Source organism: Dermochelys coriacea, chromosome 3 (assembly GCF_009764565.3).
Source record: "Dermochelys coriacea isolate rDerCor1 chromosome 3, rDerCor1.pri.v4, whole genome shotgun sequence".
In the NCBI taxonomy this organism is placed as follows: Eukaryota; Metazoa; Chordata; order Testudines; family Dermochelyidae; genus Dermochelys; species Dermochelys coriacea.
Window position 1 is genome coordinate 33,652,689 of NC_050070.1, and position 288,358 is coordinate 33,941,046.

General features: G+C 42.6%; 4 protein-coding genes and 1 long non-coding RNA gene across 6 annotated transcripts; 1 reads left to right on the top strand and 4 right to left on the bottom strand.

Annotated features, from left to right (window-relative positions):
- Positions 1–2,363: 2,363 nt before the first annotated feature.
- RNF144A (ring finger protein 144A) lies at positions 2,364–103,981 on the bottom strand. Of its 2 annotated transcripts, none has more exons than XM_038397371.2 (8): positions 103,622–103,981; positions 43,463–43,608; positions 17,408–17,512; positions 17,157–17,217; positions 13,592–13,799; positions 9,807–9,954; positions 7,762–7,851; positions 2,364–3,351 (listed from the first exon to the last, which is right to left on the bottom strand). In XM_038397371.2, the coding sequence occupies exons 1-8, from the start codon at positions 103,746–103,748 to the stop codon at positions 3,220–3,222; spliced, it is 1,017 nt and encodes a 338-aa protein (XP_038253299.1). In that variant the 5' UTR covers positions 103,749–103,981; the 3' UTR covers positions 2,364–3,219. The 2 variants fall into 2 exon arrangements, with proteins under 2 accessions (XP_038253299.1, XP_038253303.1); XM_038397375.2 differs by lacking the exon at positions 103,622–103,981 and adding an exon at positions 102,904–103,202.
- Positions 103,982–106,928: 2,947 nt separating this feature from the next.
- On the bottom strand, positions 106,929–117,703 carry RSAD2 (radical S-adenosyl methionine domain containing 2). Its single transcript, XM_038397376.2, has 6 exons — positions 116,577–117,703; positions 115,288–115,449; positions 114,658–114,887; positions 112,282–112,431; positions 111,310–111,342; positions 106,929–110,662 (listed from the first exon to the last, which is right to left on the bottom strand). Exons 1-6 carry the CDS (start codon positions 116,905–116,907, stop codon positions 110,498–110,500), a joined length of 1,071 nt encoding a protein of 356 aa, XP_038253304.1. The 5' UTR covers positions 116,908–117,703; the 3' UTR covers positions 106,929–110,497.
- Positions 117,704–121,498: 3,795 nt separating this feature from the next.
- CMPK2 (cytidine/uridine monophosphate kinase 2) lies at positions 121,499–145,270 on the top strand. Its single transcript, XM_038397377.2, is given in 7 exon segments — positions 121,499–122,223; positions 124,202–124,316; positions 125,447–125,648; positions 141,470–141,703; positions 143,398–143,539; positions 143,541–143,593; positions 143,812–145,270. Coding segments are annotated over 7 exon segments (1,533 nt in total). The 5' UTR covers positions 121,499–121,560; the 3' UTR covers positions 143,936–145,270.
- A 64,659-nt stretch (positions 145,271–209,929) lies between these two features.
- On the bottom strand, positions 209,930–218,611 carry LOC122459230. The gene is made up of 3 exons (XR_006279768.1): positions 217,788–218,611; positions 216,559–216,655; positions 209,930–210,910 (listed from the first exon to the last, which is right to left on the bottom strand). It is a non-coding gene; the product is annotated as an uncharacterized LOC122459230 (long non-coding RNA).
- Positions 218,612–233,420: 14,809 nt separating this feature from the next.
- Positions 233,421–234,539, bottom strand: LOC122459200. The gene is made up of 2 exons (XM_043510154.1): positions 234,237–234,539; positions 233,421–234,107 (listed from the first exon to the last, which is right to left on the bottom strand). Exons 1-2 carry the CDS (start codon positions 234,537–234,539, stop codon positions 233,421–233,423), a joined length of 990 nt encoding a protein of 329 aa, XP_043366089.1.
- Positions 234,540–288,358: the final 53,819 nt, after the last annotated feature.

Sequence of the window (288,358 nt, forward strand, 5' to 3'; positions counted from 1 at the left end):
GAGCTGTAGCTCACGAAAGCTTATGCTCAAATATATTTATTAGTCTCTAAGGTGCCACAAGTACTCCTTTTCTTTTTGTAAATCACTGATTACTGAAGACACCCACTCTTAGGAACAAAACTGTAGTGGTAAAATTTAAAAATAAGATGTAAGGTTATGATATTCAGCATGACTGAAAGTGATTACAGCATATTCTTTGTGAATATACACACATTATTGCCCAACTTCAAGAAGATGCATCAGCTGAAAGCTTGGAAATCTACTATAGTGAACCCAAGCATGCTGAGATCAGACACAGTCCTATATGTCGGATATGATCAGATAAACCCAGGCATTTGTGTCTGTGTTAATGGCGATCGTCAATTGAAATCTAATCTTTTAAAAATGTTTACATCTATAATGCAGTGTGGGACTTTTCCCTTTGATTTTGAAGTAAATTTAGTGCTTTGCAAAGGTGTCAGTGACAACTGTGGGGAGTGAAGGCATGTCAAGGGCATCATAGATTCCCAACACTGCCCTGTTTCATCCCTGATCTGAAAAGACTACTTCTAAGAAAGAAAAAGTAGAAGTTACTCTTTATGCCACAATACCTCCAATACTATATTGATAGGCCCCTATAAACCAGTTTCTTGGCTGGAACTGCCAATTAGAACCATTTGTGTTGCTTAGTGCTCACATAAGTGGAGTGCAGAACTGATAGCCCAGGAAACCTGGGGTCTGTTTTGCCCACTGAACAATTAGTTCTCTGATGCTGCAACTGGATCTGTCCCGTGCAGCTCAGGATTGGAGAATAAAGGGCAAGAATTCAAATCCTCCCACACTACCTTGACAACATGCCTCAGATCTGGAGAAACTAGTTATTCGTCTAGTGGTACATATCCATTAATCTTATACATCAAAATGATGATTCAGGGCAATGTGAGTTAAGTACTATCCTGAATCAGGGTGCTTTTCTAATTTGGTCAGTCTTTTGAGATAAGGACACACATCCTCTAGGAGGAGCTGGACTGAGACTGAAACCTCATTAGCCACTGAAACCAGGGCTGACCAGTGGTGACTAGTTAAAGTATGTCTTTCCCATTGATAAGCTTTTGTGAGCCATCCAACCCCCCATGTTATTTCTGAATAGCTAAGCCAAAAAAAAAAAAAAGTCAGTATCAGGTTTTTACCATTAAAGTTCCTAATTATACACTATAAAGCAAAGCTAATGACATAACATACAACTAACATTGGCTTGTCATCAGATTGCTATCTTAAAAAGGTTGAATATCTTAAGACAAAAACTATTTTTGGATCTCCTGCAAGCATTTCTCATTTAGTCAGTTTGAAATACTAATACTTTTTAAAATGAAGAATATTGAGGTTGGACAGAGAAGAAAATCTTCAAGAGTACCTAGGTGATTTAGGAATAAATTTCCCATTTTCTAAAGTGACTTATGCCCTTAGGAGTCTAAGTCTCACTGAAAGTCTATGGGCTGTTAAAAATTTTACCCTGCAACTTTTCTGTTCAAATAATAGATATGCAAACTAAAACTAAACATAAAACAAACAAAACAAACAATTTTTTTGCTATGTCAGACTGCTGTTATGTTTTGTGGACTTGATCCTGCTATGTCTTAGGTGGGAGCCCCACTGATTTCCACATATACACATCATTGCATCATTTCCTACTCCATTATGTCTTTAGGTTCTCAAACAGAGTTTAAGTTCCACTAGCATGCTCTGCAGAACAGCGGGCTCCACTTGGACACAGATCTGCCCATATGTACCACATTCCGTGATCAGGGCCATTACATTAAATTTTTGTCAAATTATTTTGCTGTTTTTGAAGCCTGCATTTATAAAGGGGTCTCTTACAGTTTTCACAAAATATTGCAGAAGAGTAATTTCTGTGTATTAACAATATGTTGATTTGGACATTTTACTACCCTGGAAAACTTGCAACATTGTAAATTAAAAAAAGAGAAAAGAAAAAGAAAAGAAAAATGATGCCACATAAGGTAATGTTGGAACAAAACAAACTAATCCTTAAAGAGAAATTTGTTTTGTTTTCTCACAGTATGATTATTAACAGCACATACGATATGATATGAACTCTGGAAAATGGAGTATATATTGTAAATGGTAGACAGAACTTTCACAAACACCCCAGGCGTTTTTATTACTAACTATAAGGATGTCTAGTACTTTTCATAAATTGTAAAGACAGGAATCATTACTGAGCTGAAAATCTGCTGATAAGCAGAATAAGTTCTGTAATTTTTTTCCCCAATACCTGCCTTTAAGACGGTAGCAAGCTATCTTGAACTTCCAAATATTCAATAGCACAGATATTTACACATTTGGTTTAATCAGGATTTTTATAATATATAAATAAAAGATTGAGATACCTGGATTAGAAGTTATGTAGCCCTGTAAGCATACCAGACCCCTTAATAACAGCAAAAATTAACCATTCAGAGAAAGACTGGTGATCCAGTGGTAATCAATAACAACTACACATTTTTAAAAGAATCTTGATTAGGTAGCAGGTTTGTGACACCACTCAACCTTACAGCTTTCATATATTTATTTTTAAAAATGTAGTTTTCGATTGAACAAATAGCATGTAAGACTTCCTAAAATTCCTGAAAGGCAGCAATTCCAGCTGTATCCTCCCCAAAATTCAAGAAAGGCATATGATGGCCAATATGCACCTTAATGATTTCCATTATCCTTGGAAAAATAAGTATGAAAAAGGTTTTAGCCATTGCAATATTAATAAAAACACAGTTGTAATAAACAGATATATTAAAGCCACATTTAAATGATAGGTGACTCAAATAGGAATATGAATAAGACACCTCATTTTGATGCAAATGTATATGTGAAAACATTTGATTTGATTCATTTTTAGGTTGTTTTGCTGATGTAACATAGCTCAGTTCCTAGTCCACCAATATGGCCTCTGTGGGCAACATGAAACCGTTAGTTTTATCTAGAGTATCTTCATCTCTTAATTTCAGACACTTATCTTGTTCCACAACATCCTCTAAACACCTGACTTGCCTTCCACTACCTTACCTGACTATTAGTACTTGGTCTATGTAACTGTACTAACAACAGTTCTTGGAATCATGGCACTGTCACAGAAAAGCAAGATAGGGGAAGTAAGGCTACAACAATGTAAGTGCAAGAGGGGAAAAAATGTGTGTGTAATGAGTCCCATCTTCTCATGACCTAGGTAGGTAGAGGGTCATCATCTCCTTTATTACATTTGCACTTGCAACAAAGGACAAATGGAGTAGCAAGTAAAAGGAAAGGCGAGGCCACTAACAGCAGTAGACCAAATCCCGCAAAGATTCCCACCACCTGAAAAAACAATGGAAAAATGACATGCGTCAGTACTGCAATTGGCACAGCAGGGTTCAAATTCTGCTCCAACACAAAGTCAATGCACTAGGGGAGAAATCTTGGCCCCAATGAAGTCAATGGCAAGATTCCCACTAATTTCAATAGAGCCAGGATTTCAGCATAGTTGTACATCACAAAAGATTTTTGTGTTTAATAAAATGTATATAACTAGAGTTAGCAAGGTGATTTCTAATTTTCAGAATGGGAGAATGGTAGCAGGCTCTAATCTTGAGAAAATAGTTACTAGACTGCAATGGTCCGTTTCCCCTGTATCAGTCAGAGTTCACAACATGACACCTACAAATTTCAATAGTGCACGTATGCATTCGTTCACACACCCTAGATTAAGTAGATGTTACTTTGCACTGAACAAAAGACAAGGATGGGGTTGCTATGTCTCCTGCACTTACCCACTCTTATTCAGTGCAAGTGGATAGTTTTACTTTTCTTTCTTTCTTGCTCGATAAAATGTGAATTTTAAGCCTCTAGCATCTGTGGTGTTGAGGAATTCTGCTGCCAAGGGCAAACATGTTTATATTAGGGAAATTCCACTGACAGATTCTTACAAATATTCAAGAAGGGACACAGTTTTCCTTTCAGAGAGCAACTATTTGCTCTCAAACAATTTAAAATTCAGCGTGAAGCCATCTTAGATATTTCTATAGTACCTATCACTACACAAGTAGTTATTTTAAATGTTGACTGACATTTTAATGTAGTCACGTTTGCAAGCATTTAAAGTTCCCTTGAAAGAAGATTAAAATCTTTATACAGCTGAGGTTGCTAAGCACTACCTGTGCCAACACACATAGAGTTTGAGTTCCTTTATCTTTCCTCTGTCACTGAAATAACCCAATACAATCACCCACACAGCTGATGGAAAAAGGGGAAGGTGTTGGTTTTCCTACCAAGAAGCAGTCTCTGGGACTTTGCTCTGAGGCGCCAAACTTTGCATTAGCTTCTGGCTAGCAGGTACATAATACATTTGATCCCCCCATCTCTCCCCTCTGATTGCTGAAAGGGAGGAGTATTTTCTCTCCTTTTTTCTATGCTTTCCTCCAACCCCTGAGCTTCCTGACAGCTACTAGAATGGCAGGAAAAGGAGTACTTGTGGCACCTTAGAGACTAACAAATTTATTAGAGCATAAGCTTAGTCTCTAAGGTGCCACAAGTACTCCTTTTCTTTTTGTGAATACAGACTAACATGGCTGCTACTCTGAAACCTGTTAGAATGGTAGGGTGATCTACTTTGCCCTCAGCTTCCTGGCTGCTGGTTCTATTCCTCCCACACCCCTTTTTTTGAGCCCTTCTCAATGAACAGCTCTAGTGCCTGCTGCTGCACAGAGCATTCCCAAGCAGCAGCAGAGTGAAACTGACCTATTTCTCATCAGTTTCACTGTTGCCCACAACCTTCCCAATAGCAGTAGTGGAAATCTACAGCATAGGAGCTAGAGGGCTGCTCGGGCCTAATTTTTAAGCCCGATCCGGAAGCAATCTGCCCAACCCGAACCTGAGAGAGGTGAGTTGTTTTACAATCCAACCCCAACACTTCCCCCAAACCTATCATCGCTGCTGCTGCCTCCGGCCCGTGGGGTCAGTGCGGCCGCTGTGAGCCCCACTTCTGCCAGCCGCTGTTCCCTGCTGCACTGGGTGCTCTGTAGAGCGAGAGGCACTGCATCTCACTGTTGCACTCACCCCACAGCGCACACACTGCAACAAGTTGGCAGTGGCCAGCAGAAGTAAGGCATGCTGCTGCCACACTGACCCCACAGGCAGAAAGTAATCAGAGGTTACCTGATACAACCTAAGCCTGAGAGGGTTGGGTTGTTTTTTGACCTACCTAACCCCAGCCCAACACTTGTAATTAGGTCCCATCAGTTTTGGGTTGGGTTGCTGGGCTCTACTCTGAGCAGCAGAAACACTGCACATTTAAGTGAGGCAACTCTGCACTGGTTTCCACTCATTTCACATTTGGAAGGTTATAGGGTTTTTTTTAAATTGATGCTAATTGCCTGAGAAAGCTTCCTACTTGCCCTAAGCAAATGAGAGAGTAGATTTTGGAAGGCTCGCTTGCAACAACCTGCCTGCAAGTCATTCAACAAACCCACCAAGAATTATTCACAGAATAATTGTGAATAAGGAATACCTGGGAAAAATCACCTGCTCATGAACAATTGCAATTTGAATGATAGGGTTCCCTGGGCACTATGGTAATACAAACTATAACACTAGTATTGCATTAGTCATTAGGAATTCTCCTCCCAGCTCTTGTCAGATACTAAACATTCTGATTAATTGGCAAATATTTCATTTGCCATAGTGTAGAAAATATACTCTAAACCTAAATTAACAGGATTAGTGATACCTTCTCTACCAGGGACTATTTTTCTTCCTGAACACTGTGGATTTCTTTCTGCAATTTACTTTATCCAGCTATTTTTTATTCCAGGGCTGAAAATCAATACAGAGTTCAGTAGGTGGCGCTGCGGAACAAAATTAAGTTTGAGGAGTGAAGTGCACACTGCTTTATTATGTAATATTAGACTAAGCCTTTTATTTTAAAACAACAGGCTTAGCTGCCGCTCTCCAAAGACACGAATCTCAAATTTCTTTGTCCTAATATTTTTATTTTTGCCAAAGACAAATAATACTTTAAAATATCGTTTAAAAGGTACCTTTCACCACATATCCCTGTGTCAGACAGGCAGCTAATCTGATGCGTCTGCGTTTAATGTCTTTGGGGCACCTGCTGACACCCAAGGGTGAAAGCAAAGCCTAGATTCTTCCCTGAGCTTCCTTTAAATGCTATTGAGTTGCAACTGCGGCCCATACTTATCTTTGGCAATGGCACCTACACAATTAGCCATGTGCAATCTTCTCAGCATGCATTATGGGGCACCATTAGTTGAGCAGAGCCAAGGTGAAATTGAACAATATAGAAGACTGGCAAACAGTGCTCTTTACGATCAAACAGGAGGCCAGCTTACATTTTCCTTTCAGCTCAAATATGCCAATCAGTGAATTTATCCAGGATTTTTAAGATCAGGTCAACAGGTTGTCTAGTGAGCATCAGTGATACATCTTCCACTAGGTGGACTCAGCTGCTGTTGAACAGTAGGCTATTTCCTAGCACGTGTAATGTTTAGAAGTGACTTTTGCACGGGAAGTACACCACTTTGCATTACAGCATCATGCCTTTCACTTTGATGTTATGTTATGCTCCTCTTGGTTAATACTCCAAGAACGCTTAATGTAATGGCCCCCATCCTGCAAACACTAGCAATCATAGTGCTCACTAACCTGGCTTCAATGGGAATTCTCAGAATATCAAAAGTCCCAAAAATTTGGGATTGAGCGTAACAGCTCTTGTGTGTCATCCAATTAACAGGTGCTCGTGCTACATTTCTTGACATCTCCATTTTTCTAATTAGCAATGCCAACAACATCAGTCATGTAACCAATTACATCATAGTGCAGAGTAGCAATCGTTACAATGATGGAAGATATAGACATGGGCAAATATTTGTTACAGGAGTTCTTTTCATTCAAAATCCGCCTGTTTTAGAGTTCACTAAACTTCTGCAAATTTGGGGCAATTTTACAAATCCTTTTAATGCAATTTTGTATCCAATGTTTTCTACTCTATTTATAAAAAATAAAAAAGCGACTTTCACTGATGCATTCACCCTAAGGAGAGAGAGAAGAGAGTGCATGGACAACAGCTGAGCTGCCTAGTGGATTACCACGGGGCTAGAAACACAGAGGTTCTAAGTTCTAGTCCCACTGCTCACACCCAGCACCAGCATGACAACCGTGAAATGGCTTCTTGCAGTCAAGGAACTGTCTCCACGTTTCCCCTGAAGGCTTGCCGGGCCCCCTCAAGTCACATGCTGCAACCCCCACATTTCTTGAAGCTGATACAGAAAAAGAGGATGCCTCAGCGAGATATGCTTGTTGCCTGCTTCACTGAAATAGGGAGAGACTGAAATCTGAAGCTAGTGAAGAAGGGGGGCAGGGTACAAAAATCCTTTGCTCATGATTGGTTCTTTACCGCTTGACTGACATCAAAGGAGGGAATCACCCTAGTGTCCATGCAGACTCACCAAGCCAGGGACAACTTTATACTAATAAACTCAACCAGTTCTCAACCAGATATGTATGTCAGTTAGGAGTCAAAATCCAGGATGGAGTCTGACTCTGTTATTCCTTGTTAATGTCTATCCTTGTATCACAATGCCCTTTCCTCAGCTATTGAATGGTGAAGACACTTAGACTCACATGCTTGATTTGATCTCTTTTTAGATGCAACTGAGAGAGAAACCATTTTACTGTGAACTTTTATGAAGTTTTAAAAAGCTCTAAACCTACCTGTGTTCTGTGCCAGATAACAGATGCCCTGGAGTGACCTAACTTGTTTCGACAAGGTCCTTTGTCATAATGTATAAGGAGGAAATCATCCTTTGAAACATTAAACAGAAACATTAGCAATTAATAGAGAGTCTCTTTTCCTTCAAGATGGAGCAGATAGTGGCAGCAAAATAAGAACAAAATATTAGGGAGGGGAGCAAGTTTCAAGATCCCTGCAAAGCACTGAATATGAAGAGAAAAGTTTCAGAGTGGAAAACCAACTGAAACTGGATTTGTATTCTTGCATGAGTCAGCACTGAACAGCCCTTCCCAGAGTTGCTCCCCAAAGGGTTACTATGGAAATGATTTCATAAGGTGGAACATAATACAAATAAAGCATGTGTTGGTGATAAAGAGAATGAGTTGTGCTGTGCCTGGAGGAAAGGCCATGCAGATCAGAGTAAAGCAGTGTAGGAACCTTCAGGAAGAAGGTAACAGCAATAAACAACAAATGAAGAACTAATAGTTCTATTTTCATGTATTTTAGATTTCCATGCACATCAACTCAATATTGTACTCTCCCTTCCCTTTTCCCTATTTTATATCAGATCATGTGGATTTCCCTGTCTAGCAAAGCTACTGGGTCTCAAGCGCAGCTAAGAATCCTTTTTCTCAGGAAGTAAAATGTCCTATCTTCTAACCAGGGAATGAACTGAGAGGAAAAGTGAAATCACATGGATAAAAACATTTTCAAACCTGATTGCTTACAGTCAAGCACCTTAATAAGCAGATTGGCTTTCATAGGTGCTGTGCACCCACAATTGGAGTCATTAGAGTAGTTGGTGCTCATCATTTCTGAAAACCAACCTGCTTATTTAAATGCCTAAATAGGGGTTTAGGCAACAGAATTTGAAAATACTGGCCATGTTAGGTATAGAACATGGGAAGAGGAAAGCTACTTCTTGGATTCCAAGCCTCTCAAATTTGGCATTTATTTTGCAGCTGGGAAAGCAAACCAAGGCAGATATCTACCCAGTTCTACAGAGAAAGACGCATCTGCTTCCAGATCTGGATTGGTGACTCTTCAGTACAGCAACCAACGCAGGCACAGGGGACCTCTGCTTTTTACTTAAGTATGGGAGTACCCATGAGTTAAAACTGATCCGTAAGGCATTTAGACATAACAATTGCAGGATTTGGAATAGTTAGAGTACATTTTTGGGACATGAAACATTTCCTCTGCCATTGTTAACTACACTTTGCAATAAAATGTTTCCTTGGCTAATGTCTGGAAACAGATGTAGCATATTGCATATACTCCAGTGCTTGGGCACAATAAGATATTGGCTTGTTTAAAATGTTTAAGCCCAGGACAGGAAGCAGCTTAAGAGTTAAATCGAACTCCTACTGCTCTCAGAACACATTTGTTCTTCATTCATCAGTTCATTGGCTTTTTCTCTTACTTTGTCCTGCAGAAGAGATGTAATAACCAAAACAAATCAACATCAAGAAACAATCTCACTACTGAAGTTCAGCACTAAAATGAATACTGACACTCTACATGGGATTCTGTATTTACAGCTACCTTACATTATCATGCAGAACTGAAAGTAATACAAATATATTCATCCTGCAAACACTTTTTAGAATATAAATTCTTCAGGAAGGAGCTGTCTAATTTGCGTGTACACAGTACAATATTAAACACAAACTATTTAGATGCCACATGGAGATGGCAAAGGAAGAATAATTTTCATCAAATTTCAAATTACATCAACTTTTTTCCATCTCATTTATGCAAAGGGTGAACAGCTCAACAACTCTTCAGGTGGGGCAAGTAAGATCAAGGGCACAAGTACCATCAAGTAACCAGTTAAGGGCCAGCTCTGTCCTTGCCCATACATTTTAGCAGAAAAATAGGTGCTAACAGTAGTGTTACAAAAAGGTTCAGAAGAAACACAGCATGTAAAAGAGCAGCTAGTAAGGATATCCATAGGACAGTCTTAAGTCAGCATAACAAACTTGTAAGCTTACAATATCCACCGAAGCATGGAGTGTATACTCACATCAAGAGATTCCAGACAGTACCAGCAAAAGGCATGCTTGCAGTTTTTACACATCATTTGGGCACAACCCTCATCTCGCTCAATATAAACTTTGCACTTTGGACAACGTTTGATGGGAGCATCATCATCTTCCATTTTATACATAGAACTGTGGGAGACATTTGAAGAAGTTTATAAGGTGTGTACCCGTGCATGTTTGAAGCAAAAATAACATCCTAATTGAAAAAAATCTGGGTTTGCATTTTAGTTTTGTGACCGTTTTTTGTTTTGTTGTCAAGTATCCAGAAAGCAGATATAGTACAACAATTTATTTTTATAGTGCCTATCAAACAGCTATGCACTTACCAGACAAAACACATTTCTCTCATCTACTAATTGTTTTCTGTGACCTGGTGACATCAGTGTGTACAATGTTCTCAGCTGTCAGCTGAGCATGTGGGAACCAATCTGAAGTCAGGTTTTTACATGCCTGGTCTGTCTGCCTTTCTCCTCCTCTTTTATTTCTTATGGGAGAAAGAGAAAGGATTTGCATGTGGAAAACAGGGAGGCTGACAATGCCCAGCTGACCCAGGCTATGGCCCACTGGCTTAGGGATTCCCTGGATGAGAAGGCAAAGGGAGAGACAGAGCGTCCATGAGACTTATCTCCTAAGACTTTCTCTCCAAGCAAAATTCCACTGGGTTTTCCAGGATACCCTGTTCCTCCAAGGCTTGCCTCCTCCATCACAGTTCAGAGCAACTGCATCCTCAATTCCCCTCTGTGATCCACTGAGAGCACCTACTCGAAAGCTGCCAGGTCCTCAGCTGTCACTCTCTTGGGTAGACTCCATCCTAACCAAGGTTTCTCCAGGCTGCACAGTTCCCTGCCTACACTGTGATGTCCCCAGAAAGCCAGACTGCCTAAATAGGTCAACATCTGTTTTCTCTCCGAAGAACAGTAAGAGGAATTGCCCCGAGTTTTAAGTTACCACCCAGCTCTTTATAAACTAGCAAATTTATTCTTAAAGTGAAAGCATTATAGAGAAAACATAAAAACAACAAAAGTTCCTCTATGCATACTAAAAGCTTACCAGGGGTCACCCTCAATAGGCCAAAGTCCTTCCAAATCCTTCCAAGAAGGATTGACACCCCTGCCCCACCCCGCCCCTTCAACAGTAGGTCTTGTCCATTTGCTCGATCAGAAAGAAGGCCCCGAGTCAGTTTAAACTCAGGCTATTTATCCCTTTCTTTCTCTCTTGGTCTCTGGAGAATCCAGTCTGAACCATCAGATACGAGCCTCCGCAAGTGCTGGCCCCCCTCTGGAGGTGTTACAACCTAAGTGAACTTGCCTCATACCCCCTACTGTTCACAGCTCCTCCAGGAACAAAGGTCACTCTCCTGCAGGGAATTACATGCAAACCCTGGCCCACAACGATACATCAACTTCATACAGTAAGATCTTCCAGAGATATTGCAGGAAATTGCCTTATCTGTCATATTCCCTCTCTCCAGTGCTGGCAAGGAGTTGCTGAATCATTGCAAGTTCACAGTGCTGCTTCTCGATCTCACTCCTGCCTGCAGTATTTCACTCCACATGGAATGGGTCCATGTCAAGGAGCAGGAGCGAGAGGGCATCCAAGGAGCATTTTCTTCCCTGGTTTCCTGGAAGAGTCTTAAAGCTCCTCCCGCTCAGTGAAGATTTTAGGACTCTGTTAGGTCTGGAGAAAAGGATGGTGCCTCAGACAAAGTTGTTGACAGCAACTACTCCAATGGGAGGAAGGAGAACAACAGGAAAGGACTCCCAGCCTGTAGATATGCTGGAGGGTTGGGATAGGATACAGAGGGACCTAGATAAATTAGAGGATTGGGCCAAAAGAAATCTGATGAGGTTCAACAAGGACAAGTGCAGAGTCCTGCACTTAGGACGGAAGAATCCCATGCACCGCTACAGACTAGGGACCGAATGGCTAGGCACCAGTTCTGCAGAGAAGGACCTAGGGGTTACAGTGGACGAGAAGCTGGATATGAGTCAACAATGTGCCGTTGTTGCCAAGAAGGCCAATGGCATTTTGAGATGTATAAGCTCCTTGCCAGCAGATCGAGGGATGTGATCGTTCCCCTCTATTTGACATTGGTGAGGCCTCATCTGGAGTAGTGTGTCCAGTTTTGGGCCCCACACTACAAGAACCACGTGGAAAAATTGGAAAACGTCCCACAGAGGGCAACAAAAATGATTAGGGGACTGGAACACATGACTTATGAGGAGAGGCTGAGGGAACTGGGATTGTTTAGTCTGCAGAAGAGAAGAATGAGGGGGGATTTGATAGCTGCTTTCAACTACGTGAAAGGAGGTTCCAAAGAGGATGGATCTAGACTGTTCTCAGTGGTAGCAGATGACAGAACGAGGAGTAATGGTCTCAAGTTGCAGTGGGGGAGGTTTAGGTTGTATATTAGGAAAAACTTTTTCACTAGGAGGGTGGTGAAACATTGGAATGCATTACCTAGGGAGGAGGTGGAATCTCCTTCCTTAGAAGTTTTTAAGCTCAGGCTTGACAAAGCCCTGGCTGGGATGATTTAGTAGGGGATTGGTCCTGCTTTGAGCAGGGGGTTGGACTAGAGGACGTCCTGAGGTCCCTTCCAACCCTGATATTCTATTATTCTATGACGAGAGGCGGGGAGGGGACTGGACAAAGTCCTGACTCCAGATTGGTTACTACTTCCTGACTGACAGATCAGAGAAGACACACACCTGTGACAACCACACCATGGGAAAATCTTTAGAACACACGAATTACATTTGTCATTCCCAGCATGTGCTGGCACAAACTGGTGTTGGGACAATGGTCGCCAGCAAGTTGAAAGGACAACCGCCAAATGTTCTAAACCTACAGAAAAGAAACACAAATCAACCAAAATGCTAAGCAAAACATACAAATCCTGTATCATGCCATGAAGCTCACCATACTTGAGCTTTGGCGAGCGTGAGTGAGAGCGCGTATCAAATCTAGGGGTGCTGAGAGTCCCACTGCAGGCCCTGTAGGGTTTTACCCAGGAACTGAGAACAAGAGCAACCTAGCCAGTCAGCTGTCATTACAAGATAGAGGGGAACAGCCGTCTTGAGAATAGCCAAGTACCAGACCATTCATGGCTTTAACGATTGTGACCAACACTTTGAACTGCTGCAGGAAGGGAGCCAGAGAAGAAGCCTGAGCACAGGTGTTATGTGCACACAGTGACCTGCCCTATTCATGTGGGCAGCTGCATTCTCTACCAGTGGAAATTGCTAACTGGTCTTCTAATGCTGCCTTAAACAAGGCTCAATAATCACTCCCTCGCTCCTGGAAGAGCAGCAATCATGGTGTCACTAACAGAAGCCTCCTAAAATAGCCAACCAGAATCAATTAACCCTCAAGCCCCTGGAATAGCAGGAGGCAGTGTGGCAGTGGAGGGGAACCTGAGGTGGCTGAATGTGTCGTTGGCATCAATGGAGCAACAGATGGAACAGATGGCTGGACAAGCAGAGCTGCAGATGGTGCCAGGAGCCTGGGTTGTCCCTCTGTGCTGCTTTAACTGGTTCCACCTGCTCCCAAATGGTGGTGGCATCAGGCCACCAAGAGAGCCACCACCATCCATCTCTGTGTCAAGCACAGTGTCTTAAAAGAAAAGAACTGGAATGGCTGCTGCAGACATTCGCTTAAAAAACCAACAGGAGAAAATGGCCCCTTGATTGGCGATGAGGTTACGTTCCTCTTGTAACGCATCAAGTAGATCTTTGCTGCTGCCACTGGGCAAGTTACAGTACCGTACCTTGTTTCTCCTGGGAGGAAGGTGATTGGTATATTATCTTGACAGCCTTGTCCTGGATGCCAATTGGATTTACAAGATGAGCAGAACTCTGTGTCACAAGATTTGCATTGGACCAGCTGGGGATTTTGTAGCCCTGATTCTTGTAGTTGGCAAACTGCCTGACAGGCAGAAGATGGACACCAAGTCCGACATGGATCCAAAAGCACTTCTGCAAAAGGGTATAAAATAACCAGAATCAATGACAGCTACAGGATTGTCCTTTAATTATATACTGCTTAAGAATGCTCAGATGCTCATCAGACCAGCTGTTTTCAAAAGAGGCCTCTGGTTTTGTTTGCCCTGTCTGGCACACTTATGGCCTGATTTGCAGATTTATTCAGCATCAGAGATATCTAAAATTATAGACCACTTTTGCAAATGTGGGCCTGCCTCCCTAACACTGCACTTCTGGAGATGGCCTGAACTAATTGCTTTTACATTGTTCACAGAATTATAGAACCATAGGGAGCGCATGGGTCATGTAGCCTAACTCCCTGCCAAGACGCAGGATTTGTTGTGTCTAAACCAGAGGTGGCCAACCTGCGGCTCTTGAGAAATTCATATGCGGCTCCTTGTATAGGCATCGACTCTGGGGCTGGAGCTACAGGCGCCAATTTTCCAATGTGCCGGGGGGTGCTCACTGCTCAACCCCTGGCTCTGCTATAGGCCCTGCCCCCACTCCACCCCGTCACATCCCCTCCCCTGAGTTTGCCATGCCTTTGCTCCTCCCCCACAGAGCCTCCTGCATGCCACAAAAAAGCTGATCGGGAGGTGTGGGGAGGAAGGGGGAGGCACTGATTGGCAGGGCTGCTAGTGGGGTGGGGGAAGATGTTGGGGGTTGCTGATGTATTACTGTGGCTCTTTGGCAATGTACATTGGTAAATTCTGGCTCCTTCTCAGACTCAGATTGGCCACCCCTGGTCTAAACCATCCAAGAGAGATGGCTACCCAGCCTCCTTCTGAAAATCTCCAGAGAAGGAGCTTCTACAACCTCCCAAGGCAGTCTGTTCCATTGTCCTACTGTTCTTACAGTTAGGAAGTTTTTCCTGAAATTTAATCTAAATTTGCTATGCTGTAGTTTAAATCCTCTTGTCCTGCCCTCTGTGGCAAAAGAAATCAATTTTTCTCCAATCTTTTTATGGCAGCCTTTCAAGCATTTGAAGACTGCTTTCATATCTCCACTTAATCTCCTCTTTTCCAAACTAAACATACCCCCAGTTCATTCAGACTTTGCTTATATGGCTTGCATTCCATCCCTTTGATCATCTTTGTTGTTTGCCTCTGGATCCTTTCCAGTTTCTCTGCATCCTTTCTATACAGTGGTGACCAAAACTGGACACAGTACTCCAGCTGAGCTAAATCCAAAAATTGCATTTGCTTTTTTTGCCACAGCATCCATCACATTATTGATTCATGTTGGGGTTATGATCCACCACAACTCCCAGATCCTGGTCAGCAGTGCTGCTGCCAAGCTAGTATTTCTCATTCTGTATTTGTGCATTTGCTTTTTCTTCTCTAAGTGTAGCACCTTATCTTTGTCTTTGTTGAATTTCATATATAGTCCAGTTCTCCAGTTTCTCAATATTCCTTTGAATTTTAGCTCTACCCTTCGAAGTGTTTGCAACCCCTTTGTGTCATCTGCAAATTTGATCAGTATGCTCTCTATACCCACCTATTAATAAAGATGTGAAATAAGAATGGCCCCACAACCGATCCTTGTGGAACCCAACTTGAGACCTCTTTCCAATCTGACATCATTCCATTCATAGCTACTATTTGTTTGCAGTTGTTTAACCAATTATGTATCCACTTAATGGCAGTTCTACCGAGCCCACATTTCTCCAGCTTACTTAGCAGAATGTCAGGTGGGACCATGTCAAAACCCTTGCTAAAGTCAAAGTATATTATGTCCATTGCATTCCCCCTATACACCAAACCAGATACCTTGTCAAAGGAGGAAATCAAGTGGGTTTGGCATGATTTGTTGTTATAATCCATGCTGGCTGCTAGTGATCACCCTTTCATCCTCCAGGTATTTGCAAATTGAATGTTCTATATATTGTTCTAGTAGCTTCCCAGGTATCAAGGTCAGGCTGACTAGTCTATAGGTCCCCGGCGCCTCCTTTTCCCCCTTTTAAAGATGGGCACTACGTTAGCCCTTCTCCAGGCTTCTGGGACCTCTCCTGTCATCTATGAGTTTGCAAATATTATTGCCAGTGGCTCTGAGATTTCTTCAGCTAATTCTGTCAGCACCCTGAGGTGAATAGCATCAGGCTCTGCTGATTTGAATTCATTCAGATTGGTCAGAGTATCTCTGACCTGTTCTTTACTTACCCTGATCTGCATCCCTTCCCCTTTATTATCTATGATAATTTTGTTAGTCAAAGTTAGTGTTCACTTTTAATTTATGGATTAAAACTGTCCCAGAGAAGGGGAGGGGATATTTTAAGTTTTATTGAACAAAATTATATTTATACAGTTAATAGAGCTTATTTCATATTTTGTAGGCATGTGAAATTCTCACCCAACTCAATAGAGGTTTTTGTACAGTGCCTAGCCCAAGGGGGCCCCATTTAAAGTTGATTGGTAGGCACTGCCATAAGTGTCTTTTTGGCAAAGATGTCAAATTAATAAATAAATAAAAATAATAGAAAAGAACATTATCTCGTTCTACCGCTTTCCTGGAGGCTGGTTTACTGGTAATTCAGGGCCTGATACAAAACCCACTGAAGTCAGTGGAAACAGTCCCACTGAATTCAGTGGGTTTTGGATCAGTCGCTAAAAGAACCATAACCAAACATAAACCTCATTCTAAGTTCTCTCCCCTGGTGTTAGCGGGTCTCAAGATATTCCACCCAGACTCAAGTTCCCTTGCCTCCTAGAGTGCCACACAAACCCCTCATATTCAGATTAGAATCAACAAGATGCACCTGTCACTATGCCTCACCAATAATTACCCTAGACCTGAAGAAAAGCTCTGTGTAGCTTGAAAGCTTCTCTCCTCCACCAACAGAATTTGGTCCAAAAAAAGATATTACCTCATCCACTCTGTCTCTCTGCTCCCCTGGGACTCAACACAGCTATAATACTGCAAACAATAATTATCTTGCAGGATTCCAGCACCCAAACTTGGATTGGCTCCATAGAAGACCCCTGCATTTCTATGCAGAGTCCTAGGTACCACCATCCTACCATAAAGTGCTATATAAAGCATACAAGTGCATGCTGCCCAGAGAATTCCCCCTTTCAGTAACATATTAATATAATATGCAGCAGTTTTCTGTCTGCAACTCAGTTTCCATCACATGGTACATGGCAGCATTCATGCAATAGCAGGACCTGATAAAGGAAGAAACAATTCAAGCTTTCTTCCGCTCACAAATCATATAAGGCTCCAACACTACTGTATAAACACACACAGGACCACAGTCTGATCTCTGTAACATGGATCTGGGGGTAACACTATTCCCATATATTTGGAAGCCAGCCATTGGTCTGGAGTAAAGGCTGATGTTTCATACTGTACCTCTTTCAAACTGTAGCTTCTTGTACCTTTGCATGATTTCTGATGCAACCATACACTCAATCTGTTAAAATAAAAAAAAGAGAAATTACAAATTAGAAACAGCAATAATCCAAGGCATTTCAAATGAATGGAGATCCAGCATTCTACCTTTATAAATTATTAACATATGCTAGCAATAAACAACAGCTATAATATACCCTTAGCAAGACATCTGAATATACTGAAAGAACCCATGTGCAGTAAAACAATACCTCATTTTCTTGTAGATGACCTCGCTTTGGGCAGGAAGCATCAGGGCAACTAATTGCTGTTTCTAGACCTTCTTTGATCAAAAGTTCCACATACTGTTTCAGGCACTGTAAAAGAGGAGAGTGTAACTATTCTTCCAAATATAAATTATTCTTCTCATCATTCATGCTTTGACTTGCTCATCTGAAGATTTAAAATCACGTTGCAGAGGTGCGTAAATATTATTTCCCTTTTACAACTGGGGAAATAGACAAACATATTGAGAGACTTTCATGGTTATACAGTAAACTAAATAAGTGGCAGGAACTACATCTCCTGAAATCCATTTCCATGCTCTATTCATTAGACAGCTTTGCCTCAATTAAAAATTACACAGTAAATAAGAGGCAAGTAAAATGGAAGGTTAGGAAAATAAAAGATAAAATTAGATTAACCCATCTTCATAAATCGCTCAGATTTATGTCACCAGAAACCATAACAGTTTAGTAAGCAGTAGCTACCCATTAACAGTCATCTGTCAAGTACAACAGAACGGGAAAGGTTATGTGGCTTATATCCCATTCTACAGAAAATAACTAACTGAACTTCTTGGTGATGATATATTTCATTTTCAATGTGAAGGAAGAATGCACAAATGAGGACTCAAAAAAGAATGTCCTGCATAATAAAACAATATAAATTAATAAATGATAATTATGCATATATATCGTATTCTTCATCCCAACGGATCCCACTGAGCTTTAGAGAAAGCAGAATTGAAAATATGGTCTCTAAAAGTGTGGCATACGGCAAAACACACAACAGCTGGAAGGAGAAAAGGGTGTTTTGGGCTAAAGGCAAACCTCTTCGCTTATGAAAAGAGCCACACAGGGATCAGATTAAGCCAATACCATGTGATATAGTGGCTTTTCTTTTTGCCCTTAGCCAGTCTTATTTCCCCTCAGCTATCATCTTGCCCTGGCTCTCTCCTCAGCTCCCTTCTTACCAGCTGCCACCATCTTGATTTATAATGTCAGCACCATAGGCCAGCACCATATGCCAAATGCCAGCACCATAATCCATCCCCCTCCAGCTCTAGGCAATGGAAACAAAATACCAGAACTACAAATAGCATTTTAGTCCTGCCACCCCTCAACTGACAGAAGCATCCTAAGCATCAACATATAATGACATCTCACTTTTACTTATTTACTTCACCTCAAATCACTGAGTATTTTCAGTGCAATGGTAAATATCTGAGAAGCCGGAGGGAATCAGCTAACCCAACCAACCTAGCACCAGAAAGTGTGTGTATATCAATCTCCCCTCTGTTTTTTCCACCAAATGCATCCGATGAAGTGAGCTGTAGCTCACGAAAGCTTATGCTTTAATAAATTTGTTAGTCGCTAAGGTGCCACAAGTACTCCTTTTCTTTTTGCGAATACAGACTAACACGGCTGCTACTCTGAAACATGTGGACTTGTGTTACGTTTAGAAATACAATACCAACTGAAACCTCCCTCTCTGCTCTACAGGGGAGAATCACAAGTAAATAAATAAATAAAACTTGAAAGAACTCTCAGTTGGCTTTCTACTGAAATAACAAGTGGTGAACAATTTCTCCTGTCTTAATTATACCATCACATATAATGCACCCAGTAATGTCAGAGATCCACATTTATATTCTGCTCCTTCAGTCTTCCCTATGCACACTGTGCATTCTTTAAGCCTGCCTGCAAGGCTCCTTTGTGAGGATTTGTTCTTAATCCCACACTGATATTTTGGCTTTCCCCTCTTGCATCTTGACTATGGCAAAATCCTCGCTTTCTCCCAACATCATACTTTCAACTACTGCAGTGAGTTACTCCATTGGTGGCAATATAGCCCTTTATAGCCCAACAAATTCTTTTGTCAGATTCCCCATTATGAGGTGTGGTTTTTTTTTTTTTCAGGAGAAATAATATCTCAGCTTCTTGGAGAAAAATAGAAAGAAACTGAATAGCTGATACTTTTAAAAGTTACCGTTGCTGTGGAAACGGTAACTCTGCATCTTTGCAGACAGTATATTAAGGCCCATCTCCTTGCCTTTGTCAGAACAAAAGCAACGAAGACAGGGATTCACTTCAGGAGATGCTTGGCTCCTGGAATGTTTCTGATCTATGGTCTCCTGCTCGGCTGGGGCTGCTAGGTGTATGGCTGGCAACTACCACAGACAGCTGAAATCTGGGAGACCAGGGCCCTGGGCTGTGGATCTCAGCACCACCAGTGGCAAAGGTATCAGTCCTACCATGGTGCCATTGTCGGCTCTTCCTATCCCCCCATCTGTAAATGGTGAGCGTGGATTCAGATGAAACAGCATATATATTTAATGACAATGCTTAGCACTTAAAAGAACAGTTTTTGAGCTCAGTGCACTTTACTAGCATTAATAATTAATTTGGCAATTCTCTTCACCAACCTGTTTGGGACCTTTGCCAAAGCCAGTCAAACATATGTTCCCCTTTTCTAACATCTTCTAGGGAAGGGAGAAGCTCATCCCTGCCTTGTCCAATACTCAGGGCCTTCTCTATCCACTAACTTATCATTGAGCTTCACATACTCTTAATACCAACCAAGCCAAAATGTGCTTCTCCTGCTACATCTGCTTAGGAACCCAGCTGCCGCCTTGAAGTCAGTAAGTGTCAGGCAGAATCTGTCCCAGGTCCTGTCCCGTAAGGGTTTTATTTCAGGTGAGGCTCTTTCTGGCTGTTCAAAATTCCCTTTGCCGTATAACAGAGGCTCCCGGAGCTGAAGCAGCAGCAGTGTAAGCTCCCTCCTCTTGGGTGGATCTCTCCTCCCCCCACTGCCTGGAAGTGAATGCATGAGGTGGCGCCAGAATTAGAAAACCAAAACTGGTAGCACTGTTAGAAATTCCACATTGCATCAGCAGATCACCATGTCCACACAGGGAACGAAATGCAAAACAGATTATGAGCCCAGTTCACAATCCAGGGCTCAGTAACTAACCTTGATGCTATCCCTTTTAAACCATCCCAGTAAAATTACTGTAGGATTTTCCTCCTGTTAAACCTTTTGTAAGATTATTCCTAGAAGAACAAAGGGGTAAAGTGATTAAAAAAAACAACCCAACCATGAATTGCTATTTGAGTGCAATCACTGAAAATGACCTGTAAAACGATCAGTGCTGTGTAACAAATCTCCTAGGAGGGAAGGGGAATTGAGATTAGCTGCCTAATGGCTGGAATGGGTGAGAGAAAGTGGCAAAGGCATCTGCCTGCTATATGCAGGCTTTTTTGAATACCAACATGTTAAGCAGCATTTTTATTTTCCTTGTAATGAGACACTAAGAAGAATCATCTGTATCTAAAAAAACAATTTCCACTGAATTGACTTGGCCATATGTCCTTACTAACAATGCTTAAAATTTGTAAACAAAATTTAAACAAAATGTCATTGCAGCTGCGTTAAACTTGGCAACTGTGAACTGATTATACAAACATTAATTCTTTAGTCTCAGTTGAGCAGTATCTGAGGGGATGGAAGTCCTGCTCAGAGAAGTTCTTCATAACTCAAGATACCTTTGTTTCTCAGCAAGGGAGAGTAAAGCAGCCAAAGTGTACTGGCCTGTTTCCCCCAGATCCTGACTTCCACATTCCCCTGCACATGTACACATACTACCATTTTCCCTGCCTTTTCCATTCCCTTCTGTCCTCCCCTTCCTCCTCCCCACACAACTGGCCAATTCACCCATACGAGCCGAGGCACTGAAGACTATTCAAGTAATGACAAATAATAAATCCTCCGGTCCCAATCCTATTCCAACCTAGGTTTTCCAACGTGGAGGAAATCTCATTCATGAGTTCTCTGAATTTTTCTCACATATCTGGCTTCAAGAAATTATAACGCAACAACTGAAAGATTCCAGCATTGTCACCATTTATAAAAATCTCAAAGAGCGATTGTGATAACTATTGCAGTATCTCTTTGCTTTCTGTGGCCCGCAAGATTCTTGTACGGATCCTCTTGAACCAACTCCTCAGGGCTGCCCCTAGCTATTCTGGGGCCCTACTCAGCCCCTGCACTGGGGAGGGGGGGCAGGAGAAACGGGACAGGGGCTGACCCAAGGCCTCTGTGGGGGGGGGGCTGGCTTAGGGGACTGGGGGAACCACCCCCCAGCACTCACTGGTGGCGTGGCTGAGGCCGGGTCGCTGCACTTCCCACCACTGGTGAGTGCAGGCCTTGCCCTGCTGCACTCCTCAGTGGCAGGAAGGGGTGGGGCTGGGGTGGAGCAGGGCGGGGGCCATGGGGAAGAGGCAGAGCAGGGACTAGAGCCCGCATCAGCTGGGTACCAGGAAATTTGATGCCCCAAATTTCCTGGTGCCCTACGCAGCTGCATATTTGGTGTATGGGTTAGGACAGCCTTGCAACTCCTGACCCAAATCATCAAAAAGTTCTATCTGAGTCACAGTGCTGCTGTTGTGCTCAGTGGAGCACTGCTGACATACTTTTCACCATTCAATAATTACAGGAAAAATGTAGCAATCACCACCAACCTTTGTACATTGTGGTTCTCAATCTAACCAAGGCATTGCATGAAGCCCACTGCATTGCCCTTTGAAATTGCTGGCTAAATTTGGATGTCCAGACAAATGTATTAACATCATTTGGCAATTCTAACCGATCCATTTCCAATCATAAAAGGGGTAAAGCAGGGATGTGTTCTTGCTCCTGGTCTTTTTGGTCTATTCTTTCCTGTGATGCTGAAAGAAGCCCTTTGTGGTGCTTCAAATAGCATCTTCACACACCTCTGCACTTGTAAGCTCTTCGATCTTGCTCATCTACACGCAAACACCAAGGTGATAGAAATGCTGATCCAGGCACATGCTGGATAATTGTGCCCTGATGGTGCACTCTGAAGCAGCACTAAAAGATCTCACAAACAGCTGTGCTTACCAACTAACTTTGGCCTCACCATCAGTCAAACGAAAACCAAGATTCTGTATTAGCTAGTTCTTCAACAACCTTACCAAGATCCCTCAATAAGACTGGAATGTATCATGCTCCAAGCTGTCAAACAGTTTATTTATCTTAGCAGCATGTTGAACGATTAAGTGACAATTGACCACAAAGTGGATGCGTGAATTAAGGAAGCCAATGCATATATGGTCGCCTTTCTCAATGAATCTGGAAGCAACATGGCACCTGTGTAGACAAAACTCCAAAGTCTATAATGCCGTTGTCCTCATGACATTGCTCTACGGGTGTGAAACATGGACCTGTTATCAACAACACATTAAAAAGCTTGATAGTTTCCATTTGTGATACCTACAGTGATTACTTTTAGCCCTATGTTAAGGTTCTAACACAAGTCTTACATTCTGAATTAAACTCCAGCAATCGTAAGTGCAGAGGGCAGATGAAACACTTCAAAGGCACTCAAACAAAATCTGTGAAAAACAAACATTTCTTTGAGCAACTGGCAATTGATCGTACTGCATGACACCACACTGTAAGGCTGGGTGTGACGTTGAGAAGGATCACCTGGAAGCACAGAACCAGGCATGGAAACAACTAAGCGACTAATACAACTAGGCAAATGGCTCTGTGGCCAGTTCAGTGAAGGCTGTTCTTCCCAAACTGGGCTGTGGAGTCATGCAAAGATCCATTAGTACAAACTATGATAGTTGACGAATCCTCAAAAAAACCCGAGGTGACCATCATCATCATTCCCACACATCTGTTTTCCGCTTCCCCGGTTTAACAATTCTCCGTACACACCACCCTTGACCTTTCCTCCAGGCTGCTGTCTGGAAGAATTCTTGTTTCATGCAATGGTCTAGGAATTTGAATATAATGGATTTTGTAGGAATGCTGCTATCCTTTGATTTCTTGTTTTAAGAGGAGCCTGTCTGCTGTCAGGAGCATTGTTTCTTGAAGAAGCTCCCTTAGTTCAGCCATACACATGGTTGCAGGATGCAGAGGGAGCTGTCTCCTCTGTTTTCACAGCTGCTGGGGGAACTGCTCTCATCACTGCCCAGTGTCTGCTGGCCCACCCTGATTCTGGGGATAAACTGAGGGGCTTTTCAGAATGGCGGGGGGAGGGGCAGTTTTATCCTCAAGGGCTGCACATTTACAAACCAACGTGCAAACCAACTTGTCCTAACGTTACTTAAAAGCAGATTTCAGCATATTAATAGAATGAATGCCCTTCAAAGGTGCTTCACATTGGCCTCCAGCTCCAGTGAAGTGCAATGTCAACTGTCAGACATGGCCTGGTAACTCCCAAATAGTTGAAAAAAAAGGATCACTGCATTATTAGGTCAGTTTGGACAGTTATACCATGTACCTTCAGATTTAGTATAGCATGATACAGTGCAATGTACACAAAGAAATTAACATAGAAATAGCCCCTGTGTGAGTTTTGAAAAACTGACTCCTACCAGAACCTTACTGAAGTGGGGTGATCTCTGGGGTAAACATATGACCATGTGTATAGGTTCTTTTATTGTTTTAATACGTTTTCTCGGTAATGCATTCAGCATACGAATAAATATGTTTGCTTAAGAAAAACTGTAACCTTATAACTGTGGGCAATTACACCGTTTATAACCTCTGAGGAGAAAGCAAAGCAGACCTATTTAAGCAGTCTGACTTGCTGGGGAACTCAATCTGGCCAGAGAACTATGCAGCCTGGAAAAACACCGGTCCCAGGTCTCTGCCCAAAAGAGGTGATGGCTGAGGAGCCCAGAGCCTAGAATGGGTGCCATGGCTGGACCACAAGGGAGAAATACAGGCAAAGTAGCCCTTAATATTGATATCAAAGTAAATAATTTAATTTAATTTACACAATTTTAAATATGTATGTGATGGCGTGTGTATACCCACACAGGCCCTGAAGAGGTCAGTGTGGGCCTGAGAGGCCAGTTAGGGAACCTGGCTGCACCCAGATGAAAAGCCAGGCCTAACTGAATAAGAAGCCCAGATGGGCAGGAGTAGGCTAGATTATAAAGCCAGGAAGATTGCAGCAGAGAGAGAATCTGGGAGCAGAGAAGAGGGGAGGAGAAAGTCCAAGAGGGAGAAGCAGCCCTGGGGTTCTAGTTCTGAAAGAATGGTCAACCGCAGAGGAGTTGTTGAAGAAAGGAAGTTGAGTGAGCTGAAGCAGCTCAGGAAAACACCAGTAAGGGATAGGACTGTGCAGATCTGGGCTGCTTTTTATAGGGTCCCTGCTGGGCTGGAACCCAGTGTAGAGGATGTGTCTGGGTTCCTCTACCAGCCACTGGGAAGTGGCACAGGCTCATTGGAGACAATAACCAGACTGGTTACCCAGAAGGGGACAATTATATAGTGACCTGGCCGGAGGGCTGAGTCACAAAGAGGCAGGCCTCAGTTGTGAAGAAAGAGATGGGTCACAGCTCAAGTAACTGATGGAAGAGAGCACCAGATAAAGCAAGAACTGATCCCCACAGCAGCCTCAAGGAGGAACCACCTGCTGTAAGTGAATGCCATCACACATATACTTAAAGTTACAGAGATGCTTAACTGCTTTTCTGAATCAGGGCCTATAGAAATTAGTGAGCCTATACTAACATGAACAAAGTAAGAAGAACCAAAGCCGAAACAGGAAGGAAAGTTCAGACAAGACACTGAGAAATGTTTTAAGTAAGAGTGATTAATCAAACTGATTGCAAATTCTCTATTATCTGGAGTCTTTAAAGCAAGACTGGATAGCTTTCTAAATATATATATTTATATCTATATCTAATTCAACCAGAGCTTGTTGGGCTAGATGCAGGAATTACTAGTTGACATTTAAAAGTTCTATGTTATGAAGGAGGTCAAACTAGATAATCATAATAGTCCCTTTTGGCCTTAAATTCTGTAAAAGAATGAAATTTGTGATGTCCTACATCTCAGAGCAGTTTACATTTGGTTTGTTATAGCTCCCAATCTACATTCTGAGCCATGTGTAGCTCTTCTGGTGAAAGGATACTAGACAGCTGCTCAAGCGCTACAGTGATGGGGTTAGACAAATAGAGATTGAAGTAATAGATGCACAATATTACCTTATTTTTTGCAGTAGTTACATTTTACAAAGTTGTGTGGTTTTGCTATGAAAGATCTTCTGCTTTACAAAACTACCATTGTGTATTTTTGTTGCATATCCTCACATGTAAAATAAGAGAAAAATAATTTGGGGAGAAGAAATTCTTTTCTAAGGAAGACTCAGCAATGCTGTATTTATGCCCTTGCTGCTGAACATAAGTTAGATATCCTAGGTAACATTAATCATCATATCAGACTGACAATTTCAATTTCGCAGCCCGTTTAGCAGATGAAATGGTTAAACTGGTAGACAGTTTTACCCATAGCCCCAGCAAGCCAGGTAACCTCCCAGCGTCTGGCTTTTGACTATACAGAAGAGCTGGGACATGGTATGCAACGTATTCCAAAAGTAAAATACAAGGAAAATACAAAAAGGTTACTTTGCTGTTTTTAAGCTTCTTTCCCATCTAATAGTCTGTGTGGCTTTACTGTGTAAAAAGCTGGCAGCAAAGCTACCAGCATGATTGCTGCTCTGTAATCAGTGGAAGAGAAGGTACTTAATAACCGTGAGAAGCTCCAGTATACACCCTTCCCCCATCACTCCTTCTCCAGAGTGCAAGATGCTCTGTGGCATCTACAAATCTTGTTAGATTTCTTCTTAGCACCACACTAATCCTACTTGGCTGACAAGCAATTTACTACACAACATCTATGCATATTTAATCATGGAGAGATTTGTACAAGGCAACTGAAGTGACTATGGGAGGAATTCCTCCTTAAAACAGCAGTGATTGACCATGTCTACTAACAAGTCAAGTAATATATTACTAAAAAGAAAAGGAGTACTTGTGGCACCTTAGAGACTAACAAATTTATTAGAGCATAAGCTTTCGTGAGTTACAGCTCACTTCATCGGAAAATGCATCCGATGAAGTGAGCTGTAGCTCACGAAAGCTTATGCTCTAATAAATTTGTTAGTCTCTAAGGTGCCACAAGTACTCCTTTTCTTTTTGCGAATACAGACTAACACGGCTGCTACTCTGAAACCTGTAATATATTACTGCATCCATTCCCATAGATCACCTAGATACCATGGTGACAGATGTGCACTAGACAGATCTTTATCCCAGTTATCCTTTTTGAAAATGGTCGTTTTTATAGACCTGTTCTTTGAAACAAAAAACTCTATATTAAGGCTAAAGAGGGTGAGGTTGGAAGCCATGACACCCCTCCAGTGTGCATGCGGCTGTCTGAATGGTCTTCTCCATCCATCTTTTGTTGGATCCAGCACAAAGCTGATGAGATGGTATGGACTCCAGCATATGGTGCAGATGGCAAAGCCACCTGAGCTGACGCAGAGTCACTTGGGAAGACACTGGAGGCTAGATGTTCCAGAGCTTGACATCCTCATTTGTGACATGATGACACCACCATTTGCCTTCAATACATCATTGTTGTTTCACGTTGAAAGCATCCAGCACTGTGTCTCTGTGGAGGCCCTGGTTTCAGAGCAATACAAAAGGACAGAAGCCACTGCTGTTTGATAGGTATGCATCTTAGTCTGAGTTAATATGTGGCACTGAGATCACAGAGGACACCATCAAAGATAATGCATAAACACATAGTCTTGCTGATTCCATGTTTCATGTCAGCAAGGCAACCACCCTCCTGGGTGACAATGGAGCCACAATACTCAAATGAGTGGACAAATTATGCTGGCTGCCATAAACCAGCACTACAGGTCCCTCAGTACTGAGTGGTCTGCTTGGAGGAGGAGCTCCAGTGGAGGTAGGTGCCCACAATTCCAGCTTCAAAGACCCAAAATGATACAAAAAGTGGGTGGCACCAACCAGGGAGCAGATGTGGTCACAGCTCTTTGGGACACATTGATTCAGTGCATCCACTGAGCAGCTTTAACCAGCAGGACTTGTATGAAACCTTGGCCATAACTTAACACTACCCCTCAACTAGTGGAACCAAGGGAAGTGAAGTGGCCACCAGGTCTCCAGTTGTTCAAATTCACTAATTAAAAAAAACCCAGGAGGTACAGGGGCAGAGCTATCAATATAGTTCATGGACTGTACTAGTAAGTACTTCCCAAGCTCTTCCATTATCCAGGGTTTTTTAGCCAGCAGATCCAAATAGTCATAGACCCCACTAGTCATGTGTAGGGCCCTACCAAATTCACAGCCATAAAAAACGCATCACGGACCAAGAAATCTGGTCTCCCCCTGTGAAATCTGTTTTTTTGTGTGCTTTTACCATATACCATACAGATTTCATGGTGGAGACCAGTGTTTCTCAAACTGGGGGTCCTGACCAAAAGGGAGTTGCAGTGGGTCACGGTATTGCCACCCTTCTGTGCTGCCTTCAGAGCTGTGCGGCCGGAGAGTGGCAGCTGCTGGCCGAGTGCCCAGTTCTGCAGGCAGCAGTAAAGGTGGCAATACCATGCCATGCCATCCTTACTTCTGCACAGCTGCTGCTGCTGGTGGCTCTGCCTTCAGAGCTGGGCTTCTGGCCAGTAGCTGCCACTCGCCAGCTGCCCAGCTCTGAAGGCAGCGCTGCCAGCAGCAGCAGTGCAGAAGTAAGGGTAGCAGCATCGCAACCCCCCCCCCACAATAAACCTTGAACCCCCCCAACCCCAACTCATTTTTGGGTCAGGACCCCTACAATTACAACATGACATTTCAGATTTTAATAGCTGAAATCGTGAAATTTACTATTTTTAAAATCCTATGACTGTGAAATTAACTAAAATGGACCATGAATTGGGTGAGGCCCTAGTCACGTGCTTGCTCTTTTCCCCCACTGATGCAACAAACACCCCCAGGAAATATCTGTGTGCGATATCCAGAGAATAACAGTTTTCCTCTGTGCTGTGCCTTGCTACAACCTATTACCCTGGACAGCACAACTGCCATTTTACTGCATTAAGGGATTTCTGCACTAGTTTGAGCAGAGGGAGGTGGCCCTAAAACCATGGTTGTCAAAGTCATGTACAATCCTTCTTGCTCCATTGTCAAGGACGGGCTTGTGCAGAGACAGATTTCTCCAAAGAGAAGCCCTGTTTGCTTCTACAGCATTAGACATGTAGTAGAGCTGAAGCTAAAAATCCTTTGAGACATTATAACTGATTGCTGTGGAAATCATTAGCATGCCAGCTTAGGACCAACAGGAAGGAACTAAATGAGCTCAAAAACAAAAGCCTGTTTCCAGTCAAATATCTCCAGAAGAGGAAGGGAAACACAGCGCTTGGAATGTCTAACTGATCTATATGCAAGACTAACACCCTCTGGATTCACCTTGATTGTGATGCTTGTAAGAAATCAGCCAGTTTATAATGGCTGGAGGAGTAGATGGGGATATTTGTCATTGTATGTACTTATAATTATCAGGACAGAAGTTGCAAGTGAATCTATGTATACAGAAATTCTACATGTTTGATTTTCACCCCTCTCCTCCACCCTTGTAACTCACTTGTTTTATCAGAAGATGAGCACACAGACCATATTTCCTTGGGTGTCTGCACTGTGCACAGTGCTGCGAGGCCAAGGTTCTGACCGTAATAATGGAAAATAGATAATACTCTGGCACATACTTCAAATCAGTTCTAAATAAAGTGCTTTTTAGCATTCCCCATAATGTATTATTGGGTCACTACAGATAGTCTGTCCACAGAGTCAGTGGTGCATTACAACCTACCTGGCCAGATTCCACCAACATTTTGGGCCTTGGTATCTAGGCACCTTGTCCATCTGTACAAAGACAACATACAACAGCTGTGTGATGTGTTTCTTTCTGGTCACACTGTGTTATGATTTGAGAGAAAATACTATGAACCAGGGTGCCTATCCTTTATGGTCATGCTCTGGCAACAAATAGCTGTGAACTGGGCCCTCTGCTGTCACACTCTCACTGCTGTATCCCATTTCCAAATGCAAGTTCCAGACATATTCACCTACATTTTCAAATTAACTTTCAGGAAGCCTCCCTACTCCCAACCCCAATTACCCCCCAGCCCTTTCCCCAATGCCCCCATTGCTAACCCCACTGCTCCCTCCACCCCACCAACTCCATTGCAAGTCTCACTAACATCGCCACTGACAGCCCCTTGTCCCCCACACTGATACTCCACTCAGTCTCCCCCCACCCAGTGCCTTGTACTCCAAAGAACACACAGCGAGGCGAGCAGAGTTGCCACTCACCTCCTCTCCCCCGCTCAAGGCTATAAGAAGCTCAGCCATAAGCGGCATTTGGGGAGGTAGGGCCACAATTATACCCAGGGAAGGGGAAAAAGATGTTCGCTCTCACAGGGTGTTTGAAGTAGAATAGAAGAGCATGGGCCCATTCCCTCCCCAGTCCCTCTCCTACTGCATCCAAAAGCCTGAGAAGAACAGGGCATGACTCTCCCCCCATCACATGCAACTGATACTCAACCCTACCCCTGCTGCACTGAGTCCCAGGGTGAGTCAGACTGTTCCCCCTCCCTGAACTCCCCTTCTCTCCCTGCTACAGCCAAGGCCTTGGGGAGAATGACCCCATCCCTGACTTACTGACCAGTCCCAGTTCACTCATCTTGTGCTGCCTAGGCTCTCACACACCACTACATTCCCACACTTTAAATCTATCCCCTCACCCTGCCATTGGCCGGCAAGCCCTACACTCGCACTGGCAAAAGCAAAAGCTGAGCAGAAGTCAACTACATTACCTACAAACTTGTGTGTTGCACAGACATGCGTCAGTCTCTCTCACTGACTTGCATGTGTGGATGACATGTATGGTTTTGGGTAGTATAGTTTCTATGTGAGAGGTAACATTATTAAATCAGAAGTCAGGAAACTGAAGTCTCCCTGACATATTGGGAGACTTGGTCAGGCTGGTCCCAGGTCCACGTGAATCACGCTCTAGTCCTCTTCTGAAAATTGTTGTCAGTCAGAATTATGACATGAAACTGCCACAAACTCATTAACAACACTGCTCAGTATTGTGAACCACCACCAACAGTATTTTCAAGCCAGAATGCAAGGCCACAGGTCAAGGTTCCTTCCCCACTCTGAACTCTAGGGTACAGATGTGGGGACCTGCATGAAAACCCCCTAAGCTTATTTTTACCAGCTTAGGTTAAAACTTCCCCAAGGTACAAACTATTTTCCTTTTTCCCTTGGACTTTATTGCTGCCACCACCAAGCATCTAACAGATATATAACCGGGAAAGAGCCCACTTGGAAACGTCTTTCCCCCCAAAAGCCTCCCCAAACCCTCCACCTCCTTTCCTGGGGAAGGCTTGATAAAAATCCTCACCAATTTGCATAGGTGAACACAGACCCAAACCCTTGAATCTTAAGAACAATGAAAAAAACAATCCGGTTCTTAAAAGAAGAATTTTAATAGAAGAAAAAGTAAAAGAATCACCTCTGTAAAATCAGGATGGTAAATACCTTACAGGGTAATTAAATTCAAAACATAGAGAATCCCTCTAGGCAAAACCTTAAGTTACAAAAAGACAAGACATTCAGCACAGCTTATTTTCTCAGCCATTTAAACAAACAGAATCTAACGCATATCTAGCTAGATTACTTACTAAGTTCTAAGACTCCATTCCTTTCTGTTCCCGGCAAATGCATCTCTCTCACACACACACACACACACACACCCACCCTTTATTCCCCCACCCCTCCAGCTTTGAAAGTATCTTGTCTCCTCATTGGTCATTTTGGTCAGGTGCCAGTGAGGTTATCCTAGCTTCTTAACCCTTTACAGGTGAAAGGGTTTTTCCTCTGGCCAGGAGGGATTTTAAAGGTGTTTACCCTTCCCTTTATATTTATGACACGCCCCCCAAATCACAGCTAGGGTGAAACGCTGGCTGGGATATCTTCCTGGAGCTCTAAGAGAAAACAGAATTAATAAGACACATGCACCTCTAAATATACTACCAAGTATATAAAGACTAACAATATTTTCCACATCTCAAGGACAATTTTAACCAGTTGATTCTGGGAAACTTTCACGGGAGAGTGCATCAGCCACTTTGTTAGAAGCTCCTGAGATGTGTGGATGTCGAAATCAAAATCTTGGAGAGCTATACTCCACCGAATAAGTTTTTTGTTATTTCCCGTGGCGGTACGAAGCCACTGTAGCGCAGCATGGTCGGTTTGCAGGTGGAAATGCTGTCCCCAAACATATGGACGTAGCTTTTCCAGAGCGTAGACAATGGCGTAACATTCTTTTTCACTGACTGACCAGTTGCTTTCTCTCTCAGACAGCTTCTTGCTGAGAAACATTACAGGGTGGAATTCTTGATCCGGTCCTTCCTGCATTAAAACTGCTCCCACACCATGCTCGGACGCTTCTGTGGTTACTAGGAACAGTTTGTCAAAGTCTGGGGCCCTTAGTACAGGGTCAGACATGAGTGTTGCTGTAAGTTGGTGAAAGGCCTTCTGACACTCTTCGGTCCACTGAACAGCATTTGGCTGTTTCTTTTTGGTTAGGTCTGTCAATGCGGTGACGATTTAGCTGTATTGCGATACAAATCGTCTGTAATAACTGGCCAAGCCTAAGAAGGATTGAACCTGTTTCTTTGACTTTGGGACAGGCCACTTTTGGATAGCCTGTAGGAGGCTGATAGTTCCTTAACCCACCTGGTGTCCAAGGTAAGTCACTCTGTTTAGGCCTATTTGACACTTCTTAGCCTTAACAGTTAGTCCTGCCTCCTTTATGTGCTCAAAGACTTTTTGTAGATGTTCCAGGTGTTCTGCCCAGGAATCCTAAAATATGGCCACATCGTCAAGGTAGGCAACTGCATATTCTCCTAATCCCGGTAGGAGACCATCTACAAGTCTTTGGAAGGTGGCGGGTGCATTCCGCAGCCTGAAAGGGAGTACATTAAATTCATACCGTCCGAAATGTGTGGTGAAGGCTGACCTTTCCTTGACAGATTCATCTAATGGTACTTGCCGGTATCCCTTGGTTAAGACCAAGGTAGATATGAACTGGGCCTATCCCAGCTTCTCTAATAGTTCATCTGTGCATGGCATTGGATAGTTGTCTGGGCGAGTTACAGCATTTAGCTTACGGCAGTCCATGCAAAAACATATCTCCCCATCTGGTTTGGGAACAAGAACCACTAGAGATGCCCATGCACTGCCAGACCAGATTACACCCACCTGTAACATATCCTGGATCTCCCGTTCTATAGCAGTTTTAGCTTGAGGAGACACCCTGTAAGGTTGGACTTTAACTGGGTAAGCATTACCTGTGTCAATGGCGCGGTATGCCCATTCAGTCAGTCCTAGGGTGGCTGAGAATGTCGGCACGTAGCTAGTGCACAGCTCCTAGATCTGCTGTCACTGCCTACGCCCGAGGGTCATGGAGAGGTTCAGCTCTTCCACGCCACCAGCACTTTTCCCTTCGTAATAGACACCTTGAGGCCACTCAGCGTCATCTCCTCCCTGGGCTGTAAACTGACAAACCTTTAATTCTCTGGAATAAAAGGGCTTTAGAGAATTAATATGGTACACCTTAGGCTTTCGGTTTGAGGCAAGGAATGCTATGAGATAATTAACAGCTCCCAGGCGCTCCTGGACCATGAATGACCATTCCCACAATGCTTCCATTTTATGGGCCTGAAGCGCCTTTAAGACCATGACCTGGTTCCCTACTTTGAACGAACACTCTCTGGCATGTTTATCATACCACGCTTTTTGCCCTTTTTGAGCATCCTGTAGGTTTTCTTTAGCAAGGGGTAGAGAGGTTCGGAGGGTGTTTTGTAGGCTGGTTACAAAGTCCAGAATGTTAGTTTCTGGAGGTGTAAATCCTCCCATCGCTGTTTCACCAACTGTAATGGCCCTTAACCTCGCGGCCATATACAAGTTCAAATGGTGAAAACCCTAAACTGGGATGTGGTACAGCTCTGTAGGGAAACAGCAACTGCTGCAACCCTAGGTCCCAATCATTGGAGTACTCATTTACAAATTTACCTATCATGGCCCCCAAAGTTCCAATAAACTTCTCCACCATGCCATTTGTTTCATGGTGGTAATGGGGGGCGATCAAGTCATTTACCCCATGAACTTCCCAAAGGCTTTCCATAGTTCCTGCCAGGAAATTAGTTCCTGCATCTGTGAGGATGTCAGAGGGCCAGCCTACCCTGGCAAAAATATCTGCTAGTGCCTGGCACCCACTTTTAGCCCTGGTGTTGCTTAGAGCTACTGCTTCCGGCAATCAGGTGGCAAAATCCATGAAAGTCAGTATGTACTGCTTCTCTCTGGGGGGTCTTTTTCGGAAAAGGACCCAGAATATCCATAGCTACTCGCTGAAACGGAACCTCAATGTTGGGGAGTGGCTGGAGAGGGGCTTTGACTGATCTTGAGGTTTTCCCACTTTTTGGCATACCTCACAAGACCGGACATAGGTAGAAACATCCTTGCCCATTCCCTCCCAATGGAATGACCTCCCCAAATAGTCTTTGGTTCTGTTCACCCCAGCATGGCCATTAGGATGATCGTGGGCTAAGCTCAAGAGCTTTACCTGGTACTTAGTTGGAACTACCAACTGTCTCTGAGGATGCCAGTCTTCCTGGTGTCCACCAGAAAGAGTTTCCTTGTATAAAAGTCCTCTTTCTGCAACAAACCTGGATCGATTAGAATAGCTGAGAGGTGGTGGGTTGCTCCGTGCCACCGTCCAAGCTCTCTGGAGGCTTTCATCTGCTTCCTGTTCAGTCTGGAACTGTTCCCTTGATGCTGGAGACATCAGTTCCTCATTGGATTGTGGACCTATGCCTGGTCCCTCTGGAAGCGATGTAGGGGATGGGGCTGTTTCTGTTGACTGTGAACCGCTCTCCATTGGTGCACTATGTTGGGGTTCAGGCTCCGGCTGAGCCTCTTGTGTAGGGTTATCAGCTGCTGCCAGTTCAGGTTTGGTGGGGCCCTCTGGTGTTGGGGTTGCAAGTACTGGTCTAGTGCTGGCAATGGGTCTGATGCTAGTGTTCCACGGGTTCCAGTTCTGGGACTGGCTCTGTCTGGGTCTCTGGGACTGGATCCACTACCGCTGTTGCAGACACTGGCCTGGGGTCTGGGTCCATCACCTCTGACTGGGTCCTGGTAGAACTTTCCAGAACAGAGGTAGGTGTGACGGCTTGTTTAGCTTGGCTGCGGGTGACCATTCCCACCCTCTTGGCTAGCTTCACACGATTGCCCAAGTCTTCCCCCACCAGCACGGGGATGGGATAATCATCATAGATTGCAAAAGTCCACGTTCCTGACCAGCCCTTGTACTGGACAGGCAACTTGGCTGTAGGCAAATTGAAAGAGTTGAACTTGAAGTGTTGAATCGTCACTTGGATCTCTGGGTTGATTAAATTGGGGTCCATTAAGGAAGCATGGACAGCTGACACTTTGCTCCAGTGTCCCTCCACGCGGTGACCTTCTTCCCGCCCACACTCACAATTTCCCTCCACTCCAAGGGTATCTGGGACCGAGGACCTGTGGTGTAATTCCGGTACAATGAACTGTAATCTGTTGGGGTTCTTGGGGCAGTTGGCCTTTACATGCCCCGGCTCATTACATTTAAAACATCGTCCAGCTGACGGGTTACTGGAGCGAGGTGGGTTGCTGGAGAACGGTGTGGCGGGACGATAAGGTGGCTAGATGGTTCCTTGGGGGGTAGTTGGGCCTTGGATGGCCCCCGGGAGTAGGGGGTGGTCTGAGGTTGTCCCTTCTGGTATCCGCTCCAACTTCGACCATTTTTTTTCTTTTCTGCCACCTCCACCCATTTGGCTCCAATCTCCCCGTCTCGATTACAGTTTTGGACTTCCCAACTAGGATGAATCTTTCTTTTTCCTCTCGAACACCCTCCAAAAACTGTTCCTTTTGCATTAGGAAGGGCAAATCTGCTGGAGATTTAACACTTGCTCCTGATATCCAGGCATCCCAATGTTTCACAATGTGGTAGGCATGTCAGGTAAATGACATGTCTGGTTTCCACCTTAGGGCTCTGAACCGCCAACGGGAATGCTTGGGGGCTAGCCCCATTCCGACTCTCGCCTTGGTTTTAAAACAGTTCATACCGGTTCATGTGTTCCTTAGGCATTTCAGCCGCCACCTCAGCTAAGGGTCCACTGTGCTGCGGCCTCAGCTCTACCATGCATTGGTCTGTAGAGATGCTGGGTAATTAGATTCAAAACATAGAGAATCCCTCTAGGCAAAACCTTAAGTTACAAAAAGACAAGACATTCAGCACAGCTTATTTTCTCAGCCATTTAAACAAAGAGAATCTAACGCATATCTAGCTAGATTACTTACTAAGTTCTAAGACTCCATTCCTTTCTGTTCCCGGCAAATGCATCTCTCTCACACACACACACACACACACACACACACACCCTTTGTTTCTCCCCCCCCTCCAGCTTTGAAAGTATCTTGTCTCCTTATTGATCATTTTGGTCAGGTGCCAGCGAGGTTATCCTAGCTTCTTAACCCTTTACAGGTGAAAGGATTTTTCCTCTGGCCAGGAGGGATTTTAAACGTGTTTATCCTTCCCTTTATATTTATGACAGCCATTGTAGCAATTCATTAGCTGCTCTTATATTTACTTTTTCAGCACTTCTATTATAAAAAAAAGGAAGAAAACTGCAAGCTTTCCAAAGCAATAGTCAACATAAGGGTTCGAGGCTTTTGTTGAAGAAAATAAATATAATAGTTGAAGAGGAAGGCTAACAATTTTATTTTGATTCATATAAACTACATTTAATCTTTAAACTAAATGTTTTAGTCTGTTTTCAACAACCCCATATGTAGGAAGGAATTCTAAAACCCTCGTTATGCAAACAGAATACATATTCATAGATATTAAGGTCAGAAGGGCCATTATGATCATCTAGTCTGACCTCCTGCACAACGCAGGCATATTCCCTTATGATGCAGTTTGAGGAAGATTTCTTGTGACAGAATAGAATGAATGCTCTAGGTGTTGGAGAAGTGTATAGCTGCAGGAAATGACTGGTCTTCACTTTACATATTCCAATCCACAGATGATAACCCACTAGTTTTCATGACATCCAAATGATGAAGATAAGTATTAACCTCATTTTGCAACATGATAACAAAGAGTGAGGTGAACTGACTGGACGAAAGCCTGACAGCAAGTCAGGAGTCCACAATTCCCAGCTGCAGGTTCATTCCTCTAGGACTAGGCTACTTCATTATTAATTATTATTATTATTATTGTGGTAGCACCTCAGAGCCCCCATCGTGGATCAGGAACTGGTTGTGCTAGACACTGTACAAACACAACTCCATTGCTACAAGTCTGCTTTATTCATCTTGCCTAAAGAGTGTTTCTATTGGTTTAATTAAAAGGCTCGATGCATCACAATGCAATAGTGAAGAGCAATTCTGAGTTAATACAAACAAAAGGTTTGTTGAAAAAAAGTCCAATGACTGTGAGAAGCAAGTTCTGGTATTTTGCCAAGAGCTGGTGGGGATGGGGGGGAACAACATGCCTGTTAAAAAGTTACTAATTCTTGTGAATATTCACAAGGAAAAATCTTTTTTTAAAACCCCACACTTTAAAATGAGCAGAATAACTCCTTTCAGTGGAGGGGGCGAAGAGCCCTGCTTTGAAACAGTGCTGACTCACCGCAGGGAGATATCTCCCGAAGGCAAGTTTCCCCCAGCAACCAGAGATAAACCAGTCCCTAACTGGGAAGGAAGCCAACCTTACCTGTTCACTTCCACACGGTTTTTGTTCAGTCTGCATCCCCACAGGAGCGGGGGGGCGAGGAGGGGAAGGAGGAAGAGAAGAGCTGTAGCTTTGGAATGAGGGAGAACAAGATAATTAAGTCTCTCTCTTTTGCCTGTCTCCCAACTCAAGACCTAAGCTGTTCTGAGCGCTCTGAGCCAATCATGACAGCAGAGGAAAGAAAGAGAAAAGTGACCACTGCCAGCTATCAGAAGATCAAGAAAGCTAGGTATAGGAAGGAAGGGGAGACCCTACCATTAACAAGGCAAGTATCTTTAAGCTGCAACAAAAAAGGGTCTAAATAAAGCAATGACCTGAATTACTCAGGCAGCTGGTGGAACCGGGAAAGCCAAAAGGGAGGCAGGTTTTGTACTCTTGGTGAAAAGGGCCCAGTAATAGCTGGTGAAGACTATCCACATGTAGGGCAGAGTGAAAGACTGTTTCATATGGTTTTGTCTAATCAACTGAGAAATCAACAAAGAAAGAGAGAGTCTAAGATTCCTAAAAGATTTGTGAGATCTGCAGGATGAGGGCTGCGGTCGACATCTGCATTCCTCAGGGCCAAAGGAGCTGTCCACAAGGGTGAAGCTCAGTGCAGAAGGCAGAACTTTCTGGGATGTTGTCCAAGGCTGTGGAACAAACTCTTGCAGGGTCTAAGCACCACTTCAAAACTTCACCATTTTCTGTTGCAAATGCCACACATGCTTCTTTGACCTCATCCTTGCTGCTATAAAAAGATAGCACAGTGTATAAAAGATGGATTTCATTTAAAAAAAAAAAGTTCCCCACATATCTGTCCCATGGGGAGATAAAGGAAGAAAACTAACATCTGTGACTTGTGGTTCTATGTCACAAAAGGCTCCTCTCAGGGGTGAAAGTAACTTAAAGGACTTACCGGTACACCAGAGTCCTGAGTGGGGGCATGGCCTCAACCGGAAGAGGCGATTTAAAGGCCCCAGGGCTCTGGCTGGGAGACCTGGGGCCTTTAAATCACTCCAGAGCTACCAGCTGCAAAGGCGGCTGGGAGCCCCGGGGCCCAGGGGTGAAGTAAAGGCCCTGGGACTCTGGCCACCGCAGGTCCCGTTATTTTAAATCCCTGCTGGAGCCCAGCTGCCAGGGGCTCTGGCAGCCGGGTCAGGCAGGGATTTAAAGGGCCCGGTGCTCTGGCCACTGCGGGGAGCCCCTACCTGAGTCTCACTGCGAGAGCACCGGTGGCGCTTTAAAGGGTCCAGGGCTCCCTGCAGTGGCCGGAGCCCTGGGCCCTTTAAATCACGGCCGGGGAAGCTGGTCCGGTCCGGCATGGCGTACTGGCTCTTGCCGGTACACCGGACCGGACCGGACCAGCTTACTTTTACCTCTGGCTCCTCTGGAAAACACTCATTTTGTGGGGATGGGCACAGTCTAAGAACCGAAAAGTTTTAAACAATGGGAAAACCAATGGGAGCTTTGCCCAAGGGTTTGTCTTGAGGAGTATGAAAGGTGTTTTTTAGAACACGTTAGCTAGCACATTCTAAACCTCGAGCGTAGAGGAGGCAATTGTATTTTGGCATGTGCTAAGCTCGTTGAGTTGAAGCCTAGGCCCCCCCAGGGATGTTAGCTTTACCAGTTGGTAGGTTCTAAAATTACAACTGGCCTTGGCTGCATTACGGGTGAATCCTGGTCCTACTGGAGTCTATGGGAGTTTTGCCTTTTATTTCAACGGGGCCAATATTTCAGTCTAGAAGTTTAGAACGTGCTAGCCAAACCATTCTGTTATCCAGTCAAGCCAAAGCCTGACAAAGGACTAAGTAATGACTGAAAGGTTTGATTGTTGGGCCAAAACCTAACAAAAGTTTTGCATGTGAATATTCTTAGAGCAAAAATTTGAGGCCCTTGATCCACTATGATCCCAAACAAAGTAGAATTATGGTACTCATAAGAACAATGTTTTGGTGCTAGTTTTAAAAGGAAAGTGTATGGATTTATTTTTCCATCTATAGGTGATGGAATTGAACCACCACATCCCCCAAAATAGGATTGTACATTGCATTGAAGACTTAGTACTGTATGAGCAGTCTGCTGTTCACTGACTTTCACTGGTGAAGGTGATTAATAAAAAAAAGACAGTACAATGACTTTAAAAATCTGCAGTTTGAACACGGATATCAACATAAATGCAATTTATCTTTAAAAATGATAAAAGCTTATAGACACAGTTTGGCTTCCAGGAGGACAAAGATAATAGCTTTTCCTGTGACCAAACACTCAAAAGGATATTAACAGCAGGTAGTTTATTTTCCTCCCCTGTTCCTTAGATTTTTGTAACTGTAGCACACTACACGGCAGTTGAAATATTCCCAATGGATTTCACTGCGTACACAAAATTTAGAGAGAGCTCACAGTCATTGTATGTGCATTAACAATCACACTGATAAAACCCGTAATGGAGTACTGTAAAAACAATCACAATTGGCTAAAAATAATATGATGGGAAATTGTAGCGTCTTTGCCACTCCTCTGCTGATAAGGCATAATCTGTTCCATTCAATTCATTGGCAAATCAGCCGATATGCAAAAGGAAACAATACCCGCATTCTAACTTTCCAAATAGCAATGTTGTGCTATTGTGTTAATGTTGGGAGGAGATAATCCTTCATGAGATTCTCAAAAAGAAAAGGAGTACTTGTGGCACCTTAGAGACTAACAAATTTATTAGAGCATAAGCATCCGATGAAGTGAGCTGTAGCTCACGAAAGCTTATGCTCTAATAAATTTGTTAGTCTCTAAGGTGCCACAAGTACTCCTTTTCTTTTTGAGAATACAGACTAACACGGCTGCTACTCTGAAACCTGCTTCATGAGATTCTGACACTAGCACTTCTGGGGTCTGACAAGGGGCAAAGATTCCTCAACGCTATAATATTTCTGTCTGTGCAAATCTGCACATTGATCTAAATTCTGCATCCATTTTGATGGTACTGCACTGAAAGATTGCTTTGAGAGTAAAATACTCCTGCTCTCTCTCTATATAAACACTAGTTTAGAAAGTGACTCTAGAACTAACAGAGAAAATCATCACAAAAGTACCATTCACATTTTTTAACCAACGTGCTACGATATTTTTTTCATTCTTATTCTGTATTTCCGTCATATCACTTGGACAAAAACTTTGCATGCACTGGTCTGTCAAGAGCTTAAACACATACTGAGTTAAACATTTTGCTGGTGTATTTTCACTGACACTGGAGAGTTTGTACAATGGATTAGCTGGTCCACTGTATTTAGGGCCTAATCCAAAGACTGATGAAGTCACTGGAAGCCTTTCCACTGATTTCAATAGGTTTAGGATTTGGCCCTTAGTAAAATCAATTGCAGTCTTCAAGTGTAATTTGTTAAACTGTAAATGCTTTGGGGCAGGGACTGAGGCCTTGTGTTTAAGGCATTCATGAATTCTCGGTTGAATTCCTAGTTCTGCCACAGACTTCCTGGGGAAGTCAGGCTGTCTCAATTCCCCATAAGTACAAGGGGGATAATAACATTTCCCTAAAAAGAAAAGGAGTACTTGTGGCACCTTAGAGACTAACAAATTTATTAGAGCATAAGCTTTCGTGAGCTACAGCTCACTTCATCGGATGCATTTGGTGGAAAGTAGCTCACGAAAGCTTATGCTCTAATAAATTTGTTAGTCTCTAAGGTGCCACAAGTACTCCTTTTCTTTTTGCGAATACAGACTAACACGGCTGCTACTCTGAAACCTGTAACATTTCCCTGTATCACAGGGAGATTGCAAGGATAAATGCATTCATTTTTCTGAGTTCCTCAAACGCTACTGTGCTGAGGACCTTGTAAGTACTGAGAGAGAAAGACTGTTTAGGTTTTTGTGTAATTCACCCTGTTGAGCAGACTATTGAGGATAAACAAATGCTAATTCTAAAAACTGATTAATGTACCTGATTGAATTGGAGACACTAAGTTAATGCCTCTGTGTTAAGTTTACTTAACCTGTTACTAGGGCACAATTTATCAGCACTTTCTAATGATTTATCTAGAAATAGAAAGCAACAATGATATTCTACCAGGAAGAATGGAAGAAGTGAGCAACGGTAGGGAAAATGTCAGGGAACCGTACCTGGTGCAGCAGTTCTCCTCTGGGCTACCATTTGGAAGTTACAGTAAAATGAAACTAAAATATCCAGCAGCTGATTTAGAGAATAAAGATGTGCAAAACTTAGCTGTGAATATAAAAACTATCCTATGGGGAACACAGATTGGCTTTGCATGGAATTATTTCATACCCTTTTGCACACTTTGCATACAATCACTCCCTACACAAAGGCATAATGAAGCAATTCTTATTTTTAACTGAAGGGGCACGGTATTTGTCCCAGGTCTCACATTCAAATTTTTTTCCCCAATTCAAAATCATGGAATTATATTAAGAAGCACTTGAAGAAGGAAGTGACATCGAGAAGAGAAAATGCATTCACTAAACTCAACATCATATGGAAATAAAAGAAAGATTCACAGCACCAGAACAAAACTGAAAATTTTCAACTCAAACAATCTCAGTGCTAGTATACAACTACAAGAGCTACCAAAATGGTAGACAGAAAACTGGAAGCCTTTGAAAATAAGTGCCTATTAAAGATTCTAGAATTTGGTTGGAAAGACCTCATCACCAACGAAGAGCTCCAAGAATCACCAACAAGCGGCTCGTCTCCACCAGAATCACAAGGAAGTGCCGGACATGTTTGGGGCATGCACTCCACATGCCAATGCACAGACACTCACATGAAGTCATCAAATGGAAACCAACTAGTGTGAAGAAACGAGGGCACCCAAGGGGAAACCTTAAGAACAACCCTTAGTAGGGACAGCAGAAACAGTTGATCTTAACAAAATAGAGCATGTAGAAGCAGCAGCAGCAAATGAGAGGAATGGAAGAGACTAGTTTCCACTCCTTGAGCCAACACTGGCCCAGGAACGTTGTAATAATAAACAATAAGTGACTTTAATGAACAGGATGTTTTGATGGTATGTTACTTATTGAATATTCGATGTAAAAAAAATAATCATTGCAGCTGGTTACAGGGTGCTCTGATTTCTTTGTTTGAAACACTGCTGCTAAACAGACACCTCCAAGTTCTTTCCCTTTCTCTCTGCTCCCTTAGCCCTTCTGCTTCAGTTTCTCCATCTATAAAATGGGGATGTCAACTAACCTGCTTCACAGCAGCTCTAAGAGCATCCATCAGTTGATTTCTGTACAGCATTTTGAAAAGGTGCTCGCTAAGTATCACCTTTAAATGCTCACAACTACAAACATACAATATCCTGTACTTAACTGTCACTACTCTCTTTCTCCTCTCTCATCCAAGGCGCATACTCATGCAATAAGGCAGTGCCAACAGAAAACTGTTACAAAAGTTGGGTTATTCATTATGTGTTGTCATAAGTACCCATAATGTGCCATGTAATTTCCAATCACAAAAGAGTGCCTGGCCTCTGCTCCAAAGAACAGACAAAAGGAAAGAGGATAGTTTATAACGTCTGAGTAGAGTAGTCAAGGAGGTAAATATCCACTGTGAAATACTGCTTGATTATCCCAATTGCTCCCCCCCCCCCGCCCCTTCTTAGGTGGGGCATAACATTAGTTGCTAGCTCTAGTTTAAAAAGTGCAGCACAGCTCTTAATTCTCAGTTCAAAGGCTCTTATGGCTGCTCACACAAATTAAGAAAAACAAAACAAACATGTCTGACAGATAACCTGTAACTCCTTTATTTTTCATTTTCTTTTACATGTAAAGAGTGAAAGTCACACAAAGCCTGAAAAAAAACTGATGAGAGAAATCAGAATGCCCTCCCTCCCAATCACAAACAGGGCATGGAGCAGCTCTGTAGCCTTTCCACAGACAGAATTCCAGCTCCTTGGCTATAATAGAGTGTATAATCCTGACACAACTATTACCACAAGGATTTGTGACCACCGAACCTGTGTGTGACTGCAGACGTACCAGATAATTCCTCTCCTGCCACTGATCACCCTGTAAGCCACATTCATCCTCCACAATGGGATACATGAGCCTGGCTCTGGGAGATTTTCACGGAGTCCGCGTTGCACAAGACCCCTGTGTGCCCACCCAGGGTGTAGGAGTGCTATGGCATTGTTGCACTTCCAATGCTTTGGGGACCTTCTGCAGTTCCAACACTGTTGAGTGAATTGTACTCTGCTAAAGTCAACATAAAAAACAATGCCTCATCCTGACCCTGAGATATAATAAGGCTATATTTTTTATGCACACATGTAATAAAAAAGCAAACCGACCAGAGTACAGAAGATGCATTGGCATTGCGCTATTGTTGTCATCTGTTCCACGGGATATTCCCCAAGACAGAGTTTACAGGACACCAAAGGGTCAAGTACCAAGTCCCAGGTAGGCCTGTATCTGGCTGTAGTCATTGCAGAGCAGTCTGAAAATAAACAACAAAAATGAAAAAATAAAAAACATTTCCTGGGCATCGCAAAGCATTATTTTCCATATCCACTGCTGCCTACAAACTGTTAGAAAATTAAACACAGTAAATTATTATTGTGTGTACTGCAGAAGTGTACAACATACTGTATTATGTGCATCTCAAAGATACAGCCCCACACCTGAGAGAACACAGGATCTAGACAGACAAAGGATAGGTGACAAGTGCGGAAAAGGGATGTAACATACAACCAAAGTGATCATGGGTACAGTAGGCAAAGAAACATCCCATTAGTTGCAGATTTCTCTTTGCTGGAAGTATACACTAAACTCCGACCACCCCCCTTCCGGCCCACAATCCTGCCCTCATCTTTCTTCCACATGGTATATCAGCTTCCTTACACCCTCATTTGATCCTCCATCCCCATATAAAGGGCCTAATACAAAGCTCATTGAAGTCACTGTGGACCAGATTTTCAAAGGCATTTAAGTGCCTAATGGAATTTACAAGGGCACCTAAGAAAGTTAGGTGCCTAAGCCCCATTGAAGTCAGTGAGAGTTAGGTGCCTAACTATATCTTTAGGTGCCTACATACTTAAATTTTAAACCTGGCCCTGGGAATCTTTCCACAAGCTTCAAGGGGATCAGCTCTGGCCTTACATGAGCGAACAAGCACAGCACCACAATGCAACAGTGCCAGAATTTCAATTAATTGCATGAGTTTACAGCGCAATCATAAAAGTTCACTTGTAGGTCATTCATTTAATTCTGATCCATTTGGGTAGTGACCAAAAATCTGGAGCAGTTAGCGCTGGTGGCATGTATGAAACGAAATGTGTGGGCTCTATCCAATTCTCAGTGGGCACTTAATCAAAAAAACCCCACAAATAATTGCTTCTCACAAGCACCTCTATCAACTACCATGAAAGACCAAGAACTAAATAACCCTCTTTGTGTCCTTGGAAGAGATCTTCCAGGCCAGCGTTCAGGCACAGTGGTGAGGCAGCACAGAATAGGTTTTCATAGCTTTGTCTATTTTCCGGCTAAAGAACGGTCACTCTCCAGCACTGAAAATTCCATAAAGTGTTAATAGTCTTACTTTAGAAAAGGCGTTGCTCATGGCAGAAACGATCAGAGGCAAGCAAACAATATTTCAGTTCAGCCATTGTTAAGTCACAGGATTTTAAAGTAGTAACTGTAAAGTAGTAATTAACTGCAAATTCCACAAAGCTTTTGTGTGTAGCTGTGATGTGCTGCTTATGCTGTTCAGTTGCAGGCCCGGATCCAGAAAGCGAAACTTGAATGGTTGAAAAATTAACAAAGTGAGGGCTATCAAACGCACATGAGCATTATTTTTTCACAATAGTACTGCCCTGGACACACTCATTTTTCCTCTCTAATTCATGCTTCAAAAGATTCCAAGTTGCGGTCACCTGTTCTCCTGGCTGAGGTAAACCATCTGTCTTACTCCAATCCCTCTCTGAAGGGGTTGCTTATTTAAAAAGAAAAGCAAGGTTCTCTCCTCTCAGGATATGTGGGCTGCCTCTATATTGTATTATTAGAGCCGACTATGATGCAAATCATGATCTATCCGGAGAGATAGGCAGATAAACCATTTGCACTTGGGTCTTGCTTCCATTAAGAGCATCTGGTCATCGTTACAGTAGAGCAGCCACACACCCTCCTCTATAGCAGACACTGAAGCACAGGAATGCCTGAAGAACAGACAGGCAGAGAACCTCTCTCTTTGTAGAAATCACATTTGTGAATTCCTCAGTATTCACTATACCCACTCCTAAAGTTGCAATGCACTGCAAGAACCAATATTTGCTGATATTTTTGTTCCTAGTACCAGCAGCAGGCTGACCACTTCACTGGTTTAATTTTAGAGTGATTTTAGAGAGAGAATCAGAATGAGCTAGGCCTCATCCATGCCCCAGTCTCCATTAGATACTGGGTACGGTCACTTTGCACTCACTTAGATGAGACGGGAATGTAAAGCTAGGTGTCATCAGAATACTGACCACACTGCGTCACTGATTTCCCCTGTACGCAGGTTGGACAAAAAAGGACCTTGTGGAACCGCACGACACAGAGCTTAGGTCAGATGAACAGTTGCCTATTACTACCCAGAAAGAAAACATACCTGCTTAGAGTATGCACTCAACAAAAGTGCCTCAGCTCAAAGACCTGAGGACTCCAGATACTGCTAGGAGTGCTTCACCATATCAAGGAAGTTAGTTAACCTTCCAAAAAATAAGATCTCCATAAAAGGTTGATAGAACTGGAGAGATTATCTAAATTAGAAAATGGTTGCTTGAGCAAGCATCTACATTATTTTTTCCAAGACATGCCAGTACTTTGTCTTCCCTCAGGGAAGCACTGACTGCTCCAAAAATGGCCACAACTCTTCTACACTGGCTTTAATCAGCCAGGAAGCACATGGATCTATCTTACTCTGTATCTCTGGACTTCCCAACACCTCCAGAGCCGCAATAAGTGTCAGAAGCTGAAGCTCGGATTTTAGCACTCTGCAAAACTTGGCGTAAAGGCTTAGATAGCCACCGTCTGATTGAGTTTCTTTTTGCCCCAAACAACCTACATTCATCGTTCAAAGAAATGTTTACAGTTAAAGCCCAAGTCTGCTGATATTTGCTACACTGCAGATATGATTCCCCCAAAGTTTACAAACTCACTGAAGAGAGCGGAACTTTTGATGTTAGCCCCTCAGCTGTTAGGGAAGCTTTGGCTCTGTCTACACCAGGGGTGGCCAACCTGTGGCTCTGGAGCCACTTGTGGCTCTTCAGAAGTTAATATGTGGCTCCTTGTAGAGGCACCAACTCTGGGGCTGGAGCTACAGGTGCCAACTTTCCAATGTACCAGGGGGTGCTCACTGCTTAACCTCTGACTCTGCCACAGGCCCCGCCCCCACTCCACCCCTTCCCACCCCCTCCCGAGCCTGCTATGCCCTCGCTCCTCCCCCTTCCCCCCAGAGCTTCCTGCATGCCACGAAAGAGCTGATCGGGAGGTGCGGGGAGGGAGGGGGAGGCACTGATTGGCAGGGCTGCTTGTGGGCGAGAGATGCTGGGAGCCGGGGGGAGCTGATGGGGCGCTGCTGATGTATTACTGTGGCTCTTTGGCAATGTACATTGGTAAATTCTGGCTCCTTCTCAGACACAGGTTGGCCACCCCTGGTCTACACTGGACTTGGGAATGACTCTCCCAGCCCAGGTAGACCACTAAAAATAGCAGTGTAGATGCTACGGCTAGTAACCTGAGCGAGACCCTGGTCAGCCTGATCTGTCACCTGAGCTGCAATGTCCAGGCTCCTATTTTTAGTATGCTAGCTCAAGTTGAACTCGAATGAGTCTGTCTACCCGGGAAGCTTGCTCCGAGCAGCCACACAAACATAGCCTTACAGTCTCTAACCTACTAGAAAATGCCCTTTTAAAGTGGAGAGAAGGGCACAAAAAGCAGTATCCCATCATATTTATTTTTTAGTGAAAACTGATGTAGCCATGAGGGAGAAAAAACAATCTGAGGTTCAGGGATGTTCTGGATTGCTACCTCTGAGCACTGACATTCTGTTTCAAAGAAGATGTAAAAGTACTGGAGGACTGCGCGGCATAATGGCTCAGTGCATGAGGTGTGCTGTGCAATCTGACTTGACAATTTCTTTTTGAGTTCGGACATTTCCAGGTGCCTCAAACCCAAGTTTTGAAGAATTTTATACAGTTTCTTTATTGTTAATCCCCACTGTAAGCATTAGAGAAACAAACAAACAAAAGCCATTTCTCCATACCAAACCCTAACTTACCTGGCATTGTTTACATTTACACACCATTCCATGAAGCATTTGATCTTGAATGATCACACACATATTTCTGTGTTTGTACTGGCGCCGCTTACGAATGCACTTCACTGGGCAAATTTAGGCTCTTGTGCATTGGTATGTGTTGCTTATGGTAACAGAGAGAAGGAAGTATGAGACAGCAGGCAGTGAGGAAAAAGTTGTACGCGAGTTAGGGATGGACTTGCATGGTTCAGGAAGACCAAATGCCACAGGTTGTTGTGACATTTCCAGCCCACACTGAAGGGGGCAATTCAAACTAAAACCTTAAAGAAATACACCAATCCATTCAAAATCTATGTTATGCAAATTTGAGGTTAGTCACTAGGGTGCATGGGTCTGGGGACAATTCCACTGCCCCACACTTGTCTGTCCATTGTGTCCTATGATGGTGACCTAGGCACATCATCAGGGGTTCGTTCACCTGCACATCTACCAATGTGATATATGCCATCATGTGCCACCAATGCCCCTCTGCCATGTACATTGGCCAAACCAGACAGTCTCTACACAGAAGAATAAATGGACACAAATCAGATATCAAGAATTGTAACATTCAAAAACCAGTCAGAGAACACTTCAGTCTCCTGGGACACTCAATAATAGACTTAAAAGTGGCAATTCTTCAACAAAAAAAAAAATTAAAAACCAGACTCTGAAGAAAAACTGCAGAACTGGAATTAATTTGCAAATTGGACACCATCAAATTAGACCTGAATAAAGGACTAGGAGTGGATGGGTCACTACAAAAAGTAATTTTCCCTCTGCTGATACTCACACCTTCTTGTCAACTGTTGTCATTGGCCTTGTTAGCACTACAAAAGTAATTTTCCCTCCCTTGGTATTCACCCCTTCTTGTCAACTGTTGAGAATAGGCCACTTCCACCTTAATTGAATTGACTCGTTAGCACTGACCCCCCACTTGGTAAAGCAACTCCCATCTTTTCATGTGCTATAATATATATTCTGCTTACTGTATTTTTCACTCCATGCATCTAATGAAGTGAGTTTTAGCCCACGACAGCTTATGCCCAAAAAAATTTGTTGGTCTCTAAGGTGCCACAAGGACTCCTCATTGTTTCTCCTGCAGCTATAACTGGATTGAATAGCCTTCCTTTGTATTGCCATCTCATGTGGGGACATCTCTTCTCCCTCAGCTATTCTTCTGTGACACTATGACGCTCGTTTCAAGCAAGCACCCCAGGGTCCAACAGAAATTGGTTACCTAATAGAATTGTTATTGAACTCAGTGGCACTCTAAAGATACAAGTAAGCAGAATTTGACACAGGGTTCAGATAGCAGGCAGAGGGTGCCGCTATAGGCTTGCTTAGAGCACCTTTGACATACCAGCCTTCAGCCTGAGACAACAGGACACACAACAATGGATGATAAACATCAAGTGCATTTACAATGCAATGATGTAAAACCAATAGTTGTTCCCATGGTCATTTCAAGAATTATTACTGCTTAATGGCATTTTTTAACCAAGTATTAATTTCAGTTTCTCAATATATTACAGCATTTCACACTTACCTTCTCATCTTTTTACAATCAGGCATATATGAGAGTATTTATCTTTACATCTCTCTCGGTCTTCCACAATCTTAATCCGAGGCTTCCAAAACGATTACCCATTACAACTTGAATCTCTGCCAAGTTCTTACTATCATATTCCTAGTAAGGAAGTCTGGCACCCACTGGCAAGAAAATATCCACATTTATCTGTGGTGTAAAACCAAGAGCAAAGAAACCTGTCTACTTGTTAGTGGAAAAAAGTTTTCCAAATCCAGCATTGTCTTTCTTCTTTGTTGGGAAGTATAGAGTATTAAGCTCTTCAGGGTACAAGCTGTGGCCTTCTTTGTGCTTGCTTGGCACATTTGGGAAAATATCACAATATAAACAACAAATTTCCACATCAAAATATCCCCACACGTAATAAGACAATTCAGTTACCAAAAACAACAAAGCAGAGACAAAAGCATGTTCTGTCAAGATCCATTCACCAGAGTGATTCTCCCAGGGGATCCTAGCTACAGACTATTTAAGATTTCAGAGTGTATGCCTATGTCTTTTAATGACACTGAATATTGCTTATAGTAAGGACAAGAAAAGTCTAAGCAGTTGGTCATCTGTTACTGGGTGCCTAAATAACTTCTGGTTGAGTTGGGATACCTAGAAAATGACCCTGTATATATACACACTTCAAATACACAGGAGTAAAGCCTTTTACCCAGTGTAGTATGCTTCACCCATTGAACAGATTTTAGCTCATTGTGAATTCAGACCATTATACACGTACTGCAAATTGTCAGCTCAGTATGTGGGGCATGAGAGCACCTCAGGTATTAATGGTAGTTTGCATAATTAAACCCTCATAAGGAGGGTTGAAAACAAGAGTGCAACTTGATCTTAAAATTCACCTCCAGATTTCTACTGCAGTTGATGGAAGTTTCATGCACACATCTGAACAAAATTTGGTCCACACCCTTGGGCAGTGAATTTGTAAGACATGCCAACATGACATTTCCTCTTCTGGAATAGCCTTGCATTGAATGCTGGGAAAAGAGATCATCATGAGTAGTGATGTATTCACTTTACTGAGTGATCCAGAAGCTATCCTCTCATATATAATCAGAGCTATCTGATTCTGTAAATTACCAACCATGCTCTGCACATTGCTACCTGGAAATGAAATCAGTCCCAAGAGTGACTCACTGACTCTTTAGAGTTCTGCTAATGTAGCATGACTATTTAAACACCAATGTATTTACTTTCAGCTGGGAGAAAAACACCCTCTCATCCAACTTAATATTTACTTTCATTATTTCTATGCAATACCCAATGACCCAAAACATCATAATGAAGATAAAATGGATTTCTGTAGCACTCCTTGCCTTTGGGCAACTGTTTCTACTTGTTATGTGAAGATAATGGCAATATTAATTTACTGATAAAATAAGCCATAATGTTTCAAGATCTGTAAAAAGCAGAGGGGATTGTGTATGGGATGAGGGAGGAATGAAGCAGATCCCACCTGCATAAAGCTCAGATAATTAACGCAATAAGAATTTCTAAGGTACATCATCACCGTAGTATCTGCATACAATTGCTGTCAATGACATCGCTTCACTGTGGTCCCGCGCTCGCAATGCCATGTGTCGCCTGGGGAAGCACATCGGCTGCCGCTGGGAGTGGTGCAAGGAGCGCCAGGAGCTGGGAGTCCTGGTGCCGCAGATCAGGTCCAACGACAACACCATTGTCACCCCAAGCTTCAGGGGCATGCTGGAGAGAACCCTGAAGGCAGCCATCTACTCACTGTACATGGAAACCCTGAAGCGTAAACCGGACCAGCGTAAAGCCTTCGAACTGAGCAGCAAGTGGGACGCCAGCAACCACTTCCTCGCCGGGGACGGCTTCTCCAGTTTCGCCGACCGGCAGTTCATCCACCGTGCCCAGCTCAACTGTGTCCCACTCAACGGAGCCGTCCACTACGGGAACCGAGACAAGCATTGCGGGAAGTGCGGCTACTCCAACGAGACCCTGCCCCATGTCCTGTGCAGCTGCAAGCCCCATTCCAAGGCCTGGCAGCTGTGCCACAACGCCATCTAGAACTGCCTGGTGAAAGCCATCGCACTGCGCCTGGGGGAGGTCGCCGTGAACTGCGCCATCCCCGGTACTGACAGTTGCGACCCGACGTGGTAGTCACCGACGAGGACCAGAAAAAGATCATCCTCATCGACATCACGGTCTCCTTTGAGAACAGGACCCCGGCCTTCTGCGAAGCCCGAGCTCGTAAACTGGAAAAATATGTCCCCCTAGCTGACACCCTGAGAGCAAAGGGCTACGAGGTGCAGATGGATGCCCTAATCGTCGGAGCCCTGGGCACTTGGGACCCCTGCAACGAGCGTGTGCTGCGGACCTGTGGGATCGGTCGATGCTACGCACGGATCATGCGGCGCCTCATGGTCTCGGACACCATCTGATGGTCCAGGGACATCTACATCGAACACATCACCGGCCACCGACAGTACCAGGAAGTGTGAGCCGGTATGACATCATGCACCAACTATGGGAAAGGGACTGAGAGACTTTTTCCATTGGACCATATGAACTGGAACCATAAACTCACTGAACATTAAATCCCACCAAATGAGGGTAAATTCTCATCATCATATCCACTTATTATGCTTCACACCTAACCATAGCCATTATATGAACAACATACCCCCAAATCTCAATGTCTGTAGTTTGACGCGTTAAACTTTTACCCCCAATCGGGGGGATTGTAGATTATGTATTCCTTACGCATCCATTCCTAAACCAAATTTCGCACTCCTTGATAATCTGTACCTTATTCCCTGAAAACCAGAAACTTCTATGCTTAAACTCTGTACCGTTTTCTTTTTTCTTCAACATCTTAATAAAATTATTAAATCTGCATACAATTGCTGTCAATGCAGTGCTAACTTTCCATATGACTAACTAGAAAAAAATATGATTGCAAGATAGTGTAATGGATTATATTGAATGGCAGGTGTATTTATATTGGTGTGCCAACTCACCAGCCAGTGCTACAAATGAAGCTCCCAAAGCAGCAGAATTTAAGGCTCTTTTTATAGGGTTGGGTTTATTTCTCTAAACAGTCCAATACAAATCAAACAGATAAATTGGGTTCTGCTGCCTGGCCTTTTTCCAGCTCCTTTACCTTGACCCAGAGTCTCCTACAGGATCTCTCTCACAGCTGAGCAGCTTGATGGCCTTTTGTCTAAGGACCAGGTGACCTGCCAGCCTGAACTCTGGCCTCAGACCCATTACCTGGGAGGCAGCTAGTCAGTCACAGATAGGGCTAAGCCCTCTGCCTTTAATGGGTCATCATCCCACACCGTGGCTGTGCTTGACACTACATATTAACACAGGATCTCATCCAAATCCCATTGAAGTCAATGGAAATAACCCTCTGATTTAAATAGGATTTGAATCAAGCCCTTAAAGTGTGGTTCTTATCATTGATGTCCTTTTTCATTAAAAGTGGCCCTTGCTATTTTTCTCTCTCTGTCAGATTGCTCTAATGCACCTTGAACTGTTCCAAATATCACTTTTAGATGCAGAAAAAAAGATGCCATTTATATAGCAGGATCTTCTGTATGGAGGACATTACGGCCTGTGCTGTGTGATCCGCACTTACTGACAGCTGACTTCTGGGTGAAGTTTTAATGGCTTTGACTTACAAAGGCCTAAATGGTTTTGAACCTCCCTATATTTGAAACTGCTTCATTCCTCACATGATTCTATGCCAAAAACTGCCAGCCAACGTGTTTAAGTTAGCAGGATACTGGTTTATAACAGGGAGGGTGATTGTAATGTTGTCATCAGTGAGGGCCCCTGGACTCTGAAGTTTACTTCCCTCTTTGGTCCACCATAGCCTCGATTGACTGCTCCCCTCATCTGTTTCTCCAGGCTTTTCCAGGGATTTTAAGTAGAGTTGTACTGCTGACACCTGGAAGAACTCTTCAAAGCACAGAGGTAATCTGTAAATGTTTTTGTTTAAAATTATTGATTTCAATTATATAAATGTGCCAGGAGACTTCTGACTAGGTTATTTAAAAACTCTAAATAAAATACAGAAGTATACCATCTTTGCATCCATCTGCTGTGGACTGTAGGCCTATAAAAGCAGACATGAAACTCAGGAATGGTAGCTATCCTAGAAACTTACATGCCTTCCTCACCCCCATCACAGTAGTATCAGGCCTCCTCAGAATCTTTATCATCCCAAGACCCTGCAAGGCAGGAAGTACTATTATCCTCATTCAATCATAGGGTACTGAGGCAGATGGCCAGATTTGATTTCAATGGGACCTAGGTGCTTAACCTGTTCAGGTTAGTGTGGTTTCCAAATCTGACACCTATCTAAATCAGCAGCATCTAAGTACCTTTGTAAAAGACTTTCTGGGATGGTTCTCAGGACACCCAGGACTGGGAGCCACCTTGTTACCCCGTCACCAGCATGAAGGAGTCTTGCTTGTGGTAACTGGGTGTCAGTTCCCTAACCTCACCAGCCTTCAGCCATTCAAGCACTCTCCTTTGGGCTATGCCAGCCATTGCAGATTAACAATACCTTTACTTTACCTTGCAGATTAACAATAGGTGATAAGCGTAGACCCAAGTTCATGTTTTATTATTTTGTTTTGGGCTGTAACCACCAGTTGTTTCCACCACTCTCTCTCACTTCTAGGTAAATCTTTATTCTTTCTTAAACAAACCTGCTTTTGTCTTATTATAAGTGCTCACAAGTGCTGTATGGTTTACAGGGGGCAATGGTTTAAGGCAAAACTGGTAAACGCGGGTACACTGCCCCGGAGGGTAGAGGATCTGGAATTTCTGTGAGTAGCCAGCGTCAGGGACTGGATATCACAAGGGAGTAATTCAAGAGGACTGAGGTGCACCTATTGTTAACCTGCAAGGGAAAGAAGAGCTGGCATAAGCAGGCAAGAGTGCTTGACTGGCTGAAGGACGGGCAACGTCAGGGAGTTGACACTCAGCTACCACAAGCAAGACTTCCCCGGCTAATGGAAGGGAGTAACCAGTTGACTCACAGTCCTGAGTACCCCAAGAACCATCACAGTGCCTCAGAAGCTTTCCAAGCTCTGCGATGCATATCAAACAGCAGCCATAACCTATTAGATTTTATGTTTAATAATGCTGTAATTAGCTAACCAATCATCTAGAAACAAATGGCTCCACCATAGAGACAGCAACCTGCAGTAATAAACCTTTCAGATCAGGAGCAGAAATTCAAAATTAATGGAGCCAGTGTAATGACCACAGAAACAAGGAGGCTTGGCCCAACTGTTAGCAGCAGGAGACTGATCTCTGCTGAAAGTTGAATATAAATCAAAGCAGAATGATGTAATCTTTTCTGAAGGGAGTTAAGATATGAATAAACATCTCAACAGATGCTCAAGAAAGCATCGGCAACAATCTGGAGACATTCTTTCAAGTAGAAGAGAAACATCCTGCTGCGTTCACTTTTTTGGATATTCAAAAAATGATTTCTGATTGTTGTTTCTGAACTATTTTCCCAGCTGAGTGTGGTAGGATTATACTTCTATCACACAAAAGGAGGCAATTACCAAGCTTTCATATTTATAAAGGTTTTCTACTGTTTATAGCCACCAGCCTTGAAAACATGATTCACATTCGAAGTCGTGATGAAAAAGTACACAGCAAGCTGAAGTTGTACTTAAAAAAACAAGTTCCAATTGAGTAGAAATAACCAGCAGATATTATTTATTATCTGTACTGAGGTAGCACCTTACCGCTCTCAAATCATAGACCAGAACCCCACTGAACTGAACACTCTTCCAGAATTAAAAAGCCAGTTCCTGGCCTGAGGCATTTACAATCTAAGTTTAATAAAAGAGACATAATAAAGGACGCAAAATTGCACCAAAATCAAAACTCTGTGAGAAAACGTACTGACACAGAAGACATTACATATCCTGATTTTTGTGTGTGCTTGTGGTGGTGGCAGTCACAGGGATGGGGACATGGACAAGTTTCCCATGCTCTTTGAGATACAAGGGCTCCAGTTTTATTTGTCATTTTGGATTCAGGAATTTTCTACTAAGCATGTCCCGTTGAAAATCTGTCTCTCTATTCCCTCTCCCGTCTTTCCTACTCTATATTTTTCTCCCCTCTTTTCTGCTCCCTCCTATTTCCTCCTGGCCCCTGGATTTACAAGGAGCAGTGTTCCTGTATTATAGCAATAACTTACCAAGCAACAGTTTCAAACTGTAACATATGACAAGGACTTTCTTCTTGATAATTTCAGGCTCTTCAGAAAGTAACTGCTGTGCATACACAATGCCCAAATAGCTCTATATATCTGAGCTCTGTGTTTTTCTCAGTTGGCACGAGGAGGAAAACCTGGGAAGCTTGAAGCTAGGCAATGTATTTAAAGACGTGACAAACCTTATTCAAGAAACACAAAAGTGTGCAAGGGAAAGGGTTTGGAGTCTTGACATGTAGTCTTGGCTCAGATTTCCTGTTTCCTTGGGAAAGTCATTTAACTTTTTTTTGCCAAGTTTCCCGATGTCTAAAATGGAATCAAAATACTTAACTTCCAGAAGTATGGTGAAACTTAATGCGTGTAAAGGACTTTAAAAACCTCAGATGAAAGATTCAAAATACATTTTTTTAAATCCTCATTTTCTGCTACTTCATTGCTAGCAACAAAGCTCACATCGCAGTTGCCTAGAGATATTAATCATGTGGGTGACAACCTAAACAACTTCTGATGCTTCATATTCTCTTAAAGTGAATACTTCTGCAGCAGAAAATAACCTTAACCACAGCAAGCAGAAACACTGTTAATTTGGCTCTAACCTGTGGTCTCCTATTCCTGCCACTCCTTTGGGTGCCCAGCCTCTCTCAATTCCCTTGTTAACTGCAGCCAAAATCCTTGCAGAACTTTATGGGAAGGAGCATCTTTATGAACCACTATCTTTGACTAAGCACTCCAAGTCTTTTGCCCCAATTCTATCACCAGAGATTTAAATTTTCCCTGTTTTGGAGAATGGTCCCACTAGGTTCGCCCCATTAAGAGGCTGAGGGCATGTTAAGGAAAGCAATGTTTATTAGAAGAAGGCGAGTAAAAAGCAAAATAAAAAGCGTATGCCATAAGGCTTGTCAGAAAATGTCATCAAAACACAGAGGAAGAGAGGGACATTCATGAAAAATATTGTGTGCATTGTTCTCCAGCCAGCTTTAGTAAGCATTAGAAAATCATAACTAATCCAGAGGAGTGAAGTTCTGGAACAGCCTTCCAAGGGAAACAGTGGGGGCAAAAGACCTATCTGGCTTCAAGATTAAACTCGATACATTTATGGAGAAGATGGTATGATGGGATAACATGATTTTGGCAATTAATTGATCGTTAACTATTCATGGTAAATAGGCCCAATGGCCTGTGATGGAATGTTAGATGGGGTGGGATCTGAGTTACAGAGAATTCTTTCCTGAGTATCTGGCTGGTGAGTCTTGCCCACATGCTCAGGGTTCAGCTGATTGCCATATTTGGGGTCGGGAAGGTATTTTCCTCCAGGGCAGATTGGAAGAGGGTTTTTGCCTTCCTCCGCAGCATGGGGTCACTTGCTGGAGGATTCTCTGCACCTTGGAGTCTTTAAACCATGATTTGAGAACTTCAATAGCTCAGACATAGGTGAGATGTTTATTGCAGGAGTGGGTGGGTGAGATTCGGTGGCCTACATTGTGCACGAGGTCAGACTAGATTATCATAATGGTCCCTTCTGACCTTAATATCTATCTATCTGTGAGTCTATGACTAGGTAACATTGATCAACCCCACCAGTGCAGTCTCTCTTCAGTAACGATCACGGAGCCATTACACTTCTTCTGGCCATTGCAGCACTATAAGAACCATCTCGTCTCTCCCCAAACTCTTTGAAAATCTTGACCAAAAATGAAAGACTAGATGCATGTCAAACCCTGGACAGACTGTCAGCATAATAGCTGGCTTCAGAAGTGAAGGCTATGCACATGGCTCCATCAGACCAATCAGCATTCTGCACAGTAGCAAAAGCCCAGAAATGCCCTGTTAGACTTCAGCAGATGGAGATGTCATAGATCCAAACCACAAGTTGTGGTGCACAAATTCTCCCATCACATCCCAGAAGCTCAGCAAATGACACTCTTCAGACCAACTTGTAACGGTAGAAGCAAAGAACCTCTTCCTTTCCTCCTGCAAAGCCACAGAGTAAGAGTTTCTCAAACCTTTGTGCCACAATCATTTGGCTTTAGCATGAGACTGCTGCTACTTGGGGACTCCAGCTATTTTTTCATGCAGTATGGCGGCAAAAAAGCCAATCAAGTTTAGGCTTGAATGTACTGTACAAGTCATGTCAGAGATCAACAAGATCATAGCCTCTGATCTGAGGCACTGAGGAAACCTCACCCAGGTCCTACCCAGACATGCTCCCTGTGGGGCAGCTAGCATGGTCAGTGACATCAGCTGCTCCTTCAGTTTCAGTACTCTCTTTAGGCTGAGGAGTCCCAAATTTACCACCTCATTCCCTCACCCATTGCTCATTTCGCCCTCTCCAAATGTCTCTTTCACATCTCTTGCTAGATCAGGGGTGGCCAACCTGTGGCTCTTCAGAAGTTAATATGAGGCTCCTTGTATAGGCACCGACTCTGGGGCTGGAGCTACAGGTGCCAACTTTCCAATGTGCTGGGGAGTGCTCATTGCTCAATCCCTGGCTCTGCCACAGGCCCTGTCCCCACTCCAACCCTTCCTGCGCCCCTGAGCCTGCCATGCCTCCTGCATACCACGAAACAGCTGATCGGGAGGTGTGGGGAGGGTGGGGGAGGCGCTGATTGGCGGGGCTGCTAGAGGGTGGGAGATGCTGGGGGGCTGCTGATGAATTAATGTGGCTCTTTGGCAATGCACATTGGTAAACTCTGGCTCCTTCTCAGGCTCAGGTTGGCCACCCCTGTGCTAGATGATACCAGGGATTATCCCATGTATAACATGGCCAATCATTGCTTTTGCCTCTCAATTCCATCACCTACAGTAACTCCACTGTCCTTCCAGCCACCAAAGCTTCCAGACTCAGAGAGAAACCAAACACAGAACTCATGTTCTCCTCCCCACCCCACACACAACATCCATATTCTGTGACTTATTTTTCTATATACTCTGCTAAAATTCCTTCCCACTCTGATCATGATATCCTCCAAGTCCACTTGCTTCATTAGTCATCTTTCTCCTTTTCTGAGTCTGGTTCCAGTTTCTCAGCCTCACATTCAAAGACTTGCACAACAATGGCATTCAAAGTGGCTGGGTGAATGAGTTAATTATGTGTTGCAGGTCATGTCATCCTGCCTTGGCCATATGGGGAAGTCAGGTTGTCCCACCAGAAGAATGCTCTGGAAGGAATCTTCCCCTCAGGGAATAGTCCTGACAATCTTGTTTTCCTTTCGTTAGTCCACTAGTGGGGATCTGAATTCTATTATGGCACTGTTAATGGCTCAGCCATACTGGCCTCCAGAACAGACTGGTCCCAAATCTCCTTTTGCATGTTTCAGAATTACATGTTCCAAGGAGAAATTGCTTTTGGTAGAGTATCAAGAAACTTTCTCTTTAAACCATGAGACATTCAACCAGTCTATACTTGGATAACTAAAATTACACATTATTACTGGCAGAGAGGCCTTAAATGGTCGTCTTGCTAAAATGCTGAGACCGTATGACAAAACGGTCAGAGATTACAGATATATTGTAGTCAAACTGCTATTATCGGTTGCTCTCCTGTTTGAGGTTAAAACAAGCTTTCTGTTTAAAGCTTGGCTCTTCTAAGTGCTTTAAAATCCACACGGTTATCTGGACTGCTTCGAAATTTGGTGGATCTCAGAGGAGCACAGGGCATGGTTAGGGATCCACATTTAGGGCTATTTGACCAATGGGTTCTCCAGACACAGTCTCTCCCAAAAAACAGCTTTTTAAAAGTTGATAGATTCTGGCAACCTATTTTTGCTCACAGATAGAGATCAAGCCAGGGCTCAGATCACTGCAGCAAGGTCTCAGGGTTACCCTAATAGAGTGCAGGGCATCCACCAGACCTTTGGGAAAAATCAAATTAAAACCTTTTTTGAAAAAGAGTTTGCTTCTCCAGTTAGGCATGCCAAGACTCACGCGCCTACCGGGTACCTAACTGATTATATCTAGCATGTCCACACAGAGGAGTTAACAGGACTGTTAGCCTTCAAAGTTTCACACCAGCTGGATAGCTCAAGGGGATAAGCAGTAGTCCCTTGAACTTGACAGTGTCAGGCTTTGTCTACACTGGCACTTTGTCGGCAAAACTTTTGTTGTTCAGGGGCATTAAAAAAACTCCCCCCGAACAATATATGTCTTACCGACAAAAAGCACCGGTGAGGACAGTGCTTTGTCGGCACGAGTGCTCTCCTGCCGACAAAGCTGCTGCCGCTTGTGAGGGGTGGAAGCTTTTTGTTGGCAGGAGAGCACAGTCCTGCCGACAAACAGCACCTACACTGCATGCCTTTTAGTGGCACAGCTGTAGCGGCAGAAGCCTCGTAGCCGTGTCACTAAAAGCCTCAGTGTAGCCACAGCCTTAGTTAAAGAGAGTGCCAGAAATTTGGAAAAGGTAGGATGGCATATTGCCAAAATCTGTCTCTGTAAGAGGGATTCTTTATTTTGGGGGAATGTATTTGTAAAAGATATTTGAATGCTTGCTGGGAGGGGAGTGCATTTTAGGGGTGGAGAAGTGGGGAAATAAGGGTGAGGAGTTTGAGGCTGCATGGAAGGTAGGAGGATAAATGGGAATGGGTGGTAAGGGTGGTGAGAAGGGTTCAGGGTCTCAGGTAGGGACACATGGGGGTGAGTGGGAGGGGAACTGGGGGAGAATAGGGGCACGGGCACCTGTCAGATCCACATTCTCCCCTTCAATGTGTGTGCCAGGATTTCGGGGTTATGAGCCCCTGTCCCCACACTGCTTGTGAGCTGGGGGTGCTGCCTCCAGGGCTGTCTGAGCCCCACTCCCTGCCCTGTGTGTGTCAGGATCTGGGGCCCCTAATGCTCAAGGGGGGGTATGAGCCTTGTTCCCTGTCCCACCTCATGCAAGATGAGATAAGGAGGGGATTTGCCTCTCTGGGGATGTCTGAGCCCCATTCCCCACCCTCTCATCTGTGTTTCAGGATCTGGGGGACCCCTGCCCATCAATGGAGATCTGACTCCTGCTCTATGTCCCTGCTCATGTGAGCCAGGTTCTGGAGAGGGCATGCCTTGCCTCTCTGGACATCTGACCTCCACTCTCTGCCCCATGTGTGTGCCATGATCTGGGGGGGCCCTGCCCCCCATGTTCCCCTTCAAGAGAGCCCATTCTCAGCTTGTCTTTCTGGGGAGGTCTGAGCCCCAGGGCTTGTCTACACTGGCACTTTCCAGCGTTTCAACTTTCTCATTCAGGGGTGTGAAAAAAGACCTGCCTGAGCGCAGCAAGTTTCAGTGCTGTAAAGTGCCAGTGTAGACAGTGCTGACTCTGGACGCTGACCTCCAGTCCCGGTCGCGCAGCAGCAGGCTCTGGCGGGTGCTGGCCCAGGATGCAGACTCCTAGCCCCGGCTATGCCGCAGTGGGCACGGATCCAAAGTGCTGACCCTCGGTGAGATCCCTGGCCCCCGTCACACAGCAGCAGGTGCCAGCTCTGGGTGCCGACCCCCCGGCTGCATGGCAGCTAGTGCTGATCCCTGTCCCTGGGTGCCAATCCCTGGCCCTGGCCATGCAGCTGTGGGTGCTGACCCTGGGCTCCAGTGGGTGCTGGCTCAAGGTGCTGACCCACAGCCCTGACCACACAGTGGTGGGGGCTCCCATCCATCATCCCTGGCCTCTGCTGCCTCACCCTCCACCCCATCCAGATCTTAACTTGCCAGAACTTGCTGTGAAAAGTGATATTAAACATACAAATATCTCTTTTCACAGAATTGTTTTTATTATTGAGTATCCCCCCCCAAAAAAACCCTACATAGATAAATTACAATGATCTGAGTGTGTATACATGCATATTTGTTTGTTTTTTCTGAAGTTAATTGAGTATTTTAGGAAAAAGTGTCAGTGCAGCTACCAGCAAGAGTTGGTGGCACACTTTGAGGCCACCTAAATATTTTTTTTATGAGAACCGCTGGTCTAAACCATCCAAGACAGATGGCTACCCAGCCTCCTTTTGAAAACCTCCAATGAAGGAGCTACCACAACCTCCCAAGGCAGTCTGTTCCATTGTCCTACTTTTCTTACACTTTTTTCTGAGATTTAATCTAAATCTGCTATGCTGTTGTTTGAACCCATTGCCTCTTATCCTACCCTCTGTGGCAAAGAGAACAACTTTTCTCCATCTTTTTTATGGCAGCATTTCAAGTATCTGAAAACCACTAACATGTGCCCTCTTAATGTCCTCTTTTCCAAACTAAGCATACCCAGTTCCTTCAACCTTTGCTCATGTGGCTTGCATTCCATCCCACAGATCATTCCATCCCTTTGATCAAAACACCTTCCTGAGCCTCCTATGCAGAAGATGGATGTATAGAGCTGTATGTTGCATCTACCGAGAATATGCAGGGGGTGGGGTGATGCAAACTGCCAAAGTGGTGCAAAGAATACAGCTTCTTTTCAGAAAATTGTGGTAGCTCTTGAAAGAGCATTTGGGTTCTCTCATTATGCACAGGGGAAAAGTTGGAATCCAAGATCAGGTCCAGTTGGAAACCTGGGTACACAGCCACAAAGATATATCAGGGATTTGCCCTCCTCTCCCCCCCCCCACCCCAAACCCACCAACTGGGATGGGGGAAAGCCTGGACAAAATAGTGTGGTGGGTGCTGGCTGGACTGGAAGGACATGGGCTGGTTGGTGGGGCTGATCAGTGCGAGGGAGAAGGGTTTTGGGTCAGGATCAGTAGTTCACTTGGCCTTTATACCATCAATAACTCCACAAGGGCCACTAATTCCCATCAATGTGTTTTCATTTTGTTAAGGAAAAAAAAAACTACGAAATTATATGGCAAAAAAACCTTTGTTAACACACAGTTAAGGTTTCCCTGGGACAGGCTGCGGCCTTCCAGAATGCCCAGTTCAGCAAAACTCGAACTTCAGAAAACCAGGAAATACCTCTGTACAAGAGAAGATACATGTAAATTTAGTTCCGCCCTCTTTGAGCGACAACCCAAAACACCCATAACACATATACTCGCACTCTGACTTTTCACTGTACAGAAAGGAGCTACCTGCACCTACCCTACAATCAAGCACTGAGTCGACTCTCCTGACAGGATACAACCCTTGTGAAATCTAACAGCCACTCTACTCTCTACCCCCAGGGTACCATCTAAACCTGTACATTCCCTTATCCATCAGCAAACCCACAGACTACTCTCATATGGCACCTTGCTACTGACAATTCCTGAGACAAGATCCTCCCTCTGCCCCCCCCCAGGTGCCTTGGGACAGCCTACATAACTTTGCGATAAAATTAGGTAAACTAGCTCCTGAGGGAACACATGGTCCCCTTTCCTTTCCTTACCCACATGGGGTGGGCACAAACCCTGATCTCCTCATATCAAAATCCCAATTGTGATGTGCCTCAAAGTAATCCCTATCTCTTCAACTCACAAACACACCTCTAACCAACCTGCCACATCTACTGTGCCCACCAATTAAATCATTCAATATAGCTACATCTCCTACACTGAATGCAGCTGCAGTGCAGGGAGACAATTCGCAGTAGCCATTGCCAGCTCCAGGACACAGTTGGCTCTCGGGAAAAAAACCTTAACTGGGCATTACATTCTTTTGCCCTTTGATAGTTAGAGGTTTGGTTGATCTGGCATCCTCCCTCATCTTTAGCTGGCTGGTCTTGGACAAGCCTTTCAGCCCTCAGCAATAAGCCTTGAAAGAGATATCTGACCTTCAGGAAACACTATCAGCAGAAAGTTTTGTACTTATCCTGGTACAAGTAATCACTAACATTAGAGAGAAAGCACTCTAATCACTGGACCTATAACCTGAGCTGTGGGAGACAGAGTTCAATTCTGATCCACCAGACACAGTGTGTGACCTCAGGGCCAGTGGTCTAATCTTCAGTGCCTCAGTTACCCTCTTAAAACAGAGAACACCTCTTCCCCTACTTCACAAGGAGTTGTGAGGATAAATATATCAAAAGTTGTGAGGTTTTTCCATGTACTACTGTGATGGGGGCCATATAAGTAAATAAGGTATTGTAACTAATCTTACTATAATATATTAGATAAAATACTTTTCTCTTCTTCCATTTGTGCATCTGACAATACTTCAAGTATAATCAGCTTCACTATTTCATTGCTGAGACAGGAAGCACCATCAGAAGCAATGCATGACAGTATCCTGCAATATCCTGGGCAAACCTTGTGTATTTACATTAAATCTTACTGAATTACATTCAATATTTTGGGGGTCCATTTTACTGAAAATGCAAATTTTGTGTACTATTCTCACTATGTATGGTGGGTTGGGATTGTGTGGAACTTCTTTAGGAGGACAAAGGGTAATGCAAACTGTGGGAAATAATGCGACTTTCAAAAAACTATACTGAACAACATAACAGACATGACTGATCTTTTGGGACAACGCGCATAAAATGCAATTCCTAGGAAGTACTGGGGAGGAGGGCATTGCAAACCTTCACTTAGGGACTCAGCCTTTGAAGCTTTTCCTGAGGGCGGATACCTTTTGTCCGATCACCTGTTACAGGAAGGCAGTTCAAAGACTTAGGCTGTTTCTACACTACAGACCTTACAATAGCACAACTGCACCGCTGGTCTCCCATGTAAGCCGCTCTATGCCAGCAGGAGAAGCTCTCCCATTGGCATAATTAAACCACCTCCAACAAGCACTGCCAGTGTCTCCCGCCGACATAGCACTGTCCACACTAGTGCTTCTGTCGGTGAAACTCATGTCGATCGGGGGGTGTATTTTTCAGACCCCGACCAAAAAAAGTTTTACTAACAAAAGTGCTAGTGTAAAGATAGCCCAGTTTGGATTCTCCAGGGACCAACAGACCAAGACCTTGTCTATGCTACAACTTACTTCATTACAATTTATATCACTCAAAGGTGTGAATAATCCACACCCCTGAGCAACATAAATTATACCAACCTAAGCGCCAGTGTAGACAGTGCTGTCGGTGGGAGAGCTGCTACCACCTCTCATGGGCGGTGAAGTAATTAAGCCGACGGGAGAGCCTTAGAGCTCCACCACAAATGCTACAGCAGCGCAGCTGCATCAGCAGCCTTTGTAAGTGGTCAAAGAAAGCATTTTTGAATAAAACAGCCTGGTTTTAAACAGGTTCAGAGCCTTCCTCCTGATCAAGCAAATGGACAGGATCTCCAGTCTACAGAGGGCCCCAATCCTTAGGGAAGGGTTGGACTGAGACAGATCAGAGTCCTTGTGGAGATAGAGTGTGCAAGGAGAGTGATCTCTGGTAAAGCTTATCAGGATGCATGTAGGTTCTTGAATTATTTTTAACATGTCTTCTCTGTAGTGCTTTTACCTTAGGAGTAAAATATGCTTGCTCAGAAAGAACCATGTGGTAAGATATCTGGGGCAATTACATTGCGTACCATCTCTGAGGGGAGAAGTGAAGTAAACCTGCTTAGGCTGGAATAACAGTCAAAGCACATTGGGGGGGAGGGATAGTTCAATGGATTTGAGCATTGGCCTGCTTAAACCCAGGGTTGTGAGTTCAGTCCTTGAGGGGGCTATTTAGGGATCTGGGGCAAAAATTGGGGATTTGTCCTGCTTTGATCAGGGGGGTTGACAAGAACCTCCTGAAGTCCCTTCCAACCCTGACATTCTATGAACTGTTTGCTGGAAATACGCTGGTCACAAGGGAGAGAGATGCAGATCTCCACCCAAGAAAGGCAACAGCTAGGAGGTCGGAAGGCTGAGAGTGGGTGCCCCTGCTGGATCACTAAGGGGAAATACAGATGCAGTTGCCCTGAAGTGTGACACCATGCAAGAGGTATCTATGTAGAGCAGTAGTAGCAAGACAAACTGAAGAGGCAACAATCAAACATGGGCATGTGCACTGAGAAGAAAGCAAAGGGAGGGAAAAGAATGAGCCCAAGCACATTTGGTGGTATTGCTCTTTTGTCTTTCTAGTCTCCCCTGCTCAAAAGATCCTTATAAACATCAGCAAGGGAGAAGAAAGACACTTTATAAAAAGATTACTTGGCACACATTCACCGAATTGAAGCCTTAATTACACTGCTTTGCAATTAGGATCCCAATTCTATTAAAATCAGTGGAAGTTGGTTCTGGCCCTTAGCATTGCTACTTTCAGTTTCATTTGGTTTTCCCTACCAAATTATTAAGCATAATAAAAGCAGATGTTCTTGTGGTTAAAGTACAGCTTGTTTTCCCTCACTGACAAAATCACAACTGCATCTACAATTGGCTGTTGTGCATTTATATGTGGTTTGTATTGGCCGTGTCTCTTTTTGGTAAGGAGGGGCAGATAAGTTTGTTCCTTTTTGAAGATGGGAGATGTCTTTTTTTTTTGTTTTGCTATTATTATTTTAGAATATTTGACTTTTGAGTTATACGAACAAAATAAAAATATGGACTCATCTATTAATGAAAATATCTAAACAGTACAGAATAAGTTATACAAAGATTCTTAAATTGACAAACTTTCAGCAACTTGAACGAGTATTATCTTGCATTGTATATCTCCTACAGCATGTGCTAGGTTATCAGAAAGAGACTAGAGGTCAACAGAAGACAATCAATAACTTACACACAGTACATCTACACTGCACACCTTTTAAAGCGACATGTAGAGTACATACGTTGCACGCAAACCTAGCACAAGTATAAATAGCAGCACAGATGGTGAGACGCTGCTTAGACAAGTAACAGCACCCTGAACCCTGAAGGTATGTATCCTACATGGCTCGCTACATGCCCAAGCTGTGCCTCTCGCATCTACACTGCTATTTTTAGCAGCGTAGTGTCCCATTGCCAGGGTATTAATCCACTGCAGGGAAAGACTCCGACAGGGAAGATGCAATGTGGAAAGGTTCTGGCAGCTCCTGCTGCCTCCCCCTGCTGGGGCCTTTCCCCACTGCGTCCCCCTTGCCCTGTCAGAGCCTTTCATTGTGGCATGCAGCTACATACAGCATGTGGATACAGCCTGCTTTTCATTGAGGTGTGTAGCTACATGTACCCTCCACACCACCACCAGTGTGTGCAATGTAGACATAGCCTCCATACACTCATAATTCATTCTAAAGAGGCAGGCTGTTTAAAGGATGGGAATCAACTGCAGCTGATAATCGTTGAATCTAAGCACTGAGAACATGCAGTTTAAAAAGCAGGCTTTCAAAGTCCTGGCATGATAATCATGCTATACGAGGGGTATTAGTGCAGGTAGTTAGACTAGCCTTGTGTTGGTCTGTGGTCATACACACAACAAGTGCACTTTGCTAAGTCTATACACTCTACCTGCCTGCTCTGTAATTTTAAGTAGACAGGGTTTAGAAACTGAATCCTCCTCAGATTTCAGTGCTCTACCTATTTATTGATATGGAGCATGCAGAGCGGAGAGAAGGTATGCATGTGCTTACTCAGGACCAATAGTTGGTACTTTCCCAACAAGGAGGCTAAAAATTCAGCTGTGCTGCAGTTAATTGCAGGTCTGATGAGACTTATTCCAGGATTAGGGGGAAAAATATTTTGAGGAGAGTTTAAGTCTCATGCCCATCATCTTTGAAATGATTTCATTAAATAAAGTACTTTTACAAAGTTCAAAATGGTAAGGACTCACCATGCTTGTTGGGTCATCAACATCAGATTTTAAAAGGAGTTTTGATTTGAGATCAGGAAACTGTCATTGCCAGATTTAGCCATTTGATTTGTTAAAAAAAAAAAATACCCAAATTTAAAGCAGTGAGAAATACCAAAGTACCTTTGTGCATCCTCCCATACCACCCCACATGCATGGAAAATGCTCCCCATAAAGGTCCATAAGGCCACTACATTATCCTCCTTTAAACCTCTTCTTAGAGCTCACTGTGCTACAATGTCCAATGAACACTTGACAATTAGGAAGCTAATTTATTGTGGCTGATTCTTATTCCACTGTTCATGACTGTCACTGTTCCCTTGTTCTCTCCTATGCACCTCCACCCCAGTCCCCCTAATCTTTTTCTCATATCTACCTATTGCCTCTGGTCTTAGACTTAGATTGTAAGCTCTTCTGGACAGGGACTGTCTTTCTATTATATGTTTCTACAGCACCTAGCACAATGGGTCTCCACTTGGCACTACTGCAATACAAATAAAATTATAAAAACAGTAAAACTAATTTAACAACATCACTGCAAATTGAATTCTCTACCATAGAGAATGCACCAATCTTGATCTTTATTTGGTTAATTCTAGCAGACAGTCTTTTCCTCTAGGGTTAGTTGGAAGGGAAAATCTCTGAAATAGTGCTTGAACAAGTTTGAGTCCTGGATTTTGTAGGACATAAATAGGAGTGATCGTGCCCACTCAGCATTAGTTCAATAATAAAATAAATAATAAATAATAATAAAAAGTAGTTCAACAAAAACTTCACTGGAGAAAGTTATTGTTCAAGTCTCTATTCAAAAATTGCTGTTTAAGATATTGTACATGTTCAAGAGACTGTTTCCTGAATATTTTAGATAACAGGATTCTTTCCAAGTTCAACTCATGATTTCCCAAATCAAACCAAAACCTAAACCACAGAGTCCTGCCCTCTCTTCAACTTTCAGAAAGATCACAGATGAGGTCGTCCTCTGGAGCCTGATCTGAATCATGTGGTAAAACAAAATCAGCTCTTGGGATAGGGACTCCTATTTAAAGAATATCCAATGTACCGAGAAATGAAACTTTTTTTTTTGTAAACTCTAATTATTGCTCTCTACTATTTACTTTAATGACCACTGTTTTCTTAATATAAACATGGCAGTGAAACAGTAGTCATACTGGTCTGACTTTACCATCTGAAAGTTAAACTTAGGACCTAGTTTTCACTCTAAAGCTCGTACATTAAACAACCTGAATTACATTCTGTTACTTAAATTAGCATTTGTGGGTTGTTTTTGGTCATTTCTAGCAACAAACTCAATCTGACTGAAAAGAAAAGGAGTACTTGTGGCACCTTAGAGACTAACAAATTTATTAGAGCATAAGCTTTCGTGAGCTACAGCTCACTTCATCGGATGCATCCGATGAAGTGAGCTGTAGCTCACGAAAGCTTATGCTCTAATAAATTTGTTAGTCTCTAAGGTGCCACAAGTACTCCTTTTCTTTTTGCGAATACAGACTAACACGGCTGCTACTCTGAAACCTGTCAATCTGACTGCTGTCTCTTGGTTAATTTTATTCCACCTAGCAATCTAGGAGACTATTAATAGGAACTGCATTTCAAATACTGCTGTTAAGATCTATAAAGAGGATCTATACCATGAATACCATACAGTACATTTCTGAATTGATCCCAGAACTCAACTTGTCTGTCCCAACCAGAGGTGGAGGAAATAGGTGTTCAGACAGAAGGAAGATAGGAGCCTTTCAAGTACTTTGGTAGAAATCAAGTCTGATTTTAGAATTTATATACAGTATGTGGAAAATTCTCACAAAGAAAGAATCCTTGAGATTTTCCTGGACTGCTGTTTTATTAGTGAAACAAAAGTGCTGGAGAGGAAACATCTCACTGCTGAAGGTTCCCCAACTTCTTCTTTGTTCTCCCCACAAAGGGAAACCAGAAATAATTGATATAACCCAGTCATGTACTCACGCAGAGAGAAAAACCTGTGCCTGAGTGAACGGACTGAGTAGTCACTGGCTTCTTCCCTGGAGGGGATGGGGAAATTCAAAGGCAGAGAGGTGCAAATGCCTCTGCTACTTTAACAGAAGGGGAGGGGGGGCAGAGTGGCTGCTGATTTTCCAGAAGTGGAGCAAACAGCAGAGCTCCCCATTAGGGAGGAGGAGAAGGCGGCGGCGTCAGGAGGAGAAAGACCTCCTAATGTCTGGGACAGTGGCGGTGGAAGCAGCAGTGGCAAGAGCATTAAAGCTCTGAAATGATGTGCTATGGGGATTGACTTCTTGGATGTGGGTGGAGCCCAGAATTCATGTGTTTCTGGGAAGGGCCCAGAATTTATTAAGGATGGGGAGAACACAGGGTTCATTAGTTAAAGAGGGTCTATTCTAGTCTATATAGGCTGTTATATCAAACTCATCACCATAGTATCTGTAGGCATACAGACCCACATAACATTTTGGTAAACTGTGGTTTTAAATTGAGCTGAGATAGCTGCATGTGCAATAGGCCCAAAGTATGTGACCAAAAGGAATGAGATAATGAGAAAGAAGAGTTGTTGTATTAAATTTGTAGTGACCCTTTGAAATAAGTGTTCTCTTATTTAAGGTTTGGGCTGAAGTGATAGAAATAAAACATGGTTAATTGGGTACCAGGTGCAGTAAATAATTAGCTATATAAGAAACTTCTTCATCTGGCTTTAGCTAAGGTCCGATAATTGGCAATGACATCACTTGTTTGATAAAGCATATAAAAAAGTAAACTCTTAAAGGCTTCATTGCTAATATCTGCCTGACAAAATTGGAGCCAACCAATATGGGTCTAAGCAACCTTGGGTTTGTCAGTATCTTGATCAAAAGCTTATAAATATTTTGTTATTGTTTAGATGTGGTAAATTGCTTATTATTTAGGCTTTTTAGGCATGTTTAGAGCAACTATAAATACCATTCGACCTTTGGATTTAATAAAGGAATTCATGGTCAAGTTAGCATCATGGTAATATCCTGTGTAAATAATAATAATTCCAATAGTATCTGAGCACCTTCCAGCAGTGCATTAAACAACATGACTACACATCTATCACATGTGGTTTGTCGTCATCCACTCCTCAGGAGAGCTGTGCGCACAGTGGAATGATTTGTTGTAGTAAGGTTAGGTTTGGAGTGTTTTGGGTTTTTTTAATACGCATGCTGCTCTGTGTTTACATTAAAGGTGACAAGGTCACGATATGTGCCTTGCATTTGTTGCAGAAAGTGATTAGGTCTGTGATGTTTCATAGTTCCTGGGCAGTTCATTCCACACTGTGACTGGCACTCTTGTAAGCTCAGTCCCCCGCAGAGATGAACTTTACTCTTGTGGTAGAAAGTTTCACTGTGCCCAAAGGAGCAGAGTTTATAGACCACTGTCTTCCTCCCAGAACTTTAAACAACATTTTAGATATCATGGGCCCAAGCCAAGGAGCGCCATGACAATAAGGACTCAGACCTTGAACTTGACCATTTACTAATCTGTAAGTAACAGCTATAAAGTAGCCTCCTGACCAGAAGATGGTGGCAAAGGCTGGAGGAGCAGGGCTGAGGCTCAGGGCTCCTTAGAATCATAGAATCACAGAATATCAGGGTTGGAAGGGACCTCAGGAAGTCATCTAGTCCAACCGCCTGCTCAAACAGGACCTAATCCCCAACTAAATCATATGCAGAGCACTTGTGCAGCCAGTTCCCATTATCCCATCATACCATCTCCTCCATAAACGTATCGAGTAGAATCTTAAAGCCAGATAGATCTTTTGCCCCCACTGCTTCCCTTGGAAGGCTATTCCAAAACTTCACTCCTTTGATGGTTAAAAACCTTTGTCTGATTTCAAGTCTAAACTTCCTGGTGGCCAGTTTATACCCATTTGTTCTTGTGTCCACATTGGTGCTGAGCTTAAATAATTCCTCTCCCTCTCCTATATTTATCCCTCTGATATATTTATAGAGAGCAATCATATCTCCCCTCAACCTTCTTTTAGTTAGGCTAAACAAGCCAAGCTCCTTAAGTCTCCTTTCATAAGACAAGTTTTCCATTCCTCGGATCATCCTAGTAGCCCTTCTCTGCTCCAGTTTGAATTCATCCTTTTTAAACATGGGAGACCAGAACTGCACACAGTATTCTAGGTGAGGTCTCACCAGTGCCTTGTATAACGGTACTAAAACCTCCTTATCCCTACTGGAAATGCCTCTCCTGATGCATCCCAAAACCGCATTAGCTTTTTTCACAGCCATATCACATTGGCAGCTCATAGTCATCCTATGATCAACCAATACTCCAAGGTCCTTCTCCTCTTCCGTTACTTCTAATTGATGCGTCCCCAACTTATAGCTAAAATTCTTGTTATTAATCCCTAAATGCATAACCTTACACTTCTCACTATTAAATTTCATCCTATTACTATTACTCCAGTTTACAAGGTAATCCAGATCTTCCTGTATAATATCCCGATCCTTCTCCGAATTGGCAATACCTCCCAGCTTTGTATCATCTGCAAACTTTATTAGCACACTCCCACTTTTTGTGCCAAGGTCAGTAATAAAAAGATTAAATAAGACTGGTCCCAAAACCGATCCCTGAGGAACTCCACTGGTAACCTCCCTCCAACCTGACAGTTCGCCTTTCAGTAGGACCCGTTGCAGTCTCCCCTTTAACCAATTCCTTATCCACCTTTTGATGTTCATATTGATCCCCATCTTCTCCAATTTAACTAATAATTCCCCATGTGGCACGGTATCAAATGCCTTACTGAAATCTAGGTAAATTAGATCCACTGCATTTCCTTTATCTAAAAAAATCTGTTACTTTTTCAAAAAAGGAGATTAGGTTAGTTTGGCACAATCTACCTTTTGTAAAACCATGTTGTATTTTGTCCCATTTACCATTGACTTCAATGTCCTTAACTAATTTCTCCTTCAAAATTTTTTCCAGGACCTTGCATACTACAGATGTCAAACTAACTGGCCTGTAGTTACCCGGATCACTTTTTTTTCCTTTCTTAAAAATAGGAACTATATTAGCAATTCTCCAATCATTCGGTACTATTCCTGAGTTTACAGATTCATTAAAAATTCTTGCTAATGGGCTTGCAATTTCAGATGCCAATTCCTTTAATATTCTTGGTTGAAGATTATCTGGGCCCCCCGATTTAGTCCCATTAAGCTGTTTCAGTTTCGCTTCTACCTCTGATATGGTAATATCTACCTCTATATCCTCATTCCCATTTGTCATGCTACCATTATCCCTAAGATCCTCTTTAGCCTTATTAAAGACTGAGGCAAAGTATTTGTTTAGATATTGGGCCATGCCTAGATTGTCTTTAACCTCCACTCCATCCTCAGTGTTAAGCGGCCCCACTTCTTCCTTCTTAGTTTTCTTCTTATTTATATGGCTATAGAACCTTTTACTATTGGTTTTAATTCCCTTTGCAAGGTCCAACTCTACTCGACTTTTAGCCTGTCTCACTTGATCCCTACATGTTCTGACCTCAATTAGGTAGCTTTCCTTGCTGATCCCTCCCATCTTCCACTCCCTGTATGCTTTCTGCTTCTTCTTAATCACCTCTCTAAGATGCTTGCTCATCCAGCGTGGTCTACAACTCCTTCCTATGAATTTTTTCCCCTTTCTTGGGATACAGGCTTCCGATAGCTTCTGCAGCTTTGATTTAAAGTAATCCCAGGCCTCCTCTACCTTTAGATCCATAAGTTCTTCAGTCCAATCCACTTCCCTAACTAATTTCCTTAATTTTGAAAGTCAGCCCTTTTGAAATCAAAAACCCTAGTTGCAGATTTATTTTTGTTAATCCTTCCATTTAGTTTGAACTGAATTAGCTCATGATCACTTGAGCCAAGATTGTCCCCTACAACCATTTCTTCTATGAGGTCCTCGCTACTCACCAAAATTAAATCTAAAATGGCATCCCCTCTAGTCGGTTCAGCAACTACTTGATGAAGGAATCCATCAGCTATCGCATCTAGGAAAATCTGAGCCCTATTATTATTACTAGCACTGGTCCTCCAGTCTATATCTGGGAAGTTAAAGTCTCCCATGATCATGCAGTTTACATTAGTATTTACTTTATTAAAAACATTAAAAAGGGCTCTATCCATATCCAAATTAGATCCCGGAGGTCTATAGCACACCCCAAGCACTATCGTAGGAGAGGCTTTACTAGTTTTCTTCCCCAATGTAATTTTTGCCCAGACAGACTCTGTCTTATCCATTGCATCGCTTCTTATTTCTTTACATTCTACCTCATCATTGATATACAATGCTACTCCACCCCCTTTACCTTTGTTTCTGTCTTTCCTAAAGAGCACATACCCTTCAATACCTGTAGTCCAGTCATGACTACTATTCCACCATGTTTCTGTTATCCCTATGATATCTGGTTTCACTTCCTGCACCAGTAGCTCTAGTTCCTCCATTTTGTTACCTAGACTCCTCGCATTGGTGTATAAACATCTTAATTTTTGCTGTTTGGCCTCGCTCACATTTTGTACCCTATTAGGCACAGTCATTCTACAGCCAGTATAACCTATTAGACTAGTATCCACACTGCCCTCACTCCTTATATACATTCTCCTACCCACGGCTGTATCCATTCTTACTTCATCTTCTTCCCTCTCAATGCTAAAATCTGGCGTGGAGATTTTCTGGACATCTCCCATCCATCTCCCCCCAATTCCTAGTTTAAAGCTCTCTTTATCAGTTGTGCCAGCCTCGATCCTAGAAGTCTATTTCCTTCCCTACTCAGATGAAGTCCATCCCGAGAGAACTGTCCTCTGTCTGTGAATGCCTCCCAGTGGCCATACATCCCAAAGCCCTCCTTATAGCACCACTGCCTAAGCCATCTGTTGACAGTCATAATCTTGTCACACCTTTGTTGCCCTTCTCTAGGAACACGAAGTATCCCGCTAAAGATCACCTGAGCCTCAATTTCCTTAAGCATCTTCCCCAGCCTAGCATAGTCTCCCTTAATACTTTCCAGCGAGAATCTAGCCGTATCATTTGTTCCCACATGAAGGATAATTAGGGGATTCTTTCCCGCTCCCTTTAGGATCCTTTTCAACCTCAGGTCTACATCCCGTATCTTAGCACCCGGAAGACAGCACACCCTTCTATTCTCAGGATCAGCTCTAGTTACAGGCCTGTCTATTCTTCTCAATAAAGAGTCCCCAATCACATAGACCTGCCTTTTCCTGGTGACAGTGCTATTCTCCAGTGTCTCCCCTGTTCTCTCTGGCTGCAAGTTCTTTCCATTCCTATTTTCCCTTACAATCTTCTTCAACCCATCCTGTATCCTCCTGGGGCTCATATTTGGTGTAGTCTCCCTTGACTCTTCCCCTTTTTCTATAGGGCTAGCCTCTCTTCTCTTCTTCCTTACCCTTCCACCTTCAACAAGTACCTGCTGAGCCCCTTCTTCATTTTCCAACTCTGCAAACCTGTTCCTAAGCTCTATTTCTCCTTCACGAGCCCGTCTTTTTCTCTGCCTGGTTCTTTGAGTCACGTTTCCACTGACCACTTTCCTCATCCAGTCTCTCCTCAAAATTCCCCAGCCCTGGTTCCATCTGTGAGTCTGAGCTTTTCCCTTCAGATACCTCATATCTTTGCTCCATCATCTGCTCAAACCCCTTCCTAAACTCAACCAGACTTTCCACCTGCATCTCCAAACCTTGGATCTTTTCCTCCATCAGCTCTATCAGACGGCATTTCATGCAGAAAAAACTCTTACCGGTTCCCCCCTCCAGGATCATGTACATACCACAGCTTCCACATCCAGTCATCCTCAATGTGTCTTCCACTACAGGAGTCACTCCCACAGCTGCCTCCGTATCTGTCATCGCCTTCCCACCTAAATCCTGTTAATCTGGGAAACACAAGCCACACCAAAAAGACCACCTCCCCCAGCAAAAGCAAACCCCAAACAAGCAGCACAATACAAACTCCCACTCAAACTCCCCTGTTTAGAGCTCTGTTTGCTAGCTCCTGTGCCGCTGCAGCTGTCTGTGCGCTGCCTGACTGGCTGGCTACCTTTATAGGACCTCTAGTCAGAAGCCCCACCCCCTAGGAAGGGCTCAGCAGCTCTCTCAGCACAAAGCCCCACCCCCTAATCAGGCTCAGCTGCTCTCCCAGCACAAACCCCCCCCCACACACACACACAAATACAAATACTAAAAATACAAAACCAAGTACAACTACCTTCTCCTCCAACAGAACTCCCACTCAAACTCCCCTGTTTAGAGCTCTGTTTGCTAGCTCCTGTGCCGCTGCAGCTGTCTGAAGAGTGTCTTTTCACTCCATGCATCTGAAGAAGTCGTTTTTTTACCCACAAAAGCTTATGCCCAAATAAATCTGTTAGTCTTTAGGGTGCCACCAGACTCCTCACTGTTTTTGTGGATACAGACTAACACAACTACCCCTCTGATACTTTCAGAGCTAGAATTTTAAATAATTTAGGTGCACTATTGTGCATCTAATGCTTGGTCTACGCTACAGAATTAGGTCAACATAAGGCAGCTGGGTGAAGTTAGGGCGACACAGTGTCTGTGTAGACACTTTTCAGAGTAGCAGCCGTGTTAGTCTGTATTCGCAAGAAGAAAAGGAGGACTTGTGGCACCCTAGAGACTAACAAATTTGAGCATAAGCTTTCGTGAGTCTCTAAGGTGCCACAAGTCCTCCTTTTCTTTTTGGGTAGACACTGCATCCCTTACATTGGCTGTTGGCTGCCTTGTCACCAGCTGGGCAGCTGCTTGTCTCTGCTCCAAGCGGGGCTGCCAACCAGGCTCCTAACTACCCCCTGCAGTCCTGGCTCCCCGTACCCTGTCAGGAGCAAGGCAGCCAACTGGACTCCATGCTTGCATCTCCCCACTGGAAGTGAGAAGCCCCAGGTGGCCGCCCTGCTCCCAATCCCAGCTGGTAGCGGGGAGGCAAGAAGCCCAGGGAGCTGCACAGAGCTGAGAGCCTTGGCTCTCAGTCCCCCATGTTGCCCCTCTTCAGTAGGTGGACGCACTACTGGTGAGGACACACATTACTGACAGGAGGAGGATAGTGTGGACATCAGCCACCACAGTAATTACTGTGTGGCTGTAAGTCGACCGAACATAGGTCAACTTAAGACTGTAGTGTAGACATGTCCTAAGTAGTGCAATGCCACAATCGTTTGCACAAATGTGCAAACAGCCAAGTTAAAAAAAAATAATGAGACGGAGTGGTGGTTTCTAAAGGGTCCTCGTATAATTTTAACGACAAAAAGTTTAGCTACTATATAAAGGCTGTATCCTACCCTCAATCTTTGTACAAACCTCCCTTTATTATCTGAGGGAGAGCTGCTGCGGACTATGGGTAGCACATAGTTCTAATTTTGTAGTTCTGGCCCACAGACTATAAATTTATAAAAAGGTACTTTGGCCCTCACCACAGAACAAGTTCTAACACCCCTGCAAGAGGGTTCTTCCTTCCCTTTAGAGACCATAAATAAGCCATTTGACCTGTGTAGGTGGGTTATACTTACACATCTTCAGAATCCCAATTTACCCATCAATTATCTAAGTTTCCAAATCAGAATATAGGAAACTAAAACAAAGGAACTTTTCTGTACTCTTCATAACAGCTCGACTACATTATCCAAGGTTGAAGTAATTTTTAATTAAAAAAAGGAAAAATCAAACAACAAATGTGTGTGTGTGTTTGTTACTGGAACTAAACTATTAATACTGTACAATTTATCAATAATCGCTATTGTGCTATATTGCCCCAGCTTTCTTAAAAGAAGTGACCTTCGCGGCAATGTCTGAAGCAAGGCCAAAGCACAGTAGTGCAGGTTTTGATTCCCTCTGCTACAGCAAAGTGCATCAGTGCAGCTATTTAAAAAGCTTTAACAGTTACATCTGTTGTCTACACTCTAATGTCAACTGCAGTACAGTAGAACGTTAAGAGTTACGGATACCTTGAGAATGGAGGCTGTTTGTAACTCTGAATAAGACGTTATGGACTTCAGCCATGGGGTGGTCAGGTTGGGGCTGCAGCCATGAAGGGGTGGGGGGCTGGTCAGGATTTCTGACTCTCAGGGCCCCAGGGCTCTGGTTGGGGGGGTTTGGGGCTTCTGACCCTCGGGAGCACCGAGGCCCAGAGCTTTTAGACCCAGGGGAAGCACTGTAGCTCAGGGATTCAGCTCTGCAGCTCTATTCCCAGCTTCAGCTCCGCAGGGGGCTCCGGGGCTCCTCACAGCTCTGCTCTTGTTTCAGCCAGACGTGGGGGTGCGCCAGGGCTCAGGGCTGAAACTGGGAGCAGAACCACAAGGAGCCCTGGCGCTCTCCCCGTAGCTAAAGCCCTGAGGCCCCCTCCCCCCCGATGTCAGGAACGGAGCTCTAGGCCTTCAGCCCCACGCCCCAGCACTCCCCCCAGGTTTAAAGCCCTGAGCCCCGGTACTCCTGAGGGTCAGAAGCCCCGAGCCCCCTCCACCCAGCACCCTGACCCCTCCCACCCTGTGGCTGCAGCCCCAACGTTCCCGTGGCTGAAGTCCGGAGCCTCTCCCCTTGTGGCTGAAGCCCCAAGCCCTCCCCTGCTAGCCCTGGAGTTTTTATAGTATGTTGGAGGAGGGGACCTTGGAAAGAAAAAGGTTGAGAACCCTTGCAGTACAGTATTTGCTGGATTTTGTTGGTCTCCGCTGCTGCCCGATTACTTCTGGTTCCACATGTCCAGTTCACTGGTCAGTCCGTATCTTTGAGGTTCTGCTGTATATAAAGTAATTCAACTGACTTCCAAGCTTTCATTCGTAGTTGATGGCTTTATCTTCCATTATAGACTCAATTTTTGTGGACAAGAAGAGAGATATTAATTAGCTCTGAGCTGTATGTCTCCATTCGTCCCCTAATGTAGGAGGCTATATAGAGAGAGCTATGTTCAGGCATGCTCCTCCAAAAACACTATGTGCATTCTTAACTCTCTCCCACCAACCCTACCTGTCACCGACCCCCTGTTAATCCGTGAGCTTGTTCAAAAATCAATACCATCTGAATGAGAAAAATATTAGTGGTACCATGTTCTGACAACATTTCACATGAGCAACTTCGACCAGTGTTTATAGACTCATAAGGTCAGAAGGGACCATAGTGATAATCTAATCTCACCTCCTGAACATTACAGCCAACAGAACCTCACCCATCCCATCCTGTAATAGACCCCTAACCTCTGGCTGAGTCACTGAAGTCCTCAAATTGTGGTTTAAAGACTTCAAGATACAGAAAATTCACCATTTACACTAGTTTAAATCTGCAAGTAACCCATGCCCCATGCTGCAGAAGAAGGCAAAAATAAATCTGAATCTGACCTGGGGAAAATTCCTTCCCAGCCCCAAATATGGCGATCAGTTAGACCCCGAGCATGTGGGCAAGACCCACCAAGCAGATACATGGAAAAGAATTCTCTGTAGTAACTCAGAGCCCTCCCCATCTAGCATCCCGTCTCCAGCAGTTGGGGATTTTAGCTACTGACAGTCATCAATGGGCCACATGCCATCATAGGCAGTCCCATCATATCATCCCCTCCATAAAAACTTACCAAGCTCAGTTTCTATAGGACAGGATCAGCCCATAAACAACGAGTGAACCAGTCTTTCAACATCATACAGGCTCTGAAGTCAGTCCACTTGTATGCCCAAGCTGCTGCAATAGCATGGAAGCGTCTTGTTAAATTCAAAAATATCATCTGGAAGTATGTGTATGTCAGTTTTTTCTCCAAAGGCTTTTCTGTACTATGTAAAGTACAATCAAGATGCAGAGCAAAACAATCTCCATGAAGAATATGGTATCATCACAGTACAGTCATTAGAATAAGTGAATATAAACTGCAAATAAAACAAGTGCAGTAAAGTGTCACAATTTGCTGTATGAGGCCATCATCAGACCATCATAGGACAGATTCCTTCCTTTTAGTTAACTGTTGTGTGGGGTTTTTCTTACCTCTCTGATGGTATCTCTGAAGCAGCAGCTCCAAAGAACTGTTCATGATGAGGAGACATCAGGAGCATGCAGATGCTCTATGAGATATCAGGAAAGTCTGTCAACTTCTAAATGTCATATTGATAGAGTGGAGGGTTCTTGTTTCAGGCTGGCAGCCAGCTAGGGAAACTAGATGCCAACATGTATCTTCTTTCTATCCAATGATTATTTAGTGCTTTGCATATTAAAGGCTAAACTGTGCGTGCTACATTTCAATCTGCTGTGAATATCTCTCAAGATAACCCTTTGATCATCCACGTACCATGAATATTTTCAATACAGACCCTTGCCAACGTATTCTAGATCTCAGTAGCCCTTCAGGAGAATCCCAGTGGAACAAGCAGTTATAGTGACAATGAATGAAGTAGGTAGGTAGAAGAAAAAGATTTAGTGTCAAGCCACGACTTGCAAACTCATCCTGACAACTGTACACAGATTATGTCTACACTGCAACTAGACACCCACGGTTGGCCCGTGCCAGCTGACTCAGGCTAAGGGGCTGTTTAATTGCAGTGTAGACATTCAAGATAGGGCTGCAGCCCAAGCTCTGGGACCCTCCTACCTTGCAGGATTCTAGAGTCTGTACCGAGCATCTATCTACACCACAATTAAATAGCCCATTAGGTCAAGCCCCACAAGCCTGAATCAGCTGGCATGGGCTAGTCATGAGGTTTTAATTGCAGTGTAGGCATATCCACACAGACAAATATCTGATGTCTTTTCTTCACTGCTAAAAAGGTTTTGTTTGTTTTTTTAAAAGAAAACACACACACCTCCGGGATATCCCAAGGTAAGAACACAGTGAAGATGAGGCACTTCAGTTATACCACGATATAAACTTCCAACGTCAACCCTGTACCTTCAGCTGGGGTTGATCTCAGTGACTTTACCTCATGGTTAAACTAAAGTGTCTTGTCTTCACTAAGCTTTTACCTCAGGATAGCTCATGCACTTTAGTTACCTTAAGAAAAAAAAATACTTGATGGAAGAATTCTTGTGTCAACCTAGCTACCATCTCTCCAAGAGGTAGATTTATAACAGTAACAGAAAAATCACTCTGTTGCTATAACAAATTTCTGTACTGCAGCACTACAGCTGTAGTGCAGCTTTAGTTAACAAATATATTTGCTACAAATCAGATCAGTAACTAGGATGTATAAGATGATCTAGATGATCAGTGAGGAGAATTCAGTTTGAATTAGCTAGCCGACATTAGAACTTTCATGGGAAATTTCACAAACTAATGATTTTTTTGTTTTGCATTAAATTTGTCCTTTAATTAACAAAAAACATTGAAAACAAAAATGAAAACTTTCATTTTTTTAAATTCAAAACTTTCATTTCATTGTTTTATTTTTCTCCCCTCCCTTTTTTATTCTCCTCCCCTTTTTCCCCCATTAGAAAAGTAAAAAAAAAATAAACAAAAATTTTTCAAAATGAAAATTTTCATTGCTGAAAAACAATGTCATGATCAAAAAGAAAGCTGCTGATGAAAACATTTCAAAGAGCTCTGCAACCAAACAATATTTTTAAAATTCACCCGAAAGAACAGTTTCCTCACTTAAACTCCAAACTAAACTAAAACCCACAAATTCCACAAAATGAAGAAACTGTTACAACATTTTGGTTGCACAAAATTATTTATCTTGCTTAGATACAGTAAAATAGAACATGATTTCACTCTCTGGGACTAAGTCGATAATAGGAGTTGGAAGGGGAAGTGTATATTTTGAGCCACTAGAATTACCAAAAAGCTGCTACAACTATTATAGCAAAAAAACCCACATATAAACAAAGCCTTTTCAAATATTATTGCTAGAAGATGTGTGAACACAGAGATGGCACAGACTGCAGAGTGGGAAGGAGCCAAAAACATTAATTGCAAGGCTAGGAAAGAACCCAGAAATTTCATCTATTTTCTGCATATAGGTGTGTATAAAGCTGACTATAATGTAGCATTTTTTAATTCTAATCTCAATTATAAGGTGATCTTTTACAAACTACAATTGTTGATAAACAGTACATTTCATTACTTATACTGGAAGGCAGTAAAAGTCTCAGGGTACACTGAGATGACCACGTGCAACCTGTAGCTTTTAGTCAATTGTGTACACAACGGTTGTGTATATCAACAGCAGCAGCTTCACAGTATGTACAGAAGTGTGCCTGCCGTTAAAAGGAAGTTAACTTTTGTAACTTCCCTAATTTTGGTGTCATCTTCTGCTCATTTTGGTAAAGGAGACAGAGCCTTTAATTTTAAAGCACCTTAATTAAAAAACAAACTCCATTAGGTTTTCTTCTCTAATGTACCTTGGCCTATATGTTTTTGATTTTTATAAAGGAGTCTAACACACCAGCATTTCCAAACAGTCAGTAAAACCCATCACTAAAAACCTTCTTCTAGCTCCTACTGGCATAAAATTCTGATAAAAGAATGGTTGCATTAGAAACCGAGTCTGTCTGTGCACAAGCCAAATGTTTTCAAGACAGAAAATGCAATCTCCTAGCACAACAATCTCGCCTTTGTCAGTCACGGGGATCCTATGAGAAAGAGCCAACCAGTCTAGGAATTTGGATCAACAGAGTATAAAAGGCTGGAAAATAAGGGTCAAACTTTATTGAGATTGCCAGTATAAAACTAGAACTAGCTGTTCCCTGTGGTCAAAGAGCTTTTAAATTATGACGTTGTGGCACTTCTGCTCTTAGAAAAATAATCTAAAATTCACACCATTAACCCTTTTTCCATGTCTTCACTTTTTAGTGCAGGCTGTATTAGTATCTGGGTGGAAAGGGCAAGTGTCCTCACACAGAATATTCTTTCTGGGCTGCAAATGTGCTTATAATTCCAAAGGGGGGGGGGATACCTCTTATTGGCATACTGTAGCTCTAGTACTGGTGACTGTGATTTATAGGATATTCTATAGGATCCAAAATAGCATCTCCATACAGAATACAGAGACACTGTGCACAAAAGCTATAATAAACTGAAACAAATTTTCCATTCATTTATCAACATGATTGCAGTAGCCAATACCAAATAACTTTGCTCAGTATTTCCTGAGCATTTTACTGATTAAAGTGGAAGGGCAGGGTAGAGGTAAGAAAGTGAATTCAGGGCAGAGCAGTTGCCAGCAGCTCTAGTTTCATTGCAAATACAAGCTACTTACCATTTACAGAGCCATCCAGCAGCACTATTTTTAAAAGACATCATTGGATTGATTGCTTTACAGTGAGCACTTGCATTCAGTTTGAGAAGACAGGTTTCATATGCAAACTGCAACCATAAAAATCATCTCTTGGTGGTGACCTTCGAAAAATCTATCTTTGAAGTAAATTTATATCCAGACACAAGAAAATGTTGGGTTTCCTTAATGTAATGACATGGTTCATGAAACAAGATGACCATTTAAAAGTACTTAAATTATAAAGCCACGGATTAAAATTTTGGAACTCGTTCTAAAGATGACTGATTTGCATCCACAACATGCTCATATAGCTGGACGCTTCCTCCTTCCTAGTCCTCAGTACGGAGATACAGAATAGTTAACTACTTTTCCATCGTGACTCTTAAAAACAATAACAAACAAACAAAAAAAAACAAACCAAGAAACCCACTAGGTGTAGGGACTGTATATGGCTTGACTGTCCCCCTGATACCTAAACTGTGCTGAGAAGCATTTTTACAAGCTCACATATATGCACGGACACAAGGGAAAATGTGACATTGATGAGGTATCGTATACAATATTAGGGTGGCATTTAAACCTCTGCTCCCATTCAAATCAAAAGTAAGACTCCAGTTGACTTGAATGGTAGTTGATTTAAGCTGAGATGCACTGTCCTAGGGATGGGGGTTTCAGGACCGCCGCTCCCAAGAGAAGGAAGCGGGTGGTGGTGGTCGGGAACTCCCTCCTAAGGGGGACTGAGTCATCTATCTGCTGTCCTGACCTGGAAAGTCGAGAAATGTGCTGCTTGCCAGGAGCTAGGATTCACGATGTGACGGACAGACTGCCGAGACTCATCAAGCCCTTGGATCGCTACCCCTTCCTGCTTCTCTATGTGAGCACCAATGATACAGCCAAGAATGACCTTGAGCAGATCACTGCAGACTACGTGGCTCTGGGAAGAAGGATAAAGGAATTTGAGGTGCAAGTAGTGTTATCATCCATCCTCCCTGTAGAAGGAAAAGGCCCGGGTAGAGACCGTCGAATTGTGGAAGTCAACGAATGGCTACACAGGTGGTGTCGGAGAGAAGGCTTTGCATTCCTTGACCATGGGATGATGTTCCAAGAAGAAGGATTGCCAGGCATAGATGGGCTCCACCTAATGAAGAGAGGGAAGAGCATCTTCGCAAGCAAGCTGACTAACCTAGTGAGGGCGGCTTTAAACTAGGTTCACCGGGGGAAGAAGACCAAAGCCCTGAGGTAAATGGGGAAGTGGGATACCAGAAGGAAGCAGGAGCAGAAGAGCGCAAGAGGGGAGGACTCCTGCCTCATACTGAGATAGCAGGATGATCAGTGAGTTATCTTAAGTGCCTATACACAAATGCAAGAAGCCTGGGAAACAAGCAGGGAGAACTGGAAGTCCTGGCACAGTCAAGGAATTATGATAGGTTTCAGAATAGCAGCCATGTTAGTCTGTATTCACAAAAAGAAAAGGAGTACTTGTGGCACCTTAGAGACTAACAAGGTGCCACAAGAACTCCCTTTCTTTAAGGAATTATGATGCGATTGGAATAACAGAGACTTGGTGGGATAACTCACATGACTGGAGTACTGTCATGGATGGATATAAAACTGTTCAAGAAGGACGGGCAGGGCAAAAAACGTGCGGGAGTTGCATTGTATGTAAGAGAGCAGTATGACTGCTCAGAGCTCAAGTATGAAACTGCAGAAAAACCTGAGAGCCTCTGGATTAAGTTTAGAAGTGTTAGCAACAAGGGTGATGTCGTGGTAGGAGTCTGCTATAGACCACCGGACCAGGGGGATGAGGTAGACGAGGCTTTCTTTCGGCAACTAACAGAAGTTACTAGATCGCAAGCCCTGGTTCTCATGGGGGACTTCAATCACCCGACATCTCCTGGGAGAGCAATACAGCAGTGCACAGACAATCCAGGAAGTTTTTGGAAAGTATAGGGGACAATTTCCTGGTGCAAGTGCTGGAGTAACCAACTAGGGGCAGAGCTCTTCTTGACCTGCTGCTCACAAACGGGGAAGAATTAGTAGGGGAAGCAAAAGTGCATGGGAACTTGGGAGGCAGTGACCATGAGATGGTCGAGTTCAGGATCCTGACACAAGGAAGAAAGGAGAGCAGCAGGATATAGACCCTGGACTTTAGAAAAGCAGACTTTGACTCCCTCAGGGAACTGATGGACAGGATCCCCTGGAAGAATAACATGAGGGGGAAAGGAGTCCAGGAGAGTTGGCTGTATTTTAAAGAATCCTTATTGAGGTTACAGGAATAAACCATCCCGATGTGTAGAAAGAATATTAAATATGACAGGCTACCAGCTTGGCTTAACAGTGAAATCCTTGCTGATGTTAAACACAAAAAAGAAGCTCACAAGAAGTGGAAGATTGGACAAATGACCAGGGAGGAATATAAAAATATTGCTCAGGCATGCAGAAGTGAAATCAGGAAGGCCAAGTCACACCTGGAGTTGCAGCTAGCAAGGGATGTTAAGAGTGACAAGAAGGGTTTCTTCAGGTATGTTACCAACAAGAAGGTGGTCAACAAAAGTGTGGGCCCCTTACTGAATGAGGGAGGCGACCTAGTGACAGAGGATGTGGAAAAAGCTAATGTACTCAGTGCTTTTTTTGCTCGTCTTCATGAACAAGGTTAGTTCCCAGAATACTGCACTGGGCAGCACAGCATGGGGAGGAGGTGACCAGTCCTCAGTGGTGAAAGAGCAGGTTAAGGACTATTTAGAAAAGCTGGACGAGCACAAGCCCATGGGGCCGGATACGCTGCATCGGAGGGTACTGAAGGAGTTGGCTGATGTGATTGCAGAGCCATTGGCCATTCTCTTTGAAAACTCATGGTGATCAGGGGAGGTCCCAGACGACTGGAAAAAGGCTAATGTAGTGCCCATCTTTAACAAAGGGAAGGAGGAGGATCCGGGGAACTACAGGCCAGTCAGCCTCACCTCTGTCCCTGGAAAAATCATGGAGCAGGTCCTCAAGGAATCAATTCTGAATCAACTAGAAGAGAGGAAAGTGATCAGGAACAGTCAGCATGGATTCACTAAGGGGAAGTCATGCCTGACTAACCTAATTGCTTCTATGATGAGATAACTGGCTCTGTGGATGAGGAGAAAGCAGTGGACGTGTTATTCCTTGAATTTTGCAAAGCTTTTGATATGGTCTTCCACAGTATTCTTGCCAGCAAGTTAAAGAAGTATGGACTGGATGAATGGACTATAAGCTGATAGAAAGCCGGCTAGATCGTCAGGCTTAAAGGGTTGTAATCAATGGCTCCATGTCTAGTTGGCAGCTGGTATCAAGCGGAGTGCCCCAAGGGTCGGTCCTGGGGCCGGTTTTGTTCAGTAACTTCATTATTGATCTGAAGGATGGTGCTGATTACACCCTCAGCAAGTTTGAAGATGACACTAAACTAGGAGGAGTGGTAGATATGCTGGAAGGTAGGGATAGGATACAGAGGGACCGAGACAAATTAGAGGGTTGGGCCAAAAGAAATCTGATGAGGTTCAACAAGGACAAGTGCAGAGTCCTGCACTTAGGACAGAAGAATCCCATGCACTGCTACACACTAGGGACCAAGCGGCTTGGCAGCAGTTCTGCAGAAAAGGACCTAGGGGTTACAGTGGACGAGAAGCTGGATATGAGTCAACAGTGTCTCTTTGTTGCCAAGAAGGCCAATGGCAGTAGGAACATTGCCAGCAGATCGAGGGACGTGATCATTTCCCTCTATTAGGCATTGGTGAGGCCTCATGTGGAGCACTGTTTCCAGTTTTGGGCCCCACACTACAAGAAGGATGTGGAAAAATTGGAAAGAGTCCAACGGAGGGCAGCAAAAATGATTAGGGGGCTGGAGCACATGATTTATGAGGAGAGACTGAGGGAACTGGGATTAGTCAGTCTTCAGAAGAATAAGGGAGGGTTTGATAGCTGCTTTCAACTATCTGAAAGGGGTTCCAAAGAGGATGGATCTAGCCTGTTCTCAGTGGTACCAGATGACAGAACGAGGAGTAATGGTCTCAAGTTGCAGTGGGGGAGGTTTGGTTGGATATTAGGAAAAACTTTTTCATTAGGAGGGTGGTGAAGCCCTGGAATGGGTTACCTAGGGAAGTGGTAGAATCTCCTTCCTTAGAGGATTTTAAGGTCAGGTCTGACAAAGCCCTGGCTGGGATGATTCAGTTGGGGATTGGTCCTGCTTTGAGCAGAGGGTTGGACTAGATGAACCCTGCTCAACTTCAATTTCAGGTCCCTTCCAACCCTGAAATTCTATGATTCTATGACAAGGAGCATTTTAGAAAATTCCATCCACCCTCTGCCTCTCTAAATCCTTGCTCGATAACTCCCAGCATTAACTGAATAATGTTTACTCTGACAGCAAGTACAACAGCGGCATGATTACTCATCTGGCTGATTCATGACAATAAGATGCTTTTTGTCAGATGAGAAGGGGGGTACTTTATGTTTAAAAAAAATCAAGAGGACAGAAAAGATCAAAGATAGTTTAATGGATCCATTCATATTAATATCTCAAAATAGGTGTACCTGAGCTTGTGCATATTGGGAGTAGAGAAATACACTACTGCCACAACATGATATGTCAGGAGGTATAATGAATAGCTTTTCCTTGAATGTAACAATTGTTAGAACTCCCTACATTCTCATGGGTGCAGACAGAAGAAAAATGCTTTTCCTTTAGATTCCTGAAAAGAGCTGGTTGCATTTAGAACTGGTTTTACTCTACTATGCACAGTAGCAAAGCACAGACAATTAAGCACTTACTGGCAAATGATTTTTCCCCCTAGTTTGTGACACACTTAGCGCTAAGAAGTGGGAAATGAACAATGGCTTTCCTGTCTGTTTTTCTCTTGCAAAGAATAAATGTTTGAGCACCGTCCTTAAAATAATGAAATCAGTCCTTGACATTTTTCTGCTCGAGAAGGTTCTGAATATGCTTCTGATTCTGGCATTCCTCTCCTTGACTGCCACAGAGTTGAGCAAATAACAGCTACTTTGCAAGGATTCCTATCATGGAACATGCAGAATGCCCATCTCAGGTTTGTTACGAGCCCAACACTAAATAGAAAACTGCTTTTCTCAGAGGGTTTGATAACTAAGTGTTTCACGGCAAAACATTAGAAGAATTTAACTAATATTTGAAGGGAAATGTCAAGTGTTACAGCATGGCCAACATAATAGAAATTGTATGAGCTGTTTTACAGCAAATCTCTCCAACCATTTAGAAATGCAGCTAAATGCAGCTCTCCATTTAAAACACTAAACATGTGTTTAAGAGGCTATCAGCCTAATCTATAATTCTACATTGTTATTAGTATAGCCTCTTTCTAATAGTCATTAATAAGGGAAAATCAAAGGTTGACGACTGGGAAATTTACATACAGCACGGTTATTGTTAAATGTATGAAGAGGGAAAATTGAAAAGAAGAATCTTCATGTTCTCACTTTAAATACTTGGGCCCACACTCCTGCAGTCCTTAAACAGAAAAAACTGTAAGGGCTTCAACACATTGGGAACTTAACACACACAGCTTGTTGGTTGGGTTGCTGGGAGGTACAAGGGCAACTCCTGTTCAACCAGAGACCATCTGGAAGAGTTTTTAGCAGTGGCATTGTTAGAGGAGCAGATCCATGACTATATCCAAACCAGAAGCAGGCAGTGCATAAGCCAGACGGTGGAAATGGTGAGGCAGTGCTGGTATGGAAGAAGAGCATTCATAATTTTGTTGATGTCGGTAGGACTTTTGCCTGTTTAGGGATTGTGAGATTTAGTCCCAAACTATCTTGAAACTAAGTAATCAACATTTCTTTTTCCAAATCTGCACTTCCTTCATCTCCTAAATTGGCCTTTTTGCACCATTTGTTTATGGCAGTGGTTCTCAACCACTGGTATGTGTAGTGAGGGGGTATGCAGAGGTCTTCCTGGGGGTACATCAACTCATCTAGCTATTTGCCTAGTTTTACAACAGTCTACATAAAAAGCATTAAAGAGGTCAGTACAAACTAAAATTTCATAGACAATGACTAGTTTATACTGCTCTATATACTATGCACTGAAATGCAAGTACAATATTTATATTCCAATTGATTTATTTTATAATTATATGGTAAAAATGAGAATGTGAGCAATTTTTCAGTAATAGTGTGCTCTGACACTTCTGTATTTTTCTGTCTGATTTTGTAAGCAAGTAGTTTTTAAGTGAGGAGAAACTTCCAGATACACAAGACAAATCAGACTCTTGAAAGGGGTATACTGTCTGGAAAGGTTGAGTGTCATTGATTTATAGTGAGCGTTTTGGATAGGCGACCAAAGATATCTCTGAGGGAAAAGAATCTTCCCACATGCTGTCACCTTATAAGGTGTTTCAAGATCCCAATTGTGCCTGTTGAGAAAAAGCCAAAATAAAAAGCACACAAGAACAGTATTCCCTCTGATTTTTTATGTCCGTATGTGGAATGAATTTTGTTATGTGCACCAATATGGAGATGATGTGTAGTGGGGGTGGAGCCAAGGGGTTCAGAGTGTGTGGGGGGGCTCAGGGCTGGGGATGAGTGGATTGGCGTCCGGCAGGGGGCTCAGGGCTAGGGCAGAGGATTGGAGTGTGGGGGGGCGATGAGGGTTCTGGTTGGGGGTGCAGGCTCTGGGATGGGTCTAGGGATGGTGGCTCAGGGTGCGGGAGGGAACTCAGGGCTGGGGCAGAGGATTGGGTGCAGTCAGTGAGGGCTCTGGCTAGGGGTGAAGGCTCTGGAGTGCAGGAGGGGGCTCAAGGGTGGGTCTGGGAATGAGGGGTTTGAGGTGCAGGCTGCCCCAGGGAGAAAGGACTCCCCTCCCAGCCCTCTCTCACTGCAGCAGCTCGGGGCTGGGTAAGAGAGGCATCTTTCCCTGGCCACAGTAGTTCCAGGGGGGCTGGGCCATGCCGGGGCAGAGGCACTGCTCCCTGCCTGTGAGGCCCTTGACAGCCTGCTGCGTGGCCGCGCAGCTTACAGGGAACTTAAGACAAGAAACTTGGCTCAGTTACTTGCAGGCTGCCATTGCAACATGTGGTCAAGCAAGAGGCTGCACATGGTGGAACATGGTCTCCCTTTGAAATATACTCACCTCTTGCAGCTTCAGTATTTAGATTGGTCAGCCCCTCATGCAACTGCAGAACTAATGCATTCTGAACACTTGGTGCTCCCTTTCCCCCCAGTTTTTATACTAAATAACTGTCTTCAGCAAAGATGTTGCATTCATCAGCAGAGGACAATAGACTTATGACAGGAGTGGGAGTTGAATAATATAGGTTTTATTCCCTATTCTGCTACAGACTTCCTGTATGCTATTCAGCAATACACTTAGGTCTATGGTTTTAAGTCTCAGTGAATTTTGGGTGCCCAAACAGACACGCCTAAGACCCGATTTTCAAAAGGTGTTGAGCACATGAAGCATCTGCTTATTTTACTTGGAATTGTGGGTGCTCAGCACTTCTGATAATCAGGCCTTAGATGTCGCAAGTGGAATACCACTTATATTTACATTCCGGCCTTAACCTCTATGCCTTGATTTCCTCATCTGTAAGAGTGGATAACTACCCATCTCCAGTGGGCATCAGAAGGATTAAATCAATGATATTTACAAAATGCTCCGAGACCCTCAAATGGAAGGTTCTGTACAAGAGCAAAATATCATTGTTGTTTTGTGAGCTGATTTCAGATTCGGAGTGACCCCCGCCTCACATACCTTTTCATGAATGTTACAAGAAAAAAAAAAGTCCCTCTCAGCCCCCTTTGCAATCTGACACAATATCTCCCATAATGTACACAAACCTCTACTAACCACATGTATAACTCATTATATGAGCCACTTCAACAGTAGGGGCTGGTTTACACAACTGTGGTGAATTGATCTAAGTTACACAACTTCAGTTACATGAATAACATAACTGAAGTTGACATAGTTATATCCACTTACCGTGGTGGCTACACTGCCCTGTGTCGACGGGAGAGCATCTCCCATCTACTTCCCTTATGCTTCTCGGGTAGATGGAGTACAGAAATTGATGGGAAAGTGCGCTCCCCAGACCCACTAAATCGACACAATAATAAACAGACCCACTTTACCAGACCCACTAAACCGACACTTCCTATATCTATTGCAGCAGTGGTGATCTACTGGTAAGTTTAGACATGCCCTAAGTTAGCCATCAAAACACTTGAACATGGCCCACGCGATGGGTTCCTCATGTTAAGGATGGGAGTGAGAGCTGTGGATGGTGGCAGGAGGTAGTTAAGGTTTAGAAATGGAAGGGATGGGTAAGTGGTGAGGGAATATTGAAAGGATTAGTTGCTCATTTCCTTCATTTTGTTGTTGGATTTGGCAGAATATGCAGTTTAACAATCTTAACTCTAAATTAATGATCATTTGGATATTTTTGGAGGGTGGGGTATACATTCAGAGTTTAAATTAGCATCCTGGCCAATTAAGAATGAAGACACAGCATAGGTACTAAGTACTGGTGCTGATCCTGGTACCTCATTCCCTAGGCTATTTGGACAAGGAACTACTGGATGGCAGAGCGCCTAGCCTGAAGCAGACTGTGGGAGGCAGAAAAGAAGAATACTTCCAATTACCAAAGCAATTAACTCTTTATTAGCCAATTAAGAAGTGACATTAGTGAGCTCTGAAAACAGTGCCGTCCAGTCCTATATAGCCAAAGAAAGGATTGGGACAGGGAAGAGCAAAAGGAGGAGGCAGAAAAGTCGAGGGAAGTAATCAGAGTTCTGAGGCATCCTGTCCCTCCACCCCATAATCATTGTATCAGATTTTTACAAGTGGGGTAATTTAAAATCATTTTTTACCCAGCTCTGCATAGTCTGCTGTTATACATCTATACCATGATAGCAACCAAAGGCCCTAATTAACCTTGGATCAATCATCGTGCGAAGCACTGGATAGTCCCAAATGAAGAAAAGGTCCCTTTCTTTCTATCATATGCCCCTGAGAGGGTATGCTGTTTACACATGTGTATAAAGTCCTTGCATCTTAGATAATACAGTATCTGAATTTTTAACTTGCATCAGATGTCCAGTGTTCTTGTTCCTATTCAGACAAATTGCCTTGCAGCCATTCCTTTTGTATTTACAGCATGTGCTTTGCTTATGTGGTATATACCCAGAATAGAAGACATCTGCCAAAACAAATTGTGTTAGGGGAAAAAAACTCTACGTGTCCATCATTCTTTGATTGCTGAGGAATTTGTAATGAAGCTAAGAAAATAGCATAGCTTAGTTAACATTCCCAAGCCTCAAGAATAGCAGATAAAGTATCTTATTGAAATAACCTAATTAAATACTATATGATACCCTTCATCTTTAAACTGTCCACCTCTCCTTGTTTCAATGTCCAGGACTGATGAATAAAAATACAGTAAAGGGGGGGAGGGAGAGGGCTTGTTTGTTTGTTTTTGTTGGAGATGCAGCCACTTTAGAGAACATATGGGAACACTACATTTGGAAGAGTTCTCAGGCAACTTAGGAAACATTTTCTGATCTCCACACAGAGTTCTCAACATGGCAGCCATATTAAAATGAAATGACTGGAACCATATTAATGATTAACAGGATAGTTAATTCTCCATTTTTGCTTAGAATCCTTAAGTATTCATTGGTGCTACAGCAGCAGATACAGTTATTGTGATCATCTCTTCCACGACTACTTATACATATATACATTGAGCATCCTGATCTTGGTATTCAAGGAAAAGTTCATCTTAAATATAAATAAATCAAATATAAGCCACTGTATTTTCTTAACTCATTTATACCCTTTACTGTTTTTAGCAGGAAACAAGCAAAACCTAGTTCTTAAAATCACAAATATACTTTTTGTAAATAAAACATTAAGTTCAAAAGGGGGCCTCACCCACTAATGGGAAATAAGAGCTGGGATATATTTTAGCAGGAGAAACTGAAAGGCAATCTGCAATTATTTACTATACAAACACTTGCATAATGACAGGTTTCAGAGTAGCAGCCGTGTTAGTCTGTATTCGCAAAAAGAAAAGGAGTACTTGTGGCACCTTAGAGACTAACAAATTTATTTGAGCATAAGCTTTCGTGAGCTACAGCATCCGATGAAGTGAGCTGTAGCTCACAAAAGCTTATGCTCAGATAAATTTGTTAGTCTCCAAGGTGCCACAAGTACTCCTTTTCTTCATACAAACTGGGATAGTTTGAGAAGGAAGGTGGAAGTGAGAGAGAAAAAAGAGTGGATAATTCAAAAGGGCCCATAGGGCCAGGTCTTCACTGTTGTGAATCAGAGTAGCTCCACTGAAGTCAACGAAGCAACCTGGAGGAGGATCTTCTCCTTAGTGTTCTCAATTAGGAGAGAGCTGTCCTTCATGGAGGACAGTGGCTTCCACACACATCTCTCTACCCCCATGATTCTTTTATCTCCAAGCATATGAGGGGAGAAGTAGCTCTCTCCCGTTTCAGTCACCACCCCAAAAACACAGCTACAGCAGAACATGGAGGCAGACATCACCTCTGGCACCTTCCCCCCCTCCCCTACACACACACTTTTGTTATTGTTTTCTAGCTTTTAAAAGGGTACAAGATGCCTTTCTTTCTGTGGCTCTTTTGCATTAGATAAACTTTGGGCCCCAATTTTCCACTTCTTTACACCACGTGTGGTCATCCACATTTGTGCAAAGCAGGTGTAAAGCTACTGCTGGTGTGAGTGAGTGGACTATTCCCATTTGCTAGTGGTCTACACACACAATTTGCATTGGTGCAGATGACTACACAATACAGAAAACATAAGGCAGTGGAAAATACAGGCCCATTGTTCCTGGAACAGTTCGGGACTATATAGTTTTTACCAATGTCCTTGACTTGTATGTGTCAGTAAAGAACTGAGATTAGCGTTTGCTAGTTATGCTACAAAGCCAGTGAGGGGACCACAAAAATTAGAGCTCAAAGGACACTCCCTATCAGGAATCTTTAAATGAGATGTATCTAAGGTACGTACATATATGGCCTCCACCACCCTAGTATCTGAGCACCTCAAACTTTAATGGATTTATACTCACAACCCCTTATAAGATGGGGATAATAGCACTTCCCTATTTTTACAAATGGAAATTGAGGCAAAGAGAGACTAAATGAGAAGCCCAAGGTCCCACTGCAAGTCTGTGTCAGAGAAGGGAACTACTCTGTCTCCCCCAAGCCCTAGGATAGTGTCTTAACCCCGGGACCATCCTTCATTTAAAGCTTGGGACTGCAAGTGACTTGACAGAGGTCTACTGAACAGGTGTTTCCTCTAGATGTACCTTCCTAAACCAGTTTTGACCATAAAGATAAATGAGTGTTTGTTGGACAAAGAACAAGAATTTACGCAGTCACCAAGAGACCTGTTCATGCCGAACTCAGCTAAAACACACCTTAACATGTGTCAAATATTAGTAAGGCTAGGATGACTGGATGCTTCCCATATTACTGCTACCTGACAGGTGTCTCATACATGAACAAATGAAGCAATTCCCTAACATTCAGGAGAGCATCTGGACTTAAATGTTAACTATAGCTGGCTCCATCAGATGCATATTCTCTAATTACTCCTTTTCTTCCACAAGTCCACTCCACCATCTCATTAATGAATTTTTAAATGTTTGTGCTGCCACTGACAGAATGGCAGTACAATACAAAACCCTCTCACTCCTCTTTAACAGGTCAAGAATGGAATCAACTGAATCCCGACAGACACACCCAGCCCTCTTCAGCCAGAAGAATGGGTCAGCCCAACATGGGAACTCAAAGGAGGAAATAAAAAGAAATTCAGACGAAGAGAGAAAAGCAGAGATCCTGAATGACCCTCCTACTCCTACACCCTTCCAAACAGCTACCAGTGCCAGCTTTGCCTATCAGGGAAACGGGGCACTGCTATTATTAACGTCTGGTGGTTGCACTGTCCCTGACACAACGGTTTGCCTCTTCCTCTTACTGGCTGACAAGAACTGTTGTCTTTGGCTGGGGCAATTCGACACAACGCTGACTAGGCAGGACAAAGCAAAGAAAGCAGCTCTGTCTTGGCTTGGAAGCCAGCACTGTGGCAGCCTGCAAAGAGATTAAGCAAAAATAATACTTTCTGAGTAACAAGAACCGCCCTGGAGAATCCATTTGCTATTAACAACAATAAGAAGAAATATCAGGAAATAAAATAATGTTTAATAGTAGCTAGCCTAAATCAAAAGACAGGGAACACCAACCAGACATGTTAAGCTTCATTCAAATCTTTGAGCTTCAACTATTTGAGGAGTTAATGGAAATGTTAAATGACTGAGGAAAATATTTAGCACTAACTGACAATTTGCTAAGAAGATCATAATCTTTAGACTTACATGTCTTCTAAGGATTTGTCATAGCTTGATTTTAAGTTAAACATTTAACGTGCACTCCAGTTATACTGCATTGCTCCCTATAAAACTAGTATTCCAACAAGTTTTAAATAGAATGCCATCCTGAAACAAAAGAGAATGACTCAGAAGTGGGTTATTATTGTGCTAAAAGTGTTTTTTCAAAGATGCAAGGAGAGCACGTAACAAGCAAGAGGAACTAGAATTTTTCTTCTAAATGACGATTAATTGCTTAGAGAATTTTACTGAAACCTAGAGGGAGGATTCTCAGCCATTTAAACCTGTGCAAGTGGGCGTCACATGAGTGCTCTGGCTTGGTAAAATCTTACTCTCACTTTGCACAGGTTTAAATGATTTCACAAGATGCATGTTAGTGGAGAATCAAGTCCATAAAAAGGGAAGAAGAGATGATATCAGTTGCTATACCTAACATTTTTAATGGTAACAAGACAACGAGGAGTGGGATAGCAAAATTATTTGGGCCAGATTTTGGGAGCTCTTGCCCAGGTCAAAAGGAATGCCCACTTCCCTTGAGCACCACAGTGCGAGCACCCAGAAACTTGCTCTCCCCAAGTGGAAAAAGATGGATCCACAGCAGTTCCACTAGTAATAGTCAGCAAAAGGAGCACGGACGGGTGGAACATTAGTCATGACCCTTCCACACCATTGATTGTACAGGGCAACACATGCCACTCTCTTAAGGGAAAAGAAGTTGTTGCATGCCTTCATTAGTGTAATATCTCAGTGCCTTACAACTTTTAATGCATTTATCCTCACAACAGCCCGATGATCTAGGGAAATATTATCCCCAATTTACAGATGGGGAAAATGAGGCAGAGAGAGCCTAAGTGATATGCTCAAGGTCACATAGGCAGCCTGTGGCAAAGTGCGGAATCAAAGCCAGGTGCCTCAAGGGCCAGGCTAATGTCCTACCCAATTGACCACCTTTCCTCTCCTGTGTTTGTTCATCATGCCTCAGTACCCACAGAGGCACTCTCATTCTCTAAGCACCCCAAAGGCAGAATGTTTTCCAGTCACTGCCTAACCATGGCTAGTACAACCATAAATAAGGTTGAGATTCTGTCACAGGTATTTTTAGTAAAAGTCAGGGACAGACCATGGGCAATAAACAAAAATTCACGGAAGCCACTTTCTTCTCCTCTTTTTTCAGAGTAGCAGCCGTGTTAGTCTGTATTCGCAAAAAGAAAAGGAGTACTTGTGGCACCTTAGAGACTAACAAATTTATTAGAGCATAAGCTTTCGTGAGCTACAGCTCACTGTAGCTCACGAAAGCTTATGCTCTAATAAATTTGTTAGTCTCTAAGGTGCCACAAGTACTCCTTTTCTTTCTTCTCCTCTGTTATTTTATAAAGTATTTTTGGATCATCACTCTGACTCAGAATGATACAGTGCTCAGATTAGAGCTTAGTTAACAGTTAAATAATTAGCTTCTTTTTCAACACTCGGAATAATCACAAAAAGGTGAAAAAAAAAGGAAATTACCATATTATTCTAATTTAATTGAGAAAAGTTTTTTGCATTGTTTCTTAAACTGTATGGACGGAATGTAAACACTCTGATGCTGGTAATGACAATTAAAAGTTTAAGCTCGTTAGATAATTGGATTGCCTCAAGTCATATGGCATTGATTCAGACTTCTGACTAGATGAGTGTAACTCTTAAGATCAGGTGGAAGACTTGGAGAAAAACAAAACAAAAATTGCCAGGGCACTGACTCTCTCAGGAAAAGGTAGCAGGAAACATAGGATTAAAAGAATTTTAGAAAACAACCCTTTTCCTTTTGGGGCCATAAAAGCCTTCTCTGAAGGCATCGTGTCTTGAAAAACTAGACTATACTACTTCATGGGAATAAGCTATACTGACATAAGCATCCTTATACCTGCAAAACTGAGTTCACACTCAGGGATTGCACTGTGTTAACAGCATCAGTTTCTAAACTGTCATAAAAAAAAGAAAAGGAGTACTTGTGGAACCATAGAGACTAACGAATTTATTTGAGCATAAGCTTTCGTGAGCTACAGCTCACTTCATCGATGAAGTGAGCTGTAGTTCACGAAAGCTTATGCTTAAATAAATTTGTTAGTCTCTAAGGTGCCACAAGTATTCCTTTTCTTTTTTGCGAATACAGACTAACATGGCTATTACTCTAAAACCTGTAAACTGTCATAGTTTCAGTGCTATAATATCTGTAGACAAGCCCTAGGATTTATTTGCTAGGTGCAAATAGAGTTTCTAGTTTACACTAGAGTTTAATTCTCTCTCAGAATATGCAAAGTAATTTATACACTTGGTTGTAGCTGCAGAGGGTGTGAGCTGATTCTTGTTCAGCTCCTGTAACTGCCTCTGTGGCAAAGCTCTTGCAACAGGCCTCTCCACTGCATGAAGCAGCAGTCGCACATAAAAAATACATTAACTGTCTTCACCAGTCATGCTTCTGGGAGGATGGAGAATTTGGGGAGGAAAGAGAATTTGGTCTGACAAAAAGCTACATTTAGATACCAGGCAAGACTCAAGACGATATCCCTAACATCAGCACTAGCATAACTTCATCAACACCTCTTGGCACTTCTGCTAGTCTCAAAGGACAGCAGACTGCCAGAGAAATAACATCTGTTTGCACTGTTTGATTGGGTTGTATTGACAGTCTGGAATCAGGGGGTACCCAGAGGATGTGGTGCAGGTTGTCCAATAATACAGATTTCATCTGCATCGCTTGATCTGGAGACGACACATTTCCAGGGTAATCTGTTGAAAAGGATAATGCCATAGAACTCCTTCCTCAGGATGATATGGAGTGCCATTAGGGAAGGGACTATGGGGCCGGATGGAATTGCTTACAGGGGTGTACTGCTAACTCCACCAATGTCCAAAGCGCATCTAGTGGGAAGGGAGCCAACAGAGGGCCAGTAAAAGTGGGCTACAAGACTAGTAACAGGGATGATGGAGATTCCCATGGTATTTTCTCGACTGCTCCTCACTATCAACTGGCAGCCCCAGCATGGAGGACAGTGTCTGGTAAACAGCAAAGGCAGAAATCATGAGTGTGGGAGCATCCTAATGTTATGACAGCTACTGGGACCCACAGTGGATTTGTGCCAGGCTACATGCTCCCCTGCTTAATTCATTGTCACATACCCCTCCGGCTCAATGAGTATATAAGGCCATCAGGGGCTTAGGGAAGAGAGAGTAGGCAGTCTTCAGCATACAGACACCACTCTGGTTTTGTCTCTAACTCAACCAATCCTGTTCATGCAAATGACTTAGTGTCTGTTAGAGGCTGAGGCGAGGATGAAGTCTGAGAGCTGAGCTCCACCTAGATCAGATGGTGACAGTCTTCACAGGGTATAGGATACGGACCTTGCTACACGTTATCCATGCCCTTATCACTTCAAGATCAGAGGATTGTGATGTACTCTACCAGGGGTTATTTTTTGAGACCACAGGAACTGAAGCTGTTACTGAATGCACTGGCTAATTTTATGAGTGGAGTTTTGTGCTGGCAGCACATAACTCCAGTGCTTCAGGTGTGAATAGGCGGCCAGCAAGCTTCCACAGGAACTCAACATGTTGATTTAACCTTTAAAGACTGACGTGGTTTGGGATCTAGTAGCCTAAGTCTGTTTCCCTCCATGTGCAGTACTGCCAGAGCACAGTGATCAGGGGAGGCACTCAAACTGGAGCTCCCCTCAGTACAAAAGAGAGAGACCTGCACTCGCTTCCCCCTTGGTCAACCAGAGTCCAGATCTGATCATCTTCCAGACACACTGCAAGGCCCCATCTTTTCTTCCTGGCACTTAGGGAGGGGACTCCTGGAGGGAAGTTCCTTTATGTGGTATGTAGAAAACTGGAGTGCCGGAAATAGCTATTTAGTAACTTATGATGGTGTATTTAGTACATATTTCTATTGGATACCATAGGAGATGGTCACATTTAACTGCTGCGGTGGAGCCCACAGGATAACATAACTAATGACCTCCATGAAAAAGACCTCAATGAAGAAGACTCCCAGTAAGTGACTACCCCCCACATATCATGGATCTCATTTTTCAGTAACAAGATGGAAGTGATGTGACGAAAGGGATGCGGCAATTACTGCTACCTCTCTAGAGCCCAGGACCATGTTGGTCCTCGGATGCCTTCCTCTCTTTATGGCTATTCATTATTTTATTTCTCTCACTACCTCCCTCTTTTCCTTCCTGATTTCCCAATGGATCGCCATATTTGGGGTCAGGAAGGAATTTTCCTCCAGAGCAGACTGAAAGAGGCCCTGGAAGTTTTACGCCTTCCTCTGTAGCATGGGGCACAGGTCACTTGCTGGAGGATTCTCTGCTCCTTGAAGTCTTTAAACCATGAGTTGAGGACTTCAGTAGCTCAGACATAGGTGAGAGGTTTATCGCAGGAGTGGGTGGGTGAGATTCGGTGGCCTGCATTGTGCAGGAGGTCAGACAAGATCATCATAATGGTCCCTTCTGACCTTAATATCTATGAATCTATGAACTCTGGTGTGATTAGAAAGTTCACTATCTGCAAACACAGCGTACGTTGAAGGATTGTGGCATAGCTAACAAGAATTCATGTAAATGGCTTCTAGAAGCAGGAAACTACTCTCATTACTGGTGCAATGTGAACGCAGTGTGGCTACCATGTATCCAAAAGCTGTACCAAGGACACTAGCCTTAAAAGCTATGAAAGGGACTGTTATGATCATCTAGTCTGACCTCCTTCAGAAAGGATCTCACCAGCTCAAAGGGAGATGACCACCACACCACTGACTCACTTCTGCACAGCCAGTTAGAGACACAGCCTGTTTATAAAAACAGCAATTGACAATAGGCCAAGTAGTATACAGTAGAATTATTAAACCACTGACACTGAGTAAGTGTTGTGCTAGGTTATAATTAGTTTGTGCAGTTTGAGAGTTATAAAAGGAAACTGAAAACAATGTGGTCAAGAAACCACACACATACACACACTATTAATACTGCAGCCTAATTTTCACGATGGTAAGAAATGTAATAGCTAATGGAACACACTTAGGCCCTAAATTTGCAATCAGATCCAGGAGGATGAAAAGATCTGCCTGTGGGGTTCCATTTGTAGGATCAGGGATAATTTTTGCAATGGATCAGCACTGAAAAGTCCAACAGGAGAAGGCCTCTCCCAGGCCAAGAAAGGTCTGTGGGCCTTTTCTAGATAACACTAGATACACTAGCACCATTCTTACCACCATATGTTTTGTGCAGCCAGAACTGATGCTTAAGTCAACAGTACAAGGCCGAGAGTTTAGTTGGGGGGATAGATGTCAAATCTTGTAAGAAGTGTTCATAATGTAATACAACCAAAGAATCCGATACAGGAAAAGATTTTAGAACAAGTAGTAATAAAAGCCAACTAGATATTCGTCATTTTCTAAATGGCTCCCTTACAATATATGTTTTGTATATTTTAAACTTAAAAGTGGACATAATTAACAGTATTAATAGGGTGCCTCATACCCAAAAGTCTATGGGTACCTAGCATAATATAAAACACAGAGACAATCTAGCCCAATAACTACCAGTGTTGGTGTGGGAAAAAAATAATCTACTACCAAACTGTCCAAACACAAAGAAAACACCTTTTATTAGCTTAAAAACAAAGTTTATCAGCCTCACATCCATTGTGGCAGTATCTATAACTAATCTACAATTTGGCAGTCGTGTGTGTGTGTGTGTATATTTTATATATATATATACACACATATATATACACACAAATAAAGAGAGACACACATGTACACACGGTATGTTTTGTTATTGTAAATATATTCATCGTGACCTGTACTTTAGATCAGTAAATATGTCAAATTACACATTAATGTTGGCATAATAGAATACAAAGATACAGACGTAAGAAAGATTACTTCCAGGACAGTGGTAACACTAACGGTGAAATAAAGCATGCACCAGACGTATAATTCTGGCCTAATTTTTTTCCCATTGAAATCAATAGCAAAATTCATTGTCCTCAAAGAAAGAAAGATTTGTCTCTTTCTTCATCTCATCTCCAAAGCACTACTGCTAGCCAATCTGGAAGAAGGAGTTTTGATCGTCTGGAATGGTACACAGATTGCACAAGAATATAATGAGACATAATTTTGGACAAAATATATTTCTGTCTGAAAAATGTATTTCAAGTAACACCTACATTTACTACAAGAGAAAAAAAGCTTTCCCCACCCCTTATTTTTGGTTTGTTTACTTTAGGAAAATAATAACACTTCAAATATAGTCAATTTCATAGATCCACTAAATTCATTGTCAGTTAGTTGATCAAATTCTCCCTTGCTGTAAAAATATCGGAGCAGAAAAACCCTTACAACATTTTCTTTTCAAAGGCATTTCTAAAAATCCAAAATATACTGTTTAAAGGGAGGTCTATGAACTGGAACTTTTACAGGTCAATCAATTTAAAAAATATTCAATAACAAAATTCCTCTAAATGACACTTTTGACATTTTTAATAGCATTCTTCACACACAGGATCACAAAGTACTTGACAAAAAAGATTAGAGAGAGATTTCAAGAAAACCTGTAAATTCAGCGGGAAACACTTCCAGATTAAACACCACAAGTAAACAACAAATGAAGCCAAAACCATTTCGCCATGTAAACAAAACAAAAATAAGTCCATCATTCATAAATTATCATTGTAAAGCTCAAACAATTTGTTTCACAAAAGGAAGTGACTGATCATCTAGGAATATGATGGAAATTCAAATGGCTACTGTCTGTTTTCATCCCTCATCAATAGCCCTCCTCAATTCAATGGTCCATAGGCAAGTTCTACATACAGTGATATAGTGCCTGCCTTTTTCAAAGGAATTTGAGGGTGCTAAGCCTTTCAGAAAAATCTGGCTAGTTACGATCTGGTTACTTCTTATTCCGGTGTTGATAAGATTAAGGACAGTATTACTTTTGTACCAGTGTGGGGGGGGGGAATTCAAAAACTGCTTTTTTTCACTTTTATAATTCAAAACCAGCCAAACTTTCCCCCCCAAAATCCTGGCTAAAAAGAAACTGCTGTCCATATCTCAAGAGGATTCATGCTTTTTAATCCCCCATCAGAGACTTGTTCCAATCACTATTCAGTAATAGGTGGTTCTCCTTACTTCAAGATACAGAATTGTTCTGAAATGGTTTAGTTTATCTCTAAGCATCATATCATAGAAGTGTTAATAAGTATGGAGTATGATCAGGGTTTTTTTAGTTACAGTTCCTGTAAATAACCTCTGTGAGCTATACCATCTGTAGCAATTTTTCCTCGTTTATTATATCTTTCATAATAGCTGTTATAGTTTGGTAATGCCTCTAGATTAGAACAGCCTTTGCCAGAGGTTCTTTAAACTGAAATAATACCATTTCTGGCAAAGAGAAAGTCAACACACCTTCATAGTTCTCTGAGACTTATTGTACATAAGGAGAATATTACAACAGAAAGATCTCATTAACAGAAACATTTATTTTTAATTACTCGTAAACGAGACCCCAAACCAGTGACAGGAGCTCATACTTGTACCGCGGGTGTGTAGACTTAAATAGAACCCTTTATGTAAGTGGATTTGAAACACCCTATGGTGACCTACAACATTAAATAACTGTGTCCTAAGGTGCCAGCCAGCACAGAAAAAATGCATAGTTGAACAGGCATGGACAAAAGGGGCCCAGAGTAGCACTGCACAATACACTAGGCAGCCTCATTTCTTCCCTCCCCCACCCAACCTACAACCAGCTCTCCCTAATGCAATCACTAACTGCCCTTGGTGACACGGGATGGGTTTCTAGCAAGCCCTTTCATAAGGCTTTATTTAAAACAAGGACACCAAGAATAGCAGATGATCCTAAGCAGCAGCAGAGTTCACAGTGAGTGGAGCTGTCATGGCTTGGATTAGAGAGCCAGGACTGGAGTGTGCATGGAGCCTGACAGTTATTTTTTCCCTTGAGGACCTGGCCACACAGACACAGAGGAACTCTGTTTCTTCTTTCCACCATAATTTGAGGCTCTCTGCCCATTCTGGGATTGCTAAGCCTGGGAACCGGTTCCCTACAAGAAACCTGCACCCCCCACTACCAGCAGCACAAAGGCACATTACGTTGTTCATATGATCACAACCCACCTGCACTAGACACAGGTGGAGAAGGCTGGGGGCAGCAAAAGAAAACCTCCCTGGATAACAGAAAGCTGGACACAGCACAAAGGGATCAGAGGGGTCACCACCCAGCCCCCTACCCACACACACAAAAAATGACCCCAGCCCCCCACCCTCCAGGCAGCCAACCCTCCCCCCACCACCACACTTCACAACTCCAGGCAGGGCCAAGGGTTGGCGGCTCTTGCCTCTTTTTCCAGCAGAAAATCTGTCGCTTGAACGGATTAACCCAAGAGAGAGTCTCGCTGCTTCTTCCTCGCTAACAAGCCGGGTGGAATCGGGGTAGCAAAGTAACCGAGGCGGCAGCGCCCGCCAGGCTGCATCTTCCTCCTGCCGCTGGACTTGTGCAAAGCCCAGCCTCCGCCCCACGCCCGCCAGCTTCTGGGGCCAGAGATGCAGAGGGCTGGACCAAAAGGACCCCAGGCAGTAGCAGCAATTCAGTTGAGTCACAAGAGGAGGGGCCGCCAGTGCCGCTGGGACAGGAGGCTGCCAGGGTGAAGTCTCACACTCACACTCACACTCACACACACACACACTGCACTCTCGCCTCTCCCCTGCTCGACTGCTGCTGGGGCGCGGAACAGCCCGAAGACGCCGTGGCTCACCGCGGGCGTGGAGGAAAAGAGGGCAGGCGAGACCCAGATCCCTCCCCCCCCCCCCCGCCGTACCCTGTGGGTGCTGGGCCCTGACACCCACACAGTGAATGGCCTAACCTACAACCCCACCTGGGGCGGCCCTAGAGCGCTGACACCCCCGTGACGCACCCCGCGCGGCTGGGAGCAAGGGGCCACTGGCCTCAGTACCACCGCCAAGTTCATGCCCCCTCCCCGCCTTTGGAGCGATCGCGGGATGCGGCTGCCCGCCCCCCCCCCTTACCCGTCTGCCGCTGCCCGCCCCCCCCCTTACCCGTCTGCTGCAGCCTCGGCGGGGAAGAAGAGATGCCGCTGTCGCCTCCGTCCCTGCGCCGGCTGCCTCCCCAAGGCGGGCGCCTCCCGCCCCCTGCCCCCTGCGCGGCTCCTGCGGCCGCTGGCATGGACTTTGCACCGCACGTTTAGCGGCCTGGGCAGGGCGGCGGCCGCGCTCCGGGCAGGGCTCCGAGCCCAGTCCCCTGCCCCGCGCAGCCAAGCGTGCGCCGCTCCGGGGCTGTCCGGGGGGAGGAGGGAGCCGCTAATGGAAACACAAGGGCGCCATGAAGCTCCAGCGGTTTTGCCGCCGCGGACGGGCTGCCGGGAAGCGGCCGCCGGGTTTCCAGCACGCGCACGCGGGCGCCCTCTGCCGACCCCACGCTCCCACTACAACTAGCGGGAGGCATCCTCCCCTGCAGCCCCCCGCAAGTCTCCCTCCTGGGGAGGCAGCCGCGGGGTTCGTCTAGAGCGGGGGGTGGGCAACCTGTTTGGCCCGAGGGCCACAGCGGGGTTGCAAAACTGGATGGAGGGACAGATAGGGAAGGCTGTGCCTCCCCAAACAGCCTGGCCCCCGCCCCCTGACTGCCCCCCTCAGCACCCCCGACCCATCCAAGCCCCCTGCTCCTTGTCCCCTGACCGTCCCCTCCCGGGACTCCCCTGCCCCTAACTGTCCCCGGGACCTTAGCCCCGATTCAACCCCCTGTCCCCTGATTGTCCCAACCCCTATCGACACCCCCACCCCCTGCCAGGCCCCCCTGGGACTCCCATGCCTATCCAACCCCCGTCCCCCCTCCCCGACCGTCCCCAAACCTCCGCCCCATCCAACCGCTCCCTGTCCCCTGACTGCCCCCCGGGACTCCCACGCCTATCACACCGTCCCCAAACCTCCGCCCCATCCAACCGCTCCCTGTCCCCTGACTGCCCCCGGGACTCCCACGCCTATCACACCGTCCCCAACCCTCCGCCCCATCCAACCGCTCCCTGTCCCCTGACTGCCCCCCCGGGACTCCCACGCCTATCACACCGTCCCCAAACCTCCGCCCCATCCAACCGCTCCCTGTCCCCTGACTGCCCCCCGGGACTCCCACGCCTATCACACCGTCCCCAAACCTCCACCCCATCCAACCGCTCCCTGTCCCCTGACTGCCCCCCGGGACTCCCACGCCTATCACACCGTCCCCAAACCTCCGCCCCATCCAACCGCTCCCTGTCCCCTGACTGCCCCCCGGGACTCCCACGCCTATCACACCGTCCCCAAACCTCCGCCCCATCCAACCGCTCCCTGTCCCCTGACTGCCCCCCGGGACTCCCATGCCTATCACACTGTCCCCAAACCTCCGCCCCATCCAACCGCTCCCTGTACCCCAGGACTCCCACGCCTATCAAACCGTCCCCAAACCTCCGCCCCATCCAACCGCTCCCTGTCCCCTGACTGCCCCCCGGGACTCCCACGCCTATCACACCGTCCCCAAACCTCCGCCCCATCCAACCGCTCCCTGTCCCCCGGGACTCGCACGCCTATCAAACCGTCCCCAAACCTCCGCCCCATCCAACCGCTCCCTGTCCACTGACTGCCCCCGGGGACTCCCACGCCTATCAAACTGTCCCCAAACCTCCGACCCATCCAACCGTTCCCTGTCCCAACTTCCCCCCGGGACTCCCATGCCTATCCAACCCCTGTTCCCCCTCCATGACCGACCCTGCCGAACCTCCGCCCCATCCAACCACTCCCCCTGGGGACTCCCACGCCTATCAAACTGTCCCCAAACCTCCTACCCATCCAACCGCTCCCTGTCCCCTGACTGTTTGGAAAGTACCTCCTCATCAATTATTGGGAGTGGACTACATCCACCCTGATCGAATTGGCCCTGTCAGCACTGGTTCTCCACTTGTGAGGTAACTCCCTTCTCTTTATGTGTCAGTTTAATAATGCCTGCATCTGTAATTTTCACTCCATGCACCTGAAGAAGTGGGTTTTTTACCCATGAAAGCTTGTGCCCAAATACATCTGTTAGTCTTTAAGGTGCCACCGGACTCCTTGTAGTTTGGAAAGTGTTTCCCTTTTGCCAGCAAGGCTGGCGCTGTGTGAGGCATACCCTGTCTCCCACTTTTAAAACTGCCCTGATTCAAAGTGGCCGAAGTTGCCATTCCCTGTGTATCTGAACAGTGGTGCTGGAACTAGGGGTGCTGCTGGCTTGGAGTAGTAATAACAAACAGCAAATACATGGTTTCCGTCATCAGCACCCCCACTATAAAAATTATTCCAGCACCCTTGTATCTGAATGCTTGGTTCCTGCACCATTTTTTCTCTTGCTGGTTCATCAAATCATTCAGCAATGGAACAGAGACTATTAGAATTAGAAAAACAGATGCAGGATAAGAACTAGATTTGCCTGCTAGAGAAGCAGGAAGAAACGTTTATTGAGGAGCCTTGATGACTTTAACAAAAGCCAGTCTCTCTCTCTCTCTGCACAAGCCAGAAGAAAAAGACTTCAAGAGAGGAACAGTGGCAGGAGCAGATAATCATAGACATTAGAAATGGGAAATATTCTGTTAAATCAACTAGACTACATCCCTGCCACTGGGAGGGAAAATGTTAGTATTGCAACATAGAGCAAAAAATGGTAAGGCCAGCCATGCAAGCCTACCCAAAGAACTATGAAGCCTCAACCTTTTGGACCGCCAATGCAGGAGCTTACACTGTATTCCAAAGATAAGTAGATGATGCTGTATAGATATCACTTTCATTTACTCCCACCTTGGAGCCACCAGGTTTTGTCACTTCTATCTGCATAGGCAAAAAGACGATCTACCCCTTTTATGCCTTTCAAATACGTGTAGCCAGTTGTGTTCCCCACATAGCCCGTCAGGTTGATAATACAATGTAACCTAATTGTGTTCATATAACATGGAGTGATCAACTCACCATATAATACTGATATCTAGGTCTTACATGGCACTTTTGGTCAGGAAATCTCAAAGGACTTACAAAGGTGGTTGGTATCATTATCCCCATTTCATAGATGGGGAAACTGAGACACAGAGACAGGATGTGACTTGCCCAAGGTGGCAAGACTGGGAGTAGAACCCAGATCTTTTGTGTCCCAGTCCCACATAACAAATGCACTGCAGTAAGAAAAGAATCTACATTTAGCCCCAGACCCTGCAATCAGCTCTGCATAGGCAAGGCATTCTTACAGAATTTGTTGCTGGACTAGGACCTTAGATTCCAAAGTTGAACACCCATTGTGAATATGATAAATGATGTGGTTCTGTGTTACATGTTACAAAAATAAACTATAGGTACATTTAAGAAAATTAAAAGACTTTATTACAATGCACAATATATTAACTTTTTACAAAACATTTTTAAAAATTTTCAGTAGTAATAAATAAAATCATCATCATATTTCTGCAACACACTAAATATTACAGTTACACTTTATAATGAAAGCTAAGCACATCAAATAGGGCATATCCTACATTACTTAGGAAAAATCTCACTGAGTTCAAGTGCATTGAGCTCTTATTACCTGTCACTTTTCCTAATACGAAAAGCAATAAAAGTGCTAACAAGTTACTGTGCAAACTAATGCCTGATCCTGCAAACACATATGCATGTTCTTAACTATCATGAGACTACTCATGCTAGTAAAGTTAAGCACATATGTGTTTGCAGGATTGAGACCTAAAGTCACATATTTAAAGTCAAGTGTGTGTATAAATCTTTGTAGGATCAGTGCCTAAAATATACAATTTGTTCTAATAGGAACCACATCCATATACTGTATCTAGCACATCATTCTAGATTACTACTGAAACTTATACCCATAGATAAAAACCCTTCCTTTTGTTACAGTCAAAAACCTAAAACTTTAAACGAGAAGGATTTTTTTCATTCAGAAGCACCTTAAATTGTAAAACGTATAAAAAGTGTCTATTCACTGCTAAGGTTTGGGTTTTCTTATTGCATATTGTAGTAAAGACAATGAAAATCCCATAGGACTGAATTCCATGTGAAAAGTAAGAACACAAATCAGAACTCTCTTCACAGCATTCTCTGAAAATGTTGGTTCTTTATCATTCTTTTAAATGTTTCTAAATGTATGAATTTTTGTAGTTGCTTTTCTATTCACTTTTAGCTTCTTCTCTCTAACTCTTTTATTCCTGCAGCAAAACTGTTGCATTTCTCTTGTGCAAATGACAGAGCAGTAGGAAGGGTGGCAAGATTAAAAGAGCCTGCATAGGGGTTGAATACTTCTGTGTGTGTGGCTCATAGCTGAGGAGGCTCCCTGCATGCTGCTATGCTGCAGGCATTTTGGGTTAGCAGTAGGCTGATGGATTTAATGATACAAGGATACTGTAGCTCACGAAAGCTTATGCTCAAATAAATTTGCTAGTCTCTAAGGTGCCACAAGTACTCCTTTTCTTTTTGTGGATACAGACTAACATGGCTGCTACTCTGAAGGATACACTAGCCATTCCTCAAGCTGGGACTGGACCAGCAATCACAGAAAATTCCAACTCCTCAGCTCACAGCCTGGCTGCAGAAGGTATATGTTGGATCCAAGATTTTAAGAATCTTAAATAAGAAAAAATCATATTCAAGGACACAAGTATATACTTTGGGTGTTGTCCCACAGTCTTTACGCAGGGAAAACTTCTACTGAGGTCATGGGAAATTTTGCCTAAAGATTGTGGGATCAAGCTTTTTAATTCTGTCTGGAGCAGTTAAAATGCCTTGAGAAAAAAAAATTTAAAAAAAAATCTATGTATAGACACCATAATGGTTGCAGAATTCTCTCGGCACTCTTTTGTTCTTTAAGGGCTCTATGTCATTATGGTTAGGACAATAAAATACAGACCTAAGGAATTACTATTTAAAAGTATTTTCCCATTTTTTCAGCAGGGCGTAATAGCATAAAACTCTGTCTAGAAGCTGTGGCTTCTATTACATTTAATTACTTCTCCCTTTCATAGATTCCAGGGCCAGAGGGACCATTGTGATCATCTAGTGCTGCAGCTTTAAAGAGTCAAATTAAAAGTTTAATTTCTCTCCAAAAATACTTTACCTGTTATTGTTAAAACAAGAAGTAAAATTACTATAATTGAAAGAAATTAGAGAAAAAATGTATATTTCTCTATTGTTTATTTACACTAGCATTTGACACATGCTGTGGCCCAGATGCTGCAAAAACTTATGCATGCATGTAAGTAATTATAAACATTGAGGCCCATAGCCTCAAAGATATTTAGGCACCTAACTCTCACAAATTTCAGTGGAAGTTAGGAGCCAAAATATCTTTGAGGATCCAGGCCTAAGTTCAATGGGACTATCTGAATGAGTAAAGTTACTCACACATAAGTGTCTGCAGGATCGGGTCCTCAGTGAGTTCCCCATTTATAGAGTTTTTCACACAAAAAATAAGGAAAAGAATTAAAAAAAAATAGAAAAACAACTGTAAAACCATAACAGTTTGCAGCGGGGCTCAGGCACAAGTGAAATAACTGAAATTACTTCTAACTCATGTTTCTGAGTTTACTGTATTTCAAGTTGATGCTACCCCTTTAAATTAAAGGTGGCTGTTATTAAATTTAATTGGTTTCACTTACAGTTTGTATGTTATTGGTGCAGCTACTAAATAAGGGTGATTACTAAGCCAAGCTGGCTTCTAAATGAAGACATATGGTATGTGAACTTTGTGGTTTCTGACTTCCTGGCTTATCAAAATATACAGCTAATAATGCTAGCATGTCTTTAACACAAGGCAGCCATTACAGAATTCTGTCCACTCTCTCTAATAGAGCTCCCCCAGAGGAGCTGGATATGGGAGGGTGAGGGGGCGGAATCATTTAAAAAGTAAGATTTTAATGGATTCATATAAAAAGCAAAATATTTGGTTTTCACCTTGAATACTTTTTGTTAAAACAAAAGGCTATTTCCCATGGGAAACACTGTCAGTTTCTAGTGAAATAATAGTTTCCATCAAGGGTAAAAACATGATTATGTTTTGGGAAAAATTTCATATTCTCCCCTGAGAAAAGTAGGGTTCTCTAGTAAACATACAAAAACTGCACTCTGCATGAAATTTACAAATACTGGAGGAAATATGGGCTTTCACAAATAAATGTTTGCAAAGTGAAAATTGGAAGTTTCACTTGGCACGGGTTTCCATTTAACTTAATTTAGTCTATGCCTCAGTCATATATTATGGTAATTAGCCCAATTCAACAGTTGTTACTCAAGAAAAAGTCAGCATTGTGTTCAAAGCGCTACTGATTTGCCCCCAGTGACGTAGCCTGGAATTGTAACTTGTTATTTCTTAAGAACTAGGCAGAACAAGCTTCATGGTAAGAAATCTACTTAACTGGTAATTAAAGAAGCATATTATGATGTTCCATTTGTTGATTTTGTTTTTCTTGTCACTGATTTATTATTTTAAAACTATTTCCTATATGACTTTTTCTTATTTAATGCAATACTCTTTATGTGTAGAACTACCTATATTTTTACAATATATTTTACCATAGTGGAAGTTGTAGTCTAAGAATTTTAAGAGATTAGGTAAGTACTAGATTTGGGAGATCATCTCATATCTAAATTCAATCATTATTTAGTAATCCCTGAGCACAGAGCAGATAAAACCAATCTCAATTTCAAAAAGATTAGTTTTATGCAAGCTAAAATTTAAAGTTACATACACTATTTTCTCTGCAATTAACATTACTCTACTTTTAGTTAAAAATGGTCTTTGGCATATATATAAAGCATAAAAAATAAGGAACAAACATACAATACTTATGTCAAATTATTATTGTTATTATTATTATTATTATAGTACTACAAAGCGCATGTGCAATAAAAAATACTTTTGAGTCACCATTCTAGCTTCATATCTGCTTTACTCCACACATATTTTCCTCCTCGACTCAGAAACATCTTCTCATCAAATCCACTCAATTTTATAGCATGTTCTACGCCTACATCCAGGATAGATTTGGAAGGCTCTTTCCGTCCATTTCTACAGTTCAGAAAACGCATCTAGAAAATTCATAGATTAAGAAAATTACGAAGTGCCTAAAAGTGGAGTATTTCTACAAAATTAAATAACTTAAACCCCAATCCTGTGAAGGCTCATGCACATGGTTAGCTCTGCGCATGTGAGTAATTCCACTGAAGCCAATGAAACTACTCGCAAGTGTAAAGTTAAGCACATGAGTAAATCTTTGCAGGACCAGGGTCTTTTTTTCTCCTAAAAGATGGTACAAAGAGAGTTAGAAAATATCCTTCTTAGTTTACATATAGGTAAAGAATACACATTCCCATACAAATTAGTTCTGCAAATTGGACTTCACAGTGAGGATCAAATATAACAGATGTGTAAACTATGATCCTGCAATTGGTTGCATGCAGGTGGACCCCTATGCACTTGTGAGGCTGCTCACTCAGGTCTATTTGCAGGATCAGGTCCTGTGTTTGACTTGTCTAAATGTTTATGATGATGAATACAATTTCCTTGCGTCCACATGTAGCAGGCCACTCTTTCAGAAACATGTGGAAAGTGCTATATAGGGGTAAACAATAAACTGAAATAATTGTAGTTTAGCTTGCTAAACCATGAATAATAGCATAGCCCATATTAACTAATAGACAAAGATTAACTCATTAAGTAGCAAACAAAAACTTACATATTCATCCAGAATGAGGTATGAGTCTCTCATCTGTAAAAGCATAGAAAAAACTATAGATTACTAGACAAACTAAAATCTATGTTTTTACTGAAAGTTAGGTGAGAAGTAAGGTATAGGCATAATAAGTATCCATTCCCTTAGGGCTTGATCCAAAGTCCTTTGGAATCAGCTGGAGTCTTCCCATTCATTTTGATGAACTTTGGATCATGCCCTTAGTGAGTAGCAGATAGAGAACCATGAAGGTGGCTTTTTATGAAAGAACAAATTGTTGCTAGACAACCATTTTTTGTTTGGTTTAAGGATCAGATTGAAACATGGGTGCTCAAATGGATACAGGTGTTTTTAAAATATATCCAATCACTTACTTGAATGTTCACATCAGCACTTAGATATGTACAGTGAATACCCATTTTACAGGTTTAAATGATTTTATGAAATTCAAAAGGAAGGATGTGGCCTATTAAGGCATCCACATTTGAAAACTGGGCTCCGAATTTTAAAAAAAACTTGTTTTCTATTAAAATGTGACCATCCTTAAATGTTGTGATCTGGCACTAAATTCCTCCAGATTCTGTCTTTTGTTTTGTTTTTATTTAAATTCACTATGTAGGTTTTTGCTTAGAAAACCTAACCTATTACTGTTACTCTACTGGTATTTTGAATGCCCCCATCTACCTTAGTACTACCAACATTGCCTGGTCCAGCTACAACAGAAATCAATTGCAAAATTCCCACCGATTTCAATGGGGGCAGAATTGGGCTCCACAACTGCAAGTATCCCAGTTTTATGTGCTTTTCACTCCATATGGAATAGATATTTTTTTAAAATTCTCCAAATATAGAAAAAACAGCTGCTAAAGGAATTATATTGTCTAACTCTATGTAAGTATTTGTAAGCAAAGCATTAGCAATCATGCTATTTTCTAGTTTCTGATAATAAAGAATTATCAAAGAATAGCTTCATTTTACCTTCTGATTAGATTCTGGTACTAAACATGAGACCTCTCTATGGCGATCTAGGAATCGTTCAAAATCTTCATCGCTGATAATAAATTTCTCTGCTTCTCTCAGTGCATCTTCACCTGTATTCTCTCCTTCAATGAGCAGGCATTGGAATACCTGAAAGACAGAAAGTATATGATGAAAGTTGTCAAGTAACAAAGGGATAGCTGTGTTTGCCACTTTTAAAGATCCAGACTAAGAGTCCTGTGGCACTTTATAGACTAACAGACGTATTGGAGCATAAGCTTTCGTGGGTGAATACCGACGAAGTGGGTATTCACCCATGAAAACTTATGCGCCAATATGACTGTTAGTCTATAAGGTGCCACAGGACGTTTTGAGGCTTTTACATGATGAAGGTTATATATCTGTCATAATTACCATGGGAAAAAAACAAAACATAAACCCCACCATGACTGAGAGGGCCTGGGTCTCTCTTTTCACCGTGGTTTCAACTGGCTGAATCTTCAGAGAAGTCAGTGGAGTCACACCAGCATACCATGGAGTGTAAAACCAGCATAAATGAGAGATGCCAATAGGGTGAAATCCTGGCCCCATTAAAGTAAATGGGAGTTTTGCCATTGACTTCAGTGGGGCCAAAATTTCTCTCATAGTTTTTTTCCTAGAGATCAAACTGCTTGATCTCCCACTCTGTTACACCAGTGTTATGCTGGTTCAATTACATTTATTTCATTGGAATTAAAATGCTGCAAACTAGTGTAATAGAGTGGAGGATCAGGGTCTAACTATTGAGAAAGACTCTTCCATGCGTCTTTGAATATTTAAAAGCATGCTAGCCTTACAAGATTTTAAACTACTTAGGACAGCTATTTAACACTTTTCTAATGAAAAATATACTTAATAATAATTAATATTGTGTATTCAGACTTCTTCCTTTTTTCAAAGTAATATGACATTTTCAATTTTTTTCCCTATAAAAAGACACGATGTTCCCTATATGTCCCAAAATCACCAGACTTCTGTATGGTGAAAAAATATTTCCTTGTAAATAACATGAAAGGGCAAAGTCTCGACTGTATCTGAGTGTCACTCAAATGCAGTGAGGGAGGTGGCCTGTCTGGGAATTGGTTACGGATCCCTGATACTAAGTGCCATCATAAATTAGAGTCACAGCTCTATCGCACCCGACTGGAAGATAAGTCATAGCAGAGCTCTGCTCCACCTTGTCCCCTTCCTGGAGGGTTGCCAACTTTCTAATTGCACAAAACCAAACACCCTTGTCCCGCCCTTCTCTGCCCAAAACCGCTCACTCCACCCACCCCCCATCGCTTATTCTTCCCCACCCTCACTCATTTTCACTGGGCTAGGGCAGAGGTTTGGGGTGTAGGAGGGGTGAGGGCTCCAGCTGGGGGTGCAGGTTCTGGGGTGAGACCAGAAATGTGGGGTTCAGGGTGTAGGAAGGGACTCCGGGCTTGGGCAGGGAATTGTGGCATGGGAAGGGGTGAGGGCTTCAGCTGGGGGTGCGGGCTCTGGGGTGGGAATGGGGGATTTGGGGTGCAGGAGGGGACTCCAGGCTGGGGCCAAGGGGTTCATAATATGGGAGGAGGCTCAGGGCTGGGGGAGGGGTTTTGGGTGAGGGGGTGTGGGCTCTCGGGTGGGGCCAGGGATGAGGGAGGTTGGGGTGCAAGAGGGGGCTCTGGGCTGGGACCGAGAGGTTTGTAGTATGGGAGGGGACTCCAGCCTGGGGCAAGGGATTGGGGTGCGGGAGGGGTTCAAGGCTCTGGCTGGGGGTATGGGCTCGGGGTGGAGCCGGGGATGAGGAGACTGGGGTACAGGAGGGGGCTCAGGGCTAGGGCAGAGGGTTTGGGGTGTGGGAGGGGGTTCCAACCTGGAGCTGGGGTGCGGGAGGAGGTTCAGGGTGCAGGCTGTGGCTGGCCGGTGTTACCTCAGGCGGTTCCTGTGAGCAGCCAACATGTCCGGCTCCTAGGTGGAGGAGCCAGGGGGCTCTGCTCCCTGCCCATGCCCATAGGCACCGCTCCCACAGGTCCCATTGACCACAGTTTCCGGGCAATGGGAGTTGTGGAACTGATGCCAGCACTTGAGGCTGGGGCAACGCATGGAGCCCCCATAGACATCCCTGTGCCTAGGAGACAGACATGCGGCCACTTTCAGGAGCCACGCGGAGCCAGGACAGGCAGGGAGCTTGCCTTAGCCCTGCTGTGCCACTGACCAGACTTTTATAGGCCCAGTCAGCACCCGAAGCTGCCAGGGTCCCTTTTCAACCAGGCGTTCTGGTCGAAAACCAGACGCCTGGCAATCCTACCTTCCTGATTCTCCCCTTTTCCTGAGAAGAGAACATGTAGCCCTGTATTTCTTGCTTACCTTCCATCGGACAGGATTTAGTGCCTTAATCTGTTCATTCATATCTTCGTCAACATTAAATCTATTAATTACTGAATTTAATTTAAAAGCCACAGCATAATCTCGGCACCACTTTCTCAGTCTTTGGAGATTCTCAATGTGGTTCTTGTTTCCTTGTCCACGGCCAATTAAAACATTGACTTCCTCATCAAAACTATCACAGGAAACTGCAAGAATGTCTAGGTAGTCACCTGAAAAAACGAAACATTAAATAATATTCAATGTCTATAGTAAAGAATCATTAAGTGCCCAGCTCTGCCATCTTCCACCTCCAAGTACACCCTCAAAACCCGTCATGAGGAACCCTACCAAAGAGGATTCCACATGGTCACGGGAAGACTGGAGAGCATCTCAAAAGTAACACACCCCTTTTCTACAGAGACATGGGGACGCCTTGAGCTAATGTTTTTAAAGTCAGTCTAAATACCTCTGATTTAAAGGTACACGTAAGACTATTTGGTTTTGTTTGCATTTACTGTAAATGTGTTATTAACAAAAATAACTACAGACACACCCCTTACTATAAAGTTGAGTCGAGAAGACTCCTGAAACCCATGCATCTTTTTAAACATATACATTGTTCTTTCTTACCGTAACGCTTGAACCATCGTTCTTTAATCATGCTGCCATTGCTCACAATGCTGACACTTGGCAGTTTTAGTTCCTGCTTGCAAAACTGGACCAATTTGCCCACAAATTCTCCTCTCTCTTGCAGAAATGGCTCTCCTCCTGAAAAGTTTATTTTTTCCATACCTAGTATTTGACAAAAAAGAGAAATACTGTTTAGATTGGATAAATTTAAGTTTTGGGAACTTTTTCTCACAACATATGCACAGAAGAATACAGATGATTTGCACAGATATACTAATGGTAAGCCACAGTCCATAGACGTCCATTGAGTTCAATAAACTGTTCCTTTTTCTGCTAAAGTTTTGCTATGATTTTCATAAATGTATGAAATTCCCATTGACTTCAATGGAGCCAAGATTTCACCCCTTGTTTCTATTCACTGTGTAAAGTACCATGCACATTATTGTACCGAAGATTATTTACAAATCATTAAAATTATAAGGCAAATATTTTCAAACCTGGGTATCTGAAAAGATACTCCTAAATCCACATTTAGATACTTTATTTATGAATTTAGCAGGCTATCTTCAGGCACTCAAGCTTTGAAAATGTGAGCTAATAACATAATAATCAATCCTCTTTGCTTGTAAGCCAGACCTTTACCAGTCAGATTTGCGTCCCCACGTTTAGATGATATCAGCCTCTACTGCGGTTTTTTGTATCTTTTCACATTTAAGGCAGCGACTAGATTTTAACTTTCAGGCGCTGTTTGAGCTCCCTCCTAGTTGAACCCAAACTAAATGTGTTCGTCTGAAATGGCAAAGGAGGTTTATTGTTTTTTACCAGGGAGAACTTCTGGCTACATTTTATGAAGATGCCACACAGCAGCACTGCTCCAAATGTGTCCCCTATACTGTACTTCCAATAGTTTTTCAGCACATGACTGAATAAGGAGAGAACTAGAGCCTGAACCTACTCTGCTGGGCTTCTTTAGGTCTGGATCACAGCTTTAATTCAGGTGTAGTGGAGAAAGGTGCCAAGGGAAGGAGAATTGGGGAAATTCTTGATCAAAAAGGGGGGATTTTTGTCAATTCCCCTCCCCATGAAATTCGACATTTGGACAATAAATTTAAAATAATAATAATAATTAATAATAACAATCAATCAAAATTTGGACCATGTCAGAGTATTTGCTGCATTAATTGGATGACCCAGCCAGGCGTGGGGGCAGATGCCCTCACTCCAAAGCCCCGGTCCCAGCAGCGGAGTTCACCCCGGAGATCCCAGGGCCAGCAGTGGGGCAGACTCACCCGCCTCCTTGAGCATGGCCAGCCCCCTCCTGGCTTCCTCGAGGGGCAGCACGAAGGAGGTCTTGGCCGTATGGAAGCAGAAGCCGCAGCGGTAGTTGCACTGGCGGGTGAAGTGATAGTTGACGCTGGTCGGAACCGTGGGCACCTCGGCGCCATCCGGCTCCCCAGCGCCCTCCTCCAGCAGCGCGGGGCTCCTCCCGGGTAGCAGCGCCCCGCTGAGCCAGCAGGAGAAGGGCGCCAGGCGGAGCCACAGGGCGCTCAGCTGCGCAGCGAGGATGCCGAGCAGCATCGCCAGCGCCTGGGGCACGGTGCGCATCTCGGCGAGGTGCATGGCGGTGCGGGGCTGCAGCGCTTTGGGGCGCAGGGCAGCGGCGCGGGCTCCATTTAATAGCGGGGAGCATGTGACAGGCGCTGCTGGCTGGGGGAAAGGTAGGGGGCAGTTTCGGTTTCCTTTACGGAGAAGCGAAACTTGGCTCCGGGTTGCGGCCGCAGGCGAGGTGTGGGGAGCCCGCGGCGAGCCCCTTTACAATGGGCCACCCCCACTCCCTGCCTGGGTCCAGCTGCTGTGCATCCCCCTCCCCACTCTGGGGCCCTGCTCAGGCCCGCGCTAGGCTCCCAAGCAGGCGCTTGGGAAACATGCCCGACTTCTGGTTTCAGCGGGTTAGTGCCCTGCTTCCCATCCACACCAACGGAGCGGTTCCCGCACCCCTGATTGCATCGGACACGCTCCCTCCCCCCGGGAATCCCCTAGGCGACACAGGGCATGTCTGCAAACCGCAGTCCAGCCAGCAGGTGTGATTGAGGCGTGTGCGTCTTCACAACTGGCCATAAGGGGCGGGATGCCCTCGGGCTGTAAAGCAGCTGGGCGCTGTGCTGCTGGCCCATAAGGAGAATCATTCCCGCCTGGGCTCCTCTCTCTCCTGCTCTCCCGCAGCCTGAGGATTTTCTGTCTGTTATAAAGGCCCTCTCTAGGGGTGCTCACAGCTGGCACAAATTAGTACAGCCTCAGAGGACCAGTCCAAGGCAGAGCAGCCTCAAGCTTGGAGAAGAGGCGCAAAATTTCCAGTCACCCCACCTCCCGACCTGTGTGCCAATCTCGAGCTGAGGCTGGGGTTAGGATGACGGGATGTCCAGATATTAGTGAGCTGTAGCTCATGAAAACTTATGCTCAAATAAATTTGTGAGTCTCTAAGGTGCCACAAGTACTCCTTTTCTTTTTGCGGATACAGACTAACACGGCTGCTACTCTGAAACCGGATATTAGGGGCTTTGTTTTATATATGCAAATATTCTCCCCCCCCCGAAAAAAAAAGTGTCCCTATTTTTCACACTTGCTATCTGGTCACCCTATTTGGGGCCAGAGTGTTTAATTTCCCACACCACTATGCTGTAGCTCACGAAAGCTTATGCTCTAATAAATTTGTGAGTCTCTAAGGTGCCACAAGTACTCCTTTTCTTTTTGCAAATACAGACTAACACGGCTGCTACTCTGAAACCACACCACTATGGCTCCCAGGCATTAATATTTTCTCTCAGCTAACATTTACATGTGGAGGGATAGCTCAGTGGTTTGAGCATTGGCCTGCTAAACCCAGGGTTGTGAGCTCAATCCTTGAGAGGCCATTTAGGGATCTGGGGCAAAAATTGGGGATTAGTCCTGCTGTGAGCAGGGGGTTGGACTAGATGATCTCCTGAGGTCCCTTCCAACCCCGATAGTCTATTCTATTTTCACACAGAAGTTGGTCCAATAACTTACCTTACCCACCTTGTCTGGCTAACGTCCTGGGACTGAGACAGCTACAACAATACTGCAAACAATTTTCAGAGGGATACATAAGGTTAGGAGTAAGGTGGATTAATTTTGTTCAGACAATGAATAATTCCAGGGCTGTATTACCTACTAGCACTTAATGTTTATTTGAAACAAAGGATCACTGATGTGGCGGGAAGGGGGGAGTTTAAAAGTGCAAATGTTCCATAAGAAGACTGTCAGAGTTAGCCAAAATGTTCTCATTTTCTAAAATCTTCTCTACACTCTGCTTGTGAAATGAAAATTACAAATGCTTTCTTCATTTTTAGCATCAATACATTTTCTGAATATGGGTTTGGACCACATACCCAGAATTACCTACTAGGGCTATACTTCACAGCTCTAGCATAGCAAAACCCACATCCAAATTTGCATATCTGACCTCAGCAAATCCTACTTCAAATGTTATATATAGCAGCAGTAACAGTATTGGATATTGGATCTGGTAAACAAAACAAGGTCTTTGGTGTACCTATTTTCATGTTGGTTACCAAAACATTCTTCCAGCTCAAACATTCACCGATGCATGAGCAATGCAGGAAAAACACAAGTGTACTTTTGTGTATAATGTACTTCTCTAAAATGTTTTTTGTAAGCAACGACTATAATAGTCTTTTCCTGCATATAACGTTCTAGTGTAGACTCAAAAAAAAAAAAAAGCCTAAAACTACCTGGACTTTTAACAATGTTAAACACCAGAGACCTGATTCTCTCCCTATTGACTTCAGTGCAAGTTACTTATATGCTGCAAGGGAAGAATCAGTCCCTTGCACACAAAGTGTCTCAGATCAAGTCTGGCTATGTTCGAGCAGGTGGGTGAATGTACAAAAAAATTTGGAAAGTAAATATATGTTCCAGAAAAGGTACTTGAATAATTCATGCATTGTGTGCACAGTGATCTGCCTTACAGCCTCAGCAAAGGTGGCTTGGGAGGCATCTCCTGATGAACAGCGCACCCACATATGTGAGTGCTGTTTACTCCCTAAGTGCTCCAAAAGAGAAAAACACCAGTGTAAGATAGGGATTTCATGGACCATGTCTCATTCCATTCCTGACCATGTGGGCTTACCACCAGTTCCAGGTAACATCCTTATGAGAAAAACAGCTTAGTATCATCTGCAAACTTTGCCACCTCGCTGTTTACCCCTTTCCTCCAGATCATTTATGAATAGGTTGAATAGGATTGGTCCTAGGACTGACCCTTGGGGAACACCACTAGTTACCCCTCTCCATTCTGAAGATTTACCATTTATTCCTACTCTCTGTTCCCTGTCTTTTAACCAGTTCTCAATCGATGAAAGGATCTTCCTTCTTATCCCATGATAACTTAATTTACGTAAGAGCCTTTGGTGAGGGACCTTTTCAAAGGCTTTCTGGAAATCTAAGTACACTATGTCCACTGGATCCCCCTTATCCACATTTTGTTGACCCCCCCAAAGAACTCTAATAGATTAGTAAGACATGATCTCCCTTTACAGAAACCATGCTGACTTTTGCGCAACAATTTATGTTCTTCTATGTGTCTGACAATTTTATTCTTCACTATTGTTTCAACTAATTTGCCTGGTACTGACATTAGACTTACCGGTCTGTAATTGCCAGGAAGAGTGAGGGGGGATTTGATAGGAGCCTTCAACTACCTGAAGGGGGGTTCCACAGAGGATGGCGCTAGGCTGTTCTCAGTGGTGGCAGATGACAGAACAAGGAGCAATGGTCTCAAGTTGCAGTGGGGGAGGTCTAAGTTGGATATTAGGAAACACTATTTCACTGGGAGGGTGGTGAAGCACTGGAATGGGTTACCTAGGGCAGTGGTGGAATCTCCCTTCCTTAGAGGTTTTTAAAGCCCTGCTTGACAAAGCCCTGGCTGGGATAATTTAGTGGGTGTTGGTCTTGCTTTGAGCAGCGGATTGGGCTAGATGACGTCCTGAGGTCTCTTCCAAGCCTAATCTTCTATGATACTATGTTGTAACAGGTTTCAGAGTAGCAGCCGTGTTAGTCTGTATTCGCAAAAAGAAAAGGAGTACTTGTGGCACCTTAGAGACTAACAAATTTATTAGAGCATAAGCTTTCGTGAGCTACAGCTAGCGCCATCCTCTGTGGAACCCCCCTTCAGGTAGTTGAAGGCTCCTATCAAATCCCCCCTCACTCTTCCTGGCAATTACAGACCGGTAAGTCTAATGTCAGTACCAGGCAAATTAGTTGAAACAATAGTAAAGAATAAAATTGTCAGACACCTAGAAGAACATAAATTGTTGCGCAAAAGTCAGCATGGTTTCTGTAAAGGGAGATCATGTCTTACTAATCTATTAGAGTTCTTTGGGGGGGGTCAAGAAAATGTGGATAAGGGGGATCCAGTGGACACAGTGTACTTAGATTTCCAAAAAGAAAAGGAGTACTTGTGGCACCTTAGAGACTAACAAATTTATTAGTTATTCTTTATTCTTTATTATTAGTTAGTCTCTAAGGTGCCACAAGTACTCCTTTTCTTTTTGCGAATACAGACTAACACGGCTGCTACTCTGAAACCTTAGATTTCCAGAAAGCCTTTGACAAGGTCCCTCACCAAAGGCTCCAAGTACTCCTTTTCTTTTTATGGTGTAACAACACGCCTATGTCGTAAGGGCGTGTGGCGGGGCACGTCGGCAACCAATGCAGGCAGACCTCTGAGCTGGGGACATAAACCCGCCCGCTGCAAACACGGGACTCTCGATCCCTTGCAGCCTGGACGAGTTTCGTTTGTTTCATCACAACCGCTTGTTTTCAAAGATGCCGTCCTCGCCTAACGTGCAAACAGATCCGTGTAGCCTTCCCGGCCCGCCCTCCCTCCCTCCCTTTTTTTTTTTTGTTTTGCCCGCTTCCCAGCAGCAGCAAGCGGGCTGGGTTTCTCTGAAGTGGTTGCTCCGCGGGAGAGCCAAGAGGCTGCCGCTGCGGGCTACAAAAGCTGGCCCTACCGCCCGGGTGATAGCAGAACCCGCGCTTTTCAGCGCCCCTACAAGCCCCGCGGATAGCTGGAGGACTGGGCGGGAACAAACTAGCCGATCGCTTTCGTTTCTCCCCCCCCCCTCCTCCCCCCTTATCGGGTTTCACTCCCCCCCCCCCGCGGGTACCATGGAGGGGGCGGAGAGGCCTTGGCGCCCGCTCGGTTTCGTTTCCCCGAGTAGCGGTCAGGGCGGGATGCTCCGCCGCAGCCGCCTGGCCAGCCTCACGCTGCTGCTGCCCCGCTCGCTCTCCGCCATGGCGGCGCCTCCCGCGGGCTGCTCCGCACGGGCCCGACCGTGCTTCGCGGCGGAGGGGCCCGGCTCGGAGCTGGTCTGCTTCACCCTCAGCGGCAGCGAGGGCGCAGGCGGCAGCGGCCGCCCCGAGCCCCGCTGCTTTCTGCCCGCTCCGGCGCGGTGCTATTCCCTCTGCGTCCCCGCCGCCCCTAGCGTGCCGGCGGCCAGGCTGCACCGGCGTTTGCAGCAGAGGCTGAGGCAGGGGCCCTTCGGGCGGTGCCGGGTCCTGGGGCTCCTCTGCTACGGCGCCCCCGGGGCGCGGGCGGCGCTGGAGAAGGGCTTCCTCATCCAGGACCCGCAGGGAGGCCCGGAGACCGAGCGCGCCCTGGAGGAGCTGCTGCGGGGCCAGGGCGAGCCGCCGCCGCCGCTGGGCGTGTACGAGGCGGGCGAGCGGGGCGAGCTGTGGCAGTGCCTGTGGGCCCTGCGAGGGGCGGGCGGCAGAGAGCTGCTCCGCAGAGCCCGAGTGGTGGCCGCCGGGGAGCCGCCGCTGCACCCCGCAGTGCCCGGCCTTCGCCGCGCCGCCGTGTTCCACTCCCTGGAGGCCGCCCGCCGCGTGGTGGAGCAGGTGAGATCCCCCGCTTCAGAGGGAAATGAAGGAAGCTGCACTGGCTGCAGGTCCCCAGGGGCTCTGCGCCTGGTCCTTTCCCATAGTTTCAGAGTTGCAGCCGTGTTAGTCTGTATTCGCAAAAAGAAAAGGAGGACTTGCGGCACCTTCGAGACTAACACATTTATTAGAGCATAAGCTTTCGTGAGCGACAGCTCAAATGTATCCGATGAAGTGAGCTGTCGCTCACGAAAGCTTATGCTCTAATAAATGTGTTAGTCTCGAAGGTGCCACAAGTCCTCCTTTTCTTTTTCCCATAGTGCAATCCTTTGGTAGCAACTCTGTATTGACGTTGGCCCAAGTGAGGGGGATCAGGTCCATGATCTATTTTCCCTTCTTAAGCCCTGGCGCCCTGGGCCTGTTTAGCAAAGCGCGTCTCCACCTGGGATGCTGCATCCTACTTTCCCAGGGTCTTATTTTTTGTGTAGAGGCACATGCTTAACCTGAAACTGAACTCACGCCCCAAGGTCGTTCTACTGACTTAAAAAGAAAAGGAGTACTTGTGGCACCTTAGAGACTAACAAATTTATTAGAGCATAAGCTTTCGTGAGCTACAGCTCACTTCCGAAAGCTTATGCTCTAATAAATTTGTTAGTCTCTAAGGTGCCACAAGTACTCCTTTTCTTTTTGCGAATACAGACTAACACGGCTGCTACTCTGAAACCTACTGACTTAAGTGGACATTACTTCTGAATGACACCAGCTTACATGAAATCAAGCACAGGCCCGCAGGCTGTGGAATCCTAATGCATAGCACTTTTCATCAATAGGTCTCAAAGTGGTTTACAAATGAGGTGTGAGTATCCTCATTTTACAGAAGGGGAAACTGAGGCATGGAACAGTGACGTGACTTGCCCAAGGTCACCCAGCAGGCCAGTGGCAAAGCCAGGTCTCCTGAGTCCCAGTACAGTTCCCTATCCAATAAGCCATACTTCCTCTTGTAAGTACTTGAGTGTAATAAGAAGTTACATGTACATAAACAGGTTACTTTTAGATAGGACTTCACTAATCATTTACTAAAGTGCTAGCTCCATTGCTTTCAGATAATTTTTCAGAGTAACTGTAGCAGCCCTTACACCTGAGGAGTTTACTCCACCTTTCCTTACTATCTTCTTTTTTAAAAAACATATCCCTATTTTTAAGAAGAGATGGAGCAGAATCACCACATCTGGACCAAAGATTGGCAATGCCCCTCTGCCATGTACATTGGCCAAACTGGACAGTCTCTACGTAAAAGAATGAATGGACACAAATCAGACGTCAAGAATTATAACATTCAAAAAGCAGTTGGAGAACACTTCAATCTCTCTGGTCACTCGATCACAGACCTAAGAGTGGCTATACTTCAACAAAAAAAGCTTCAAAAACAGACTCCAAGGAGAGACTGCTGAATTGGAATTAATTTGCAAACTGGATACAATTAACTTAGGCTTGAATAGAGACTGGGAATGGATGAGTCATTACACAAAGTAAAACTATTTCCCCATGGTATTTCTCCCTCCCACCCCACCCCCCACTGTTCCTCTGATATTCTTGTTAACTGCTGGAATTAGCCTACCTGCTTGTCACCATGAAAGGTTTTCCTCCTTCCCCCCCCTGCTGTTGGTGATGGCTTATCTTAAGTGATCACTCTCCTTACAGTGTGTATGATAAACCCATTGTTTCATGTTCTGTGTGTGTGTGTATATAAATCTCTCCTCTGTTTTTTCCACCAAATGCATCCGATGAAGTGAGCTGTAGCTCACGAAAGCTTATGCTCTAATAAATTTGTTAGTCTCTAAGGTGCCACAAGTACTCCTTTTCTTTTTATTTTTATGTCTGTCTTAAAATTGTATTGTCCTTCTGTATTAAACTTTACCCTTTCCAGTTAAATATGGTCTTTTGAAAAATACCTGTGTACCAGGTGCTCGTTGAGTAATCAGTGTTACATTTATTACAGTGCACATCGTTAATCCCTGAAGCCACAGCTGTCCTTGATCTAGTGGATAAATGCCCCAAGCATTCAAAAAAGGGAGATTTTCCTGTCATAGTTATTGAAGGATTAGATGCAACAGGTAGGTGCATAATGTGAATATAGAATCACAACTGAATAATTGTTAAAATATTGTCTGATGTGACTTCTGTGCGTGCTTAAGGCTCATGAGATGTTCAAAAATAAGACTTCATAAGTGGTTGGCAGAGTCTAGAAGAGCAAGTCACAAAGATCAAAATTCTCCTCCCAGATTTTTTGCATGGCAGATCTCAACTCCAAAGCAATTTTTCACTTCATGGGCAAATTTCCTACTAATGTCATTGGAAGAGCACTCAGGTAGACAAAGTAGAATATTGGAAACAAGAGCCGTTGTGCACAGTTCAGCCCTTAGTCTCTTGGAGAAGGGAAGAATCAAGGTACTTTTGAGCAACCAGTAATTGCTTTTCACAGAACAGCACTGTAAATGCCTGTGAAGATCTATGCATTCTGCATTTTCAGTTGTAGGGAACCACCCCTAAACAGGGAGCAAAATTCATCATGGTGTCACTCCACTGAAATGAACAGAATGATACCAGGAATTAATCTGGCAACATCTGTGTACCCTGCCATGTCAATAAAGTTATTGAAACTGAAATGTAGAAAAGTTACCATATGAGCAGATGGCCTAAACGGCAATAGAGTCAGGCTACTGGCAAAAGGGGGAAATGACTCTGACTAGGTATTACATTTCCAAAGCATGGGTGTTTTAAAATGGGGGTTTTATAATATAAAACAAACAACCAAACTGCACCTTGGACAAGTCCCACACCAGCTCAGTCTCACTGGAGCACAACATACAACAACCCTCCTGGGATCACTTCACTGCTGTATTCCCTTTGATCTCTTCAGCAGAGCTCCAAATCCTTAAAGAGACAGGGTACAGGTGATGATAACCCCACCAGCAAATATAACTCTGATATACTCTTATAGGTACTACACAGAAACTGTGATAAGAACTTGAATAGTCAGATAGAAGCATACTGTGGCATAGTCAAAACCCTGTCCTATAACAACAGTCAAGATACATAGTAAGATATTAGATAAATATATCAAAATGTGTTTTGCAGATTAAAGGATAAGAACTTTTCTTTGTCATTTTTAAAAATTAAAGCTAATTGTTACGATGTGCCATGCTATATGTCTAAAGATTTTTTATTTGTATGTTAACTGTAGGCAAAACAACTGTAACCCAGTCGGTCAAGGACTCACTGAATGCACTTCTCTTAAAGTCACCACCACCTTGTATCAGCCAGTGGAGGAAGACTTTTGACGATGAACCAGCACTCATCAGGAGGGCATTTTATGCCCTGGGCAACTACATTGTTGCTTCAGAAATAGCAAAAGCATCCACCGAGTCACCTGTGGTTGTAGACAGGTTTGTAAAAAATATTTTCCTGTTGTTTGAATGTGACCATCCATTCTTTCAATGTGACAAGCAAAGCTACATGGGTTATCTTTCTTGTCTTTAGCATTACTTTGGTGGTAGCCTAGAAAATATTTATGTATTTCTACTTAATTCTGATTGGTGGCTTAAGTGCATATGAAAAAAGGCAGCTTAATAGTATTGTCTTTAACCAGGCATATTATGGTATTTGTAGGGCATCAAATGCAGGAGAAATGCAGAGAACAGAAATAGGACCTTTATGCTGTCTTTATTGACCTGACTAAAGCATTTGACATCAACAGAGACGTGGGCTATGGGCTGTTACATAAGCTTGGTTGTCCAGAAAAATTCCTCAACATTCTGAGGCTAGTTCATGACGACGTGCTCAAAAAAATATACGTAGATGGTGTTCTGGCTGATCCATTTCCTATCACTAAAGATACTAAACAGTGCTGTGTAAATGGTCCGCTCTTGTTTAATTTCTTGTGTGCAGCAATGCTCAGTGATGCTATAGGAGACCTGAATGCTGGTATTGGGATACATTTCCAATCCTCTGGAAAATAATTTAATCTGAGCAGGCTTGCGCTGTGAAGGTCTTTGAGGTAATTGTTCATGAGCTGCTGTGTGCCAATGACTGTGTTGTAGAGGCACATACTTCAGAAGAGATACAATTGATTAGGGACAGATTTGCAGAGTCTGCAGAAAGCTACAGGCTGACAATCTGAAAAAAAGAGAGGTCATGTATCAACCTGTGCCGGGGAAACACTACATGAAATGAACAGTCACCATCAGCAACACACAACGAACGGAATGTTGTTACAGACTTCTACCATCTTGGTAATACATTGTCAAATGATGTTACTACAGACAAGGAGCTGACAAGTCGTATCAACAAAGCTGGTTAATCATTTGACAGATTTTCAGGCAGAGTCTAGCAGCAACATATTAAGCTTCAAACCAAGTTAAGTCTAAAAAGCAATTGTGCTGTCTAACTTGTATCAGTATGAGACCTGGACCTGCTACATCATATTAAGCTTCTAGAAGAGTTCCGTTTATGACCTCTGCGTGACATATTCTGCATCAAATGGCATGATAAAGTTACCAGTCATGAAGTTCTGTAATGTAGTCACTCCACAGGGATTGAAGCCATGCTTATCTCATCACAGTTATGCTGGTCACCTATTGAGGATGGATGATACTAGAATGCCAAAGCAATTGCAGTTTGGTGAACTGAAACTCAGCAACTGCATACAAGGCAGCCATAAAAAACACTTCAAGGACACGCTGTGAATGCACTTCTCACCAGCTTGTATAAGCCAGTGGAGGAAGCATAACTTGAAAAAAAGTGCAGCACTGACATTGACAGCTGTGAGTCATCAGCAACAGATGGATCATGCTGGTGAGCAATTGTAAACAATGAGGTTCCCAGTTCACGATTAACTGCCGTATGGATCTTGAGGCACAGAGGCTGAGTTCTAAACAGTGGTGGACTCAGCAGGCACAGATTGAGATCTCTTCCTCAACATTGACACACTTCATGTGGCAAGGACTGCTGCTCGCGCATCGGCCGTTTTACCCACAGTAATACCGTCATCAGCATCAACTTTGGTCATGAAGCACAACAACCAGATTATTATGGCAGCTGTATGTCTCAAAAGACAATGTGGTAAACACCAAAGCAGTTCCGTTGCTGTGTGTCATGCTGCTATGTTGCGAATGGCTAAAAGTCCAGTTCTCAAACAGGCAGGCATACCGGCAGGTAGGTACTGTGCAAGAATCCTTAATACACTACTGCCTAGTTGCAACCTAAACCTAAAGAGAGCGCAGACTTCCAATTGCAGCTGGCTGTAAGGATGTTTTAGATTAATGTAAATTGAAGATACAAAGGTTGCGGATCTCTTGGAACATCTAGATAGATTTATGTGCGGGTCTTGGGAGGAGCCAGTGGTTATGGTACATAGAAGTACCAAAGACATAGGAAAAGGTAGAGGAGAGGTTGTGGAGGCCAAAATTTAGGTTTTGAGGTAGGGGATGACATTCCATGACCATCATGGTAGCATTCTCTGAAATGCTTCCAGTTCCACACACATGGTCAGTTAGACTGACAGAACTGCAGGATCCCAATTCATGGACTATTTGACAGTGTTTGGAGGAGGGATTTAGATTTATTAGTACCTGGTGATCCCTTGGGGAAAGGAGGACCATATACTGGAAGGATGGGCTCCACCTGAACTAAAACAGAACCAGATTGCTAGGATGTAAAATTAAAAAGGTTGCAGGTGAGTTTTTAAACTAAGGCCTGGGATAAAACTAACTGGTGCGGAGGAGCACACCGTTTGGACAGACACATACCTTAGGGGAGAACTTATTACAGGGGATACTTTATATCCTAGTAAAAATGAGAGGATAGAAGAGGATAAGTACAAGTAGGAATGGAAGAGAAACAGTGAAACAGAAAAAGAGTCCCATTCAATTACATTACATGAAGTCAGAGAACTAAATATTGAACATTTTTATAAGTACTTATTAAATGAAGATATTAATATAATAGGTATCACAGAAACAATCAATAATATTATGACACAATAATAACAGGATACAATATATATAGGAATGACAGAGAAGGTTGTGCTGGTGGGGGAAAGGCACTATATGTGAAAGAAAGCATAGAGTCAAATATAGTAAGAATCAAACAGTACCATTGAATCTCTATGAATAGAAATTCTGTGCTTGAATAGAATTCTTGCTAGCTAGAATAATAAGAGTAAAGCAGTAGGAATATAGTACCGATCACCTGACTGTGGTGGTGATAGAGAAATGCTCAGGAAGATGAGAGGCTACAAAACTAGAAAACCAAATACTAATGGGGGATTTCGACTATCTGTATATTGAATGGGAATATGTCACTTCAGAACAGGATGCAGAGATTAAATTTCTAGATACTATTGATGACTGCTGCTTGGTACAGCTAGTCCTGGAATCCAAAAGGGGAGAACGAATTCGTAATTTAGTCCTTAGTGGTGCACAAAATCTGGTCCAAGAGGTGCAAGTAGTTGAATCACTTGGTGATAGTGATCATAATGTCATTGAATTTAACATCCTTGTAGAGGGAAAATGCCAAAGAAACCCACCACAGTAACATTTCACTTTCAAAAAGGGGAACTAAACAAAAATGAGGAAGTTAGTTAAATGGAAATTAAAAGGAACAGTCATGAGTGAAAAGTCTGCAAGCTGCCTGGAAATTTCTTAAGAATACTATGATATAGTTGAAGCCTCTACCTATATTCCCCATTCCGCGTCCCCTCCCGCTGCCCCCCCCCAAAAAAACGAAAAAAAACCAAAACCAACAACAACAGTGAGAGGACCAAAAACAACACCATGGCTATATAACAGAGTAAAAAGGCTGGTAGAGATAAAAAGACATCCTTGAAAATTTGAAATCAAATCCTACTGGGAAAGTAGAAGTCAAGGCAAGTCAAGTGTAAAAGTATAATTAGGCATGTGAAAAAAGAATTTGAAAAGCAACTAGCAAAAGACACACAAACTAGCAGCAATTTTTTTCTTTAAGTACATCAGAAGTCAGAAACCTGCCAAACCATCCGAGGGACGACTGGACAATCAAAGTGCTAAAGGAGAACTCAAGGAAGACAAGGCCACTGCAGAGAAGCTAAATTAATTCTTTGCATTGGTTTTCATTGCAGAGGATGTGAGGGAGATTCCCACACCTGAGCCATTCTTTTTAGGTGACATATCTGAGGAACTGTCCCAGATGGAGTTCTCAGTAGCAGAGGTTTTGGAACAGAGTGCTAAATTAAACAGTAATAAGTCACCTGGACCAGATGGTATTCACCCAAGAGTTCTGAAGGAACTCAAGTATGCAATTGTAGAACTACCAAATGTGATATGTACCCTATAACTTAAATCTATCTCTATAACCAGATGACTTGAGGATAGCTGATTTAATACGGATTTTTAAAAGAGGCTCCAGAGGTAATCCTGGCAATTACAGGTCAGTAAGCCTAACTTCAGTGCCAGGCAAATTGGTTTAAACTACAGTAAAGCACAGAACTATCAGACACACAGATGAACACAATATGATGGGGAAGAGTCAACATATCTTTTATAAAGGGAATTCATGCCACATCAATCTACTAGAACTCTTTGAGAGTGTCAGCAAACATATGGACAAGGGAGATCCAGCTGATACAGAGTGTGTGGACTTTCAAAAAGCCTTTGACAAGGTTCATCGCCATAGGCTCTTAAGCAAAGAAAGGAGTTAAGGATAAGGGAAGATCTCTCATGGATCAGTAATTAGTTAAAAGATAGAAATCAAAGATTAAGAATAAACAGTCAGTTTTCACAGTGGAGAGAGGTAAATAGTGGGGTCCCCCAAGGGTTGGTAGTAGGATCCGTGCTGTTCAACGTATTAATAAATGATCTGGAAAAAGGGGTAAACAGGTAAAATTTGCAAATGTTACAGAATTACTCGAGAATTAAATCCAAAGATGACAGCGAAGAGTTACAAAGGGATCTCACGAAACAGGGCAAGAAAATGGCAAATTAAATTCAATGTTGATAAATGCAAAGTAATGCACACTTGAAAATATAATCCCAACGATACATACAAAATGATGGGGGTATAAATTACCTGTTACTCCTCAATAAAGAGATTTCTGAGTCATTATGGGTAGTTCTCTGAAAACATCTGCTCAGTGTGCAGCGGCAGTCAAAAAAGCAAACTTTAGGAACCATTAGGAAAGGGATAGATAATAAGGCAGAAAATATGATAATGCCACTATATAAATCCCTGGTACACCCACGCCTTGAATACATCTTGCAGTTCTAGTTGCCCCATCTCAAAAAATATATTAAAATTGGAAAAAATACAGAGTAGGGCAACAAAAGTGATTAGGGGTACGGAACAGCTTCCATCTGACGAGAGTGTAAAAAGAGTAGGAGTGTTCAGCTTGGGAAAGAGATGACTGAGGGGGGATATGAGAGAGGTCTATCAAATCATGAATGATGTGGAGAAAGTGAATGGGGACGTGTTATTCACCTCTTTACATAACACAAGAATCAGGGGTGACTCAATGAAATTAATAGACAGCAGGTTTAAAACAAACATAAGGAAGCACTTCTTCACACAATGCACAGTCAACCTGTGGAACTCATTGGCAGGATTGTTGTGAAGACAAAAAGCATAACTGGGTTCAAACAAGAATTAGAGAAGTTCATGGAGGATAGGTCCATCCATGGGTATTAGACAAGATAGTCAGGGATATAATGCTCTGGGTGTACCTAGACCTCTGACTGCTAGAAGCTGGAAGACAGGAGATGGATCACTTGAAAACTTGCTTTGTTCTGTTCAGTCCCTCTGAAGAATCTGGCAACAGCCACCATTGGAAGACAGGATACTGGACGAGATGGACCATTGGTCTGATGCAGTACGGCCATTCTTATATTCTTAAGAAGTGACTGAATTTAAAACACATTTAGCCCTATAGAGATGAAAAGATAGCAGTGCAGGTGGAGAGGAGTCCTGAATGAATGGTGAGAACATGGCTTGACATGACTGAACTGCGAAAGAGGGTTCTGGGAGCAGAATCCTTCTCATACCATCAGGCAGATGCTAAAAGTGAACTGAATGGCTCCATGCTGCGTGTATGATCAATACTGATCTTGAGTCAGCAAATATGTCCACTTGGAAGCAAACAAAACATGTAGAACATCTGGAATGGAGCATGGGCTGACCAGGGCATCTCATTCCTGTTGAAGGACATCACGCAGGGGGCTGAAGTGAATGATTGATAAGGGAGTGAATGTGGTGTAATTTTCAGTTGGCACCACTCTGCAGTCTCCTCCTAAAGTATTAATTAGGTAAAATTTAGTAATCACACACCCCTGGGCATGTTTTTAAGACATGTGACTCCTTTGAGGAAAAAGAGTAAAAAAAACCAAGAAAATTAAATTACTGTTGGGATTCCTTAATTAATGCTTAAAGAAGCAATGTTGCTAGACAGAGTAGCCAAAACTCTGCTCCGTGGGTTCGAGTAGGCCTGTGAACCAGAGAGGTCTCAAGGCAACTGAGGCCTTGCCTCGAGGGAAACCGAGACAGACCAGTTAAGAAGAACAGACCTGGAGAGAAGAAGCCATCTATAAAATTGGTAATCACCTTCTCTGTTTGCCAAGCATGAACTGCGTGAGGCTAGCACAGGGCCTGTTTGTTATGTTTGTGAAAAAGAGACTGATTGATTAAGGGGAATATGTAGTTCTTAATGTCTAACATGGGAGTTGTGCTTGATATAACCCTTTACTACTTGTGTAATTCCTCTCAATAAACTGCTGTGCATTGAAAATAATTATTGTGTACTTTTTTCACTGGTATGACTGTAATCTGCTCTGCCAGGAGCCAGTAAAGATCCATTTCAGGGATAGTAGCGCCCCCTGTTGTCAACATTTGGTAGCAGAGGACAGTTTGCTGTTATGTCTAAGTGAATGGGTCTTTAAACTGAATCAAACTGTTTCTGAACTGGTTGCCTGTTAAGAACTTGGTATCCTGAATCATTGGTGTTAACCAACTAATTTAAATATTGTTCTGAATCAGTTCCGATTTATATTAATTTTAGCTCGGGGGCCAGATTTAGTTATAGTACGAAGAGAGGGAAGTATACTGGTGAGTGGGGTTATATTGGCCATTCTCGGAGTCAGTGATGTTTCGCAAATGCAGACAGGGAAGGGTCATCGAACCGCAGGACAAGGGGGATGCCCCAAAGCCTCCAGGTGTGGTTGATGAGTGTTTGTTAAGACAGGTGTTTAAAAGCTTGGGGTCTGATCCATGTCTGGCTAATGCAATCCCTGCACTGCATGAGAAAGTTTTAGACAACTTGCTGTTGGTGTATCCAAAGGGTTACACTCCTGAGAAAGCCCAAACAGCAGCACATGTCATCGATGCTATGTACTGTGTTGTAGATAAGCTTGTAAAGGAGCAAGATGTTTTGGAACGTCAGCGAGATGTTGTGCAAGAAAGTTTGGAACAAGAATTGGAAAAACTAAAATTGCAGAATGAAAGCCTGACACGTGACTTGCAAACTGCTGTAGCAAAAAATGTAACCAAGGCTCAGCAGATAACAGCTTTAACCCATACATGTCCGGAAAGAATAAATATACAGGTGGAAGAGGAAGAGGAGCCCCTTCCAGGGTCTCCGGCAGCCCAGCCAGGAGTGATAGCAAAAATGTGTCAGCCTTCATGGCAAATACAAGAGGAAGTAAATCGTCCTCTGACTGAAACTAAAAAATAGGCGCTGGCTGAACAAATGGACTCTTTGACTAAGAAAACGTGTTTGTCTTGGCTGTTGGAATACATGGTTAGAAAACATTTAGATATTGAAGATTAAAGAGAACTGATAATAACTTGTGCTGGCCCTATGGAAGGAACGGCTTTGTTGGCAGAAATTGAGGCAAAGTTAAACAAAGGTGACAGAGACAGTTATCCAGAAGGTAGCCCAATACTTTCTGACCCTTTCTGAATTGAGAAGGACAGCTTTGTTGATACATCAGAAGGAAGGAGAATCTGTTCTGGCTTACTGTACTAGGTTGTTGTTGGTATGCTCTCTGGTTGAAATAGAGGAAAAACAGCTGACAGATTTGATCTTTGATGGTTTAAGGAAACCTATTAAGGTGTTCATAGGATCCTGGATGGATTGAGATCAGGTTGAATTGATTAAATCAGCTCAGGAGGCAGAAAGGGTAGTAAGTGGAGCAGGTAATTCTTCTTGGAAAGTGATTAGTGATGTTTCCTACAGCAGTCAAGCAGGCTATAATGGCTCCAAGCACACTGATATGGGATGTGCTAGTTGCAATGAAATAGGAGGCATGGTAGGAGATGTGGAGCTCAAGTATGGGCTCAACTTCAGGAAAGGGGCAAATATGACCCGTTTGGATGGGCAACCTCTGGAGACTTTGTTAGCTGCTTTAAGTGATTTGATGGCAAGGACTAGATCACAGTCAATGCTGCAACCAGGAGTTAAGGCTGTTGAGACCATGGGAACAGTACAGGAGATCTGCTGGCGAGTTCTTATGGCTTGTTATCCCCGGAACTGGCTCAGAGGAAATTGGCAGCTCTGTGTCAGGGTGGCTCCACATTTCAGTAAAAATGCCTTACCCTTAGCAACTCCTGTCCCTAAAGGTAAATGTTAGTAGCCAAATTACAACCTCGCGTAACTGGTAAATCTTACGTGGAAGAGGGGACGGAAGGAAACATACAGTGGTTGGTGGCATTAATTAATACAGAAGCAAAGGGAACTTTAAGTATTAAAACTCCTGCCCTGGGTAGTAGATCAAGCTAAATTTTAAATAAATCCAGTGGTTTGTAACAGCCTAACTGAAAACAGTATATTAAAAGTAGATATGGTACAATAGAAAAAGTGAATGATTACTGGTAATTTGGCAGAAAGGCTGGTTGTGAAGAAAGAGACTGTAAATAACCAGGTTCTTTCAGAAGGATTAAGAAAGTGAATCTGTAAAGCTATGGCAGCTGTGGCACTGCCAGACAAAAAGTGGATAAGAGAATTTCTCATTGTTTGGGCTAGAAAGAAAAGGCAGTGGTAAAGATAGTGGGGGAAAAAAATTGTAAAGCCAGCTCCTTAGTATTCCTATCCAGCAGAAGCTGTTCCCCACATTAAAAAACAAACAAACAATAAAAAATCTGTTGCAGGATCTAAAAGCACAAAAGGTAGTAGTAAAGTGTCAAAGTCCCTGCCTCTCCCCAATCTGGCTTGTACAGAAACTGGATGGCAGATGACATTCATGATTATATTATAAAAATATAATTGTAAATCTACCCCTGTTGTAGCCAACCTTCCAACTTTAATGACCAGAGCAGTGGCCAGGGCTAAATGGTTCTTTGTACTGAATTTGTTATTTGTTAGTTATTTTTTTGTTATGTTATTAACCTCTATGAATGTATTTCCTTTTGTTTATTTTAAACCTGCTGCTTAGCAATCTTAATTGGTAATCCCTAGTTCTTGTGTTTTTTATATATATATATATATATAGTGACAGAGCTCTGTCCTTGCCTCCGTGGGTCCCGCGTTTCCTGGCGGATTTCGCTAGCCTCATAGGCTCACTGTGACCCTCCATGTAACCCTTCTTTCTCTAGAGACAAGGAGAAGTTATCCTTCCTTGCACAGTCTCTGTTGTCTCCCAGTCTCAGTGATTAATCAGGGGGCAAAGGTGCGGGGCGGGGGGGAGCCCGGGCTCAACCTCTATTCCGGGCTCCAGCCCAGGGACCCTAATAGTATCAGCTATGGTAGTTGATCTTTTAGAAACATGACATGTACAATTCCCTGGGCTACTTCCCCCACAGCAGCCCTCACTTCCTCAAGCTCCACTTCACCCTTACCTCAGGGTCTCCTTCCTTGTGCCTGATATGGTGTGTACTACTCAGCCTCTCCAACCGTGCAACTTCTTCCCACAGCTCCTGACATGCACACCCACCTGACTGACTGGGAGGCTTTTAACTAGTTTCAGCCAGCCCCTGATTGGCTTCAGGTGTCCCAATCAACATAGCATTCTTCCTGCCTTCTGGAAAGTTCTTAATTGGCCCCAGTGTCTTAATTGACCTGGAGCAGCTGCCATTTCACTTATCCTGGTACCAGAGATTTGTTTAGCCTGGAGCTAATATATCTATCTCCCACTACTCTTCCATAGCCATCTGGCCATGCCCCGTCACTCTCTCTCTATATATATATAAGTAGTAGTAAATAACACTTTCTTATTTACTTTCTCAACAAGAGTCAGGATATCAGAGACCTCTGTTGTATTTTTTTTTTCCAAGTTGGAAAGTCTTAATCGTTTCTTAAATAAAGTTGTTCCAGACCCCTGATTATTTTTGTTGCTTTTTTTCCTGTGCTATGTTTTTCAGCTATGGTTGTTGCTCATTAAGTGAATGTTTTTAGGGATCTATACACGGTGATTCCAGAACTTCTTTTTTTGGGGGTAGCAGCTAATTTAGACCCCATTCTTTTATATGTATAGTTGGAATTAAGTTTTTCCAACATGCATTACTTTGCATTTGTCAGCATTGAATTTCATCTGCTTAGTCACCCAGTTTTGTAAAATCCCTTTGCAACTCTTTAAAGTCTGTTTTGGACTTGACTATCTTGAAGTTTTGTATCATCTGCAAATTTTTGCCACTTCATTGTTTGACTTTTAAATATACAAATCATTTAACAGTTCTGCCTTTTCCCGGTACAGACCCCTGGAAACACCACTGTTTACCTCTCTCCATTCTAAAAACTAACCAGTTTTCTTGCCTTTTGTTTCTTATCTTTTAACCATTTATTGATCCATAAAAGACTTTCTCTCTTGTTCCATAACAGCTCATCTTACCTAAAAACCTTCAGTAAGGATTCAAAGACTTTCTGAAGATCTGAGTACACTTTATTCACTAAATCACCATGGTTACATCCTTGTTAATCCTCTCAAAGAATTCTAGTAAACTAATTTTTACTATAATTTCTTAACTATAAACTTGAATGCAAATTTCTTTAGTTCTTCTATATTGGCTTTAAGTATCACAGGGTAGCTGTGTTAGTCTGTATCCACAAAAACAACAACGAGTCTGGTGGCACCTTAAAGACTAACAGATTTATTTGGGCAAAATAAAGCTTATGCCCAAATAAATCTGTTAGTCTTTAAGGTGCCACCGGACTCCTTGTTGTTTATATTGGCTTTATTCTTCTTGGGTGTTCCAAGGTGATACGGAGACCTTAATCACCCAGTGGCCTCACTGGTTGTGAAGTAGGTTTCCTGCTTTTGATATACTACCAATATAGGAAAATCTCAAAATCTGAAAGCAGCCTCCACGCTTAATTCTCTGAGGAGGGGAAAGTTTTAAAAAAAGCTTTTGGAAAGTCTAAATTCCCATATTGTGATAGATAATGGTGCAGATTTAATCAAAGTCCTATCCAGAGTAAACTTACTGTGGGCAACAACTTGAAGCCAACCTCTGCAAAAAAAAAAAAAAAAAAAAAGTCTTGTACAAAGTCATGTTAGAGTTGTTTCCCTGATAATGTTTACTCGAGCAGCATTTATTTCACTAGGATCAAAGGGAGAAAAAAGGCTAAAAGAAAGCAAAGTAAAAGGGAATAAAACAAATTTCTATCCAGGTAACTGATTTTCCAGTACAAAAACTCTCCACAACTCAGTAAAAGAATATCAAGTTGCTAAACCCGGTAAAGGGGATGATAGGAAGAAAGAATGTGGAAGATGTGGAAATAAGGCACCCTATGGTAACAGAATCTGTCATTCCCTTTGAGGCTAGTGAAATAAATAAAAATAAAAAACACTCAGGGAATGTATTTCTGTGTGGGTACTGGGATTAACATCCAAGATATTAACAAAAGCGTGGCAAGAAACTTCAGGAAAACATGCTTTTGTAGTTAAGAGGGAATATAATCTAATAAAAGTGTGTAGGGAGCTCAAGTGTAACAAATGGTGCATACGCAGTAGGGGCCAACGTATCCCAAGCAACTAATACCAAAACTGGGGAATTGTGGGACCCACATACACGATGGAAAGAAACTTCTCAGACGCACTAACACCATCGGAAAAAGCACCCCACGAGTATATAATTCAAGGGGCTTGGTTTAAAAATGAAACTAAAATTCCAGTCATAAATATAGGATCAACTGTAAAATTGTATAATATCACTGAAAATATGGAAATGTGTCAATGAAGATGTACTTGGTGCACACAGAACACATGTTTACTGGGGTATGGTAATAAATCTGTATTTAAAGTGTCCAAACAAAAGTACCCTAACATAAATGTGCTTTAAAATGCCATACCTCATATGGGGACAATATGTAATATATGGAAGGATAAACATGGGTTAATGTAACCAAACCAACACAAGAACATCACAGTGTTCCTAAATGTATAAAATGATTGTAATCATAGCGTATATATACACAACAAATCTAAATTTAAGATTTCTGTATCTTAGTCCCTAAGAAGTGGATAATCAAAGGTCTGTCATAGAGTCACCAGGCTAATGCTCTAAAACTGCTCTCTAAAGAGCTAGTCAAAACCCTTGTAAGATATGCCTCCCCTCATTGTTGCCGGGGCAAAAAAACCTAAGTGGTCTTGGCTGTCCTGTGTCTGACCTCAGGGCATTTAGCATCCCCGCAGTGAGTCTGCCTGGGCGTGGCTCCTGGGGAAGCCAAAAGGCCCTACACTTCAGCTCTGTAGTCAGCTGTAACTCCCAGCCAACATTGTAAAACGGAGGGTTTATTAATTAATAGGTACACAATGTGGAAAGGACTTGTTGGCACAGGAATTCATAACTTTTAGCCAAGTCCATCTTGTACTCCCTGCCTCTCTCCCAACCACAGACTGCCCAGCTTCTAGTGACCCGACCTCCAGCACGCCCATTGCTCCTCCTCCTGGTCTTTGTCTCACTTCCTGGGCAAAGTGTCACCTGGTCGCATCCCCCCTCCTAGGATTTAGGTTACGAAGAGCACCATCTATAGCTTACGTTCAGGGAACTGGAGTAGCTTTACCTGCCCTCCAGGGTCTTAGCAAGTTGCATGCCTGGTTCCTACCACCTAAGCATTTTGGTGCAACACACAGGAAAACTAAGGCACCACACAGTATTTATGCAGAACAGTCAAAACTTACATAGACTCACAACAAAAAGTGGGTAATATGTGCCAGCACCTGGAAAATAAAACAGGGTACTATAAAATAGTACCAAAAGGAAATGGATTAGGGTAAATACCCAAAGTAAAATAGAAACAGAATAGGAGCCAGTAAAAACAGGGCATCTTAATCACAGAAGGAAGTTGAAATTAAAAAGGGGGTAATCTCACCTTGAATTTACAATTTAAAAAAAAGGGGTTGGTGGGAATTATATAAAATAAACCAAGACATATGTTGGGATCAAAAGGAAAAGGGTAATGTATTAATAAATAACCTGACCTATAAACCAAGGGATGTGGTGTACTTGTGGAGATATAACTCATTTCCAGTACAAACAATAATAATGGCACCCACAGATAACTAAAACCTTTATGACTCACCTTAGATTAACATCGCCAAATTGAAGGAAAATAAAGTGAAATGATAGAGATTGGGATATGAAAATACAAACTAATCAAAGCACACTAGACCAAATAGAACAATCAGCTAGACTGATAATATCTGTAAAAGATGCTTGCTCGAAAATATAAAATTGTTGAAAAAGCTGTAGAAAAAATAAGATCTCAGATATGTGCTTGGTATGATATATGTCAAGTAACCGTATAAAATGGAGTAAAATGGGCAATGTTATTTTGAATTTGTAAAACTGTAGTGTTACTCCTTATATGGTTCTGTTCTAAATACCAAATGCGTAAGCAATATTAAAAAAAACCCCAAGCTTTGCAAAAAACTTATAAAATTGAATTGTTGGATTGTGCTACTAAAAATCTTAAGATAATGCTTTACATTTTATAAAAAACAGAAAAGGAGATGCATGATCTAATAGTTAGTGTACAAATTGCGGGTATGATTGATGCGATATTATAATTATCTTTGGAAATTGAATATCGAATGGGGGACTGTTGGGATGGGGCCAAGTTGGTGTGGATGAATGATACTGAATGAATGGTGAGAACATGGCTTGACATGACTGAACTGCAAAAGAGGATTCTGGGAGCATTCATTACACTTTCTTCCATGTTTCATTTCATGAGTCTAGTATGTTACAGTTTATATGCTTTACTGGTTTGCTATTCATGTCTTCCTGCCTTGGGTTTTTCTTTTCTTTACTTTTTATTAGGCATTAAGATCTAGATTTTTCAAGGAGCTCATCCCCCATCTAAGAAACAAAATAAGTGGCTAGATTTCAAAGAAGCTCAGCAGCCAATGTGATTGATCTCTTCAGAAAATCTGGCCATAAGTGTCACAGTGGGAACTGATCATTTGAAAATCTCGTTCTGAGCTGTTTCAAAAATCAGGGGGGTCTATTTTAGATGTACTGAGCACACACAACTGGAAACTGTGGTTACCCAGCAGCTGTGAAAATAAGGCTCAATCTCTCTAACTTTTTTGCTTTTGTTTATGTCTTCATATCTTTCTTTCCATTTTCATGACCTATATTTAGGCAAGTATGTGTATTTTCATTAATGAAGGAGAGACATAGGTGTGAGTTCAGATACCCAACCCATCTACATATTGGAAAAATACCCGTAATCAGGTAAACCAACTGATCTGTTACCTGAAAAGAAGTGTTAATAGTTATTTGGTGTCCTAATAGAAGCAGCTGTCAAACAAAATATCCTGATCATAGAATCATAGAAGCTTAGGACTGGAAGAGACCTCAGGAGGTCATCTAGTCCAGTCCCCTGCTCAAAGCAGGACCAACACCAACTAAATCATGCCAGCCAGGGCTTTGTCAAGCTGGGCCTCAAAAACCTTGAGGATGGAGATTCCATCACCTCCCTAGGTAAGCCATTCCAGTATTTCACCACCCTCCTAGTGAAATAGTTTTTCCTAATATCCCACCTAGACCTCCCCCTCTGCAACTTGAGACCATTGATCCTTGTTCTGTCATTTGCCACTACTGAGAACAGTCTAGCTCCATCCTCTTTGGAACCCCCCTTCAGGTAGTTGAAGGCTGCTATCAAATCCCCCCTCACTCTTCTCTTCTGCAGATTAAACAAGCTCAGTTCCCTGAGCCTCTCATCATAAGTCATGTGCCCCAGCCCCCTGATCCTTTTCGTTGCCTTCCGCTGGATTCTCTCCAATTTGTCCACATCCTTTCTGTAGCAGGGGGCCCAAAACTGGATGCAGTACTCCAGATGTGTCCTCACCAGTGCTGAATAGAAGGGAATAATCACTTCCCTAGATCTGCTGGCAATGCTCCTACTAATGCAGCCAGATATGCCATTAGCCTTCTTGGCAACAAGGGCACACTGCTGACTCATATCCAGCTTCTCATTCACTGTAATCCCCAGGTCCTTTTCTGCAGAACTGCTGTTTAGCCAGTCAGTCCCCAGCCTGTAGTGGTGCCTGGGATTTTTCCGTTCTAAGTGCAGGACCTGCACTTGTCCTTGTTGAACCTCATCAGATTTCTTTTGGCCCAATCCTCTAATTTGTCTAGGTCACTCTGGATCCTATCCCTACCCTCCAGCATATCTACCTCTTCCTGCAGCTTAGTGTTATTTGCGAACTTGCTGACGGTGCAATCCATCCCATCATCCAGATCATTGATAAAGATGTTGAACAAAACCAGCCCCAGGACTGACCCCTGGGGTACTCCGCTTGATACCGGCTACCAACTAGACATTGAGCCATTGATCACTACCCATTGAGCCTGACAATCTAGCCCGCTTTCGATCCACCTTCCCATCCAACACTTATATAAGTGTTTCCCTGATGGAGGGAAACACTTATATAAAATAAATTAATAACCTTTAATAAAGCTCCCTTTCTGTTCCATGTGGTTAAGGGCTGGACTGCACATTCCCTATCAAATTTGTTGCATCACCTAAGCATTAAGCAGGATGATACGTAGCCTCTTTCTAATGTTTTCCTTAACAGTAACAATTAATAATTAGACCTTTTGTTTTATTACTTTGATCAATTATTTATGGGTACAAAATCTTCATGGTCCCCCCACGCATTGTGACTATGTATTAGGCTAGCATTATTAAAGGGTACTGATTTCTTTTACGTAAGTGGTTCCTTCTATTAGGAGGTTTTATCATGTTAATGTATTTATTCAAATGGTCATGTATGCATCCCATTCCTGTATCTTTTCCTGACAGATATTGGCACAGCACAGCTGCCTATGCAATTGCCACTGAAATAAGTGGAAAAGTGCAAAATCTTCCTCCAGCTCAACATGAGGTGTACCAGTGGCCTGAGGACCTGCTCAAACCTGATCTTGTCCTGCTGTTGACAGTTAGTCCTGAGGAGCGGATCCGGAGACTGCAGGGACGAGGTCTGGAGAAAACTGAGGAGGAAACCGAGCTAGAGGCTAACAATTTGTTTCGCCAAAAGTATGTCTTAATAGTAAATAAGACCAGAGATGGAATCCTCAATTAAACAATGAAATTAAACAATTAAAATCAATAGCAAAACTCCCATTTACTTAAATGGGGCCAGGATTTCCATATGCCTAGACTGTCCTGTTACTCAAGTAATACTGACTGACAAAGGTATATCATGCCAATTTGAATGACTGGATGTGCTGATGGGCCTGAGGTGAATAACTTCCTTACTCCCCCAAGTTCAAAGAAATTCACAGTGAAGGTAGAGTTGTGGCCCATCTCTAGTAATTACTCCCATTTTTGATGGCTGCAAGAAGCCAGAACCTTGGTTTTAGATCTCACGTGAAAGACTGCATTTTCAACATCACTACACTCTGTTGTATTAGAATAAGTGTGAATGTGCAGAAGTATTTCATAAGGTTGAAAACTCATTCATTACAGAATTTAGCTTAAGCTCTCTTTTTTTTTTTTTTTTTTTGGAAAATTCTATGAGTGTGCAATGTTGACCATTTTCATAAAAAAGTTATAGAACTTCTCAGAATTTAATTATCTGATTTTGGGGGCTAAGCTAGATTTTATAACCTAAAATTGACCTTGACAAGGATGTTTTAAGAGACTGCACAAGTCTCATTGTTTTTGCCAAATTGTAAAAATGTTGTTTTATGCTCCATTAATTACATATGATCATGAACTAAAAAAAACTCTGGAAGGAGAATGCAAACATTACAGGGAAAAGTATAGCAGTGGCAGAAGCATTTTTTCATCCTAGCATGAGAAAGCTAATTAGACTTTCTTTCTGGTAAACTATCTTGCATACCTTAATTATCTGTGCCAAAGACTAGCCTATTGGTTTGGGTTGAGCTAATTTTTTCTCCTGGGAGACAAAATAAGTTACTCACAAAACACAGTTCTGTAGGCATTATTCCAGAGGATTTCACTATAGTGGAGTGGAAAGGGGGCATCACCTTAAATATTACTTAGATATTAGATATCCAGAAATCTGTTCAAATCTCTGGGTATCTACATGGAGCTGTGTCACTCCCCAGGACCCTCTTTACACTGGCAGCACAGCTTTTTTTTCAGCTGGTCTGCCAGTAGCTTTTTGGTAGCACTCATCTTCTCTGGGGGGTTGGTGGCATAGAAGTTGCAGAGCTGGGAAAGGAGGAGGAGCTTAATACTGCAGTACTCCACAGTAGCTTCCATGGGAACATCCTCAAGAGCTTCCATGTATCTGGAGGTGTATAATGCCAGGTAGAATGACAATCCTCCCAATGTTGACCTAAACCACAACCAGCCACACTCCTCTGCAAATGCAGAGCCCCAGCCCCACACAATTCATGCAACAGGGTCTGGAGAAGAGCAGGGGAGTGGAGGGGGAGGGTGATATGATGCCTTTGGCTTTCCCTCTATTATGCCCTTGGCTGTAATCTCTGTACAAAATCTTGCTTTAGATATGGCCCTTAGTTATTGCTGTTCATTAGATACAGTCAACCTGGATTTGGGAGTGACTTCAAAATCTTGCTCTGTTGATCATTCAGGTAGAAGCCTGAGTGGGTTTGAAATGATCCGTTTTGTAGTAGAGAAAACAACCTTCATTGCTCAGACACGCCTCAGAGGCTAGCTGTGGAAGAGCCATGTTTTATAAGAATTGATTGCTTGCCATCCAAGCAGCAAGGGTTTCATAGTACTGTTTGCATATGCAGCAGGGAGAAGGATACATGGAAGGGTGAGAGAAAGTTGTCTCCCAGGAACAAGCGGCTCCTAGCTGAAATCAGATCAGAACAAAAGGAGCCTGTGCTGGAGTTATGGGATCCCTCCCTTGCAAAACAAACAGGCCTGGGGAGAGGAGCAGCCCCCGGCCATGAGCGCATGGTTTTGTCTCAGGAACTTGGTTTGGGGGTGAGTGTGCATATTGTGAATCCCACCTTCATAAATAGCAGTTCATGGTTTGTTGTTGGGCCTTGTGGCACACTGCAGTATATTTAATTCTTGGCTTTATTCTAGAACTTTTCTGCAGTCAGGGCATTTTCAGTCACATCTGCCTTTTCATTTCCTGGCAGTTTGTAGTTACAGAATGCATCACTTGCTTTATTTTTATATATTGTTTTTTAAAATAGAGTTGAAGAGTCATACAAAAGGATGGAGAACCCTGGATGCCAAGAGGTTGATGCCAGCCCCTCAAGAGAAGAGGTTCTGAGGACTGTTTTGCACCTAATTAAAAAACACTGTGGTTCATTATAGCTGCTTTTGTGTGGCAGCATTTACAGTGAGTTGCTTGTTTCCTCTGTTTTTCCTCCCTGGAAATGCACTGCACTCAGCTCTTTTCCATCCAAATAAGCTGCTCCAGAATTCTCAGGCAGAAGAGTCTCCCCTTTCTTCTACCCAATCTAAACGCTGTTTTTATACTAACTCTTTCATTGCTGCGTAATGTACTTTGTATATAGGGCAAAACACAACTCACATGCTGTCCACCATCCCTGGTGCAGCCACCAACAAATCATTAGGGACGTACAGGTATATGAGATGGTGATAGGAATGTGCTGGCATTTCTAACAAAATGTCATTTTATTCTATCACTGTATAGAAAACCTGATCCTGCATTCCTTGCATACCCAAACTCCAACTGACTTCAGTGTGAGTTTTGGGTGTGCAAGGAACACAGAATGAGGAGGAGAATCTGAAACATAGTCCAGCAGTAAAGCCATTAAATGATCCAACATTCAGAAACCTGGAAACCACAGTCCCAGTGTTGTTACTAACATTGGCATTTGGATATTAGAGTGACGGGCATCCTGCAGAAGTATGAAATAAATGAGGGCCTGATTTTCCCAAGTGCTGGGAAAATCCCAATAACTCCCAATAAAGTCCCAATAACTCCTGTTGAAGTCAATGGAAGCGATGAGTGCTCATGCTTCAGTAATAGGCTCTGAAAAATCAAATGAGTAAATAAATACAAATACGTCAATACAAAAAAAGGAAAGATCTGAATTGCAGGTCAAACCATTTAAAAGAGAGGCAGGTGAAAGGAGAGCAGAGTCTGCATACTGGCACATTAGAAACGGGGACCTGAGATGAAATCAAAATATAAAACATTTTGTAAATAGTAAACAGAATATTTTTCTACATAGATTTTTCCCCCAACCTATTTTTTAATGCATTAATGTTCTCTCTCAATGTTATTTGCTGGCCTTCTGATGGAATTAATGTAAAGCAGAAAGACATGGAGAATCTACTTGCAACGTTCATTTTAGTCAGTTTTTTCAGCACTTTATCTGTACTGAGGTTTCTATTCATATGTTTTATGCAGAGGCAGCTGGACATAATCTCTACCGTGCAAAGACTTATGCAGAGGCTCAACTCTGTACACATGGGTACCCAGATTGGGGCTATTCACCAGGCATAAAGCTGAACATGTGTGTAAGTCTTTGCAGGGTCAGGGCCTAACTGAAATTCAAGATGGAAATCTAAATTAAATGGCATTTTATTTCTAATCTTGTTTATATTTAATTTCCTTTATTAAATAAGCACAATTGCTCTATAAATATCTCTTGTAAATAAATGTTCTAAAAACGTGAACATGAGCATGGCTGAACATGGCATTACCCTCCATCACAGCAAAGCATGTGTGCAAGGGAGAAAAGTGTAATAGGAAGAAAACCATCCAAACACATTTTTATTTAGTTAATTTACATTTTATTTGGTTTACTTATTATTAATTACTTGTATTGCACTACTGCGTTGTGGCCCTCTACACACACACAGAATAGGAACTCACAATTATGATTATACTGTACATTTGTCTTAGGAGACATCTGAAGTGTTCAGGTAATCAGTTTTGGATAAAGGAATTTCAGATGTGGACAGCATAACCAAATGTGGATAATCAGAGGTTGGATAACTGGGGTTTACTTGCCCTGTAGCTTTCAGAGTCTTACCTCTTCCAATCCTACTGAATGCTCTGCCCATGGAATGCAAGTAGTCCTTGGTCAGGCAGAGCTTCAGTAAAGCCAGGCTGTCTGTCTTTCTGCCTTTCCTGAATGTATTGATAAGGAGGGTAATGTAGCTAATGAGATCTGAGTTACACACACAAGCTTATTTGCCCTTATGGACTATTCACATTCCTTGGAGCTAATATACTCATGATATATAGCAGGCAGTACAAAAAAACAAGATTGCTCAAGCTAATGTGTTCCTTTCTTTTCTCTTTACTTTGTTAGAATTAAAGTTCTGTATGCAGTATTGCGCATGGCCCATCCAGAATGCTAAATATAATGATACAGATACTTGATAATTGTTGATGACTATTAATGATTTCTGTAGCTTCTTTCTTACAAAGATCCCAAAGCACTTTACAAATATTAATTATATTTTACAAACCTCCCTGTAAGGTGGGTGAGAGAAGTATAAGGATGTCTCTTTAGCAGTCACTGAAATGCAGCTAACCCCGCCCCCCACTGTTCCTCAGACGTTCTTGTTAACTGCTGAAAATGGCCCACCTCAATTATCACCACAAAAGGTTTTCCTCCTTTCCCCACCCCTTCCTGCTGGTAATAGATCATCTTAAGTGATCACTCTCCTTACAGTATGTATGATAAAACCCATTTTTTCATGTTCTCTGTGTGTGTATATAAATCTCCCCACTGTATTTTCCACTGAATGCATCTGATGAAGTGAGCTGTAGCTCACGAAAGCTTATGCTCAAATAAATTTGTTAGTCTCTAAGTACTCCTTTTCTTTTTTGCGAATACAGACTAACACGGCTGCTACTCTGAAAGCAGCTTCTTCAGGTATGGAAGCAGTAGGACTACACAATAATTTAGAACAGGAAGTGAAGAATATAATATCCAGTTGTGGCTGCGGCTTAGGTAGGTGGTACATGTTTACCTTGGAATTTGACCAGGTTGCAGGACTCAGCCACCCCATCTTACTGGGAAGTTGATGACCTGAGGGGGCCTCAGAGCCCAAGCTCTGACATCTACATAGCAATTGTATAGTCCTGCAGCCCAAATCAGTTGACAGGGACCAGCTGCAGGTGTTTTACTGCGCTATAGACATAGCGCAAGAGGCCAGGATTTGATTTAATCACTTATGTAACCCAAGGCTCAGGCAATAGTCTCATACAGATACAGCAAGAGCACCAGTTATGGCTTGATCTTGCCAGGTGCTGAGCCAGTAAAGTGCTTAAGTACATGCTTAACTTTAAGCATGTGAGTAGTCCCATTAGGTCAATGAATCCAGCTCCGACTGACCAATTAACAGTGTGCCTTGCAGTCGGAGCTATGCAACTACTGATCCATACTGAACCCTGCTGTGCCAGTTATTTACAAGAAGGAATGCCATGACAGCACTGCTGCAAATAAAAGAGGGGTTACAAATTTATTTTATTGTGTCCAAGCTTTTCCACTCAAGAAAAACAGCTTCTGGACAGGCCAAGCAGAATGGAAGGGTTTCCTTTGAGCCTAGGTGGCCCCTGGGCAGATTTACTGAGCCTGGGAAGGATTCTCCTTTAGCCCAGTGTACCATGAGGTATTTTTGCCTTCTGCTGCTACAAGACAAATCAGAAAATATGTTTCTTTGGTCTCATCACAGCCATATTGGCAGGTGAACAGCCACCCATCCTGAGAAGACACTGTCCATAGTCAAAGAGACTAACAAAAATCTTCGGTGGAGTTTAGCTCTTCAAGACTTTGATTTTGAAATACAACACATTTCAGGAGTCTCTAACAAAGTGGCTGATGCACTCTCCTGGCCCAGCTGGCAGGGATAGGGGCCAAGCGAGCCAGAAACATATCCGGGGGAGGAGAGGGAACTTCATCTCGCTCTGCCCCTGTCCCCAGCAGCTGGGCTGGGCCCTTCCACAGCTGGATACTCTCTCAGGCAGCTGCTGCGCAGCACAAAGCAACGACCTGGAGTAGCAGCCGTGAGAGGTGGCTGGTCCTGCTCCCTTCCTGGGCCCGGCTGCCAGGGACAGGGGCCAAGTGTGCCAGGGGGCAGGCACAGCGGGAGAATGAGAGAGGACTCCTTCCCCCCAAACCCCAGCAGGCCAAGCAGAAATCTTGCAGGGGCACTTTACCCTACCCATACATATAGGCTCTATGTATCACCTATATGCTCCTGGACATTGCAGGACACAAAATCTCACCCACTCCTGAAACAGACCCCTAACCTCTGGCTGAGTTTCTTGAGTCTTCAAATCATGGTTTAAAGGCTTCAAGTTACAGAGAATCCACCATTTACACTAGTATAAAGCTGCAAGTGACCCGTGCCCCATGCTGCAGAGGAAGGTAAAAAATCCCCAGGGTCTCTGCCAATCTGACCTGGGGAAAATTCTTTCCGGACCCAAATATGATCAGTTAGACCCTGAGCATTTGGGCAAGACCCCGCAGCCTGACACCTGGAAAAGAATTCTCTGTAGTAACTCAGAGGGTTCCCCATGTAGTGTCCCATCTCCAACAGTTGGGGATTTTTGTTTCTGGCAGTCACTGATGGGGCACATGCCATTGTAGGCAGTCTCATCATACTATCTCCTCCATAAACTTACCATGCTCAGTTTTGAAGCCAGATATGTTTTTTGTCTCCATTGCTCCCCTTGGAAGGCTGTTCCAGAACTTCACTCCTCGGATGGTTAGAAACCTTCACCTAATTTTGAGCCTAAACTTGTTGATGGCCAGTTTATAGCCAATTGTTCTTGTGTCCACATTGGTGTTTAACTTAAATAACTCCTCTCCCTTCCTGGTATTTATCTCGCTGATGTATTTATAGAGAGCAATCATATCTTCCCTCAGCCATCTTTTGGTTAGGCTAAACAAGCCAAACTCTTTGAGTCTCCTTCGTAAGGTAGGTTTTCCATTCCTCCATTCATCTTAGTAGCGAATTAATTTGAATTAATTTCTCTTAAACATGGGAGACCAGAATTGCACAATTGAGGTGCTCTGACTATACATCAAGCTAGAAAAATGTCTCTGTGATCATTTGAGCTTTCTCACTCTTGATTGGTTTTGATTTTTTTTTACTGGACTCAAGCACATAACTGTCCCATAGATGAGTATTAATATAATGTATGTGAAATGTATATAATGCTATCTTTTAAGAGGTTTGTTTTATTGCCCATGTAACAGTAAGTAAGTGGAAAACGGGCTATTTATGGGGAGGAAGGTCACTTATATTTCTGCCTTTAGCTAGCAACTGTGTAACCCTTCTGCCTAAACCAACAAGTGCCACGTTCAATGTCTAAGGGTTCCTCTTAATACAAAACAGAATCATCTCAAACCCCCACCCAGAATCTGGGAAAATTAAGTAGCACCCCAGGATGCTTCTAAGAGGCAATACTTCCCGGCTCACAAGTCATGAGTCTGTGCATAGCAAAGAACACTTTTAATAAAAAGAGTACAGGAACCCTGCATTATTTCGGGAAAACACCACAACCACGTTTCTAAAGCATGTGACAATGAGCAAAATAAATACCTGGAGTACATCAGGCAGTGTCCTTTGCCTAATTTCTCACCTTGTGGTGTGAAAGTCCAGTAAACAAATGTTCCTTTGACACACCACTCCCCTCTCCCTCCACTGCACCCGACTCACAGTTGCTGTCCTTGGTCAGCGACCACCTCGAATTCAGAGGTACATTCACATGAGTTCTCTTCCCACCCCATGGAGCACTACCTCTGCTGCTGCAGCCACTGCTGCAACTGGCTCACATTTACCAATATTCATTCTGCCATTGCCATTGTTTGCTCTGCTGCTTCTGGCCCTCTGCAGCTGTTAGGGAGGCAGAGACCATCTCTTTGGCTCCTGCAGAGAGCCCTACTTTGATTGGCTTAGGGTTTAGTTTAGAAACAGAGGAGAGGAGGAGGAGAAGAAGAAGAAGAGAAGAGAAAAAAAAAAAAGCTCAATTCCATGCAAGAGAAACAGATACAAAATATAGTTAGAGGGCTGGTTGACAAACAATTCCATCAAATCCTTTTTGTCATGGAGAATTGTGTTTTTGATGAAATAAAAATGCAGAAAGTATCTCCTTTTCTGATGAAAAAATCAAAAAATTCAGTTTTCAGGCAAATATCCTTTTGTTTGAAATGAAAAGTTGAATTGAACCAGCTCTGCATGGCTATTTTAATTGTAAGCAGAGTTTGAATGAGCTCTCCGCTGACACCTATGATGAGCTGTGGAAGAAGACTTCAAGAGCTGATCTCGTTTGCATGGGCACACCCACCCTGTGTAGGTGCTCAGCATGATGGGATTGCTTGCCGAAATGGTCACTTTTGGCTGGTGTTGGATTCCCAGTCTCCTTGTTTTGGGGACAGGAATAATAAAGGATTGTTATTCTTGTTGTGTGAATTGAGGGCAGCAGAAAAGTACTTGGCATAACCCTATGGAGGGACTCACCCTCAACTAAATGGCACTCGCTAAGGAGGGGACATAAGTTCCAAAGCCTAGTGATTAGACAGAGGGTATTTGTATTTAGGCAGTGTGGGCCTTGCTTAAGGGTAACAGATGCTTTTTAAGCTGTTCTCTTTTCAGTTTATAATAAAAAAGGTAATTTTGACTCAATTGAGAATCTTATTACACAGTGTAGAACTGAAATCACTGATATCTAGGTCTAAGTATTAGACCTGCTTTAGTGTGCAGCAGCACTAAGGCTCCCTCACTAACTGCTGAAATTACCAAGAGCTGTGTTAAATGATGAGCAAGCGGGTGGCTAGCTGAGAGGCATGGTGATCATCAGGGTGTCTAGCAGAGAGGGCCAGAATACAGCCCTGCAGAGAGGCATGGTGATCGGTTGGCAGGGCAGCTGGCAGAGAGGAGTGGTGAGTGAGTGCCTGAGCAGCAGAGCATGTAAGGTGCCTCCTTACCCCTCCACCCAGGGTGGGAGGTGAACCCTTCAGATGCACCTCTGAATTCTGGGTCTGCACTGATAAAAGACAGCAACTGTGCAGAGATTGGATGGGCACATTAAAGGGACTTTTGGGTTGCTGGACTTAAGAACCTGAGGGGAAAAAGACACTGCCCAACTTACTTGGGGGTGTCTTTTGCTTATGGTCTATGTTTATGAACCCTATTTGTGATGTTTTCCCAAATTAACGCTGAGTTACTTACATCCTTTTGTTAAAAGTTTTTATGATACACTCAGACTCTGTTTTTGTGAGAAGGGAACTGTTGCCTCAGGTCACTGGGTGGGGGCTTGAGCCAGTTTTGTATTTTATTGTTAAAAAGGAACCCCTAGATACTGAACCCGGCCCTTGTTGCTGCCAACTTTGACTGGCAGAAGGGTTACATAATTAAAACTATGTCACTCATTCATCACCATGCTCTCTGTAATAAGATGCATATTAGGCGCTACAAACACAGAGTGAAATCTTAACAGGAATGTCATACCAGGAGCGAGGAACTATGGCCCAGATCCACTGAGGTGCTGTGATGCTGAGCATTGTAATACCTAACCCTGAGACACCTAGAAAATCACTGTGATTGACAAAGCCCAAGTTGAATGGGGAGAGATAAACACCTTAGACTGTGATCCACAAAAGCCAGAAGGCTAGGCAGGAAGCCATTTAAGCCAGCGAATCAGAGCTACTGATAAGAGGATTGTGTCCTCAGCCCTGCCCCTCCCTCAGAGATAGGGCTGCAGGTAGGTGCCTTTCTCTGCTTGCAATCCACAGCCAGGAACCCTCCCCTGGGGCTTAGGCACCTGCTTCATTCCATACAAAATAGAGGAGGCGGTGCTAGTTTTGCCCACCTTATAACTTTTAGCTTAGAGGTGAGAACACTCGCTTGGTATGTAGGAGAGTTGGGTTCAATCAAAGAGTCATTGGAGGAGGGGGACTGGATGCTGAGTAGTCCGCCTCCCAGGTATGTGACCTAACAACCAGGCTATGAAGGCTTTTCTTGCTGGCAATGTAAAGGAAAGCAGGAAAAAAACAAGAAAGTGAGGAAGATCTATATGCTTTCTTGTTTGTTTGTTTTTCCTGTGTCAGAGTGGCACAATGGGGATCTCAACTCAGGATGTATTTTACTTACCCATTTTAAAAAATGCAGGACAATGATTAGCAAAACTGTATGACTTTCATATATGAAAGTCTGAGAAATTTAAAATTACATTCTACTTTACTTTTCTTTTGGTGTTTGGTGTTCTGTAATTTAATTTAAATGATAATCCAGGATTATAACTGGAATGCAGGGTATTGGTTACCAAGTATTTGTAACTTAACTTTCATATGTTTAGGAAATGCTGAACAGTTATCTTGATTTTTTTTCTGTATAGTAGTTTAAATAAATTACAAAAATAAGTGAAACTTATTATATTATTGTATATTGCATTATTTTGATTATATTGCATTATTTTGACAAATAAATATGCAGAATTTTGCAGAATTGTAAAGTTTTTTGGCACAGAATTCCTCCAGGCATAAATGTAGCAGATTAGCCGCAGGGACTCAACAGTAAAATCCTATGTGTCTATCTCTAGGCCTATCCTAGAAAGAAACAGTTGTTTGGGGGAAGGGAGAAATTTGCTTGGATTTGGCTTGTTCCCCCTTGCTCCAGAAAGGGGGAGTTCACAGTTATCAAGACTCTCTACATTGTGAAAAAAATGCAAATTGCTTCCCAGCTTAAACTCCCTAGTCAGGTCCGTGTTATGGCTGAATGTGAGAGGGAAAGATCAAAATCCAATTTGACTAGATCCCGCAGAGCTGGGGCATCAACAATGTTTGTGGTTTTCTGCTGTCTCCTGGCATCCACATGATAATAATGCTACATGCATAATCTCTAGAGATGGTATGAGTCAAAGTTTGAATCTGGATCTGAATGTCTTCAAAGTTTATGGGTGTTTGGATCTGGGATTTTGGTTTGTGCTAATTACTGTTGCTCACTTTGGGCTTTGATATTTAATTCCACTGCAGAGTTAAGGGGATCCCCAAAGTGGATTTGGAATCTATTATTCTGGTTTCTGTGTATGACCACTACTTTCTTCGGCATTAATAGGAATTGTGCAGATGTTGAGTCAACAGATTTCTGAACCTATTCACTGCTCAGATCTGAGAAGGAAATTTTACCCTACGTGGGGAAAAAAAATTTAAAGTATAATTCTCCTCATGTATTTCAATAGGAGGAATAACATTCTTAGAACAACTTAAATTTGTTTGAAATATTTGAAACAGTTTAAAGAGAACACTGCCAGTGTAAATGACCTTATTGGATAGTAGCATAGGGTAGCAGCAGCACTTCCTTCTGACACATTCCTCCTATTTTTAAATCAGACTCTTCCCTTTTTGGAGGCTATTTGCCTTCTCTACATAAGCAGCAAGGGTCTTGAATTGCACTGCTTTAGCCTAGTGATGACATCTGTAGGCAAACATAACTTGATTATCCCCAGTGATGTCTGTGGAGACTGGCAAAGGGGGGAGGGCTGCCTCTTGGTATTGAGAGTATTTTCCTCCTGTGATGCTAATTCTGACCCTCTGTGCTGTGGACCCTCCTCTTTAGGAGAGTTCTGGGCTAAAAGAGAAAGTCAGAATACTGAACCCACTGAAGCCATGCTGAGAACTGCAGAGGATGGGGATGCAGCACAGGGGTCTCTGGCAGATCCCCCAAGCTTGATGTGGATCTGAAGAACTTTGTGTGCTATGGGGTCTTATCTGCAGGATGGCCAGCACCTTCTCCATCTGACTAAACAATCTGGTGGAGACTGTTTGGGAGTTTATAGAATTTCCTATCTCTTACAAAATTTTTTCCACATAGGGAAATGATCGGACACAATTTACATGCGTAATCAGAATTCAAGCTGCTTGGTGCCATAAATTCCATCAAACACAGAGAAATGTTGCCCATTTGATGGTGGTTTCAGATCCACATGTTTCATTCTGTGTATGGGCTTAAATCTGCTTCAATGTCAGAACCTTTTACGTCTTAAATATTTTTATTAATCAAATTATAAACATACTCATGTGTAAAAGCAAATCGGCAGCAGGTTATATTAGGGCCAAAGCTTTCAACAATATTTGATTATGATTTATTTTTTTTTACATATCTATAGATTTTCTGGAAATAAATTAAACCACTAGGGGGAGTAAGACCGCTATGACAATTTCAAATTTAAGAAGGGTGGTTTTTCTGTTAAGATAATCACCTTCAGCTTCAGAGTGATACACCATAAAAGTAAAAAGTGTTGGAGTAGCAGTGGGTTTAAAATGAGAAGTTACATGCTTATGTTAGAACATGGAAATCAAAAGGACAGGTTACAAGCCATTTCGATTGAAGGGACAGATATTTTTAAAAACAGTTGATTTCTTTTAATAAAAATGCTGGATCATTCTTTCAGCCTCTGGGTAGCACAAAGGGAGTGGAAACCTCCTGCAAGATTCCTGTTGGAAGAGTCTTCAGGCGCTGTAGAGCTATAATTTTTATTATTTATTATTATTATTATTATTATTTGTATTAGCATAGTGTCTAGGAACCCTAGTCATGGACCAGAACCCCCAATGTGCTAGGTGCTGTACAAAAAAGGAACAAATCCCCGCCCCCGTCCCTGCTCCTAAGAACTTACCATCTAAGTATAAGACAAGAGGCAACAAGTGGAGATGGACAAACAGACAGGGGAATGCGAGGAAACAATGAGACAGTACTGGTCAGCATGATGGGCAGTGGTCTGAAAACACCCGCAGCCTAGCCATTGTTAAGATTTTTGTTGAGGAGGGTTTTGAAGGTGGATAGTGAGATGGCTTTATGGATGTTAGTTCGGACGCTCACCCTCACTGCTGCCGCTGTTGGAGAAGGGAATATTTTATCTATTTTAGATACCTACATGGCCTTAATTATCATAGCACCTGAGCACAATCTTTAATGAGTGGATCCTCACAACACTCCTGTTGAACCTGGGTTCAATTTGCAGCTCTGCCGCAGTCTTCCTGTGCTACCTTGGCAAGTCACTCTGTGCCTCCGTTCCCCATCTGTAAATGCAGGTATTAGTACTTTCCAATCTCACAGGGGTGTTGTGAGGATAAGCACTGTGTGGTACAGTAATTGGGGACAACTATCTTAGATAGTAAGGCCAGAGTTTAGGACAGTTCGATTTAAAAAAAAAAAAGCAGTATTGCTGTAGACGTGCTAGTCCCAGGATATTAGAGACACACGGTGGGGAGGTTAGGTAATATGTTTGAGTGGACCAACTTCTATGGGTGAGAGACAAGTTTTGAAGGTCCAAATTTTGTCTCTCTCACCAACAGAAGTTGACCCACTAAAACATGTTACCTCACCCACCTAGTCTCTCTGATTTTTAATGGCACTTGTATTCTCTTTATTCAAATGCAGCCTGAGCTGATGCAGTGTCCTGTCATCGTTCTGAACCAATGCTACCAATGTTATAATCCCATTATTGGGACTTAAAAATCGAGGATTGCTGGAATTCTGAAACAGTGTACAAACATCATATTACAGAAATGCCTTTTGTGCCACCAAAGTTTTATCAGTGTGCTTTATTTTAATGGGTTCGTTCCAGCTGCTATAATTAAGGGCATGTCAGATTTTCCATAATCAGATCTTATTTTTTCAATGGGCTATAAAATTTCACTCTTGGCTGAAACTTGGCATATGTACTTGAAAACCTGCTGCTTTTAAAGCATTTCTGAATGCTTTAAAGCAGGCTTTCAACCAAATGGGATCATTAAGGAAAAGAAGGGGACTGCATTTGATACTATGTTAGCCGTAAAAATCTTTCAAGTCTGTAGGAATTCATCCCTCCCGCATTTCTTTCAGGGTGCAAATAATGGCAGGAGTCACATGAATTAATTCTGTTAAAGATACTAAAAAATTTTATTATGGAAGCAACCTTGTGGCTCCATAGTTAAGACTGTATTGAGATTTGCCCTTTCAGCAGTAGTAAAAGCTCATTATGGAGGTGTTGGTCTGGGCTCCACTGTTGATATTGAGTTGGTTTTACATACACTCTCTTGACACCCACAGTCAAGGTTGCCAGACATGTCTCATTATAAGACCCTGTTTTCAGTTGCTTCTGACTTTGCCACACATAACTCTTGTGGTTGAAGTTTTCCATGGTGGGTGTCTGCCCCCGGAAGACTGTTTTTGGAAAGGGTCAGCAAAAATAGTTCAGCTGTTTCTCAAAATGAGGTTAGGAAAAATATAAGCTGTTTTGTCCATTTTAAAAAATTCTAACAACTGGTTGATTGGGAAGCTCTAGCACCTCTATGATTTGGAAAAGAGATTTGAAAATTGTCAGGGGAATGAGGGGTTGTCATAGTGTCACAAATGTGCTTTTGGCTTTCACCACAGAAAAATTGCCCAAATCTGGCCAAGTTATAATTCTCTGGAAAAAAAAATCTCAGTTTGCACATGCTCAGCAGAAAGTTGTTAAAATTCTCTAAAGATTCTGTCTTCACTGGGCATGCTCCACCCTCTCATTGCTCTTACCTACATTCAACTTGGACTGCACAGGGGCCATCCCACAGAATGCTTGAACATGCTCCAGCCCAGGTCTGAGCTGAACTTTCCCTTCAATTGCTTTTTCCAGCTGCTGGGGGACCACTGTGGTGCAGGGCTTTGATACTGAGAGCCCAGAGACTCTGTCCTATGCTCATAATGATTCCCTGACTGGTACTCAGGCAGCAAGGAGGAGAAGGAAACTCCTGACTCAAATGCAGAGAGGAACCAAGAGCCAAAAAGGGGAGATTGGGACTGGGCAGAGAAGCCAGAGTCAGAAGGGGCTGTAACCATTAGACAACACTCTCCTCAGAACATGGCATATAACCCAGGATTTGAGACTCGACATTTATTTTCTAGCAGCAAATCTGTGAAACCCACTGGCAAATTTTGTGCCTCATCTCCCTCTAGTGACTGGCCTACATAGAAGATTATAGCCTACTACTGCTATCAGTTACTCTGTTAGCTCAAGTGGCAGAGATCTGTGCAGCAGATTAAAGATTTTAAATCTAATGATGAACCACATGGGAATCAATAACATTCCAAATGATGGAATTTCTAATTTTTCAGTTTGCTTTTTTAAAAACTTAAGAAGTTGCAACAAAACAAACAAAAAGAAATATATCAAAATAATATTAAAGAACGTGAAGTCAAAAACTCAAAAGTTAGAAAATGCCAGTATTAAAATTTCCTGAGCAACCTTAGTTCAGCCCCTTTATGCTTATGTATTGATACAGTCTCAACTTACAAGACCACATACTGTATTTTCCCACTGGACCCCTGCCTTGTGCAGTTCACAGGATATATGGTACTTTGGGAATGAGTCAGAGGTCTGTAGTGAAGGACCCCTGCCCCATTTGATGTAAAAGTTGGAAAGTACCAACAAGAGGGATTGCAGGAAAAGGAAGAATGGTCTTATTGTTAAGAGAGTTAAATGTCATCCTGGAGAACTGGACAAAATAATCAGGAGATGGCCTATACCAATGCTTAATTTGTAATGAAAGAGAGGTCAGGGCCTTTGCAACGAGGTGCTGGTGCAATTTTTTTACTTTCATAACTGACACGGCAAGCCAAGAGGTGCCAGGGCTATGAACCTCAAGCCTAAAGGTTCTGGGGCACTGCTCTGGCACAAATTAAGCACTGGGCTCTCCCACCCACCATTCTCTTTGTGGGTCCTTAAAGAAATAGACTTCAGGAGGAAAATAGAGGAGAAGAACAGACAGAGGTTACTGTAGCATGCTTCACCATCATGGCTGCCACCTCCACCATCTCCTGGGACCCTAGAGCTTTATTGTCTTAATCCTGAGGGCTGTCCTGACCATCTGGGGCCAGAGAGAAGTACCCCGATGACATTGCCACCCTCACCAGCTCCAGCTGAATCCCTAACACCACCTGAAATGAAATAGGACTAACAGCAGCAGCAACCGTTCCAGCTCATACCAACTTGTTCTCTTTTATTCAAAAGGACAGTTATTACCTTTCAAGAGACTGTCAAACAAGGTGGGGTTCCTTCTAAAATTCTCTCCAGGGAAAGGGAAAGGAAACACGAGATGTTGTTAAAATGGAAGCCTTACTTAATAGTTTACATTTCAAACGCTTTAACTGTTTTTCCATCTTTTCTGTATTTTTAATACAAGGTGAAAAAGGATTTTTAATGATGTGTTTGCCATAATCCTAAGAAGGCTGAGGTCTCTGTATACCAAACCACAGACTTCATTTAACACTGTTTGATATTAGACAGTAACTGAATTATGTTAAAGGAGTACTTGTGGCACCTTAGAGACTAACAAATTTATTAGAGCAAAAGCTTTCGTGAGCTACAGCTCACTTCATCGGATGCATGCATCCGATGAAGTGAGCTGTAGCTCACGAAAGCTTATGCTATAATAAATTTGTTAGTCTCTAAGGTGCCACAAGTACTCCTTTTCTTTTTGCGAATACAGACTAACACGGCTGCTTCTCTGAAACCTGAATTATGTTAGCATCTTTGGCCCTTATTCCATCTAAATTAATACAACAGGCATTCACAGGGAGGGGTTCTTGTCTTTGAAATTCACTTCCTGCCTTGGTTCGACAGATCCTGGAGCTGATAGTCTTCAGGATGTGCTGTAAAATTTTTCCCCAGGCTTTTTTTCTAGGAGGATAGTTGATTGAGGGTGTAGAGGATATGAAGGGGTGGAATGGGGTTACAAAAGTGTTCTAGGAGGTTTGTTCTCTGATGTCTTTTTGACATGTTTTTATTGTTGTCTGAGATGCAACCAAATTTCCCCCCCCCCCCCGCCCCCTCAAATAAATAAAATCTCCCCTTTGGTCTCTCAGCTGGGTAACTTACTGCTACTGCGTTTTCTGACTAAACTCCACATGTGAAATCTCAACTCAGGCCCTCCCTCTCCTTCCATTATCACTTCCCCATCCCCTCTTCCCCCAGCCAGAACATGCCTACCAAATGTCACCTAAGTTCTCCATCTTGGAACTTGCATCTGACATACCATGGACATGATCTATTAATCTTTATTCGGGAAAAGTACCAAAGAATCTATTGGAATTTTTTCCAGAATAAAGACTGAAGAATCTGGCTCTAATTGCCTGTTATAAAAAGTAGAGCTCATCAAAACATTTGATGGAATGTTTTTCCATGAGAAAATGCCATTTTATTGAAATGGAAACTTTCTGTGGGAACATTTCAATTTTGAGGAAATTTCATTTTGAAACAGAAGCTCAAAGTGAAACATTTTGACATTTTCTGAACAGACATTTGGATTTTTTGTTTCAAAATGAGTTTTCATTTAGATTTAGTATTGTAAGTTAGAATCTAATATCAAATCAAAAAAATTGGAATAGAAATGAAGCATTTTGATTTTATGAAAATGGAACATTTCCAGTGACCCAAAATGATTTTTTCCCCCAAAATTTTGCTTTTTGGGAAATTTCAAAATGTCAGAATTTCCTAATAAATGGAAACTTTAGTTCCTGCACAGTTCAAGTTACAAGATTTTGGGTGAAAACATGGCCCCATTGAAGTAAATGACAAAACTCCAATTGTCTTCAAAGGGACCAAGATTCACTAACTGAACTGCTAAATGTAACCATGATGGTAGAGGGTTTGTAATCTGTAATAAAAGGAATTGGTGCTTTCTGATTTACATAATTCCAGGAAAGAACACAACATGAGAGCTCAGTGTAAAAAGTTAGCAAGGTAGCATAACTGAGCAAACTGCAAGTATTGCCAACCAAACTGGATAAAGAAAGAATGCACGAGAATAACACATAGGAATTTTTTTTTAAAAGTCATATCCAACAATTTCTTCAAGAGAAAATACAAATGAGTTTGATTCTTTTCTCCCACTGGTGAGTCAAAGGAATTAAAACAGTGTAAATGAAGGAAGCATCAGGCCAAAGATTTTTCAAATAGGCAATGAGCAACTTGCAGCTGATTTCATTTCAATCAATGTTTTAAACTAGTGCAGGTAAATTTCAGTAGCTTGGTAAAGGGAGCAGTTAAAACTGAATCTAGAGAAGAAGGAATGAAAATGTAATCAGTTGAGTAAGTATAATGATTTGGACAGCAAATCATTCTTCAGCTATCTTGCTTTGGCATATGTTATTTATTCCAAAGAATAAATTTGATCTGAATGTGTTGATTCCTCTGAAGAGAAAATTCCTTATAGAAATATTTCATATATTTTCTATATGCTTATTGCTTGCCAGAGTTTACAAGAGTGCATTATCTAGAGTGTAATCAAATGTCATACTGCAAAAGCACTAAAACCTTTTTAATTAAAAACATCATAAAGGCTTAAGTAAAATTATAACTGAGGGTTATTGTAATCTCTTTGGAGGAATGTGTGCCAGGACACTGTTTTAGAGAGAAAGCAGTGAACAAATAGTGGAATATGTTTACAAATATTTATTTGAATTTGAAACCAAATTTCAATCTGAACATGTTAATGACCTTTTTTGCATTCACTTTCTATGCACGTTTGTATTGAAGCTTTACTGACACAAATGCTCAGGAAAAGCAAATGCTATGCTCAAGTGGTCAGTGTTTATAAAAAAGTGAATTTTGAAATGTGTATTTGCTTTTAAAATTCATAACTGGCCATTCAAAATTCACTGTGTTGGTTAGTTATGTAAGTCTTATGGTTTTGTTTCTGTCGCTTCATAGAATGACATAACGAACAGATAATGTGGACAATGTGAAGTCCATGGAGCAACATCAGTTTACTAGCTGAGATTTGGCCAAGGGAATTTTAAGTGATATGTTTGTGAGATTCAGAATTCTTACTTTGGGTGTGTTTGACAGTTATACAAGTCACCAATACAATGCGACTTATGTACCTTCTGTATCACTGTGTAACTATTCACAATTCACGTATGATCTATAGACCAAGAATTATTCATTAAAAGCTAAATTATGGATTTACTATGAGCCCCAAGTAAAGCATGTTGTTGAACTGCCCAGGGAGTTAGATGCAGATTCGACAACCTCACAGAGGCTACTTTCTCTATCCACGGTATGATCTTTTTTTGAGGTACCTCAGCCCCCTTATTTTCCTATATGGCTGAGTAAGTCAGAACACTATTTGGCCCTAAAGAAATTTGCACATTTTGAATGATGAATACATTTGAGAATTTTAAAACTTTGTAAACAATTCAAACAGAAAAACAAAGTTAGATTTGCCAAACAAATTATTTGTCATGAATTGTTCTACTGCTCTCCAATGTGTATGTGTGTTGGCAGTTTTGGGGTAGAAAAATGTACAAGCACATCACAAAGCAATTGTATTACTTTACAACTTTATAGCTAAGAGAACATAATTTGTAACTGTTTCATTCTAACATAGTTGGCCAGGTTTGTACCTCTCAAACCTGCACCTCTGAATGTATTCCCAGGATGAATGTTTGGAGTCTCAGAATACGAGGTTTAAAAAAGGAATTAACCCTTCCCAATTGCATTCTTTCCCATTTCCCATCATGAACACAACATATGGACATGAGTGTAACCAAACAAGGCTAATTTTTAGTACTATTGCTTTGAACCAAGTTTTGTTACTTAAGGAGTGGTCCTGCAGAATTTATCTTCTCTTCAACAGTCAAAATCTTCTAATTTGGGCCACCAAAATGTTTTTAGTCACTAAAGTGCTAATAAACACAGAAATTCCTCAGTGCTTAAAATACCAATTCTCCAATTGTTACCATGCTAAATAAAGTACTTTCATTTATCCCAAGATGTTTAATATTCCAAATGAATCTTAAGACTCAAATTTGTAAATCTAAATTCTTTTTCAGGGACCTTCCCTTATGGAAGGGTCCTATAGAGTTTAACAAAAATAAAAAAGCTCAAAAACCTGTAGAAAAGTTATTATACAGAATTTAATGGATAATTCTATCCCTGCTTTAGAATTCTATAGATTAACTAGCTACTTTTGTAGCTCTCATCATCATAGTATCTGAGAACCTGTGATGGGGCATCTGCCCCACCTAGGCATGTGAGGGGTTAATGGAGTCCTATGGAGGCAGCACAGAAAGCAGCCAATAGGAGAGGGGCTGTGAGGAGCAGCCAATCGGGGCCAGGCAGGCCCACATATGAAAAGCTGCAGGCAGAGCAGGTTCAGTTGCTCCTTAGAGCTCAAGGAGAGAGGACTAGCTGCCTTGTAGGCAGAAGAAAGTCAGCACCCAGGGCAGAGCAGTGCTGCTAGCAGGGACCAGGATAGCGAAGAAAGAGCTTGTGGCTGGGATTTGCAGGCTGAGGCCCTGAGGCAAGAGTGAAGAAGCTGCTGGGGCTGCGGGGAGGTGGAAATAGACTGAGGGTCCCAGGGAAATAGACCGAGAGGTTGGAGAGGATGCAACATGTGGATGCCATCTACAAGGTCCCTGGTCTGGGACCCAGAGTAGTGGTGGGCCCAGATCCCTCCCATCCCTACTCACCACTGAGGAAATGGCTGGACTGTTGGACTGCAGTACTGTCCCCCCAGAATGTGGCACAGCCGGAGGGCTGTGTCCTGAAGAGGATGCTGTGGTTCTTGGAGTGACATGGATCCAGGAGCAGAAGTGATGCTGGGTGAGACACCACTGAAAGTCGGTGTACCGACCTGTGGAGCTGATCCGCAAGATGACTAGCAGAAGGTGCTAGTGTGGTGAGTTGCACCCCATCACAGCACCTCAGAGTCATTAATGGATGTTTACCTGTGAAGTAGGGAAGGGTCAGCCCCATTTTACAGATGGGAAATTGATGCTTAAGAGAGATTACATAACTTGCTGAAGGACGTACAAGAGACCTGTGGCAGAGGTGGTAATCAATCCTACTTCTCTTGCGCCTCAGTAAAGTTTCATGTTCATTAGACTATCCTTCCTACCTACCATGCTTGGTTCAAAAAACCTATTGCAATGATCTCATTTTCTATTGAATTATTTAGAATCCTGTTTATTATTCTTTCTGTAGAATCTTATTGGTTTCATCCCTATTAAACTATAGGACTTCCTATAAGGGTTACCTGAAAAGAAGTTAAGAATGTTATAAGTCTGCACCCTTAATAAATTTAATATAATTTTTTCTCTTTACTCCAGTTAGGTTCCACCTGCTGGTCCAAACTGCACCATTTCATTACCATAAGCTATTACAGCATCATGAATGAAACTTCAATCTATGGAAAATATTTCTCCTCAGTTTGAAAGGATTTAAGGGATTCACCATTCATGTATTTGCACCTCCATGACTCAGATAGCCCCACAGTCCTTTTGCTGGTACATAGAGCATTTCAAGGGAATCACCACATGTACCAACAGCTCTGGGCTTCTGTTGGGCCCTAGGATTCTGTCTCAGCAAAGCCAAACACTAGTAAATAAAAGCATGATGTTTGGTACCTGCTGTTGAAATTGAGGCACAAGCATATGATAAAGGATATGGCTGATAGATGGCGACATATTGGGTACACTGTAGTGATAAATTGTTTCTCTGTTATAGCCTAGGAGACAGAATTGATGCACATATGACATACTGGCAGGATCGTCACTTCTGCATTTTCCGTTTAGTATGAAGTCAGGAATCTAGCAAATATTCCTAATTGATTAAGCCCAAGTTGGTCAATATAAGTGTCAGAAAAATATGCCTTTGATCTAAATTTTCAATGGTAGAATAGAATTTGATTTTATATACAGGGGTGCCTTTTGTACTAAAGGTATCCCAAAATCACAACAATTGACTAGTAACTGGTACTGCAGGGATTCTGTACACAACAGTCATTTCCTAATAAAAATCTCTGTATAGTAACTTCTCTGTAATTATAAGGTTTGTTCCCTATAACTACATCATATTAATATGTTTCTCTTGATTTCTCAGTTTATTCAGTGACCAAGTGACCCAAAGATGAATTACTATGCCAGATTATTTTTTTTTATTTTTGATCTCAGGATAATTTTATTGTTTAGAATATGGAGAAGTATGCAATTCCTATTATTCTCTGAATATACATAATTTTTGTAGAGAGACAAGATGTTGGTCCAATAAAAGATATTACCTCACCCACCTTGTCTCGCTAATATCCTAGGACTTACATAGCTACAATTACACTGCATACATTATTTTTGTACACAAAAGTAATTACATGATTATTACACAAATACTTGTGTGGTCTGTACTAAATAGATACCCAAAACAATGATCAAATGCCAGTTCACAATTCAAAGATAATGTAAACACCTTCATGCTCTGTCCAGATTCAGTATGCTCAGTGTATTATTTATCTAGTGCCATAATTCTCCTTGCTACTTTACAAAATTAATAACAAAACCCTGGTCCCTTACAGTCTAAATCCTCATGCCCATGCCCTCACCCACATATTCAAGTTCAGTATCTGGAGAGACCAGTGGGGAGGTGTGACACAAAGGCCCATTGGTGTGAGTTGGCAAAGGGTTCACTACTCTATGTCAGAAATTCCTATCAGGGCTGACAAGCTCACTACACCTCAAAAACAATGAGGAGTTCTTGTGGCGCCTTGGAGATTAACAAATTTATGTGGGCATAAACTTTTGTGGGCTAGAACCCACTTCATCAGATGCATTAAGTAGAAAATACAGGAGCAGGTATAAATACATGAAAAGATGTGAATTGCCTTATGAGTGATACAGACTAACACCACTACCACTCTGAAACCTGTCACTACACCTCACACATTGCTTTCACAGTATTTATCTATAAAGAATATCACATAAGGTATCTAACAAAAATGTTATGTCATACTGATGCTCATAATCAGTGTATGTACTACTACCATGTAAAGAGTTACATATATATACTGGTTTCAGAGTAGCAGCCGTGTTAGTCTGTATTCGCAAAAAGAAAAGGAGTACTTGTGGCACCTTAGAGACTAACAAATTTATTAGAGCATAAGCTTTCGTGAGCTACAGCATCCGATGAAGTGAGCTGTAGCTCACGAAAGCTTATGCTCTAATAAATTTGTTAGTCTCTAAGGTGCCACAAGTACTCCTTTTCTTTTTGCGATATATATACTGGAAATATGTTTTAAACCATGCAGCAGGCAGAGTTGAGAAACAGTCGTGTGTGTGTGTGTGTGTGTGTGTGTCCACCCCACCAGACAAAAGATAAGATACATCTCTTTCTGTCATATGTAAATTAAGCTAGCACAATGGAAGCCCCATTTGCAAGAGAAGTCAACAGGAAAAACAGGTTGACAGGGGGATGTGAAACCAACAGAAAGAAGAGTCTTATCTGGGGGTGCATTTCAAAAGGGCCTTTCAAAGTTTTACTGGTCAATAAGAGGAACAAAAAAGGACCCCTTTCTCATCCTTCACTGAGGGAGCAAAAAGGACCGTACTTTTTGCAGTCATGAAAGCTGGATCCTGGTCACATAGGTGGGCTAGTGATGCTCAGAGGGTGCTTTAGGTGAGAAATTGCTTTAGACAAAGATTTTAGCCCGTTAGAGTTAAGTGTAGACTCCAAGAAGTGTTGTACCTTTTGTTTTACATGTAACCTGTTATTATCTTTGCCACTATCTCTTAAATCTTAATCTTTGTAAATGAACATAGTTGCTTTTGCCATAAGTAGATTCCAAGATTGTGTTATGTTGGAGCTGTTATCAACTGAATCAAACAAGTCTGTGTGAATTCCATCTCTTCAGAGATACCTTACCTGGTTATTTCTGTTCATATCCAGTGACAGGGGCTCAGTACTACAGGGGGATGCTTCTGAGGAGCTTAGGGACTGGGGTACACCATGGTTTTGTCTACACTACCCACCTTTTAGTGACATAGCTGTGCTGCTACAGCCATGTCGCTATAAGGAGCTCAGTGTACCCACTGTTTGTTGTCAGGAGAGAGAAATCGCCTGCCGACAAAAAAACTTCCACCCGCAACAACTGGCAGCAGCTTTGTCAAAAAGCGCTGTTCACACCAGTGCTTTTCGTCAGTAAAACTTCTGGCATTTGGGGTGTGTGTTTTTTTTTTTAAACACCCTTGAGCTCCAAAAGTTTTGCTGACGAAGTTCCAGTGTAGGTAAAGCCCAAGTATTAACCTGGAAGGCAAAGTAGGGGTGGCAGAGCCCAGAGGATAATGCTCGAGTGGCTGAAGGGCTGGCAGTGTCAGGGAGCTGACATCCAGCTGCCATAAGAGACCCTCCTCCTATCCAGCAAGAGGAAGTCTAACATTGTGACTCACAGCCCTGGACACACTGAGAAAGTGTCACAGGAGGTGACCAATAGGAGTTGAAAGTATTCAGCATGGTCAGGTGCTGAGTTGTGAGTGATTTTTGCACAACACCGACAGAAGTAGACAGGTGCTTTGTAAATGTGAATAAATAAAATAGTATGGTGTATTGTAGAAATATTATGTAGAAAAACCCCCAACACAATATGAAATGCAGTATATATATCGTGGGGCAGCAGGCTGGTATAACAAACAGCAACCTAGCATTTAAAGGGTTGAGTTGAAAGCTCCTGTTATAATATGGAACTCTGTATATAAATGATGCAGTAATAGGTCCTTCTGGCAATCTGTAGGGTAATAAACAGTGAAGCAAAAGGTTGCTAGTGTAAAGTGGAACTAAGAACAGAAGCAGTGGAATAGAAAGGTGCTATTATAATGTTGACTGCAGTATATAACGGTTTAGTAAAAGGCCCCATACACCAGAAAGGATGGAGTGAAAAACCTTTGTTATAAAATGGGAGGCAAGAAATGATGTAGCAGGCACAATTTTTTTCTAATAGATGGGCATCAGTGTGGGCAGCCAAAAGACCACGTATGTACCTCAAGCGTTTATGCTGAGGGCAGGATGCCAAGCAAGTTATCCATTACAAATGTATGTGCCCATGGTTAAAGGGATTAGCCAGGGGTAATCCAGTTCTGGAAGAGATTAACTTTCAAAAACAAAAGAAAACTTCTGCCGTTGAACGTATTTTTGGCTCAGCTGAATTGGGTGAAGGGAGATGTTGAGGGGGGAGGGAAGGAGGATCAAGAGCCTCGACCTGCCATTTATCTCTCCACTGGAGGCCTCTACACAACTGTCAAAAACAAGCTTTTATTGTCAGCATATTTTAGGCTACTAAAATTGACGAAGTGTAGAAACTAGTTCTACAGCCTTCTGCACCACTTAGTGGTGTCTAAATAGAACTTTTAAACTAGAAATAACCTAATTCAGTGATGGTTTTCATCACCAGTCAGTAGTTGTCCTAGAATTAGTATTACATTTCACATTTAGGGCACTGATTCTGATGGCACTTCAGATGGATTTATACAAATATAATTCCACTGATTTCAGTGACATTATTTTGATTTATCCTGGTGTAAGCAAGATCAGAATCAGGCACATGGATGCTAAGAGAGTCTACAATTTAGCTTCATGGTTACAGATGAAATAAACAAAGTTCATTCCACAGTATGTTTTTTTTATAGCTACTTATCACCTCTAGGTGATCCTGAGAACTATGGGTTAACCATCTTACTTCTATCCTTTGTATTTCCAGTTAAAATATTGTTCTAAATATCTCTCAGCTTTAGAAGCTGCCTCACAAAGCTTCAGTCTTTTCAGGCAGTGCCAGGAGCTGATGATAATAACATAAACAGTAATGTCTATCCAATTGAACATATCAGGGCTGTAATTCTACCAAGAGAAAAGTGTAAGAGGTTGGCTAACATCACCAGAAACCCTCAATGGAATTACAGCCTCCACTGTGGTGGTCTGTAGTATTTCATTTGTTAGACTATATCATAAGAAAATTACCCTTCTGCCTTTTTCTCTGCTGCTCACTGGAGCTAGATGTCACTCAATTAAATGCTCTACAGTGTTACAGGCAGAGGGTGTGGGGAGGATATTCTTGCTACCCATAAACTTCAACAGAGCTGGACCTAAGGGTTTTACAGGCCTAGGCAAACCAGCCAGTATTCACCCCATCAGCCTGCAGTTTTACGGCCCTAGTATTTTGCTGCCTTAGGGAAATGTCTGTGTGGGACAGGCATCCCAGAGCTGCAAAAGGAATAACACACTGAAGCCATTTAGGTGTGAGAAATTTATTGCCTTGCTGTTGGGTTGCCATGGATGTTTAACTCTTTCTAGGCAGGCACATTACTATTACATGCATCTACACATCACCTCCTGAAACAAGCAACCCCCCCAAACCTCCCCCCTCCCGACAAGGTGTTACAGCTTCAGCTGCTACATTCTGCCTGTCTCAGACTCTCTCCCCTGTGGATCAGCTCTCTCCCTCCACCAATACTATGTCATTGGTGCACCACCAACCAGCTGACTATTAACACCGCTGCATTGTGCACCATAACTCCTCCCAATCTGTCATGTTCCATGCAAGGTGGGAGAGGGTTTTCAGGTTAAAATCAGACTATATCTTAATAAAAAATAAATCCTTTGCTCTGTGCTGGTTGCAGCAATGCAGCACCTGTGCTGGCCCTTTGTTTTTAAATGTGTTTGAAAAGCAACAATAGGGCCAGGCTAGTTTCAGTTGCACTGCAATACAAAGACATGTGGACAACAGCCCTTGAGCAGGACAGCCAACTATTGCTCCTGAATATATGTCAGCGATAAAGCTCTGTTTACATAATGCTAAATATAAAACCTTCCATCTTTTCTTCAGCTAGAGTCTCAATACACATACCACAAAACACTCACGGGAACTTTCCTGCTAAGGTTACCTTTTGAGGAGCATTATATTACCTCCTCGTCCCGCTCCCCAAACCCCAGCGCTCAGTTCCAGATGGACTGGTAGAGATTCTATCACACATGCCCTCTTCTGTTTCATTGTATGCTCTTACAGAAATTATCCTTCCAGCTGAGTTATGCTTCAAGGCCCCTTAAAATATCATAGATTTTCAGAACAAACTGAAACCTAATATCAGTAATGAACAGATGGCTTTTATCTTGCTTTTTTGCCAATATCAAGTATTATGGCTAAAACCTTCACAATTACCCCATCATTTTATCTGTGATTGCTTGGTATGATGATTTCATGAGCTTTGTTGTAGAAGAGGCAATCTAGTCAAGGAACATTCAGGCTTTCTCAAAGATGTATTGTTCCTACTGGGGTTACACCATCCTGCTCGTCTTGACATTTTGCTGCACTTATGGAGAGTTCTCAAGAAAAAGATTGTTTAGTCTTTGTCCTCCTTATCTCCTCTCTTATTTTGTTTGTTTCCAGCCTTGCAAGCAGCAGCAAAAACTGCCTGTATGCTAAAATAAAACATCTCAATTTCTTCTAGGTTTATCAAACACATGCTTCAGGCTAATTCAAACTAGTCATCCTGCTGAATCCAGCAGGCCACGGTTTTCTGTGCATATACATGGTCAGAACTTGTGGGGGAAGATTTTAAAAGCATGTAAGCCTACACTACACACCACTTTCAGGAGCATGTAGGGTATGGGTGGCTACAGGCTGCAGTGAAAAGCACTCTGTGTCCAAACTGTGGCCTGAAGCTACAGGTGTGTCAGTGAAAGGCTGTGGCAGAGTGGAGGCAGTGGGCTCAGTGTCCGCACTGCCTCCCAACTGCCAGAGCCTCTCTCTACTGTGGAGGAGAGCTCCAGCAATGGAGGGCTGACAGCCTCTCCCTGTGGAAGGGAAAGGCTCCACAGCAGCTGGTGGAGCCTTGCCCTCAGTCAGGGAAGGACACCAGTAGTGGGGAGTATGGTTGCCAACTTTTTGATTGCAGAAAACCAAACATCCTTTCCCCGCCCCCACCCCACTCCTTCTCCAAGGCCCTGCCCCTGCTCACTCCATTTCCCCCTCCCTCCGTCACTTGGTTTCCCCCCACCCTCACGCACTTGTTCATTTTTACCAGGCTGATGGTGGGGGCTCCGGCTGGGGACATGGGCTCTGGGGTTGGGCTGGGGATGAGGGGTTTGGAGTGCAGGAGCGGGCTCCAGGTTCGGGCTGAAGGGCTCAGAGTGTGGGAGGGGCTTCAGGCTGGGACGTGGGCCAGCAATGAGGGGTTTGGGGTGCAGGAGGGGGCTCAGGGCTGGGGCCGGGGGTTGGGGTGTGGGTGGGGGTTCAGCGTGCAGGCTCTGGGTGGCGCTGACCTCTGGCGGCTCCTGGGAAGCGGCGACACGTTCCTCTGGCTCCTAGGTGCAGGGGCAGCCCAGGGGCTCCGTGCACTGACCCCATTTGCAAGCGCCTGGTCAATGGGACCTGCGGAGCTGGAGCTCAGAGTGATGCCTGCGCCACGAGCAGGGGCAGTGCACAGAGCTCCCCTGCCTGCTCCTGCACCTAGGAGCTGGAGGGACAAGCTGTCCACCTCTGGGAGCCATATGGAGCCGGCCACTGTGGCCAACCAGACATTTAGTGGCCCAGTCAGCTATGCTGACCGGAATCGCCAAGGTCCCTTTTTGACTGGTTGTTCTGGATGCCTGGCAACCCTAGGAGGCTAAAAATAGCAGTGCCAATGGAAGACACATCTTGAGCAAATAGGGCATGTACGCCCGTCAGGTATGTCTGTTCTGTACTCGCCTAAGCCATGCCTCACCATCTACATCTAAGCTTAAATCCATGGTAGAGGGGCTACCTGCGTGCAAACCCTGCAGGCTGCCAAAAGAAGCATGCAGCTTAGCTGTGGCCTAAGATATTTAGGCCATGTGCTCCTAACACCCTTAGGTGCTTTTGAAAAATCTCCCTCTCTGTCCACAAAATTTGCCTGTATCAAGGATAGGGTGAAAGAGGACTCCCTGAGAATCACATTCTTGAGTTTCCTTTGAAAGTTTCACTTCAGGGAAAGGGATTTGAAGCACTGGGATGGGACAGGGGATATAGCGTGAACCTGGGAATTCATAGGAAGATAAGTTTTAGTCTTATGGCCTGGGCTTTCCCAAAGCCCTGTTCTTCAGGCCTTCTCTTCCCCTGGCAGCAGCTTCTTGCAGACTCACTAGAAGTCTTGGAATGAATACCCATTCTCCAAAGAGATCGTAGACACTAATTTAATACAATATGCAGAGAGCATTGTGTTGCAGCTCAGGCTGAATCCCACCCAGCTGCCTGAGCTCCAGCCTGAACTGGCACAGACCTCCTGCTATTTTTAGGGCCCTAACCTGAGCCCTGCTAGCACAATTTCATTGACCTGGGTGGGGAGTTTGATCCCTGCTGCAGTGTAAATATACCCTCAATGTCCCCAACTCTACCGACTCATCTCCATCCTCTGTGGGAAGCAGGAGGAGGTACAGTTCTCTGTGCTCCCAAGAGCGCAGAGACTGCTATTGTGAGAGGCTTTTGTGCAGCCATATTATGTGGGAGAGGCTTCTAACATGCCTCTGTCCATGTCTGCTCACACAAGGGCCTCTTACAAACTGGCCTACAGTGTTTTTGGGCTCAAATCCTAAAAAAATCTGTTCACAAAGCACAGAACTTCCAAACACCCAAGGAAACAAGTTTACAAGTGCTGAAAGTTTGCTATATTTGTACAATGCAAGACCAATAATTATCGCCCACCCTCCCACGCCCCCGAAAGCAAACCACTAAGAAACTTTCAGTGGAATCCTTTCCTTTCTTTTCCAGACCCCGGCCAGACAAAATGTTTGGGTTGCTTTGCATCCGTAGAAGAAAGTTCTCTGGTGTGAAATACTATTTAACGATGTGACAAACAGGGCAAGTCATTCATGCCAACTCATTTTCAGGCTGCCATCTCTCAAGAAGGACAGCAAGCATGGGATGCATGCCCAGGGAAACAGAGATAATAAAAGTATGTGCAAAAAGAAAAGCAGTACTTGTGGCACCTTAGAGACTAACAAATTTATTAGAGCATAAGCTTTCGTGAGCTACAGCTCACTTCATCGGATGCATCCGATGAAGTGAGCTGTAGCTCACGAAAGCTTATGCTCTAATAAATTTGTTAGTCTCTAAGGTGCCACAAGTACTGCTTTTCTTTTTGCGAATACAGACTAACACGGCTGCTACTCTGAAACCTAAAAGTATGTGGTTAACCAACTAACCACTGGATGACACTATTGCGCCACACAGCTACAGCTGAAAGACTATCTTGCAGTGGAAATGTGACTTGTAGAGAAAAGTGCAAATGTGGGATTTTCAAGGGTTTAGTATACTCTATGTCTTAATGCAAGGGACAAATACATTGTGTTTACCTTTGTAAATGTCTTCACAATTAAATGGCTGTTTTCTTTCTATGGTGTTTAGGTTAAGCAGCCTGATTCAATCTGGGTTTAGCCACTGCTGGCAGGGTTCTCCAGATCCAGAGCAATGAAGAAATAGTAACTTCATATGTCACACAGGGCGGCTTTACTTACAGCATCACTTAGAAGATTAAAAATAAATTGAAGCATATGTCACATCAAAGGGGGCAAAAAAAGGACATCTGCATTTTTGATGCATTAATGAGAAAGTTCTGCTGAGCCTTGATTTGAACTGTATGGGAAAAGATGAGATTGGTAAGCTTCGAGTTAAATGTATTTCAAATTAAATTGTTTTTGAAATTAGCATTTAAGTGGGCTGGGGAAAGCTTGCTTTTTATACTTTGACTTTTGACATATTGTTGGTAAATTGAGCTTTACCCTTTTAACTTGAAGAGTTTACATTTAAAAAAATTCAAAGCAGTTTAGCTACAGATATCTAAGGCTGCATTTCGGTAGAGTAAGCAAGAACAGCTCTCCGGCCTGAGGCAAATCTTATCATCCATGACCATCTGTGCAACTACAAAATGTTTACCTCTGGCACTCCATGATTCTGTAGACATTGGGCTATGGAGTCGCAAACTAACATCTGTCCATTTTGACTGATTCTCACCTCCACCCCCAAAGACTATTCCCTAATGACACCTTCCTTTTAAACTAAAATCAGACACACTTACATACTAATGTCAGACACCTGTAGTCAAATGGGGAGCAGAACCAGATCATTTTTGTTTTTCATCCCTTGTCATAGGAATAAGGATAAGTAAAGGCTGGACTTTGAGATGCATAGGCAGACACATTCATGAAAAATTCAAGAGGAATAATAAGAGTTACTTTATGCCATCTTGGTGCCTGTGGTTTATGTAGCTGGACTGGGGAAGGCTCCTTTAGTACTGAAGGAAATATGACTTCTAGTAGACTAATGTACTATATTTAATGCATTTGCTTTTCCCCCTGGAGCTCAGCTGCAAAGGTAGCTCAGGCCAAATTGATGAAGTATCAGTTAATGTGAGTCTGACAGCTTGGAGAAGACACAGCTGCAATAAGTTTCAGTGGTCTTAGGACAGGAGACAACCCTCACTCCCCCAACAATCCCTAAAAGCATGAAGGCCAATATTTTCTAATTTGATGCTTTCGAGTTAAATACCAAAATCCCTATACCTAAATAGAAGTTGCCTGATTTTCTAGGGACCTTTTTCACAGCTGAATTTGGCCAGTTGTACAAAAAAAATCTAGCTTATTATTATCATCATTATGAAACGTGCTATATAATGACAGGTTTCAGAGTAGCAGCCGTGTTAGTCTGTATTCGCAAAAAGAAAAGCAGTACTTGTGGCACCTTAGCGACTAACAAATTTTAGCCGTATAGAGTGGAAATTTTTTATTTTAAATTTGTTAGTCTCTAAGGTGCCACAAGTACTGCTTTTCTTTTTGCGAATATAGACTAACACGGCTGCTACTCTGAAACCTGTCATTATGCAAGGCACTGAATTTAGCCGTATAGAGTGTAAATTTGTTAGTCTCTAAGGTGCCACAAGTACTGCTTTTCTATGTGCTATATAGATATTGGATGTGTATTGTGTCCAGTTTTTGGCCCCCCCACTACAGAAAGGATGTGGACAAATTGGAGAGAGTCCAGCGGAGGGCAGCGAAAATGATCCAGGGGTTGGGGGACATGACTTATGAGGAGAGACTGAGGGAACTGGGCTTATTTAGTCTGCAGAAGAGAAGAGTGAGGGGGAATTTGATAGCAGCCTTCAACTACCTGAAGAGGGGTTCCAAAGAGGCTGGAGCTAGGCTGTTCTCAGTGGTGGCAGATGACAGAACAAGGAGCAATGGTCTCATGTTACAGTGGGGAGGTCTAGGTTGGATAGTAGGAAAAACTATTTCACAGGAGCGTGGTAAAGCACTGGAATGGGTTACTTAGTGAGGTGGTGGAATCTCCATCCTTAGAAGTTTTAAGGCCTGGCTTGACAAAGCCGTGGCTGGGATGATTTAGTTGGTGTTGGTCATGCTTTGAGCAGGGAGTTGGACTAGATGACCTCCTGAGGTCTCTTCCAACCCTAATCTTCTATGATTTTATGAGTCTATGTTTGGCAGCACCTCTATACCATTGGCATGATGTGTCAATAAAATTGGGAGTTGAGACATGCTTCCATTGGTTTACCCTGAAGCTACAACCTTTGCTTCGGTTATGTATAATATGGTATAAGAGAATAACCAATTTCAAGTAACTCCCCTCATACTTCAATTCAAAAATATTTTTACAACTTGTGTCCACACAACCAGCACAAATTCAACTTATTGTAAGTGCCAATGGAGGTCCTCAAATGCCACTTAGAACACAATACTTGCATTGTGAAAGCAATTTTAAAAATGTATTCTGGGCCAAAACCATAGATCTACACCCAACCTGAGTGTGGTTCCCAGGCTCAGAAAGTAATCCTCCCACTAATCTGCAGAGTGGTTGCAGAACCACACCATGAAGGTTACTGCCATCAAATGGAAGAAGAAGCCCCCTGCAGCTCCAGTGTACCCCAGGGGGCAAGGTGAAAATCAGGGGATGCATCTCACAATCAGTCCTCTGCAGCACTCCCTGTATGGCCCAACATCCAATTTCTTCTTCCCGCTCGACTTGTGTAGGAGAGCTGCATCAGTTCCATTACCAGAGAAGAATTAGTGTAGAACATATGAATGGCCATATTAGATTAGATCAATAGTCCATCTACCCAGCATCCTGACTTCTGACAGTGGCTGGTGTCAGATGCATCAGAGAGAAGGAACAGAACAGGGAAATTGCCATCCCCTGTTGTCCAGTCCATCTTCTGGCAGTCAGAGGCTTAGGGACATCCAAAGCACAGGATTACATCCTTTACCATGTTGGCTAATAGCCATGGATGGACCTACTCTCCATGAAGTTATCTAAGTCTTTTTTCAACCCAGTTATACTTCTGGCTTTCGCAACATCTCCTGGCAATAAGTTTTACAGGTTGACTGTGCACTGCGTGAAAAAGTATTTCCTTTTTGTTTGTTTTAAGCCTGCTGCCTATAATTTCATTGGGTGACCTCTGCTTCTTGTGTTATGTGACAGGGTTTACTCCCTTTCTCCACACCACTCATAATTTAATTGACCTCTATTATATCCCACCTCAGTCATCTCTTTTCCAGGCTGAACAGTCCTAGTCTTTTTAATCTCCCCATATAAGGAAGTCGTTCCAGACCCCTAATCATTTTTGATACCGTTCTCTGTACTTTTTCCAGTTCTAACGTGTCTTTTTGAGATAGGGTGATCAGAATTGCACACAGTATTCCTGGTGTGGGTTTACTATGGATTTGTATAGTAGCATTATGATATTTTCTGACTTATTATCTATTCCTTTCCTAATGGTTCCTAACATTGTTTGCTTTTTTTGACTGCTGCTGCCCATTGAACAGATGTTTTCAGGGAACTATCTACAATGACTCCAAGGTCTCTTTCTTGAGTGCTAACCGCTAATTTAGACCCCATCATTTTGTATGTATAGTTGGGATTATGTTTTCCAATGTGCATTTCTTTACATTTATCAACAATTAATTTCATCTGACAATTTGCTTGTCCAGTTGCCCAGTTTTGTGAGAGTTCTTTGTATCTCTTCACAGTTAGCTTTGGACTTAACTATCTTGAGTAATTTTGTATTGTCTGCAGACTTTGCCAACTCACTGTTCACCCTCTTTTCCAGATCATTTATGAATATGTTGAACAGTACTATCCCAGTACAGATCCTTGGGGACTGCTATTTACCTCTCTGAACCATGGAAATTGTTTATTCGTACCTTTTGTTTCTACCTTTTCATCAGTTACTGATCCATGAGAGGATCTTTCCTTTTATTCCATGACTCCTTACTTTGCTTATGAACTTTTGGTGAGGGACCTTGTCAAAAGCTTTTTGAAAATCCAAGTACACTATATTAACTGGATCACCCTTATCCACATATTTGTGGACACCCTCAAAGAATTCTAATAGATTGGAGAGGCATGATTTCTTTTTACAAAAGCCATGTTGACTCTTTCTCCCAACAAATCATGTTCAGCTATGTGTCTGATAATTCTGTTCTTTACTATAGTTTCAACCAATTTGCCTGGTACTGAAATTAATCTTACTGCCCTGTAATTGCCAGGCTTGCCTCTGGAGACTTTAAAAAAAAACCAGTTTTACATTAACCTATTCTCCAGTCTTCTGGTACAAAGGCTGATTTAAACAACAGTATACATTTCACAGTTAGTCGTTCTGCAGTTTCATATTTGAGTTCCTTCAGAACTCCTGAGTGAACACCATCTAGTCCTGGTGACTTACTATTGTTTAATTTATCAATGTAAATGCATCTGTGTAAATGCATTGAAGTCCCAAAACAGCAGTTTTAAGTGTTATGGATTTTCAAAGAAAAACTGATGCAATGAAACAGAAATAGAAGATATATGAGAGGACAGATTGAGCCCCAAACAGAATTTCTCCTGTCCCTGCACCAAAAATCTTTGAGACTAAAGCAGTAGAGACACAAAAAAGTGTATGGCTGGAACAATAAGAGGCTTACAAAATAAGCTTCACAGTCACAAATAATTAGGCATTTTGGTTAGTGATTTTTTCAAGTTTTCTGAGTTTCTGAGACCCTCTCCATCCTGCACACAAAAATAAAAGTGCTTTAAAATTTCCAGCCTTAAGTTATCTGCACTGTAAGAGTTGTAGCAATACACTGTGTGAAAAATAAGTTCTCTTATAAAGACGCTTTTCCCCAAATTTGCCCAGTTTAACAGCATTTTGAAATATGGTACATAATGTGTAGCTATGAAATACCAGCACTTTGAAGATCATCTAAAACAAATATTGGCTTTTACAACTAAACATGATACTAGAAAAATGAAAGAAAAGGAAATATTCATGGAGCAAGTTATTTGGGCCTGGACAAATTTAAAACATGGGCCCAGGGCAGTAGAAGTGACAAGCTCAGGTCAGGTCTACTCTGGGAAATTAGGTTGGTATAACAACATCACTCAGGTGTGTGAAAAGTCCACACCCCTGAGCAACACAGTTAAACCGACCAACTCCTGGTATACCAGCGTTAAATTGATGGGTGAATTCTCCCATCGACATAGCCTATCAGGGAGATGGATTAACTATGCCAATAGGAGAAGACCTGCAGCTTTTTAAGTGTAGATCTGTCCTCAGGCTAAATGTGCTTAACTTTTTCTGAAGTGTTGGTTTGCAATGCTTTGTGACATATTCATGATGCTGATGGGCATCTGCTATTTAGTGAATTAAACTTATCAATATAATTGTGTATCTAAAAATTAAAGACTGTAGAAAGTAAGATTTCTTCAGACCAAGGGATTTCCAAAGCCTGTGTTCTCCACAAAATATGACCCAGGTCCTAAGCTTGTGTAAATCAGCATAGTCTCAGATGAAGTTAGTAGAACTATGCTGATCCACGCCAGCTGGGATCTGACTGACTATGGTTTTGAAATCAAGTAGCAGTGACCTTTGTGTTTAGTACTGTACAAGATTTCTGTTCTTATCCCCTGATTTTGACTGCTCATAACTTCTAAATGTTTTAGTTTTCTTGCTAAAATTATCCAGGCTAGGTCTCTGCCCAGTGGTATTCTCAGGGAGCTCTTCTATAGCCTCCTGTCCCCTAGCATGTCCTGCTTCCAGTCACATGATATTCACATGGCTAAAATTCCCATTATGTGGGAGAAAACCCAGCATAGGTTGGGGAGGATGGGAGGACTTGAGCTCCCCTTAAAGGCTCAGCTCACCCTGTGACAATATGTAAAAATGTAATAAACATGCTCAGTCACTCTGCAATGGAGAGGGAAGAGTTAAGGTTGCACATGTAATCTTAACTTGGGTATTTCCTGGTACATTTGAGTGCTCAACTATGCAACCTTAACACTCTGACATATATTTAATTAAATATAAAATGCAAAGAGAAACATAAAAAAGAGCTAGTCATCAAGTTTGTAGATGAGACATTAATTGCAAATAAAATACTAGATCCATATCATAAACCAGAGATAGTACAATTTACGTGTTCTGAGCTCAAATATTATTTTAAATAAATACAATAATAAATAATAATAAGCAAACCTAGCCCCTATATAGTATTTTACATCAGGAGCTCTCAAAGCACTCTATAAAAAGAGGTCAGGTCATTATCCCTTTTTATACATAGATTCATAGATACTAAGGTCAGAAGGGACCATTCTGATCATCTTGTCCGACCTCCTGCACAGCGCAGGCCACAGAATCTCACCCACCCACTCCTATGAAAAACCTCACCCATGTCTGAGCTATTGAAGTCCTTAAATCATGGTTCAAAGACTTCAAGGAGGAGAGAAGCCTCCCTCAAGTCAACCATGCCCCATGCTACAGAGGAAGGCGAAAAACCTCCAGGGCCTCTCCAATCTGCCCTGGAGGAAAATTCCTTCCCAACCCCAAATATGGCAATCAGCTAAACCCTGAGCATATGGGCAAGATTCACCAGCCAGATACCCAGGAAAGAATTTTTTATAGTAACTCAGATCCCATCCATCTAATATCCCATCTCAGGGGATTAGTCCTATTTACCCTGAATATTTAAAGATCAATTACTTACCAAAATCCCATTATCCCATCATACCATCTCCTCCATAAACTTATCAAGTAGAATCTTAAAACCAGATAGATCTTTTGCCCCCACTGCTTCCCTTGGAAGGTTATTCCAAAACTTCACTCCTCTGATGGTTAAAAACCTTCATCTGATTTCAAGTCTAAACTTCCTGGTGGCCAGTTTATACCCATTTGTTCTTGTGTCCACATTGGTGCTGAGCTTAAATAATTCCTCTCCCTCTCCTGTATTTATCCCTCTGATATATTTATAGAGAGCAATCATATCTCCCCTCAACCTTCTTTTAGTTAGGCTAAACAAGCCAAGCTCCTTAAGTCTCCTTTCATAAGACAAGTTTTCCATTCCTCGGATCATCCTAGTAGCCATTCTCTGTACCTGCTCCAGTTTGAATTCATCCTTTTTAAACATGGGAGACCAGAACTGCACACAGTATTCTAGGTGAGGTCTCACCAGTGCCTTGTATAATGGTACTAAAACCTCCTTATCCCTACTGGAAATGCCTCTCCTGATGCATCCCAAAACCGCATTAGCTTTTTTCACAGACATATCACATTGGCAGCTCATAGTCATCCTATCATCAACCAATACTCCAAGGTCCTTCTCCTCTTCCGTTACTTCTAATTGATGCGTCCCCAACTTATAACTAAAATTCTTGTTATTAATCCCCAAATGCATAACCTTACACTTCTCACTATTAAATTTCATCCTATTACTATTACTCCAGTTTACAAGGTCATCCAGATCCTCCTGTATAATATCCCGATCCTTCTCTGAATTGGCAGTACCTCCCAGCTTTGTATCATCTGCAAACTTTATTACCACACTCCCACTTTTTGTGCCAAGGTCAGTAATAAAAAGATTAAATAAGATTGGTCCCAAAACCGATCCCTGAGGAACTCCACTGGTAACCTCCCTCCAACCTGACAGTTCTCCTTTCAGTAGGACCCGTTGCAGTCTCCCCTTTAACCAATTCCTTATCCTCCTTTTGATGTACATATTGATCCCCATCTTCTCCAATTTAACTAATAATTCCCCATGTGGCACGGTATCAAATGCCTTACTGAAATCTAGGTAAAATAGATCCACTGCATTTCCTTTATCTAAAAAATCTGTTACTTTTTCAAAAAAGGAGATTAGGTTAGTTTGGCACAATCTACCTTTTGTAAAACCATGTTGTATTTTGTCCCATTTACCATTGACTTCAATGTCCTTAACTAATTTCTCCTTCAAAATTTTTTCCAGGACCTTGCATACTACAGATGTCAAACTAACTGGCCTGTAGTTACCCGGATCACTTTTTTTTCCTTTCTTAAAAATAGGAACTATATTAGCTATTCTCCAGTCATTCGGTACTACTCCTGAGTTTACAGATTCATTAAAAATTCTTGCTAATGGGCTTGCAATTTCAGGTGCCAATTCCTTTAATATTCTTGGATGAAGATTATCTGGGCCCCCCGATTTAGTCCCATTAAGCTGTTTCAGTTTCGCTTCTACCTCAGATATGGTAATATCTACCTCCATATCCTCATTCCCATTTGTCATGCTACCATTATCCCTAAGATCCTCTTTAGCCTTATTAAAGACTGAGGCAAAGTATTTGTTTAGATATTGGGCCATGCCTAGATTGTCTTTAACCTCCACTCCATCCTCAGTGTTAAGCGGCCCCACTTCTTTCTTAGTTTTCTTCTTATTTATATGGCTATAGAACCTTTTACTATTGGTTTTAATTCCCTTTGCAAGGTCCAACTCTACTCGATTTTTAGCCTGTCTCACTTTATCCCTACAAGTTCTGACCTCAATTAGGTAGCTTTCCTTGCTGATCCCTCCCATCTTCCACTCCCTGTATGTTTTCTGCTTCTTCTTAATCACCTCTCTGAGATGCTTGCTCATCCAGCTTGGTCTACAACTCCTTCCTATGAATTTTTTCCCCTTTCTTGGGATACAGGCTTCCGATAGCTTCTGCAGCTTTGATTTAAAGTAATCCCAGGCCTCCTCTACCTTTAGATCCATAAGTTCTTCAGTCCAATCCACTTCCCTAACTAATTTCCTTAATTTTTGAAAGTCAGCCCTTTTGAAATGAAAAATCCTAGTTGCAGATTTATTTTTGTTAATCCTTCCATTTAGTTTGAACTGAATTAGCTCATGATCACTTGAGCCAAGATTGTCCCCTACAACCATTTCTTCTATGAGGTCCTCGCTACTCACCAAAATTAAATCTAAAATGGCATCCCCTCTAGTCGGTTCAGCAACTACTTGATGAAGGAATCCATCAGCTATTGCATCTAGGAAAATCTGAGCCCTATTATTATTACTAGCACTGGTCCTCCAGTCTATATCTGGGAAGTTAAAGTCTCCCATGATCACGCAGTTTCCATTAGTATTTACTTTATTAAAGACATTAAAAAGGGCTCTATCCATATCCAAATTAGATCTCGGAGGTCTATAGCACACCCCAAGCACTATCATAGGAGAGGCTTTACTAGTTTTCTTCCCCAATGTAATTTTTGCCCAGACAGACTCTGTCTTATCCATTGCATTGCTTCTTATTTCTTTACATTCTACCTCATCATTGATATACAATGCTACTCCACCACCTTTACCTTTGTTTCTGTCTTTCCTAAACAGCACATACCCTTCAATACCTGTAGTCCAGTCATGACTACTATTCCACCATGTTTCTGTTATCCCTATAATATCTGGTTTCACTTCCTGCACCAGTAGCTCTAGTTCCTCCATTTTGTTACCTAGGCTCCTTGCATTGGTGTATAAACATCTTAATTTTTGCTGTTTGGCCTCGCTCACATTTTGTACCCTATTAGGCACAGTCATTCTACAGCCAGTATAACCTATTAGACTAGTATCCACATCACCCTCGCTCCTTATATACATTCTCCTACCCACGGCTGTATCCTTTCTTACTTTGTCTTCTTCCCTCTCAATGCTAAAATCTGGCGTGGAGATTTCCTGGACATCTCCCAACCATCTCCCCCTAATTCCTAGTTTAAAGCTCTCTTTATCAGTTGTGCCAGCCTTGATCCTAGAAGTCTATTTCCTTCTCTACTCAGATGAAGTCCATCCCAAGAGAGAACTGTCCTCTGTCCGTGAATGCCTCCCAGTGGCCATACATCCCAAAGCCCTCCTTATAGCACCACTGCCTAAGCCATCTGTTGACAGTCATAATCTTGTCACACCTTTGTTGCCCTTCTCTAGGAACAGGAAGGATCCTGCTAAAGATCACCTGAGCCTCAATTTCCTTAAGCGTCTTCCCCAGCCTAGCATAGTCTCCCTTAATATTTTCCAGCGAGAATCTAGCCGTATCATTTGTTCCCACATGAAGGATAATTAGGGGTTTCTTTCCCGCTCCCTTTAGGATTCTTTTCAACCTCAGGTCTACATCCCATATCTTAGCACCCAGAAGACAGCACACCCTTCTATTCTCTGGATCAGCTCTAGTTACAGGCCTGTCTATTCTTCTCAATAAAGAGTCCCCCGATCACATAGACCTGCCTTTTCCTGGTGACGGTGCTATTTTCCAGTCTCTCCCGTTCCCTCTGCCTGCAAGTTCTTTCCATTCCTATTTTCCCTTATAATCCTCTTCAACCCATCCTGTATCCTCCTGGGGCTCATATTTGGTGTAGTCTCCCTTGACTCTTCCGCTTTTCCTATAGGACTAGCCTCTCTTCTCTTCTTCCTTACCCTTCCACCTTCAACAAGTGCCTGCTGAGCCCCTTCTTCATTTTCCAACTCTGCAAACCTATTCCTAAACTCTATTTCTCCTTCACTAGCCCGTCTTTTCCTCTGCCTGGTTCTTTTAGTCACATGCTTCTACTTACCACTTTCCTCACCCAATCTCCCCTCAAAATTCCCCAGCCCTGCTTCCATCCATGAGTCTGAGCTTTTCCCTTCAGATACCTCATATCTTTGCTCCATCATCTGCTCATACCCCTTCCTAAACTCAACAAGACTTTCCACCTGCATCTCCAAACCTTGGATCTTTTCCTCCATCAGCTCTATCAGACGGCATTTCATGCAGAAAAAACTCTTACCGGTTCCCCCCTCCAGGATCATGTACATACCACAGCTTCCACATCCAGTCATCCTCAATGTGTCTTCCACTACAGGAGTCACTCCCACAGCTGCCTCTGTATCTGTCATCACCTTCCTACCTAAATCCTGTTAATCTGGGAAACACAAGCCACACCAAAAAGACCACCTCCCCCGGCAAAAGCAAACCCCAAACAAGCACCACAATACAAACTCCCACTCAAACGCCCCTGTTTAGAGCTCTGTTTGCTAGCTCCTGTGCCACTGCAGCTGTCTGTGCCGCTGCCTGACTGGTTGGCTACCTTTATAGGACCTCTAGTCAGAAGCCCCACCCCCTAAACAGGGCTCAGCTGCTCTCCCAGCACAAAGCCCCACCCCCTAAGCAGGGCTCAGCTGCTCTCCCAGCACAAAGCCCCTACACACACACAAATACTAAAAATACAAAACCAATACATGGGGAAACTAAGCACAGAGAGGCAAAGTGACTTGCTCAAGGTCATCAAGCAGGCCAATGGCAGAGCTGGGCATAGAAACCAGGTCTTCAGCATGAGAAAATTAATTCTCACAACATCCCTGTAAGGTAGGTATTATTTTCCCATTTTACATATGGGGAAAATCAAAAGTGAGAATTTAAGAGACTTGACCAAAGCCACAGAAAACATCAGAGCCAGAATTAGGACTCAGTTGTTTCTGGCTCCCAGCTCTATGTTCAGAGAAGTAGGAGTAGTTCCTTCCTTATATCAATCATTTCAGATAAAGGTAAGACAAATGTACATTTAACAATAGTTTACGTTTGAAACCCTTGGACACAAATCCTTTTTATGAGATAATATTTTCCATCTCATTTGAGCCAAACATGGAACAAAGCCACAGGATACAATAAAAGATGAGCTAGCTCCTGCTCCTACAGTCAGAGTACAAGTGTAAGGATCATGTGGATATTATAAACAGAGCCTGAGCACACCCTTGCCTTCGAAACAAAATAGGATACTTGGTATGCTCAGTTGTTTATGAATAGACAGAATTCTCTTCCAGCTCAGGTATTTCATATCAGTGAGAGAGTCTGATCTCTGGAAACACAGGGATGTGAGTTATCTTGTGATTTTTCTAGATGGTGCTAGAGTACACATATTCTCTTTAGTTAATGTGACTGTTTGGAGGACAATTCTTGTTGATCAACAGGTCCTGCAATAATGCAGACGTAAGCTGTATAGTGTTGTTGCACTGTGCTAATGACAGTATGTAACAAAAGTTGAGGTAGGTCTTGCAGGTCTACTGTTTTTTTTAGCAAGTAAGTAGAAGGTGTTCCCACTTTCAGCCTTTACTGTTCTTGTGTTTGGGTTCTAGTGTAAGAAGAAAAATTTACGGTTAATTTAAAAAAGAGAAGAAGGAGGATCCTGGGAACTACAGGCCAGTCAGCCTCACCTCTGTCCCTGGAAAAATCATGGAGCAGGTCCTCAAGGAATCAATTCTGAAGCACTTAGAGGAGAGGAAAGTGATCAGGAACAGTCAGCATGGATTCACCAAGGAGAAGTCATGCCTGACTAATCTAATTGCCTTCTATAACGAGATAACTGTCTCTGTGGATGAGGGGAAAGCAGTGAACGTGTTGTTCCTTGACTTTAGCAAAGCTTTTTACATGGTCTCCCACAGTATTCTTGCCAGCAAGTTAAAGTATGGGCTGGATGAATGGACTATAAGGTGGATAGAAAGTTGGCTAGATTGTCAGGCTCAACGGGTAGTGATCAATGGCTCCATGTCTAGTCAGCAGCCAGTATCAAGTGGAGGGCCCAAGGGTCGGTCCTTGGGCTGGTTTTGTTCAATATCTTCATAAATGACCTGGAGGATGGTGTGGATTGCAGCAACTTTGCAACTCAGCAACTTTGCAGATGACACTAAACTGGGAGGAGAGGTACATACGCTGGAGGGTAGGGATAGGATCCAGAGGGACCTAGACAAATTAGAGGATTGGGCCAAAAGAAATCTGATGAGGTTCAACAAGGACAAGTGCAAAGTCCTGCACTTAGGGCGGAAGAATCCCATGCACCGCTACAGACTAGGGACCGAACGGCTAGGCACCAGTTCTGCAGAAAAGGACCTAGGGGTTACAGTGGATGAGAATCATAGAATCATAGAATCATAGAATATCAGGGTTGGAAGGGACCCCAGAAGGTCATCTAGTCCAACCCCCTGCTCAAAGCAGGACCAAGTCCCAGTTAAATCATCCTAGCCAGGGCTTTGTCAAGCCTGACCTTAAAAACCTCTAAGGAAGGAGATTCTACCACCTCCCTAGGTAACGCATTCCAGTGTTTCACCACCCTCTTAGTGAAAAAGTTTTTCCTAATATCCAATCTAAACCTCCCCCATTGCAACTTGAGACCATTACTCCTCGTTCTGTCATCTGCTACCATTGAGAACAGTCTAGAGCCATCCTCTTTGAAACCCCCTTTCAGGTAGTTGAAAGCAGCTATCAAATCCCCCCTCATTCTTCTCTTCTGCAGACTAAACAATCCCAGCTCCCTCAGCCTCTCCTCATAAGTCATGTGCTCTAGACCCCTAATCATTTTTGTTGCCCTTCGCTGTACTCTTTCCAATTTATCCACATCCTTCTTGTAGTGTGGGGCCCAAAACTGGACACAGTACTCCAGATGAGGCCTCACCAGTGTCGAATAGAGGGGAACGATCACGTCCCTCGATCTGCTCGCTATGCCCCTACTTATACATCCCAAAATGCCATTGGCCTTCTTGGCAACAAGGGCACACTGCTGACTCATATCCAGCTTCTCGTCCACTGTCACCCCTAGGTCCTTTTCCGCAGAACTGCTGCCGAGCCATTCGGTCCCTAGTCTGTAGCGGTGCATTGGATTCTTCCATCCTAAGTGCAGGACCCTGCACTTATCCTTATTGAACCTCATTAGATTTCTTTTGGCCCAATCCTCCAATTTGTCTAGGTCCTTCTGTATCCTATCCCTCCCCTCCAGCGTATCTACCACTCCTCCCAGTTTAGTATCATCCGCAAATTTGCTGAGAGTGCAATCCACACCATCCTCCAGATCATTTATGAAGATATTGAACAAAACGGGCCCCAGGACCGACCCCTGGGGCACTCCACTTGACACCGGCTGCCAACTAGACATGGAGCCATTGATCACTACCCGTTGAGCCCGACAATCTAGCCAGCTTTCTACCCACCTTATAGTGCATTCATCCAGCCCATACTTCCTTAACTTGCTGACAAGAATGCTGTGGGAGACCGTGTCAAAAGCTTTGCTAAAGTCAAGAAACAATACATCCACTGCTTTCCCTTCATCCACAGAACCAGTAATCTCATCATAAAAGGCGATTAGATTAGTCAGGCATGACCTTCCCTTGGTGAATCCATGCTGACTGTTCCTGATCACTTTCCTCTCCTCTAAGTGCTTCAGGATTGATATCAGAAGCTGATATGAGTCAACAGTGTGCCCTTGTTGCCAAGAAGACCAATGGCATTTTGGGATGTATAAGTAGAGGCATTGCCAGCAAATCAAGGGACGTGATCGTTTCCCTCTATTCAACATTGGTGAGGCCTCAGCTAGAGTACTGTGTCCAGTTTTGGGCCCCACACTACAAGAAGGATGTGGAAAAATTGGAAAACGTCCAGTGGATGGCAACAAAAATGATTAGGGGACTGGAACACATGACTTATGAGGAGAGACTGAGGGAACTGGGATTGTTTAGTCTGCGGAAGAGAAGAATGAGGGGGGATTTGATAGCTGTTTTCAACTACCTGAAAGGGGATTCCGAAGAGGATGGATCTAGACTGTTCTCAGTAGTAGCAGATGACAGAACGAGGAGTAATGGTCTCCAGTTGTAGTGGGGGAGGTTTAGGTTGTATATTAGGAAAAACTTTTTCACTAGGAGGGTGGTGAAACACTGGAATGCGTTACCTAGGGAGGTGGTGGAATCTCCTTCCTTAGACGTTTTTAAGGTCAGGCTTGACAAAGCCGTGGCTGGGATGATTTAGTTGGGGATTGGTCCTGCTTTGAGCGGGGGTTGGACTAGATGACGTCCTGAGGTCCCTTCCAACCCTGATATTCTATGGTTCTATGAGCTATCGTTAGTAGTTTCCCCATCTGTAAAATGGGGATAATGATACCTCCTTTATAAAGTACTTTGAAATCTACTTATGAAAAGTGCTATCCAAGAGCTAGGTATTAGTTCATAATGTGGGAGCTAGTATGCAAAATAACAAGCAAGCATCTATAAATGCTACATACATAGAATATGGCTAAGTCATTTCCCTTAAGGACCCATCACTAGCCAGGTTTTTCATTTTCCTCCTGCCTTCTGTTGCTTCTGCTGTTGCCATGCAAGCAATTAGCATGATGTGCAGTTGTCAGAGTATTGTCTTTTCTTGATGTGCTTGTGTCACTGCCATAATGTTACCAGAGATGTGGTCATCTTCAATGGTGAAACGAATTGCCTAGAAAGTGACAGTGCCATGTGTATTTTTTTTTGGACAGTTCATTATTGATAGTGGCTCCATTCAATCCAACTGACATCATAATGCATCAGCTCTGCAACTGCGACAGCTTATCAGTATTATTACTGCTCCAATTTATGAAAAGTAGGTCTTGTACATGTGCAGTAGCCATTTTTGAAATGTAAATATAGTGAACTAAATTCTGATGTCAGTTACACTGGTATAAATGCAGAGCTATACTGATGTCAAGTATCAGGGAGTAGCCATGTTAGTCTGCATCCACAAAAACAACAAGGAGTTCGGTGGCACCTTAAAGACCAACAGATTTATTTGGGCATAAGCTTATAAATTTGTTAGTCTTTAAAGTGCCACTGAACTCCTTGTAGCTATACTGTTGCACATCCACAGTAAGAGAGTAGAATTAAGCATATCTTGGCCAAATGAAAACATTTCAAAATACCAAAAGGTGCAAGTCTATACTGTAAATATTCTTCTCCATCTCCTATGCTGGGTCTGACAAGCGCTTGGTGTAGCTCAGGAGCAAAGGCAAGGTAGCTTTAAATGCCACACCTCCCCAGAAGCCATTCCAGAAACTGGAGTTCATGGGTTGTAAACACACCCTAGCTATTCCTTTTCCCCCAGCTATGCCAAGTGTTGGCATTTATGAGCAGGAATAGCATTGGAGTTTACGACTCCTCTATGCCACCTTTAACACAATGGGAATACTCAATGGGCAAGAGGCACCATGTTTGATTCATTTTGTGTGCACGTGTGTGAGGGAGGAGGGTGCAAAGCAGACTTCACATACCTCAGAATCAGGGCCTTTATTAAGATAGCTAATAAACTGAACAGAGGATGTCACTTGGGCAGACAATAGCAGCCACTATGTATAGGGTTAATACGCTCTTAGTGGTTTATAACTATTTGTATTTGTGACGATCAATGGACTGAGACATTTTAGAGTGAAGTTTATTGTATATCCACAAGCTGCAAACACTGTAGATATCTGCCATGTGAGTTTCCCCACACTATTCTCTTAATGACCTCAATTCTGATCTTGAAAGCCCTCAGAAGGGTTAAGGGGAAATTTAGTTCAACTCATCCATGGGCATTTCCTGTGCAGAGACACCCAGTCACGCAAGGAACATAATGGTGTTTTTGTAATATCAGACTAGTAGCTACCAGTACATTACACAATTCTTAGTGCTTGAGACCTCAGATACAACAGAACTGGATGTTGGAAAGTTGAAAATTCAACCCTTTCTTTACACTAAAAACCAACCCTTTCATCAGTAGAAATATTTGCTACTCTTTAATTTTACAGGAAATAATCTACACAAGTTGACTCTAACTAAACAATATTAGACGGTGTAGTGGGGCAGTCCAGCAGCTAGCTGTCCTAGTGGTCCTAAGGTGAATTCTACAGTTCTTTTCAGACTGCTTGTTCCTGAGGGGGTACTGCTGGGTCATTTATGGTGAGCCTCAGACAGTCCTTCCTGTGTGTCCCTTCTTCTTCATTGGCGTTCCCTGCCAATGGGAGCCTGGAGCCGGTGCTTAGGGGCTACCCTGGTGCCTAGGAGCCAGAAGGACAAGTTGCCGCTTCCAGGAGCCACCTGAGGTAAGCGCCATCCAGAGCCCACACCCCAACCCCCATCCTGTGCCCCAGCCCCAACTGGATTTTTAACAACCTGGTCAGCGGTGCTGACCAAAGCCGCCGGGGTCCCTTTTTGACCAGGCATTCTGGTCAAAAAACGGATACCTGGCAACCCTAGTTAGCAGCTACAAGAGTTCCAAGAGGAAGTTGGAGCTGAGGAATAGAGGAAAGGAAGCTGGGATGGAATAAGGAAAATATTAAAACATGCTGCAATACTTCTGAGGCCCTCATCATTATAGTATCTGAGCACCTCATAGTTATTGATGGTTTTATTCTCATAACACCTTTCTGGTACAGAATTATTACCATTTTACAGATGGAGAACTAAGGAGGAGGGTAGATTAAGTGACTATCTCAAAGTCACTCAGGAATCTGTGGCTGGGGTGGGATTTAAATGTGATATCTGGATCATACTTCAGTGCTCGAAGCACAAGACTATGCTGTCTAACTAGCCCTACCTTTCCTATGTGTTGATAACCTGATGGAAAAGCAGATCACTTAAAGCTTGCTTCAGTCTAGTAGTCTGATTAATTACAATTGTGTACCAGTTTCTGTCATTTCAAAACATTTGAATTACTGACCCAATGATTCCTGTGTATTCTTTGGAACTTTTTAAAAACAATAACTAAATAGCAACAGTGCATTGGATTTGGAAGCTATCCAGTGACTTTAATGTTATAATCTCTAGCATGCAAGGCACTAGTGATCTCCAGAGTGCAAAGCAGTAGTGCAATAAGATCTATATATCTTCCATTTATAATAATTTTAAAATAATATTGCAAATATAAAATTGTTACATTATTGCAACTACAAATATAAAAATAACTGCCACTTGCTTAAGCACCAGATTGTCCTGGAAGTTATTCAACACAAAAGGGTATTCAAGCAGGTATTTAAATGATAGGTTTTATACTCCAAGTGTAATAATCACTGAGACAATTTAAATAGATAGGTATCTGATATGTTAATTTATGCCTGGAGGGAAAGAGAGAGGAACAGAGAGTGTAAGAGAGATGCTTTCATCTTAGATGTTCCTGCTGGACACTATGAAGTGTACCATTCATTTAAACATAAGCATTGTTATTTCACATTATCCAGCTCCAATAGCATGGGCAGACCAAGACATTTACACTTATAAATGCTCTGTGCTGCATGGATCCTACTGGCTAACCCCTTAAATCTAAGACCAGACAAGGTCTTATTTGATAGAAAGAAGGTACCACATAAGCTGCAGATATTTAGTATGTACATTCGCTTCTCTCGCAGTCTGAAGAAAAATTCTTTTTGAATTCAGAGTTTCAATTCTGTGTACTTGTACACACTATGGACCTGATTCAAAGCCCATGGTGACAATAGAAGTCTTTCAATTGATTTCAGTAGCCTTTGGATCAGGCCCTATAAAAGGATAGAAGACATGGTTTAACTTCATCCATGCATCAAGATATGATGCGTGTCCTGCTCCTCATAACAGTGTCCTACCCTTAGATACTTCAGTCATTACCTTCCAGTATAAAATGAACAGAAGGCCTGCTTTTCAAATTGTGTGCTTAATTTGTGGTATACTGCTAAAGTGACTGCATGTATAGTTAGGCATTTGCACACACAAGTGACAAGTTATGCATCTTGCGAGCAATCTGTTTCATGTGGGTGGATCTTAATGCTAGGTCCTGGAATCACAGGGATTCTGCATGGGTGTAGGAGTCTGCATGGACCAATTTCTAAGATTGGGGCCTGAAATGGCAAATTATATGATGTGTTCAAGCAATTATTGTAATGGCATGTGTACACTAGATTCAAATTGTGCACACATCTGAAATTCAGGGCCATAATGAGAGATGGTCAAATAAAATAGTAAAATAATATATTCAATGATTTTCAGGATTTTTTTAAAAAATAAAACAATCCTTTCTCCACTCCCCATCATTTGCCTATTGTAGGGCTCAATTCCTTGAAGTGCTGATTGTCTTGTAAGGGTTGCAGTGGGATTTGGATCAGGCCATGAAAGATAGCAAATATGTAAGAATTTTGCAATTCTTATTGAATAAAGTAGTTCTGAAGCTTTACTCACCCATCTCTCACCGTCTCTATATAAATGAAGCAAACAGCACAAAAGAATACCAAAGGCTTTCCCCCACTCTAGCCCAAATGATATTTTCTGACATTGGAAAGACAGAGAGATCCAGAAAATGTGGAGAGGAGAGGCAAAAAGGAAGAGAGAAGGAAAGAGGATGGGGAATAGATCATATCGATGAATATTTGGCTGGATAGATTTGGTTGGTTAAATATTTAGTTCCAGCTCCCTGCTTTTCAAAAGTAGGAGGATGAATTTATGATGCAAATGCTTGGCTTTCTGAAAAAGAATGTGTTTTAATGTTCACTTATATAACACATTTTCAGCACTTTCATATTTACAGATGAAGAAAATAACATACCATCCATTTCAGTATCATTAAAACCAGTTATGTTTTGTGGAATTTACACCTGTAGTTTTCCTAATCTTTTCAATAAAGCTTGGCCTTTTGTATTAAGAGAAAAAAAATCCCATGATATTTAAAATATCTTTACTCTGATCTTTCTTAAGGGCACACTCGATTTGCAGCACCATACAATGTTAGCAGCAAAGCAAGCCTGCATCTTGAAAATCATTCAGAATTGATAACGTTCCTGTTAACATGATCCATGCACACCTCCCTTTTGAATGGAACCTTCCATGAATCTGAGTTTATTATTCTGGAGTGACAATAGATGTACTGTTTTGTTTCAGTGCTAAAGGTTATTTATAAATCCAAAATGAAGACAATATGCCAGTGTGGTGCACAAAGGCCAATACAAGTGGCAATGCTGCCTAAATATAGAAGATTTCATAACCTAGATACCTGGTATCTATGCAGGCTGCTTGACTGTATCAGATATGCAACACGTGTTCCTTTTCTTTTCTTTTCTTTTCTTTTCTTTTCTTTTCTTTTCTATGAAGAATTCAATACATCTCAGGCTCTTATGTGAAAAATGCAGAAGTGGGCTATATATCAAGATATCAGCTAAAGATACCCTTCTATTTTTATTGCAATCCCTTTTTCTTTGTAAACTTTTTCTGTCACAAGCTGTTACGTGAATATATTTACAGTCCAGTTCTATTTAATGGTGTTTACTTGTACTGATCTGTGGCAGATTTATAACGGTCATAGATTCCTCATGTCTAGTTTATTGTTTATATTTCTATAAATTAATGCCATTATTATAATCAGAGATGGCTTCTGACAATAGACTTTCCCATTCAGTGGCAGCATTTAATATTTTTTGGGCTCTGATGAATTATCTATAAAATAATTCAACTGCATGGGATATTAGAATTCAAACTAATATGGAACTTCGTTTGAAAATGAATAAATGAAAAGGAACAATTCGTGATGCAAAAATGACTAATTCTACAGCACATAAGATTGTTTTATAAAAACATTTTAGCACTGATAATAGCTACATCTTAGATCCAATGCACATCTGATGGCAAACTATGCTTGTATTTGTTCCCACTGCATGTAATTAGCTTCTAAAACATATCAGCATAATAAGTTTTAAATCTCTCTTTTATCTTTCTATTGGAGTACTGATGTCTCCAACAAGGGGAGCTTTAAGCAAGTATTTTATGACAGATGCTGTACATAGACACTTTATATCTTCAGCATCAATAAAGCAATAAAACTTAATTGGTTACTTCAGCATGAAGAAGCTTATTTCTGACACCTTGAGGCAGCAGATTGATGGGCAGATTCACTGTATGTGAGAAGAGGGGAGCTGGTAGAAGAGAGGGTGGGTCAAAGTCAATATCACTTTATGAATGGTTCTGGCCTGATAATTATGCTGATGTTGGATGATTCTTTCTCTCTCCTTGTCAGGGTAAGGTAAGGGTGAGCTATATTTGGCGATGTACCCAGAGAGACTTATGCAGCAAGGAAAAATAGGCCCAGAGTGTTGGAGTACATTTCTCTCTGGCCAATTTATGTAGCCCCTGAAACAGAAAAGCACTTTAATACATGCCTGTATGTGAGTAACACCATTAACTTCAATAAGACGACTTCCATGCTTAAATTAAGCATGTGCTAAAGTGTTTTGCTAGATTGGGGACTAAGGATCTGATTCTGCGAGATACAGAGAACCCTTCAACTCCCCTGGATACTGGGAGTTCAGAACCTTGAAAAATTCTCTAAAAATAGGAATTATTCTCTTATATGATTTCAAATGCAATGTATAGCATTATTATGGCAGAGATGGGCTGGCTGCTGAATTCTTCTAATTTTCAAAAATGCAAGATTGCTCCAGATATAAAGTGCTGTACCCATACAGTCTGGTAAAGAGAATCAAAACTTTCAACCTTGATTCAGGTTTCAGAGTAGCAGCCGTGTTAGTCTGTATTCGCAAAAAGAAAAGGAGTACTTGTGGCACCTTAGAGACTAACAAATTTATTAGAGCATAAGCTTTCGTGAGCTACAGCTCACTTCATCGGATGCAAACTTTACTACAAATTACTGTTATTTTTTAAACTGAAACTGAAATATCTCTTTCTTGTAATAATCTCAAGTGTTAATAAATGCAATCTGTCATAAAATATTAGTATTATTCTGAAATGTGTAAAGAAATGTTTATATACCAGAATTTGCTCATTCTGTTGCTATTTTTGCTCCTATATTAATAAATATCTGATTATTTTCCAATTCTAATTTTAATGGTCCTATAAATTTCATTTTCAGTAAAGAAAAAAGAGGGGTAAAGACTCCCAGTAAAGAGTAACAACCTAATTTAAAGACAATAGTTGATGAACACAATATTCATTGATTTATGACTAGTGCATGTGATTTATGGTAACTTTTTCTTCCTCTTTATCTGTTAATTTTGTTCATGTGTTCCATAAAAGTATACAATGGGTTTGTTTTTTTTTAGGTTTTCACACAAAATTAACTCGCATCACATTTCTGCTGAATGAAGCATTTTCTTGGGCAAATTATATAGAAAAATTACCCAAGTAGTCCTGAGCTTGTTTGCTAATTAATCCAGCTCTGGGCTTTCAAGTCTTCCACAACTATGAAGGTACAAATATCATCTATATGAGTGTGGAGAGAGGCTCCTTCAAATGACCCTATCACCACTTTTAGTGACACTTATACTTTTGTCTATTGAGAGGTCAAATGATGCCCCATCCTGACTAAAGCCCAACTGGTTTTGTGAAGGAAACCTAATAGGGCCTAAAAGGAAAGAATTGGCCTTTCCAATGTGGCAACTCAGCATGGGGGGCCTTCAAAGCTACCCTTCTCTAACTTATATGGACCATGGTTTGGGTCTGTGGTTATGAATAGTGGCAAATCTAATGGCTACTCTCCTCCTTCTTCCCCAGGCCTTCACCCACTGCATGCTTAATCTTTCCTCCACACTGCTATTGAAAGCCTTATGATGAAGCAAATCTCCACGGCATGTGCTATCCCTATGTAGCCTCTGCCCTACTGATGAGAGGAACCATGAAGATTCTGCTGCACTGAAGACCTTCTGCACTCATTGAAGTAGGGGTGGGAGGTATCATTTAGCCTGATGTGAAGTTACTGATTAGAAGTCTAATGCAGTTTCCATAGCCCTGGTGATCTCTGCATGACTATATGAGCCTCGGTTGAAGAACATCTGACAGGAACTGTGTCCACTGCTTGAAAGACACCTTAAAAGAAGTAGTTCTGGCAACAGATTGTGGAGGCAAAATTGCAATTGCAACAAGAAGCTGGTTTTAAAAATCAGACCGTTAATACTGTTCTTTGCCTTGGATTTACAGATGTGCTTCAATAAAAAATTACTCTGCTTTTGATGTACTGTTTTGTTTCTCTCCCACACAGTTGTTTAATAGATCCCTAAACAGGTGTTATCTTTAGATATGTAATGCTTCCATAGCAAAACCTTTAAAATCAGAAAGAACAAGCCGCTGCTTGATTTCATTACTTATAATAGAACCAGGGGCTGTGATGTGATTCACCAACCATCTGAATAACTAGATAAAATGGATGGTTTCCTTACAGTTTGATTAGATTTTGTGTCAGTCCTTACAGAGACAGATTTAGAGAAAAGTAATAAAAAGACAATGTAATTTAAAAATCAATAACGTGTATGGGAGGGAGTACAGACAAGGTAGTTTTGCATAGCTGGTAAGGTGTTTAATGTTTAGTTACTCCTTTTATTGTTGTTTTTTTCTCTCCAATTTATTAACATTTAAACAGATTTCTAGGGATTTTTATCTTTTATAATGACTACGGAGCTGTTGCTGAGCTCATTTCCACTACACAATGTTATTTCAGCTAGTAGGAAAGAGATAATGTGTGCTTCATAAAATAGGACTGGGGAAAGGGTTTCTAGTCCAGGCCCCTTTTGACAAGCATTTCTTGTCCCTTATCTTTTTTTCTTTAACTTGTTACTCAAATGCTTTGTCAGAGGAGAAGTTTGATTATGCCTTAATCCGAATGGCCAATTCAATCTATTTTAATCCAATTAATCAATTCAAATTATTTTGGGAGTCATAATCCATTTCTTAATCCAATTAGCTAGTGTAGTTCTGGCTTTGAGTGAGGATTTTGTATAGTAGCAGCTATTGTTTACAGTCTCATCTACAATAGGTGTAATTTTAGCACCCTTGTGGCCAAGATGGAGTCTGTTCTGCAGGCAGCTCCAGCCAAGAAAAGGCGCATGCAGGAACGCAACAGGGAAAGTCCCTTCCACCCCAGGGGCATCTGTTCCAAATCCCCCAGAGTGAACACCCACCCACAGGAATAGTACAATAAATATAGGAAAGGTAGGTGCCACAAGTATTCCTATTTATTCACTGAGGGATGAATGGAGGAAAAAACAATGGGTTTGGGGTGCGGGGGTAGGGTGAAGGCTCCAGCTGGGGGTACAGGCTCTTGGGTTGGGCTGGGTATGAGGAGTTTGGGGTACAGGAGGGAGCTCTTGGCTGGGGCCAAGGGGTTCAGCGTGTGGAAGGAGACTCAAGGCTGGGGCAGGGGGTTGACTTGTACTGGGCCCCTCTCCCTCCAGTAGGTGCAGCTTCCTCCTCGTGACTTGGCCCTTCAGCCTGGTCAGCTATGCCCCTCCCCTCCCGGGGTATCAAAGTCTTTCAGGGCAAAACTGTCTAAGCCAGTCCACACTCCAGCCTGTGGTCTGTGCGACTTCCCCAGTGGCTGATAGGGCAACCCAGGCTTCCTCTGTATTCCAGGTTCCAACTCAGAGACCCTCTCATCAGCAGCCAAAGTCTGTCCTATCTTATCCCTTGTTGCTTTTCCCCTGAGCCTTTCCTACCTTTCTGGCTCTCCCACTTATCTGGGTTTGCCAACCCAAACTCCCTTCTCCCAGGAAGTCACTGCAGACTACTTCCCTGCAGCCAACTTCTACTTTCAGCTCTTGGGCTTTTTACGGGCCACTCCTGTTCCTGCCTAGCTGAGCCTCATTTAATCAATTCCTGCTCCCTGACTCCTCCCTTATGTGCAACCTGGGGAGTTAATTAGCCCATCTGGCCACCTTAACCCCTTCAAGTCTTTTGTGGAGTGGACACCCCATCACAGTTCCTCTTGTTTTTAATGCAATTGAAATAAAATACATCACTATGATTTGATTTAAAAAATGACAAGTAATTTTGGGTATTCAGCTTGAGGCACTTTCAAGAGGCCTGATTTTCAGAAGATGGCTCCTCAGTACTTTTTGAAATTCAGGCCCCTTTAAGCTATCTGAAATTGGGCACCAAAAATTGGGACTCCCAAATTTTCTGCTCTATTGGGAAAATCCTGACCTTTGCCTCCTCTTTTTCCAGCTGTCAGGCTGAGCAGCCCTTTGCTTGGTTTTCTTTGCAGAGCATTAACCACTTCTCTGCCTGACTTTGTGTGGGGTATGTATGCCCCTCATGAGTAATTTCAGAGCCATTATCAACACTTACCATTTCTATATCAGTTTCCAAAGAATCTAGTTCAAGCCTTCATTTTTTTACCAGCTGTGGGTCAATGGCATTGAGATCAATTTTCAGCGGCCTGATTGCTCATTGGATACTCCCACAGATGCCTTCTTCATATTTTAGAGCTGCAGAATCTGTCAAGTCTCTGGCAAAACTCTATTACCCTTAAAGTCTATAGGTGAAGATGTCAGAGAAGACACTGAAACTTTCTTTCCAGGGTTTTTATGCTCCACTGAAATTATATTTCCCTTTAAGGTCTGATTCTCCTTTATATGATTCTTGGTACCTGATCAGAATGTGGGAATGGGGATTTAAGATCCTTCTCTGAAAAATCATAGAGGAAGAGTTAAATCGTCCCTGGGCTGTTAAATGTTCTTCTTCTTCATAGAGTAAGTTTATGAGGTCAATTCTGCTCTTGATACGTGGGTAAGGAACAGCACAAAACATTCAAAACACCAATACAGTTTCTGAACATGCCTCTGATTCTGGCACTTGAAAATAATTATGCTCTAGCTTTGCTACCAGTGAGTTTTAAAAATACATTTTATATTTCTTTTTTCCCCAGTAAAAAAAGCAATATTTTATATATAAATTATACATGCTCCGAAGTAAATAACTTTAGCACAAAGAAAGGAATTACTGTCAACAGCAATACCAACGTTTCCTCTGAGGACTCCAGTATATGGACTCTGGACGTCAGAAAAGCAGACTTTGACTCCCTCAGGGAACTGATGGGCAGGATCCCATGGGAGGCTAATATGAGGGCAAAAGCAGTTCACGAGAGCTGGCTATATTTTAAAGAAGCCTTATTAAGGGCTCAGGAACAAACCATCCCGATGTGCAGAAAAAAAATAACAAATATGGCAGGCAACCAGCTTGGCTTAACAGAGAAATCTTCGGTGAGCTTAATCACAAAAAGGAAGCTTACACGAAGTGGAAACTTGGACAGATGACTAGGGAGGAATATAAAAATATTACTTGAGCATGCAGGGGTGTAATCAGGAAGGCCAAAGTACAACTGGAGTTGCAGCTAGCAAGGGAGGTGAAGGGTAACAAGAAGGGTTTTACAGTTATGTTAGCAACAAGAAGGTGGTCAGGGAAAGTGTGGGACCCTTACTGAATGGGGGAGGTAACCTAGTGACAGATGATGTGGAAAAAGCCGAAGTACTCAATGCTTTTTTTGCTGCGGTCTTCACAGACAAGGTCAGCTCCCAGACTGCTGCACTGGGCAGCACAGTACTGGGAGGAGATGAGCAGCCTTCAGTGGTGAAAGAACAGGTTAAGAACTATTTAGAAAAGCTGGATGTGCACAAGTTCATGGGGCCAGATCTAATGCATCCAAGGGTGCTGAGAGAGTTGGCTGATGTGATTGCAGAGCCATTGGCCATTATCTTTGAAAACTCGTGGCAGTTGGGGGAGGTCCCAGAGGATCGGAAAAAGGCAAATATAGTGCCCATCTTTAAAAAAGGGAAGAAGAAGAATCCAGGGAACTACAGACCAGTAAGCCTCAACTTAGTCCCTGGAAAAATCATGGATCAAGTCCTCAAGGAATCCATTTTGAAGCACTTGAAGGAGAGGAAGGTGATCAGGAACAGTCAACGTGGATTCACCAAGGGCAAGTCACGCCTGACCAACCTGATTGCCTTCTATGATGAGTTAACTGACTTTGTGGATGAGGGGAAATCCATGGATGTGTTATTACTTGACTTTAGCAAAACTTTTGATACGGTCTCCCACAATATTCTTGCCAGCAAGTTAAAAAAGTATGGATTGGATGAATGGACTATAAGGTGGATAGAAAGCTGGCTAGATCATTGGGCTCAACGGGTAGTGATCAACAGCTCAATGTCTAGTTGTCAGCCGGTATCAAGCGGAGTGCCCCAGGGGTCAGTCCTGGAGCCGGTTTTGTTCAACATCTTTATTAATGATCTGGATGATGGGATGGATTGCACCCTCAACAAGTTTGCAGATGACACTAAGCTGGAGGGGGAGGTAGATACACTGGATGGTAGGGATAGGGTCCAGAATGACCTAGACAAATTGGTGGATTGGGCTAAAAGAAATCTGATGAGGTTCAACAAGGATAAGTGCAGAGCCCTGCACTTACGATGGAAGGATCTCATGCACCGCTACAGGCTGGGGACCGACTGGCTTAGCAGAAATTCTGCAGAAAAAGACCTGGGGATTACAGTGGACGAGAAGCTGGATATGAGTCAATCGTGTGCCCTTGTTGCCAAGAAGGCTAACGGCATATTTGGCTGCATTAGTAGAAGCATTGGCAGCAGATCAAGGGAAGTGATTTTTCGTGTGTTTGCTGGGAGGGAGCCTGAGTGAGTGTCTGATTGGCTGCTAGCCTGCAGGGGGCGGGCATTAGGGTGTCTGTGTGTTTGCGTCAGGGAAGCCTGGCTGTTTAAAAATAGCCAGAGCCTCGCGAACCAGCTGAGCGGCAGCGAACCAGCGGAGCAGCGGGGACAGCAGAGCAGCTCACAGCAGGAGAATCTCCTTCCTTAGAGGTTTTTAAGGTCAGGCTTGACAAAGCCCTGGCTGGGATGATTTAACTGGGACTTGGTCCTGCTTTGAGCAGGGGGTTGGACTAGATGACCTTCTGGGGTCCCTTCCAACCCTGATATTCTATGATTCTATGATTCTATGATTATTCAGAAGATTCAGCACTGATGAGGCCACATCTGGGGTATTGTGGAGTATTGTGTGCAGTTTTGGGCCCCCCACTACAGAAAGAGTGTGGACAAATTGGAGAGAGTCCAGTGGAGCGCAACAAAAATTATTAGGGGGTTGGGGCACATGACTTATGAGGAGATGCTGAGGGAACTGGGCTTATTTAGTCTGAAGAAGAGAAGAGTGAGGGGGGATTTGATAGCAGCCTTTATCCTCTTTGGAACCGCCCTTCAGGTAGTTGGAGCTAGGCTGTTCTCAGTGGTGGCAGATGACAGAACAAGGAGCAATGGTCTCAGGTTGCAGTGGGGGAGGTCTAGGTTGGATATTAGGAAAAACTATTTCACTGGGAGGGTGGTAAAGCACTGGAATGGGTTACCTACGGAGGTGGTGGAATCTCCCTCCTTAGAGGTTTTTAAGGCCTGGCTTGACAAAGCCGTGGCTGGGATGATTTAGTTGGGGTTGGTCCTGCTTTGAGCAGGGAGTTGGATTAGATGATCTCCTGAGGTCTCTTCCAACCCTAATCTTCTATGATTCTATGATATTATAGTGTCATATTTTATACAGACAAAACATTAACGTTTTCTCATCTTTTGAATATAAGGCACATAAAGGTACTGGAGACAATAAACATGCATCACCAAGCTGACCAAGAGAGCTGACAAAACATAACCCATCTGCCCACATATAAGAGATTGGTTCTGGTGCTGGTACAGATGTAGACTGTACCCTGATTTTATGGTTGGGATTTGCTTAGGGGCCAAAGGATGTGAGATGCCCAACTTGAAAAGGAAACTGAGAACCCAACACCCTTAGCCCACACTGAAAATGTCAGTCTAATGATGATGGTCAGACTACTCAAAAGGGTGACAGAATATCCAAATCAAAACAATAAAGAGAAGGTCAGGCATATGGCCAGCCCTGCAGAGGAAAGTTCTTCACTTTTAGGGCAAGACCTTGGTGAGTTCATTACTAACAGGTAGACACATGCCAACCAGCTTGTGCCAATGTCTGTGTGAAGCTGACATTCCTGAGAAGAATATTCTATGAGGATTTCAACAGCAGCAGTGACGACACTTGTTCAGAGAATTTAGCCATGAATGATACCCTCTCCTATAGAACCTGATGGCCTCTACAACAGCAGGGACATAAATTTGGTCCTTTGTCAAAGGTATTGGAAATTTCCAGATGCTTAGATAAATCTCACCCCAGCCACCAATCACTTCGTGCACTGAACACCACATGGAATTTTCACAGCTGTCCTGTTCCAGCTGAAAAGAGCCATATGTACTCTAGTCCTCAGCATCATCCAGTCAGGTCTCAGAGACATATGCCATACAGAATCCTGAACGTGTCACCCTTAATTGCAATGGGTACTTAGGCAAATAAGGAGTTGTAATCCAGAAGTGTAATGCACCATTTGGCCACTGGTTGAGAATTTGCTGTGATCTATACACAATACCCCTCCATTTCCTTTAAATCGGATAGTATTTTTCTGCACTCCTGCAATTTAATGAACAAGTTATTTTCAAGAAGAAGGTACAAAGGACACAGTAATGGACAGTAGCTGCAGTCATGAATTTTATGAACAGTTTGATGGAAACCACATTAAATAGAACATCAGCCCACAAATCAGCTTTGCAATGCTCTTATTCCAGTCTGGCACAGTGTGATTCATTGTGAATTTGCTTTTCATGGTTACCATTTCATGCAGTACCATTCATCAGTGTACTAGCCATTTGTGCAGCTGAAAACTCTGGCATTAGTTTTTAGCAGTAGGAACTACTAACATTTTTACAATACTCTTCATGGTAGCAACCTGAGGACATAACATACATTACATCACAAATATACAGTAATCATCATGTTTGAAATGTCCCCATTCTCTGTATGATCATCCTGGCTGAGACAGAGAGATGCTGATGAGCCTACTATAGCCATGACTAGCCAAGAGGTGTGGCGTCAAGCTGTGGTAGTAGCAGCTCAGGCTTCTTGAACCAAAGGTTCCAGGGTCCTTCCCTGCTTCTGACAATCCACCTACAGATATATAGTGTTACATGTTGTTGCTTGTATGCTTCAAGAGGAACATGGAAATCTGTCAATCTCCAAAGCTACCCAAACTTATATACATCAAATTTTAAAGCTTTGAGCTCTTATGTGAATCATAAAGACTAAATAAGATTTTCAACAAGAGGATAGGGCTCTGGCAAGAGGTTCTGGGGAGCCTGCCTTATGCTGTATTCAGCCGTGTTGCATCTCATGTAAAATATATACGTCCATTGTATTTACTCTTATGTGATTTACCGTCACCACTATAGTCACTGACACAAAGTAATTTCATGTGCATGGTTGGTCCTAGCTGCAAAGAATGTGGTCAGATCTTCAGACGGTTCATTTACCTGCCAGTATGCCCAGACACTGGTCATGGTTTTGGGGAACGCTTTGCTCCTGATATAGCGAGCAAAGTCCCATCCCATGTACAGTCTGCCATTGTGTGTGCAAACGCTCATGCACACCACTTTACATTTGCTGTCTAAAATTTCTAAGCATGCCCTTGAAGTCTCCACTAGTGGATACTTAAAGAGCCCATGGTGGGTTTTAAAGCTGTCCGTACCCACTGGAAAACATTAAGGAGATCTGAGATTAAAACACTGACTCCTCTTTACTGGGGATGAATCCTCAGTCAATGCGCTAGTGCCTAATATATTCTCACTTAAGTCCTCATGATTCAATCCCCAATGAAGTCAGTAGAAGTGAATGGCCATGTGATGGCAAATTAAATTTAATGTTGCCAAATGCACAGTAATGTTAATTAGAGGCAATAATTTGAACTACACATGCACCTTATGGGGTTCTAAATTAATTTTATCAGATCAGGAAAAAAAACCACACCTGGGTATCACTGTGTACAGTTCAATGAAGAGAGTACGACTTCAGTCAAGCAGTGAACAAAATGTTAGGATGCTTAAGGAGTGGGAGGGAGAATAATACAGGAATTATTATACCATTATAAACGTTAGTCATACAGGCTCATCTGGAATACTGTGTGAAGTGAAGTCACACATTTCAGAAAGTTAGCGGCAGAAATAGAGTAGGTTCAAAGGTGGACAAAGGGAATGATCAGGGCCATGGAAAAAATCTCATATGACGAGAGACTGAAAAAAAAAGGGATAGTTTACACTAGTTAGGAAATGAACAAGAGAGGAGATGACAAAAGCATGCAAAATAATTCAAGGCTTAGAGATTTGTGGATTCACTGGATTGAGCCAGATCTGGGAACTTCATTCTATGCCTGGTGCAATGTCATCAACCAGGGTCACTCTGGATGGTGCAACAGCCCTCTGTAGGCTATGCACATTTGATTTAATGGTTATAAATCACAATTTTCCATCACTTACACATGAGGGAGGAAAACCCATTTCTTCCCCACCCCTTTCCTCACAGGGCAGGGGATCATTACCTGTGGCTTATTGCCTAAAGAGTTCATGCAGTGCAATGATATTTATATACTTTTACACACACATAGTTCCGGAACCACAGGGACACTCCCCATTTAAAATCAAACAATAATGATGAATGTTAAAAATGCCAGGGAGGAAAGAAAACTATGTGAAGCAATATTCAAAGCAAAAAGACAACAATGAGTAAGGTTGGTTTTTTGTTTGGTTTTTTTTTTTGAGGAGTGGGAAACTAAATAGGTATCCTAAAATGTGGTAATATCCCTTTAATAGCATTTCTATAGAGACAAGCTGGAAAAGGATTAAGGAAGGATCACAAATAGTAACTATCGCACCTTTCACTGGAGGTGTTATAGCTTGTGGGGAGAAATGTCGGTGTATATGCTTCCTCTTTTTTAATGAGCCAAATGGAGTGCAATAAATCTAATTTCCATGAAATTTGCATATGGGTAAGATTTTAATTGTTCTAAGAAAGGCAATGTGTTTGAACATGTAAGGTATGAAAAGCCTCATCTGAAATCATTCATTAGCTTTGTCTCCAGTATCAATGGGTTTATTTCTTATTCACAGCTCTCAGTAAGCTTCCTCTGGTAGGTAAGTAATATGGGATCTAAATCAGCCTTCTATCCACTTGTACCCCACTGGAATTTGGCCAAACTCTTTGGTATTTTTATCAAAGCTTCAAGTGGATGGAGGTCCAGAGCTGACATGGGTATAGAAGGTAACAGGTTCAAATCCTCCAGTAGAAGGATATGAAGAAATAGTGATAAGGAGTTTTTTATAACGTCCTTTGAGGATACAACATAAACTCATGCTTTGGATTCATTCACATGTGGTCTGGGAACAAAAGCTGGGTGAGTGCATTAACCAAGATTTTAAAACTAGTTCACCAAATGCAGGCAAACTGTGATATCTCTCAGGGTTCTGGTTAAAACAGTTGCAAGGGAGGCATTAAAATGAGGTAATCATAGAATCATAGAATATCAGGGTTGGAAGGGACCCCAGAAGGTCATCTAGTCCAACCCCCTGCTCAAAGCAGGACCAAGTCCCAGTTAAATCATCCCAGCCAGGGCTTTGTCAAGCCTGACCTTAAAAACCTCTAAGGAAGGAGATTCTACCACCTCCCTAGGTAACGCATTCCAGTGTTTCACCACCCTCTTAGTGAAAAAGTTTTCCTAATATCCAATCTAAACCTCCCCCATTGCAACTTGAGACCATTACTCCTCGTTCTGTCATCTGCTACCATTGAGAACAGTCTAGAGCCATCCTCTTTGAAACCCCCTTTCAGGTAGTTGAAAGCAGCTATCAAATCCCCCCTCATTCTTCTCTTCTGCAGACTAAACAATCCCAGCTCCCTCAGCCTCTCCTCATAAGTCATGTGCTCTAGACCCCTAATCATTTTCGTTGCCCTTCGTTGTACTCTTTCCAATTTATCCACATCCTTCCTGTAGTGTGGGGCCCAAAACTGGACACAGTACTCCAGATGAGGCCTCACCAGTGTCGAATAGAGGGGAACGATCACGTCCCTCGATCTGCTCGCTATGCCCCTACTTATACATCCCAAAATGCCATTGGCCTTCTTGGCAACAAGGGCACACTGCTGACTCATATCCAGCTTCTCGTCCACTGTCACCCCTAGGTCCTTTTCCGCAGAACTGCTGCCGAGCCATTCGGTCCCTAGTCTGTAGCGGTGCATTGGATTCTTCCATCCTAAGTGCAGGACCCTGCACTTATCCTTATTGAACCTCATTAGATTTCTTTTGGCCCAATCCTCCAATTTGTCTAGGTCCTTCTGTATCCTATCCCTCCCCTCCAGCGTATCTACCACTCCTCCCAGTTTAGTATCATCCGCAAATTTGCTGAGAGTGCAATCCACACCATCCTCCAGATCATTTATGAAGATATTGAACAAAACGGGCCCCAGGACCGACCCCTGGGGCACTCCACTTGACACCGGCTGCCAACTAGACATGGAGCCATTGATCACTACCCGTTGAGCCCGACAATCTAGCCAGCTTTCTACCCACCTTATAGTGCATTCATCCAGCCCATACTTCCTTAACTTGCTGACAAGAATGCTGTGGGAGACCGTGTCAAAAGCTTTGCTAAAGTCAAGAAACAATACATCCACTGCTTTCCCTTCATCCACAGAACCAGTAATCTCATCATAAAAGGCGATTAGATTAGTCAGGCATGACCTTCCCTTGGTGAATCCATGCTGACTGTTCCTGATCACTTTCCTCTCCTCTAAGTGCTTCAGGATTGATTCTTTGAGGACCTGCTCCATGATTTTTCCAGGGACTGAGGTGAGGCTGACCGGCCTGTAGTTCCCAGGATCCTCCTTCTTCCCTTTTTTAAAGATGGGCACTACATTAGCCTTTTTCCAGTCATCCGGGACTTCCCCCGTTCGCCACGAGTTTTCAAAGATAATGGCCAAGGGCTCTGCAATCACAGCCGCCAATTCCTTCAGCACTCTCGGATGAAATTCGTCCGGCCCCATGGACTTGTGCACGTCCAGCTTTTCTAAATAGTCCCTAACCACCTCTATCTCTACAGAGGGCTGGCCATCTCTTCCCCATTTTGTGTTGCCCAGCACAGCAGTCTGGGAGCTGACCTTGTTAGTGAAAACAGAGGCAAAAAAAGCATTGAGTACATTAGCTTTTTCCACATCCTCTGTCACTAGCTTGCCTCCCTCATTCAGTAAGGGGCCCACACTTTCCTTGGCTTTCTTCTTGTTGCCAACATACCTGAAGAAACCCTTCTTGTTACTCTTGACATCTCTTGCTAGCTGCAGCTCCAGGTGCGATTTGGCCCTCCTGATATCTTTCCTACATGCCCGAGCAATATTTTTATACTCTTCCCTGGTCATATGTCCAACCTTCCACTTCTTGTAAGCTTCTTTTTATGTTTAAGATCCGCTAGGATTTCACCATTAAGCCAAGCTGGTCGCCTGCCATATTTACTATTCTTTCGACTCATCGGGATGGTTTGTCCCTGTAACCTCAACAGGGATTCCTTGAAATACAGCCAGCTCTCCTGGACTCCCTTCCCTTTCATGTTAGTCCCCCAGGGGATCCTGGCCATCTGTTCCCTGAGGGAGTCAAAGTCTGCTTTCCTGAAGTCCAGGGTCCGTATCCTGCTGCTTACCTTTCTTCCCTGCGTCAGGATCCTGAACTCAACCAACTCATGGTCACTGCCTCCCAGATTCCCATCCACTTTTGCTTCCCCCACTAATTCTACCCGGTTTGTGAGCAGCAGGTCAAGAAAAGCGCTCCCCCTAGTTGGCTCCGCTAGGTAATCTTAGAGTTACTCAGAAAAGGACAGATTGTGGTCAGCCCCTGCACCTGTGCACAAGGGAGAAGACAGGGTAAGGCATTTCTGAAACACCCACTAACACAGGGGATGGCTATCCTTTACTAGCTACCCAAAACAGGTTGTGGGGGGAGGTGAAGGAGGAAGAGAGCACAGTGTATACTTATAGTTTTTCCCCCTTAAGGGTGTAGGCAGTTTCAGTTGAAAGTGGAATCGCTTAATACCTCTGAAAAATCAAGCCACTCCAATTAAGGTACCTAAAAATGGATTTAGGAGCCTAACCGTAGGCATCCAGCTTTGAAATCTTGTTCTTCAACCATATTACTAATAGTTTAGTAGAGTAAATCATGAGTTGATATACCGAGGCTAAATTTTCCAAACTTTGGTGCCCAAAGTTAGGCATTTAAATTCATGTTTTATATGACCCACTCTGGTCAGTGTGTGTTACGGTTTTCCCTCTGTGCCTGATCTCCAAGTGATAAAGCTCAGTTTGGCTCTCAGCTTAAAACACTGGCTCTCTAGCTCAAGCTGTAAAGACTTACGCTTTTCAGCTCTGGCACTTCCACAGTTGAATCCTCGGTGTGTTGGCCAAGATGGTGGAAGTCAAATTTAGACACCAAAATAAAAGTGAAAAGGAGTACTTGTGGCACCTTAGAGACTAACAAATTTATTAGAGCGTAATCCGATGAAGTGAGCTGTAGCTCACGAAAGCTTATGCTCAAATAAATTTGTTAGTCTCTAAGGTGCCACAAGTACTCCTTTTCTTTTTGCGAATACAGACTAACACGGCTGCTACTCTGAAACCTGTCAAAATAAAAGTGGTTTGACTTTAAGGGACACACATGTTGGTCATAATATACATTATTTAAGCCTTATTTTTAATGCAATGAATCAAGTCAGCTGCCACCAGCTCTAGACTCAGAAATGTCAATTATATGTTTTATATTAGAACACACTGAAAACAAAATTTCAGTGTATCCATTTTTAAAAATGCAGGTGTATACCCCATACTTTTAGCTGAAGTGCTCTTCTTTAGGAAAAGTGTCTCGCTCCTTCACATTACCTGCTGAAAATTTTACACTGTGTCCAAGTGAAATTGCATGTCCCAGTAGGCACAAAATTGATGGTTTACATGAGCAGCATAGAAACATCTTTCTGAAAATTCATTTCCTTCACCTCTGTCCTGTGATATGTCACCAGTATCTCTAATATACCTAGGCTCTGGTGCACATTCACACTGGGGAATGTAAATCACATTCAGAACAGCATTACAATTCTGTCAGATCTCAGATAGCTCTTTATCTTATGCATCCGACGAAGTGAGCTGTAGCTCACGAAAGCTTATGCTCTAATAAATTTGTTAGTCTCTAAGGTGCCACAAGTCCTCCTTTTCTTTTTGTGAATACAGACTAACATGGCTGCTACTCTGAAACCTTTATCTTATGGTTTCACTTTCAGAAGTCCAGTGTCAGGATTGCAAGCCCCAAGCATTCAAAAATCCTACATCAGGCCTCATAAAATCATGAGATAAGCTTACGAATAATGAGGGCTTTTTTTTTTGAACAAAAATACAATTTGGGTTCTTTCAATTTACCTTCTGGTTTCTGAGCCTTTGGCATGTGCTTAGGTCACATTTTCAAGTTCTTTTCCACAACCATGGAGACTAGAAACGTACTTTTGTAATGAAAGCTGAGAATCTTAAGTAATCACTTGACTCCAGGACTTGGGGCTTTCCGAAAACCTACATTGCAAGAACTGGCAACAGTGCTGTCTTGGAGTAGTCTGAATTTACTGTTGGTAGGCAGTGAAAATTATAGCTGAGCTTTAGTCTTGCTCTTATTGGCAACAGGGAACGGCAACATTTTCACCTTGGAATAGCAAGGGAACTCATGAGGTTAGAGAGGTTTCTTTGCCAGAGAGGGTATCTCCATTGAATAAGTAGCTCACAGCTTGTTTATGATATCGTAAGACAGGGACAATTTTAGCAGAAACATAAATGGGTAGATTTTCAAATTGTAATGAATAATTTATAGTTCTAGTGATAATTACAACACATGCTTATTGTTAGAGAACAGTGCGTGAATTTATTTGTTTATAGAAAACTAGCACATGCTGTATATAGCTCACAACACAATTGATGAAATTTTCTAGAGAGTCCTGGTAATTATTACTGGAACTGTTCATTATTGATCTCCTTCTGAATGAATTAAAATTCAATTTGTTAAAATACAATACAAATCTATTGTTTTAGGGCACAGTCCTATGCTCATTGAAGTCAATGGAAAGACTTCCACTGATGTCAATAGGCATCATATCAGTAATTCCTTTCATATATGATTCAGTAACTATTTAACTCCATGACTGCCTTAACAGATGAGGACTGATATGCACTGTTACAAAAACTATTGGGCTAGATTGCCCTTGGCTCTTGCCTAGGTGTGCAGCGGTGAGGAACGCAAAAATAGCTTTCCTCTCCTATCCACCACTTACATGACTCCTGCCCAAGTGCTAGAGACAATCACAATCAGTCAGTTCCCGAGTTCTCTTTTCCTATTGCCCCAAGGGGTGAAAAACACCATATAGGGAAGACATCAGGCCATGGTCACTCCCACACTCACCAGAAGAGCTGCTGGAGCGCACAAAGGAAAGTATGCTGCACCATTCAAAGGGATGAGGAAGCATTCTCCTTCTGCCGTGTGCTGGGAAAGCTCTGGAGCTTGCCGAGAACACTGAGACTTGACAGTGTTTGGCTTATATCCAAGCGCGAACATGCTCCTTGGATGTATAAACTGAGGAGGACTAAGAAGGGGTTAGGAGGTGATATTAACTCTATATAGGCATTGGAAAGACAAGCACTGCCATAATACATCCTGTTTGGGGGGTTCATATTTTTAAAAAGGGGTAGAAAAATTGGAGTGGTTTCGGAAAAGATACACAACAGTTATTTGAGTACTAGAACGCTTGCCTCACAGTGAGAGACTTAAAGATCTCAATCTATTTAGCTTACTGAAGAGAAGGTTAAGTGGCAATTTCATCACAAACTACAAGTTCTTACATGAGGAGAGGACATCTGTTACTAGAGAGCTCCTTAAATAATCCGATAACAATAGCACAACTAAGTTCCAGTGGCTGAAAGTTAAAACTGGACACATTTAGACTGAAAATAAGGTCTATATTTATGAGAGGGATTATAGTTAACCATTAGAACTGATTCCCAAGGGATGTGCAGATTTTCCATCTTTTAAGGTTTTGAAATGAAGATTTGATATCTTTCAAATGACAATTTTTTGTCCAAAAAAATGCAGATTCAGTGACATTGAAACATGGCAAGAATTAGTGTTGCTTTTACTGAAGTGTTCATTTAGCAAATAAATCTGAACAAAATCAGAATGGTTTGTTTTGACATTTTCAAAATGAAATGTTTTCATTTTTTGATTTGGAACAACTTTTTGTTTTAAAATATTCCTTAATTTTATTTTTTTAATTAAAAATGTTTAAATACTTGAACTAATAAAGAAGCATGTTTTTTTTAGTCAAATATGTTTCATTAGACCTGAAATGTTTTTTTTTTTTGGCCTTTTTGGTTCTCCAAACATTTTTGTTTTCAGTCTGACCCAAAATGATTTTCCCCCACTTTTTGAAATTGCCAGTAAATTTAAAAAAAAGTGATTCCCCAGCAATATTACTGAGCCTGATGTAGAAATTACTGGATGAGGTTCTACGACCTGCATTATGCAGGAGATCAGACAAGATGATTTTAATGGTGCCTTCCGACCTTAAAATCAAATACTCTATGATACTGGTCCCAGATCAAGTTTAGGCCAACCTATCACAATCTGGACCACAACATTATGTTTTGTTATGATTTGAAATGAAAAGAAATGCATTAGTGCTTCAGTGCTGAATTAGGAAAGAAAGAAATACAGGTTACTAATAGTCAATATTTATTTAGGAACGGTGTAAAACAGACAGTAAAAAAATCTAGTTCTTTGTTGGTGAGATTTGTATTGTAATTGGGATCACAGTCCTTGAAACAAAAATTAATTGCAATTGCAGTGGTGGCTGAAATGAGCCAGCCATATAGATGGATTGAAGCAGAAGTTCAAGGAACTCTTTCTACCTGTCAAGAAGCCCAGAGGCAGAGTTTAGCACCTATGTTTATGGGAGAGAGTTATGGTAGCTCATTCAGCTGCTGAACAGAAATGGTATATAGCAAGAATTCTATTCTATATAGGTTTCAGAGTAGCAGCCATGTTAGTTTGTATTTTCCACTGAATGCATCTGATGAAGTGAGCTGTAGCTCACGAAAGCTTATGCTCAAATAAATTTGTTAGTCTCTAAGGTGCCACAAGTCCTCCTATTCTATATAGGTTCTTATACTGTACTCATCACCATAATATCTGAGCACCTTTCAGCAGTGCATTGAACAACATGACCAACATCAGTCACACATTGGTTGCTCTCTCATCCTCTCCTCAGGGGGAGAAAAAGTGCATGAATTGGAGTGTTTTGTGGAGGCACGTGTTTTTTTCCAGGGTGTGTGTGTGTGTGTATTGTTTTTTGTGTTGTTGTTGTGGCACATTTTTTGTTTTGTGTTTGCTATTAAAATATATATGCTATTCATTCATATTAGAGAAGACAAGGTCAAAAAAATGCATCTTGACCTTGGAGTTGAAGATGGTGAAGAGTGTAATGGTCTTTAGTTTCTGTGGGAGTCCATTCCATAGTCTTGAACTGGCCCCCAAGAAAGTTTTGTCTCCAGAGCAGAGGAGCTTTACTCTTACTGTAGGGAGCTCTACTGTACTAGAGGAGTGAAGTTGTTGACCACAGTCTTCATCCTGGAGCTGTAGGCAGTGTTTTAGCTCTCCTAAGCCCAGGCCAGGGAGCACCTTGAAGATAAGGACCCTAGGCAACCACCAACTTCCAGTCCAGTGATTGATTCATCTTTATCTGTTACAGTGAGGTCAAAAATACAATTACCTTGTGCTGGGTGCAATACCTTTTGTATTAGAAAATTATCATCTATACATTTTAGAAACTCTAAACATTGGCTACAGGCTGCATGAGACCTTCAGCATATGTCTCCCAAACTGTGGTCCCCCAGAACAACACAGTGTTTATTTCCACACATTATAGACAGGTACTTAAGGAAAAACTCATCCTGTTCTCTGATTTGATTTAGCGGTCTGTAACAGAACCACACCAGTAGCCGCTCCTCCTGGGCTTTGTTAACTAACACATTGGCCCAAATGCATTCAAGATAGTGTGGATCTGAGTTATCAATGAAACCAATAATGGTGTCTTTAATGTAGCATGCCATCCCCCCCACCACACACCTCTTTTACCCTCTCTAAAGAGGTTGTAGCCAGTGATTTTAACATTCCAGTCATCCAAAGTGTCCCAGCAGTTTTTAGCAATGCCATTTTCTTCTCATCAATGATAATTTCAAATTCTTCTTGTTTGTTACTCACACTCCAAGCATTGGTATATAAAGTAAACTAAACATTTTTTTCTCTTCACGTTCTTTGTCACATCGTTCAAGTTGTTCACAATATGCTGAAATTTAATTTGTACTGCATTTGCCTTCTTAGCACTTTCCCACTGGTTTCAGTTTAATCCCCGCTTTGCTGCTCTAGCTTGTTTCCAACCAAGATAAGCCTCCCTGAGATGCTTCTTATTCATACTTCCTTTCCCTCTGGAATGTGGCCTAATGGTCCACAAAACCAATAGCTTCAGCTTCACACTAATGATGCAGCCAGTGGTTCACCTCCGGTATTCTCTCCCTTCTCTGGCTTGTGGGATAGAAGTATCTCTGAGACCATCACTTAGAATTTCATCTTATTCAGCTCCCTTCCAAGATCCCAGACGTTTTCTATAATTGGTACAGTTCAAAGTGTTACAGAGTTATTGGTTCCAATGTGTATCATCACCAGTGGAGATTTGACAGATGACTTCGTAATCCCATCCAATCTTATGGTTACATCTCATATTTTCACTCTGGGAAGACAGCCTTGTGTTCCTTGCAGTGTTTGCTGTTCTTAATATGGAGTTATCATACAGCAATGGGCTGTTGCTTGCCTTCCTAAGATGGTTGAAGAACTCTATTGGTTGCTGTTTGCTTCATACCCCAAGCATGCCCATCAGGGATGCACCCTGTAGCCTTCTGTTGTGTTCCTCCAGAGACAGGTTCCTTTGTAACTGACTCACTAAGTACCTGATAATGATTCAATATTTCTAATGGGGTTGACTGCTTCCTAGGTCTCTTTCTTTTCCTGTCACAAATTGCCAGTCTGCTTCTTCAGTTCCTTTCCCTTTGGTCCTTTCCCTTGTGGTGTCTGTGGTGATGATTTCTTAATGTGGTTATCCAAGAAGTCTGTTTTCTTGGATGCTGTGCAGTGTTGAAACTTGTGCTTCCAGATGACCTCCGGAATGGCAACCAGATTGCATTTCATGTATCAGAAATCCCTTTTGTCTTACAGCAGAAATGAAAACATAGCACATCCAAGGAAGGATATAGCAGGTATTCATCCTTAACTGCTACCCGATGTAGAGCCATACCTAAAACAGAAGGAACTACACTCCCTCTCTAAACTCCCTCTGAAACATCCATTTGTCACTCCTGTTCACTTGCTCATATGTTTGCCTGGTAACTGACATTAAACCTTGTCACTCAGCTCTACTTCCTTACTCTCAGGGAGGGATTAGCTACACAGATGTTGAACACTGTGTCTTTTCAAAGATGCAAGGGTCCCAGCCATACAGCCCAGAAACCTGTCTCATCTGGTGTGTTCAGAGGCCCACAGCCCAGCCACACATTCCTTACAGAGGAAAAAAAAAAAACAGATGAACCAAATACATCATTCATCAAGTCCCTCTGCCTCAAAACACAGGACATAAGTACATAAGAATGGCCATAGTGGGTCAGACCAAAGGTCCATCTAGCCCAGTTTTCTGTCTTCTGATAATGGACAATGCCAGGTACCCAAGAGGGAATGAACAGAACATGTAATCATCAAGTGATCCAACTCCTGTTGCCTATTCCCAGCTTCTGGCAAACAGAGACTAGAGACACCATTCCTGCTCATCCTGGCTAATAGCCATTGATGGACTTGTACTCCTTGAACTTATCTAGTTCTTTTTTTAACCCTGTTATAGTCTTGGCCTTCACAACATCCTCTGACGAAGAATTCCAGAGGTTGACTTCCAGCTATGCCATCCTGAAATCTACTGTTTGATTTCTGAACACTTAGCTCTGTCCCAATACAAAGCTGTTCTTATTGGTGTAAGAAATCTGCCATGTACTTGACTGTGGTCTTTGTAACACCTCAGTACTTTACACAGCATATTTCAGGTAAAAATACATGGAACCCTTCTGCCAATATGCCAGCAGAAACAAGAGATGGATCATTATTTTAGGGGATTATCTTCCATTTTGTCTTGAGCCTCCACCTGATAAATCTGCAAAACTATTATCACTCTGAGTGCCTTTGCCAGCCAAATCTGTACCCACCTGAAACACAGAGGCTTAAACAAATGAACTTTTCTGGGGTCAGGGAGTGAGGGGGAGAAAAGGGGAAGACCAGGCTGAAATGGGACAAATATTTACAATTTAACACCTTCCACCACCATTTTACCTCAGTGTCCAAGCAATTGGACACTGAATGGCTGAGGCAGTTTTTTTCTGCCTCCCAGCCTCCCATCTCAGTTCATGGATCCCCAACTTCCTCACTTACAGTTTGTGGTTCTAGGAGTCCAGGAAAATCAGGGTCCCTGGTTCGTAGGAAGCTCTAGGGCCATCTGTCCTGCTATAGTGATTTCGGTAGTTAGGACAGGGAGGCCTCACCAGCGTTGCTAGGCTGACACAGATGGTTACTGTGAATTCCTCTACTCCCACTGTAGGGCATGCAGCTGGTCTCACTCTGCTGCTTGTTCTTCAGCAATCCTGCTAGAAGCTGTGTCCTGCGGGTGAATTCAATTGCCACTTTGCTCTGCCTGCTAGGAGCTCTGACTGGGTCCCCAACTGTGCCTTGCTCTGCCTGCTGCTCTGGTGAATGGAATGGATGCTGGGTTCTGACTTCTTACTTGCTACTGAGTAGACAACTAGACTTTCTTATCAGCTCTGCCTACATAAGGCAATTACAGCTCTTAGCTCAGCTCCTTCTGATACAAGGAGATCAACAGCTTTAGAAATCCAAGTCCCACTACCTAGAAAGCTATTCTCAACCAGAAGACAAAAAAGTGCAGTTCCTTTCCCCATACCCTTTAGCATGCGCCAAGGCCTCTTACCCCACCTCAGCAAACCTGTTTTCATCAGGGTGACTTCATACCCAATCATTATCCAGGCTTTGCCCGGGTGGGTTCCCAACAGGGTAATCTCAAAAAAATTTGGCCTCAAGTACAAAACTTAGTCAAATTATGCCATAACATCCCCAAACTACCTGCAGTTAATATGCAAATGAGGTGCTGCCTTGCCCAGTCGACTCCCCTTGCTCTCCAGCAGATGCCATCACAGAACTCATTCAATCTCCTCCCTTCTTTCAGAGGCTTCAGGCCACAGGGCTTACATACATCCATATTTTTATTGGTAGAAATTTGAGAAAAGTGCATTGGCCATACTTTGAGATGCAGTATTACCATGTTAGCCAACAGTATCTAACAGACAAGTCATATATATATAGGGCCTGATTCTGCTAGGTACCAAGTGCCTCCTATAGAATATTGAGCGTCCACAACTCCCACTGCCTATAGTCTAAATTGAGGATACTCAGCACTGTGCATGATGGAGTCAATTAGTGGGTTGAGTGCAAGTAAAAGGTGGGACATAGGCACCTTCCTAACTAGTGTGTCTGCTCCCAGTGAAGCCAGGGGCAAAATAACTATGGACTTTGAGAGTCAGCATCTTCCCAAGGTGTCCCTACCCTCTGTTTGGCAGAAGCTAGGAATGGGTGCCAGAGGATGGATCATTTGATGATTACCTGATCTGTTCATTCCCTCAGGGACATCTGGCATTGGCCACTGTCAGAAGACAGGATACTGGGCTAGATGGATCTTTGTTCTTACCCAATATGGCCATTCTTATGTAAGTTAGAAGAAAAGGAAAAGTATTCACCATGACTTTCCTAGCAGAAATTTGTCAATTAAATTTGAAAAGTGTAAAGTACTCATTCCTACTTACAGCATAGGGATTTAAATGTGTAGTCTGTGAAGAACCAAATCCAGTTTCATTATTCATGGAATCTGCAAAAAGAAAAGGAGTACTTGTGGCACCTTAGAGACTAACAAATTTATTAGAGCATAAGCTTTCGTGAGCTACAGCTCACTTCATCGGATGCATCCGATGAAGTGAGTTGTAGCTCACGAAAGCTTATGCTCTAATAAATTTGTTAGTCTAAGGTGCCACAAGTACTCCTTTTCTTTTTGCGAATACAGATTAACACGGCTGCTACTCTGAAACCTGTCATCATGGAATCTGAACTCCCCAGTAAACAGTATGTATAAAGGCAGAAAAAGAAATCCATATCTGTGCTGCAATAAAGCACAGAAGAGGGCAGTATAAACTAGGCTCTTAACATGCTTTAGTAGTTCTCTCAACTTGCAATAATCGCTTGTGCTACAAACCCACAGGGATATCCTCTTATTCCTCATTTCTAAGCCTTTATTCATATAGAAGCGACTACCACTGTTCGTTGCATTTTAAACATCGAGTGCCTTCAAGGTAGTGTCAGCAATTTTGAAGCTTTAATGAGCACGTGGCATGACTGTTTTATTACATGTTGTAACAAAAATATTTAATAATCCTTAGGAGCTAGCATGCATTTACTTAGATTAATTACATACAAATGTGCTTATGAACTACACTAATTATTTTTAATTAGTTGTCCAGGTCAACCTGAAAAGCACTGCAATTTATGTTAGCTAGAGGAATGTCTCTGTGAAAGTATGGCCAATGAATTCTTTGGGAGTTACAGTGTACTTGCACTGACATAGCTGTTGGAACTAAGGGTGCTAAGGGTGCTGCCGCACCCCCTGGCTTGAAGTGGTTTCCATCATACACAGGGTTTACATTTTGGTTCAATGGCTCTCAGCACCCCTACTATATAAATTGTTCCAGCACCCCTGAACACACAGCAATCTCATTGTTAAATATTAAAATACAGTATTACTAGCAAACCTGAAGGAAGGAGCAGCCCAGAAGATTCTTTTTAGTGGCACTAGTATTATGGCATCAAAGGTCTCTTTCCCAGAAAAGCCCTGGAGGAATGAAGGGTTCCATGATCACCAAGGAAAAACTTGTGGAGGCAATACTAATTTGCTAATGAAGGTGCTGCTTTCCCGTGAGAAGGACTTATTAAAAAGACCAGGTGAAGATCTGGAAATTTGGGATGGAAGACTTCTATCCTACCTCTGTAGTAGGTTTGCAGTCCTAAAACAGCAACCTGAATCTAATGTCTTAGGACTGACCAACAAGGGGGAAGTAGATTCAGTTTCTTCAAGGAATGAATGTGTCAGTCAATGTAACAAATCTGTAATAAACTAAATTAAAAGAGAGGGAAGGGTGAGGAGAAGGACAGGAGAAGGAGAAGCAGGGCAGGACTCACCTGTTTTATTGCCTCTTAGTGGTGTCTTTCAGTTTGATTCATAGATTTGTAGGTTCCAAGGCCAGAAGGGATCACTGCAATCACCTAATATGACCTCCTGAATAGCATAGACCATAGAACATTACCAAAATAATTCCATAGCTTTTAGAAAAACATCCAATCTTGATTTAAAAATAGTCACTGATGGAGACTCCACCATCACCTTTGGTGAGTTGTTCCAATGGTTAGTTATTTTCACTGTTAAAGACTGATGCCAGTGTGAATACCTCTTAAACTCTCATATTACAATGGAGACGACTAGGGCCTCCATTATGTCCTTTGCTGGATTGGTAGGCAAAGGGGAGAAGACTAGAGCGTGAGGAAGGAGATTTCTCCTGCACTCTGAAAGAGTGCAAAGACCACGCAAGATGGTACTACAGTCCCTAGAGTAGGCAGGGAAGGGGCAAGGTCATCAAAGCCCCATCTGCCCATACATGCAGGCCCTAAGGCCTCTGCCCACTTGTCTGGATGGGCAGAGAGAACATATTGTGCTCTTTCAGAGACAGCACCAGTGGCAATGCTTTCCCTGCACTCTCAGAGACACTGGCTCGGAACCTCAATGGTATTGGGTGGCTAATTCCTGAAGATCTGGGCCACTGTGTCTGCTTCCATGAACTCCTACTGGCATGGTGCACTCCTCTGGCCTGCACAGAAAGTGGATGAAGAACCACACTCTGCATTAAGTGTATTGTGGAGTTAATTACATGGGGCCAAATCTTCAGTGTAACCCCCCTGACCACACTGTTCAGTTGAATGGGGAGTAGCTGCAACACTTTAATCACCCTTCCAGTTTAATGATTGGTTGACTCCATTTGCCATGGAGACCATAAGCCTTGCTTTGTAAGCTGGAGGATGGATGCCATAAGCATTGCCAGATAATGGAAAGCAGCTCTACAGTCAAGAATCTCTCCATAAAGGTGAGGTGAAGAGACCGAGAGTCTACAGAGTGATCTGGAGGGTTTCCAAGGCAGTAATGAAAACTGAAAGAGTGAAAGTTGCACAAATACTTGACATAGGAAAAGCTTTTCTTCTTTTGGTTACTGAAAGACTGCTCATTTTCTGCAGGAGACGACGTATTTATTGCTAACTGTCTGTCAATCTGCAGCATAAAAATATCAGCCATAATTATATTCATACTACCAGGCTTGACATTAAAGTTAATCTGAAAAACACTCGTTTTCTTATGTTACCTTATATAACCAGCACACAGATGCAGCAGTGGTTCACTGTCAGGTTTTGTTCTAGTGTGTTTCAGCTTAGAGTGTTCCTTGACAACTGTGAAAATGTTGGTTGGCTTGCCCTGTGTCTTATAAAGGGAGGCATTAGAAGAGCCTGACATTTGTCATATGAAGCTGTTATCAGAATAGACTATTTTTAGCTCCCTCTTGAAACCCCATGATAAGTACTTGAAAGCTAATGATCCTCCTGTTTCAACAGAGAACTGGTTTCTTGAGGAAAGACATACATTGGAGCAGAAGGCTCCCTACAATGTAGTATGATAAGTTGCAAGATAAAAGGACTCTAAGATGGTTTTGTCTTAGTAATAGCCCATAAGGAATCAATACAATGCTGTGCAACATATTTCAGACTGAAGAGGGCTTGTGTTACTGAGAAATGAGTAAGAACTTTATAATCAGGTCCAATCTGGTTCCAAATTTAAGCCCAGTAAAGATCCACTTGTATTAAACCTAAGAACAACAGAAATGTTTCCAGGAGTTTCTTGTTTAAATTTAACTCCAGTAGAAATAGTTTATTTTTTTTTAAATACACAAACATTCCCCTGAAATGAGAACTCGTCCTAGATTTTGTGGGGCTCTGTGCAAAATCCAACAAGTTTTCATAATCCACAAAATATTTTTGGGATGGGAATGTCTGGAAACCAGGGATGTCAAGGATGCTTATCACTAACGGATATAATGGAGTTTTGTTACACGCATAGCACCAACAATCTGCTAGGTACTCTGCACTCAGACATGAAGACCAGCTAGATCATTTCAGAGAAGAATTAGCAGTAGAGAGAAGGGTGGGTCACTTGACAGTACTGGTGACTTCAGAAAAGGAACTTGGAGGAGAGGGTTCTTCAAGTGGGGTAGGTCACAGTGAGCTATGAGGTTTGGGTGGTGCTGACAATGCACAGCGCCTGAGGTAGTTGCACACTTGGCAAATGCTGTAAAACTGTACTTGACCTTGTTATTGAAAGGAGTAGGAAGCTCATCCAATGTCTTATAGCAGAACAAAGAAATATGTATGTGACTGGCTGTTTAGGGAAATGGTCCCACTGTTAAAAATCCAGTAACTTGGGTTAAAGATTGGTGCATAAAGCAAAAAAGAAAAGGAGTACTTGTGGCACCTTAAAGACTAACAAATTTATTTGAGCATAAGCTATCATGAGCTACAGCTCACTTCATCGGATGCATAAAGCCAGTTCACAAATCACTTTGGAATTAAATAAAGCTGTCGTGAAAGTGGCTTTTAAAAGTAAACCCTCAAGCCTAGAACAGTTGGCTACAAAGGACAATTGACTGTCTCTGCTACGTAAGCAGAAAATGAGTTGAGAATGAGCATTTGCTACTCCAGTGAGTGGGCAATATGTTCAGGCCACAAGACCCGTGGATCTCCCATGATCCACAGGGATTTCCTGGAGGGCCAGGCTCATCCAACATTGAGATTTTGTGCTGCCAGGCTGCCTTCCTCCTGACTCTCCCAGATCTCTGGGTGGCTCACCATCAGCAGGATCCACATGAGCAGACTACCCAGGGGGCTGGTTAAGTGCATACAACATGCACAACCTTGGACTCTGATTCTGTGCACCTGCCATGGAATATGATATAGGGAATGACACGGCTTAAGAGGTGGCTGTCAACCCATTACCACCAAGACAGGGGATAGTTTCCTGGTATGGATTTACAAGTCACAATTCCACTCTGTCTCTCCAAAAGATTACAGCAAGAGGATCGATCTTATTTTGTGTGGATCCTTCCAACGATGTGTAGCTATTATAATGCCACCAATGATCCATGTTTAGATGTGGCTTAATACTAAATTCTCAGATTTCTTTTAGGTCTATTTGCAATTTTTAGTTAAAAATACAAATTCACCAACAGATTATGTGAGTTAATCATTCAAAATCATATGTGACCATTAATTAATACACAATAAGCTGCATTCCATCTGGCCCCTTTATGGTATGGTTTCTTCCATTGCATTAAATCGGAGATTAATGGATCAAATCATGTGAGGTATAGAAATGTCATTTGTCACCTTAGATGACATTTTAATCAGTGGGAAAACTGACCAAGAGCACCTGCATTATTAGAATGCCTGCCAAAAAATGGCCTGAGGTTATGGAGCTCTAAATGTAACTTTTTTTGCAGTCAGGTAATGTATTTGTATTACTGTGTAGGTGCAGATGGTAATCATTCTCCTGTAGACAAGTTAGATGCAATAGTAGAGAACCCTGTGCCAATAAATGTGTCACAGTTGAAATCAGCTTTTGCTCTGTTAAAATATAATGGTAAATTTATAACAAATCTGTGTTTATAGTTGCCAGCCCTCCAACAGAGCTACTATTGAAAAACAAACAGCAATGTTGTTCCAGAAAGGGTTAAATTGCTACTGGATTAGCCAAACAGCAAATGATGCCCCTGAAAAGGTTAGTGCAAATGACCCAACCATTCCAATGTACTTTGCAACTGCTCCTTCTCCACATGGAAATGAGGCTATGATTCCTCTCCTCACATCGGGCCAGATTGTATATGACTACTCTGATGGTGCATGGGGGGCAGGGAGAAGAAGATGGAAGAAGACAGACACAATTGCAGTCCTCCAAACTAATCTTTGATCAGCCACAATCTTCTTACACTCTACCCTGGACAGATGAAGTCTGGAGATGTGGATATTTCCTGAAGCCATTCCTGGGCTTTGAGAATGAGGGGTTTCTTGGGAGATGTGCCTGCAGAAAACATCCATTGTATAGAGACCACAATTTTCATTCAAAAAGAAATGTCTAAGAACAATTCCTAACCATCCCAAATATTAAGGTGCATAAGTTTAAGTTACTAAATGACTGGTCCAAAGCTAAACATCACAATGCAGCATACCTTTGAGAAAACATAAAAGGAAACCAATGGAGACACCACAGTGGCTCAGGTGGATACAGTTTAATGTCAAACCAACCTGAAACAAAACCTTTGAGCATTATGGAATCGTTTTATTTTCATTCCATGAAAAAATTTTGATATTTCAACTTTGCCCCAATTTGGGATGAAAACAAATGTTGAGATATTAAATTCTCATGGGATGGAAATTCCAATGTTTAGTCAGCTCTACTTAACATTATGCCAACACTTTAAAAAAAGATTTGATGCTTCCACTGGTCACAAACACTTTCACACCAAACAAATTTACCTGAAACTTTTGGGAGTTAGTTCAAACAGCAAGAGTGAAAATAATAGTAATTTATATAGGTTGATTAACAGTGCAGTATTGCCAACAACCAAATGTCTACTGAAACTATTCAACAAGTAGCACGTCTTTACCCATTAATCCCCTGAGCTCAGTGCTTAATTTGTACTGAAAGAGGTGCCGGGGCTCAAGCAATTAGGTGCTGGGCTCAAACAATTTTTTTTATATTCATAACTGACGCGGCAAGCCCTTAGGTGCTGGGGCTATCAACGGCCAAGCCTAGAGGTGCTGGCACTCAGCCCCGGCAAGGCTTGGCACAAATTAAGCAGTGCCTGAGATAGATCATCATGGAAAAAGGGTCTTGCTTATGTCACAGTCTTTTTTCCTCCTTCTTTACACCCTATTTCCCTTCAGCTCTGTGATATCTACATGCAGATGGCTAGTGTTTCAATGGAAACTTACCCCCAACCACAGCACAGGTAATTTGTATTTGCTACGATTTATGCCTCTGTCACTAATTGGTCCCAGGAGAGGAGTGCAATGTTTATCTGGCAACTTGTACTTGCCAACCAGCACAGTGAATATATGCTCCACGTAAGTCAGTCTTTGGAGCCTATTGAGTAAGAATCTTCAATACTCCTCTTCTGGACTATAGTGCTTCTTTATTGCTGGCTTGGTCTGGTGCAGCAAGTTGCACTGCTACACTGTAAACTTAGTAGTTGAATTTTAAAACTCTGTAATTATCCTCATCATGAATAACATTGTTACCTTCAGCCTCTCCTTTGTCTGCTGCCAGGTGCCATAGATCTGTGTGTCACATTGACTTAACTTAGCACACCCAAAAGCAATGCTTCCATAGTGACTGAGAAAAGCTATAGGCTATGTACACATTACAGTTTAAGTCGACATAAGTTATGTCACTTAGGGGTGTGACGTCACCACCCCTCGAGAGACGTCAGTTACACCAACCTAAGCTCCCGTGTGGACAGCGCTTTGTTGGCAGGAGAGCTTCTCCCACTGACATGGCTATCACCGCTCATGGGGGCTGGAGTAATTAAATCAAGGGAAGAGAGCTCTCTCCCGTCGGTTTAGCATGTCTGCACTAGCAGTGATACAGTGGGCTGTTGTGAGAGCTGTAGTGTAGCCATAGCCTCTGTTTCAGTGCATAAGAGAAGTAGGAATGGAGAAAGTGGGAGGATGGTGGCAGCCATCAGTGAACATACTGGCTGGAGATAGGGAATGGCTAAACTACAGCTTAAATCAACATAAGTTATGTCACTCAGGGGTGTGAATATGCCCCCCCATGACATAATTTATGCTGACGTAAGCACTGGCGTGGACAGCACTAGGTCGGCAGGAGACATAGCTATTGCTGCTTGCGGGGGCTGGAGTAATTAAGCCAATGGGAGAGTTCTTGCCTGTCAATTTAGCATGGCTACAGAAAGATTACAGCGGTGCAACTGTGCTGTTGTAAGCTCTCTAGTGTAGCCATAGCCAGAGACTCCGGAGCAGCTCCTTTGCTGGTGTAAATCAGCATAGTTCCATTCAAATCAATTGAGCTATGCTGATTTACACCAGCTGAAAATCTGGCCCAGAACCTCATTGAATATATTGGGGATAAAGTAATTGGTCCACTATAAAGGAAGGCATGAATATGGTGGTTTGGGTCAGCCCTGGGATCTTCACGTGTAGATGAATTAATATAATTGTGATCTGATTTTGTTTCACAACTCAAATACACTTTTGGGATTTTCTCTTGTGTTTTGCATCTCTCAGTCTCAGGTCTCCATGCTACTAAAACATTCATTACAAAATATAAGCATCATGATAGCTATAAAAATAGGAGGTGAAAATATTGTTATTCTGAAAGGTGCTAGTGGCTGCCAGCAGTGGGTTTTAGATCCAAAAACAATTACAAACCTTGCTGATGCCAATGGATGTGCCAAGCACTCTTTCAGGCTCTACAGAAGGAGAAATCAAGTGCTGTATGTAGCAAAAACAGCTGTAGACAATGGTGGTAACTGCCCAAGGCAACAGACAGGCAAGAGCTAACCTAGGTAGATTAATAGGGGTTGCCCTGGTTGCAAATGCAAGGGCTAGGGTATTAGTACAAGCTATATGTGTGTTGGAGGCAGAAAGCCACAGGATGGCACGTGAGTGTGACTTTGAATGAAAGCAGAGAGAAAGGGTTCCTTGGGCATGGGGCTTGCTATAGTGATACGCTGGAGATTTCTGAACAAGGAAACTGCCTGTTTGTTTCTTCTGTGTTCAGGGAAACAGGACTTTGTGTATATTTTGTGTAACTAAACAAGTTTACACCAAGAATATATCTGTATCATATCACCAATTTCTCATCCTAACAGAGGCCCTGAATTTTGGCTAATCTCTTGAGTCATAGGGGCAACATATGAATTTCATTTCTTTATAAATTACAAGATAGTATAAATATATTAAGTTGAAGGGGGAGGGTTTTCAGAGAGGTGGGGAAGTTGCAAGAGACAGCCTTACATAGGTTTTTAATATCACACAGATTATTTACAATTAATTTCAACTACCTTGTTTTTACCATTGTAGGATTTGGTTGAAATGAAAAAACAAAATAGATTTTCTTGTATCAGAGCAGCTTAAGTTACAGTAAATATGCATCTACTCTGTGCTGATCAAATAATAACTCTTGGTAGAGATTTGCAGCAGCAAAAGCTTTAGAAAACAATGTATTGTATCACATTCCACTTTCAATCTCCCTTTAGTGTGCAATAAGAAAATGTTATAGAAAGAATTCAAGGCAACAAGAATCACTTCACAAGATATTGCAAGCCTGTTTAGATCCTTCTCAGATAATTCCTTACCTTGTTCTTCTGATCTATATACATGTGATGTAATGCTACTGCTCTAAATAGGTTCCTATAATCACTGTGAAAGGACAGTTCAGAGCATCAGTTCTACCTCATGAGATCTTAATCACTGCAACAATCTCTTTAGCTCCTATCATTAATGAAATCTCACTGTTTTAAAATGAAGTAGAACTCATTGAACTAGGATGTCCATTTTAGAAATGCTATAAAACAGACACATTTCAGCTCTTGTGCTTTATTGTCATGGTTTGAAATTTTGTGGAAGCAAAAAGTCAGAGGCCAATGCACAACAATAGATGCATGTGAAATCTCCCAGTGTAACAGACATGCCAGGCAGTGGATGAGAACTGCATTGTTGTCTTTGATATGCAGTAAAAAGCTTAATCAGTCAATCATGACTTATAGAAATTCCAGTAACCTGCTGGGTTAGGATTCATAATATCTATGCAGTTGAATTATGTTTGCTATTCCCTTTTCAGTTCAAACATTTGAATATGAAGTGACTAACAGAGTCAATGTCTTCACTCATTGCATGAAATAATTTACCTGACTAGGAAATATCAGTACTTCTCATATGTATATCAGTTTCTGTGCTGTTTCATTGTTAACTTACAATACTGTATCTGATACTTTCAATTATTTAGAGCAGCTGAGATCTTAACTGTGTGTCTATTTCCTCCCAATTTTTCCTAAACTTCCTGAAATACCTTTGTTTATACATTCTTTGTAAGATTCTCAGTTTATCACCGGTCACCCCCTGTTCTGAGACTTAAAGTCATCTTTGGAAAGGATACCTACTATATGCCTGAAATATCTTTGTGCATTGACCAGAAAAACTAATTTGGTTCAGACTAAAATTATATTATTGTAATTCAGTTGTGCTTTCACAGAATCATAGAAGATTAGGGTAGGAAGAGACCTCAGGAGGTCATCTATTCCAACCCCTGCTCAAAGCAGGACCAGCCCCAACTAAATCATCCCAACCTTTAATTTATTTTGTATTGTTTCTACTAAAATACTATGCCTTCAAGACAGGAAAATGTGTAGGAATTACATTTTTATTTTAGAGAAATAGTGTAGAGAAAATAGTACTCTTCAACTGCATGTGTTTGTTCAGGCAACAGTGGAAATAACACACGCAGATTAAGAGCTAAATACAAATTTCTTTCTAGTTCTATGGTCTCCATCACTTCAGCATCTGAATGCCTCCCAAGTATGTATGGATCTACCTGCAAAACCCCTCTGTGCAGGAGGGAAGTACTGTTATCCCTGTATCATAGATGAGGACTTGAGGCTCAGAGAAATTAAGTGACTTGCCCAAGGTCACTCATGCATGTTGTAACAGAGCTGGGGGTGACTCCATGCCTCTTGATTCTCAGTCAAATGCCCTAACCAGAAGACCATTCTGCTATCTTTATGAGATGAGAAACAAATTACTGTTATTTTGATATAAACATGACAGGAAGAACATATTTTAAAGATTTTCTAGTTGCCTATTCTGGTCAACAGTTTCCTGTAGAGATGGGGCTGCACCTCAGATCCACAACTTTGGGACATCCTCAGAGTTTGAGATCGACCTACCTACTTATCTGATCCTTCACTAAGTAGCATCTGAGTGCCTCAATATCTTAAAAATAGAAATCAAAACAATACACACTCTCTCTTTATTCATTCTTGACTTGAAAGAAAAATAGCTTGATTAGTTTATTTTGTGTGTGTGTGTGTGTGTGTGTGTGTGTGTGTAACATTGTGAGAAAGCTAGAAGACAGAAATGAGTTTTTAGTTCTGAACACTGATGTTCATTACCATTCTTTTCTCTTCTGAGAGTGAGCTGTACAGTTTAGGTCCACCAGCTATGAAATTTCTTTCTCCTACACTCACAAGCTTCCACCTGTTGGCTGACAATTTCATTGCTCTGGTGGAACATAGCCACCATGGAAGGTCATGGTCATGGAGGGAAAAGAGATTTCTCAGGTAATTAGGGTCAATATAATAGAGGGATTTGAAAAATGTGACTATCTCTAGAGCAGGTCAAAAATACCAGCAGTTTTTGTTGAATATTTTAGGAGGTTTAGTGAAAAATTGAATGTTCAATTATTTGAAATTCAGAAAGTTTCAACCAGCTCTATTTGTGAGTGAGTCTGTTTTGGGTTACCACCACCAATGCACAAATTTACTTCTCCCCTGTTGTTCCTATATAGGTTATCTGAAAATCATGATGATCTGTGTGGGCAGTAAGGTGGGAAGGAGCCTGCAGTTGTTGGACTTTCTATAAGCTGTCTTCAGGAAGCGGTTAGTGTTTTATTGATTCCTTTACATCTAAGATAGGTAGAGTTTTGTATTAGGGTATATCTATATTACAGAGACTAAACAGACATAGCTATCCCAGTGCAGCCCATAGTATAGATGCAGCCTACACAGACAGTAGGGTTTTTTTTGTCAGCGAAGGATCATCACCTCCCTAAACTATGGTAGCTATGTCGACGGAAACCTGCTTCAATTAGCATAGTTGCATCTATACTGAAGGTTATGGCAGCATAGTTATGTTGGTTGGGGTGTAGTTTTTTTCACCCTGGCCAATGTAGCTACGTTGATGTGACTTTTCAGTGTAGACCAAGCCTTAGCAAGTTTCAGAATTTGTCGGGGGTCTAATATTTTTCCAAGGCAATGCTTTGATGATGACTTCTGCTTGCCCTATAATAGAGAAACTTTATATCTCTGTCAGTTGGAGGATATGATCTGATCAGGATACTGGCAGTTCTTGCACTTATGTTCATCATCAGCCTGTGAATTTTAGAGTCTGGCCAGTTGTGTGTATGTGTGCAGAGACTACCTGTGAGTCGAGCTAGCTGAAACTTGGAATTTCTGGTTTGTGGGAAATTTCAATTTTTCAGTTTTTTGGAAACTAGAAATTAAAAAAGAATTGTTTTGGCAAAACTGATACATGATGACTCAGAAATGAGAACTGCTCCCTGGAACCATCAGCTGCTGAGTGAAATTGACATGACTGTTAGTTTCACTGTTGATCACCACTGAATGTCAGCTGTGATTCCAGAGCTTCCAGACTCCTGGGCCAGCAGGCTGCTTGGGGCAACTGGCAAAGCAGGCTGCAGGAGTTGGGCAGCCCAGAGAGTTAGCTGGATCAAGAGTCTGGAAGCCTTGGGGTGTCTGGCTCAGGGCAGTCCTCAAGACAGGGATACCCCTGGAGCCACAGATCCTGGAAGACCATTCCAGGATTTCAGGCCCCCAGTTCTGTGGCAGGAAACCTGTAAACCCTGGTAACCCCAGCTTGAGCTGGGGCTCTCAGAGCTTCTAGGTTTTCTGCCATAGAGCTGGGAACCTGCCAGCACCAGAAGCCCCATGTCAAACCAGGACTCTCAAACTCTAGGGAAGGGGATCTTAAACTGTGGGGTGTGTACCTCTGGGGTTATGCAAGACAAGAGAAATTGTGTAATGGTGGATTTTATTTCTTAATTATTTTATTTATTGCATTTTCATAATAGGCTACTCAGACAAAGCTTAAAAACTCTGTGAGAGTTTGTTATATGAAATACAGCATTTAATTTAATTCAAGATGTACCAGTGAGAACACAGATACACAGAGATGCTGACATACAGAGCTCTCACGTCCAATCACTGTACAGCATAGGTTCAGTTGCCCAGCAATTCTCCAGTCTAACTGAGCTCAGAACTTAGGGAGTTTTTTTGGTTGTATATGTCACACTATAACTGTATCTGTACATAACAGTGAAATATGGACAGATGGTTAAAGACAGGTAGTGTTAAGAAAGAACACACAAAGTATCAGTGGGAGGAGGAGGGGTATGCGGTAGATCTGGAAGAGGATTTGTAGGCAGCTGGTAGATCTGGAAGGGGGTAGGCAACAAGAAAAGTTCTGGAACCTCTGCTCTAGAGCTTCCAGGCTCCCAGCAGAGCCAGGGCTTCCAGGCAACCAGCTCCATGGCAGGGAGCCTGGAAGCCCTGGCTCAATCTGAGGTTCTCAGGGCTTTCAGGCTTCCTGCTGAAGACCTGGGATCTAAGCCCTGGTTAGAGCTGAGGCTCTCAGGCTTCCATGCTCCTGGCTCTACAGCAGGAACCCTGGAAGCCCTGAGGTCTTCAGCAGCTTGCCAGGTGAGCTGGGAGGAAACTAGGCAGATATTCTGTCAGAGCCCTGCCTATGGATCATCAAAAGTTCATCAAACCTGATATGTATCAGCAAAACATTTTGAGTTCAACAAATGGGCATTTTCTAATGAAACCCTCTTTCCTGCCAGCTCTACCTGTGAGACAGGGTAGGAGGGATTTGTATAGGGCAGTCTTTTCTAAGGCATGCGTTAAATAAATTGAATTAAGAGATGTGGGTTTTTATTTCCAATAAAAAACATAGGCCTCCCAATGGCTATACACTTTCAGCTGCAGAGGATTTGAGAATTACCAGAGCAAATTTGAGAGCAGAGCATGTAGCCTGAATCTCAACACTACACTAACTAAAGCAAAGGTCCCCCATCTGTGTGGAGGAATATTCAGGGGGGCGTGGCTGGGGCCTGGACCAGCCCCAGAGAGGGTGGGGAGGGAGTGACACCCAGCTCCACTCCTAGCCCCGGCCCTGACTGCTGGCCCTGCACCCTGGGCTCCTGGCCCTGCGCCTGGGGCCCTGGCTGCCAGTTCTGCTTGTGGCCCCAGCCTCAGCCCCCTTACCCATGTCTGCACTCCCAACTCCTGGAGCCATGGCTCAGGAGGAGGAGGGGATGCAGACGGGGTACGGGGCGGGAGGGGCACAAAGTAAAGTTTAGGGACTGCTGAACTAAAGGCTTGTCTACACTTTAAGTGCTATAACTGTGCCACTGGATAGCTTCAATAAAGACACTCGCTGCAGCGAAAAGCGATTCTCCGGTCAGCGTAGTTAAGCCACACCCCCAAAAGGCAGTAGCTAGGTGTACAGAAAAATTCTTCTGGCAACTTAGCACGAGGGTTAGGTTGACTTAACTATGTCCGGGGGAGGGAGGAGGGGATTTTTTTACACCCGAGTGATATAGCTGGGTAGACTTCCCTTTTGAGCAGTAGTTCTCAAACTTTTGCACTAGTGACCCCTTTCACATAGTAAGTCTCTGAGTGCGACCCCCCTTATAAATTAAAAACACTTTTAAATATATTTAACACTGTTATAAATGCTGGATGCAAACCAGGGTTTGGGGTGGAGGCTGACAGCTCACGACCCCCATGTAATAACCCCTGACCCCCTGAGGGGTCCTGATCCCCAGTTTGAGAACCCCTGCTTTTGAATGTAGACCTGGTCTAAGCAGCCCCAGTGGCAGCTGCTGAGGAAAGCAGGAGACAGGCTGGCTATTATCAGATAGAAGCAGTGGTGTTTGTTTCTGCAGTTATTCCGGAGGTGCCTTGGGCCAAATGGGAAATGCATTGATAGCTCTGACAGCCCACATTCACTTCTCAGTGAATAAACTTGAGGTGAGTGGCCTCATTTTGTTTAATTTTGAACTCACTCGAACACTGAGGGTTTGAGTTTATTGTTGTTGAGTTCATGTTACATGTAGAGGTAACCGTGGGAAGAGGACTAGAGAAAAAAGTCCCATAAATAGGGAGGAAAAGACATCAGAGTGGGAGACAGAGAGATTCTAATGAAAAACCTAAATGCAGGATGAACTAATATGCTGTATACAGGACACCCATTTGTGCTAGCCAAGCTTCTAATACATAACACCTGCTTCCCTTCAGAAAGTAGGAAAACATGCCTTTATTTTTAATTGAACTATACTTAGGGGGCACAGGGAGAGGGGGATAAAGGTGGGGGAGAAACATGGATCTAAACTACAGAAAAAAAGGTCCACATATTTTTATGAGCTCTCCCCCCATAATAGTTCGAGCCATTTGCAAAAAGTCAAATTCTACCATGTTTTCACATCCACACCATAAACAGTAGTAGTATAAGGGCCCTACCATCAATCAAACCCTAATTGCTCCACTTGACCGCTTAAACACTGCCCATCAGTCACTGGAAGTCCCACCCCATGGGGGTATTACTTCCGGGGTCAAGGTGGCCACATGACCGGAAGCAAGTTGTGTCATGTGTCCCCTCTACCAACTCCTCCCGCTTCCCTCTACCAATCAGGATGGGTTTTCTCCCAACAGGACCTCCCCAAGAGGAGATTTGACCAATCAGGGTGAGTTCTGGGGTGTGGTGACCTGTCCAGAAGTGGGTCGTGTGACCCCTCTAAGAACTGCTCCCATCACCCTCTACCAATCAGGAGGGGTTCCAGTCACTGGGAACCACCCTAAGAGGAGATTTGACCAATCAGGGCGAGTTCCGGGGCGAGGTGACATGACCGGAAGCCAGGTGTGTCATGTGACCCCTCTAAGAACCCCCCCCACCCTCTATCAATCAGGAGGGGTTTCACATCTATAGGACTGCCCCAAGAGGAGTTTTGACCAATCGGGGGGAGTTCTGGGGCGGGATGACATGTCTGGAAGTGATTCGTGTGACCCCTCTAAAAACTCCTCCCACATCCCTCTACCAATCAGGAGGGGTTTCAGCCACATAAGACCGCCCTGAAAGCAGATTTGACCAATATTGAGCAGGTTCTGGGATGGGGTGAACGGCCCAGAAGAGGGTCATGTGATCCCTCTGCCAATCAGAGCACAGCACCATAAGTTCAGTGGCAGGTAGAAGAGGCCATCTTTTACCAAGAACATGTGTTTTAGAAATCGTGGAAACATGGACTCCTTCACCACTCTTGTGAGAACTTCAAATTTTGTGTTAGCTCTGAGCACCCTTGGACTTGTGTGTAGAAAGCGCTACATCAGCGACAGTTCGGAGGAGGACCCTTTGACTCAACTGTTGATGGATACGTCGGAAACTGACTCCAGAACCCAAACCCTCATGAGGCATCCCGCTGACAGTGATGGCCTCTTGTTGTCCACCCCCCTGGAGGAAGAAGGCGATCATGGCTTGGGGGAGTCACCAGCCAACAAGATGAATGGAAAAGACATTGGTCAGGTAAATAAATGATTAAGAAGTGATGGTCAGGGATGGGGGTGTAATGGGGTTAGGAACCAACCTGGGATTGAGTCAATCAAAAAACAAGCAGTGGGGTGCTTACACTGTTTCTTTTCTGAAAGTGTCTCAACAGCTTGAAGATGTCTTCCTGGAGGCCTTCAAGAACTTACACATTGGTAGCCCTGTGGGAGTAAATGTATTGTGCATCAGCTGTTTTTGCTGCTGTCTGAGACACAGATCTCAAGAGGAAAATCCGGAAGAGGACAAAATGGAAGAATGAACCAGCTCAGACTCCCTCATGTTAGGAGTCACGGTGTCCATTTTTACAGGTGGCTGTAAAAGGTTGTGTTAAACCAGGCAATTAATAAAACTTATTTAAATGTGTTAATATGAATGTGTCCCCCTCCATACTTGTATTAGTAAAAGATGGTACCAGTAACAGTCATGTCTCCACAGACTGCTCTGTTAAAAAAATATATTACACCCCCGGGGAAGTTGAGAGCTTTGGCTGGGTGAACACTCTTTTTCAAGTGGCCAAAAAACATAGTAAAGCTTTAAATAGAAGACAGGTAATGGCTTGGCTTTCAGACCGGATGCTTACACTTTACAAAAACTGGCTTGAATAAGTTTTAAAAGAAACAAGACCTAAGAGACGAGTGGTGAGGTATCCAAGGCCCTTAAAGCTATTTTTAGCAAAGGGCATGTGCCTCAAAAATTACAAACCGAACGGGGAAAACAATTTTTAAACAAACTTTTAAGCAGATTGCTAAAGCGGCACAGCGTTCACCATTTTGTTACTAAGAATGAAGTTTAAGTGAAACCCTTTTATTACAAAAAGAACAGGAGTACTTGTGGCACCTTAGAGACTAACAAATTTATTAGAGCATAAGCTTTCATGGGCTACAGCCCACTTCATTGGATGCATAGAATGGAACATATAATAAGAAGATATATATACATACAGATAAGTTGGAAGTTACCATACAAACTGTGAGTGGCTAATTAGTTAAGATGAGCTATTATCAGCAGGAGAAAAAAACTTTTGTAGTGATAATGAAGATGGCCCATTTAGACTATTCACAAGAAGGTATGAGGATACTTAACTTAAGGAAATAAATTCAATATGTGTAATGACCAACCACTCCCAGTCTCTATTCAAACCCAAGTTAATGGTATCTAGTGTGCATATTAATTCAAGCTCAGCAGTTTCTCCTTGAAGTCTGTTTCTGAAGCTTTCCTATTGCAAAATTGCCACCCTTAAATCTTTTACTGAGTGGCCACAGAGGTTGTGTGTTTGGGCCTTTGGGTTAAAGAACAAGCAAAAATGTTAGTTAGTATTAACTACAAATCCCTATACAACCTGTGTAATACCTGAAGGTGTTGTTTTTTTTTTTTTTTAAATTTAACAGTATTAAGCACAGCTACAGTTAAAATGGGTTTTACCTCTTCCTGGTGGTGAAATGCAGCTTAAAGTTACTGGTTCCATGCTAAACAGATCACACTGCAATCATTTACTAGGACAGCATGGCCAAAGAATGGCATTATATAATATATATTTTCAGAGTTAAAAACAGGGAACATACCTCGTCCTGCAGTCCAGCAGCCATCCAAGAGAGTTTCTCTTGAAAGAGAGAGTCTCCAAGCTACCTGGAGTTTTTATACCATCCTAACTCTTTGTTTCAAAATAGTTAGCAGGTTGATTGGATCACCCCTCCCTAGCATTCCCTTTTGTGATCTGGGGTCTGCACAGCTGGGCTTCTTTTTTTTCCCTTTTATTTCAAATACATTTTTCTGTAGGGCCTTCTTACAGTACCCATTTGAAGGGGGGGCCCTTTGCAGATATCAATGAATGTCTTGGGGCTTGCTTTTTGTGTTTTTTTAAATATTTTTTATATTATTGTTTCTTTCATGCTTAAAGTTTGGAATGGGGGTGACTTCTAGAAAAAGTGACCCATAGCCTTCAACCAACTCCTGGCATCATATTTAAACTATCCAATAAAATTCTGCCAACTCCAGGGGTTATATTTAAACTGTCCAATAGCATCTGTGAACTCCTGAAGTTTTATTTCATTTCATATTAATCAGAACTCACCATCCTCACCCACCCACCTCCTTTACTATAGGTGCACCCCCATCAATTTTAACCTTATGGCAACAAGGGTGAGTAATCACAGTCACCCTGGCTATTCAGGGTCGGGGGGTGTGGTTAAACCTATTCAGTTCAACAGAGTAAGTCAGCTCTATTGTACTCAACCACATGTCTGAACCATACCTGTTTGTTTTATTGTAAACATATTTTTAGGATATTTTTTCCCTCCCACAACATACATTTCAACTTTTTGCTGTCAATGGGTCTCTCTTACACAAAAGACACAAGAGCTAGGCTCTCACAAACAATTTATTTTTTATTTAAAAGACATACAGCTCCTTGAAAACAAACCAAGATACTCCATTAAAAAACTTTTAGCTCACTTAAGGGCCAGAGACCTTCTAACAGAAATACAGATAGTCACAAAGCCCTGTTCAATAGATTTTTTTTTTTAAATTTACAGCTACCAAGTTTTATATTGCATGTTTGGCCCCTCACCATTTTCTAACTTAATCCTTTTAGATTTCTTACAAATAGCCTTTTTCTTAAGCAGGGTTCTGTAACTTTTTGTGCAGACCAGACTGTCAATATAAAACTCTAAGCAGGCACCTTCTGGTTTGGTCATTTTCTTTAAAACACGGTCAGGGTTTCCACTCAATTGCACAGCATTTATCAAGGTCACCCCTTGCGCGAAATGTTCTTGGGTTAGGCACAGACATTGCATAGCATAACCTATGGCAATGATAGTGTTTAATAAGCTTTCCAAACACAGCTCAGCACACAGGCCCCGGAGCTTGCAGTTTATATCCACTGAAGTCCAAGTCACACAATCATGGTGCCATTGGGCTGATGCATCTACGACACAGCCCTCACAATCTTCAAAAAGCTTTTCCCTAAGACAGTGGTTAAGGACAGCATAAACAGCAATGTGTACAATAGTCTGCATAACTTTTTTATGCTCACGACATGGCACTGGCTCAGTTAGTTCCATGCCAAGCCTCTTCCTAAACTCCTCATAGCCCTCATCCTTGAAGTCCTCTTCAACAATTTGTATCGGCACAGAGCAAAAACAAGGTGGGCCCGGTTCATCTTCGCTGCTTGATGCAACACTGTCCAGGGTCTCCGGTTCCTCTAGAAAGGCATCGTCGCGCTGTCGAGAGATTTTCAGACAAGAAACAAGTGTAAGTTCCCACTGCTTGTTTTTAATTTACACAATCCCTGGTTCCTAGCCCCATTACAGCCTCCACCCTCGACCATCGCTTCTTAATCATTCATTTACCTGAGGGATGTCTTTTCCGTTCACCTTATCGGCTGGTGACTCCCCTGAGCTGGGTTCACCTTCCTCCTCCAGGGGGGTGGACGACAAGAGGCCACCATGCTCATCGGGGTGTCTCACAAGCAGCTGGGTTTCGGGTTCAGGTTCCGGCGTATCCATCAATGACTGGGCCAAATTGCTCCCCTCAGTCACTCCCTCCTCCTCCTTGGAACTGTCACTGATGTAGCACTTTCTCCGCGGATTCTCAAAGACCCTTGGCGCTAAAACAAAGTCCAAAGTTTTCACATGGGTGGTGAAGGAGTCCATGTTTCCATGATTTCTAAAACATGTGTTCTTGGTAAAAGATGGCCTCTTCTGCCCGGTGCTGGGACTTATGGGGTGATGGTGCTGTGCTCTGATTGGCAAAGGGGTCACACGACCCTCTTCTGGGTGGTTCACCCCATCCCAGAACCTGCCCTATTTTGGTAAAATCTGCTCTCTGTGTGGTCCTATGAGGCTGAAACTCCTCCTGATTGGTAAAGGAATGTGGGAGGAGTTCTTAGAGGGGTCACACGAATCACTTCTGGACAGGTCACCCCACAATGGAACTCCCCATGATTGGTCAAATCTCCTCTTGGGGTGGTCCTATGGGGGCAAAACCCCTCCTGATTGGTAGAGGGCAGTGGGAGGAGTTCTTAGAGAGGTCACATGACACACCTTGCTTCTGGTCACCCCACCTCGGAACTCACCCTGATTGGTCAAATCTCCTCTCAGGGTGGTCCCCAGTGGCTGAAACCCCTCCTTATTGGTAGAGGGTGGTGGGATGAGTTCTTAGAGGGGTCACACAACCCACTTCTGGACAGGTCATCTTGCCCCGGAACTTGCCCTGATTAATCAAATCTCCTCTTGGGGCGGTCCTGTCGAGAGGAAACCCATCCTGATTGGTAGAGGGCAGTGGGAGGAGTTGTTAGAGGGGTCACATGACACAGCTTGCTTCCGGTCATGTGGCCACCTTGACCCCAGAAGTAATACCCCTATGGGCCGGTACTTCCAGTGACAGGAGGGCAGGGGTCAAGGGGTCAAGGGGCAGGGTTTAAGGGGTCAAAGGGCAGGGTTAGGGCTTGGTTGACGGTAGGGCCCTTATGCTACTAACAGCTACTAAACACCTTAATTGCTCCTAATATTGTAATGTCATAGGTGATCACTTGTTTTACCTCCATGAAAGAACCAGCTCTAGCTACACATGCAGCTGTTACTATGTATTGGATCAGGATTGTAAAAAAGGAATGTGGCAATCCACATATGTAGATTAAAGCTTTGCAAATCCAGTAAGACTAGCTCAGTGGTCCTCTGAGTCAATGTTTGTGGCTGTGGTGGTGGGTAAGAGACAGTCTGTACCTGCTTGTCTGGGGACGCAGGATTTGCCACATCAAATAGGACCATTATACTATTATATCGGGTGATGGCTCATACTTGATGTTTTCAAGCAAGCTGAAAACCAGAGTGGGTCTTTAAAAGATAACTAGGTTTTGCCAATTTTCATTTATTGTAAACTAAAGATTATTTGTTTTGTTCAATTTCATTTTGGGTTGGTGGGAAAATTACGACCCTTTTTTTATTTTAGTCCCCCCACCATTTCCACTTCCTTGCTCGTTTTCTCTCTCTCTCTCCCTCTCTCTTTCAACTTTTTCCTAGCTTTCCATCTGGAAAATGGTTTTAAAAGGTGTGAGAGAGGGGGTTGTTTCCCACAATTTCAAAACACAAGATTTAAAACCATTTCAGCAAAAATTTCAAATTTCAGCAAAAAAATCAGAAGTGAAATTTTTTCACAAAAAATTCTGTTGTCATTGAAAACATATTTTTGCCTGATTTTTTTCAGTCAAACAATTTTTGACTGGCTCTGTGGAAAACACCATTAATACACCAAGCAATTCTTGCAGTGGTTGGTATAAATGACAGATGGAGAGGAGACACTTTTCTTTCCTGGCTCCTGGATTTTCCTGGATTGCAGAAGCTGGGACTGGACAACAAGGGCTGGATCACTTGATGATTGCCTTTTCTGTTCATTCCCTCTGAAGCACCTGGCATTGGCCACTGTCAGAAGACAGGAGACTGGGCTAGATGGACCATTGGTCTGACCCGGTATGGCTGTTCTTATGTTCTGGAGCAATTAGCAGCCACATAATGGAAATAAACATAGGGACAAGCAGAAATATATAGAATGGTTTCAGATAATAGTCAGATTTGAAATTCTGACATGGCTCAATAGCAACGTAGAGTTCTCTTTGTTATTAGTATGTTATTTATCTTCTTCCTCTGAAACATCAGGGATGGCCACGGCTGGAGATGGGACATCGGAGGAGGGCAAGGGCTCTGAGGTTGCATCAAGAATTCTGTCTCTCTCAGGTGCATGACTGGCTGGTTGTTCACATGTTCACTGGCTTACATGTTCAGGGTTTAATTGATCATCGTATGTGTGGTTGCGAAGCGATTTTCCCAGAGGTCAGATTGGATTTTTTTTTCACCTTTCTCTCCAACATGTGGGTGGAAGTCACTTGCTAGGATTATCTGGGTATATCTCACTTAATCATTTCCCTACCGTGGAAGAGGCCTCAAGCACTGATGCACCTTGGAGCCTCCTATTCTCTGTCTGTGGCACATAATAGTCTAGTCTCTTGTGGCCTATAATACTTTGTTCTAATTTTGGTTGCTGGGTTTAGTATGCAGACACTGTGCAGTGTTGGTGACTTATGATATACAGGAGGGAAGACTAGATGATCTGGTAGTTCCTTCTGGCCTTGAAATCTGTGACTGTTTATTATGATGGTACCTATGGGCCAACCAAGAAAGGGCCACTTTGTGTTAGGCCCTGTACAAACAGCGGTAGATGGTCCCTGCCCCAAAGAGATTACAGTCTTAATGGATAGGACAGAGGTTATATCTACACTGAAGAAAGAGGTATGTTCTTAATTAGGGCTAGCTAACCTGCATTAGCTAACTCAAGTTAAAACAGCAGTGAAGACATAGCAACTCAGCTTTTAGCTAGAGTTAACAACTTGAGGTACAGTCTATAGAGCAGCCTGGGTTGAACTCAAGCTGGTAACCTGAGTTAAAAGATGAGTCACCATTTTGTCACTGCTATTTTAACCTGAACTGTTGACCCATGTTAAGAACACAGTTTTTGCAGCATACAGGTATCCAGAACATGGGGTGGGGGAAGGCTTATAACACACTAGCAAAACTGTCAACGTGATTGCAGCAAATATCATGTTAGGGTTTTTTTTGCTAGCGGGTTCAGAGATCAGCTAAACAGAAAGACAAGGGAAGGGAGCGGTAACACTGAAGGGAGGGAGGAAGGGGAAATCATAGAATCATAGAATCATAGAATATCAGGGTTGGAAGGGACCCCAGAAGGTCATCTAGTCCAACCCCCTGCTCAAAGCAGGACCAAGTCCCAGTTAAATCATCCCAGCCAGGGCTTTGTCAAGCCTGACCTTAAAAACCTCTAAGGAAGGAGATTCTACCACCTCCCTAGGTAACGCATTCCAGTGTTTCACCACCCTCTTAGTGAAAAAGTTTTTCCTAATATCCAATCTAAACCTCCCCCATTGCAACTTGAGACCATTACTCCTCGTTCTGTCATCTGCTACCATTGAGAACAGTCTAGAGCCATCCTCTTTGAAACCCCCTTTCAGGTAGTTGAAAGCAGCTATCAAATCCCCCCTCATTCTTCTCTTCTGCAGACTAAACAATCCCAGCTCCCTCAGCCTCTCCTCATAAGTCATGTGGAATATGGAAGATTAATAGCAAATTAAAAAGAACTTGTCATCTTTCTTCTAATGGATAATGATGTTAGCCTCTAGAGACATTTTGATTGTGTTAACACTTCCGCACATCTTTAAACCACACCATCAGTATTATGATTTTAGGTTGTTGTTTTGTTGTATCTGAGAAATTAAATATATTCATTATTGCTAATAGGGATGGGAGGCATCTGTTTAAACCCTCCTTTAAATGGGGCAGCAGAGAACGGAGGAGAGTAACGGTATGTCTACACTGTGATAAAAAACCCAAGACACTGAGTCTCAGAGCCTAGGGTTAGTTGACATGGGCTCATGGGGCTTGAACTTCAGTACTGATGTTCAGGCTTCAGCTGGAAACCCTTGTGGACCAGATGCATGAGGCTGAGACGACGAGGCTGTGATGGAGGAATTGGGAAGGAGTTTGAGCAAGCAGCCAAACAGTACAGTGTGGAAAATGTCCAGTTAACATGGCAGAAAATACTCTGACGACATCATCACCTACATTTTGCAAAGGTTTGTCTGTTCTACGGTGTCATCAGAGATGTTGAGCAGTTCATCATGATGTACTGAGTAAGAAAGGGAAAGCTTGAATCTGCTATTACCAATGTTTTTCTCAGCTGAAAGAGAAATTTTGTATTTATTCACTGCATTTCTTTATGAGGTGTGAGCCTTCTTAATGGACATACTGGGAGGTCTGGAAGTCTTCCGGAACTCAGCTACTATAGAATTCCCTACCTTATATAATAATAATAATAATAAATTATTATTATTATTCAGTGAAACCAGACTGAGTACAGCCTTCAGGTGTATAGCCATTGTGACATAAGAACTGTATAAATCATGCAGAAACTGAAAGGACAAAGTGACCTTCTCTCTACATAAACTGTTCAAGAGCAATATATTGTTTGCAATCAGAAACGTGGTCACTTTTGTACTATTTCAGATACAGTCCTTAATAGGGTCCTTGGAGGCCTAGTGGTTAGCACCCACCCAGTCATGAGGGCAGTGGTAAGGGAGCCCAGAGCCAGAGCCCTAGGAGGGTCAGGTGTGTTCGGCCTCTGGAGGGGCCTTCTGTCTTACTCTCCCTAGGTCACTTCCTATCACTGCTTCACTCCGTCAGCTTCTGGTCCCAGATAAGGAAAAAAGGAAAATGAAAAAGAAACCAAACCATTACCCCCTAGTTGCGTTCAACACATAGTCCTATTCCCCTTGAGGAGGCTTCTCCAGCCCCTTTCAGCAGGAGATTTCAGGGCAGCTCTGTACTCCTCCCCAGCCTTACCCTTCTGAGCTGGGTTGCTCCCTTTGAAAACCTGTCTCCAGGTTAAGCATGTTCTCTAGGGTTGGGACTACCTGGGCCTTGCACTGTTCTTTAATCCTTTCTGGCCCAGAGTGGGGTTTGTATACCCTATAGCATACAGCATGTCATGTAGTCTCACATATTTTGCATGTGTGCAATATGCAAGATCAAATATGTGGCAAAATATATGTGAGGTAAAAAATTTTCTATCTGGAATTGATGTAAAACGTATTTTTTCATTTTAAATGTTAGTAATTTAACAATGAAAGTAGGCCCTGCGGTCTAACACAATTTACTTTGCAGAATATCGACAGCTCTATTAGGAGTTATTTGCAAAGCAATCGATAACTTATTATGTAGAATCTCTGGTTTCAATTATATTGATATTAACTGAATTTCAAGAAAACCGTGCAAAAGCTAGTTTGGTTGTTTCTTTTTAAACATGGCTGTTTGGTTTCAACTTCTTGGGACTTGGGATTTTGATTGAACTTTTCTAAAGCTTCTACCATTCTATGGTCACCATTAGGACCATAAGATATGGAACTGGAAGTGAACTCCTGGGTCATTGAGTCCAGTCCCCTTTGGAGTAGTATTTTGACATCCTTGAACGTAAGAAATCTACTCACTTTCCTAACCTGGCACTTTATATCTGAATAAACAACCCTTCTGTTAATTAATTTACTAAAACAAGGCAAAAATTTTACTGATGTGATCCAATTTTTTCCTAACACTGACTTTTAATAATCTTTAGGAAAAGTCATCTGGCTAAAACAAAATGATTTCTAACCCAATACAGTAGATTTATTTAAACATTTTTAAAATACATATGTTGAAATGCTGTATGAAATGGTGCCAAAATAGGGAATAATAGTGGGCATTATTTTTAAATGTTCTTCTGTAACTACATCTCTCTCTAAACTTAAAATTTATGTTGAGTAAAATTTTTTGAGGGAGGGATGCATTGTATTTAAGAAAGAAATTAATAGCCTTCAGTAAATTTAGAGATGGTTGGCAACTCAGCTTTGCATATTGTAATAAAAATTTTTATTGGACTAAGGTACTTAAATGTAGGAGCCAAATCATACTCAGACTCAGCTCTGTAGCATACGCGGCTCTAGGGGTACCATTTGCTGATCGGGGTTCCACCCTTGCACCAGCTCCACTTGAGTTTCTGCCTGAATGCAAAGCCATAAGAGCTGAAGTAAATATCTTTTCCTTCATTTAGCTGTATTTATTTTCCATTGTCTCCTTATGTGCAGTACCACTAATGTTCCCAGAGCTCCTGAACACATTAATTTTTTTATCTACTGCCTGCCTGCAACATAGCTATTGCACTCCAGATGGCTTCGTTCCTGTCAACTATAGCAGGGGAAGCACTCAAAAGATTTCAGGGCTGTATCGGAGCCATTGCAGGTAGGCCAAGAAAATAAATAAGCTCAGGAGGTCACAAATAGGAGGCAAGAACTTGGAGTAAACTAGATTTGGAGGCAATTCTATAAGAAGGGAAGAGGAACTTGACATCTTGGTGGGAGAGAAGGCTTCTGCTAAGCAGGGAAAGGTAGGGAACAATAAGAAAGAGGAGGGGTCTGGTTCATTGGTTGCAGATGAGTTATTTTCTCTTTTTAGTTCACATGTATTTAATAATGCTATTGAGGCCTGAAAGTCATAGTGGTTTAGTCTAGTATTTTAAAAAGAGACTAAGGGAATGAGGCACCCAGCTCCCATTGAATTTCCATAATCTCTAGGTGCCTTACTCTCTTAAATTTTGTTGAAATCTCAGCTTCTATGCATAAACCTTTCAGTTTATGGGTGCTAGATTCTCATCCACTTATTGTTAAGGGTAATGTGAACTGCATCAGTATCTTAATTCACAGAGGCTATCAATCAACTGCAAAAACCCAAACATAGTTTATTATAACATTTGATATAATTCTGGATTATCTGCTCAGATGAGATGTAGGACTGGGATTTGCAGGTGTTGCGAGTCACCAGTTAGATGTACTGGAAGAACTGTGAGAGGAAATTTGTGTTTCCACATCCTTCAAATTCACCTTCTAACCTCTTGCTTTTGTAGCCCTTTTACTCTCTTCTCCAAAGGATCTCATCAAAAAAGGCCCTCTTCAAAAAAAAAACCCTACATACAAATAGATCAATATGAGTACAAATGTTCTAAAAAATTAGAAAACTCTTCCACTGTGATAGGGCATAAAGGGTTTTGTCTAATTCTCATTCAAGTCAATGAAAAGACTCACACTGATTTCACTGGGGGTTGGATCTGACCCAAATGAATGAAAATGAGAAGATCTAAACCTTGAACATGGGTTCTCTTATTATGCCACTTTGGTCACCAAACACAAAGTATTAACTGGAGTAATTGGCAAATTTTCAATTACAATTCAATTAAAAATTCCTTTAAACTATTTCAAGTTTTCACTGAAAAAACAACTATCCCCAAACCTAAAAGTTTGGTTATTGGTTGCCAAAGACTGAAAAAGTTTCAGTTCTGCTGTTTTCAACAAAACCTGAAAACCTAACAAAAGGAAAAATTTTGGTCAATATTTCCATTTAGCCAAAAAGCCACATTGAAGGGAAAAATCATTGGGATGAAAAGCTTGACCAGTGATAGAATTACCCAAACATAAGATGCATTCACAGCTCTAATTTACAAAAATGTTGTACAATCCTTATATCAAATTCAAGTTCAAAATGCAGGAATCAAAGATTACAAATGCTAAAGCTTCAGAAGACATTCACTGCTGAATGTGTTTGCTGGATGAAACAAACTGGGAATTTGAAAAAGGCCTTGTGATGGGGTGATTTGCCCCTTAAAGCTAGCAGTGAGTAGGGGTCAGCCTGCCACTGCTATATAGCATGATCTTTTAAGATTTTGGCAGGTATGACAAACAAGGACCTAGGCAAAACTAGGAGAGAGGAAACAGTCCCAGGTATAAAGTAGCATTTGAGAGGAAAGCCCATTACTGTTTCTTTAAGGGGTCTGGGACCAGGAGTGGGTGGAGCAAGGTTCCCCTCTCTCCTAGTCAAATGGGATAAGCTTTGGGACAGGGATCAGCATATATGCAGCCTCGCGAGACACTGCCTACTGAACGCTCTAAGCTGGAGGAGTAATTGGGAAAAAGGGCCAAGCAGAAGATGCACCTGGCTAACACTCTGCAGCTGGCATAAACCACAACCCCCGCTCTGGGCGGAGGGCTAGGGCTAGGGGAACTCATGTTGGAAAGAAGGAGTTACTAACTGCCTGAACCACAACCCCAGCTCCCAGAAGTGAGCTGGGGGAACTCCCGCCTGAAGGAGGAAAACCAAAGGGACGGTTTGGAATATAGCCCACTGAGTATAATTTTCAGTAACAGGGTGGGCTAGATGGTGAGGGGCCTAGCAGAGAAGGCAGGCTTGTTTTGCCCCGTGTTGCTGCAAGGAGATGGTGGTTGCCTTCAGTCTTCAACAACATGCCTGATTGGAACCTTAAACCCACCCCAAATCAGGCTGAGCTTGGGGATCTTTTGTAACCTTGCACATCTGTTCTATGGATCAGAACTGTGGTGCTGGAACAGCCTTAGTGGCTGAAGAGTTTTAACCACTTTAAGATGCAGTGTTAAGCTGCTTTAAGGATATAAAACAGTTTTTGGTTTTTAAAGTGATTTAAAGTCTTTAAGCAGTCACCATGTTTACCCAACAAGTTGCACCGCTGTCCCTTCTCGGGGTCTTTCCAAGTGCACTTCCCGTCCCCCTGCACACACGTGTCAGGCCTCAGGCCTTTAATTCTCCTGGGATGGCCCACTCTCAGATCAGGACTTGGGTTACAACCCTCTGGAGACAAACCGAGGCTAATTCAGCAGGTTGAACTGGGGTTGGACCCTGCAATGGTTTCTCTTTAGGAGCCTGTAACAGTATACATTTGCACTGAGACAGAAACTGCTTCAAACAAAAAGAAAAGGAGTACTTGTGGCACCTTAGAGACTAACAAATTTATTAGAGCATAAGCTTTCGTGAGCTACAGCTCACTTCATCGGATGCATTTGGTGGAAAAAACAGAGGAGAGATTTATATACACACACACAGAGAACATGAAACAATGGGTTTATCATACACACTGTAAGGAGAGTGATCACTTAAGATAAGCCATCACCAGCAGCAGGGGGGAGAAAGGAGGAAAACCTTCCATGGTGACAAGCAGGTAGGCTAATTCCAGCAGTTAACAAGAATATCAGAGGAACAGTGGGGGGTGGGGTGGGAGGGAGAAATACCATGGGGAAATAGTTTTACTTTGTGTAATGACTCATCCATTCCCAGTCTCTATTCAAGCCTAAGTTAATTGTATCCAGTTTGCAAATTAATTCCAATTCAGCAGTCTCTCGTTGGAGTCTGTTTTTGAAGCTTTTTTGTTGAAGTATAGCCACTCTTAGGTCTGTGATTGAGTGACCAGAGAGATTGAAGTGTTCTCCAACTGGTTTTTGAATGTTATAATTCTTGACGTCTGATTTGTGTCCATTCATTCTTTTACGTAGAGACTGTCCAGTTTGGCCAATGTACATGGCAGAGGGGCATTGCTGGCACATGATGGCATATATCACATTGGTAGATGCGCAGGTGAACGAGCCTCTGATAGTGTGGCTGATGTGATTAGGCCCTATGATGGTATCCCCTGAATAGATATGTGGACAGAGTTGGCAACGGGCTTTGTTGCAAGGATAGGTTCCTGGGTTAGTGGTTCTGTTGTGTGGTGTGTGGTTGCTGGTGAGTATTTGCTTCAGATTGGGGGGCTGTCTGTAAGCAAGGACTGGTCTGTCTCCCAAGATCTGAGAGAGCGATGGCTCGTCCTTCAGGATAGGTTGTAGATCCTTGATGATGCGTTGGAGGGGTTTTAGTTGGGGGCTGAAGGTGATGGCTAGTGGCGTTCTGTTGTTTTCTTTGTTGGGCCTGTCCTGTAGTAGGTGACTTCTGGGTACTCTTCTGGCTCTGTCAATCTGTTTCTTCACTTCAGCAGGTGGGAAAGCATGATTTGCTTCACCAAAATGGTACGCAGGGCTAGACAAATGGTTTAAAACAACAAAGAGACCTGCACACACATGCCTTACCTATGCTTAACCTCTCCATCCACAGCTCAGGCAGGTATGGTTTATTCCCCACCTCTGATTTAGGAGAGCCAGGTTATACCACTTATAGCCCTCTTCCTCTGACTCTGAGGCCTGATCTACACTAAATTATGCTGGCATAGTATGTCCAGTAGGAGAGTAAAATTCACACCTCCTAGCTAACACAACTATGTGGACCAAACCCTCAGTATATACACAAGTACGTTGGCAGAGAAGTGATTCTGTTGGTGTAGATAGTATCCTTCAGGGAGGTGGTGTGGCTATGACAGCAGAAGAACTGGGGACATCTGACCTCAAGGGCATAGACTGTCAAAGCAGTGCAAAGTTCTGGCTCATGCTGGATTTATACAGGACAGGACACATAGATTACTAATATAGTGAGGAATATCTACTTCAATATTTGACTGTCCAGGAAATCAGACCTTTTGCTCTTAGATAAGATCATAGCCACGTATTTCTTTTCTCCCATGAGACTAGTGCAACTCAGTCTACATAGAGACCTACATGCAATTGTTAAACTGAAGTTGGTGAACTACAGATATCATAAGCAGGAGCCAATTCATCCCTCTGGTACTATGTAAAATACACTGGCTTCCCGTTCATTTCAGGGCAGAATTCAAAGTCTTGGTCCTAATCTGCCAAGCTATTGAAATTCTACACTAAAGGGCTCAGTATTGGCCTCACTCTGCTCCCACTGCAGTCAGTAGTAAAACTCCCAATGTCTTTAACAGGAGCAGAGCCAAGGCAATGCTGGGTGCATTAAGTAAATCCCATCCTTAGTGGATATGGAGCTAGCTAGCTCAGAGATCACCTTACTTCCTCTCCCATTTCTTATCTTTTGTCTAGACACAACTTAATTGCAGGACTCTCTTTGCAGAGACACGGTACATTTCCTGGCAGCCACCATTAAAATATGAGTACATTTCATTCTGTAGACTCCAGTTTAGACTTTCAAGCTTTGGGGACACTGCATTCTCAGTGGTAGGACTCCAGCTTTAGGATTCCTTGACAGATGAGATCAGACTGAGATCAAGGGGTTCGGATAAAGCTGTAAAACATTGCTTTCCTGTAAAGCTTACCCCCAGCAACAACACCCATAAATAAATAACTACATCTATGTACATATACATCCACACGCCTCTCAGCATTCAGTTCATTGCTTAGATCACAAGGAATAAGGGTCCTTATAACTACCTAAGAGCCCAGTAGCTACATAAATTATTGTGTAATGTTGCTGTCGCATGAAATGTGCAAACCAAACTTCAGAGGGAGAACCCTGCACATATTCACCTCAAGGCGGGGGGAGGGAGGGAAGAAGGAGAGGGAGGAGGAGAGAGCAGGGAGCTGCTCACACAGTTCTCCAAGTTGGGCCTTAACCAGTTGGCATATTTCACCTTAGGGGTGGCTGCATTTCAGTGCAGGAGGAGGCGATTCCTGAATATTTTGTAAAGTGCTTTAGTGACTCCTCGCAGGTAAAAAGGACATGCAAACCAAAATATCAGCTACACATATACTGCAGTACATAAGTTAACAAGATCTTAAACAATTTCCTGCTGAGAACTATGATGAACCCATTATGAGGAATGACGTGAGGCCTTTTGCGGGCTCTCTGTGCTTCAACTGTATCAGTGTCATATTTGCAGTGTATGACAAATGAGCTAAGGGCAGAAAAACCTGGCCTGGAAAGAGATTAGATCATCCAAGGTGAAAAACTGCCAACACTGAGATTTTACACCAAAGGAAAGTAACAATAATTCCTTACATACAGGATATGCCTTCAGAGCTGCTCTCTGCCAAAACCTTGAAAGGATGCCCCCTCCAGGACATTTCTGACCCGCTCTGTTACACACAGCTTCCCCCACTCATTCATCTTCTTTGCTGTGAAGATGCCTGTCTCTCTCTCTCTCTCTCTCTCTCTCTGTCCACAAAGATGACATCACATTAATTTAACCTTGAAACCTGAGCAGGCTGGGAGTTGATTCCCCTCCACCCTCTTAATGATTATTTAGTGTCCACTCTTGAAGATGCCCTGTTTCTGGTCTCTATTATTTTCCTTTCTTGCAGCCAGGCTACTGCTGTATGCCTTTATTTTACAACGCATATCACAGGTGGGTTTGTTAAGAGCGCTCAGCATTGGTTTACCTCTACTTCCACTGTAACAAATGGGAGTTTTGCCTTTTACTGCAATGGGAGCAGAGTTAGACCAACACTGAATGCGTCAGAAAATCTTACCCCAGAGATTGCACAAAATGTGACCAAATTCATTTTTACTTACGCACACACAGACAGACACAAGTTGAGCTGGCCCTTTAATTAATGGGTCTGGACAAAAAGCTTTTATGAGAGCTCTTATGGCATGACATGTAATACCTGGTATACATCTAAGTATTTGAAGTATATTCTCCAGGACTAGACATTTTACTGGCTGGCATCACATAATATAACTTGTTGCAATGACCTCCTGCAGTGCAACACATTTTTTGTGTGTGTGCACAGGCATTAAATGGAAGGAAAAAATCATGCTATAGGCAGTTCTAATAAGATCCAGGCATTCAATGAAATTCGATTCCCATTTTCTATAGCACCTTTTTGCCACTGAATAACTGTGTCTTCCTCAGACCCTTTTTTTACAGCGTCAGGGCTGTGATGCCAGTTTCCCTTCCTGATGCACTGATTGTGAAGATCAGGAGACCAACAGATAACGTTAAACAGTTTTCCCTGTGAACTCAGAATTGTGCATGTATGGGTTGATCTCTGCAATGATTCAGAACCACTCAGATGTACAATACACTCCATTGCCAAAAGTGTGTCTCCAAGCTACTAAAAGATACTTAAGGCCCTGTGATGTTTAAACAGAAAAAGATGTCTTTTATTAATCATATTTGCACAAATGATCAGGAAAATTCATTTCTTATGTTTTTAGAATAAATTTCATGGAGCAAAGTGAAGTCAGATTAACCTATGGGTCAAAGTAAAACTATGGTGTCTTTGTTTCAGGCTGGAGGAAGGCCAAATCACGTTATAGCATACTTGACTAGTAAGGTTATATCTTAGGAAAGCCCCAGCAGGCTTTTAGAAGGAATCATTATCTAACAGAGTTAACTGGTGGGTATACAGCTTTCTCTTATACTAATTCCCTAATCTTATATTATAAACTAGCAAGCTATCAATTTTACTCTCCTTGAGATTCTGAGATATATGCAAATATCAGAAAGTCTCATTATTGTTACTATTGTTATGTTAAGGTGCTATTTCACTTTTAAAACTTAATTTTTAGTGCTTTATACCTTCTTTAAATATGATTTTTTTGCACAAACAGTATCTGGAAACAGATGGGGAAAATGTCTTTTTGGTGTGAGGTTGTTGAACAATAAAATGAAAGAAACTGATGGCGCCTTCATCTCTTTTTTCAATTGTTTCTTTACTTCTTTATATTGTTCTATTCTGGCTTTATTTAATATGATTGTTCTGACTTTATTTAATATGACTTTCATCTTAGCATATGGCCCATGGCTAACTGTTCACTTTCTGGTTTCAGAGTAGCAGACGTGTTAGTCTGTATTCACAAAAAGAAAAGGAGTACTTGTGGCACCTTAGAGACTAACAGATTTATTTGAGCATAAACTTTCGTGAGCTATAGCTCACTTCATCAGATGCACATAAGCTTTCGTGAGCTATAGCTCACTTCATCGGATGCATTCAGTGGAATACATCGGATGAAGTGAGCTATAGCTCACAAAAGCTTATGCTCAAATAAATTTGTTAGTCTCTAAGGTGCCACAAGTACTCCTTTTCTTTTTGTTCACTGACTGTTATGTGTAAAATAATTGGGCCAAACTTTGCAAGTGTGCCTGCCTAAAGTTAGGCATATTTAGCTGCCTAAATAAGTCTGCCTATCTAGCTGGGATTTTAGTACACACTATGGTAATTAAATAGTTTGGCCTTTTTTTATAGAGGCATTAGGAACCTGCAATTCCTAGTGAAGTAAATGGAAACTTTGGGTACTCACATCTCTACAAATTGGAGTTTATTTAATTGACATTATGTTGAACTTTTAACTATTTACATTCACCAAATATAGCATAATATCCAAATAACAATATTTAGTTTACGGCCTTTCTCAGTGTTCTAGAAATGATTTTCAACTGAAGGTGAGTTAAGAAAGTTCTTACTTTTAATTTAAATGTATGCTCAGAACTCACCGTGCATTTCCCCAGTCACCTTTTTTAAACTAAACTACTCCTTTTTTAATATAAATATAAAACCAGGGCACCCACACATGGTTAAACTCATAGCCTTTAAAAAGAAGAAAGACATCCTGTTACCTTTTCCTAACATGCTTAACCCTTGTCTCCATCTTCACTCCCAACACACCCATTCACTCTCCTCCCATCTGCTCACCTTGTTCTCTCATCCAGGAAAACCCCAAGTGGAAAACAGGCATTGTCTTGCAATATGTCCCTTGGTTGTTCTACAGGTCAACAAAGGCCTATGCAAACACCCACTGAGCTCTAGGGGATACCAATGGGACTGCACTCCTAACCCTTAGATACTTTGGAAAATCTCCCCATTTTTATTAGGAGGACAGGGCACAAAGGTCTGTTTCCAATAGAACCACAGTATGTGTAGTACATGTTCATTGTTCTGAAAATCCAATTAACAGTGTCAGTGAAGTTTGGAGAGGCTAGAGCAAGCTTGCAGCATGTCAGCCATCCTGGGCCACTAACCCCACCCCTTTTAAAATTCATACTTTATGGTCCTCTTACTGTTTTTTTTTCTTTTGTATTTGGAGTATACATTTAGTTTTCAGAGTAGCAGCCGTGTTAGTCTGTATTCGCAAAAAGAAAAGGAGTACTGTCAACTTCATGTATAGTCTCTAAGGTGCCACAAGTACTCCTTTTCTTTTTACATTTAGTTTGAGTCTCTAAAATGGTGTTTTTAAATAGTTTCCCTGCAGGCATTTCACACTTGTGACTCTTCCTTTTAATTTCCATTTAACTAGCTTCCTCATTTTTGTGCAGTTCTCCCTTTAGAGGTTAAATGCTAATGTGTTGAGCTACTTTGGTATTTCCCCTCTCCCCTTACAAAGAATTACATTTTAGATATATGGTTGCTGTTCCCGAGTGGTTCAGTTACATTCACCTCTGGGACCAGACCTGTGCTTCCACCCGGACTAACATCAAGAAATCGCCTCTGTCCACAGTGGTGTCCAGGGACTAGCTGCTTTAAGAAGCAGTCATTAAGGGGTCTAAAAGATTTTATATGTGCATCCCACCCTAAGGTGACATATTCCCAGTCAATATGGGGATAACTGAAATCCTCCATTATTTTTGGGTTTTCTGGTTTTGTAGCCTATTCTCCCTGAGCTCTTCACAGTCACCATCACCATCCTGGTCAGGTTGTTGGTAGTTTATTCCTAGTGCTTTACTCTTATTATTCAAGCATGGAATTTCTATCCATAGAGATTCTGTGATATAACTTGATTCCTTTAAGGTTTTTACTATATTTGACCTGATTTTCTTTCACACAGAATGCCACTCTCCCACCAGCATGACCTGTTCTGTCATTTCTATATATTTTGTACCCTGGTGTTATTGTATCCCTTCAATTATCATTGATCCACCAAGTTTCTGTGATGCCTATTGTATCAATATCCTCTTTTTCAGGCACTCAAGTTAACCCATCTAAGTATTTAGACTTGTTGCATTTGTATATATGCACTTACAAAATGTGTCAATATTTAGTTGTCTGCCTTCATGAGATGTAACTGAATTGGATTCTTTTTCATTTTGTTTCTCTTCAGTTCTGACCTGCACTTTATCAACTTCTATCCTCTCCTCCTTACTAGGATATAGAGTATCCATTTAATAATTTTTTCACACAGGATTCTCTCTCCAAACCATATGCTCCTCTGCACCTGTCAGCTTTCCCAAAACACCTAGTTTTAAAACTTCTATATGATCTTTTTAATTTTACATGCCAGCAATCTGGTTCCATTTTGGTTTAGGTAGAGCCCATCCCTTCTGTGTAGGCTCCTCCTTTCCGAAAAGGTTGCCCAGTTCCTAATAAATCTAAATGTATCCTCCTAACACTATCATCTCATCCACATATTGAGACCTTGAGTTCTGCCTGTCTGACCCTGCAGGTGAAACTGGAAGCATTTCAGGAAAGGCTAACATCGTGGTCCTGAAATTTAATCTCTTACCTAGCCCCTAAATTAGGCCTCCAGGCCCTCTCTTCTACCTTTCTATGTCACTGGTACCTACATGTACCATGATTACTGACTTCTCCCCAGCACTGTGCATAAGCCTATCTAAATGTCTCGAGAGGTCCGCACTCGTCTCACTCATCAGGCAACTTATCATGCAGTTCTCCTGGTCATCACAAACCCAACTATCTATATTTCTAATAATCAGCTGATGCCACAGGGTTTTGGGGGTGGAGGGTGGGGATAGCTCGATTGGGAGCAGGGCCTTGGCCGGAAGAGGTGGGGCAGGGGCTAGCCTCCCCAAGGGGAAGATTCACTTGCCACTCAGGGCTTGAGTCTTTGCAGGAACTTTCAGCCTTGCCTAGCAGGCTGCTAGGCCCCATGCAAACAATCCTCAGAAGAAACCACACTATAAACTTCAATCAAGCAGGCACACAACAAACAAACTCACTCCAAGAGTCACATACTCACTCCACCTTCACTTGGAGAACTCCCTCACAAAATTCCCCCATTTGCTAGCTCCCATGAAACATGACATTTTAACCACCCCAAATGCTAAACCAGTTCTGACTGTAACTGAAACTGTAAATTGGCTACATCACATGCACTATTAAACATCACTCCATATACTATAGAAGGCTAGGGAATACTATACTGTGTATGCAGAAGGAAATGGGTTTGCAAATGCTGTGGATGCTGTACCTTTGATTTCCCTGACTTCTGGATTATTAGCATGCCCATGCTTAATCAAAAATGGGTTCAAACCACTTACATTTGGATCCAGATCCATATTTTGAATGTCTCCACATTTGGAAATAGTCAGTGTTGCGGGTTTGGAGGACTCAGTTCTGTGCAGTGCTGAGTTCTCTTCACTCCCACAGAAATCAGGAATTATTTAGCACCTCAATGGATCAGACATTTTTATGATGTCTTTGAGATACAGCCAAAAACACTGCAATGGAAGTAAATTTCCAGAACAGAAACCCCCCATAGCCAACCACTTCAATGAGTATTTTTCATATGTAACCCATAAAAACATCAGGTTTAAGCATCAGAGTTAAAACTGTCATATTACTAGCCAAAAGAGATGTTAGCTTTTCTTATAATCCAATGTATATGTTTAGGCAGTTTCATGGCTCTCTCTGTTCCTACAGTATCTTTTTCATTTGGGATCCAATCCAATTCTGATCACTGAGAACAATATCCCTTAGCTGGCAGTAAGGCTTCCTCAGTAGAATAACTCAAGTTGTATGAGTTGCAATATACGAAATCTTGTATCAGTCTCGGGTGATCCAGAAGCAAAAGACTCCAAATCTCAAGGTTCACTGGACTTTCAAGGCTCAAACTGCTCATAGAAAACAGCCAAAGAAATCATTACTTATAATAGGTTGGAAGTCTCATTCGTCACTATTTCCAAATTAAATTAAAAATGACTTCTCCCCCACTTCTAAGGCTATGTCTATATAGGCTTGCATGCTTGGGCACTGCACCATGTACATGTTTGTAAATGCTCCCCACACTAAGTGTCCACATTATGCTGTACAGAACATAGGTATAACACTGTGTACACATGTATACCTGCATCCAAACTGACACTGCTGGTACATGAGGTTAGTGCTATCATTTCAGGGGCAGGATCCCTAGGTTGTGTGTGTCATGAAGACATTTTAAGAAACACTTTGCTGTGTGTTGTTGGTACTGTTTCCTGCCTTCACAACATCTGCCAGTGGAAATTCCTGATCATGTTGCCCCTTGTTGTTATTCCCTGCCAAACTGGGTGGAACACATGGAGCAATGGGAAGATTATCTTGTTCTGCTTCTGCTCCCTGTTGCAGGACCAATGGGTATGCATTGGAGTAGGTGGTCAGAGAGATGCTGGATTGAATGTGGACATAACTTTGTAACCCATTGAAGATGGCTGACCTTGAGGGTTAATAACAATTCATTCAGTTCACATGATACAGGTATGGTGAACGCTGCTATTGCCATTGTATGTCCTTGGGTGGAACATCACTTCTGATGCAAGAGGACAAGCATAATTTGGTGGGATCACATGATCAGGATGATCAGGAGTGGCTGATCATTAGTGGCTTCCAAATGTCTCAGTGAGGAAACAGACCTTCATGGAGCTATATGGGGTTCTTGCACCAAACATCCAGCACCTGACCTCTTGATTCAGGGAAGCCATACTGGTGCAGGAGTGGGTAATTGTTGTCCTGTGGAAGCTGGCAACACCAGACAGCTATAGGTCCATTGAAGCCACTTTGGGGTTAGACAGGCCACTGTCAGGATCATAGTTGTGCAGGTTTATGAGGCCATTAATACAGGTCTACCCATAGGTGGTTGCCATAAGAAAAGTCCTGGAAATAATAGCTGGTTTTCAGAGGATGAGGTTTCTGAACAGTGTGTGTGTGTGGGGGGCACTTGTTGACACCCATATCACAATACTTTGGCCACTATAAAGGGAAAGTGAGCATGTGAACTGAAGAGGTTACTTTTCCTATGTATTGCAAGGTTTAATGGGACACCGAGTCAGATGCATGAATATGAAGGTGGGAAACACTGAATAGGTTCATGGCAACCAAAGGCTGAGGAGAGCAGAATTTTACTTGAACCTGGAAGAATTACTTTATTCCCCAGAAACAAAATTGTTCTGTACAGTGTGTCTGGGCCAACTGTTGTTTTTGAGGATCCTGCACACTCCACTTTGAACTTGGCTCATTAAAGTGTACCCTAATATCAATTACCGCAAAAAAGGGAATTCAATTACAAGCTCAATCGCTGCAAAATAGTCATGGACTGAATGTTTGGTAGATTGAAATCTCATTGGCACTGCCTATGCACATAACTGGATACCAATGTGGCAAATGTGGTATAATCACACCTGGTGCACATTCCATAATGGTTGTGAAGGAAAGGGGACTGCTTCTGTTTTGGGATGGGAGCAGGACAAGTGTGGTTTACAATCTTTGTACTGGCAACTGAATTGCACCCATGTGCACACTGATCCTCGTTCCCAGTGAGCAACAGAAGTCAGGAATGCCAAATGTATGCACATCTTGGAACAGCAGGGAGGCAAAGGATGACATCTGCCTGGGCCAAAGGACACCTTCATATTCTATGCACCTGCTGGAAAAGCACATGACAAAACACTGACACAGACGTGTAGGGCTTCATAGCTTTGTGAGGGTTTTGTTCTCCAATAGCCAAAGGTCATTAGGCATTTGTTCCTGTGACATTACACACACAAATATTTATAACAGGGCACCTTCCCTGGGTTATCACCTTAGGGTTGGGGCTGTGCTGCAGAGGTTGGTGGCCAAGCTGTAATGTAGTCATTGTGCAATGCTTTTGTCTTCGCTATTCCTCCTTGTTTACTAACCTCTGTTATCAGGAGCACTCAGTCTCTCTTAACGACCTTATCAACATTTGCTTTTTTGGAAGGCAGGGTGGACAAGGATATGCAGCCATTCTTTTTCTTAAATGATTAATTGGTAGCAGACCTAAGTGCAATGAGTGGCTGTTATGGAACATTAATCCCTACTAGGGTGAAACTGGTCAAAGTTTCTGCAGGAGGGGGGAAGGAACGGGACCATTTACTCACAAGGTAATGGCAAAAAAAGGAGTACTTGTGGCACCTTAGAGACTAACAAATTTATTTGGGCATAAGCTTTCATTGGCTAAAAAACCCACTTCATCGGATGCATGAAGTGGAAAATACAGTAGGAAATATGTATACATGGAGAAGATGAAAAAATGGGTGTTGCCATACCAACTGTAACAAGACCAATTAATTAAGGTGGGCCATTATCAGCAGGAGAAAAAAAACCTTTTGTAGTGATTCAAACCTAATTTAATGGTGTCAGTTTGCAAATTAGGGAATTAATTTGCAAACTGGACACCATTAAATTAGGCTTGAACAAAGACTGGGAGTGGATGGGTCATTAAATAAAGTAAAAACTATTTCCCCATGCTAATTTTTCCCCTACTGTTACTCACACCTTCTCATCAACTGTTTGAAATGGGCCATCCTGATTATCACTACAAAAGGGTTTTTTTTCCTTCTGCTGATAATAGCCCACTTTAATTGATTGGTCTTGTTACAGTTAGTATGGCAACACCCATTTTTTCATCTTCTCCATGTATACATATTTCCTACTGTATTTTCCACTGCATGCATCCGATGAAGTGGGTTTTTTAGCCAATGAAAGCTTATGCCCAAATAAATTTGTTAGTCTCTAAGGTGCCAAAAGTACTCGTTTTTGTTTTTTTGTTTTTTTTTTGCTGATACGGACTAACACAGCTACCACTCTGAAAGGTAATGGCAGACTCTGTTTTTGATTTTCTGCACATGAACAAAGGCAGAAGAATGTTCATCTACCCCTTCTCTATGCTGTGGAGTTCTGCTGTACTGAAAACTTGTAGTGCTTTCCATAAGCACATAACACTAGCTGCACTTTCCCCATCCCTCCCACATGTTTTTGGAACTTTAGATATTTCTGAGCATGGATATTTCATAGTATTTCAAGGGACAGAGTCCTGGCATTTCCTTCCAGGAGCTGTTACCAATTTGCAATTTCTTCTTTAAAGGATGGCCAACATTTGGCGAACATAGTGGTTTTCAAAGTACCAGAATAGTAAAGAGAGGTGGCTTTCCAGTCCCGTGGAGGAGAGCTGGCAATCTGTGCCAGAGATGTGTGTCTGTTAATGGCCACCCCTCTACATATTGATGAATGGAGGGGTTTGGTCAGTTATGAATGGACCAAGCAGATTTGCTTTTCCAAGATCCAACTGAAGTTTATCTTACTCCAGAAGTTTGCTTAAATATGCTCCCAGGGCTGGGGAGGGGGGGAATTCAATTGGAAATTTACTGTATTCACAGCTAACATGTGCAAAGGGAGAGGCAAACCACATAGGACCTGCTACATTACCTTGTCCTTCTCTTGAAAGTCTACTACTTCCCTTAAATAATTCACATAGTGGATCTTAAAACTTGAACAGAGAACATACTGTAGGGGAACAATCCTGCATTGGCAGGACAGTGGTCTGGATGACTGAATGGATTATTTCCATCTCTAATACGTATGCTTAAGAGCAACAGGGGAAAAGCTGGGAGGAGACAAGAAAAGATGAGTCCAAAGATAGAGAAAGGGAGAAAAGAACACAAGAGAAACCAAGACTTTTGTCTGTGGAATTCACGACTACAGTTCGAGCCGTTACCAATCATACTCATCTCTTCATGCACAATTCCTTAACAATGAAGCTGGCAGAATGGCCCTTCCTGAAATAGGTTGCCTAGATGCAACTTCATATAAATAAGCACTTACATGTATGTGGAAGGGGAGGAGAATGTTCTGTCCCCTGAAAATTGGATGATTTAGTTTTTAAAGTATGCAATGGTGCCTAGACACTATGCTGATGGGTTCCTTAGAAATGCATAATAGTAATAATAATAATAATAATACATAACATGAAGAAAAGGAGTACTTGTGGCACCTTAGAAACTAACTAATTTATTTGAACATAAGCTTTCGTGAGCTACAGCTCCCTGTTTTTGCCATTAGTAGCTTATTTATTGTCTCAATAATATGAACTACCTAGCACAGTCTTTTCCATTTTGTCATACTGTAAGGTACAAAAAGTACAAGACAATAAGAAAAGATGAGACCATTGATGTGCGGTTCGCCTGGTTTACAGCAAAGGCAGACTTCTGTGTTTTTCTAATGGAATTGTGATTATGGAACATATTAATGTAACAAAGATTTTTAAGCCATTAAACTTCTAGGCAGCCTTCGGGTTTTCTTATTTAATGAATAGTGCCTAGGAAAGAAAAAAAATACAATGAGAAGTGAAGTCTGCTATTATTTGTCATGCCTACTATATTGCTGTCAGGTTGTGTTGTGTGCACTGTGCATACTTTAACATACTTAGACATGCTGACATAAAATACAAAGATGATCTAATTACATGCTCTACAACTGCATCTCATTTTGCTAATGCTTACAAATAAAGGGTGTCCGTCACCCCTACATGAGACAGAACACTGATAGCATTTTAAATCCCATGAATTTTATAGTGTGCATCACTTAAATATAGAAGGTTTCAGAGTAGCTGAATGCATCCGATGAAGTGAGCTGTAGCTTATGAAAGCCTATGTTCAAATAAATTTGTTAGTCTCTAAGGTGCCACAAGTACTCCTTTTTAAATATAGAAGCAGCCCTAACCATAAATAGTTGGCATTTAGCTCATAATCTCTCTCTAGTCAATATGAAAATGCAACTATATGGGGAATACAAAACTAATTCATTGTTAGTCATTTAGTATTAGCAAAATCATTTATTTGAGGCAAATTACTGTTAGTAATATATTTGCATAGAGCATTTTATATGTAAATGAAAAGTGTATAGCTAATTCCAATGTGATCAGCATGTGTTATATTGTTTTTCCTTTCCAAACTATTTTGCTACCTTATAAATGGAAAACTCAAGAAATCCAATCAACATTTACATTCCCATACCGGAATTCAAAACCTAATAAACTCCATGCTGAGAGAACCGTTAAAACATGGGCTTGTCTATAGATAGATAGATAGATAGATAGATAGATAGATAGATAGATGAACTACAAATATAAGCTGCAAACCACAGACCTATAAGAAGTTTATTATAACTGGAATTGCAATTTGCACATTGAAATTCATAGAAATGATATGGAACTTTACTATAACACAGTCTCTGTGTCAGCAAATTAGGGGAAAGCTAGTGCCTGGTCTTTGTGCAAGGAGAGTAGAAAAAGCCTTCCCTCTCCTGTATTGTGTCTCCTTAGTGTATTGGATACTTCCTGCTAGTGCCCCTCAGGCAGATAACATCAGCCTTCCTGTAACAGTAGCCACTAAAGTGGCCAGGGTATTGACATGTGTCAACCTGGCTGGGGCTAGGAAATCAAGTCCAGTTTCTTACCGGTCAGATCCTTATTACACCCTTCTCTGACTGGACAGCAGAGGCTGCATGTTATAGCTCATGTTGCACTTTGCTAACTGTCTGCTGCTAGAAGGGCAGTGAATGCTGTCAGCCACTGGGCAAGCCTGTGCCACTTCCAAGGCGGACTCAAATCTCATTGCAACCCTGTCCCTTAGAGGAAGTGGGAGGCAGAGTGATTATAAACAACCCACAGTCCATTTGTTGGAGTGGCTAGGAGGGAGAGAGGATTGGAGAACTATGTAAGCATCAAGAAAAGGAGTACTTGTGGCACCTTAGAGACTAACAAATTTATTAGAGCATAAGCTTTCGTGAGCTACAGCTCACTTCATCGGATGCAATGGAAATGCATCCGATGAAGTGAGCTGTAGCTCACGAAAGCTTATGCTCTAATAAATTTGTTAATCTCTAAGGTGCCACAAGTACTCCTTTTCTTTTTGCGAATACAGACTAACACAGCTGCTACTCTGAAACCTGTGTAAGCATCAGTCACTGAAAGTTTTTACAGCTGCTTTGAAAGCTTTAACACTTTGGGCCAGATTCCTGAAGACTTCAATGTAGATACCCCAGGAGAGAATTTCATCCTTCGGCTTTATTTCTTGTAGATGTCCATTTGACTGAACAAAACCTTACCAGAGTTTCATAGAAAGAGTCATTAAAGACTCAATGACATGTTCAATTTTTAACTGAACATTTGTTTATGTTTTTCTGTGTGATTTGCCTGGGAAGTATATAACTATCTATTTCACTTGCCTTTGAAGAGAAAGCAGAACTACCTTAGTGTCAAGCAGCTCGGCTATCTGTTCTACTTTTTGTATTCATCTTTATTTTTATTGCTATTATCGTGGTTACATATGGGCTAACCGTATTGCAAGATACAATTATCAGATGGCTGGGCAGAAGTCTGGCATCTGCAGGAATTAGTTTATTAGGCCAGGTTTCCAAATGGGGAAATGGATCTTTAGCAAATGAGTAATTCTAGAGTGCCTGGAATTTAACGATTGGACAAGATCAAACGAAGGGAATGGTGATGCTCAAAGTGGAGGAACAAATATTCCCACTGAAGTCAATGGGACACTTTGTAGAGTAAGGTGCTGCTCAATAGGAGTAAGGGTATCAGGATTTGGCTTTGGTGTTTAAAGATTTCTGAGACAGTGAGGTGGAGTATCTAAAACACAATGTAGATTCAACTTCATGGGTTCACTTCAGTGGATCATGGAAATCATTATTCTTTGTAATACCGTAGTAGCTGAGATCAAGACCAGCATATGGTAGGTGCTATGCAGACACATAGAGCTAATGCCAGCAGAGAGCTCACAATATGAATATAGATGGGTCCTCTATTCCATAACATAAAGGCATTTTTTAAAAAACAGGGCATAGTACTTTGTCCAGATTCACTTTCACTATCTCTAGGAAAGGAACTTCTCCCTCCCTTTCCCCCTTGCCCAGTTACAAAACATTCTTCTTAATATTTATCCTACTGTGAAAGAGTTCACATACCACAGGAGCACCTCCTCCTAGCCAGCCATGGTGACTCTAACCCCATCTGGCGCCCTCTGCTGATGGTTGCTCCCATGGTCTCTCTTCCCACAACTTAGTCCTCTGGTCAGGTCACGATTTTGTCCACCCTTTCCGGGAGGATAATGTTCCAACTGAAAGGAACAAAAACTCTCCCATCCTTCCTAGAATGAATCCTCAGTGCTCTCTGCCCCATTCCTGGGCTCTGCAGAGTACCTCCTCACCATGTCACAGGACTTCTCCCTGGGACTGGCTCCTGAGCCACTGACATTCAGGGCTTCTTCCTGGAAGCTCTATTAGGAGCCTACTTCTTCCCAGCTGCCCTTTCCCTTCAGGGACAGTCTCAGGGTACAAGTTCCTTCCTACAAGCCACTCTTTTATTCCATTCCCCTTTAGTCCAAGCCTTCTTCCATAGCCCAGCTTTCCTAGCCTTTCTCCTCTTTCTGGGCTTAATTCCCTTTTCAAAGCCCTACCCCAGTCCTACTCTTCTCTTATGGACTCCTGGGGTTCTCCTTTCCCCAGAAGTCCAGTTTTTCTTCCTAATCTTTTCCTAGTCTGGTTAGGATCCCAGGGCTTTCCTCCTCACTATATCTCCATCTCCAGAGAGTAACTGCAGACTCTCTCCCTGACGGCAGGCACTTCCTCCATCCATCCCTTCCTTCCTTTCTTTCTTTTTTGTGGCACAGAGCCTATTACAAATGTCCTTACTTTGTATTAAGTAGCTGCAGGATGAGTTAAGCCTGGCTCTCCCCTCCAGGTGCATATGTTAATTGGCATTTCAGGCCACATTAGCCCATTCAGGGCATGCATGTGGTACATACCCATATTTTTCTAATTTGAACAAAAAAAAAAGCATCCTGTTACTCCTAGTCAGACTTTGTTCTACCATGCTAGATTCCTTGCCCTCCTTGGTGTTCTCTAGTCATTGCTTAGCCAAGCGCTATGTATTTAGTTATTTTAATCTTACATTTAATCTTTCCTTAATCTATCTCTGCAGCCCTTTAGGAACTAGTCCTAGCCCCTATTTAGCAAGGATGGGAAGAAGAGTTTCTGACAGCAGCAATGTGACCATTCTGCTGTGCAACAGCAGAAGAGATTGGGGTGGGGGGGTGCACAGCCCTTCATGGAGCCCAGTGTGTGGGGGCTCCCTGTGTGTGGGAGTGTAGAGAAGGTCTGGAGGTGGAACTACAGTAACCAAATAGCAAGTGTAAAAAATCGGGATGTGGGTGGGGGGTAATAGGTGCCTAGAACCAAAAAAGTCCCCAAAATTGGGACTGTCCCTATAAAATTGGGACATCTGGTCACCCTAGGTGGAACAGAGCTGAGCTAAGGGAAGAGTGGTGGGAAATCCCTGACATGGTCTGGTGAAGTGAAGCTTTTCTTTCTTCTCCAGAGGTCTCTAGTGTTATGCAAATAGCTCGGTAGTAAGATGAGGATTTATGCCTTACTCATTTTTTGTTGCACTTCTCTGAATTCCTTCTACTGTTCTAGTAGGGCGGTATCTTTCTTACTACATCCATCCCTGAAGTATGGCTACATACATGCTCTGTTGATATTGCTGAAGAGGAGAGGGTGGGAAATCAGAGTGTGCTCTTAACTATTTCTCATCTTTCCCTCCCTTTTTCTGTCTTTTATCCCCTATATTTTTCACTGGCAGTGGTGAGAATTGTGGGCAGGACATGTGGCACACATTGTCTACCTATGCCTCCCCACTTTGATCGTTGTACAGTAGTGGCATAATGTGCATCAGTGTATTACTGATGTGGCTGATTTTCCTATTAGCTGTGATTTTAAAAAATCATGCTATAAGACCCAGTGAAAGTTACACTATTATGAGTTGCTTAATTACAGTGTTATGTATTATATACCATTCGTTCAGCACAGCTTTTACATGGTGCTCATAGCTGTGATGAGAATAGCCAGTCTGAGCCCTGGCACAGGAATTCTGGTGGTCAGCTGCCTACTGTTGGCATGATGTTGCATGGGGCCAGACAGCAGCTCTGTTAAATCAATGACCATGAGAATAGGTTTGTAATGGAAATGCCATTCGAAAAAAAATTCTTTATTATGACAGTTTCTTTTTACCACTCTATTCAAACCTGGCATGAGACACTCACAAGGTATCTGCTTTAATTCAGAGCCCCAGAAATTTGTGGGAGGAAAGAAGGGAGGAAGGAAAGAGAGAGAGAGATGGAAGGAAAGAACTTTTGTATCCTCTCTCAGCCAATACAAGGAAACAAGCAAGAGAACAAGAAGGTGCAGGTGATCCTTCGTATTGGACTGACTCCAAATAAAATGAATGAACTGAGAATCCTGGTCTGTGAGACCAAGTGCCTTATACTTAGCTCCGATTGTGTCTCTCAGCTTTTTCATTAAAGGAGGAGGCAGAGAGAGAATCAGAGGTTTAAGATCTCTTTAATTAGATTAGTTCCATTTTAATTGAATCCTCGTGACCCCAGGCCTACTCTGTGGCCTTCATTTTGGTCTCCCGTGCCTTCTCTCCTTTTCCAATTATTTAAATTTGCAAGCTTTTTTTGCACAACAGGAAGACATAGTAATATAATTATGACTGGAACACTGTGGCTAAAATGCAGAATTTCCCCCTCGTCCACCTGCAGTACAATTTACAGGGCTTGAGTCACTGTTCCCAGGGCTGCTGTAACAGAAAACCCACCCAGTGATGAACTGGACAGTGGAACAAGCTACCTGCAGCATCAACTCTGTCACAGGGCACGATCTGGAAAGCAGATTCCAGAAAATGGGTGGGATCTGGTGGGGAAAGGGGCGTTGCCTCTACAACCAGCCAATAGGGCTGCTATGGATCATCAGCAATAAACTACAGCTGCTCACTGCTAGCTGAGCTCCTGGTACCATTAGGGGTAAAAAAGACCATAAATGTAAGCAAGAATTATTCCCACTGACAGAAAAGGGAGTAATGTGCTGGCATGGAGCTGGAGACGGGTGGCCTTTGCCAGAACCCACACTGCCTGCAGAAAAGAGGAACAGGAAATCATAGCCATCCCATTAGGTGGCAGTGCGGAGAGAGAAACAACATCTTTGACTTCCCAGTAAGTGCAATGAAGATGGAGGTGAGAGCACTGGGCAGCAAGGACCTTCCCACAAGGCTGTGGCAGTCACAGGAGTTGGTGGCTGTGGCTTCCTCACAGAGCTAGCAGAAGTACTGAAGAAAGAAAAAGGGGTCAGCCTGTCTCATTGTGGCACATTGTGGTATGAGAGGGAAGCAAACTTGTTCATTCAGGTGATTGGTGGGCTGACGGAGGGGTAGGGTGACCAGACAGCAAGTGTGAAAAATCGGGACAGGGTGGGGGATAATAGGAACCTATATAAGAAAAAGCCCGAAATATTGGGACTGTCCCTATAAAATTGGGACATCTGGTCACCCTACACAGGAAGAAAGCTGCAGGTGTTATGACTGGGGATTATGAGGGGATGGAGTTTGACGGTGCTGGGAGCTGGAATTGTGTGCCAGGTGAGACTGGAGTTACTCCCTAGCTTGCAATGCCAAGTATTGCTTACGCTGCTTGAGGAGGGTCCAGACCTGCCCCGGACGAACGTATAGGATTACTGCACTGAGATTCCACACTCTGCTACTTTTGGTAGTTTAATATGTAATACCAAGATTCACCATATAAACTAAGAGGTTTCAGAGTAGCAGCCGTGTTAGTCTGTATCCGCAAAAAGAAAAGGAGTACTTGTGGCACCTTAGAGACTAAACTAAATACATTTTTGTTCTTTCTTCTAGTTGGGTCCATTTTCCTTTCCCCTTAGTCTTGTGGTAGATGCAACACATTAATAGCCATTATGAGTGTTCTCATATTATACAGGTATTAAAAATGAAGTCCTGTATTAGTTGCACAATCTACTAAGTTAAGCAGAGATCCCTTCTCAGCTATCAGCCTGGTCTTCTCACAATGCCTATCTGCAGTTTAAGCATAAAACAGATCAAGGGATGAACAGACCCTTTCAGAGGTTTCAGAGTAGCAGCCGTGTTAGTCTGTATTCGCAAAAAGAAAAGGAGTACTTGTGGCACCTTAGAGACTAACAAATTTATTTGAGCATAAGCTTTTGTGAGCTACAGCTCACTTCATTATGGTAGTATAGTGAATGAGACCCAAGTTCTAGCACTGGTTCTGACACAGATTTCATATTAACCCTAGGTACATTACTTACAGAACTATTATCTGAACTTCAGTCTGCTCCACTATTTTTTATGAACCAGACCTTTTACATTTATTGATTTTGTGTGTGGGGGGTGTGTGTGTGTGTGTGTGTGTGTGTGTGTGTGTGTGTGTGTATTTGAGGCTCCCTTTAATGAACTGCTTGGACACAAGGCCTGGGCATCAGAGGAAAAATATGAGACTAACAAATTTATTTGAGCAGAAGCTTTCGTGAGCTACAGCTCACTTCATGAAGCTTACGAAAGCTTATGTTCAAATAAATTTGTTAGTCTCTAAGGTGCCACAAGTACTCCTTTCCTTTCAAAGGTGATTCTCTCACCTGTCTTCAAACCTCGTATGTAAGGAATCATATCAGATTTATGTACCTGGCTTGAAATTTAGAACTCTACTGTTACACTATATGGTGCTATGTTTCCTATACATTACAGTACAGTGCATAATTAAAAAAAATGTACAGCCTTGGGAAATCCTGTGTAGCGAGCAAACACGCTTCATATGAAACAAACAAGACTCATGAAGCAAAGGGAGAACTTAATGCAGTTCATTGTAGATGTTAGTAACTGTACAGGTTTAAAACAAAAGTTATTTTTGAGGCACAATATGTACAGTCATCTCTCCTCTGTATTTTTCCTCTGATGCCCAGGCCTTGTGTCCAGGCAGTTCATTAAAGGGAGCCTTAAACACACACACACAAAATCAATAAATGTGACTGAAGTTCAGATAATAGTTCTGTAAGTAATGTACCTAGGATTAATATGAAATCTGTGTCAGAACCAGTGCTAGAACTTGGGTCTCATTCACTATACTACCATAATGCCTTATCACCTGCAAAATTTCACTTTTCACTAAATAAATGATGCTATTGCGAAGATTGGCAATCCTCCCCCCATTGCCTTTGGAATAAGATTTTCAAGACCAAATAGTAACTACAGCTGTTTAGAAAGGTGTGTGTGTGTGAATCTCCCTTCCTGGAAAAAGGGCAAAGGGCAACATTCAAAGCCTGATCCTCCTTATTGTGGCTAGCATCTGCAATATTCTATTAATAAACAATTTACAATCCATCAAAAATATGGCTACATGGAACTTTTAGTAGTGGGGAGCTGGTAGTGGTTTTCTGAGTTAACCATTACAAATGAAAGCATAGATTTATACAGAATAAAAGATATAGAACAACAAGAAGTGTTAGCCCACCATCTGTCCTCCCACACTTCTTCTGCAATTTAACAGATCATCTGGAGCTTAAAAGTAAACCGATAACTGTGACATATGGAAGCAGGCTTCTTTGAGCCAATGTTCAGTGAGCAGAAAAGTATAGGTTGTTAATGCATGTAAGCGTACATTTTAATGTCTATGTGAGTGACCAGGCAACTAATTTGTGGCTTTGTCTGTTTTCCTTAGCACATAAATATTCTCACACTTGAGATGCCAGATCAAAGTCAAATCCTTACCCGCAAGCGCTGTCTTCTTGAGAAAAAGGCCTTACATTTTTAAAAGATGCTTTTACTCTAAATTTAATATTTAAATGCAGGGCGATGTCTCCTTCTTGTACATTTTCATAGGTCTTTTGTGTTTGGGATTGGCTGAGAATGGACATTTCTGTTTAGATAATCATGGTTTTTCTTTAGGTGATAGTAACTGAGTAATGCTGTTAACTCCCTGAATGTCTTGGGATGTGCAATGTAAAAAAAAAAAAATCCTTTTCAGAAGCAGTTAACCATTAGAAGAGTGGTATTCTCCAGACTGCCAGCCAAATGAATGCACACAACCCTGCATTTGTATTACAGTCGGAATGCATAGAGAGAGTGATGGTTAAGATTTCATTCTACAGAGTCATGGTCAGTGGCTTATAACTTGCTCAATCATTCACCTTTCCAGTGGAATTTTTGAGTGATTGATAGTAAAAGATTGTGGAAAGTTTGAGCAAAATGGTTCAGCCTTTTTCAAGTAGGAAGAGAACTAAACATTCACTTTTACCATTATACTTTTTTACTTTATTGTTTAACAACTCTACTCCCTTAGATTTAGGTAGAAACTTAAAATCTGGAAGGGACACAGGCTCCAATTCAGTAAAGCATTTAAGCATCAAATCAACTGGTCTTAAGCATATGTTTAGAGTTAAGCATGTGCTTTGCTGAAGAAATGTTTACTGCTGAACTGAGGCCATAGTCTCTAGTTATAAGTGTGCTTTCCAGTCGTCTAATGAAAAATTTTGCTGATTTGTCCAGGTTTTAAGAGTTTAAAAAATATCTGGTTTGCACATGTGCGTTGGTTTCTCTCATGCAACAATTGTTTTTTACTCACAGTCTTTCAATATTCTGTTACCATTGTGCATATATAAGTTGAGGGAAATTTCACATTCAGTATTTGACCTCTCAGAGTTCTATAAGCTCTACACAAATGTGTAGCTCTGGCCCCCCAAACTACATCCATGTTAAAAAGTGCAGGGCATGGCCCCCTGGTCCCCGCCAGTTTTGGCACCTCTGATTGGGTCTCAGCAAATGTGGATTGAATTCCTACCTGAGCCACAACCTTCCTGTGTGTCAGTTTCCCAACTGTAAAATGGAGAGAATGCCTCCTTACTTCATGGGGGTGGGGGGGTGCTGTGAAGATAAAATCCATTACATGATTGTGAGGCACTTAGGTACAACTGTAATGAAGACCTTATAGGCATCTACACAGGCAGAAACCTAACTGCAGATATAAATCAGTAAGTCAGAGTTGCAAATACTCTGATTTTTTCTACAGTCCATATTTCCAGGTGCAAATACTCTTTGAAAATGTAGCCCAGGTGTCAATCAGTGTTCAAAATCTTGTACTTAATGAGGAGCTCTTTCTCCTGTTATCTAGCAAACAGTCCATGTGATGGAATAACTTTCTTTTATATTTTTAATTTACAAATCTTTAGAAATTCCATTAAAACATACATGACAAGTATGTTATGGTTACACAAAGAAACAAGTATTCAAAAGTCAGGAAAGGCAAAGTCAGGGTTGCCTGCGCAACCTTAACAGCGCCCCATTGTTAGATGGTGAATAGTGAATGAGCTGGAGGAGCCACAGATTGAATAGTTGGGATTAAGATAAATCTTGATCAAATGACTCATTCATTATGCACTATCCAACTTGCTTCCTAAGGGAGGCAAGGGTTCTGCAGAGGAAAACAGTTAATATGTATTTAAATCATGACACACAATGGGGCAGAGTTACAGCTGCAGAGATAAACTTCACATTAGCATTTCCTGATTGTGTGCTTCACTGTGCAATGTTAATATTCTTTTATGTATAATTATGGATAGAATCTATATACTATAGTATCTGTAGACTCTCAATGGGACTAAAGTTGAGTATAAATATCCCATATCCCTAACCCTCAGTCAGAAGTTCCACAGGCAATTCCACGATACCAGGACAGTAATGTATGTGGATTCTGGCTTTAGCTACATTCTGTGGTGTGTGTGGGAGACATTATTCTGAATGAATGAATTCTGAATGAAATTTCCCAAGTATCATAAACTCTTTCAAAGATTTTTCTATAGAATTATTGGTTAGTTGATAACCTGTTTGTGGAATTATTTCTAAAGTAATTTTACAACTTTATTTTACAACTAAAATTTATTTTTGATAAGTGACACTGGGTTTTTAGGTACACAGGGAGTTAAGGTACTATTTATGAAAGCTGGGCAGAAAAACAGTATTCTGAAATCTGATAACTGAAAAATGGGCAGAGTGTCAAATTTAATCACATTTGTATTCACATGTTGTTGAGAGCAGATGCTGATTTATGATCTATCAGCAGTCACCAGATTTTCTGACTGCTTTATATACATATGAATGGATGGACGGATGGATGGCTAGATAAACAGACAATGAAATTATGTTGCAAATTACATGGCACCAGACCCAGTTACAACAGATACCACATCCAACTGATATTAAAAATATGGCAGATTTTGTCAGAGCAGATCTCTGGGAACTCTTCATTTTTTAATATGGGAATCTTTCAAAGGAAGATATATCCCTTTGGCTATCCAGTATTCAAATCTACCATTCAGCAATCCCTATATGCTATCAAAATTACCTATATGCTATCAAAGACTGGAGGTAGGGAGCATTATAATGATTTTTATTTCATGATAATATCATGCAACAAGTCATTACACACAAAAATGTTGCATTAAAAGACCACCACCCCCTAACAAATATACAAAATTTAGGAATACATATTATAGATGGGACGTAACGAAAAGGATAAGACATCAAAAAGCGTGTATGTGGTGGAGAGAGAGAGAGAGAGAGAAAAGCTGAGCGTGTAGGGAAAGATAAAGACAGCAGTTGAAATAACAATGAATAAAATGTCAGGTTTCAGAGTAGCAGCCGTGTTAGTCTGTATTCGCAAAAAGAAAAGGAGTACTTGTGGCACCTTAGAGACTAACAAATTTATTAGAGCATAAGCTTTCGTGAGCTACAGCTCACTTCATCGGATGATGCCACAAGTACTCCTTTTCTTTTTAATGAATAAAATATATTTCTCCTCTTTAATGTATTTACACAGCGATAAAAATGGAAATGACCAAAGCACATCACCGAAGGCTGGTCTGAATTGCACAGCCCTGAGCTTGTTAACTGATCTGCACTCAGTACTCTAGAGAAAAACAGCTCGGAATGCCCTTGTTAATGTGCGAATGGGATAAAGATTAAGTAATTAATTAATAATCTAACAAGTTTATATACTAATAGAGAGGAAGAGAGTTCTCAGCAACAAAGCTAATAGAAAGGTGGCAGGGGCAACTGTCTCCACCCCAGCAGCCATTTAGGTGTATGTATGGCACCTTTTTCTAGCATATTATGCAATTGACAAAAGGAAGGGTATGACATGAATTTTCACACAGGGCTAAAGAGCAAGCCTGCCCTGCACTCACCTGGCATGTGGGGTTGTCACCTTGTGCACTATTTTGCAGTGCCACACACTCAGATTTGGCCCAGCTGACACTCTGTCATGACAGAGGGATGCCTGGGCCAAACCTGAATGGCACTGCCACCCTGTGCATCAGATTGCAACACCTGGAGGGGGAAGCCAGGCCTGCCCCCTGGGACAGGAGCCGTGCTGCCAGGTAAGGCTCACTTCCCATCCCATCTCCAATGAAAGGCTTAGTTGCAAAACCTGGCTCCACCACAGGTTGGTCTTGTGATTATGGCACTGGACTTGGGCTCAGGAGAGCTGAATTCTATCCCTGTCTGTGACACTGAATTCTTGTCTAACCTGGGGGAAGTCACAGGGGCCAGATTCTCAAGTGTTCAGCACCCACAGTTGGAAGGAGCGTGTCTAAAGAGCTCAGCTCCCACTTAAGTACCTAAATAAGTGCCAGTTTTTGAGAAGTGCCAGAACCTAGCAGTTCCCATTGTGGCACTTATAGCCATATTTTTAATGGAGCTTAGTGCATTGGTGCTAAGTTCTATCAAAAACCTGACCCCTAATTTCTCAGTACACAAGTTTCATCATGTGTTAAAAGAGGATAATAATACCTCCTTACTTCACAATTATTAATGGCACTTCAATGCTGTGATAATGGAATCCTATAAATTAATAAAATATAAAATTTGTACTGAATTCACCCAGAACTAAGTTATTAGGACTCATTTCTGCAGGCTTCGTGTGAGTAGTTCCAGTGAAGTCAGTGGGACTGTTCACATACATAAGTTTTGCTCATGTTTCTGACTGTTGCAGGATCAGACTCTAAGACTGAATAAAAACTGAATATGTTTCTATCGCTCTACAGAAATAGGACTGAAGCAATAAGAATAACACAGTCCCCTTCAAGCCTCCCACTCATCTTCCTTTTCCGCCATTTGACAAACTTCTGACTGCTACCGTGCCCACATTTCTCAATTTATTTTCATGAGGCATTTTGCTTTGATAATTTTGTGGGTTTAAAAATAGGTTGATTCTACTTTTGAATGACTTATAAATCTTAGTCCTTTACAAATGTAGATCCAGCAATAAAGACTTAAGCTTGTAAAGAAAGCTGCTAGTGAAAAGAAAAGGAGGAATGTTTTCTCAAAGGTTATTTAAATTTGTATTTTGGCCAGATCTGGTGTAAGTTAGTGTAGTTCCACTGAAAACAATGACAGTATACTGATTTATATCCAATGGGGATTTGGCCTATATTAGTTTATTTTAATATAAAATCATCACTTCAAAAGGATGCAGTCATATAAAGAAACAGATAGCAGTTGCTACCAGATCATCCTTGAAAGAGAAAGAATTTCATATGGAATTTGTGTCTCAATCATGTTTGAAAACAGACTAATTTCTTGCACTTTCAACATGCTATTGTTGTGCATATTTCTTCTGCCAATTTTAATGTAAACTGCCCATCAGCCACTCTCTCACATTAGTCTATTGAGCTTATATACCCTGAGCATCCTAGAACTTGTATGTCTGAGCTGTAAAAAATGCATCCGATGAAGTGAGCTGTAGCTCACGAAAGCTTATGCTCTAATAAATTTGTTAGTCTCTAAGGTGCCACAAGTACTCCTTTTCTTTTTGCGAATACAGACTAACACGGCTGCTACTCTGAAACCTGAGCTGTAAAAAGCATTCTTAAAACTTCCATGCTAGCTTTGTGCCGCCTGTCCCTGGATCTTTAAATCAGGATGTGTTCAGGGGGATTAGCATCTAAAGGAGATGCAAACTGTCCCCATTCATTTCAATGCACTCTTGACTCTGAAGCATAGCATGTTGATGATGATATATAATCACCAGTACTAACTATTTCACTGGTGACCATTTTAGTAGAAGCATTTAGGTACTGGGTCAATTTAGAAGGCCAAATGGGTGGACAAACTGAAGCTTAGTGAACTGAGAGAAAGAACAATCTGTTTGAAAAATCTACTCCTTCCCTGGAAACAGGAAGCCCTGATACACAATACAGGGGCCTGGTCTACACTTAAAATTTACATCAATGAAGCTATGGAACTCAGGGTTGTGAAAAATCCATACCCCTGAGCCCTGTAGCTATATTGACCTAACCCTGGTGTACACACAGCTAGGTCAATGGAAGAATGCTACCATCAACCTAGCTACTGTTGCTAAGGGAGGCAGTGTTCCCACAACAACGGAAAAAACTCTTCCATTGATGTGGGCTGTCTACACACTACAAGGTTATGCTGCTGGCATAGCTACAGTGCCACAGCTATGCTTCTATACTCCCCATAGCAAAGACATGGTTGGAGACTTTCAGCGGGAAAAAGCACAGGAAGCAACAGCAGCAGCCAGCTCTTTGCCATGAGACAGGAGCCCAGCAATAGAGAAATTATTTTGTAATTTGATGAGTCTCAAAGTGGGGCGGATTAGAATTTGAAAGGTCATTCAGAAGCTAAAAGGAAAAATCACCACACGACCGATTTACAGCAATGCTGGGCTAAAGATCTAACATTCTATCCGTTATAGCCGTCCTCTGCTGGAAACGTGGACATGGCAAGAAAAAACACATTGAGGCCATCTGCTGGTCAGTAAATATTTGTATTCAACTAACTATTGTCTGGCTCCAATTGAGCAAACTAACCACTATGATTTGAGGTTAGAGCAAAGTCCAGTACCTCCCATGCAGAGGAGTTAACCTCGTATACACACAGGACTGCACCCTAAGAGCAACATTAGAAAATAGGGCAGGGGACTGTTTAAAGCCATACAACAGTCAAGCCATGGCAGGAACTTAAGCAACTGGGAAGCAGAGATTCAGTTTAGCAACGGAGGTAGATGGGTTTAGTTGGAATTGAAGTGTTTCAAGAATCAGCGCTACGTTGAGTTTATTAACTAGAAAACGCCTTTGCCCATCAGCAGAGAATGCAAGGCTCCAGTCTGGGCCTAAGATTCTCACAGTGGCACCAGCAACCAGAGGGGTGAGAGTCAGACAGTGGCAGCAGTAGGATGTGCAGGAATCAGGCATTTATTTATATTTATAAAAACATGCTTAACAACCTCTTGGCACAGGTAAAAAGAGTTAGAGGAAAAACATATACCCCATATTACACACTGCATCAGCCAGATCAAAAACCCCTACAGCCTCTAAATTCATTCAGGCTAATATAGCCCCACCCTACCCCCGGCTAGTACCCCTTTTACTCCTTCCACCCTTCAAAAGCCTGGGCTAGAGGGGCAATCCTTGCAACTAGCCCAGAAAGACAGCAGCTTCGAGCTCCGTCAGAGTACTGAATTTCCAAGTCAAATGCTCCTCATTGAAAATATGTTGTTTCCAGACCCCTTCCATGTAAAGCAGGGGTCTGCTAGGTCAAAATTCTGTGCTGACCTCAGCTGCTCAGAATGGTATAAACAGAGTGGCAGCCTCTACCTTTATGAGTAAAAATCAAAATCTTAAATAAAGCATGTAAATATATTAGACAAGGGTCAGCAACCTTCGACACGCGGCCCATCAGGGTAATCCACTGGCAGGCCATGAGACATTTTGTTTATGTTAAGAGTCTGCAAGCACGGCACCCTTCAGCTCCCAGTGGCCGCAGTTCGCTGTTTCCAGCCAATGGGAGCTGCGGGAAGCTGCAGCCAGTATGTCCCTGCGGCCCACACTGCTTCCCGCAGCTCCCATTGGCCAGGAACAGCAAATTGCAGCCACTGAAGCTACTGGGGAGCGTGCCTGTGGACGGTCAAAGTAAACAAAATGTCTCACGGCCCGCCAACAGATTACCCTGATGGGCTGCGTGCTGAAGGTTGCCAACCCCTGATATAAGAAATCAGGGCAGACCATGGAGCATAGGTGCCATTTTGTCCATTCAAGTAGGGTGACCAGATAGTGAGTGTGAAAAATCGGGATGGGGGTGGTGGGTAATAGGAGCCTATATAAGACAAAGCCCCAAATATCGGGACTGTCCCTATAAAATTGAGACATCTGGTCACCCTACCTTCAAGCAACACCATTAGGCAAGCAAACATCTACATTCTGCAGTTCTATAGTTTCCACATGGCCTTCAAATGTAGCTTTGTGTAGCGTACACTGCAGTAATCAGATCTGGAGGTGCCAGAGGCACAGATCACTGTGGGGAAGTCCATAACTAAAGGAAAAAGCATGCAACCTTCTTGCAAAGCACAGATGGATGGTACAAGGTGCTTTGTTATTGGGGCATTCCAGAGCAAGTGAATATCTAACAAGTTACACAGCTGACTAACAAGAGGCAGATTTTTTCCATCAGTTGAAGGAGTAGATGTGTTTTCCTCCATTTGTTTCCCCCATCCTGCTAGCATAAACTCAGTCTTATCCAGACTGAGCTTCAGCCATATTGCTGTAGTCACCCTCGCATACATGCTGAATGAATAGTGTAACAAAGCTCTGTCCTTGCGTCCGTCAAACCTCGGTCCCGCGTTTCCTGGCGGATTTTGCTAGCCTCAGAGGCTCACTGTGACCCTCCATGTAACCCTTCTTTCTCTAGAGACAAGGGTCACAATCTACTGAGCCATTTTCATCATAAGCCAGCGAGGGAGGTGAGGAGAAGTTATCCTTCCTTGCACAGTCTCTGTTGTCTCCCAGTCTCAGTGATTAAACAGGGGGCAAAAGTGGGGGGGGAGCCTGGGCCCGCCCTCTACTCCGAGCTCCAGCCCAGGGACCCTAATAGTATAAGCTATAGTAGCTGACCTTTTAGAAACATGACATGTACAATTCCCTGGGCTACTTCCCCCATGGCAGCCCTCACTTCCTCAAGCTCCACTTCACCCTTACCACAGGGCCTCCTTCCTTGTGCCTGGTATGGTGTGTACTACTCAGCCTCTCCAACCGCGCAACTTCTTCCCACAGCTCCTGACATGCACACCCACCTGACTGACTGGGAGGCTTTTAACTAGTTTCAGCCAGCCCCTGATTGGTTTCAGGTGTCCCAATCAACATAGCATTCTTCCTGCCTTCTGGAAAGTTCTTAATTGGCCCCAGTGTCTTAATTGACCTGGAGCAGCTGCCATTTCACTTAACCTGGTACCAGGGATTTGTTTAGCCTGGAGCTAATATATCTATCTCCCACTACTTTTCTATAGCCATCTGGCCTTGCCCCGTTGCAGTAGGGATGACGAAAAAGGACTTTACTGCACACAAGGGAGCCTTCAGGGCTGATAAAAAGTTGCCTAAAGCTGCTATGTGCTTCCTCCCTTAAACAAAAGGAGTCACCAAAGAGCAGTTCCATCTCTCCCCTTTAGGATCTGCACTGAGCCCCAGTAAGAGATTACTGATAGATGGTCGGGCGGGAAAAATCAGCATGGCCACTTGATTTTCATCCATTGCTGGAAAACACTGTCATCCAACAAGACTACTGCAGTCTCTGTGCCACACCCTGCCCTAAAACCAGATTGCCAGAGAACAAAATTATCTAAGGACTCTAGATTTGCTAAAGATGCCTTTCTCAGCAGTCGTCCCTAAGAGATACATTGGGTCTGATTTTCAGCAGTGAAACAATAGGAATTGCAGGTGCTCAGCCTCTGAAAACCAGGCCCTAAGTGTCACTCTAAAATGAAGGCCTGCATAATTAATAGGTATTTTTGAAAGTCTTAGGCCAGCCTTTTTGAGTTTCTCCTATACCTTGCTCCAAGTAGAATATATAATTGATATTTAAAGAAAAAAACCAGAATTTTAATTTAGATTAAAAATATTTTCTTTTTTTTAAAAGAGCTTTGTACAGATTTGAATTTATAAATTTGCTACCATTGATCCAGTAAGAGTGGATAACTTCTTACAAACACTCAGTTTATTCTTTCCATGTTTGTCTGAATGTGAATCATGTGATCTGTCAGTCAAAATAGCATCTGGGGGTTTAGGAACATCTGAGGCATTAGGACTAGCACATTTACCAAACAATGGATGTTTAACATGTCTGAAACCTCTATACAAGCACTAGTCTAGAAATGTTTTGTTTCAGAGTAGCAGCCGTGTTAGTCTGTATTCGCAAAAAGAAAAGGAGTACTTGTGGCACCATAGAGACTAACACATTTATTTGAGCATAAGCTTTCGTGAGCTACAGCTCACTTCATCGGATGCATTCAGTGGAAAAAACGTTTAGAAATGCAATTGTATTTTCCAGTACTGCTTTCTAGCCATCTTCCTGCAAAGCAAGGAGCTAATTTATAATCCCATCAGACAGGAGTTTTACCTGGTAGCAAATTGTATGAGTCACAGACAGCTAGCAAGGATGAGTCTTGAAAACCCGACTGACATCCCTACACATAAAGAGGTTTACAGGAGGAATAGTGAATGTAAAAAAACACCCCCAGTATCCTGTAGAATCTTAACACATCATTACTTTAGTATGAATAAGAGCCATTGTAGAAGGCCAAAGCCATCACTGATGTAACTACAATTTCTGCCTAAATCAGTTCACAGCTCCTGGATGTGTTATCTGCCAGTCTTGCTTTCCCTGCTATTCCACTACTCTCTGCCAGTGACCTGCTGTCAGAGTAGTGATGAGATTTTAGTTTAACTCTGAAATTCTGGTGGAATAATCATGCTTTTACTTCTCCTGTTCTGTAGTTTCTAAGAGTATTTAGTGCTCATAAAAATATCAAACTGGAAGCATCAATGGCTGAAATTCTCCATCGAGTTACAAATTATGTGGTTAGCGTTATTGTATTGCAAATGGCTTTGTTGCCCTGCTCTCCTAGGGAGCACCTTCAGTGTGGAGAGGGCAGTTCAGCTGTCATGCTCAGTCCTTGGCCTCTCTGCTGAGATTACCAACCAAGGTGCTAACAGATATCATTGATGGTTGAGTTTCTGTAATACAGAAAGCTACTTGCTGGGCTGAAACTTATTTCTCATGGTATGATACAGAACAGTTACCAGATTTAATGTCATGACATACAGGTTTCAAACTCAGCTCTGCTGGGTTCATGGGAGTGGCCATGCACCACCTCTCCAGTTGGCAGCCTGCTGACAGCTGCTTACGTGCGACCCATGAAGCCCAGCCTCAATGTGATGCTCTGCCCCAAGGTCCAATTGGCAGAATCCCAGAGCCCCTGATTTGCCTTATGGTCCTAGTTAAGCCAGCAGCAGGAACCGGAAGCTGTCTGAACAACTGGGCTCCTGTTTGTTCTGGCTTGATTTCCTGGCATCCTGACTTGGTGCGACTCCTGGCATCTGACTTGTGGTTCAGATTTCCAGTTTCTCTCCTACCTCTGACCACGGTATCATTACCCAGCCTGACTCATGGTTCTGATCTCTAGTTTGTCTCCTGCCTTTGACCTCCTGGTATCTTTACCCAGCCAACTCTTGACTCCTGTCTCATGACTATGGACTCTGGTGCTGTCTACTAGGTCCGACTGCTCACAGCACAGCTGTAACATTGGTGGTCTTGGGCAATATTTAAACAGGGACAAAGAAATGAAAAAATTCTGAAATAAAATGGTTCCAATAGGACTGGATCATTCAGGGGCTGGGTACAAGAAGGCATAATGCACATTTCTTATCCAGGGCTGACTGTAGGCTTTTTGCTGCCCCAAGCAAAAAATTTGCCGTCCCAAGCTCCAAGAGTGCAACTGCCCAAGCCAAAAAAAAAAAAAGGATGGCCGGAATGTCGCCCCTGGAATTGTGCTGCCCCAAGCATGTGCTTGCTTTGCTGGTGCCTAGAGCCGGTCCTGTTCTTATCCCAAACATCGAAACCTCTTGCATCTGTAAAACTGGGATAAGTCAGATGAAACTCCAATGAACCAATATTTCTGATGTGAAGGCCTTCTTTATAGTCACATTTCAACAGAAGTAGTTTGCTATTTCACAATTTCAGCAGTGCTATTATTGATAGAACATCTCCAGTTTAAAATAAATAAAGCAAGCAGAAAAAATACTTTGGAGGGTTGGGGCGGGTAGAAGTCTCCTTTATAAGAAAGCCAAAAAGAGCATAAACATGAAACTTTTATCCCTTCATGTCACCTTTAGAGAACAAAAGTAGAATACATTTTGCAAGTTGCCTAAAGAAGAAACAAGAACCAAAATAGGCTAAAATAATAATTTTTAAAAGGTAAATAAAACCACTATCAAATTGAGCAATATCAAAATGGTCAATTTCAACTCTAAAATTTAGCTCTACCCTGTAGCTAACCTCCCCACTGTATAAACTGATATCCTGGAGTTAAAATATACGCTGCGCAAAGTGGAATCCTGGATTTAAGCCCTACACTATATAAACTGATATCCTGGAGTTAAAATTGCAGAAGCTGGTACCAAGGTTCTTCACTGTGTAAACTGAAATAATTATACTGACAAGCACTTAGTATTTTTAGTATCACCAGGCACATCAAATCAAACAGAAAATAGTTCTGAAACTTTCTGACAGTGATCCATTATACTGAGGCCTTGTCTACAGTAGGATTTCAGTATAACTGTGCCAGTGTACCTGCGCCAGTGCAAATCCCCAGCGGAAATAGATTGTACTGGTTCAGTGTGGTTTGGAAGAGTAAAATTTACTCTGGTTTGAAACTGTGGAGTAAGATGCACCACTGCAAAAGAACCAGTGTACACTCCAGTGGTGGAAAACATGCTGCATTGTGCACTCTATCTGTACCAGGGCCTAATTTTTCTGTTGCCCCGCCTCAGGTCCGCAAGTTTGAAGTAAAATGCTCCCAAATAAGAAAGGTAACTTTTATGCAGTGGAGCAACTGTGCTGCTGACTGAAATCCCATTGTAAATGAGGCCTAATACAGTTTAAAGTATGAAATCTCAGCTCAACTGAAATCAGTGGATGTTCAATGGGTAGATTTTGCCATAAAATCCTTCAGCTAATTTTTTCCTGTTTTCCCTATTTTTTGTAAAGACTGCCTTTAATCTGTAAATAATATTTGTTTATCCTCACTCTTACTTTTTTTACGTACAATAATGGGTTAGTTTTTTTTTTTAATATTGATGTTTTAAAACATAAGATTTAATTAAATTCTCCTCTTGGGTTTTCTACCCTGAATGAGTTTACAGTTCCAGTTGTACCTATCCTTCTAAACCATACTCCATTTGCACCGTGCACAACAACTCTTTTGTGATAGACTGAAAAGTAACAGCAGGGATTAATTTGTGACAAGAGCTCATGAGGAGAGATTGAGACTTGAGGAAAGAGCATGTATCTGTAGGACTGCAAAGGGTCAACTCACCACTTGGCAACTCCTCAGGCCAGAGATGGCATGACAGCTCTCTTCCCACCTGGGGTCTGCAGCCCTGGCTGCTCTGCCTCTGCAATAACCTGCCTCTTCCTGTGACGGCCCTCCAGCCAAGTAACTGCCAAATCTCTCCCTTTCTGGGATTGTCCCTAAATGGGGGTGCGGGCGGGAAGAATACCTCCTTCTCAGGGCATATGGGAATCAGACCCTCTCTTCCTCAGAGAAGGGTTCTTCAGGCAATGGTTGTTGGAAAGATCCTACCTTCCCTCAGCTCTTTTCTCAGGAGCTGAGGATTGTAGGTCTTTTCTCTTCTTTGGTCTACCCAGTGATGAGCTGCCAAAATCTGAAGAACCGGTTCCTTCAGTCACTCCGGGTCTTTGGTGGCACTTTGGCGGCACATCCTTCACTCACTCCGGGTCTTCGGTGGCACTGAGGGACCCGCGGCCGAAGTGCCGCTGAAGACCAGGAGCGAGTGAAGGACCTGCCGCCCAAGTCCCGTCGAAGACCCGGAGCACCATCAGGTGAGTAAAAAGGGACTCTCAAGGGGAGCCTCCCCAGCCGGGAGCCCAGGCGGGCAGGACAGAAGGTCCTGCGGGCCAGATGTGGCCTGTGGGCTGGAGTTTGCCCACCCATTTAACAACCAGTTCTAAACCGGCTTCTAAATTTAACAACTGGTTTGCGTGAACCGGTGCGAACCGGCTCCAGCTCACCACTGGGTCTACCCCCAAGTGAGCTGTTCTGCTTCCCTTTGAACTCCTCCTCCAGCCTGTGCATGTCTTGTGGGTATGGCGGCGTGCAGCTGGTTGAGCCCAGAGCAGCTCCTTATCCCCTTGTTGTCCAGTGTGGGGTTTGTAAACCCCATTACAAGAACACCAAATTTCCAATTTCCAGTCTGTGTGACTGAAAAAGGAGGCCAGTCACCATATGATGTGTGACAGAAGAGACATTGTATTGTATTTCTTACCTTTCCTCTATCTTTAATACAACATCACATTAATTTGAGCTACAGAAATGATCATTTGCTAATGGAGAGAAAAAGAAATAAAGAATGGTGGTGAAATTAAGCTATTCTAGGTTGTTCTTCACTCAAAATATTTGTGGCCTTGTCTCAAGTGCAATAATGATATGTGTCTCACTCTTGAATTAAAAAAAGAGTGAGAGAATCCAGTAAGAATATAGATTTGGTAGATGACTTTAATTATATGCTAATCAGAAAAACTACACTAGGTTTCACTTGATAACTAACTAGTTACAACATCTGACTGTTTGTTTCCTTTTTGACATGGTATTATAGCAGATGGTGCCTGGCATTCTAAGGACAAAAGACTAACTTCCCTCATGAAGTGTGATTACTTTTGAAGGATCAATTCTTCTGTGTAAGCATAAGGGGGCCAATAAAGAACACAGTGCTGGGAACAAGAATGATTTACAATAGGACTTAATCTATTTGAAAAATTCTAGGAACCACATTTAAAAAAAACCCCAAATCTCATCAAGCAGCATCTGAATTTCCTCAGTGCCATCTGTCTGCAGCATTAAATGAAGCCCTGGAGAGAGAGGAGAAGCAAAGTTTTAATGATTAACCTAACCTCCTTGTCAGAGTGGATAGCCTGATAAATGGGACCTTGGTTGCCAGTTATCCCATATCTAGTCGCTAATGTTGTAGAAAAGATTTAAACCAATAGGAATTCCATCTCTATGTGCAAAACAGAATAAACTCTCCCAGGACAAGCTTCACAGTGTGCAAAATGTAATTTACTCAGTTCTCCACAGCTTCATGGTAAATACATGTCCTGTAATTTTATCCCCAAGAACAACGATATCTGATTTCTTAATTGAAGTGTTAAGCAATTTGAAGCAGGTGTATCTGGTATTACTAACTGCCAAGGATAATGAAATACCATCAGCTCACAAAGAATGCCAGAACTTCACAGGAGCACTGATTCTGGGTCCTGAATCAGAAAGATGTTTATGCATTTGACTGTGTTGAAGTGCTTAAAGTTAGGCATTTACCTGGCTGAATATTTACCTGGCTGAATCAGGGCTCTGGAGTTGAAGGAAATACTAGCTTCCATTTTACAAATAGATATGTGTGAAAACTGGTATTTTCATGAAGATTCATAAATTTGATACACAATAAAGTTTGGCCATATCTAATCAATTACAAACACAGTTTTTCTGGGCAGCAATCTCAAGCCTGGATTTTTATGAATTTGCCTGTGGTAGAAAGTTATCATTTCTGGAGAGAAATTGTCATTTTTCAGCAAAAGCAGGTTTTTGTGGGAAAAGGAAAGTTTTCCACCTGTATAAAAATACCATTGTTTTAACCTGCTGCTTTTCAGTCACTCATAACTTTCCATAGGTTTCAACTCTGGCTGAATTTTTTGAAAAGTTTAAGAGTTCAGCCATTTGGGAATTATGAGAAGATTGAGAAAAATGCACTTTTCCCATTAGAAATAATGGTACCTCCTATTGAGGATCTCATAGTGATTTACAATCATTAATATATTAGTTCTCACTTCATTTTCCGAGGTAGGTCGGTGAGGATTAATACTTCCATTTTACAGATGAGGAAATTGAAACCCAAGTCATAATGAGGACTCTGGATATGAGTCAACAGTGTGCCCTTGTTGCCAAGAAGGCCAATGGCATTTTGGGATGTATAAGTAGGGGCACTGCCAGCAGATCGAGGGACATAATTGTTCCCCTCTATTTCACATTGGTGGGGCCTCATCTGGAGTACTGTGTCCAGTTTTGGGCCCCACACTACAAGAAGGATGTGGAAAAATTGGAAAATGTCCAGCGGAGGGCAACAAAAATGATTAGGGGACTGTAACACATGACTTATGAGGAGAGGCTGAGGGAACTGGGATTGTTTAGTCTGCGGAAGAGAAGAATGAGGGGGGATTAGATAGTCTTTTGTTTATTACCCTAATGTCTGTTTTCAGTCCAGTGACAGTGTTCATATCTAAACTAATCTGAATTAATGCTGACTGTAAAATTTCACAAGCTACTGTATCAAATGGTTTACTAAAAATCCAACTGTATAAAATTTTACATCATTGTCTTCATCTATTAATATTTCAATCAAGTTTGTGTGGCATGATCTTTTTTCTTTTTTGGTAACTCAAGCTGCTTATTGCAACTGGTTATGTTATCCTCTGGATGGTTTAATTTTCTCCCACTACGGCGAAGAAGGTGATAAGATGATTGTAATGGCCATTGCTGATCCAGAACGATTTGTGCTAAAGCCTCAGTGGGAAGGCAGAGGTGTTCAGTTTCTCTTGTATGTGATTCGTGAGCTACAAAGCCCAGCAGCCTGGCTGGAGGATCAGGCTGTGATGGGTTCCCCCAGGGTGCCACTTGGAACTGAGGTACCAGTGAGCCCGCCCGACCCACTAGCCTGGGCTCCCTTTCACACTGTGGTGCTGTGATAAGTTATCAAGGTTTCCAAGCCTTCTCTTTCACCAGCATACACACAGATAGGGACACACCCCACTGCAGCTTCACACACAAATGCTGAGATCAGCTCTGCATGGGAAGGCTCAATTAAGGCACCTCCCAGTTGCATGCCACACACCCCTCTGGAGTGTAAACCCAAAATAATACTGTCTTGCACTGCACAGGAAACTGTACAGCATAAGCTCAGAAAATTCACCCCCTCCCTCAGTGTGGAGAGAGATATGCAACAGCTTTCTGCCCCAAGTTATAATTTCCAAACACACTGGTTTTACACAAAAGAAAACAAGCTTCTTAACTACAAAAGATAAATGTTAAGTGATTATCAATTATAGCAAACAGATCAAATTCGATTACCTTAGTAAATAAATAAAACCGCAAACTGCACTTAACACACTAGATAGGTAGGATATGAATTAGCAAAGTCTCATCCTGAGTGATAAACAGGCTGGCAGATTCTTAAGGCATAAGTTGCCTTGGCTTTCCCAGGTTTTCATACATAGGCTCAAAATCCATCTAGCCTGGGACCATCACTTCCCACGGTTCAGTCCTTGCCCCTTAGGTGTTTCCAGGTGTGCTGTTGTGGGGAGAGTGAGGTGCTATCATTATGTCATTTTGCCCCTTTTATATCTTCTTCGCACTTGCTGGAAAGCTCTTTTGCTGTGACCTGAGTCAAACAGTTCCCATTGTGTAGTGCTACCTCTGAGAGATTTCTATTGTACACAGTTCCTGGGGTAATCCTTGTGCTTGTGTGCATTTCCTCAATAAGCCATTAACATTGTCTGAGCTTTTTACTGTTGTACCTGAAAGGGTGCTTGTGGTGTTTTCAACCTCACAAGATGTTTCAGTAACACATACATAGCCAAACTTCATAACTTCACATACGACAATAGCACATACAACCCAATGAGATATTAATGTCTAGCAGATCAAGAATGATAGAATTTTTAGATTTTAGAATGATATCTCACAAGTTATACTTTATACAAAACACATCCTAATTACATGATAGTGGTGAATATTGGGGTGCCAGGGGGTCACATAGGCCTTAGCCCCAGGTTTAAACTACAGTAAATGGTGGATTCTTTGTAACTTGAAGTCCCTAAACCATGATTTGAGGACTTCAGTAACTCAGCCAGAGGTTAGGGGTCTATTACAGGAGTGGGTGAGGTTCTGTGGCCTGCAATGTGCAGGAGGTCAGACTACATGACTGTGATGGCCCCTTCGGACCTTAAAGTCTATGAGCAGTGTTTATTGTAATGTTAAATATGACCACATTCCGTCCTAGATATATCTTCATTTTAAATGGTTGGCAGGCTTATATGTAAAGCAGTGATACTCAGACCTCAATGGCTCAGGAGCCAAATCAGTGATCATCATTACCCAAAAAAGCCACAGTAGTGTTCATTAATTGTTTCATTTACTATAATTCTCACAGCAAAATGACTGACCAAGTATTATTATTTTATCTGCTACAGTTGGTTAATAACATAGTAAGAGCATCATGGTTGGTTAATAACTTAGATTGGTTAATAATTAAATCACACAGTGTTTTAATATGTGCTGCAAAGAGTCACAGGAGACAAATTAAAGAGCCACTTCTGGCTTGCGAGCCTCAGTCTGAGTATCACTGCTGTAAAGGGTCAGATTCTCAGGCACTCAACATACAAGCAGGGGCAAAGATAGCTTTTCACCACTTCATAGAATCATAGAATCATAGAATATCAGGGTTGGAAGGGACCCCAGAAGGTCATCTAGTCCAACCCCCTGCTCAAAGCAGGACCAAGTCCCAGTTAAATCATCCTAGCCAGGGCTTTGTCAAGCCTGACCTTAAAAACCTCCAAGGAAGGAGATTCTACCACCTCCCTAGGCAACGCATTCCAGTGTTTCACCACCCTCTTAGTGAAAAAGTTTTTCCTAATATCCAATCTAAACCTCCCCCATTGCAACTTGAGACCATTACTCCTCGTTCTGTCATCTGCTACCATTGAGAACAGTCTAGAGCCATCCTCTTTGAAACCCCCTTTCAGGTAGTTGAAAGCAGCTATCAAATCCCCCCTCATTCTTCTCTTCTGCAGACTAAACAATCCCAGCTCCCTCAGCCTCTCCTCGTAAGTCATGTGCTCTAGACCCCTAATCATTTTTGTTGCCCTTCGCTGTACTCTTTCCAATTTATCCACATCCTTCTTGTAGTGTGGGGCCCAAAACTGGACACAGTACTCCAGATGAGGCCTCACCAGTGTCGAATAGAGGGGAACGATCACGTCCCTCGATCTGCTCGCTATGCCCCTACTTATACATCCCAAAATGCCATTGGCCTTCTTGGCAACAAGGGCACACTGCTGACTCATATCCAGCTTCTCGTCAACTGTCACCTCTAGGTCCTTTTCCGCAGAACTGCTGCCGAGCCATTCGGTCCCTAGTCTGTAGCGGTGCATTGGATTCTTCCATCCTAAGTGCAGGACCCTGCACTTATCCTTATTGAACCTCATTAGATTTCTTTTGGCCCAATCTTCCAATTTGTCTAGGTCCTTCTGTATCCTATCCCTCCCCTCCAGCGTATCTACCACTCCTCCCAGTTTAGTATCATCCGCAAATTTGCTGAGAGTGCAATCCACACCATCCTCCAGATCATTTATGAAGATATTGAACAAAACGGGCCCCAGGACCGACCCCTGGGGCACTCCACTTGACACCGGCTGCCAACTAGACATGGAGCCATTGATCACTACCCGTTGAGCCCGACAATCTAGCCAGCTTTCTACCCACCTTATAGTGCATTCATCCAGCCCATACTTCCTTAACTTGCTGACAAGAATGCTGTGGGAGACCGTGTCAAAAGCTTTGCTAAAGTCAAGAAACAATACATCCGCTGCTTTCCCTTCATCCACAGAACCAGTAATCTCATCATAAAAGGCGATTAGATTAGTCAGGCATGACCTTCCCTTGGTGAATCCATGCTGACTGTTCCTGATCACTTTCCTCTCCTCTAAGTGCTTCAGGATTGATTCTTTGAGGACCTGCTCCATGATTTTTCCAGGGACTGAGGTGAGGCTGACCGGCCTGTAGTTCCCAGGATCCTCCTTCTTCCCTTTTTTAAAGATGGGCACTACATTAGCCTTTTTCCAGTCATCCGGGACTTCCCCCGTTCGCCACGAGTTTTCAAAGATAATGGCCAAGGGCTCTGCAATCACAGCCGCCAATTCCCTCAGCACTCTTGGATGCAATTCGTCCGGCCCCATGGACTTGTGCACGTCCAGCTTTTCTAAATAGTCCCTAACCACCTCTATCTCTACAGAGGGCTGGCCATCTCTTCCCCATTTTGTGATGCCCAGCACAGCAGTCTGGGAGCTGACCTTGTTAGTGAAAACAGAGGCAAAAAAAGCATTGAGTACATTAGCTTTTTCCACATCCTCTGTCACTAGCTTGCCTCCCTCATTCAGTAAGGGGCCCACACTTTCCTTGGCTTTCTTCTTGTTGCCAACATACCTGAAGAAACCCTTCTTGTTACTCTTGACATCTCTTGCTAGCTGCAGCTCCAGGTGCGATTTGGCCCTCCTGATATCTTTCCTACATGCCCGAGCAATATTTTTATACTCTTCCCTGGTCATATGTCCAACCTTCCACTTCTTGTAAGCTTCTTTTTTATGTTTAAGATCCGCTAAGATTTCACCATTAAGCCAAGCTGGTCGCCTGCCATATTTACTATTCTTTCGACTCATCGGGATGGTTTGTCCCTGTAACCTCAACAGGGATTCCTTGAAATACAGCCAGCTCTCCTGGACTCCCTTCCCTTTCATGTTAGTCCCCCAGGGGATCCTGGCCATCTGTTCCCTGAGGGAGTCAAAGTCTGCTTTCCTGAAGTCCAGGGTCCGTATCCTGCTGCTTACCTTTCTTCCCTGCGTCAGGATCCTGAACTCAACCAACTCATGGTCACTGCCTCCCAGAATTTTTCCCAGACTTTTCCTGAACTCCCTGATCCCCAGGAATTCTGGGGTTGTTCTGCCAGTAGGGGGCCATTATAGTGGTGGGGATTGCTGGAGTACAGCATGCTCTGGACACAATTTCCTCCACCTCCTGGCTTGCTGACTATATGGGAAGAGCCAGGAACTACTGACGTAGAGCCACGCTGGCTCTTTCCCAACTGAAGATACCTCATGCTGCCTACTTAGGGAAGTTTTAAGTCCCCTCTGTGGCACAAGTAGGACTGAGGAATTGGCCCAAAGTCTTTAAAATGCTGTGGGGTATTTTAGGATGAAAGAAGCTTAATAAAATTGAGCTATTTTTATATATTATAATATTTAATATTTCAATCCACAAAAGCCATAGTGCCTCCCTTATCCACTGAGGCATTTTTGATGCACAGTTTTACAGATAGTGATGCAACTTTTTGAGCACAACTAAAGGAGCATAAAAGTGAAAGGTGATCAAATGACTAAGCCCTTGTCTATGCTACAAACTTATGTCTGTATAATCTTATTGCTCTGGAAAATCCACCCCCCGATCAATGCAGTTTATGACTGAACTCCTGGTGTAGACAGCGCTATGTCAACAGGAGGGTTTCTCCCATTGACATAGCTACCATTTCTTGGGGAAGTGAAGCTCTCCTGTCAGCATAGGTAGCCGCTACAGTGCTTGAAGTGTAGACAAGCCCTATGAGATAGCAGTAGGCAAAGAAGTTTGTACAATGAACCTTACTTAGCAGTGATAAAAGGTGGTGAGGAGCACTAGAAAGGCCCTTACATGGATGAGGTGTTTCAAAGGTTCATCAGGTTGCTCTCTTTGGCCATGTCTACACTACGAAAGTACTCCGATGTTACAAAAGTTGATTTTTGGGAACAGATTGTATAAAGTTGAGTGCGTGCGTCCACACTAAGCACATTAATTCGGTGGTGTGCGTCCACAATACCATGGCAAGCATCGACATTCCAAGCAGTGCACTGTGGGTAGCTATCCCACAGTTCCCGCTGCCCGTTGGAATTCTGGGCTGAGCTCCCAATGCCTGATGGGGCCAAAAATTTGTCGTGGGTGGTTATGGGTAAATGTCGTCAGTCAACCCTCCCTGCCTCCATGAAAGCAAAAGCAGACAATCATTTCACTCCTTTTTCCCTGGATTGCCCGAGCAGATGCCATAGCATGGCAAGCATGGAGCCTGTTCAGCTCACTGCAGCAGTTATGACCATTGTAAACACCTTGCGCATTATCATGCAGTTTATGCAGAACCAGCACCTGAAAAACCAGGCGAGGAGGCAATGGCAGCATGGTGATGAGGACATGAGCACAGATTTCTTTAAAACCACGGTCCCCAACAATTTGGAGATCATGGTGTTACTGGGGCAGGCTCATGCCATGGAACGCCAATTCTTTGCCCGGGAAACAAGCATAGAATGGTTGGACCACATAGTGTTGCAGGTTTGGGATGATTCCCAGTGGGTTTCTCAGGCATAAGGGCTGTGACAAAGTTCCTCCTCTACCTTGGTGGGTCTTGCGCTTATTGGCGGATTTGCTTGCATTGGAGCTTCACAGCAGCCCTCAGTTTGGCCGTTTTTGTGAACCCACAGTCCAAGTCAATTCCTGTGTCTGACCAGGAGTTGGGAGGTTTGGGGGGAACCCGGGCCTGCCCTCTACTCAGGGTTCCAGCCCACGGCCCTGTGGAATGCAGCTGTCTAAAGTGCCTCCTGGCACAGCTGTGCGACAGCTACAACTCCCTGGGCTACTTCCCCATGGCCTCCTCCCAACATCTTCTTTATCCTCACCATAGGACCTTCCTCCTGGTGTCTGATAATGCTTGTATTCCTCAGTCCTCCAACAGTATGCATTCTCACTCTCAGCTCCTAGCGCCTCTTGCTCCCAGCTCCTTACACGCGCACCACAAACTGAAGTGAGCTCCTTTTTAAACCCAGGTGCCCTGATTAGCCTGCCTTAATTGATTCTATCAGCTTCTTGATTGGCTGCAGGTGTTCTAATCAGCCTGTCTTAATTGTCTCCAGAACATTCCTGATTGTTCTGGAACCTTCCCTGCTACCTTACCCAGGGAAAAGGGACCTACTTAACCTGGGGCTAATATATCTGCCGTCTATTACTCTCCTATAGCCATCTGGCCCGACCCTGTCCCAGGGCACTTTCATGGAACTTTGTGACTTGCTTTCTCCTGCCCTGAAGCGCAAGAATACCAAGATGAGAGCAGCCCTCACTGTTCATAAGTGAGTGACAATAGCCCTGTGGAAGCTTGCAATGTCAGACAGCTACCGGTCAGTCAGTAATCAATTTGGAGTGGGCAAATCTACTGTGGGGGTTGCTGTGATGCAAGTAGCCAGTGCAATCATTGAGCTGCTGCTATCAAAGGTAGCGACTCTGGGAAACGTGCAGGTCATACTAGGTGGCTTTGCTGCAATGGGATTCCCTAGCTGTGGTGGAGCTATAGATGGAACGCATATCCCTGTCTTCACACCAGACCACCAGGGAGCCAGTACATAAACCGCAAGGGGTACTTTTCAGTGGTGCTGCAAGCACTGGTGGATCGCAAGGGAGGTTTCATCAACATCAATGTGGAATGGCCTGGAAAGGTTCATGACATTCGCATCGTCAGGAACTCTTATCTGTTTAAATGGCTATAGGAAGGGATTTACTTCCCAGACCAGAAAATAACTATTGGGGATGTTGAAATGCCTATAGTTACCCTTGGGGACCCAGCCTACCTCTTAATGTCTTGGCTCATGAAGCTGTACACAGGCACCCTGGATAGTAGAAAGGAGCTATTCAACTATAGACTGAGCAAGTGCAGAATGGTGGTAGAGTGTGCATTTGGATGTTTAAACGGTCGCTGGTGCAGTTTACTGACTCACTCAGACCTCAGCGAAACCAATATTCCCATTGTTATTGCTGCTTGCTGTGTGCTCCACAATCTCTGTGAGAGTAAGGGGGAGACATTTATGGCAGGGTGGGAAGTTGAGGCAAATCGCCTGGCCACTGAATACACGCAGCCAGACACCAAGGCAGTTAGAAGAGCACAGCAGGAAGCACTGCACATCAGAGAAGCTTTGAAAACCAGTTTCATAACTGGCCAGGGGACTGTGACACTTCTGTTTGTTTCTCCTTGATGAAAACCAGCCCCCCTTGGTTGACTCTAAATTCCCTGTAAGCCACCCTCCCTTCCCCCTTCGATCACAGCTTGCTTGCAAAGGAAATAAAGTCACTATCGTTTATAAAAATAGAGAGATAATTCACAAGGTATTCTGGGTGGGGTGTGGGAGAAGGGTAGGAGGGAAGGAAAAGGCCACTTTAAAACTTATTGAATGACACCTTCTGTTGCTTGGGCTGTTCAGTGGGGTGGAGTGGTTGGGTGCCCAGAGCCTCCCCGGCCCCGCGTTCTTGGGTGTCTAGGTGAGGAGGCTATGGAACTTGGGGAGGAGGGACGGCGGTTAAACAGGGGCTGCAGCGGCAGTCT

Bases quoted from the DNA above. Each gene is read 5' to 3' on its own strand.
- RNF144A (XM_038397371.2), bottom strand. From the start codon at position 103,748: ATGCCAGCGGCCGCAGGAGCCGCGCAGGGGGCAGGGGGCGGGAGGCGC. The intron at 17,513-43,462 runs GTCGGTTTGCTT...CCTCTTTTACAG, and splicing joins AATGCATCTTCTGTACTCTG to TGCCTGAAACAGTATGTGGA. The intron at 7,852-9,806 runs GTGAGTATACAC...AATGTTTCAAAG, and splicing joins ACTGTCTGGAATCTCTTGAT to GATGATTTCCTCCTTATACA.
- RSAD2 (XM_038397376.2), bottom strand. From the start codon at position 116,907: ATGCACCTCGCCGAGATGCGCACCGTGCCCCAGGCGCTGGCGATGCTG. The intron at 115,450-116,576 runs GTGAGTCTGCCC...GTCAAATACTAG, and splicing joins GGCCATGCTCAAGGAGGCGG to GTATGGAAAAAATAAACTTT. The intron at 111,343-112,281 runs GTAAAATGAAGC...ATGCTTTTACAG, and splicing joins TACCAGAATCTAATCAGAAG to ATGAGAGACTCATACCTCAT.
- LOC122459200 (XM_043510154.1), bottom strand. From the start codon at position 234,539: ATGGACTCCTTCACCACCCATGTGAAAACTTTGGACTTTGTTTTAGCG. The intron at 234,108-234,236 runs GTAAATGAATGA...ATCTCTCGACAG, and splicing joins ACGGAAAAGACATCCCTCAG to CGCGACGATGCCTTTCTAGA.